Source organism: Serinus canaria, chromosome 1A, assembly GCF_022539315.1.
Source record: "Serinus canaria isolate serCan28SL12 chromosome 1A, serCan2020, whole genome shotgun sequence".
Taxonomy (NCBI): Eukaryota; Metazoa; Chordata; class Aves; order Passeriformes; family Fringillidae; genus Serinus; species Serinus canaria.
This window is the reverse complement of record NC_066314.1, coordinates 60,616,010-60,859,332: the sequence shown is the minus strand read 5'-3', so window position 1 is coordinate 60,859,332 and position 243,323 is coordinate 60,616,010. Positions and strand designations below refer to the sequence as shown.

At 42.8% G+C, this 243,323-nt stretch overlaps 5 protein-coding genes across 23 annotated transcripts; 1 reads left to right on the top strand and 4 right to left on the bottom strand.

Moving 5' to 3' along the window:
* Nucleotides 1–6,319: 6,319 nt before the first annotated feature.
* CAPRIN2 (caprin family member 2) lies at nt 6,320–39,576 on the bottom strand. Of its 7 annotated transcripts, none has more exons than XM_050969771.1 (20): nt 39,061–39,495; nt 38,148–38,410; nt 36,380–36,442; nt 33,240–33,326; nt 31,082–31,320; nt 29,732–29,814; nt 27,755–27,919; nt 27,210–27,253; nt 24,981–25,844; nt 19,715–19,846; nt 19,433–19,520; nt 18,889–18,944; nt 18,186–18,287; nt 16,450–16,560; nt 15,671–15,823; nt 12,593–12,776; nt 10,854–11,039; nt 9,478–9,578; nt 8,705–8,771; nt 6,320–7,240 (listed from the first exon to the last, which is right to left on the bottom strand). In XM_050969771.1, exons 1-20 carry the CDS (start codon nt 39,140–39,142, stop codon nt 6,675–6,677), a joined length of 3,636 nt encoding a protein of 1,211 aa, XP_050825728.1. In that variant the 5' UTR covers nt 39,143–39,495; the 3' UTR covers nt 6,320–6,674. The 7 variants fall into 7 exon arrangements, with proteins under 7 accessions (XP_050825728.1, XP_030094343.1, XP_030094341.1 ...); XM_030238481.2 differs by lacking the exon at nt 39,061–39,495 and adding an exon at nt 39,542–39,576 and having other exon boundaries at nt 6,321–7,243; XM_050969773.1 differs by lacking the exon at nt 39,061–39,495 and adding an exon at nt 39,542–39,565 and having other exon boundaries at nt 6,321–7,243; nt 38,148–38,347.
* A 17,432-nt stretch (nt 39,577–57,008) lies between these two features.
* Nucleotides 57,009–74,951, bottom strand: SINHCAF (SIN3-HDAC complex associated factor). 2 transcript variants are annotated; one of them, XM_050988012.1, is made up of 6 exons: nt 74,848–74,951; nt 64,756–64,903; nt 62,999–63,098; nt 61,912–62,038; nt 60,422–60,572; nt 57,009–59,549 (listed from the first exon to the last, which is right to left on the bottom strand). In XM_050988012.1, exons 2-6 carry the CDS (start codon nt 64,881–64,883, stop codon nt 59,387–59,389), a joined length of 669 nt encoding a protein of 222 aa, XP_050843969.1. In that variant the 5' UTR covers nt 64,884–64,903; nt 74,848–74,951; the 3' UTR covers nt 57,009–59,386. The 2 variants fall into 2 exon arrangements, with proteins under 2 accessions (XP_050843969.1, XP_018774248.1); XM_018918703.3 differs by lacking the exon at nt 74,848–74,951 and adding an exon at nt 70,699–70,721.
* A 16,233-nt stretch (nt 74,952–91,184) lies between these two features.
* On the bottom strand, nt 91,185–195,822 carry DENND5B (DENN domain containing 5B). Of its 7 annotated transcripts, XM_030238017.2 has the most exons (23): nt 195,699–195,822; nt 152,463–152,528; nt 148,171–148,280; nt 142,424–143,090; nt 131,178–131,365; nt 127,427–127,960; nt 125,890–126,121; nt 123,633–123,783; nt 114,871–114,964; nt 113,761–113,871; nt 111,422–111,553; nt 110,276–110,428; nt 109,746–109,824; nt 108,448–108,529; nt 104,140–104,268; nt 103,284–103,405; nt 101,465–101,610; nt 99,702–99,820; nt 98,479–98,666; nt 97,161–97,243; nt 96,888–97,014; nt 95,964–96,138; nt 91,185–95,107 (listed from the first exon to the last, which is right to left on the bottom strand). In XM_030238017.2, the coding sequence occupies exons 1-23, from the start codon at nt 195,808–195,810 to the stop codon at nt 94,924–94,926; spliced, it is 3,984 nt and encodes a 1,327-aa protein (XP_030093877.1). In that variant the 5' UTR covers nt 195,811–195,822; the 3' UTR covers nt 91,185–94,923. The 7 variants fall into 7 exon arrangements, with proteins under 7 accessions (XP_030093877.1, XP_030093869.1, XP_030093870.1 ...); XM_030238009.2 differs by lacking the exon at nt 113,761–113,871; XM_030238010.2 differs by lacking the exons at nt 113,761–113,871; nt 152,463–152,528.
* Nucleotides 195,823–208,907: 13,085 nt separating this feature from the next.
* On the top strand, nt 208,908–216,902 carry ETFBKMT (electron transfer flavoprotein subunit beta lysine methyltransferase). 6 transcript variants are annotated; one of them, XM_030237987.2, is made up of 5 exons: nt 208,936–208,983; nt 210,631–210,703; nt 211,459–212,253; nt 214,824–214,954; nt 215,676–216,902. In XM_030237987.2, exons 3-5 carry the CDS (start codon nt 211,934–211,936, stop codon nt 216,038–216,040), a joined length of 816 nt encoding a protein of 271 aa, XP_030093847.1. In that variant the 5' UTR covers nt 208,936–208,983; nt 210,631–210,703; nt 211,459–211,933; the 3' UTR covers nt 216,041–216,902. The 6 variants fall into 6 exon arrangements, with proteins under 6 accessions (XP_030093851.1, XP_050843325.1, XP_030093847.1 ...); XM_050987385.1 differs by lacking the exon at nt 208,936–208,983 and having other exon boundaries at nt 210,008–210,703; nt 211,459–211,530; nt 211,822–212,253; XM_050987381.1 differs by lacking the exon at nt 208,936–208,983 and having other exon boundaries at nt 210,008–210,703; nt 211,459–211,571; nt 211,822–212,253.
* A 411-nt stretch (nt 216,903–217,313) lies between these two features.
* AMN1 (antagonist of mitotic exit network 1 homolog) lies at nt 217,314–230,553 on the bottom strand. The gene is given in 8 exon segments (XM_009094169.4): nt 217,314–219,838; nt 220,409–220,520; nt 222,134–222,190; nt 224,002–224,219; nt 224,598–224,742; nt 227,014–227,146; nt 230,373–230,488; nt 230,491–230,553. Coding segments are annotated over 8 exon segments (903 nt in total). The 5' UTR covers nt 230,539–230,553; the 3' UTR covers nt 217,314–219,764.
* Between the last annotated feature and the right edge of the window lie 12,770 nt (nt 230,554–243,323).

Below are 243,323 nucleotides of genomic sequence, written 5' to 3'. Positions count from 1 at the left end.
GTTCCCTGCGCAAGAACGACTGACAACATCCAGGAAGGCAGAAATTTGGTGCAAGGAGTTTACTAAAACGCTGGGTTGGGTCACACGTCTTAAGTCCTACTCTGCTTCTGAGCGGGTTTCTATATGATTCTAGTCATCATGATGTAGATACGTAGAACCTGAAAAGGGTTCTCTATCTTAATGCTGTTTCGGTGTGAGAAGGGGTGGGAGATGCTTACCCCTCAGGCTGGCAGGAATATACAAACAGCACCTCAAACGCTTCAAAACTCCTGCCCCACCCTGATTCTCCACCTCTTGCCTATTATTTCCTCCATTAAATCCTAGAACATGCCAGTGAACCAAAGGAAGATTTAAGCATCTTAAGAAAGATGTCTGTCAAAGGTGTAACTCTCAGGTAAACAGACCAGAAAAACCTCCGACTAATGTGGTTTTGGTGAGCCAGATCCTTTGGTTACTTCTGCAGGTGATGTTTCACATAATGTATACAAACCAGAGACCTGTGATTAACTGGTTGGAAGAACAGAAACACTATTTGCTGTGCTCAGGAGGAGTGAAACACAACAGCAATTACAAGATCATCCCATTATATAGGTGTCTTAATAATACAGTTGGACAATATGTCATTTGTTCATTGTAATTGCAGTATAAACCAAAACGCTAAAGCAGCTGGCACTATAGTGATTTACTAATAATTTTTAAAATGTCCCTCAGTAACTTTGCCTCTAACTAAAAAGGAATCCAGCTGTCACAATAAGTTGCACCTACCTGGCACGGGGAGATCGTGCACTCACTCTCTTGTGGTTTTCATCACCTTTTGATGTGTTGCAGAACACCTGATCATTATCTTTCATTTCTCCTGGGATGCAGCTCTACAGCATCTAGCAAGAAATCTTGGGCACTTCCATTGACCTTTCCCTTTCTTCTTAAAAGCAGATGAGAGTAGGCTCAGTAATCATAAAATTCAAAGAAAAACAATCTTAATGTAAAAAGTTAGTGTATATATTATTAACTATGGTAATTCTTTGTTGCTGTCCCATTTTGATTAAGGTAATAAATTGTCCAAGGAAAACAGGCCACTTAAAAAAATCTTGGATTCCATATCATAGGAAATCCAAATTGCTTTGAAGGATTTGTAGTGGCATATCTCTATTCCCTTTTCCCAAATTACCATGTTATGGACTGTTTGAGAGCAGTTCTGTTTCATTCCATTTCTGTGTATTCATCCGTGGCAGGTGAACCTTAAAGTTATTAAATTTATTTATTGAAGGACTTCTGTAGAGCTAGTGATGTAAAACATAACAATAAAGAACAGAAAATCCTTAAAGGGTATTATAACATCTTCCTAAAATAATTTTTATTGCACTTACCACTTGCATTTAAAGTGGTACTTTCAGTGTTGCAAGCATTGTAGTCTGCCTGTTGCCTGGGTTTTTTGGATGCCCAATACTTCTTTCTGTACAACATGGACCTTCATAGATACCAGTGACCATGTTAGTCTAAAATAAGTTTAGTCATTAATTGAAACATTTTTATGTGACTTCATAAACTTCAGGATGAAAGTAACTGCTTGTAAGCAAGAACTCCTATGCCTTTTTGTCAGAGCAAAGATTGTGTTAATATTTGGGGTTTCATCTACTTACAATGAATGGTTGAGTTTGGTTTTTTAAATCTGTTCTGCTACTCTGCAAATAAAAAATCTGAGGTAAAATTCAGAGATTTTTCCTGTCAGCTCTCTAACTGCTGGTGACAGAAAATCCAATGTGAAGGGACAAATGAGATATTAAAAAACTAAAACAAATTAAATCAAAGTTGCACCAGTATGCAAGTAAGGAAAAAAAAAAAAAAAGAATGATAGAATGATAGTACCAGAGAGATAAGGAGATAATGCAAAGATGTGGGTTTTTTAAAGCTCCTAATCTTTCCAGGTGTGCTATAACAACAGTTTTGTAAAGTTAGAACAAACAAGTTGTAAAATTTATAACAAACTTATTTTAAAACTCAGTTGTGAAACCAAGGATTTTCAAAATAACCAGTTTGACCTGAACAAAAATTAGCCCTGGTTCTTTACAGAGTTGCCATCAAAATAACTGTATTAAATTCAAGACCTTTGGAGAAACTTGAAAAGCCTTACATCATGCAGGTTACTTGCAGTTAGTCCTTTGACTTTTGGTGGCTTTGAAGTGCACTCTGGTGAGGTGTCAGCTGCACATACTACACCTTCTGTGGCATGGAACATGCCAACATCTCTTTTCATGCCAACCAAGTGCCTTTAGGACAGCACCTGGTTCTAAGTTGTAGTTAATAACAGACACTCCTGAAAAAGCATGAGAAAGAAAACAGCATTCCTCTGTGGGATGTGCTGCAGGCTAAAAGCAAACCGCTGTTCTCAAAGCAGGCTTTATTTAATTGCAGTGAACTAATGACTAAATGATAACTAATGATCACTAAAGTGATTGGATGTGTACTTAGCATAAAGCCTTCATTCCATACCAACCACATCTCAAACCTTACTGTAGGGCCCAAAAGCTGTAGAAAGTGCCAGCTGTGGAAAAGCTGTGAACTAATAGTTTCCAGCCAGATTAGTACTTCACAATATTATTTTTTCAAGTAAAACACTGCCAGGAAACATTCAGTCCACAAATACATGTGCCTAAGGTTTTGTGCATTCTTTATAGAATTGTTTATAGTTGGGTGAAAATTAGGTTGATCAGAGACTTGTGAACAAGTGCGTGAGTAAGGTTAATTCATTTTTACCTGGTTATGGTACTACATCTCTCTAATTATAATACAGAACAGACTTTTCATATCCTTCACAAGATATTTATAGGTTGAATAAAGACCTAGCAGATAAATGTATTCCAATCCTCCAGACACAAGCCCTTGATCAGAGTTAAAATGCCAAAGCATCTCCCTCTCTGACTGGTTTGTTGGAGTAGCTGTAGAGAACAAAGCAGTCAGGGAGGAAGAGGTACCTAAAATTAACCAGCAGGACAGGGCAGTGACACCACCACTGCAGCCTGCAGGATGGAGGTTTCCTTGGCTGCAGGAAGCCAGCCATGGCAGTGGTGGGAGATTATTCATTGTCTCCTCTCACTTCCATGACCTGGGAAAAACCCCACAAAAGTCATAAGCCCGTTAGAATTTTGAAAACTTTAAGAAAGCCTTTGTCACAGTTGAACCCTCCTGAGCTGGCAGCTCAGCCCTACACAGCCATTCCCCTTCACTGGGACAGGGAAAAGAACTGTAAAGGCCAAAGTGTGTAAGCCTGTGGGTTCAGATAAAGGCAGTCTAACAGGTAAAGCAGAAACTCAAGCAAAGCCAAACAAGGAATTAATTCCTCACTTCCTATGGGCAGGCAGGTGTTCAGCCATTTCCAGGAAAGCCAAGCTCCCTCACATGGAAAGGTGACTTTGGGTGTCAGACACCATAACTCAAAAGTCCCACTCTCCTCCTTCTTCCCCCAGCTTGTATTGCTAAGTACATCATCATCATCATCATGTGGGCTGGGGTATCCCTTGGGTCAGTTGGGATCAGCTGTCCTGGCTTTAACCCCTCCCAAATCCTTGTGCTCCCCAGCCCACTCACTGCTGGGGCAGTGTCAGAGGCAGAACAGGCCTTGACTCTGTGCAAGGCCTGCTCTGCAATAACCAAAACATCCCTGACTTATCAACACTGTTTTGGTCACAAATCCAAATACAGCCCCATACCAGTTACTTTGATTAAAATTAACTCTCCCCCAGCCAAACCATTACACTCTTCCATTTCAGGGTAGTCCTAATATTCCACTGATGTCAAGAGAAGGAAACACAGAAATTTACTCACTATGAAAACAGTGTTTCTTACCTTTGAAGTTTATCTTTAGCAGGCTGTGTGAGAGAAGTAAATCAGAGAGAATTTAGGTGGTATCCAATTTGGACAGCAAACAGCAGTAGGAAATTTAGCAGAATGATGATGCCCTTTTGTAAGTTTTAATTAGACCCAATTATAATCCTTACATAGTGAAGGCATTTTTCCTAATGCAATGATCCAATCAACTTCATTTAACAACTACTGGGGAAAAAAGTGTAAATACCACTTACACAGTCAGACGGTATTTACATGAAAACTACACAGTAAAGTATTTCCAGCTTGTGAAACTGACCTGTTAAATGCTTTGCCCAGAAGCAGAATAAAGAAATAGGTCATTGGTCTGGACATACTAACTAGACTAAAACTGTGTCAGTTGAAAATGTACTGAAATATTCTGAAGTCCTTTGAGAAGCTTTCAAAAACAATTATTAGTCTAGAAGCATAATGAGCTATCCCTACCCTAGTGTTTATCATAATGGAAAAATTATATAACAGTTTTAGGTATTTTGGAGATCAGAATACCAATTTTCTACCAGTGATTTTGGCCAGCTATGTGTATGGAAAAAAAGGTGCTTGGCTTAGTCTTCTGTAGTGTTTTTTTAAACAGTCTTAGTGTTTAAGTTTGTTACAGCTGCTTGAGTTGCTTCTAGTCTGAAGCCTTCCTTAGGACAGTACCTTTTCAGTTGTACTTACCCTCCTTTTGGTAACAGAAGCCAGCAAAACCTGCATCCACAGCTGGCTAAAAACACAGTGAAAACCTACAGTACTAGCTTAGAAAGTTGTATGTGTGAAATCTACAAGTCAATAATATTTTTTAGTTATTCTAAGGGATGAGACTTCTCCAAGTTGTGTATTCTTCTCAAATAAAAATAGCAGGACAAAGCCAGACATTTTATTTTAAAGTAGCTACAACTGTAAAGATTATTGTGATTCAGGCTAAAGCCTGAAAATGCTCGCTTTTTTAAAAAAACATCCATTACATAACCTATGGTCAAGGAATTGTATAATGAAATTTTCTATTTCATCTTACCTGCACAATTCTGGCTGTAACTGTGTACTCTTTTTAGCTAGGAATGTAAAAATGCATTTCAAACAAGATACAGCTCTGAAACTGGAATATTTACCTCTTATCAAGTTAAACTGCCACTTATTCTGTAGTGGGTGTTCTAGAAATAAGCATCTTTGTTGCCTAAAGTCAGAACTATCATGTTTTAAATACAAAATACAGGCTTAATACACAATAGTTAAGGCTTGACTTTTTTGTAGTGGTAAAAACTACATTTCCCAAAGCTTGTCCTACCTCAACTTCTCTCAAAAATTGCTAAACCCATACATGAAATATGAGCACCTTCAAAATCCATATGAAAAAAAAGCTGAGCTGGGAACAAGATCAAGATCTTTATGCCAGTAACTTTATGAAGACATGCCAGACTTGTTTTGGCATCTACATGATAGCAAGGGCAAACTGAAGTTGGAAGCTGTGAAACCACTTAGCTAGAAACAGCAGCTTTATACCAGGTCTGAAGTTTATTCAGTTTAGGCTCTTACTTTCATTTAAATAAGTAGATAGCTGCTTTCACTCTGCATAGTTCTGCTTCAGCCTTAGATATACCAGTCAGGCTTGTGCTCTGGCTAATTTAGTACACTCAGATCAAGTGCTTTCTACTGTTAAAACAATTTACTGAAGCTTTTGAAAGGAGAGAGAGCCACTGACCTACCTTCTTACTAGTTCACATTACCATTTTAAACACTGAAACTATTTATAGTATTTGACACAGCAGCTTAGACAAGGACATACATCATGGCTGTTCAGTTCTCAGGCCACAGGAGTGGACAGTCATTTAAGAAAGGGATTTCAGAAACACTTCCTAGCATTTGTATTCAGGTTTGATGTAAAATGCAAGCACCAGGCTTCAACTACAAATACCAAGCTCCTCAGCAGTCCTCTGAATTGAGGATATAACCTGTATTAAAATCTGATGCAAGTCTTATGCAGGGGGGAAGCCATACACATTTATGCTTCATAAAGTTGAATTTAACTTTTAAATATATTGCAGCTGAGTAGCAGTGTAAGCCAATCCTTTGAGTGACTGTCTGCAGGTTTAAGAATTTCAACTACTTCACTTCTGAAGGACTGATGCTATGATGACCATGATAGGTTTTGATAGGATATGTATTTCAAAGCAGTATTTCTAATGAATTATGTAGCATTGCACCTGTAATTTCTTGACCTTTCAGGTAATTTCTTGACCTTTAGAAAGAAAAAAGGTAGCTAAATCTTGAATTCATTTTGATCAAGGTAACACTCTTGAGAATGGCATTAAGCAGGAACTAAACAAACAATCCCAGTTAAATACAAATTACCCTAAATTATTGAAACTTGGAGACCAGTTCTATGTAATATTCATGTACACCCAACATCAGGAAAAAGGTCAGTGATGCATCTTAAAATTAAAACCACGGGCAAGATTAATACTAAAATGCATATTAACTTGTTTTATTGAGGCACAACAAGGCATTGTGAATAGCCCATACTTGAGGCAATCAATAGTGTAGTAAGCTGGACATTAATACAGTTTAGGGTAAGTGCAAACAATATACATTCACAGCTTTATTAGCAAGGCTACATCACAACTGATAAAGTGCCAAATTAGTGCTGATTCAGTACCCCAACTCCATGATTTCACCTTGCAAAACAGGACCACCATTTCCCACCAATAATGGAACCACATATCCTCTATGAAGTCAGTAATAAGTGCAAAGCTAGTCCCACCCCCCTCACCAAGGTGTTCGGAGCAGCTCTTTTGTAAACATTGCACTGGATTTTAGTCCTGATAAAGGAGGTATCCCGAAAAGGTGGAGTATTTCCAGCTACTTCCATAGATGGCTCCCCGATGCAGCCGTAGCCAGATCTGATCTCCCTGGAAGAGCTGCAGGACCGCATGGTTACTGGCTGTCTCATGGTCAGGAGCCCCATCATTCGCATATGCTGACACAAGGACCTCTTCGTTCTTCATGAGATTCACATACAGAGGGACATTGACAGCCAGTTTCAGCATGTGGAAGATGAAGACGTAGGTACCATTCACTGGACAGTTGAACCTACCAAGCTGGATATCAAAAGTTTCTCCAAGGTTATTCAGCAGCAGGTCAAACACAATGGGCTGGTCCAGAGTTCCAGGGGCCAGGTTGGATGTTCGAGCAGCGGAGAAGGCAACCCTCATCTGCTGTGGCAATGGGTAGACGTGCACTGGCAGGATGGTGGCGGCCTGGCTGGTCACTGGCATGTCCACAGGGGTGATGCTGCGTGAGTCTCCCTGCCCAGAGTCCCCACTGTTAAAGGTCTCATTGTCTCGTTCTGGGCTGCTCACCTGAGAGGAGTCACTCCACCCTGCTGTTAAAAACCATTAGCAGCGGTAAGTATTGAACAGACCCTTAAGCCTGTGGGCATAATCTTAAGCAGCAAGTGTACAGGCTTTGCAGCAGGTTGATCTTTGAGCCACAGCAAATTGTCAAAGGACCCCAGTGAAAACAGAACTTTGAAGCTGGCTTACATTCATCACACTTGCATAGAGCAGGACGAGACATAGCTCAACTATGAGCAATTACTTCTTATACTTCCAAGTAGGAGAGGGTAGCAGGTTGTAATTGTTTTTGCTTTAGTATTTCATATGTCAACTTAAAAAGCAGATGCTAACTTCTGAGAAGAAATAAAATGTAATTGCTGAAAACACTGACAAAGTTAGAGGCAAGTTATCTTCTTTTCACTTCATTTTACACAACACTGTTCTTCTGCAGTTGCATTTCTCGTAGACCTTGTCAACTTACGATGTTAGAATATTTTAAGTCTGACAAACTAATGTTGCTTTTAAGTCTTCTGCACCTTACTCCCCAAAATAAACCTGTTAATCTTTCCAAATATCCAAGTTAAAAGGGTCTAGAGGGTCTAGAATGAAAACCTTATTAGACCTGAGAAATTTAGAACAGTCACAGTCAAGCTGCAAACCATTATTTCCACTGGAAAACAACACCTAAAGACAGACATTAAAATAAGTGAAGTTGCTGTGACATCCTAATGCTAATGAGTACTTTCATCAGCTGTTAATTCACCATCATCTCCTATTTAGTTCTCCTCTGAAATATATTCTAACCCTCAAGCTAGGATATGACCTGCACTAGCCTTAAACTGCTTCTACAATACACTATAATTTCTCTTTAGTCTCTAAAATAATGATCTACAGCTACTCTTCATCTCACTTCTTACCTGTAGCACTGGAAGTCCATATTTTTCCAGCACATACAGTAGAAACAATTAATCTTGTTTCAATTAGTCTTGTTTCCAACTCATCAAAACACATGCTATTCATGCTTGGATACAACTAGCCTTATTTATTTATTTAGGTTTTATACTATGGAAATAGAACATACACCTGTATTACCAAATACATTTTCATAGAAAAAATTATTTTACGAAGTCTGTGATCTGATAGCCTACCCAGAATAAGGGAGGGCTACACACTTAAGGGGAGAAAGGGAGAAACCCAGTGCTTCTTCCCTGAACACAGGGAACTGCTGTTTTTTCCTAGTCAGGTTATTTGTGAAGTTGAATAAGGTACCATTGTGTGACAATTTTGACATGAAGACTCCAGACTAAAAATAGTGAAATGAAATCCTCTGCTGTGCAATGCTGTGGAAGAACAGCACTCAAGCCTTCAGCTAAGCTTGGTTAAATTACACCCAAGCTCAATTTGTTAGGTGAGGGATCCTATTCTGCTTTTCACACTGCTCACAGTGACAGCCCAGCTGCAATGCCTAAGCACACACTGGACCACTGGGGGCCTGGTGTTGGCCTTACCTCTTGAGTTTGCTCGAGGACCACTACTTATCCCACCTCGCTTATAGCATTGCTGGTAATTAACATCCTGAAAGAGAAGTATTAGGAAGATGGCTATAAGCAAATCTGAACTCAATTGAGGCAATACACTTTTTTCATAATGAATTCCATCTCTAAAATACAATGACAGGTCAGAAACAAGATGCAGATAAAGAGCTTTACTCACAGAAAATTTACTTATTATAATAGCTTGTATGAAATTAAAAATCTATTTTGATGCCAGTTGTAGCAAGTTAGCTTCTGAACAGCTGAGGTTACTGAGCAATACTCTTAAATCTCAAGTCTAAATCCATGAGCCTGCACAGAAGACATTGACAGACCTCACACCAGGAACCTATGCCTCCTTAAGTTTTTTTTTAATTATTTTTGGGGTTTTGGCCTAGCCACATTCTCAGCCAGTCCATTTAGTTCATTATTTTACCTTACAGAGGCATTTTAGTGAACCAACTCTTTTAAAATAATAGACTGAACCCATACAATATGTTATTTACCATCTGTTTGCATTTCAAAGATTGATTTCAGGCTAAAATCAACCTGCCATACAGAGATGTTACCAGTCTGAACTGACTTACTTCAGTTGCTGTCTACCACTCCACAAAAGGGTTTGTCTATGAAACAAAACTAACCTCTAGGTTGTAATTAATAGTTCACCTGTTGAGGCAATGAAAAACTACCATGTTACAAGATTTGGCTCCTATACAGTGGAAGGCTACTGGAAATAAGGCAATACCTACCCTCTGAGAATATGGCATTCCAGCATAGTCTCTACCAGGAAACTGTAGCTGGCCATAGTTGCCATTGGTTAATGAAGGTGAACCTCTGTAAGCATCAAAACCTGTTCAAACAAAGTTGATTATTCAGTATCATTTACTGTTTGATTTACAGCACAAGTCCAGAATTTAACTACAGATCTTTTTTTGGCAATTATGTACATTAAGTTATACAGTAACAGAACTATTCTGAAATTTGGAATTGAATAGGAACCTTGCTACTCCTATAACAAACACATTTCATCAGCTACTCATAACTTACACACTATGGCTATATCAAAATTGTGTATTAAAAAATATTGACATCAGGCCCTATCCATTGCCTGTGATACTAATGGGATGTCACAGAACAGCTGAAAAGCTTGCTAAATCCAGTGATGGGATTAAGAAACACTTTCTTTTCTGTTACATACACTGAGCTATTACTGGTATACATTTAGGGGCTACTATAATATATTGCCTCTTCAGCTATTAAGTTAAGCTATTATTTAACTACCAAAGCAGAGCTGCAAGTAATTTCATACCAGACACTACCAAACCCAGGACTGCTGTTAAGTCAGAACTATAAAACTCATCATCTGGTACATGTTCCTACAAGGTACTGAGCAGACTCAGCAACTGAAGCACCTATCTCAGACTAAGCGCCCTTCACTTCAAAGGGGAATAGGCCACAGCCTGCATCTGGTAGCTACCAACAACCTTAATTTAGTAACTGCCTAACATCTGCTGAAAGTTTCTATAGTACTTCAGGTAGCAGCCAAAGAATAACTGCTGTGCAGAGACCAAATAAGTTTCCTCATAAAACTCTTCAGTTTGTTATTTGTCTAGAAGGGCTCTTCACTACTGGGAGCCTCTCCCCCATCCTGGTTTCTGCTGGTAATATTAAAGTGAGCAGTGCTAAGCAAAAAATACCTTATTTTGCACACACACATTAAGTGGTATGTGAAGAGGAAACTGGCCAATCTTGCAGTTTGTCAGCAAGATGCCAAGAGAAAGAATTAAGTTGGTATAAAGTGCAGAACAGCAAATGAAATTGCCAACAGAAGAGTCCACATGAGTAATCTAATAAACTATTAGTGAAAGCTTCTATCTTCATATCTAGGCAAGCTGTGAAATTGCTCTGCCATTTGGCCTGACATCTCAAATACAGGAACCACAAATGAAAGTTAGAATGAACTTCCTTAAATTCTACAACAGAGGGCCCCATTCTCTGCACAATGCCCTTAAAGTCTTGTTTTGAGACATTTCACGTACAGAACATGATTAATACAGTGTTGTGTTAAATCACATTCTACTGGCAGGACATCAGATCTTTAGGATGATAGTAAATACAGACATACCTTTGTACCCACCAGGGGGGCGATAGGAATTAACCAGCGACCTTCCACCTCTAGCAGAGCCTCTGACAGACCCACGACTGTTGAGGTAAGGCTGAGGGGGTCTGGGAATAACATTAGCCTGTGCTGGATAAAAGGCAAGGCTACCATTGCTAACAGGAACAGCTCCATCAGGTTGATAGTTCACTGCTTAAAACAGAAGGCACAGATAAGTCAAAGCTTTTTATAACTGCAGTAAGTTACCACACACAGAAGCAAGGGCAGTATTAGGACATTCAGAGACCAATTAAGCTGCTCTTAGTCTGTTCTTAGTCTGTTCTTCTGTCCCTTCATTACTTCATGTAAGTGATTGGATCCTTCCCTTTGTTTTGTAAAGTGTAGTGCTTGTTAAAATCTACTATAGACAGCACAGGCTCTGACTGCAAGCCCCTAATGCATTCAACAGGAGTCAGTTGCATGGGTGAGAACAAGCTTGCCAGCAGCATGAAAATACCCAGTCTAGGTTAAAATCAAATAACATTTGACTAAGAATTTTCACTGATAAACTAGGTCACCTCAGTATTGACATCCCTTGAAACAGCAAGACAAACTCCATTACACCTAGATAGTAATAAGAGAACTATGGAAAGCAGATATTTGGGTTCAGTCTCTTCAATAGACATTCCTACCATATACTAGGCCCTTCAACTCCAAGCAAAAAGTATTCAAGAATGCTTTTCACTCACAAGGGTGAGTGAGTGGTTAGCTTTAAACACAAACCTTGCAACCATGAATGTATTTCCACAAGATCATGCTTTATTTCAATCTAAAATTAAAATTGATCCAGAACAACAGTATAAACCCCTGTGTGAAGTGTGTGCAGAGCCATTGCACAAGGCTATTAAAAAATTATGATTTTCCACCAAAAAAAAAATCCAGAAGGCTTATCACCCATCGTCTCAGTGATAAGGAACATTGAAGCTAAACATGCTTTCCTGACTGCTACACTTGCACTGTTCTTTAGGTCTTATTGACTTCACATACTATCAGTCTGTTTCTAGTCTAAGACCTGCAAAAATCACTCTGGCAGAACAACACCAGTTGTAAATGACCTTGAGCCATTTCATTAGATGGCCTTATAAATACAGATCCCTAGTTGCCATTTTCTTTCATCCTAAAACCTTAAGACATTTAGGGGCCAGTTTCATGTCAAATTTAGTGTAAGCTATACAAACCCACCTCTTGCACTACCTCAAGTAAGTCAGGTTTGTGAAGACCACTTACTAGCTCAGTATTTCTCAGGTCAGTCTGAAAACTTATCCCAGCTTTCCTACTTAGCATTCAGCAGCTCCCAGCACTGACAGCACTATTACCAGAGACCAAATTAATCGTTCCAATTAAGAGTATTTAATCACTGCTACTATTCCAAGCAAATCATTGTTTGACTGGCAAGTATCACCACATATTTGAATTTCTCACCTCTGCTGAGAAATTCAGGTATGTAAGTGACAACAGTCTGTTCATCTCATATAGAAACAAGTTTGAACCAGTCTTTCATCCTGCTAGCAGTTTTGGAATTAAGTTTACATACCATCAACTACATTAGAGTTGATGTATGCCTAATATTAGATATTTATGTAGCACCTGTTAAGAATTTCACTGGGTTAGAAGTATTCACAGCACATGATAGTGAATTTAAATACTACTATAAACTGAACATATTGAAAGACTACTTGAGATACAGATGCAAGTGCAGTTCTTACCTGAAGACAGAGATTCTTGTGAAAGAGAGGTTTGTTCTGCAACATGAGAAGACTGCAACTGGCATTGAGGAGGAGTCTGTGTACTTGCTGTGGAGAAACTCTGGTTATATCCTGCTGAATATGAAGAATCCTCTTTTATTTCCTGGTCTTTACGTGGAGGCAGTGGTGCATTCACTTTAAACACCTACAACATATTTGAAAACAAGTGCTTAACACTACCAGCTAACATCTCTGCCTAATGTCACCACCCTACCAAGCTGTGGTTTGCATCCATATGCTTTTTTAGCGTATTTCTAGAACACCAGCTGTTTCTTAGAAATAACCAAAAACATCATACATCAACCCATCCTTTTCCCTCCCTGTAAACTTACAGAACACACTCCTGCATATGGAGCTACTACCCAAGGAACAGCTTAATTGACCGTAGCTTCTGTACTCTGTCAGCAGAACAATTACCATACAACAAGCTATTGTCCTTCTATGGGAAATTCTCTGTGAAATCCACTGACTACCTGTCCTACAGCTCAAGCTGAAGCTGGGACAGCCTATTCTGAGATTAGACATTCACATTTGGCAAAAATCTGGGTCTTTCTACATGTCTTGGAAGCTGATGTAACACTGCTATCCACTCAAACACCGTACCAGACATTTGCCCCTTCAGGAAATAGAGCTTCATCTTTCCTACTCATTTAACATTATCCAAGAGCAAACACTTAACCTAAGTAAGTCTTGTCATTCAAATGTTATAGTCTGGGCAGTACAATGATGAACAGATACTACTGCTAGTTAAATCTAATACCCAGACTTCAGTCACTCTAGTGACTGTATTTATAGCCAATAACACAATTACCAGCAATAATGCTGTCAAAAGTGACAGCTAGTATCAACATCAAATAGGCAACATCTGTTTTGATTTAAAGGATCTAAATTTCACATAAAGAGCTGTCAGCAGTACTGGCACTGAGTCTACAGGTGTATCTAACAGGACTATAAACTCTCTGAAGACAGACTTGGGCAAAAGACACAGCTACATGATGCAAGAAACAGCTTCACAGCTTGACAGTTCTTGCCATTTGTAGATGCCCTTATAATTAAAAAAAAAAAAGAAAAATACTTTTTCCAGGGTCAAGAAACCTAGCACTGCCTCTAAGAGACAGTAGAAATGCCTCATGATACTGAAGTGTCAAGCATAATTTTGAACCATTGTAAAGTAAAACTAACTCAAACTCATTTATTGTTAATTTTTGACCACTTCATCTGGTAAAAAAAGCGATCCAAACCTATCCTTTTCCTAAAAGGATTTTGAGAAGGCAGGGCAGTGAGGCTGTCAACACTCACACCCTGAAGAATTTGTAGCAAGTGGTCAGCTTTTTCCTACAGTGAGGATTACAGGTGGAATTCAAATCAAGGACTAGGGCTACAGGTCAAGCCTGCCTTTAAGCTTCCATAAGCACAATAGCAGCAATGGGATGTTTGAGGATCTGTAATCAGACACTTCCATTACTGTCACTGTGATACTACTATTTGGCAGGGAATCATCCTAGCTTATCTACTCAAGTCCAATGGCTGTGCTTTCGTGGCAGTAATGAGAATCTAAGCAATGTAGGGAAGAAGAAAACCCTGCACTGCAAAGTTCAGGATTTCTATCACTGCAAGAGGAATGAACATCCTTGTGACTTCACAACAGATGTCTGCCAGGTTTACCCAAAAATCCCAAGAGCAATCTCAGACATTTAACATCTCTGAAAACAAGGTAATAGCTCAAGTGAACTTTCAGTGGTATTGTTATGATTAAGCAAATTCAGACATAACCAGAATGACTGAGACCAGGACTCCATATTTATACCATGACAGATGCTTATCTTATAGACTGGGTCCCTAAAAGACTCTGGATTCCCTAATCATAGCATACTGCCACTTCTCCACTTTCAGAAAAATCACCACCCAACTACTTAGCATATTCTAAACACATCCAGCTTAGGAAAAAAAAACACCTCCCCTACCACAAGTTGCTTCATTTGTAATGTGTATCACAATTCTGTGCCTCTGAGGTAGGTTTGACTTGAGCCTCTTCTACAAATCCAGAAAACCAAGCAGAAAAAGTCAACACAGTGATTTTACTACAGACCACACCATGATATCACAGAAGTTTTACTTGTTAACTCCTGTGATTTGAAAGGCTATTAGACACCTTCCTCCACCAGTTCCTACCACAAATGTCTCAGTACTGCAAGACAGAGTCCAGCAAGTTGGGAACTACACTGCTACTTCTGTTAAAATGGAGAATGCCTTTGGAGAATCTAAAGCTTGCTTTTGAGAAAAACATTAAATCAATGTTTCCATCATCTTCTGAAGAATGTACCAGAGGAGTAAATAATGTTGCCTTCCCTGTACTTAAAGAAGATCCTTCCTCTGAACCGCTCTAAACCTGCACTGCAGATTACCAGGAAGTAGCAATTTTAATACTATTTTTTCAGGCCATATACCATTACTGATAGTTTATATTTGCAGTGAACATCTCAGACTGTCTGGTATATTTCCTAGATATGTACACCGACTACTTGTTAACAACAGGATAACAAGCAACACCAGTTTTCCAAAACCACATTTTCCAGGATTCCAGTGGACTGAATTTTACCCCACTGAAGCAAACAGTATAACAAGACAAACTCAGGCTTCTGAAAGAATTTTGGCCTAATATCTATATTCAGGACTCCCTTTCTCCAACAAAGTCTGTTGTATTTGAAATCTTTTCCCACAAACAGTGTAAGTGCAGTTCACCTTACTCTAGGGCACCACTGTCAATCTGTTATTTCAGGCCTGACTTCTCCCTCTCAGTCCCTTAAGGCTACTAAGGCATCCTAGTATTAGTTTTTTGGCACTACACAGAGCAAAACCAGGATCTTTGTTCTTAGATGATCTGTTTTAAGTTCTGAAGAGAATCAGAGGAATAATCTAGATTTTACTGTGAAAACAAACTGACCTATCAAGTTCTGTATTGTTCCAAGAGGAGCCAGCTCCTCAGTGCTACTCCCAAGTTACTCACATGGTTGTCAGTTCTGTGTGTTGCATACTTACAGTCTGCATAGCCTGAAAGGGAGCTGCTGTTATTGTGACAGAGCTGCTGCTTGCTGGAGGAGACTGAAAGCTTTGTGCTGGGGGCACTGATGGCATGGGGGTGCTTGAAGTAGGCAATGGCGACTGTGGCTCACTTGGGAGGGGAATAGTTGCCTGGGGGAAGAACAAATGTAATGAAAGGTCACTTGATAATTATCAGGCAGTAACAGAAGCAGTTAATTTGTTCTAAAGCCTAGACTGACAGAAGTCAGCAGTTTCTACAGGATGACATTTGGACATAGTAGAGCTACAAAATAGCTTTTGCTTACAATTTCAAATCTTGCTGTGCATCCTCAGCAAACAGTACTTCTATTGCAGTCTCTGCTGATTAAGTGAAATGTGCCTATGAGCTACTATACATACCATTCTTTGGAATAATATCACAATAAAGAGACATTAGGTATTTTTCCCTGCCACTAAGGACACACAGAATGCTTTCTGTTCTATTTAGTAAAAGATTCTTTGGCTGATATTAGAAATTATTTCTCTTTTCTGGAGGAACTTAGGAAATTTAGGGGGTCTGATTTTTTTCCCTTTCCAACTTAATTATGTTTCAGATTAGAAACAATGCTCAGTTGTCCAGACAAAGTATTAACCAGCATTAGGCCTCAGCTGAGCAGATGGCAAAATGAAGTGTTGACTTAGAACACCAATATTTACACAAAACAGGAGTCAAAAGGGACATGTCTAGAGCCTTACTATTTCAACAACAAATATTTACATTACTTGTGATAGCTCACCTGGGCAATTTCAATCTTTTTAGGCATCAGTGGCTCAGACATACGTGAACTTGTCTGATACAGAGGCTGGGAAGTATATTTCTCATTCTCTTGAGAAAGTGATGTTGATGCCTAGAAGAAGCCATAATGCACCTGCTATTATGAGTAGTACTACAGAATTCTGGTAAAGTTATGAAACACCAGTGCTAAAGTTGAAACAAATGGATTTTGAAAGACCAGGACAAACATTAATTCCAAAGCCAAAGTATTAAACAGTCATCTTAACCAAAGCTTCAAGTAATTAGCTTTAGGGATTCAGATTTAGATTACTCCTCTTACACAACTGGTTGCACAACTAGCCCTGCAAAGTCAGATCGTTTTAAGAACAGTAGATTGCTTCAAGCACTTACAGTGAAGTCTGCAACACACACCTGTCTCACTGAATTAAATGGAAAAAAAATTGTAAGCTCTGTTGTACAAGGCTTTGCAAAGCCTGTGTGTCCTAGAGTTAGCTCACACCTGTAATGCTACATATAGGAGTTGCTTAATGCTTAAATACAGAGCCTAGGGTTAAAGACTACAGGTCCTGTGCTCATAATGTACACATCACAGTGCCTCAGACAGCACTGGGGTGTACTTGCACACCAGGAGGAGCACTGCCACCATGGAGAGTATTCCCTGGTTCTGCTGGGACCAAAACTTAATTATTGCTTTTCCTGGAAAAGAAAGACAAACACACTAGACCTCAAGCTGAAGGGACCAGAGATAGGCTGGGCACAAGCAATCCTAATTCCAAACACTAAGTTTGCATTCTACAAAAAAAAAAAAAAAAAAAAAAAAAGATGTTCCACTTTATAGCACAGCACAGGCCTTCTGAAATCAAATTGAACAGCAGAATTATTGAATTCTTGTCAACACAAGGAGTGTCATGGCACTGTAGAAATGATACAAAGTGTCAAGAATTGGGACAAAACTGCTGATTCAAGAGGCTGTAAGACTAATAGCCCTATCAGTATATAGTCTATTAAGAAATAGAGTAAGTGCTACATACACAGTATGCTGATAACACATACATAAGCAAAACAAATGTAAAAAGCAAGAACATTTCCCATTATAACCTATGCACTCTGAATTATAGTCCAACAGGAAAGAGCCAGCTGTGTTCTTGAACACAGCAACACAATTCACAAGAGACCTTTAAGACACTGATCTGCATGAAGTAAAACTTTTCAACTTTAAACAATATCTAAATGTTATTTGAATGTTTATCTGCACATAAAAAGCAAAGTTTTAGGTCTTAGCACATCAGGAAGTGAGATTCCCAGTATTTCTTCAGTTAGTGTTTGAGAGAAAATCTCAGTCTTCAGGTTACACACAGACTCTGCTATTTTCATGACAATACCCATCTCAATTCATGCAACCTCTTTGTCATCATTAGAGGGAATATTCTACACTGTAACCAAAGCAAATACTTATGCTGCTCCCATGTTCCCACAAGAATGTGCATCACACTTCTTAGTGAGCAGTTTTCATCCCACACCCTTCCTGTGTCAAGAAGCAGACTGTTCACTTTGCACTCATGCAGTATTAGCAAGAATTTGCCACCCATCTTTAAGTACTCCAGACAGTAGGCAGGACTACTGCTGTTACTTGTATGTTGTTCCAGTATAGTTATTTCAGGAGGGCCCCAGCTGAGTTTTCTGTTAGGGCTGGCTGTCACACAGATCTGAATGCCAATGAGCCCTGGGGTATGGTACCTGTGTTGTCACCAAGTCTTCAGTTTCAGAGCCAGAAAGAGCATGATCAGCAGATGCTAGGGAAGTGTTTGAACCATGCAGCACCATTGATGAAGCAGCAGCCTTGCAAGGAGAGAAAACAGACATAAGGCTTTGAAAATACCAAAACATAAATGTTTGGTTTCACTAAAACTCACACCCTCAGCATGTCCAAGTAAATCTCAGAATAATTCAGAGACTGAAGTGTCTTGACCAGTCAGTCAGTCTTTTAGGAATTCTTGTTCATGGTAAGGAAACACATTTAAAAGCAAAAGTCACAAGACATGCAAGCACAGTGACTGAATTTAAGGTTCCTTTAACCACAACTACCAAAGCTTGAGATACAGTCTTTGGTGTAAGGATCATGAAGATGAAAACACACTATCTAGGAAAGAAACTAGCTGATCTTCTGCACATGACTACTGGCTATGACCTGAATCTAAAGGGAAAATATGCAAACTATTTCAGTGTGTCTTCAGCATACCTCAGGAAACTTCAAGCATTTATTGCCCCTTTTCAACCAAAAGAGCAGCCAGCTTTGTCAGCATTTGAGTGAGCTTAGACTCACAAGCCACTACCTTGTATGAAACACAGAACTTCTGGCAAGAAAAACAACTCAAATATAAGTCCATGCTGGTAAATAACCTCTACCTGCCCCTACAGGGCAGTCCTAACTTCAACTTACTTGAAGGGGCTGTTGAAGAAAATCACTCTGACTTGGCAGTTTCTGCTCTTTTGAAGCTGTAAAAATAGAATGCATTAAGCAACATTTACTTTTAAATTCAACCACTACATATAGTTTTGGTGTGCAGTTCTTTTTTTTTAAAGCATTTGGAATGTGAAGATGCACATACCAAATCAAATGCTTTAAAAATCTACCATACCATATTTTTAACATGTGGAATTCAAATATTTAAACCTAGCATCAGCAAACTACACCCAATTGAAGACTTCAAGTTTTTGGTAAAAGAGGATGGGTATTCAATGACAAAAATATTTTTACCACAGAAAAGATATCCAGATTAAGAGAGATTTACCAGATTAAGAAAGAAAATTAATAAACTGGGTAATTGAGTTCTACAGCCCAAAATCCAGCCAGTGTTTTAGCATGACCTGCTCTTTATATTTAAATAAGTTATTTTCACCAGGCCTACTCATCTACAGCCCAAGCCAACCCTGTTAGTGCTTGCAAAATTGTACATACTATTTACACTTATAGTATCACCTACCTACGGGACTGGTTGCTGGAGTAACTGAAGGAGGTTGGGATGAACCAATGGCACTTGGTGAAGCTTTATCAAAATCCAGAATGGACTCCTTTCAAAAAAAGATCACCATTGGGAAGAAAAAATTAAACTTTAGATACAAATGAAACATTTTCACCTGACAATATACTTTTAGCTAATTAGGGCTAAAGTCATTAATTCAGTGCCAACACACATTGTCAGCACTGTTTTTCCTAACCCAGTAGGAACAGGAGCTTTGTGCTACAGCAGCAGAGAAAAACATACTTGCATGAAGTTGTAAGTCCCTTGTATCTGAGTCATCAGATCCTGAAGTTTTTCCCTTCTCAATACTGGATCTTTTGGAAGAGTTGAAGTAGAGCAAAATTCTGCAGCTGGCTGATGTACAGGTTTAGGCACCTAATAAGGAGAAGTTAAATTAAATCTAATACTGGAAGCAAGACAAGCTGCCTTATCCAATATACTTCCAGAGTAACCTAGAGGTGTCAGACACTGCGGGCCAAGGAATTCTGTGCTCTTATTGATATTTCCTGAATCACGTTTTCACTTTATTAGAAAAAAAAAAAAATCAGCTTCCTGTTGCTACAACTAGTTAAGCCACAAACTCATAGAATAGTTTGGGCTGGAAGACAGCTTGAAGATTATCTAGTTCAACATCCCCTGCCATGGGCAGAAACACCTTTCACTAGATTAATTCACTTCAGTTTCTTATAGGCAAATGTAAAGAATTAAGTTGCCTGCATCTAGTACAAAATTAGGCACTTCCATCTAAGGAAGCCACATTTCAGTTGAGGATCAGAACAAACTTAAAAATCAAAGCTACATCACTCAAGGTTTACTTCTCCCAATAGAGCCTACACCAATAAGTACAGATCTTTTATTAGGAGGGCATTTCCAGACATTCTGAAGAAATTGCACCTAAGAGATGTATTGCAAGCAAGTAACTCAGGATGAGACCAAAGTGTTTCTACTAAAAAGCCAGATAATCTCAATGCACCACCTCCTGCACAAAGGATTACATCCCAGCCTGGCATAAATACACCCATGCTCCCACACAAGAGGCTAACATGGACTTTTGCAGGGCTTTATTACTCCTTGATTATTTCAGCTGGTTCCTTAAGAGTTCATTCCAACTGATTCTCACTCTACTTTAAGAGAGGGAAATGTTTTGTCAGGGAACAAGTCAGTCTAAGGTAACAGAAAAATCACTATAGTAAGCTCCTTAAGCAGCAGAAGCCCTGTTATTTATAAGGTGACAATAATATTAGACTGTCTAGATGGTCTAACATGTATTTTGAAAGCAGCATGGAGAAGAAGTAGGCTCATTAGAAGTATTTTAAACCAATAACTTTTTGTGGTTCTCCAAAGTTTTACTGTTCTTATGTTGGTCTGTGCAGCTAGAGGGAGGCAAATCTGAAGACATTTAGTTGCATTATTTCAACTGGCCCAAATGTTGAGATATGCAGGAACATGTGAAAGCCTTTTTTCCCTACAAGGCAAACAGCTGTGTTTCTAACAGGAAGTTACAACTTCAATATATTGTACAGCAGTGTTATTATTTGCATAAAGTCATTGAAAAATATATGGCAGAAGGGTATTTGTGCTATGATGACAATTGTCACACTAAATCCACCACAAACTGATGAAGTGCTCTTTGTCCACTTTAGGACAAGCCTAAAAACACTCTTGCATTTCCTTTCAACAGTTTTCTGAAACTAATCTCTGGCCTCTGCAGAAATTCCAATGTCATGCACAGGCAAGAAGCTTATAGCACATTACTAACACTGCAGGACTCAGTTTCTAGTATCTATGTGGCCCACATGATACCTGCTTGATGAGCTGTGAGAAGTCTTTATTCTATAGTTAAAAGAGAGCATCTTTGTACAGCTATCTTAATGAGAAATTCTGCTGCACAAGCACTATCTTTAACTACCAGCTAAATACAAGTTTGTATTGACATAGTTTCCAATAATGAACAGTAACTGCAGCTTTTAAGGATATAAGTGTAAGACAAAAGATAGAGTTGAATTAAATTAATCTCAGTGAGTTACAGACTAGGTTACCGGCAATCTGGATCTTTCTGTCCATCACTTTTAGTCCTCACTTAGAAAAAGTCAATTTTACAACACTCCCTGTCATAGTAAATCCATTCTGGGTTAAACTGATTAATACTTTTGTTACCCTCTTCCTCCTCCACGAGTATTTCAACTAAGATACAGGGACATGATCAAACTGGTTCTGTGATTTTGAAAATGGGTAACAGAAGCTTTTCACCTTTAGGTGACCTAACTAGGTCAAGTCTGGTAGGGTGTAAGGCTCTTAAGATAGTCCACTAGCTATGTGAGTGAGACTTGTACATTAAACACACAAAAAAAAGTTCAAAAAGCCCCAAGGGCATGAAAGCAGAAAAGACTTGTCACTTTTATTTCCAAATATGATAAAATTCCTGTATGCTTGTACAGTTTGTTAGAGCTTCTCCTTCCCCAGCTCATACTCTATGCATTCTGTTGGTAGCATTCTTTACCTCAAGAAGTACAAGAATGCAGGGTTACATATATGATATCAGGGCTTTAGGCTAGGACTGAAACACAGACTTTCCATTCCATGGAAGTTATTTTCTAGTTCATATAGATATTAAAATACACCAGCCAGAAGGAGCTGCAGTGAAGCTACCTCATACTGATCTGCTGGTTTGCTGGTACCTGGGGATTCAAAACTACAATATTTAATTGCAATATAAGATTATATAGAGAAAAGTATCAGGAAATTAAAGTATTTCCATTTTTATGCTTTTTCATAAAAAGATGCTTTAAAGAAGAGCAGGTATTTGACATTCTTAAGATGTTTTCTTTCTAGCCTACAACAGATGCTGTTCCTGGTAGTCATTAAAAGCTAGCAGCAGACTCTGACCTCGATCAAACCTGCACATGCTAAGATCACTTAACATGAATCTGAATGTTGTTTGAACCACTACAGTTGAATAGCACTGGTAAATTCAGAGTTTAATTTGTCATAAGTGCTTCTGAAACCTAACTTCAACACTACTCATACAGTCAGCAAAATGTATCTTGACTTACATCCAGAGAACTGACTGACTAAAAGTAGAGGTGAAACATCTAGAAATTTTTCTAGGACCAGTTAAGCCACTGCAAATAAACTAACAACCACTATGGAATTTGGCTAGTCAGAATGCAAATTTACCAGGGACTCCTGTTAAAGCTGGATTTTTTAGAGACTGAAGGCCTGCTTACATGCAACACTAACACACCACTTCAACCATCTCATTTACTAGTGAAGCTTCATTCTATGAGGCAGGACTTGAATTCCTCTTTAGGTTTGTTAGTTATGAAGTACTAAATGAGGTTGAATGGTGATATCTAAGCTGTAAGTAGTGATTGCTAGGTAGATACACAATTAAAATCAGCTTTCTACTCAGAGCAGCACTCAGAGCGGGCATGAATCAAATGACACACTGGATGACAGCACAAGCCAAACGGTTTTGCTTTCCCATACCAGGCCACAAATTCAGCTCTAACCAAGCTTGCTGGTCCACAGGTTGCACAAACATTTAAACAGAACAACAGTTAAACAGGTTGCACATCAGTTCACCCTGCTGTCTTAGGCTCAGCTTCTTAGGTACTGCACTTCACAGTATATTAAGTTAAACAAGCATAAATGAATATCTCAAGACAGTCTTTTTAAAGACCTCAGAGCTGTAACAGTTAGATTCAGCCCAGAGGGCAGCAGCAGTGGCACAGGTCTTTTATCTGCCATGCCTACATCCCTGCACAAAAGAATTTATAGATTTTCTCAGAGTCAGATCCAGCTACAGCACTGCATTGCCTCTCTTTTACATAAGCAAATGCAAAAGAAATTGATATCTGAAAAGCTTAACATGATTTTAATTGTTCTTTGTATGCACCTCAAGTCAAAGACATCTCCTTTAAAAAAACTCATTATGGGAACTAGTTATGTTGAAAGTACACTGCTTTCTACTCATTCAATATACTTTAAGTATTAGGATTTCTCAACAAGTACTAAGTAAAAATAAAGGCAGCTGATGTTTTCCTATGGTCTATGTAAATCCAAGTTTGAATACTTTAAAATATGCTTTGTTTACTTAGTTCAGCTATCCCCCTTTCAGTGGCCTCACATTCCAGCAGTTAAATTTTGTCAGTATATTGCACACCTGTGTGCTACTAGGGAGATTTGAAGCATTTTGCAAGTTTCTCCAGATGACTAGAGACCCTCCTCTTTACTCACTGCAGCAGTTTTCTCAACCATTTAAGCCATCCATCTATCCACCCCATATGAAAATAAGAGGAAGCATCTTCTCATTAAAAACCATCTTGCATTTAAGGTAATCTGACACAGAAATTCCAAGGGACTTGACAAGTGCTTGATACTATTCCAGTACTTTGTTTCAGTTACAGGAATACTGTGCATAGCTGGGTGCACAACACCTATTTGTGCTCAGAGTTACTTAGTGAGGCAAGGCCAGGTTTTCCACCTGTACCACCACCACCAGTGGACAGAAGATTCTACTCAGCTTGAGTGTAAAGATGGCTCAAGCCAAAACACCTTAATCCCATGCTGTTACCCAGTGCTGCATCATTACATACTTTTTTAATCTCATATTCAACCTTCGGTTTGCGGTCCCGCCTCTAGACACAAAAACATCCATTTTTTCAGTTTTGCCAAGTTTACCGACAAGATACAAGCTTAGTGATTTGCCATGAGTAACATGGAATATACTGGTTTCTGCTTTCTTGCAGGAAGACAGTTGTGGTTACAACACTGTGTACAGAGAACTGCTCAATTCCCCATATTTTCTTCCTGAAGCCTACCTTTACATTAACATTTCTCTTAGTGACCTAAGGCAGACCTAGCAGAGCTCAGTTCTCTTTTGACAGTGACCAGTGTTGCTGCTACCCAGGCACAGGTGAGAAAGAAGGGTAGCAGCCTGTTCAGCTGGAAGCCATGCAATGGCTTTTCTTTTGTATTTCTAACACTATGCTATTGTTAGACTCCCAGGACAGCAATATGGTTCATGCATTCATCTGGAAATACATATTTAAGCCCCGTATAGTTGGTATTGCTTGATCTAGACATTAGATCTCTCTTGAATCAGCAGCTATTTTAATCAAAAGCCTAAAAATTACTGAAGTGTTATTCACATGCAGCCACAAAGTATTTGATCCCTGGATGAGTCATACCTGCTTTGTACTGCTAACAGAGGCCAGAGCCAATAGCTACAGATGAACCAAGTTAATTCTTCTGTCTTATGCATAAAGCAGTTATTCAAGGTTCAAACACAGCAACACTGTGCTGATGTAAAAAGCAAAGCAGACTATCTTGCTATTCAAATATAAACTTTAGCCTCCAGAATTATTTCCCCCAAGAAAGAATTAAACAGGAGTCTATATATTGGCCTATAAAATACACCTTAGATACCCTCTACTAATAGGTGGCTTTATTCCAGTACACTAATGTCAAAAGCTTATGACAGATAATACTACATATGCCAACTCACTTCTTTGGGTTCCATATCAAACTTCTTTGGGCCCATCTGTTCCTTTGGCCCCATCTGTTCCTTTGGCCCCATACTGGCAGCTGCCCAGGACTTCGGAGGGTTCTGTAACTGTGGTGATGACACTTGCTGCTGCCTGTCAGCTTTTTCCCAAGCCTCTCGAGTCTCCTGCTTCTTTTGTTCTGGCTCTTCCCTAACACGTGCAGCCCAAGCCTTCAGAGGCTCCTGCTTCTTTTGCTCTGGCTCTTCCCTAACAGGCACTTCCCATGTTTTCAAAGGGTCTGGCTTCTTTTGTTCTGGTTGCTCCCTAGTTTGGGTTACCCAAGGTTTTGGAGATTCCTGCTTTTCTTCTGGTTCTTCCTTAACTTTGGTTACCCAAGGTTTTGAGGACTCCTGTTTTTTCTGTTCCTGCTCTTCCCTAACTTTTGTTACCCATGGCTTAGGCGATTCCTGCTTCTTCTGGTCCTGCTCTTCCCTGACCTTTGCTACCCAGGGTTTGGGAGACTCCTGCTCCTCTTGAACATGTGCTACCCATGCCTTTGGAGCTTGTGGCCTCTTCTGCTGTTCCTCCTCCACATGGGTCTCCCAGGGCTTTGCAGACTCACGCTTCTGTTCCTCCTCTTTAACACGAGCTTCCCAAGGCTTTGGAGAATCTGGTCTCTTGAGTTCTTGCTGTCTAACACGAGCTTCCCAAGGCTTTAAGGTCTCTTGTTTCTGCTTCTGTTCCTGCTCTTTAATATCAACAAGCATCTCCCAGGACTTTGGAAGTTCTTGTTTTCTAGCACACTCAGCTTCCCAAGATCTGGGCTCTTCTGGCTTCTTCTTGACAGAGTATTCTGCTTCAGGCAAATAACGCCTGTTGAGAAACTATATAGACCAAAGAAACTTAATGGCTCCCAAGAACATATTTTGCTGCTACAGTTCAGGTCAGTTAAATAAGGTCAGTCAGCTACTGGAAACTGCTGACTAAAAGCAGAGCCTAGACAGTCTAAGCACTAGTCATAAAAACGACGTGGCCAGGGCTTTATCCTACAACACTGCAGACTAGCTTTGCTTGGCATGCCACAGAGAAACAGGGAACAGTGCTGAACAGCACAAGTAAAACCCAGCCGAGTGAATCTACTGCCCTTATCCTCAATGCTACCTCATGTTCCTAGGCAGTGAAAATATCAAGTTCAATTGTGATTTTTATAAAGGTAGCTCTCCTTCTAAGCACCTAAAAAGCTCTGGTACTATATTGGCAGACATTCTGCTAAGCATCCCAAAATATTAGACCCAGTAAACAAGTATAACCCTCATTCTTAGTGGAGTTTTGATACTAAAATGTCAGAGTCTCAGATTAACTACCACTGGACTTCAACTGCAGGCTGTGTTTAGTGTTAAGTCTGAGAGTTCAATGATTATGTCCTAAGTTGTCCTAAGTTACCACTTGGCCATGAACAGGAAGTAAATGCATGAAGTGAAGAATGTACAAGGCTCACTGGCTGAGACATTTTTTCTGGCTAGATACCAGATGAGAGTCAGGTAACAGTGTTAGCAGTAAGTTACAAAAACTTGTTCTAGAGTACACCCTCTAGTGGGATACCTGGGAAACAGGGATTCGGCATTTTAAGAACCAGTATTTCCACTTGGAAAAAGACACCCTTCCCCACCTTTTGAACCAGTTTGAATCATTTGAACTAATGATTTCTATGCTACTGACAGTCAAAGCTTAAGTTCAGGAGTCTAGAGAACTGCTGAAACAGGTCTACACACCCCCATGCACACAAGTCTGTCTTGGGTTTCCTACCTTCCTGACAAATCAGAGTAAGACCAACATCATTCTCAGCCCCACCAATATCAAGCCTACTGCATTGCTTAGCTTTTACAGACAGCATTCGCAGGTGTCTATTTTCTCTATTCCACAGTACACAAAAGATCAGTGTTCCCACTCTAAAGGCAGATGCTTTGTTTTATTCAGGAAAGTACCAGAGCATTAAAGTACTATACTGCTTCATGTAATCCTGCTCCATTCATCCCAAAATACAACACCAGATGCCATAAGATGCCATAAATTTGGGGTTAAAAATAAATGCAACCGAGTCTTTAATGCTTCCTACATCAAGAAACACTTAAATTACTGTTCAGACTCCCTTTTTAAGCTTAAAAAAAGGGCTGCAGAAGAGCATTTATAAATGAGTGTCTGAAAAATCACAATACTAAAGGCAAGCAATTAACAGTAGAGTATCTTACCTCCTGTGGCTGTATTTCAGATTTCATAAGCTCCATAATGGATTCTAGAAAAAGGATGGTAATTTGTTTCAACTGATCAAATGCAGAAGGGCAGATCAAACAGCAGCAACTCTTTAAATCTATGTAAATAGTAGTACCATTTTGCTAAACCAGATATTCTGAAAGCTCAGCTTGCCATTCAACATGCTATTTCTAGACAAGCTTTTATTGTCTAAGTTTTACAGCTGTAGAAGTTTAGAGTTAAACAAGAAACGTTTTATAGTAGTTATAAATTTTGTTATTCTAATATGTAACTTTCCCTACACACCAGACAATCCCCACATCTTCAACTTGCTCAGAAGGCAAAAGCATTCTATTACTATGATTTAGTCTTTTTTTACATTACTAGCTAACAGAGGGCTGCAAGCCTTGAAGGTTCCATTTCAGTTACTACATTGCAAGTAAGCTACAGCACAGCATTAGATTCAGCACCAAGCCATGCAAAGTCAGTGCTCAGTTCAAGCCTTTCCCAACACTGATATAAAAATTGAACCCTGTAATTCCACCTGATTCTTTGGCAGACTCTCCTTTTGACAGTTGTCTTGTTTTCTCAGGTTTTCTATTTATTTCTTCTTCCAATTCTTTCACTGGCACAGTGGTGCGAGGAGTCGGGATGCTTTCAAAGTAGCCGGAGTCTAGAAGCTTGGACAACAGGTCCTTCATGTGTTTATCTAAAGAGTAAAAACTCAAGGTTAAACCAGCAAAGTCTGAAATTAAGGGGTATTCAGATTACAGATGCAGTTATTCCAAGTTCACACATCTTACCAAGCTATAGCAAAATGTTTTAGTAAAGGAAATTTTTTATTAGACTGCTTAATTTTATGCAGTTGAAAGCATCTTTGCAGCTTGTGTTTAAATGCCCACAAGGTAAACACCAAGCCACCTGGTCTCCCATATGCTTGGAAAGGGCTTTGTTTACCAAGTATAAACTAGCCAGCTTTGATATTAAAATCATGTGAGACTGCAACAGAGGTAAAGCTAAACAGTCACAATGGAACTACTCTACAAGATGCTCTTGCTGATAACAGGATGGTGTCTCAGAAAGAAAAGTTAAGAACTGTAGAAACAAGCAGGGGAAATGCAAGGGAGTGATCCCAGAATGAACTTACTCCTCTGGAGCTGGAAAGGATTCAGAGCTGACATGGCTGAACAAAAGCTTAACTGTACTCTGAGAAGCACTGTCTAGTTTGCTCCTCCGTGCAAACAAGAGACAGGAGCTAAAAGTACAGAGTAAAACCTCAAAAGTAACAGTGATTCTAGAAATTGTTTCAGAGGAGCTGGAAACAGGGCAGCCTTGAGAACAGGAAGAACTTTCAGTGAAAGATCACTCCTACCAGTGACAACCACACAAACAAGAACTGTAGCTAGAATTTACTATGGCTATAAAAAACTCTCTTCCAAGTCAATGAATGCTAATAAAACAACCTAATAGCTTTATCTGAAGTCTAGCTTGCACACAAAGGGTGCAAGACTGACACTAAAGGGACAGAGATACTGATAATCTATTCATGTCAACAGATACAAGGCTAAGGTTACCAGCCTGTAGCAATCCAAGCCTGCAGTTTGCCCAGAACTACAAGGAAAGATGTAACACCTAGTTCTCAGTTCAGCTACCTGTATGTGGAAGTTAAACAAGTCACACTAATGCTCTGTTCTAACAGCTACTGACATTGTTGTCAGTAACAAATGAAAGATTCTTGCCACACAGCTGCTATAAGACTGGCATAAACAAAACAAGCAAGGGCTGTTTGCAATAGAAAGACACTACAACTCAATTAAGGGCAGTTTCCTCGCAAGCAAGTTGTAAATAGGAACGCAATGTGTATGTTGGCTTACAACCAGGGATTTTGGAACTGTGCCACAAATGGAAGATTTGTAGAGTCCAACAGATTTTGGTATGCTTGAAAAGTAAGGACTCTTCCATTACATCAAAGAAAGACTGCAACTGTGCATGATGAGAAAGCCCAGCAAGTTCCATTAACAACTACTGTGGTGTCCTGCACTGTAGGGAGACAACAGCAATGAGTCTAGAATTCCTAAAAAGGAGACTCTTCAATGATGTGGAACCTTCAGCCCAGGTCCAATGAAGTTTTGTAATACATCAGGGTACTCAACTAAGCATTTCATGGCTGGGAACTGTTGCAAGCTTAACCCATTTGCACATAACTAAACAAAAAGCTTCCCACTGTTCTGAAAGGTATTCATGCATCAGATTTTGAATTGCTACCATCAGTATTCCTCAAAAATATACTGGTACACTGATTGAAGAGTAAGTCCTGACTGGAAAATGAAAGCACATGGCATTGATTGACCTGTACTTAACTGAACTAGGAACAGCCATTTATCCTTGGATAATCAAGATACACACATCACTTAAAAGTAGTTCATTTAGTAGCCTTCCATGTGTATTCCCTGGTTTTAAGATGTTTAACAAGGACACAAATTTTAGATCTTTAAGTTATTTCTCTAGATGAGACACTCACATGTTGTTCCAACCACAGGTTTCTCACTTCCTTCTAGAAGGTCCCAGAAGTAGAGAGACGATTGCTCCATCTGGTCTTCAACACTAAAACAAATGACAGTTTTACCAGGTAGAATCATATCCAAGATCAAGTGCTGCACTATCCCAATACCCCTCATTTTACAATATTCACTCATGTCCAGCCTTCATACATGTCCTGCATAGAGTGAATAGTAAGCTCTGAAATCACTGGAAGCAATTCAGCTGTCTCTGTCTGCACAGGATTTAACCTAGCAAACCTAACTTCTTTTGTTGGTAAATATAGAGATCCTAAGCACTGTCCCACAAAACCACATGGCTCAATTTCATTACAAGCCAGGATTCCCAAACAGGGCAACAACTGCTGTTTAATCAGCTGGTCACATTTACTGGATGAACAGTAAATTTTAGATTTACAGGTGCACTAACAATAGCTGCCATTCTCACTAACTAGCAGCTCCTGAGAAATTTTACTATAGGTCCAAGATCCACCTCCTCCAGGAGATGGAATTTTCAGTCCACTGCAATGAAACACAGTATCCCAAAGGAAAGGATTTTGCTTCTTGTAGAAGTAATACCATAAGAGTAAACTAGAAACAAAGTTACTTCATTGGGATGAGACACTCCTGTTGTGTAGCTTTTTATAAGCAGCTGATCTTTCAAAGCAGTTAACTGAAGAGCAAAGATTAGGCAAGTCTAGTGTATGACAAGTGACTAGAATTTTGAGGCACTTAAAGAATTAGTCCATAGTCAAACATAACTTGTCCAGACAGGCTGTCACACTAAGCACGAGCCATCAAAGCACCAGCGCAGTGCCACATGAGCACTGATACTGACATCACCTCTGTAACACCATGGTAGCATGCATGACATTTAGTGCAGAGGTATCAAAAACTTCAGGCAATGGTTTTAAAACCACTTTGAAGCTAACAGCAAAAGCACCATCTTACATTCCTCTGGAATAAAGAAGCACACCTGAATCATCAGTGTAAACGGAATACAGAAAGAGTTCTGATTTTACTGCATCCTTAGAACATCCTAGCCTCCCTGCTGAGGACGGTATTGGACTGTGTCCCCTCAGTCCCACAGGGAGACATAAAATGGCAAAGTCTGTCTGCAACCTGCACCTGAGGCTGTAATTACTACAACTTCCCTCTAAAGCTCAGAGTTAGGTAAATCTTCACATTCCTAATCTCAGATAAAAGCAAGTGTACTGAAGAGAATTTCAATCAATGTTCCAAAACATGGTATTTAAAGACACAGCAATGTCAAACAGAGGACATTTACCACAACAAATGAAGCATACTAATTAGACAAAACCCCCTGAACTTACCTCAAGTTCTCATTTCTTTCGGGACATGTCAGTTTTGCAAATCTTATGAGGTAGTCTAGTTCTTTAGAAGGCAAGTATATTGCACCATTCACACCACCTTTGAAATCTTTCTGAACATGTTCTTGAGTGAAGTTCTGCAGCACATACTGGACTTGAAGTATTGTACGCAGCTTCTTCTTCTCTGCTTCGAGCTTCAATAGGCTCTCTCTCCGCTGAGCCTTCTTCTGTGCTTTCAGCAGCTATTTTAATGCAAAATTCAACAATTAAACAATTTAGCATGTTTAATCCTGATTAGTAACAAGATTCTACGACAAAACATTGAGTTCTAGTATTGATTATCCTACAACAAGGAAACCAACTATTCATTTTGATTAGATAACAGAAGCTCCTAATTCTTCAGATATCCAGAATCTTTTAAGCTCCTCCTTTGGAAGAGCTCCCCATTTATCTACACATCTTTCAGTCAAACTGGATGCTGGTAGTTTCACTTGTGATATGTCTTTGTGATATCTAGATCCTGATTATGCCTGCTAGTTGTTTTGCTAGCTTTGTAACAGCTTTTAAAGAAATTGATAGAATTGATACGAATACATCAATCCAGGCAGCCTAGCTGATCTTTAACATTTACCACAGAGTTAGAGAGGCAGAAGTTGTCTCCTAGTAAGTTGACTCAAGTTTTTCCAAGTAAGACAACTGTTCTTCACTTTTGAATACCCCAGCTTAAAGAATACAGCAGAATCCTACAATTATTTCTGTTGGCAGAAGGCTAAAACACTCATTAAATAAGCAACATGAAATTACAGAACACATACAGAATATGCATTCAAGTCTCTCATCATGCACTAACAGAAGTACCAGAAGAAGCTATCCAAGTAAATGCAGAACTTAAAATGCCTCAATGTGTCACAATCTATGAAAATATTGTTCCCTACAACACACTACAAAGGATGCAAGTGCAAGGATGCTGTTGCCAGAATGGCCCCTAGTGTTCCAGTAATGGCTATTGACTGCAGAATCCATTTCAATAGAAGCAGAGCCAAGTTAAAAATAAGGTGGGTTAGCCTTTAAATACAGCGTAAGTTCAAGAACTGGTAGAATGCTGGATTACTTAAAACACCTGCACAAAGATACCCTGGGTCACAAGGTACCAGTCCTTCAGCATTCTGTAGAAATAATGCCAGAGCAGTGACTAATCATGTGTAGCTTCCCTACCACTACCTTGGATCAAATCTTCTGTAAGTGTAGAATTTGCTTGAGCCAAGAGACCAGTTTCTCCAAAGATAAAACATTTGCTTGCATAAAAATAATGTATGAAGTGCCTTAGATCCTGAACAAAGACCTAAATAAAGCATTAAATCAGTGTCTTGCCACAATTAGAGACAACTACAGCAGATTGAGTAGCAAACTCCACAAGCTTCAGTTAAATTTTACTGAGGGATGTACTTCTCATTGAAGTCAAAGTGATTTAAAACCAGCACTTTCCCTCACCAGCAGCAGTAAAAAATTCATTTTGGAAGGCATCTTGGGACATTGTCCAGCCCAGCCTCTAGAAAGGCTACAGGGAATCAAGACCAGATTGCTTGGAGCTTCATGCAGTCAAGTGTTGAAGAAATCCAAGGACAGATTTTACTAGTTCCTTAGGCATCCTGCTTCTAATGTTTAATCACCCACTGAGTGACCATTTCCTGCTACCTGGTTAGCATCTATTTCAAGTAATGATCATTGCTTCTCCCGCCACATCTCTCAGCAAAAAATCCCAGCTCCACCCTTTGAGTATTTGCTGTCTGAAGGATAATAGCGCATCTCCTAGCAAGCCTTCACCTCACCAGGCCTAACAAGCCCAGTTGTTCCAGGCTCTCCTGACAGGTCTCATTTTCCAGGCCCCAGCCATTCAGGGGCCCACCACTGGAGTCACTAAAGCTTCTTTAGCCTTTGCCTACCAAGTGATCAGAAACAGACAACTGGTTAGCAAGCACCAAGTAATCAATTCTCCTAAATGAACTCTCCTCAGCCTGTGCCTAAACTTCACTGCTGCAGAGAAACCAGACAGGAACTTCCTAGCAAGGGGTGTACGAGAATAGAAGTGCAGCCATTAAAGTAGTAGCACAAAGTTTTGCAGTTACCTCCCGTCAATACAAAGAAGAATAGTTATACTTACATCTTGGCTAAGCCCTGAAAAAGTCTTCTGAAGCTCCTTGGCAAATTCCAGGTTGTGTACTACTTCATCATATTTCTCTACTGCCTCCTACAAAGGAATAGATAAAAATGTATTTTTCATGCCTAAGACTACTGATTGCAACTCTATTGCCTTGTACTTAAATTCTCATTGTGAAGAATTTAGTGTGTTCTTCTCTGAAACTGTAGCTTTTTAAAGATACTGTGTCTGTGGCTGGTACTTTAATTGCAAATACCATTCACCTGTAACAGTCTGAGATGCAGTTCAAGGTCAGCTCATGCCATCAGGCAGATGTCCTACAGATTTGCCTATATAAGTCTTGGCAATCAGAGATAAACAGCTATTTAAAATCGGACTGATCTAAAAGCCTGGAAGGAATACAGGAGAAATTCAGCACAGATCTTCTACCCTCATGCTTAACTGAACACCTTTAAAGAAAATTTGTTCAAACTTTAGAAATATACAATGCAAGTCATACTTCCAGAAATAAGTCTTTCAAATTGAGTTTCCACAAAAGAAGCCATGTTCCTGTCTTCACTAATGACTTTAACCAATATTTTACTAGCTAGTCTTCAAAAATAATTGCAGTATATTATTAATTGCATTTTGATATACCCCATTTTCAATGGGTTAGTTAACTTCTCGAAGTTCCCTTGACAGCTCTGAAGATAGCAAAATGCTGTAGTCCAGACATGCTGCCCATATCTTCACACCACAAGGCATGAAGTAACAAGTTGAATTCCAGTTGTTCACATGTTCAATTTGGTTTATGCTCCTGACATGATATCACAAGTTTTTCTAGAACAGGCCCATCAGTCTAATATAAAGCTCTTTCACAGCAGTGTTAGTGCTTAGTGTTTCATCAGTGCAGTGACAAAAGCTTAATCTACTGTCCCAATAAGATTTGGGACATCTGCAAATTCCATATGTGTTCCTAAGCAACTGGAAAACAAGGTATATGTTCATTTGTTCAGTTTGATTGCTCAGTTCCTTTTATTCCCTTGTTTGTGACATACTAGACACTACCTGGACTAAATGCTAGTCAACAAAAAGTGCAAGCTCTCACCTGGTGGTTTAGGCTTGTCTTCACACAATTTACCAAGCAGCCTTGAAGTACTATTTAGCAATTCACTTTACACTTGAGAGAATGACTTCTAAGAATCCAATGCCCACACATATTTGAAGACTCACAATTAACACCAACAATTTACTAGTCAGGTTACAGTAATTGTGCTTTTAACAACACAAATTGCAGAGTAAAAATGCTGCACCTGAAAACATCAAGAACAGCTACCACTGCTGTCATGCCAGGCTGTACCATCAGCCCACAGGAAAGCAATAGCTTTCTTCTGTCACACCTGTTATTAACATTCATTAACAGCATGTTGGAAGAACAGTACTTAGGAAAATCTGCTTAGCTTGCAAAACATCAGAATAAGCTGCTGGAAGCTCTTCATTTTTGAAACAAATGTTTCCTAATGTAAGGCTAGCACAGACATTAGGTCTGGCAGGCATGCACCATAACTAATTACAGCTTAATCCAAATTGCTTGCAAAACAAGTTCATCACCAGACATGCACTTCTTCCTCTGTGTGAGAAAGTTAAAGCTATAGTTGACATCAAGTTATATTAGAACACCACTGTATTATAAGGCAGTTGGTTTCTTTAGGTGTTAAGATCTATTAAACTCTACTTCAGCTTCAATTTGTACATACACCACAAATTTCCATCTGACAGTTTACAAATGCAGTATGTCTATATCTTAACCACTGAAGCAGGGGACTTTACAAGATTATTAATTAAATATTGAGTGCATATGTGCTTCTACAATGGTCACCTTCACTATGAAGACTGAATTGAGTTCTTCATTTTAGTAGCCTAAGAAACTCCAGAAACTGGGATGAAGGCACTAAAGCTTGAAAAGTGAAACCCAGCTAGGAATACTAAAAACCAGTAACCAAGTTAATGCCATTTTTCCAAACACGGTCACCTAACAGCTTTTCACAGTCCAGGGCATATACCAAAGCAGTCAATACATTCAAGACTATTCCAACTTACAGAACATTGTTCAATAGTCTCACTGTTCATGGCAGCTAACAGATAGTGAAGAGCACCGATGATCTAAACACAAAAGTTTCTTGCCCACCTGATTGAAGATTGAGTTGAGACGAATTGAAAGGTCATCAACCTACTCCAAACCATCAGATTTAAATTTACTTTTGCACTTGATATGGCATGAGACCACATCAGATTTTGTAGTTAAGTACTAAGTGACAATTTACTCCAAAAGGTTTATTCTACTTCTAAGAAGGCACCATTTTCCCCCTCTTATCTCACTTATGTCTAACTCTTTCACAAATTACTCACAGTAAGAAAATAGAATTTGCGTTCTCAGACAGCTGCACTGTGATAAAGTTAGCAATAAGTGACATTTTTCTAGCTGGTTCATTAGCAGGATCAGCACTATCACTGAAGTGTCAGTACTCCTCATAAGACAATTACTCTTCAGCATGTGTCCACTACATTTTAAAAATGTGACTCCTAGATTAGTAAAGCAATAAACTCTTCAGATTATGTGACGCTCCTACTCAGCTCTGCTGAAGTTTTCATGTTACACAAACTTGGTTTCAGATCTAAAATCCATTTCAGAACAAGACAAAAAAGAGCCAGCACTGTCAGTTATATTAATAGCTGCTTGTAACCAACAGCACTGTGCAGACAACAGGCAATTTCAAGTAATAGCTGCTAATGAAGAAATCATGAGGATTAATTAGCCATCTCAGAATTCTTGAGGCTTGGGTTCTAACACTGCACTGCCATATAGATCTGCTGTACACAGATACCTCATTAAGAAACAGAGGTGCAGGAGCACTGAAGCTGAAAATCTACGGAGCGAAGATAAACAGGGATCTTCTATTCCTTCAGGGAACACCATGAAGGTTAAAACAGGCAACAGAGCTTATGGGCTCAACACTCAGCCTGATTACCAATAATTTGCTAATTTGGTTTTGTGAAAAATACCTTTAGGTACTGCTTCTATAAAAACACCTTCAGCAACCCATCCTTCCTGCCAGATCAGAAGCTTTTGAGGCCTTCCACTCCTGCATAAAAAGCAAGCTTACCAATTGGTCTTGATTGAGGGCTTCCCCCTTCTTCAGACGATCTTTGTAGTCTTCTAGTTTGAGCTGCAGAAAATTCAAAGTAAACATTATACAGAAATCAATACAAAAATTAAGCAAGGGGTATGAGTGAAATACTGTAACATAGAACAGAAAATCTCCTACTTCCTCTTGTTTCTGGAGAAAGGAACACAGGGTTTTGCTATGCCTTTGATTTGGCAATTTCAGTCTGCAGGACTGTCTACTTCCTCTCCCTATCACTGAGCTTTCAGCTCTTACTTGCTACTTTTCTTTCATTTAAGAACTACTAATGCATTGATCCAAGATCTTTAAGTGGCTTCAAATACATCCAGTGTCCTTGTTTAAGGAACAATCAACCTTGTTTAAGGTAGGCTTGCTTAGCTTTCCCAAGTCAATGCTGGAATTTAGTTATATTATCCTTGAGTAAATCCTTGTTATGTCTTCCAAATATTTGGCTTTAGTTACATCAAAAATTTATAGCCCTGTTCCTTAAGAGAGTGAACAAGTGTATTCAGGGAAGAAATAAGATTTATTTCCATTATACCAAAGCAGTCTTTAAATGCTGATGTAAATAATATAAAACTAAACTATTTGGTATTGCAAAACTTCTTTAGGGAAAAGAAAGGTGACTTCACTGCCATGAAGTCAAATACTATTCCATGTGTGTATCTAGAGCTCCACTGACACAGTACCTATAGGAGTATAAGACTGGAAATGCTTTCTACTCATTTTAGTAAGTCACAGTTTTATTTGCTGATAAGGCCATATTGTCATTCATGTGAAAATCAAAGGTACCAGAGAAATTCACAACAAGAAGCTTCCTTGGACAGAATTAGAATACAACACAGTTGCTTAATCACACAAAGGAAGCATGCTTGTCTGATGTTATTCAAAATTACAGCATGATGCATGACATGAGACAGCAGTAATACTGCATCTCCTGCAGGAGGATCAAGTCCCCTAAGCACATGGCCAGATGTCTGATCTACTCTCTCTCCTTGCCCTAACTAAAAGCTTTTCAGACACTTAGAGTAGCACAACATATTCACACAAACTCTTTACTTGCAATCCTGATCCAGCACTGAAAGCAACAGCACCTTTATATCTTTTATCTTATGGAAAATAAGATTCTCTCAACTCAAAACCAAGCACACAGTCACCTGCCAGTCAGCTGAAAAACCTTAGAATGCAGAAGTCTGACTAGCCACAGCTACAATGCTTTAGGTGTATAATTATCTCAGTTATTAATTCTTACTAACACTGTTCCATCCCCCCAGCCTCAGGAAAGCAGAGGTCAAAACAAGAGATCAAGTGTTGAAGGATTTTTGTGTAAGTTTTCCAGTCAGTAATATTAGCCTGTATTTAAAATATGTAAGTCAAATATTTATGCAAAATAAAGGGCAATACATATTTAATATAATCTGACATTTCCACTATCAGAGGAAACACTTGCTCTAACTTCCAATTTTACAAACAATTTACATCCAAATTAATATCACGTGCATATGATTGATGAAATATTTCTGCAAGATTATAATCACGTTTAAATCAGATGCAAATTCGTTCTGAACTGATTTGGTCAAGAGAAGCATCTTCAGTTTTGATCAACATATATTGTCTCTCTATGTACACACATAACCTCATCCCAGCTGTTAAAAATAATGGCAATAACATGAAATATTATTTTAAAGGCAATGAGCATTACTATCGGCAGTTCAAGTAGGTGCCATGGGCAAGAAAACCAAGTTACCTTCTTTTTCTCGATGTTCCTGATCTTGTGTTTGAGGCAGATGAGCCCGTTGTCGATGTAGATCTCATAGGCCTGGGAAGGAGAGGCCGCCGTGCTCAGCGCGGACTGCAGGGGGCTGGCGGGAGCCGGACTCTCCCCAGCCGGGGTCACCTGCTGCTTGGCCGCCTTCATCCTCTTCTCCTCCCCTTCCTCCGAGCGGCCTGAAGGTGATGATGGACGATGGAAAGGGGCTTGGGAAAGCCGCACCATTGAAATGGATGGAGCTGCAAAGAAACTCTTTTATTTAGCTCTCTCACACCCCACTCCCCCTCTTCAAGTTACGTCTTGTCACATCACACATTCAGAACATTCAGCCACAAAACTGAGCCTTGGGAAGGACCGACCACAATTTTTCCACGCCTCTCCCTCCCTTTCAAAATATCTGTAGCAAGAATCTCAAAGCAAGGCAAACTTTGTATTATTCGCAGCCTCCCCACCCATCCAGACACCAAAAATCCTTTACATAGGCAGAATTAGACAGCAAAGGAGAGGATTCCAGAAACTCAATACAGTGACCATATAAAACTAGGCAGGTTTCCTGAACGCATCATCCACAGGGGAAAAACTGCAAGCAAGCAATTGCAAATCACACCGCCAGCCTGGCATCCGGGCTGCAGCCTGAATGAAAATTTAGAAGGGCCATGCCTGAAGGTATAGCCCCTCTTCTTCTCAATCCTCTTTAATCAGTTTTACCCTTTCATGACCTCTGCAGCAATCTAACCGAGAAATTAAATTAAAAAGAAAAAAAAAAAAAAACATACAGACAAAAAAAAAAAAGAAAAAAAAAAGAAAAAACATTCGATAAAGCAAACTAAGCCAGCTTAGTTACAACAGCATCATTCTTCGTGAGGAACTGGCTCCTGCCTACACCCACCCAAAAAACGTGCCTGTGCCACGGCAAGACACCAGCTTCCATCGGAGGGGCTGTAACCTTGAGCAGAGTTTCTGCAAGACATGCTCGGCCACCCTCATCTTCAACTACTTACGGACACCTGCTCCTGGAAAGCAATGACACCACAATTCTGCCTGCCCGCCGCCGGGGAGGCCTCACCACATCACCCCAGCGGGCAGCCAGGGCAAAACCCGCCTTTCCCCGGGACAGCCTCGGCCACCGGGGGAGCCGAGGGGAGCCCTCCATCGCGTCCTTGCCAGGGATGGGCAGGGAGCTCCTCCCGGGGGAAGAAGGGCACGGCCGCCACAGCTCCCCGAGCGGGGCGGTGGCGGAGGAGCGGGGAACAGAGGGTCCTTCCTGCCGGGGATTCACCTCCTCCGCCTCCCGCGGCCGCCGCGCTGCGGGGCCCGCGGTCCGCCGGCCCCACACCGCCTGGCTGGCTCGCTCCCGCCTCCCCGCTCACCTCGGTGCCCGCACACGCTCAGGCCCGCCCCGCCGCCCGCCCCTCGCCTCATATAGCGGCGGGGCGGGGCGGCTCCGCGCCGGTCACCTCCCGCTCCCAATGGCCGGCGCCGCCTCACCTGCCCGCCCGCCCTGCGCTGGGCCTGGAGGGCGGGGCCGCGGGGCGGCTCCCCTGAAGGTCGGGGCGTCCGTCCGGCAGCTGTCTGGGATGCCCTGGGCTCCCCAGGGAGCGGGAGGACAGTCTCTCGGGTGGGATCTGGTGCTCCTGCAGGGCCCTCAGCGACGGCCCTGGCGGAGCACGGAGCGTCCGGGGAGAGTGGCCCTGTCTCCGGCTTCGTGGGGAAGGGAGGTCAGGTGTGACACTCCGCCATGTGCCGTCCGTGAGGGCGAGGTTTGGCACGGGGCCCTGGCAAAGCCACGGTGCGCTGTCGCATGGCGTGTATGGCAGCAGCCTCTCAGCACAGTGACCCCGGGGCCGGCGGGCAGCGCTCCCTGAACTGCCCCGCACAAGGGCTCCATCCTCCCAGTGCAAGGGGATCCCCTCGGCCTCCCTCCCTTCAGAGCCCTCTGTTCAGTCACACCCTGTGACTGGTGCGCTCATGACACCGGAAAAGTGTTGGTCTGTGCCTGTAAATCAGCTGAAGGGCTCCTCTGGGCCCATCAAAGGTTCTGGAAGAGACCTGCAGGACTGTGGGTCACCTTACGTAGGAAAAAAAGTGAATGTCTCTAATAATCCCTGAATCAATTAGATTGGAGTCCAGCCTATGACTGAATTGTACACTAGGCCAAGGGACTGAGTGCCACACCCTGCCCTTCCTTAAACACCTTCAGGGACATTGACTCCACCACCTCCTGGGGCAGTCTATTCCAATGTCTAATCACCCCTTCTGTGAAGAAATTCTTCCTAATGTCCAACCTAAACCTTCCCTGGCACAGTTTAGGACTATTCTCTCATCCTATCCCTTTTTACTGGGGGCAAGAGCCCAATTCCCCATCTGGATGCAACCTCCTTTCAGGTCTCCCCTGCTTCTCCTTTTCTCCAGGCTGAACACCCCCAGCTCCCTCAGCCACTCATTGTAGGACAACCCAATGCCACCCAACCTGAAAACTCTTAATAACTAGTAAAAGCACTGAAAGTTAATTGAATATAAAGTATTTCACAAACAAACTTCTTTAAGCCCTAGCAATCAATGCTATGGAAGGTATGGAAGGCTGGAAGACTAGGGAAAACAGACCTTCCAAAGGTCAGAGGACTAAGCTGGAAATCTGTTTTCTGTGTTTCCGTTTTTGTGGCCATTACCACAAAGAATAAATAAACTATATGGTAAGTTCATAGCAATCATGAAAGTTTCAAAAGTAATGAAAATAGAGACATTTTGAAAGAGAGAAAACTGAGTCAGTGAGGAAGGATTGCAAAGACAGGTTTTACAGAACACAAAAAGTATTTATGTAGTACAATGGATGGATGAAAGAACAGGGGAGAAAAGGTTATATGTAAGAAAGATTGCTTTTTAAAATAAAACAAGCAAATGATACATTATTCAAACAATAAGAAGAATTCACAGAGTATCACAGATTCAGATTCAGTTGTATGCAACCACCTGTAGCATCCACAATCTTGCCACTTCTCAATGTGTCAAATTCTTTAATCACATATCCCAAAAGCCTACATTTTTTTATAACCCTGGCTTCTAGAATGAGATTGCTTTGTGAGGCTGTTCTCATGACTGAAAAGAATTGGTAATGAGTAAGACACAGCTTGTGTCTAGGATCAGCAGTGTACTCTGAGAGTCCTTCCAGTAGATTTCTGTGGGGTTTTTGCAAAGCTAACACGGATGGGCTAGATCCTTGAAAAGTAATTATGAAATGAATGATCAGTTAATGCATTTTTTAATAAGAAGTCATAATTAAGGTTCGTACACCTGGGACTGTTCTGTAAGTCATAGTTAACTACTGACAAACTGCTTTATAGTGCACTTTTACCATTATTTATATAAAAGAGGAAAAATCAAAAGAAAACTTCATACAAGCCAAATCCATATTTAAAATCAAAGAATATTTTATTTTCATTTTTTAAAAATAGAGAGTAGCTAGTTGAGACTAATGCTATATACATTTTTAATAGATCTGTGGTTTCCAGAGTACTGTAAGGAGTGTACTAATGTGGTGAGGTCAAGTCCAGTGAAGTTAGGAAATTCCAGGATTAAGCACAGCCTAAATGAATTAGTTTATTGCCATCTCGCAGATCCATTGTGAGATCATCTCTAAGATGATCACAGATAGTCAAGCCATGCATCAGTCATAGTCATGGGGATCTGCATCTTCTTCTCTAGGATCAGAAGGGAAATACACTCTAATAGCTGAAGACAATTCTGTTCTTTTTGTCATGTTTGACTGATTCTGCTCATCCCCTCACACTGGGACTGCCCTAATTTTTCCCAGTCCCAGAAGTTTGTCCTGCTCTCATTTTTCTCAGATTCCAATTTCCAATCCTGAACCGTAGGCTCAGTCTTTCTCCCCAAGTCTGCATGCTGTCCAAGTCACAAACTCCTTTGAGAAGGAGGATCTCCTTTGCACACAATTCCAACCCTTTGCCCAACCACTTCCAGTTTTCCCCACCCATCTCTTTATCCAGCCCAATAAACCTCTCCCTAGTGCCAGTGGCATTCAATGGCAGCTGTGTCCCTCCAGCTACAGTGGGCCAGCACACAGCCAGCTGTGGGGAACACTGAGACCAGGTTCCCATTTTCATTCCCTGCCATCCCCTCTGTTACTGCATTGTGAAATTCCAGCAAGTGGATGTGTAGAATGAGATCAGCTCCTTGTAAACTTCAGGAAAGAAAGAGAGACAGTGAAGATGTCGCAAAGATTCTCTACCAATGGAGTAGAGAACCTGTTTCAGTCATGGAACATATTTCAGACAGGAAAGCTAAGGAATTCTGGATCCAACATGAGATGAATACATTAGGTCTCACAAAGAGGATTGTTAGTCAGAATTACACCCAATTTATTGGAAGGCCTGGAGAGGAAATATGTTGCTACAAGGCTGTTTTATACTGCAAGGAGTTTTTTCCACATATAAACCCTGTGGCTGCCTGTCTTCTGTTCAGAACTCAGAGCCAAGAGGTCTGGAGAAAGTTTGTTCCACTCAGTGTCCACCATTGCCTTACACAAGCTGCTGCACCTCACAGTGACTTCTAACTTGGGAAATGCCTCTTATACATACTCTTCTCCCTTTACACTCCAGCTCCTTGTCTTCTGTGTTTTCATCACAGGATCCTGATTGCAGTTTCCTTATATAGAAACTTTTCCTCCTTTTTTGCCTCCATGCCCAATCCTGCCCAGCAAACTGGTTCATGTTCCTGCTCTTTGCAAGCAACCAGTGCCAGGCATTTCCATTCAATTTCCTTTCCAATTCCCAGATGGTTTCAGTTGCCTGGCTCACTTCTCATCTCACCAGAATTCTAGATTCTATTGATTCTTTTAAATTCCTTTCATTTTGCTTTTCCTTATTTTTCTACTCACTTTCTGTGTTTTCATCAGAAAAATTCTCCCAAAATTTTCAAGGGAAGGAAGAAAAGGAGCAACAAAATTAAGCAGAAATAGTTACTGTGCCTGGAAGCAGCCATTGCAAGCTTAGCCAAATTTCACCTATGTAGCTCCAGGCCAAACAGCATGTGTTTAATTAAAGTCCATGTTAACACCCCTAAGATCTGCAAGGGAATGGAGTTATGTTCCCTGGCAGAAGCTGAAATTCCTGTTTCCAGGCTGTGGGTTTCTGGAATTTCAGTGAAAGTGTAGAAAGGATCCTGGGACCTGCTTGTTTTTTCAGTCTCACTGGGAATCACCAAATGATTGGGGTTGGATGGGACATCTAAAAATCACTTAATCCAAACTCTAGTTTGTCTCAACTCAATTTGAAGCACTCGCCCAGAATGGAAGAGTTCATTTGGAAATGAAAAATCTTAAAGCAAAAACAAATTTTAAAAGTTCTGGGCAAGCTTAGTAAAAAGAGGGCCCAGCTAAGCAGAAAGATTATGTGATCTGAGCAGTGGAAGCAGCAGCACATGCCTCTGTTAATGTCTCTGTCCTTGCTTAGGAGTGAATCAAACCTCATTTGCAAAAGAAGAAGTGTTGCAGAGCAGGCATTCATATGGGATTTCTTTTTTGTGTGCGCATGAGGGAAAAGTTTTTATAAAAAATCATTAATTTGCAGCTGTGAGATTAAAGAGTCATGTGCCTATAAATGCTTCAAAACAGGGACCAGTCCATGAAAGTGGATTTATTTGAGTCAGAAACATTTCTTTTCGATACATTGATACATGAACACATATAGAGTGTTATTTTCTCCACAACATCTCTCCTAACCCCTTTTTCTGTGCCTGGCATGGATGTGGCCTTAGAACAAAGCTGGGCTGTGCATTCAAACAGTTGAGTTCAGGATACATTCCTAGGTTTTGCAGGATTTAGAAGATTTACAGTGAATGAGCAAAATAACTGCCTTTTATGGAAAATGCAAGTGAACATTTACCTTTAAGCCAAATTAGGCTATCTCTGCTACAGACTTCTGAGGAATTTTACATGGATGTGTTCTTCATTTTCTAGATAAATTAGGATGTGGTTGGAGGTACAGAGCATTCACAGCTGCAACTAGTATAAACAAAGGGGATGCTGTGAGCATACTATGGGCCTTTGAATACAAATATCCCAGAGATTATGTACTCAAAGTTAGTAGCATCTGTGACTTTTGCCTGTAGAAAAGGGGGATAATCCCACCTCTACCATTCACAGGAATGCTGATTCAAAACTGCCCAGGTTATTTGTCCATTTGAAACCAACAAAACAGATGTCTCCAAAACAGATCTCCATTTGTGTCTCCAAAATAGATCTTTATTATTTCGTTTTGTTAGTCTGTGGAAAAATGTTTTCTTTTTCCTAAAAAGAAAAGAGAGTTCTGTGGTGGAAAGAGTTTATTGGAAAGAGGAGCTATGGAACTGCACATGCTCACAGTTCTGCACAGGGATTAACCACATGTTACTGAGATACTGGGTGTGCTACCTTCATATGATCCCCTGGCAGAACCTCGATAGTCCAGGGATTCTTTGCTTCCCAAGAAGTGCCTATGAATTGCTTGGTGTCCTTGTCCTTCCATCACAGCCCTAAGAGCCCTTGGATGCTGCAGCTCTCCATTAAAATGTTACTCTTACCTTGTATTTTTCCTGCTGCAGCACTATGGTTTTTTGCTAGGGTTTTCACTTCCATGAAAGTAGTTTTCCAGCTGGTTTTAAAAACCTTTCTCAGGTCCTTCTTGTTCAGATTTCTGAGTTCTTATATGATTACATTTTCTTCTCCCAGAATTTGGTTTTCTTGTCCACAGGCTCAGCTGCAGAATCCTTAAAGGCTTACAGCTCTGGTCTCTGGTCTCCTGGCACCTCCCAAACATGAATCTCAGACTTCTATACCCTTACAACCACAGTGCATGGGTCAGAAATATTTAAGTTAAATAGGTTTTAAAAATATAACAGCCTGACTTGCTTGGGATTTTGATCCAGTTAATCACACTAAGTATGGTTTAGATAGTAATGAGTTCCATGTCTTTTACTCCACAACCAATAATCTGGCTCCTCCAGAGAAGCTAATGGATTTTTATTATTCCCAGGGAAATGTTAATAACAGATTTATTTCCTTCTTATTGCCACCTAAACACCTTTGATCTCAGGCTTTTCAGGTGGACCAGTGAAAAATGTTTTCACTTGAATCCTACAGTGTCACTGATGCATTCTGGGACTCAATTAAACTTAATTTAAAAGTCTGATTTCAGACCATTGCAGATTATCTCTGCAATTTGGTAGCTTCCTCTGCATCATTACCCAATAAGTTGAGAGGTAAGGAAAAAATAGGCCCCACATTCTGATTTTTTTTCTCATTAGGAAGAAAGGATGAGTGGTAGACAATTGACATTCCTGAAATCTCTCTGTGACCTGAATTCAGGACTCAGTTTCTGTGGCTCCATTTTTTCCTGCTTCAAGTTCTCAACAATTTATTATGCAAAATGTTGTCCATCTGTATGTAATTGAATCAAAAGAGGGGCAAAATTTGGCAACTTCACAAAGTGCTATTTTGAGATTCAGTCAGGAGGGAAAAAACTATCCAAAATTATTAGTGAACAAAAGTTGAAGACTGGAGAAAGTTTTATTATCAGTTAACTTATTTCATTCATCTGTGTTCCTGTAAATACTTACATTTTACATGAAATAACATGGAATTTATATGGGAAAAATGTTGGCAAAATTTAACATATGTGGTAAATGGAAATTATAGGGGAAAATCACAAAGCAGAGACCCAAAACATCTCTCTGGTACTTTTATAAAACAGAGAAGGGTTTTCTAATATGTGCATGCATATGTGTGATTTTATTTTGGCCATTTTCTCACAATACAAAACAATACTGAACACATGAATGCAAATAAACCCAATCAAGATTTATAGAATGGGCCGTGTCTTTCTTGAAGGCTTCCAATGATTCCTTGCAGAATTCAAAGTACAAAAACCAATTTTGATAATAGTCCTTCATTTTTCTACTTTTTAATGAAATCCAGGCTCTTAATTCATTTATATTCTAAAAAGATCTTATCCTACAACCATTATTTTCTTAGACTCACCAGCAAACAAATTGCTCCTAAATCCATCAGTATATTTATTAAAAAAGCTGTCGATTTTTATGAGAAATAAAAATATCGTTGACAATTTTTAACAAGGCTGAAACCATCCCAACAATTTCATAAAGCTCTCAGAGAGCAGCATGCCTTTGTCCAGGGATTCTGACAAGTTGGGTCTTAATATTTTTTTATACTATTAAAATTGATTCAATATTGGCCATTGATTTAAACCCCTGCCTCCTCTAACTCCTATTTTCATTTACTCTCAATCTTTGTTACAAAGAAAGCTCCCTCCTAAAATGCCTGCATAAAAACTAATCTGGTTTTCTCTTACCTTATTAAGTTTTGCCACAAGAAGAAAGCTTTCACTTGAAGCAACTTGATAAGTAAAATCTAAGTATGCTTCATAGTTTTTGATTAAGTACTTGGCATTTTTTGTGTTTGCTGTGTTGAAGTAAGTGCAGCCATTCACATGAGTGTCAGAGCATAGAACCACAGGGAGTATAAACTGCAGCTGAATGTGCAAATTAATTTTTTTATTCAGGACCCTTATTTGCCATCTGCATAAGGCAAATTTTGACTCTGAGCAATTAACTAATCCCACTGACTTAATTAAGGCAATATGCAAGCTTAATTTTTATTAAAGATTAATATTGATAAGCATGCAGTTTTTTGTCTTTGCTGTTTTTCCTGCTCACAAGTGTTGTGATCTTAGTGGGATAATTCATCTTCTCAAAGAGAAGTAGCAAGTGCTTTCTTGAGATAAAAAAATCTAGACAGCTTTCCAGGACAGTATCAGGATGCCAAGGAAAAAGTTACATGAAAGAACTTTACTTATAGCATTTATGAATAATTCTTTATTCTTGGTATTATTCCTTCATCTAATTCAGATACATATGTATTATTATGTTTTAAAGGTTAGGAATAGTGGTCAACACAGCCATCCTGTTTTTAAAAAAATACATAAATAAAATAAAACCTTATTGTTTCTGCAGCCCTTAGAACATGCAGACATGTAGTGAAAAAAAAGTAATGAATAATGTTGTCAAAAGCATACTGTTCTCATACCTCCTAGACACAGTGGAATACCAGGAACATTTTCTGGTAAAAAAAAATCAGAACCATTTCTGAAGCCTGACAGGATCTAGAAGAATAATTAAATTTTCCTGGTTTTCAATGGGCTGCACACTAGATAAAAACCCTGTGAAATAATGAGAGCCTTCATTGAAGGCATTGGGAATTTTGCTGGGGACTTCTCACCAGTCAGTATTTTGCTCTTCCTGTACTTAGGTATTCAGTGGAGACCTAAATTTGAGTTCTATGCTCACAAAAAAGCCCCAAACCAAAGCAAACAAAAAAACCCCAAAACAAAACAACACAACAACGACAAAACCCTCACTGAATATTTGGATATATTTTATGAGAAAGATTTTAAATCAAAAACATCCACATTCCCCTTTACTTTGCCATGATGCCTACACCTGATGTTGCTGTTAGTTTCACATTTCCAAAGGTTTACCAGTTTCAGGTTTGCATGTTGAAAGTTTGCTCCTGTTGAAAGTTTCTTTTGCTGTGCACTTCAAGTTTCTTCTACCCTTACAAAAAAGTGCCCCAAGCAGTGCCTGACTGCAGTTAGCTGTAGGCCTCTGTTCTCTGCAGGGAAACATACAGTAAAAAAACTCATAGGATCTTGAAAATCCACTGGAAACTGCATTACTTACCCTGATTTTATAAAGATATTCAGGTGTGATGGCCATACAAAGGGCCAATATAATTTAGAACTGTTCTTTTGGTAGTTATTATTTGTCTTCCTTCAGTGGATCATGGGCTGAGTCTCAGACTCTCTTACTGAAGAGCTGTGGGGTTTTTTAAATTACACAGGGGATCCACAGACCTGGAACATCCCCAGGAATGGAATGGCTCTACACAAGGCAGTACAACACTGCTCAGCTCCTCTTCTGCCCTTGATTTTACATGGTGGGATGTAGCAGAGAAAACTCAATATAACAACTATGAATGACCTTAGGGTGGAACCTAAATTAGTTGCCTAAATTTCCAATGCAACTTAAAGAAAATATTTTTATGAAACTTCTGTCCCTCCAGCCTCACAGCAAATGACCCTTCTCACGGCCAAACAAATTTGTGTTTATTTACACTGAAATTATATACACAGACTCAAAGTAGAAAAATTATAGCAATTAATTGGGCTGCAAAACATTTCTAAATTTTTTTCATGTTTACTGATGTTACTCTTGCTATTAGGAACTCATTCAAGGCAGCAGGTGCAGTTGAATAGAACTTCACATGGGAACTTCCCTTGAAAACTGGCATCAAGGATAAAAAAAGAAGTGTCAAGTAGCAGATTGAATTTTAGCAAATTGACTAGATTCTTTCTCTGCCTTCCAAACAGCCTGCCCCTCCAAATATACAGAGGAAGAAGAAGTTGCTGTACTTCTACACCACAATCATCAGGAGAGGAACATGTGCTTTACTCTGTGTGTGTAGGAACAGCGGGTGTTTACATTTTGTAGATTGAGAAGAAATGGGAGTATTTCTAAGTAGATGCATTTTATGTGATTAGTATGCTGCCAGTCCAGCAAAGCACAGGCTTAAGTGCACAAGAAATTAGTTTATTCCATTTTAATTTAGCACCATTATGTGATTTTTTTTTTTTGTTTCCTTAAGCTTTTAAAAACATACTGATTAGTTAATAAGTGGTTTGTTAGACTCATGTTAATTGTTGTGTTAGACTCATGTTAATTGTTGTGCTGTAAGTGCAGCATTCAGAGCTCAGTTAATTTTATCCAGTACCTTTTATGGGACTCTCATGGTTGTCTGGAAGTTTCCCATCCTAGGAGAGAACATCTGTGATGATGGATAACATTCTGATGAGGGAGGGAAGTTAAACTATGTTTTTTGATCATCTGTTGATTAGTTTCATCCTGTTTCCTTTTTTAATCCATCCTCCAAACATTCCATGGTCCTTAGGGGCTACAAGACCTGTGTCCAACACTTCTTCATTGATGCTGCTTCTTTCTCATAGCCCCAGGCTACCTGCTTCCCTTCTCCATCAGACAATTACCCATGATGAAATGTGCAGCATGAAGTGCTGGGAAGGAAAGGATGTCTTGAACTCATTATTTGGAGAGATGAGTAACAATGAACTGTTTGTGATGCTGTTGGAATAACATATGAAATAAATCAAGTGGAATCGACTTTGCAGTTTTGCATATGATAATGGAGAGTCTTAAAGCAATGCTTTAAAAAAATTATGAAGGTGATTGAAATTATTATACATTTGGGTTCTACCTCATACATTAATGAGAGAGTTGTGGCAGTGATTTCTAATTAGATAATAGAGAAGAGTGAACTCATACACATGCTGTAAAACTGTGATTTGAAAATTTGCCACATCGTTGCATAGTCATGAGGCTATTTACTTGCACATCTAATTTCCTTTGAATCCTTTTGGCCCAGTGAATGTTTATAATCATTAAATGAATGTAATGAAGACTGAAGAATTTGTTATTTTTTTATGCTATCTAGACACTAAGGCAGGTAGAAGTAATGATGAATGAGTAGGATTTTTAAAAGCCAAACATACTTATTCTGTTGAACATAACTTTTCAACTGACATGAAAATTTAAATGAATTTATGGTTTACAAGGGATGACAGAAAGACAGTGCTGAAAACAGAAATCTCATTTTCCTTAGTGTTTTTCAGTGGTTGCTCACAACAACTGCTGTATTTATAAGGGCTATGGCTGAAAACAAGCAGTTGTCAGCTAACATCCACTATTAATTTGCATGTTGGTTTTGTTTGTCTGGCTTTGGAGGGGTTTTTTTGTTTGGTTTTTGTTTGTTTGTGGGTTTTATTTTTTAAAAACAAACAAGCTTTTAGAAAACCTGATGTTAAAAAATCTGTAATTGGGTGGAAATTCCAAGGGGAAGGGACAGCTTTATAACATTAGCAAGGAGCCTGGGTAAACCCTCATCTCATGCAAAAACACATGTAACTTGCACTATTGCTACATTATAAATGAGAGAAAAGACTGAAACAAAAAGATGCAGTTTTTACTTATTTTGTTGAGACAAAACCAGACCTGACAGCATAATTTTTGTACTGTCTTCTCACTAGGTTTAGCCAATAACTTGGCAGTGACTGGCCAAACTCCTCTAAACATGGAGACAGGCAATAATTCACACAGTTTAAAATACCATTTCCATACTCACTACAGAGCAGAGAGCTGTGAGAGCACCCATCCTGAGTAATGGAGTGGGTTCATTCCCCTGCAGCACAGGCAGGCAGAAAGCATAATCCCTTACAAAAACACTGCCTTTTTACTTTGGCCAGCTCAAAGGTACTTAATCTCCACATCAGAAAATCAGGAGGAATCCACCTCATGGTTCACAGCTCACAGACATTGCTGCTTTTAACTAATTCAAGAGATGTAGGAAGTAGTAAAGCACTAATGTGAAAGGAGAAGGCATGACTTTCCCGACATTTCTGTCCTAGAAAATCAAATCCCTCTATATATCCCAGCACCAGAATCACATTCCAAACCACACGGCAAAAATTTCACCTCCATAACTTCTCCCTAGCCCCTCAAAGCCTGCAAAGCTCTGCATTACACTTTCCTGAACGGACATTAAATCAGCCCCATTTAGTTTCAGCTTCCTCTCTGTGCAGCCTTCAGGTGAGGCTGGCTGTGAGGGATGCCCGCAGGTCCCCGCGGGTGGAGGTGTCGCCCGAGGGACGAAGCCAGAGCGGTCCCCGCGCTGCCATCGGCACATGGGCACAGCGGCACGGACAATAGCCCGGGCTTAGCCTGTGGAAAGCAGCAGAGGTGCTGCAGAGGGGAGCTCCGCACTCGCTGGGGCGGGGGATAAGGTGCCTGCCCAGGGAACAGCCCGTCTGTCTGCCGCGGAAAGCTGCGGACACACAGCCGGGCAGGCTCCTGCCTCCCGACTGCCGACAGGGGCCTTCCAGAAGCACCGGAGACAACAGATGGTTGCTGTGTGCGAGCACTACTGAAAAGCTGTTCAGGTGCTGATGCTTCTCAGCTCTCCTCCTATTCAGTATTCCCATATTATCTCCATATTCTCCCGGACCCTTCCTAAAATGCACATTCTCACCTGCAATAGGAGCATGCATGATACTACTGTTTACATTTAGAAACCCCCCATCTTTTCCTTCATTTAGAAAAAACCCATCTTTTCCTTCATTTAGAAAAAGTACTCTTTTCTGTTTCTTTTTAAGAGGCACGTTTGCTTAGTCTTCCTGTGAAATCCATGAGAATTCTCTGTTCCCACTTTCCACGAAATCTTTGTCTCAAACATTCAGCTAGTGCCAGGACTGTCATCTACCCCCAAAGTTGCAGAGTCAGCAGCAAACCCAGGATGATTAGTTATCACTCAGACTTCTAAAGTGTGTCCAACAGGCTAGACAAAAATGACAGAAACATTAAAGGAGACAAAGCTGAGAGAAAGGGAGAAAAGGGGGGTACAGGATCAGACTAAATGGGTAATGTTACTTAGTACAAAACATGGTTAGATTTTACTCAGATTTTTCTTTCTAGGTTGCCTTGACCCCTGTTCACAACTATTCTGAAATTTCTAGAAGCTCTGTAACTTTGGAAGATGAAAATAGCCAAAAGAAAAAAAAAACAAACAAACAAACAGGTTCCTATTTTCCTGCTTTATTTCAGTGAGACATAAAGGGGCACAATAGATTTGATGCTTCTTCAGGACATAACTGCAGGAGTGTCTATGCCACAGCAGCTTCAAGAACAATGCCTACCTTGTTTCCTCCCCTGGCATTTCTGTCCCTATGGCTGGCTCAGCAGGAGGCCATGGGCTGGCTCTGTGGCAGCAGGGCACATGTGCCACTGCTGTGCCCCAGGCACATTGCTTTGTGCACACTTGGAGCATACCTCTGCAGGTGCAGCCTGTCACATTGACACACGTGGCACTGCAGCCATCCTGCCCAGGACTGCAACCCTGCCAGGCCCCCAGCAGGGTTCCTTGGCACAGAGTCCCCTGAGCCCCAGGGAATTGTCTGCCCCGGGAGGTAGTGGAGTCACCATCCCTGGATGTGTTTTAAAAAAGACTGGATGTGGCACTCAGTACCGTGGTTTAATTGAGGTGTTAGGGCATGGGTTGGACTCGATGATCTTGAAGGTCTCTTCCAACCTAGTGATTCTGCGAAAGGGTTGAATCATGGACATTTTGGTAAATCAGACATAAAGAGGCTGCATTCATTGTTAATAATTTACAAAGATCTAATTAGGACCTCAGGAACTCTCCCTGTGCCAGGGAGAGTTGTTCTCCACCATTAGCAGGTGACAGCCTTTCTGTAAAGGCTGTGGTTTGCTCTCCAATTCCTCACAAGGCAGCCTTGCCATGAAAGCAAGGAGCCATTAGTGACTGACCTGTGATGTTTCACCTGGATTCAACCCACTGCATTTTCCCAATTACTTAGTGAGGTTTCTCAAGCAGGTGGAAGACCTCCTCCCACTAGACCAGAACTCTGCTGCAGTAACAGACTGCTGTGGAATGCAGTGGCCTAATTAAGGCAATGTTAATGAGCAGGAGGAGCACATGGATGTGAACTCTCATTGGAGTGGAACAGAAGCTGTTGATTCTGGTTATCTAGTGTCTGGGAATCAGCTGTAAATTTCACAGCCATTCAATTTGCACCTGTTCTCAGATGAAAAAACAGGACCTTTTGACTGTGATTGGTGATTGCAGTGGCCTGCATCTTTGAGCAGGATTTGGCCCAGTGCTCTGCAAGTTATAGATGCCATGTGTGCCTCTTGCATGTCCTGCACTTCCATTTCTTGAAGAAAAAAATCACAGAAGGCATGCCAGCAGTTATGGGGCAATGTAGAATGCCAGAGCCTCTCAATGCAGCAGCAAAGCCCACCTACTGGTTTGTGACCAGATGTGTGCTCTCCCTAAAGCAGAGTTGAAAAAAGCCTGTAGTTGGATATAAGATCTTTCTTTCACAATTACAGGTGATGGGGAAGAGGTCACAGTCCTTGGTCATCTCATTTCAGGCAGAAGTGGAGCTCAGAGATCATTGCTTGGAGGCAAACACCCAGGATCCAGCTCCTTGATCAGGCAGAGCCTTCCAGAAGCAGTTACTGCCTAGATGTCAGAAGGTGAAACACTTACTAGGTAAAATTCCTGGGAACAGACCTGGCAGCAGGGAAGTATCTCTAGCCCAGCTTTTTAGAAAATCTCTTGCCATGTGACCCAGCCTGCAGCAGTGCTGGGTCTGTGCCCTACTTTGCTGTGGAGGTCGGCCAAGTGGAGAGCTGCTCTCAGAACCTCGCAGGGCAGACACATCCTCAGAACAGCAGCTCCCAGGCCAGGATCACCGTGAGTGTGGCTGTGGCTCTCACATGATCACACTGGCTCCAGCTGCAACGAGAGCACACAGACTGTGCCTCATCCCTGTTAAGGAATCCTGCTGGCAGCAGCTCCTTTGCTTCTCTCTTATAGTCTCCAACTGCTTTTACAGGGCCAAATCTGGTGCCACCTGGCTTGGGTGACAAAATGACACCAATTTACTCAGGCTGATAACCACGAACTTATGTAAAAACTTGTTCGTTCTCTCTCTCCTTTTTTTTTTTTTTTGTGTGTGTGGGTGTGTGTGTGTCCAATAAGTCTTTGCCGAGATGAAATTAAGGCACAGTCCCAGTTTCCTGCACCTGTGAGCAAGGAAGAGCAGCGCTGAGGTCTAAGCTCGGTTTTTGCGGCGGGAGAGCGGGGCCGGCCGCGCCGGTGCGGGGTGGAGAGCCGAGCGCTGCCGGCGATGCCCGAGCCGCTGCAGCTCCCAGCTCGATCCCGGGGCTCCGCCGGGACTGCAGCGGGAAAGGAACCTGGGACTGCAGGTGGGCACGGCAGGGATGCTGTACCCGCAGCCGGGAATGCCCGGGACGCGGTGGCCGCAGCCGGGACCGGACTCTGCCTCTGTCGCCCAGCTCCGGGCCGGGCCGGGCCGGCGCCACCTGGCGGTCCCCGGGAGCGGCGGGGGCCGCGCCCCGTCCGCGGCACGAAGCGGCCCCCATGACTCCCGCGGGGCCGGTGGGGACTGAGGCTTTCCAACCTCCTCATAAACGCCCGCGATCTCCCTGGTATTATTATTATAGGCAGTGCTGTGGAGGTCGGTAGTGAGAGCCATCCGTGCCACCCCATCCTCTGCAGCCCTCGAAGTGCCCGATTTTCCCATTCCTTTCCAAGTCTCAGCTACGGCGTTTTCCAGTCCATTTTCAGTGCTCTCCCATCCTCTGACTTCTGTAGGGATGCAGGGCCAAGGCTGCAGTTGAGGCATGAAACCATGTCTGTGGTGATGAGACATCAGCAGCGAGGGCAAGGGCTGAGCAGGATCATGAGCAGTCCCTTCCCACATTCAGAACTGAGGGTTAGGACACCTGGGCAGTCTGTCCCTTTTCAGTCACTCTTCTCCTGGGCCAGAGGTAATGGCAAGGAATATCCCACACTCCTGTAGTGATAACCTCTCTGTCAGAGACAGTAGAAAGTATTTGCCAAATAAGTCTCATTAATAAATGTAAAAGAGATACAAAAGCCTAAATCCACTACGATAGGTGGCGTGAAGTGTTAGTGCCACATTCATTTCAAGCATATTCAGGATTTGGAGTACACAAGGGTTCTGCTTACCTTTCTTTTCTCAGAATGTGTAACTTCTCTATAGACACATAACTACTAACTTACCTGTTCTCCTTTAATGGAGTTCAAAGCTGCTGCTGGTCTACACAAACATGGAATTTCCAATAGAAATGCCACCAAAGAGCAAAATGGGGCTGGGTTGGCTACATGATGCCCATCATGACCAAGTAGCACCACAACAGCTTTACAAACCCTACATATAGTTATCTTGAAAAGGAGCACTAGTTTTGTGTTGCTTTACTGTAGACAGAAGCCAGCAACATTTCCCTGGTGCCACTTCCAGTGTCTGAGAACAAGGAGCTGGACAGAAGCTGGACACGTGCTCCCTCTCCTCTTCATGGACTGATGTCCAGGGGAAAGAGACAGAAAACTAAAAAAAAGCAAAAAAGGAGTTAGTTGTGTCTCTGACATTGACACTTGCAGGACCAGGTCTGCAGAATACATGTCAGACTGCTCTTACCCCTGATCTGGACAACATAAAAAATTGCATTAGGTGATACAAGAGCCATTTAGTTTCCATTTTTCTTACATTATATTCAAATGAAGTTTGTATATGCCTTCAGAAGAGCTGTAACTTTTTGGTCACTGGGACTGGATGGGACCCAGTCATCTGCTCGAAAGCATGTCTCAGGTTCAGTGTTGTACAAGTCACAGAGATTCAAAACGGTACAAATCAGAACAAGATTACTCTTCATGCAGCACCACACAAAAGCAAACAGAATTTGCCATTGCATGCTTCAGCCACAGCACTGGATGCCCAGCTCGGGCTTCGGAAATCATGGTCCACTGGTGACCTCCAATAAAATATCTTCTTGTCCCATGCAGTGTTTTGCTCATCTTTCAATACAATCCTCTGCAAAGCACCTTTATAGTGTGTGCACTGCAAAGTATTTCAGCAATGTCACACTTGTCATTGTGACAGCTGACCCAGGTGAAACACAGGAGGGCTTTACACCCAGGATTTTGTTTTTCCATTGCTCTGAAGATGCCTCCCCGATGCTCCCAGAGGAGCTTCCTCCTCCACAGCTGAAACCCTGTTGTGTTTTCTGCCCCACAAAGCCCTCTATCCATCAGCACAGATGTCCTCAGCACCCAGAGGTTACTCTGACAGTAGCTGCAGTCACTGGTGTGCAGCAGCAGTCTAAGGCAGAGTGAAAAAAAGGAACTAATTGTTTGAAACAGGGTGGAAAGTTGCAAATAATGGGTTACACAGTAGGTGACCTGCTTTAAACCACCTTCTGGTGCATCTGCTTCTCTTCAGTGACTTTACATAGACTTTACATTTTAAGTGAACTGAATTATGCCCAAGGTATGTTTAGGCATCTACAGCAGATAAGGCAAATATGTCCAAACCAGATGCCATTGTATTACAATCTGGCAGTCTAAGCAGAGCTTTCTGAAATGATTTCTACATGTATCTCTGAATATCATCGTGCTCAATTTGTAAGAAAACAGCCAGCACATCAGCAGGAATAAATCAGCATCTCCATCGAAGTCCAAAAAAGCCTCTTGCAACAAGCCGTCGTGCTTGAGGTTGCAATGTTTTCCCCATTATCTTCTAAACTCAGTTACTCACTGACAGCTCCTACCAGAGACCTTGCTCCCACCAGTCTGCTGGAGCTCATCCAGCTGCCTGTGCCTGCCGTGGGAAGGGACACACCAGGCTCCAGCCTCAACAGAGGAGTACAAATCTCTTCCACAACTCCTCTGGATTTGGAAAGGGATGTTTCCAAATGCTGTCAGCACCAACCCTTCAATGCTGTTACTTCAACTGGCCTTTGATGAATGCTGGTGAGCTAGACAGAGAGCAAGCCCCCTGGGAACACAAATGGAGTGCCAGCACCACCCACTGCCAGTAAAGGAATGCCTGACACACACAGTGCCAGGGGAAAGCTCTGTGACTCTGCCCTGAGACAGCTGTCTGTCATAACAAACACCACCTTCTTCCCTTGCTCTGCTCTTCTTTCCAAATTAAATAGGAAGGAAATTACCTCACACCCCCTCAAAAAAAGGCTTGGTCTTGTTCAAATAGAAACATGGGTTGCCCAGGCTGGCTCCAGCACTAAATCTAATTAACAGAAGAACAGAGCTGAAATAAACACATGAGAAGTTGCTTATTTTCTAAATAAGACTAAATTTATTCATTACCCTAGTAAAAACAAAGTTTGGATTACAAGTGTCTGAACAGTATAAAAGTACAAAACAGGTTCCATAGATTTCTAATACATTAATACAAAGTGCATGACTACTCATTTTGCATTACTACTGGGAATGGAAGAGGTGGGAGGGAGTAGGGGAAGCAATTGGCGGTTGAAATCTAGCAATAAATAAATAAATACAGAAGAGATGATCCGTATCAGAGCACATCCTACCACCAACACTGCAGCCTTCTTAGGTGTACAGAATTACTGATGCTGAAAACACAAATTCACATGAAATAGGTGTCTGCAAACACAGTGAGGACTCTTGCTCAAGCCCTTATTAGACATGACCAACCTAGTTATGCCTTTATACAATCAAGTATCCATTGTATGGCTGGACTCAATGGGCTTAGGTCTTTTCCAACCTGAATGATTCTATTTGGCTGAGAATAAAAGCAAGGTAAGCAGCTTTGTCCTCCCTTAAGAGCCCCAGAGTTTAGGAAAAGCAAAATGAGTCCAAGGAAAGCTCTAAGCTGTAAGGCTGTGATAAGTCAAAGCCCTGTTTCCCCTGATTTTCTTTCTCTCCAGAGATTGGCTGACCCAACAGGAGAGGAAAAAAGAAAGAAAAAAAAAGCTTTGAGGGTAGAGGCTCCTCTTAAAACCTGCATATCTTTCCCTATCTATATTTTCATTTGCTAAGTATTCCCATTTCAGGAGACTACATGGAAATCCAGTCCTAAACCCTACCCACCACAGTATTATGCCAATGACTCTCACAAAAAAGGAAAGCTTAGAATCATAGAATATGCTGAGTTGAGGGACCCATCAGGACTGACTCCAGCTCCTGGCCCTACACAGGACACCACAAGAATCACACCATGTAGCAATCCATTGTAGGATATCCCAAAAGGGTAATAGTAAAAAACAACCCTCCCTCCCCTTAAAACCAGGAAAAAAACAACCAAACAAAAAGCAGAATTCCCAACTCACACAAGTAAAACCTTCATAAAAGGAACGTGAAGCAACTGGAAGCTAAAACTGCAGCACAACCTTCCAGGAAGCTGCTTCCAGCCTAGAGGCAAAGCAGAGTTTGAAGGAGTGTCACAACGATTTGCACATGAGTTTATCTGGGAATCTGTGTAGAAAGTATTATCTTTTGATCACATATGCAAACAGAGCTGCTGCCTTGATTCAGCACAGCACCATTCTTAGCAGAACTTTTCAGATTCAGTATTAACAAAAGTGTTGACCTGGCAGTTGCTTAAACAAACAAATGGAAAAAAAAAAAAAAACCAACAAAACTCAAACACAGAGAAGCACTGCAGGGGAAGGGTTTCAAAACAGTTATTGTGAATCCAAACCCCAGGCTGCAACCAGATTATGTCCCTGGACCAGAGCCTAATTTGCTTAGCAAGGGGTTTGGTTCTTTGTCAGGTCCAAAACCAGGAGTCTTGTTTGTGGTCACATTTCAGCTGCACTGGGCCTACAGAGAGCAGTTACTCAGTTTTGGCTGCCATCTACACCTGACTTGGGCATCAAGGGGTTTCTTGGTCCCTCTCTAAACCACCAGGGGTTACTACACCAAGCCCAGGGTGCCTGCTGCTGGCTTTAAAAAAAGTAACCTCCCATTTTGCTATGTTCAGTTCTTAGGTAAGTCTTAACCCTTAGCTAAGGTGGGGAGCTCTCCCACCCCTTCTCAAGAGCACTTTTATGCTGGAGGCCTTCTGAGATAGCTGCCACTTGAAGTAGGGATGTCTGCAGATTACCAGTCTGTGTCACATGGGAGGGATGGAATATTTGTCTTTGTTATGTCAGTAGTTCAGGGTGAAATCGCCACACCTTTAAAAATATATATTTATATAACTAGAGAGGTGACTTATAACATTTCTATGTATTAGTTCATCTTATTGACTCATACATGTCTAAGAATGAAATATTTTCTTGGGAATTTAGGAAATTTGCCAACCAATTTTTAAAGAAATAAAAAAAAAACCCAAAAGGCTTACAACCACTGCTTCTTTCAGTACAGAAACATGAACTACGCATACTTTAATATACAAACCCCATCCTCATATTCACTTGGGAAGTGAGTGTGGGGGAAAATTAGACAACCTTGCAGCAGCATTCAGCTTTGCCAAGTGTTCCACAGCATCTTAAATATTATGTACAGTCTTTCTGAAAGGATACAAACTGGCTTCAGAGTTTGTGGAATCGTAGCAGTAAAACCAAAAACAGTTCCAGGGAATAGTCTTTTGGCAGCATAGCAGGTGTCCAAAGTGAACAGTCACTTTTCTAGTATTTTTCCAGAGAATAAGAGGATCTGTATAACCTTCTGCAGCTATCCAAGGAAGTCACCACTCCTCTTGGGTGGAGATTGTTGGAGATTGGGGTCCTTCTTGTTCTGGCTTTTCAGTGGCAGACTTTTTATTGCTACAGCAAGGTTTGAAGAGATGAGTGTCTATGAGGACTTCTCCAAAACGCCCTTTGTAAATAATTCCACAGCAGACCTTTTGCCTGGAAGAAATGGCAGGGAGACAGATACTTTGTTTAGAATATACAGAATTCACAAACATGCAAAAAGCAAGCCTGACCCCAGACACTACTTTATTGAGCCTCCAGCCCAGAGGACAGGGGCAAAAAAACTGCTCACAAATAAAAAACAAGTCTGTGTCTAAATCCACAACAGGTCTTTGGGGGAAGGCAGGGGGGGGAAACAACAAAGAAAAAAAGGAAAAACCCAAACATGTCTGTGCAAAAACCAAGTCTCTAACTTTGCTTCCCAGAGAAGTTTCAGACACAACCATCTGGTCTGAACTAACCTTGGCTACAATGCGCTTGCAAATATTATTTGAGAGGAGGCAGCAAAGTCACAACAATTTCAATTGAGCAATTAGCTAAACAAGGGATTACTGTGTCACAACATGCAATAAAAGATAACAAGCTCGTCAGCTCCCAGAAAACCTTGTGGTTTTCCTCCCACTCCAGAATTTTGTTGGGTTTTTTTTTTTTTCCTTCCACATGACTACCATCACAGGTCAACCAAATCAAATGCTATGTTTTGCTGGCATGCTGGGAGCACTCTTGTATGTAGCAACACATCATATCTACAGGGCATAGTTTTAAGAAGAGATAATGACAGACAGGAATATAATCTGCTATTCCCAAAACCAGCAAAAATATTTGCCAGCAACTGTTTTAATGTTTAGGGAACTGAAGGGAGATAGGGGAAAATGTCTCAAACACAAGGCATTTCTTTCCAAGCATGAACAGACAGGTGCTGTAAATTATACCCTTACAGCAGATCAGGATGAAGAGGCAGAATCAAGCAGCATGTATGCAAAGTGAGCTTGCTGCCTGCACAGAGGGCAGGTTCTGCCACTTTTTACCTTTTCCAGTAGGTGAGATCTAGGAAGGAGAACACTGGTGTTCTGCTGGCCCCAGCGCTCAGCTCCGTGTCAGAGCCATCGTCCGACTGGTTACTGTAACAGGGTGACTGAGCTGGGGAGGCACTTGAAGTTGTGCTGTGGGCATCAGAATCTGCAGAGCAAAGAGGAAATGCAAGGATCAGGACATGCATCCAACGACTTACCCTCCTCCTGACCTGTGGATTGGGAGCAGAGGCACAGCTGTGCTTTAATTAACAAGAAAAACCCAACGACGACCCATTTATTTCACTTGCTCCTGCCTCTTTCAGCATAGAGAGTGTCAGGATTTGGGAAAGAGCCCTCTGAAGTGGAAGGAGTCCTTGTACATGAGGGATTAGAAAGAGGTTCAGGATCAGGCTTCAGTTTCTGGCTCTCAAACCTAGCCCACACAGGCCACGCTCTGAAATCACTGGGAGATCCCTCAAGACAGTGAAGATCTGCGCTCCAGACTTTCTCTCTCACTGTACATTTTCTTTCTCACCCTTTCAGGTAAAGTGCTGCAAAGCTCTTCCCAACAGTGCATTATATATATACTCTATATTCTCATTATGTGCTAGGTAGTACTGAGCTTTTGCTGGATCAGGACCAGGAACTACAGACCCAGTGCAGACACACACCTTAACAGGGTCTGCTCTCCCACCTTTCAGCTGCCATCTCTGGCAGGCACAGTGACAAAATTAAATTAACTGCAGTGCCTTGAATGAGGAGATAAAAGCTCATTGGGTCAGGGCCTTTACTGATTCTTTGGAGACTTCTCCTGACTAGGCAGGATAATTGAAAGAGGGAGACCAAGCCAGCAACAGAGAAGAAGCTGGAAGGTTTGCTTTAAAAGAAAAGCCTTAAGTACCGACACACATTTAGAGCATAACTGGTAGATGGTTTTGCTGGAAAGCTATGAATCCAAGTCTCTTTGGAGAGTCCTTGTACTACTGGAAAGAAATCACTGAGACTGGCAGAGGAAGGTATAAAGAAACATGGTAGGAATTTAAGGGGGATGGGAAGTAAATCTGTGTTTAAAAGTGGAAGAAAAAGACTGCAATGTTTTTTGGGAAAAGAGAGCTGAAAATGGCCACAGCACATTACTGAAAGCAGGGAGAAGCCTCTTCCATGTTCAGTTTCAATGAGATCTTTGCCCAAGTTGTTCTTTTCAGGGATATGTAATTTAAGTGTGGGACATAAGCTACAACTGCCTGCACTTTCAAGTCAGACTCCTCATGCCCCCTTGCCACTTCCCCACCTCTGTCTTGCAGCCCACCCTGCACACAAGCTCTTCCTTCTCATTCCACACCCTCCCAAAACTCTCAGAGGATTAAGAGGCTGTGGAAACAGGGAGAGCCCAAACGTGAGAGTGCACAACCAAATCCAGACAGTGATTCAGCTTGGCCAGTTCACAGTGAGCTGTGTTAGGGGAGGCTGAAGTTTACTGCCAGAACCTCTTTGGATCCACTTACTGTGCCGCTTGAATTCCTTTTGCAGTTTGCTGATTTGATTGCTCTTTATTCTGCTTCCAGAGAGAGTCTTCATTTTCTTTGGTTTCAATGTTGTTTTAAGGCTGGGTCCAGCCCTGGCATCTACCACCTAGGACAGAGAAAATGCATGTCTGAATACTTGTGCATCATGCCCAGGTATTGCCCCAGTCAAGACACAGGCACTGACTTAGCAGAAGGTGTTCCAAACTCCCTTAAGTTAATTCAAGGCAGTTTTGTGCCCTGGCAGTTCATGTTTCATTTAAATCTGGCTAAATCTCAGCCTCTGCAAGAGGCTGAGCCTGCAGAAAAACACAGCAAACTAGTTGAAAAAGCACATTTGGTTCTACTTTTGACAGCTTCCCATTTTTAACACATTCAGTTTAGAACCAAATAATTTAAGCTAATACAGGTCCAGTTAAGAGTGTCTGCCAAGCATTTGCTCTGTGGTTTTTTAGTCATAAATTTAACTTTTGAGTAAAGCTAGCTGTAGTAATAATCATAGTTATGGCTCCCATTACTATCAAGGCATCCTGGATAAAAATTATTATATACACAAGGAATCCTGATCATCCTCCTAGCCTTAGGCCTGTATTATATTAGAAATATCAAAACAGAATATATGAGTGAAAATAGCTGCAAGATTATTAGTCATTGTAATTATCTGATTAAATGAGATTGATTAATGTGTTGCTTGAGCAAGTGACTTTGTTTGGGGGAAGAAAAACCCAACCAATTTTGGATAAAAGCAAAACTTGAAATGTTTTTTGGTTTAGTTTTTTTTTTTTTTTTTTTTTTAATGTCATAAGAGACTTTTGGATGAAGTTATGAGCTTTTGAAAACAAGGAATTACAAGGCAAGTTGGTCTGTGACTGCACCTCAGGCTTGCATAATCACCATTTGCACATAAGCAGGCAGGAGCCACACAGTAGTAAATACTCCAGGAGGGATTTAGAGATGCTGAGGGTGGGAAGGGCGAGTGTGGGTGAAAGAGCAAACCCCAAACCCCTGCCAGCACCTCCCCTCTCTAGAAAGAGTTAGTTTTGGGGCAGAAGAGAAATAAATTACTGACGTGATTCCAGTTTTTTTTGGATCCTGCTGGTAACTTTTTCCATCTTTTCACCAAAAGAACACAGGCATTGCAAATATCTCCTGAGCGAGCCTCATGGAGCCTGGCAAAAACAAAAGCAAAGATCACTTAACAACAGTTAATAAAAGCACTTGCTAACAGCAAGAAGTATAAAAACTGATGAATAAGAAGGGTTCTGAAATTCTGTTTTTCTGATGTTACAGTTCATCTGGGATGCTCAAACAGTGCCATTTAAAGACCAGGTCTCACTTTCAGAAAGCACTCTTCCACATAGAAATAAAAAGGTGTCACAATCTGCCTCCAGAGGGGCACTGAAAACAACAGTCCCACCACCTGCAGGTTTTGGAATCTTTTCCCCCAAAACCAAGACACAATTGCAGTGGACTGGTTAGCTTGGAGCAGGAGGAATAATCATGTTATTCAAACATACACTTGGGAACAAACATCAAAAGCTTATTCAGGTCTTAACTTTCCCACAGAGCTTCAAGGATGAGTAACAAACATCACCTTGCACACTCCCACACGAGCACAGGATAAGATTTCAGAATCAGCACTCACTGGAATGACAGCAATACTTGCTCCCTCTAAGAAGCTTTCCTCAGAAATCATCTCTACAACTAATCCATGCTAAAAGAAATATAACAGGGAAACACTGCAGAACTTTTTAGCTAATTAAATAGGAAGACTGTGGATCATTTATAGATGAATGAGGCAGGCTCAGAAAACCATTATTTGCCTAGTGGTTGGTCTGCATTTTTACCTTGGCAAACATATTTCAGATAGCACAACAACAATGGTCCTGGTAAACTGCAAACTGCTTTACTGCAGTTAAAAACAACAACCACCCAAAAAAAGCAATGGATCTGCACCCAGCCTTAGACTGCCAAGGACAGTAGTGAAGAAATATGATAAGGAAAACTGCCAGCACCAGACTTGTGTACAAAAATCCAAGGTAAATACAAAGCACTCTAAAGTTCACTAATGAAAAGAATGTTTCTAGAAAAAGTGGGGGAAATTTCTGAATTTTATACAAAATTTCAAAGCTCGTCAAAAGTATCCCAAAAATTTGAAAGATCACAGTAACTGGTACAAGAAATTTCTAGTATTTATAGTTTTATTTACCAATGCTTTCAAGTATCATTACCTAACTGGAAAGCTAATCACTTTCCAAGAGAATGGTATTCCAATGAGAAGTTTTAATAACACATTGCTATGTCCTATTTGAACAAAGATACCAATATTTGTAACAGGGTAATCTGCATAAACCCTGCTGAAACTGCTAAATATTTACTCATCAAGGTTTATCTAATGTTCTTGAATTTTCAGAGCCACAGAAAGCCCCCATGGATGTGCAGAGTTTATTATTTTATGTAGGTGCTTACACCTCTATGGAACCAGCAAAAAATGCACAGTCTGAGAGAAGTCTAAAATCCCTGCTGTGCTGTGAGGTGGGAGAGACATCAAAACAATAAAGGAGCCTGATCCTTTATTGTTTTGAATTACCAGCTCTCCCTTGGCAGTGACACCAGACTGAAAATCAAATGGTCCCAGACACAGCAGCAGAGGATGCAGCCCCTCCTGGTGTGCCCAGGAAAGCTGTGAGGAAGCTGAAGGCAGCTTCTCCCACCACTCCTCTCTGCTAACCTAATCTTTCAGGCTTCCAGAGCAAGAAGGACAGTACATCAGATTTGCAGCTTAGAGATCAATGCCGAAACTGCTGACCAAGGTGGGAATCTTACCCAAAACAATTCTGGAAATCCTTTTCATAACGTTTGCTGTCAGTGAAGCGAGAACTGGAAGATTTAGCTCTGCAAATACAGCAGCCCTCTATACTCCGGTACATCTTCGGTTTGTGAAAGCCAAACATCTTTTCCTCCCAGCTGTACCCTGTGAAAACAAACACATACTGGTGTTAATTATCACTGTTAGATAACGAAAGAAAAAAACCTGCTAGATTAGGGCACATTTTTTTTTATCCCACATTGCCTCAGAAGAACAGATGCACCTATAATGCTGTTGTTAAAAAAATTATATCATTAACAGCTGGAATATTAAGCAATACCCAGCAGGACCCACAACAAGCTCATTTACTGCAGAAATCTACTCCAAGGGCACATCTACAGGCAGCACAACCCAGATGTGTGAGTGCAGCCAACCTGGCCACTGAAAGCCCTGTGCATGCGGCAGAACAGGCTGCAGGACAGGCCATGTGTCCAAGCCTTGGGTAAGGAGCTGGCAGCTGAGCTATGGGTCACTGAACTACTTCATCACCACCACGGGTGCTGGGTGGAAACACCCCTGGCAAACTTTGCTGAGAGTGAGTAGGAGTCATTTTAAATGAGCTGGAGTCATACCCCCAGGCTGTAGGGCAGACATACCTGAAAAGCTGCTCTAAAAACAGCAGGGTGGAGTCCCACCCAGCCCTCAATGGCCCTGTCTGCACTGCAGGACCCGAGAGCACTTCTCTGTTCTCAGGGCCTGGGTGAGCATCCCAGCTCCATGTCAGCACATGCTCTGTTCTCAGCCTCCTGCCTTCCCCACCCTGCTTTCCATGGGAAGGAAACCTAGCTGGGAAAGAAAGGGCCAGGGAGCAGGACCCTGGGGCACATCTCAGCATGTGCCTACCACACATGCCCTGCCAAAAGGATGGAACTCCAGTCACAGGGAAGTTGTTGCTTTGAAACCACCACCCCTGCAAACTTGGTGCCAGCCCAGAAAGCTGAGAATGCCCTCCTGCTCCTGATCCTATTCTTTTCAGTACACCAAGGATGGGATTTGCTATCAGAACAGGTATCATACAGTGGAGCCATTTCCCAGGCAGAAACTTCTCAAGTTAGTCAGTGCAGTCATCATGACCCCCCACCAAACCAGTTCCCCATAAGTTGGTCGCTGCCCAGTGCAGACCCCTCTCAGGCACAGTCTGACACAGCATGAGGCACTGTCCGAGCAAACAGGGTTCCCACAGCCCTTCAAAAACCCCAACCAACAACTGAGCAAAGCTGCTGCTCTCCTGGCACTGGGCCTGGACACACAGCAAGTCCTCACAGGCCACACAGCATCAGTCTCACAATGCAGGCAGGGACTGTTCCAAGATGCTCTCTTTTGAACAGACCCTGGTGCAAGGTTTGCCTCCACCACCTGCTGCAGGGAGTGAGCAGCCACCTCTGCTGCTCACCACACACCCAGGGCTCAGAGAGGGCACAGGCTGCAGGAAGGTCCAGAAGAGTAAGTTCCCACTGCTTTAAAAAATTTATTGGAGGGAGCCATGCAAATAACACAACATTTCCCTCTCTTTCCTTAACAAAGGCCAAGCTGCTGAATTCATTAAGAAGCTAACAAAAAACCACAACTACTGAATGACCCAGCAGCTCAGGCAGGACTTTCAGGAGAGAAGCAACTGTGGTGAGGGGGAACTCTCAGTCACTTCTCAGTCCCAGATACTGCCAAGTCCCAGTAACCCAACTCAGGTTATGGGTTAATGTTTGTGGATAGGCATCTGTCCCCAAATCTTCCACCTTCAGAAAGGTAAGGGCTGTAATTCTTTTACCCTCCAGTGGTACAGAGAAAAATCATCTGAAATCTTGTGCCTACACTGCCAGGACTTGCCACATCATTATGGCAATAAAATATTTTGAAAGAGAGGTTCAGGTGAGGTCAGAAAGATGCTTCCACAAAATGATCATACTCAGCTTCACACTCACCTCACTGACAGGGGGATGGTGTGCAACAGGAAAAGATCCTGCACACTTCTGTGGGAACACAGCAAAAGCTAGGGAACCACCCAGGCACAGCTCTGTGCAGAGGTGAAAATACAACCCCCCACCCCAGGGGGGAAGATCAAGAGTACAGGAGCACAGCAAAATAAACATGCAGTTTCCCAGACTCCCGAGAACAAGAGAAAAGTAAAAATTGTATCAAATATTGTTGGCTAATACTCTGACACAATATCCATCAAGGAACCTGATTCCAGCTGAAGGTGTGCATGTTTGCATTTCAGTCTAGCATATACGAGACCACTTGGGGCTCACTGAGGTTGTGGCTCTTTGCAATTACTACTGCACCAACATTTAGGAAGACTCAACTCTCCATAAAGCTTGTCTTGACTTGTAGAGCCTGTTGATGGCAAGCTGAATGCTAAGGAGATCCTCCAGGCCTAGGAGAGAGATGGAGAGGATAAGTCCTTCCTTCCCTCCTGTCCCAGGTCATGCTGTCTTCCACAGGCTTGAAGTGCTGAATTCCTTTCTTCACATTTACAGCCCAAGGAGCTCACCTAGGGCTACGTTCACCAAGGTTAACTTGTGCAAATACCCAGCAAAGTCACCCCAAATGGTGTCAGGCTTTTTAGGAGATTCACTGCTCCCTGTATTAGCACAGCATTGGCCCAAAGGGCAGGAGTAGATCTAGTAAGTAAAAGAAGGCATCCAAGTACTGACCTGCTGAATGGACAATGGAGGGATGGTTACTCTCAGAACTACTCTCAGCCTCTGCTGGATGTGCAGCAAATGAATGCACAGCCAAAACAGGTAAATATTCCTGGCTTGTCAAGAAAATAAACAACAGAGTGTCTAGGCAAACACTCTGAGTATTTAGTTTCTTAGCACCTGATGTGCTTCTTCAGGAGGTACTCTGGAGGACATTGCTCAACAAGCCCCTGGAGATCCAACAGCATGCTCACCTGAGAATTTCCAACTTCCAAACAGCAATCTTAGATGTTGTTTGACTACTCCAATGTTAAATCTGTGGTCTGGTACTTTTCTTTGACTTTCTAAAGACTAACTGCAGACACAAAGTTCACCCGTGCTGCCAAACTTAAGCGGCAAGAAAATCTTGACTGCTACGTGGCAAGAAACTATCAACAATGCAGTTTACTTTCTAACCAATTTCTTCCAGGAATCCAGACAGTGATAAGATGATCTGTCACCAGCTGGTATTTATACCACAGTAGAATAAGATGCATGTTTTACAATCAATGTTCTGGCAAAGACTGGAATACACATATATTCTGAAAATATTTTGGCTTGCATCATTGCTGCCATTCTCACAGGAGCAGCCTTTCAACACCATCTTCAATAGAAGGGAAGCTAGTGCCATCTGTTTCCCACTTGATGAATGGTCAGCAATGGTATTACCACACATCATGCCTGAATGGGGAAGAGCTAGTAGCAAAACCACAAGTTAAACAGATTTCTCTGACAACTGCATCCAAGTGCAGTTATAAATGGAAGGCGTCAGTCCAGTTACACATTTAATCCTAAACAGTTGCCATTTGACCATTATACACTAAATTTTCTGTCAGCTGGAGAGCTTAATAGCTAATATGGACTTAGAAGTAAATATGACTGTGCCATTTAAAAAGCTTGGACTTAAAAGCTTTGCAATTTAGATATTGAATTAGAACTAGGGAGTTAAGATGCCAGCTGCCCTAACACCTGAATCTTAGCTGTGGAACTTTAACCATGCAAAATCTGGGTTAGATAAAAAAGATGGCAAGTAGAAACTAAGTAACTTGCCTAGAAGTTAAAAAGCATTACACAACATAATTCTGCCACATCTAAGCATGTTATTAATGCTATTTAACTTTGTTATTATTTGCCAAATTTAAACATGTTATAAAAATGTATCAGCAGTTGCACAGAAGTGAAAGGGACAGATCTCCAAAAAAGAATCAGAAATCTTAGCAGAGCGCTGTCATTCTGCAGACATGAAGATTTACCTGCACTAGTGGGAAAGCAGTATTCCCCCAAGCTAGGGGAAAAGTCATCCTCTTCCCTCCCTGGTGTCCCTCTCCACAGCTTCTCCTTGCAGAAGTTACTATTCCCTCGAGTTCTGCTTTACACAACTGCTTTAGCAACCTGAATGGACTCAGAAAAGTCTCCAGGAAAATGCTCTTGCCATTCTTCTGCCCTCTCACTTTTGAAAAAGCAGCATCAAAAATAGAAACTTGTCTTGCAAAAGAGAACAGTAAAGTCAGGAAGAGAAAAAGTGGTGGGAAATAAAGAAAAATAATCCCCACACCCTGCTCATTACCTTTGTGAAAGGCTGGTACAAAGAAGTATGTGTGTGAAAACGGTTTCATGTTTTTGTTACCTGTCAGGACTAGAATTTGGTGCTTAATTTTCTTTGCAAAATTTAATTTGATGATCTAAATTAAAAGGAGGCATTGCTTCAGATGCTCATTAAGTTTTCAAGTTAGGGAAGAACTTCTGAACTCTTTCAGATCTTAAAGTAAGCTGAGCCACTTTCATTTGCTTTTCCAGATTCCTTCTGCATTCTTTCTGATCACCCAAGAAGAATGAAAACCTTTTATAATAGAAAGGAGGGAATTCCTAGAAGACAGGCATGTCTCCCTTTGTAACACAATTACCAGGCCAGTGGGAACGAACAACCTCACCTGCTTCTTGCAAAGCTGAAAGAGAAACATTCCTTGGAGTTACAGGAGAGCAGAGGCATGCCAGTCCAAATACGTAGTACCATCCTCTCTGACCTGGGATCATGCACCCTTTGTGCAACCCAGAACTGCCAGTACCTTTGCCAGAGAGGAGAACAACGATTTGATTTCCCCTTCTGTGTACACAACAGCCTTGGCACAGCCTCCCTGGAGCTGGGCTAAAGAAAAATACCATCTACCCTACATATGTTAATGCAGCCGGTTCCTGTCAGTAAAAATCTCACAATTGTCATCCCTACAGCATTTCACTGGAACTAAGAAACACAGCCAAAATTTCACCTTTTTTTTTTTCTTTTAAAGGGAACTAAACAGATGCCTTAATATAGAAAGAACATAGGTGCTCTGGCTTTTGCATCTGCAAGAGCCTACACACAAGAAAAATGCTTCCAGAGCTGTCTACAGTGCCAGAAGCAGAGTTGCCCATCTCACAATAAATTCTTGAGCCTGTCCCTCTGCTGAAATAAACTGCAATACCTCTACTGCAAATCAACTGCAAGACAGAGAACTGTACATCAACAGAGGACCTGATCTGTATCAGCGACTCAACATAAACATACCTCCCCTGAGTTCACAGGCTGCTGCAAAAAACCCTTGGAAGAGAAGTTCAGACTGGATCCATCAAAAAAAGAGAGAATATTTAAACATGCACAGAGCCAGAATGCTCCAAGAATGGTAAGAGACCAATCTAATTACAGTCACCTGAAATTGCAACTTCAGTATCTGCAAAAATATTTCTTACAGTCATCTCTCTCTATAGTTTAAAACAGAGGTACTAATAACCAACCACCCTAACACTGGAACTGTGCACACTGTACACTCTTCTGGTCCCGTATATCCTCAGATTTTCCTTGTACCTTCCTTCCTCTCTCCGCCCAGAACAACTTTACTTGGGAGGACAGCTGTATTTACCAGGAACATCTGAATGTCACAGCATGCTTTCACTTGATGAGTTCAGCAAAACCAGAAGAGGTCAAAACCACATCTTCAGGAATCTTTCCTCTGACAAAGTAAGTCAGTCACTCTTGCTGGTAGATGCCCACAGCTACTGTTGTGTGCTCAGTGCTGAACTGAAATCTTAGCACAGCCAGTGCACCTAGCAGCAACTATGCACATATCAAAAATCAAATTGGACACTTCTTCCCCATGTTTGAGTCTCCATGGCATCCTAGCTGGATCCCAAGCTGTTCCTAGTTACATTTGCAGAAGCAGACAAGTCATAAAGAAGCATACTCACCTGTTGGATTTTCCCTGGGAAGGAAGTTCCTAACTCACTTGAGCTAGAGAACTGAAAGCCTAAGCCACGTGGGTGTTCCCCTGAGCTGCCATGTGGTTCGTGCTCCAGAAGGGATAGGCCAAAGCATGAAAACAATAATCAGCAAGATTTGCATAAGGGGAAAAAAAAATTCCAAACCTGTCCCACCTGCAGACATTCCAGCTTGAAAGATGAGGTCCCCCTGCCTGAAACTCCTATTGCATAACTAACACCACACTCAGCCTGAGCATGAGCCCAGCAGGGAAAACTGGGATGTTCTCAGACATGTGCTGGAGTTCAGTCTGTGATGCTTATCTGAGTGCAGTCACCACAGCTGTGATGATGCTGTCTGCGAGCACCTGCTACTGAAAAAGCATCACAGCCACTTCAGATCATGAGACACTGAACAGCTTTGGTCTGGGTTTTTTGGCTAGGCTCTTTTAAGTTGTTTTTAAAGAGGATAACATACCTGGATGGGGACTTAAACAGAAGGAGCAGTAATTATTTGGCAGAACAACTGAAGTAACTTCATTAAAATGGATACTTTTTCATGTCCTTAAGCAGCATTACTGGTCATTTCACTTGGACTTTGGACTGAGCACATTCTACAGAAATGCAAAGGCTTGAGTTGTGAAATGGAGCCCTGCCTGGGCAATCTTCAAGTTCCAAGCTCGCTGACTTCTTTGTGTTAAAAAGCAAGTGCTACAGGGGGTGCAAGAACGAAGCTGATTGTCAAGTAGGACCCTGTGGATGTCGTTCATGTCATTATGAGAGGTACAAGAACGAGGTGTTAAGAATCAATGCAAAGCAAAGTTAGCTAACACAGAAAGAGCTGTTCGGCAGGAGTGAGACAACAAACTGTCACAGTTTTAACTTTATTTATAGCCTCTGTGAATTTATCAGCTTTTTTAACGTCTTCTGCAAAGAAGTCACCGATATTTTCTTCTAAAATACTGAATACATCGGCAATTAGCTTCTTTTAGAGAATGAAGTGAGGAGGAATTTTTCCCAGAGGCTCTGGCACTCAATCCCACCTACTTTCAGTGGGAGCTGGATGTTGAATGCCTGTGGGTGTGCTCGAAAATCCCGACTTGTTACTTGCTGCTTTTCTACCAGGTACCACAGATTCCAAGAAGCTCCCAAAGCTTGGAGAGCTCACCTGTGTACCAAAGGAGCTGAGTGTCCACTGGTATCAGCAGAAAGGTTTCCAGTTCACTGTCTATCCCTACGGTGCAGAGTTGGTGCAATCTCTAATTTTAAAAAGCTGTAAACTATAGAGTGGATCTGTCTGCCTGCAGGCTGGTGAGAAGGGGGTGCACACATCCTGCACACGGCTGCCAGGAGCAGTCTCAGCTTTGGAAGCAAGCACGGAGCAGTAAAGTTGTTTGCTGAGGAACCATCACCCTCACCGACTGCCTTGTCCAAGGAGTGAAGCACGGCTGTCACCCTGCCACCTTCCCAAGCGCCAAATTAAAGTAAAAAAGAGCATCACAGGCTGTGCTCAGGCACAACCACTGCTATTGGAGTTGGGGGCTCAGGGCAGGACGCTGGGCCTTCTCCTGCCGCTCCCCAGCCAGGAGGGGACGGTGGCACAGCCCGGTCTCCAGCGCAGACACGTGTTCAGGGCACGGCAGCGGGCAGCATCCTGCAGCGGCTGCCGGCACAGCCACAGCGCCGGGGGGCAGCTCTCACGTTTTTTTGCAATTGTAATGTTAATTAAATAGTTTAGGTCCGAAGGACGGGCCATCAGTCGGGGAACGAGGCTCTTTGGTGGATGAACCGGGGTTGTTCCCGCCAGGAAAGCGCCGCTGGGGGGGCTCCGGGGCAGGCGGGATTCAGCCCCGTTCGCTGCGTGCGGGCACGGCCCGAGTAAACAACAGGTTTGGCAGGTCCCTTTAAATCCCCTCAGCTACAGGCATCCGGACAGGGGGGTAGGACAGGAGACGGCAACTTTATCTCGCCAAAGCGACAGCGCAACGAGGAGCGCTTTCCTGGCGCAAGACGGTGACTTTTAAAACAAAACAAAAACCCACCAAACCCTAAATAACAACGGTCTGAAACGCCCCAAAAGGCAGAGCTCGGTCGCGCCGCTCCCGCCGGGCACCGCGTGGGCCCGGGCACGGCCCGGCTCCCCCGTTAGCGCCGGCGGCTGGAGCGGCGGCCGGAGCCGGGGCCGGGCGGGAGGCGGCGCCGGGAACAAAGACCCCCCCCGGGGCACACGACCTACTTTCGCGGGCGGCCCCGCCGGTCAGGTGGAGCCGCGGGAGCGCACATGCGGGTGGCCACAGCCCCCCCGCCCTGCGCCGGGCTGCCAAGCGCTCAACTCGTCGAAAGACGAGTAAAATCAAAAATAAATTAGAAGAGCACAGGAAGGAGAAGGCGGCGCGCCAGGGAGGAAAGCCCCGAGCGCGGAGGTGGGCGCTGCGAGGCGGCCCCCGCGCTGCAAACGCCGCCCCACCACGCGGTCGCGGAGCAGCCGCCCCATCCGGCGCGGGGGGAGCGGCGGGAAGCGGGGATGGAGGCGCGGCCGCACCGCCGAGCACCCGGACCCCCGTTCCGCCGCGGTGACGACCGTGCCCCGTCGCCCCCCGTCCTTCCCCCCCCCGCCCCGAGCCGGTTCCTCATGGCTCGGCCCTGACGTAATTCAAACATGGCAACAGTTTCACTTCAAAGGGCCGTCGCAGACCTCCCGGCAACGGGGGCACGCCGCGACGGGAACAAGGCGGACCCCAGACCCCGGGGCAGCCCCGGGGCGGCCGCCGGGGCCTGCCCGCCCCAGCGCCGTGCGCGCAGCGCGGTGCCCTGCAGAGCGCGCCCGCAGTCAAAGTTTCACCGCCCCTCCAAACTCCTGCAAAACCGGTAGGCAGCCCCTAAAAAACAGCGTCCCGCGCACGACAAGTGCCACCCCACCGACACCCGGCACTCCGGGGCCAAGCCCCCGCCGGGCGCGGAGCAGCGCTTTCCCCCGGCGCGCCGGGGAGCCGCGCCGCCCGCAGCACATGCGAGCCCTTTGTTTTCCCTGCAGCCGGGCGCTGCCTACGTGCCGCGCCGGGGGCACGCCGCTGGCCCCGCCGCCCTCCGGAGCTCCGAGTTAAAACTTGTTGGCGCCGGGCGCGGGCACATGCCGGCAGGAACGGGAGCCGCTTGCACTGGCACCGAGCTACGGAACGGCAGGACGCCATCGCCGCCCGCCGCACCGTCCACGCGCTTCCAACGCCGCGCACCGGGCCGGGGACAGCACGGGAAGGCCCCACGCCGCGACCTGTGCGACCGACAGCACGTGTCCCGCCAGCCCACGGCCGCACGTTCTGCTCCTCTACAGCGTGCACGGACTCGGACTCCCCCGCAATTACTAATGATAACTGGAAACAATAAGAACTGCCCCGCTCTCCCCACGTGAAACACGCGGAGAGAGGGATGGCGGGCACCGGCGGGTCCCCCTCCCCTCCGCCACGCCGCTGGCACCAACTTGAGCGCGGGCGCTACAGGTGTGCGCTGCGGGGCGCGCCGGGGCCGCACCTGCGGCACCCGCTCCGCACCGGCGCGGCCACGCCACCCGCGTGGCGAGCCAGAGCAGCCGCGGCCCGGGAAAGGCGCCCTGCAGCCCGTCATCGCCAAGCAGCCCGGTTTTCCACACCCGCTCCGCACCTTGGAACTGGTTTCGGAGTTAAATTATGGGGAACTGGCTCCTCTTTCCTCCTAAAGACTTGGGAGATTTAATCGTACTTTGGGATGGGGGACTGAAGTCAGAGTTCTAGGGATGGGTCCGCAACAATGCGGGAGGCGTTCCTCTCCGCTCGCGCATCCTTTAAAACTCTACTAATCGAAGAAAAAACCGGGCGCAACGCCGCTCGCAACAGCCACACGCGTGTCAAAGTGTTTCAAGGCAGCAAAGTCTTTTTACGGCGGCAAAACTGCGGACAAGCTCCGGGGAGTAACTTGGAATGAACACAAACCACCGGCTGCTGGAAAACAAAAATAAATCCCAACACCACCAAAAAAAAAAAAAAAAAAGAGGAAACCCACCAAGAGCGAACAACACAAAACAACAGAAAAACCCCGAACAACAAGAAGCAAGCAGGTACAGAACTCAGGCTCAGCCCGCCGGGAGAAAGGGAAGGCATCACTCACCGCCGCGCTGCGCCCACCAACACCCGTGCGGTGCGCGGCGCTCCCGCCGCTGCGCGCGCTCCCGGCTCCCCGCGCTCTGCCGCCGGCGGGGGCGGCCGCGCGAGCCCCCCACGCCCCGCCCCCACGCCCGCCCCTCGGCCGCACTGCGCAGGCGCCGTTCCCACGGCTCCGTTCTCATCAATCGGGCCCCACCGGCTGCGCGCGCCCCATTGTCCTTTTAAGGCAGAAAGGGCCGCGCGGGAAGCGCACGAGGGGGCGGCGCCCGCCGTGACGGCGGAGGTGACTTCACGCACGGGGCGCGCGCGCGCCCCCGCCCCGCACCTGCCTCGCGCCGCCCCGCCCCGCCCGGCGCCGGAACGGCCCCGTGGGACCGCCCCGCAAACACAGCGCCAAACACAGCGCCAAACATCACCGCAAACACAGCACAGCCCCGCAAACACAGCCCCAAACACAGCGCCAAACATCACCGCAAACACAGCACAGCCCCGCAAACACAGCCCCAAACACAGCGCCAAACATCACCGCAAACACAGCCCCAAACCCAGCGCCGAACATCACCGCGAACACAGCCCCAAACATCACCGCACACACAGCACAGCCCCGCAAACACAGCCCCAAACATCACCGCACACACAGCACAGCCCTGAAACAGAGCCCCGCAACACAGCCCAGCACCGCAAACACAGCTCCGAAACACAGCACAGCCCCGCAAGAGGACCCTGCCACCCCCGTGACACGCCGTCCCCCCGCGGCGCTTGTGGCCATCGCTGCCTCTCCGCACGGAACCCCGCGGGCGGAGCAGCACAGGGAGCAGGGAAAGGTTTTTTTTTTTCCGCTCCTGGTTAATTTTAATGTTCGTTTTTCTAAAGCGCTTTAAAAGCCATCAGTGGCTTATGTAATTTTTCCTGCAGCGTCACAATGAGTGAATTGAAAAGTCGCGTCATCGCAACCTTTGGGTTCACGCTCTTTTGTGCAATTTTGGAAGAGCTGCTTCGCGAGGCGGCTGGCAGGTTATGTTGAAATAGATTTCCTCTGAAAACTGTGTCAGACGGATTAGGGTGTGATATACAAGGTAACACCTAAGGAGTTATAATTTAGCACCATTTCAGCCTGTGACTGCAATAAAGCTGCGAGCTACTCCCTCCTGGGCTGGCACTCAAACAGAGCCCAAATATGGATTCCTTTCTTTTGAACTACTTAAAAGTTTAAAAGTTTCCCACAGAATCAACTGCAGCTCAGGCACCACATGCAGGTGTTGTTGAATACTCTAAAACAGTGAAATAATGCCAATGAATATTTCTATAGTAATTGGGGTTTTTTTCATGACAGTGACCTTTTCAGACTAATCCTCATTTAGGCACAGAATTAACAACTCACCAAGAAGTTTTGCTGAAATTATCCTTTTGTTTCCATCAACAGCTCTAGCTAAGATCTGGGAATTTTCAGAGAGCAGGACAAGCTACTTTTCCTTACCTTAGTCTGAGGATCTTACATCTTCTCTACTTGCTTGACAATCCATGGCAATTCTACCCCATCTTCTTCCTCAGTGCTGCCAAACCAGTCAGTCTGGGCACAAAGCACAGGAGAACAACCCCCAGGGAACCCTCCAGGTTGTCATTTGAGTTTTGAGGGGTTCCTTTCGAATGATCATAGAGTGCTGCCTCTGCTACCAGGGCTTCCTTCCAGACACAGCTAAACCAAATCATATTCAACCTGTGAGCCACAGATGTACCAAATGCTGAATAATTCCTCAAAATATTTCTGCAATTTTACTGCTTTTAACTGATCTAGGGGACTCTACCAGCACTTTTGGCAACTTTTGTTTACATATGATGTGTCTGATTTCATCTGCCTCTTTTTGATTGGAGGGAGTGGTTCTCCCAGCTTTTCTCCCATTATTTCCCCATTTCTTTATATTAGCACACTTCTCAAGGCCCCTTGGTGACATTCCTTTTAGTCCAGCACCTCCTAGTATAGCATTTAACTCCCCAAGTGACAATGAAATGACATTTCCAAGGAGAATTCCCTAAGATATCAAGCAGAACCAAAGTTAACTAAATGGATCTCTCGGTCCCAATCAGTTGCTGCCCTTGTCACCACCATGCTGAATGTTCACAGGACATCTCAGGGTGGGCTTTGATTGCAAACAAACCAGGGCCAGGACAATTTCTCTGGTATTTATTTCACAGTTCTGTGCCCTTCCACTCCAAATCTCATGAGGACAGCTATTGCTGTAACCTGGGGAGGACTTGAGTTTCCAAATTTGGTGCTGCTCCAGCCTGTGGACAGTTCTGTCATCCCTGTCCTCTCAGAGGAAGAAAACCCTTCTACCCACAGAATTCCAAATGGCAACGCAGAAATGAAAAGCATGGTCCAACCTTCAGCCTTCATTTCTGAAACATCTCTGGCTCTCCTGAAGTGTTTGCTGATGACATTTCAGCTGTAACTCCACAGTGGTTTGAGTTTTCATTTTTGGCTGATAGCCAGCTTGCAAATAAGTAAAAGGCACTCAAATACCTAATGAGCTTTCACCAAGGTTCCCCTAGCCCCTTCCCCTTGAGCAAGCCACGTGTGCTCTCCACAGCATCAGAGGGACACCTTGTCTGACCTCACTGTTTGGAGAGAGGGTGATGAAAAATAGCCCCCAACTTGGCACAAACTTGGAGAGTTTAATATAAAAATGCAGATATCTGAAACAATGCATGATCTTTACACTACAGGTAAAGCCTCATTTCTGTTTTAAAAAATTAAGCATCTTCCACTCAGAGCTTGGTATAAAGGAGGAATATGGGATTTCACAGAGATCCCAGGTGACCTTGAATATGGGCTTTAGACCAGAGAATTTATCCTCATCCAGATCACTTCTGAAAAACAGTTACTTTAAGAATGCATATGGAAAACTGATTCAACTGTGGCTGTGTTCCAGTTAAACTGGTACCTTCCCTGCCTGGACTCTTAATTATTTTATCTAGAAAGCTAAATTATGTCAATGGTGTAATAATAAAGGGAGCCATGAGGGTTTTTGAAACATAAAACATACATGTATCATCAATGCTGAGGCAGAGCAGCTAACACAGAGAAAAAGGAGGGAATTTGCCAGCCAAGACACCTGATCCTATTGTGTTATTTTTCAATATTAATAAGTAAACACCAATAGGCTACTTGTTTTTAGGTGAAGAGCAGCTGTCAAGACAAAGCCCAGACAGCTGTTTCTGCTTTAAGGAACCGCTCAGTGCTCCTCAAACTGTAAAATACTTTTTGTGACTTGAGTAATTTGAAAATTTACTTTCTTGGCTTAATGATTGGCCAAAAGATTTTGAAAATATTTACCAGGAATTCTTTAAGGGGGAAAAAAAAGTGCTGATTGACATAGAATTGTACATAAGGTTTTGCTAAGGAGTACAATTTCAGAGCGAGATGCCATCCACAAATGAGTTCTTTAGTTCTGCTTTCACCAGTTGCCCTTCTAAGTAGCAGCATGTTAATTTTTTGAAGGTGCAAATGCTCTGAAAACTGGTAGTTGTGAGAAAGCAGGTTAATAAAGTAATGGGATTTTCACCATTTTATGTTTCAGGCCAAATAACGGATGGCTACAAAAAATGACAGCAAAGCTTGATGATAATCAAAATTGATATTATGGTATTCATGCTTCCAGAATGAAGTACTCAAGCTACAAGGCTCAGAGAGACAGGACCCTGAACTGGCTTACTGCTAGGAACAAGGCAGATCATTTATAGCCCAGCCCAAGAAATCCATTAGGGCTTAACAGAGAATAATAACCTTTCTGAAGCATTTTTAATTGACATTTTAAATTCCTTAAGAGGATGATAATTCTCTTAAATTCTTAAGGATTCCTCAAATTCTATAGCAAAATGACCACTTTTTATTACTGGTTAAACGCCTTTAATGCAGCTTCTCAAGCACTGCTGGTTTCTTTGCAGCACTATTGCTTTCATACCTATTAAAGCCAGTAAGACTGTTCTATGGGGATTTATATTAAGGAGATTTGAAGACACCATTAAGAAGATCAGCCCTCTCTGCCTGCCAGGCTGTTTCCTGTCAATAAAGTTATCCCCCCTCATCCTGTCATTTGGGGCAGTTCTGAAAGCAGAGACTGTGTTTGGAAACCTAAAAGAGATTTCTCCCCTGAACAGAGACCCCCATCTTTCCCAACAGCGTGGGGAGCAGTTCCAGCTTTTACACTGATGATTTCAGAGTAATCTTTAGGGAAGAGGAAGTTGTAACTCCTTTGCAGAGCATTGTGGAGGCTTGGTCTCAGGTGGGATCACTTAGGGGACAGAATTTGCTCTTTGAAGTTTCTTACTGAACCTAGGACTCCTGACCAGGTACATCCATCTCCTTAACACTATTTTCTACTGCATGGACCTGAACAGAGACAGAGCTGGCTAAGAGAAATGAAAAGCAAGGCTAGGTAGCTGGGAGAGCATCCATGGTGTCCAGGAAGCAAAGCTTTGGTGTGACAGGCTTTTCATCTTGACCTCTTTCTCAATAGGAATCCAGAAGGTAAGTAGAAATGCTTGGGAATGGAAACTCCTAAGGAAGCAGATTGTTTTTTTTCTGAAATGTCTGATGCCTGAAATCCTCTGCTGGGAGCAGCCAGCATGGGGGGGCAACAGGACCTGCCAGGAAAGGTTTTCTTACAGGTGTAAGGTATTCTGCTAAAAACAACCAAGAAACCCGAGGCAGTTCTTTCCAGGTTAAAGCATCACCCATTCTTTCCTCAGTGACACTTCTCAATCTACAGTACCAGCAGGCAGAATGAAAGGAACAAAAGCACTTCCAGGAGGTAACAGAATTTCAGATTTCAGACTTTGACTGCTGAAAGCCAAAGAAACTATGGAAAACATACGTCTCTGTGGGCAGTTTTCAGTGAGCCAAAGCAAGGCAGAGGGTGGTGGCACCTCTCCAGGCTCAGGTACAAGTGACAAGTCTCACGAGGACATAAAGCATTGCTGACCTTCTTGCCAAGCTGCCAAAGGCAGACACAGTAATTGCAAGTCTTCTGGGGAGGAAGAAGGGCTGTGGGCAGACTTGGCTAAGCAAGGAAAAGAGGCAGCTGGAGGAGCTGGTCCTTGCAGGAAATGTGCAAAATCTGCAGTCCGGATCACAAGCTTTGATCGAGCAGCCAAGAACCAAGTGGGAATCTACCGCCAAAATCTGCAGGGAGGAGCTGGAGGCAAAAATTTTTGCAAGGGTAGGAGGGAATGGAGTTGACTAACAAAGCCACCACATTACAGAGATAACTTCAGATAGCTTAATTGGATTGAATCAGTTAATTGGACTGCAACAAATCAACCAAGTTTGACACTCAACATCCTCTGAAAAACAAGCCAAGGGCAGGTGGAGGAAAAGAGCAGGCAGGGAGAATGCAACACAAAGGGAGGAGGCAGCAGGATACATCCCCCTTCCTCAGGGCAGAGGCATCCCATTCTGAAAGTGAAAAGAAGATAAGAAAAGGTGAGAAGCTTTCCAGGAGGAAGTATTCACTCACAAAGCTGTGTAGATAAGGGGAGGGCAGCAGCAGGATGGGCAAGTTTCAGGCAAAATTTGAGCAAAAATTGATCACGGGGATCCCCAAAAGCAAGTTGGGTCTCATAACGGATGTTCATAGTCAGGGGTGAACTCTGCAGAGTGATGAAATAGAAATAAACCCAAAGCAGGACACACATGTGACCTTAGTGATGCCCCTCAGGTCTGACAGCCTGTTCAAATTGCAAATTACAGCATGCAGAGAAGCCAAGGGACCCAGATGTTGCCTCCAGGGCAGAGGTGGCAGAGCCTGAGCCACAGAGCCCTGTGCAGCATGACCCCTGTGCTCCACAGGCACAGAGTGATCTGATAGACATCTCAGGGCCAGCGGGAAAGTTCCTCTGTCTTCACTGTCCCCATGATGCAGAGATCACCAGGGACACCAGGACCTATTCTGTTTGCATGTTGAAGAGAAGGGATGCAGGAAGGTACTGCCCTGCAGGTTCAAAGTATTTTGCAACTTATTTCCACCTCTGGGAAAAATGTAAGAAGCCTCTCAGAAAGAAGAGGGTGGGTTTTGAATTAGGAGGGTTTAGGACTTCTCTACACATACCCTTTACCTCCCAAAGAAGTTTTTTTGGTTAAAGCCACAGCTGGAGTTTTCTGTCTCTTTCTCAGTCAGTAGTGATGCCTTGTGAAGGCTGACCTAGAACAGAGGCTTGATGGAGTTAAAGAATAAAGCAGGTATTTATTAGAAGGCTCAATGGATACACCTTGGGCAGCACAAGAGCACAGCCAGGGCTACACCCAAGATGAACCCAAAATGGTCACCAAAAATGGATGACTGGTCACAGAGTCTCACCCTTTTATCAGTTCTGGTCCATTTGCATATTGGAGTTCATTGCCCAGTCACAGCTTCAGCTTATGAAGTTCCATCCTTCTTTTTTTTCTCTTTTCAGTCCACGTTGTTTCTGCTCTTGGGCCTGAAATTTGGATCATTTGTCCTTGGTCCCCAGCTAGAGAAGGAATTTCTTTGTCTCCCTACTCTGTGAAGAGAGCTCACCATCCCCCAACATGAAGCTCAGAACTACACACTAAAGCAGCCCAGAATCTGAAAACTATAAAAGCTAAAACCTGAGGCATCACTGGGATGCGGCTGGGTTTGTGTGTGAGGGTTAGGGCTGATGAGGAGCTGTGGGAGAGGAAACACTCCAGCTTGGGCTGAGCTCACCTGGGCAGGCAGGGGGGAAGCAGCACCCTGAGGCTCGTGGAGGTGGCTCCTTGAGCAAAGGCATCCCCAGGACTGGCTGAATAGGAGCAGCCTACAGGGGTGACCAGGCTGTGAGGAGGTGCCCTGGGATGGCATTGTCCTCCAGGCATGGGCACTTTCTGAAAAACAGCTAAACAAAGTGATTGCTATTTACAGAGTAACAAGCTGGCTGGTCAGAAACATTTCAAAAACTGGCCCTTCTAAAACCACCTAGCAGTGTGGTTTCTGAGATGCTATTTTCAACATGCTGTCAAAACAAATCTCTATCCATAGCTGAACTGACTGACTCTTCCTGTCAGGATGACTACCCTTAGCAGTGGTCGAACCAGTCCTAACTCAAGGTTTCAAAAGCAAGAGCAGTATTTACTGGTTGATTTGCATTATCTGTAGGAGGAAAGTGGGAAAACTGGATAGCTCTGGAAGTGACCTCTTGTGCTGATCCTTCTTTGCCCTGCATATGCCAGGGCTCAGTACTCCACTCAGAGTGGATTGGGGAATCACAAACATCCCATTCACACCGTGTAGTTAAAAAAAAAAAAAAAAAAAAAAATTGGAACAGGGGCTAAATCCCTCCTGCTTGGACCAACTGCTTCATGGTGAGCAAAAGAGTTTGAGGTCCCAGGTAATTTCCTCTGTGCCATCTTGCCAGTACCAGACAGACCCCAGACTGGAGGTCTGGCCAGTGAGGTGTTCCCTCAACTTCTAGACCCTCAAGCTGTTCCAAAGCAGAGACCTGACAATTCAGCCACACAAAAAAAGGCAAGGAGGAACTCAGCTGCCACCCTCAGGAGCAAGGTGCCCATCCAGCAGATGTGTGTGAGGTGGGAATGTCCAGGTCTTTCCCAGTTGTGTGTGTAAATGTTCAAATGCTTCTCACTTACACACTCAGGCCAAACTTACCCTCTCATAAAACCCATCCTGTGGTAAATTGGAATAAGTAGCCATTCATGGCAGCTCTGCAAAACAGGAGGAGTTTTGTTTGTGCCATTCTTTAAGGCAGCAGCAGTCCTTTAAAGCCTCTTTTATAAGCTGTGGTAAATGGGCTCCCAGCATGCTCCTTACACTGAGTCAGCATGTAGGTACTGACTGGGGCACTGGAAACAACATTCTTAGGGTGTCCTGGGAGAGAGTTACCAATGGCTACACTCACAAGCCAACTGCAAATCAGTGGCACCTATTTATCTACCCCTAGACAGACTGAAATGTCAGGATGTGAACTTGGTGCAGTCAGAGTGTGCCAGACTCAGCCTCTTGGGGACTGAGTGCAACAGGTCAGTGCCACAGTCCCCTTCCCCTAAAAACCCCTGCAGAGGTGCCCCTGTCCATGGCCACAGACCCCTGAGCTCTGCCGAACACGGGCTGGGTTTGCAGTCCCTGTGCTGTGACAGTCCCCTCCATGGCCACGGTCCCAGGCTCCCAACACTCTTTGCCTTAAGGCTGGGATGCTCCTGGGCTGGTTTCTACCTCCATGTCCCCTTCTGGGGACAGCAGGACTCAGTGATGCCTGCACAACTTTCCTTCCAAGTATTTCGGTGTGTCTTCATGCTGGCCAGCTTCTGCTCTGCAACAGCACCCCTCCCTGCCAGGTTTGTGTAATCCACCTCTGCTTCCTGCTCCACTCTTTGAGATACTTCAAATGCAGAGGAAGACTCAGACTCCCCTCCAACAGGGAGCTGCAGTCATGCTTCAGGCAAGACATTCTCTAAACACCCCAGGACCATTCAGAGGCAGCAGTTGTGATAGCAGTTACTCATTTTCCATTCACCAAGCCTGTAATGGTTGGTAGACCATCTGCCTGTGTGAAATTCACATACAGCCCTTCAAAAACACTGAGAGAAGCTGGCTGTAGCACCTTAGCTACATTTCTCAGAGAAATTTAGGCTGAGTTGCTGGAGTGCAATCTGTTACCATCAATGGGGGAAGCCCTGCTAAGGAATTAGTCTGATGTGGTGGGGGGTGACAGCTGCTTCAGACTTGAAAGCATCCAAAAACTTCTTGAGGAAGCATGACATGTTCCCTTCAGTGCTAGTTCTCTGCTGGCACTAAGGGCTGATCACCTGTGTGTGGTCCTGGCACTTCCCTCTCCTTAAACAGGAAATGAGAGTAACTAATTTCTTTGAGGTAGTCAATAACCTGTTGCTGGAAAACCTGTGTTTCTCTCAAGCAGGATCAGTAATGCCCAGAACACCAGTCACAGGTAATTAGAAATTGCATTAACCACTTGCCAAGTACATGTACCATAAAATGATCTTACAGCAAAGGGCCCTCCAAAGTGTTCATCAAGGACAGCATCCGTTCCACACAGATGTCCCAAAAGAGACACAGGGCCACACACGGTGTGTGAAGCAGAGTGGAGGCTTCTGTCCTGGGAAAATAAACTGCATCATTGTGGCCAGCTAGGAAATTAACCTGGTCTCTTCCCAGGAAGCTGGGGCTGGCACAGAGACCATCCCTTGTTCTCAGGTTGTGAGGTGCCTGTGACCAGCATGAGCACATCCAGAGGGCTGAAGGCAACAGGGATTAACTTTTGGAAGGCAGAAGGAAGCAGTACCTGGATGTGCAGACCGGTTCTAGTGCAGAGCCAGCTGAGCACACTCCAGTTATTCTCTGTTCAGGAACTGGAGACTGCTCTGACTGGATAAAAACCACCTGATCTAGATTGTATCAGGTGAACCTTAGTAAGAAAGTCATAAAAAACCCTGTCAGCTTTCATGTCTCATGCTGCTCACCAACACAGGATGCCCAGGGTGAGACAGAAAGTGAGAGTGATAGAAAGAATAAATCAAACTGGTAACTACTACCTGATAATTTCTTCCAGACTCTGCAGCCTGTAGGTCCAAGAGCAGCTTACTCTGTATGGACCCATGCTAGCTGTGCAAATTCTGGGTACTGAACAAGGCTGGATTCTGACATAAAGGAACATCCTGGCACAAAGTTTTTCACTATACACGGAGACAGAATCTTCTCCCAAAACTAACCGAAGAGAGGAACTGTGATTTTTTGTTTGACCAAGGCATACAATGATGTTTTTGATCCTACTCTCCTTGCAAGATGGCAAACATTGACTCAGTGGGGTATTTGTGCCTGTGGATCTGATTCTTTGGGACAAGTAACTCAAACTGAGGTTATAGAATGAGACTAACTCCTACACAATGCAAAGAAAATACATTTTCAAACATCTGTTCTCATCTGGAACTTTTACAAACCCTTTATGAATTGTTCCCAGGGCCCTGCTCACTGTACTATAAACAGTGGTGGCAGGATCTTTTAGTGAATGGGAAATGCTTCATTTCTGCATTGAGGCAGGAGCACTTCTCCAAATGTCTCCATATTTCAAGAAACAGGTATTTAGGATGGCTCATCTGTCTGCTTTGCAAGGCTACAATATGCACTTGGCTTTACGTGCTCTTGCAATCCCAGTTGCTGGTTTAGTTATCTTTAGAGGTTTTATATATTCAGATTAGTGTGCTCAGAAATTGGACCTTTCAAGCTAGCCTGGCATTGCTACAGCAGAAGAATTAAATCAGGCCTGTTCCATAGCATCTTTATCAGGTGCAAGGAACAAGCAAGGAGTTTCACTCACTGGATTTTGCACCATGGGCTCATTCTGTGAATGGAACACACTTGGATTTTGATATAAATGTGAATACACAGGAGCTGATTCCTAATACTGGACTTGACTTTATTCCTGGCTTCACATTCATAGGTTTTCCCCCTTATTTCACATTACAGCAGATCTGCTCTTGAACAGGCATTGTGCATTTAGACAGAGATTCAAGAACACTCTCTTGTCATCAAAACTTTTTTCTCCTGCTTTGGATGTGTTTTGTCTTCCTGTTACCTTGCTACTTGTGCTAAGGCCACAATGCCCTTGGAGAAATCTTGTTTCACTGCTTATTCCACACCCTGTATATCTGTGCTAACTCCAGAGAAGGGCAAAGCACAATGCCAAGGTGCTCAAAGTGCTTTGGCCCCTGCCAGCTGTTTGCCCTCTGAATTTCATGCATTTTTAATTGTACACACTTCTGTCTGTCTCCAGCTTAATGCTTTCATGAAGAAAGTCTGGTTTTCACTTGATTTGCAGCCATCCACTTCTTCACAAGCAAAGTCCTGTTTCATAACAGCCTTTCTGTAACTTGGGTGCTGGTTATACCACAGAACAATGTTTTAATAAATGTTATTTACGTTTTTCAGGGTAGCTAGAGGGGTTTTGGTTTTAATTAGCTGAGTAAGAGAGTCATGAGTTGTTATGCAGACACAAAAAGAGCTGCTACCATCATCTCCTTACCCATGGCTCCTGTGCCAACAAAGGAAAAAATAGTTCAGGCCCTTGCAGGCAAGTATTTTTTTGAAAGAGGGGGAAGGGGAAATCGATTAAGATGTTACAGTGTGTATTGTGCCTGGAGTCCTCAGGAGTTTTTCCTTACCTGATTAATTGCCTAAGCCAGAGGTAGAAAGTCACTTCAACATTTGGGAGGAGCAAAGGGAATGCAAGCCCTGCTGCCAGCCTCCCCCAAGCAGTGCTTTGCTGGAGGGAGGTCAGAGAGGCGCTTGCATGGGAACACTGCCTGCTGAGAACCACTTCAAATCAATGGTGGACTCCCTCCTCCCCCTCTTGCTGCTGCTTCCTTCTCCTTCCCTTCCTAACCCTTATCCTCAGCACAAAAGCCTCTCAGAATCCCCCTGCTCATGAAACTTGGAAGGAGCAAGGTCCAAGGAACAGAGGGGCATCCCAGGGAGCTCTGTGAGCAGGACCTTGCTCAGCAGCTCAGCTTATGATACCTCCAGGAACATGGCCAGCTTGGATGATGAACAAGGCATGAGGCTTCCAGTGCTTGGCAAAATGCTCTGCATTTTGGTAGCCCTGCAGCAATTTTTGCATGAAAACTTCCCAACACTATGGATGCTCCCAAGAGCCGGTCCCTTTGCAAACAGAGTTAACTTCCAATGTCAAAGGAAAACTTAATTTGGTTACAGGCCAAGTGCAAGCGAAAGATAGATGTGTGCACCCTGCTGAAAAAATGCTTTAGATCATGAGAGCCTGGAGTGGCTGTGGAGGGGACAAAAGGGACATGCCTGTCCTCTGTGGCCAGTTCCTGCTCTGCCCTGGGGAATGAGGGCTCAGATTTGCCCCCACTTGCTGAGGGGGATCTATCTAGAACATCCTGCACTTTGTGATAAGACAAACCCTGCTGCTCACAGCTCTACCCAGAGTCCACACCAGCTGCCTTCACAGTCAGTGTCCTGCCTGTCACACCCTGTGTCCTGCCACTGTTCTCTCCCAGGCTATCTGAACTGAAGAGATTACCACGAGGCTGTACAACATCTTCCCTGGCACAAGCCTGGCCCCTCACAGAGATAACTCTTTGTACTTCAAATGCTGAGATCATCCAGAAGCCAACTCTTATGTGGAAGACTGGGACTGCCCTAATAAACATTGAGTGTTGACAGCAGCAGCAACAACAGTCATTTTATGATTTTCCCAAAAGAGGGTCGCTTCTCTTCTGCACACAAACTAATGGGTTTTGCAGACTGCATTGGTCATGAATGCCTGTCTAAGCTCATCAGTTTTAGGAACTTTCACTGACTTCAGCAAGCCATGGTGGATCAACTTGTATTTGCACTTCCAGGACACACATTTGAATTGAAGATCAGCTAGTTCATTCCTCACTTTTTATCATTTGCCAGTTAAACAGAAATGACTAAGCCCAGAGCAGCTATCCTATTTCTCACTGAACACAGCTACCCACACTAGCCCTGTCTAGCCTGACATCTGAAATTCTCTTCCAACAAAGTCCATCCTGAGGATGAATGAAATAGCTTCTCTGGCCTGCAAGTTTTTCCTAGCTCTCCTGTATTCCTGTCACCACAAATGGAAACTTTTTCCACAGCTTTAGGAACATGAAAGCTGGGCAGAGCTATAGGGCGATGTTTCCACCTCCATTCCCTGAATGCAGTTTTTCTTTAAGCCATTTTATAGGTTGGGGGAGAATATCCTGTGCACCACACCCATTTCTAGCCAGCTTCACACTATTTATACAGTCAGGAACCACAAACCATCTGTGAGAAGTTCAGATCTCAGGCAAGCCAGTAGCCACACTGATTCTGAGCTGGGGGCTCCTACTGCAGGGTCCAGCTTAGAGCACATTCTGTTTATCTCATGGGGCAATAACAGCTCAAAAGCTGCACGTGTGCAAGCAGATGAACTTGGGTGAGAGCACTGAGCAGAAAAAACAGGCTAAGGAGACTTCATGGAAGAGTTCACACTAGCTCAAGTACAGAAGAAGAGTCTCTGGGATGAGCTCCCAGTTCATTTGAAATTGAATCCACGCCTTTAAAAAAACCCCACAACCAAACACCAGCACCAAAGATGGTTCTCAGTTGTACTGACCACTTCTGATCACTGTTGGAAATCTCTCCCTAGCACTTCACAGGTCTTCCACCATGCATTTCCTGGTGGATCTGCTATGATCTATTTGGGCTTGCAATGTGCAGGGACAGGCTGTGGGGCAGAGAGAGGACAAGATTAACTCTAATTAGCATTAAGATGTTCTTGAATGTCTGTACCTCCTACAAGAGCTATGGACTCAAGATGAAAAGCCATGGAAAGGTGCTTTTTCACCTCCCTTTTGGTAGGGAATTACTGCCATCCCCACACAACAGCCAAGCAAGGATTTTTATGCATTTCTGCAGTACTTACTCACACTGCTGATAGCAACCATAATTCCTGTGTTGTAGCTTAGTAGGAAGAAAGCCTGTTCTTCTGTCTGGACAATTACAAAACCCTCCAACCACACACAGCCTGACAGACTTGCAAGCCCAGAACACCACGAATCAACAGGTTTCACCAAAGCCCTTAAACTGGGTTTAACCACAGCTGAGACCTCAGGGCACTTCTGTCACAGCAGCACTGAAAACAGCTCTCAGCCACACACCAGCAGATGCTGCAGGGGCAGCTGCTGACCCCAAGGATGTAAAATCTTCCTTGGTGAGGCAGAACTGGCTGCAGCAAAGTCCCCCCACTCTGTACATCAGCTCCCTACCTGCAAGATGGGATATGACACAAGCACATTGGGCTAAGTCAGGGAGACTTAGAAATGGAAGCCACATTTTCTGGTCTCTATTGTGAGAGTGCCAGTGCCTTTGGAAGAAAAATAAGGAATTTGTCTTTTAAAATTGATATCTAAATGATCAATATATTGAAAAAAAAACCCCACAAAAAACTGCCAGAGTCCATCACATTTAGATTTTACTCTTGTAAACAGTTTATTTTTTTGATGTGTAAATGTATCACAATGTATCACTTGGGTGCCTTTGAAGGAATGAACTCTGTATGGGAGGACAGTGCTGGTGGGAATATCCATAAAGATTAATGCTTGCACAGCCTCCAAGGGCAAGCTGCCTCTGTTGGACTTCTTTAGGCATAATTAAAAGCAGCTAAGTGAGGTTTCTCCTTCTCCTCCACTCTTCCCACTGGCTGCAGTGGCAGGGTAAGGGAAATGGCTTTCCTAGGCTAGCACCAGCCTTTGTGGAAACCTCTTTGAAAGCAGGAGAATGCAAGGATTGCAGAGCACCAAATGCAACATCTGGCAGCTATTGGGTTCAATTTTAGTTTAGACTTGTATAAACTGGCCATGGGAGCAGGGGAAAATCTGCCACTGAACGTCCTGGGTGAAGATGGGGAAATTTCTTACAGATTATTCTACTGCTCAGTGACTGGTGTGAACACTTGAGCCTTTCTTATGCAAACCACAACTATTTTACATTTATGGACCCCACTGAATCCTTTACTGGATGGTAACAAGGCAGTCATTAGACCACCTAGCAGTGAGATCCTTTTCAGCATGAAAAATTCGCTGTGGGTAATGATCAGGGGGATTGGCTGTGTTTCCTCCTAAGGCTTTTCTCTCCCTCTCCAAAGGTGGGCTTGGTTCAAGGCAAAAATAATTGGCCTGGCCACATTCTGACAGAGGAAGTTCATTCAGAGGATCTGAGATGCCCTGTGAGGTCTGCAGGGAATGCAGATGGGCCCTGGGCAGTGCAAAGCCTTCCTGCAGAAGCACTGCAGCTCCCCACCGACAAATCAGCTCTGCAGTGCCTTCAGCAGGGAGTTTACCATAACCAGCCACCAGATAGCAGACCCAGACAGCAATTTCCCCATTCCCCTCACACCCTGAGCTGGGCTCAAAACTATTTTACATAACAGGGGAGAAATCAGGAATGTCAGCAATGAAATGCTCCCTGACTGCAGCCACAGGAGCCTCAGCCTCTGAGCTGATGGGGTGACAGCCAGAGAAGCAGCTTCACTCACCATTTCACTGAACACAATTTCTTTTTTTTTAACTGAACAAGCTTACCCGAAATGCTGGAAAGGAACAAACCAGATTGATGAGCTACAATCACCTCCTACCCATGTCAGTTTTCTCAGTTTTCTTCTACTCCTCCTTTGCAGAAAACACTGCAGTGCTCCCAGACTGCATCAATGACAGCACAGTGGAGAGGAAGTTATTTGCACTTGCTCACCTGGACAAGCTTAGCTCTGCCCTACTCAAGTACTGACTGCCTTTTAGATGTCAGACCTCACTATCTCTAATTTACACATATTTAGCAAGGAGGTGTAAAGGTATGGCCACCCCACCCACTGATATTTGACAATAAGCAGCTCTATAGATTTTATTCACATCTATAATGTTAATGAGCACCAGTGTCATCACACAATATATATTTCAGGATTCCCACATATATGGTCCCAAGCTCTAAGACTTTCAATCCTTTCCTGAGATTCTCTGCCTCTTCTAAACACAGAGCTAAAGTAAATAAACAGACACGCTGCACCTCACACTAGCCATGCACACACTCATGCAGGGCTCTGCATTTCAAAAAGTTAAAGTTTCCAAAAATTCTCCTATTTTTGCCAATTCCAGCACATCTGCAGCTGGCAGGGACGTGGGGGAAATTTCTAAAAATCTAGTCCAACTTAGAATAGAGGGCATTTCACTATCTTATCTTTTTTTTTTCTTTTTATCATTTTTGTTGTAGGCATCCAACTCTCCCTTGTCCATCAACCCTCCTGCTTCCACAACATGCTGCCTGACAGACTGGAGAGCAGGAACTTCATCCCAGCATTCTAAGCCTGAGTTCAAATATCAGAGCAACCCATATCAAGAGAGGAAAGAGACCCTTTGCTACAAGTTAATCCCATCCTCCTTCTCCCCACTCCTCCACATACCAAGGGCAAAGCAATCCCAGCTGCCGAGCAAACACCGCCCTGGTAAGAACTCAGTGATCCCATTTCTTCCCTGCAATCAGCCACATTTTCCACCCAAGCCTTGGAATAAAGAGCTGCTCGGGCTCAGCACAGTCTCTGCCTCCTCTCTGTGTCAGGGGAGGCAGAAGGGCTGGTTTTGGGAACAGTCCCTCACAGCCCCTTCTCCCCAGCTTGGCTCCAGCAAGTTCCCAGTAGCAGAGTCACCACCAGCTGGATCATTGTGGTTTGTTCCCTCCAGGCTCAGAGCAGCTCCTCAGCTTGAACCCCAAACCTCTTGGTTCTTCTGCAAGGAGAAAGTGACACCAACCATTATTCTCACAGTTTTATTTGTAAAGGACATAGCATGAAAAGCTGTATTTCAATGTACTTCAAAACCTGAAAAACCCATGTCGGTTTGTGGTGTGTATGTTAAAGTGCTTGAGATAACAATACTTTTACTAATGCTGTCTTGGAAATAATCCAGTTCTTATTCTGTTAGTAATAATGTAAAGACAAAATATACTCAATGGAGACATTTAGGGATCGTTTTAAGCTATACAGGGCACATTTTACATTTCAAGTGGAACACACAACATTTCCCCTCATGATGTGCACCTTCATTTGATTGAAAGGAGGAATTCCCTCAAACAACTACCCTAAAAATACCCTACACATTTTTGAACAATGATAGCTACTTACACAAACCAACTTGGAATAAACAAGAGTAGATTTTTCACTAAACAGTACAACTTCATTTATTTCAGAGAATTATAAATACACATTTTGTACATAGTGAGGCATTAGATTCTCTGACACCCTCAAGTTACCATGCTGGCTGTTAGTACAACTGGACTATGCAAACTCACACAACTGCAGATGGGCATTAGACAGGACTTTTTTTTTGTTTTTTTTACAAAGCAGATACCAGAGAGCTTTGGTCTTTTCCAAGATTCCCTTTCTCAACCAAAGAAGGTGCTTTAACACTGAAGTAAAAGCTGTGTTAGCTTAGAAGAATCCTGATGGGTTTCTCACCATTCTAGTGGGTAGAATGATTTCTGTAAACCTTACAGAAAGAAAAAAAACCTCACAGTTTCCAATCAACAAAAGTAGTCCACAAAAAAAAAAAACCATACACAGTAGAATAAAAATTCACTATGAAGAACCGTTCTCCCAAGGCTGTCAAATAACTACTCTAGGAATCTGAGGCACTCAGCTGTGCCCCTTTCCACATATCTTGGGGTGGTTTATTGCCTACAAGGAAACATGAGACATACATAATTTTTATTGTATTAATAATAATATGATGTGAAACCTGACAAAACCAAACAAGTCAACACTTGCTGAAAGAGCTGAGGTGAAGTTGTGTTAAGTGCTAAAGGTTTCTTAATGTAGTCTGAAATGGGGAAAGGCCCTGATCTGAATTTTAAAAATTCTCAGGTTTTGACTTCTTTTAACTTAAGAAAGACTTAATGTAGTTATTGCCTTTTTTCTTTGTATGTGGTTTATTCATTTAAATGAATGACCTTTAGAGGCGCCTACATTTCTCCTTTATCCTGCTTGCACTTAACCTTTGTCATGTTAGATGAATGTTACAACTGCTCCAGTCATACACAGCCTTTGGAGAAGTCTGCAGCAATGCACTTTGGGAAGCACCCAGCCTGCAAATGCAGATGATGCTGTGAAGAAATCCAAGGACTAAAGAGGTGGTTATTTCAGAAAATGAAAGTCACTTAGACTGGGCTGGGCATGAAAAAATCCTGTACAGCAGTCATTAGACATGAAAGGCCTGAGTTGTAATAGAAACCAAAACATCCTAAGCAGTCATTACCAAATAATGCTGCCACATGGTTTCTGGTGCTAAATGTGTAATTCATTGATAGAGTTAAGTACAGGGACACATTTTCAATTGCTGCTGAAGGGCTGTCATGCTTAGTCTGCTGACTTTAGGCAGACATGCCTGGCTACACAGAAAACCTAACACCCCAAATTTCACATTTCTGGAAATGTAAGAGATGTCACACAGCTGTGGGCTCTGGCTACTAACTGGAGACAACATTCACAGCCTTTACATTAGTTACTCACACCCACAGCAGTGACACAGCCATGCTGCCTGCAGTATTTGGGTTGAGTTCAGTCAGTTTAAGGAAGGACAAGCTCAGGAGGAAAGAATGGTTATTGAAAGCTGGAACCCTCATTAAAGCAGAAGGCTCCTTGACAGTGTTATCTTACTTCTTAGAAACGAAAAGCTTCTATAACATAAAACTCTCCAATGAAACAAAGTTACACGAAGAGTTTTCTTCTGGCTGGGAGTCTGACGTGAAACTTTGACACTGAAGGGAGTGACGTTCTAAGAATGGAGCAGCAAAGGGACCCCATGCAAGCAGAGAGGCTTGACAAAAGGCAGGTGAGAAAGCAAACCCTAGTTTTCATCCTCTTCCATTTTCCTTATCTCCCATCCCTCTTTCCACCACGTGCACACTATGCCAAGAGCTGCCACTGTCCACCATTGCCAAGCCCCTCCTGATGCCACTTGAGAGCACAGTGCAAGGCAGCACACTTCCAGAACCAGTCTGAGCTTTCCAAGTGAGACCTCCAAAGAATCCACTCACCAAAGGCCCAAGATTGTAGGGAATTAACAAGTGAAAACAAAAACCAGTTTTTGTTCCAAATATTAAAACCAGGTGAAGCTGTGTCATCAGACCCTTCCAACTCCCACCCACAAGAATGGAAAATACACTCTGTATTTGCTGCATGGTATTCACAAGGTGGTTTTGATATCATGTCTTGCTCAGTCTGTATCATACAGTTGCTCCCAGCTCCTCATCAAGAGCTGTATCTCCATATATGCACTGTATTTGTAACATATTACCTGGAAAGAGTGTTGCAGAGGAGCCTCAAAATACCAACATGAGAATTTTTTTCCCCTCCTTTTACCTAATTTCTTTTCTTTTTGTAGCTGGATAATTAAAAAAAAAAAAAAGTTATCCAAGATCCTGTGCCCCCCCAGAAACACTCATTCTGCAGGATAAAGGAAGACTCATAACCTGTCAGCATTTCAAAGCCAGCTGATACAGTTTGGTAGCACAGCAACAGCAGCATTTCTTGCTCTACAGCAGTGATTCTTCTCAAGTACAGCAAGAATTTGGCATAAACCAAATTCCTCATCATGAGAAAAATAAAAAGGTCATCCACAATACAAACTGGCTGAGGGTGAGGGTGAATCATGAGAACATCCAGACAGGGAAGGGATACACTGATTGAGTCAAGCAAGCCACCATTCCCCATCTCAGGCTGCAGCAGCAAGGCTTCAACAGGTGTCTCATCCTCTCAGGCTCTGAGGCTGACAGCAGTCCTCCTCTCCAGTGTTTAAGCATTCCAACACTTGTTTCCCCTTTTGGAGATCAACAGGAGTGACACAAAAGACCTTACAGAAAAAAAAAACAACAACTCACTGCTTCCATGCATGGGAAGGCGAGTCTTTGAACAAACTGAGAGAGACCATGTACAGTAGGGTAAACCAGCATATGCTTACAGCATTTCCAGGAGTGACACAATAACAATGGCTACAGAAGGATATTTGCTGTATTAATTTGCAATACCTGAAAAAAGCCCTGCTGAGTTTGCACTGTATTTACACGTTGATTGGCTTCTTCCTCGCAAGCAAGTAGTGGCATCCCTTCCCACCTTGGTCCTTCCCTCCCTCCCCCGAGTCCTTCCCCTGGGTTTAAGCTACTCATAGTCAGAACAAGAACATTCACTCTAAGAAAAATTTCTTAGAGTAATATAATTTCTTAAAGAAAGATAGCATATTTACACACATCTAACACATGAAAATACTCTATTTTTTTGTACTAAATTTCTGTTTCAAATAAACTACAATACTGCATCTTAGCTTTCTGCAGCTTTAGAGGCCAGTCCCCATCGGGCACAAACTGGGCTTCCCAATCCTGCTTCCACCAGCAGCTTTGCCTTACAGTGGTGCACTACCATGGCATTCAAGTCCTGACAGGTCTTCAATTGTGGTTTGCTTGTTTGGGAAAGGAGTAATGAAGTTCTCAGCAAAGCCATGCTAAACATCCACTCCTTTAATGAGCGACCCTTCTAGGATGATGTTGAAGTCCTGCAATGTCTGTAGGACTCGGATAAGGGAGTTGACAGTCATGCGGTCCCGGAGGAGAGCGCTCTCCTCGTACATCCTGGTGATGGGCGGGCACTCCGCCAGCAGCGGGATCCACTGAGACAGCAGGTGGTCCCTGAAAAGGGCAGCACAGGAATTGTTTTAGCACCCACTACCACAGACATCACACTGGAATTCTTCTCCAAGAGCACAACCCAAAACATGCAGCCCCTTTCGGTGAGCGGTGGGTGTTGTTGGCACGTACAAGTTTGCTGTGTAATCGTGACCCTTGATTTGGTTAGAAAAATACTACCCACTGTAGAAATGAAAATTGAAAAGTATTGGCAGAATTGGACATTTGTAAGAATTCAGGGACATTTTCAGATCAAGGATAGGGAAAGTAAAACTCAAGGAAACACTGACAGATCGTTTGCCAACTGGTTTTCCAAGTATCCAGACAGATAAGACAAAAATGGTACTTATTTCTAGATATACCAACTTCTACCCCCCAAAATACAACTAAGTCCCACCCTCCTGCCCCCCTTCCCCAAGTGCAAGACAGAAAGTGCCCTATTAGGAAAGTAAGGTTCATCTAGAACAGTTCTGTCACATTTATAACAGGCATCCCATTTTCACAAGCAATTGAATGAGGATTTAGAAATTCACCAGCTCCTGAAAAGGAACTCTGCATTCTCAAAGTCAGTACTTCATCAAAAATAGCATTTCAAGACACATTTCATACACATGACTGTCAAGCTACCAGCTATAAAAAAAGCTCAAAACATTTTTAGCAGTTTAGACACTAGCCATGTATTATTAGGGCGTCTTTGCTCCAATTTTTGACGTAGTACTAAAGCTGCCTAAAATAGACACAGAATGATAGAGAGGTGTAAGATGTCTTAAAATGGAAAACTAAAGATAATAACAATGGTGGAAAAATATTCTCCTAGTCTAATGCCAGAGGACACACATAATGAAGAGCAGTTGGGTACCTTGTCCCCAGGCAAACCAGGATTTGGAATTTGCCATCCTTTCCAATGTTCCTTGGAGCTGTATTGATGGCATTGACATAATGACAGAAGGTTTTGCATGAAGATCTCTGAAGCAGAAGGGCCTCCTCATTGTCTCCAATCTGATCACTGGTTTCAAAGTAGGCAACAGCTTTCTCTGTGGTAGGGAGAACATCAGAACCCAGTGAGAAGCAGCACTTCATTGTGACACAGAATCACACGAGGAAATCCTTAAAAATCCAACCAGCTGAGAGCTGTTCCACAGTTTATCTATGAATTCCTGACTCTGAAGACCACAGGTAGGTGGTCACCTCCACCTTTGCCATGGCATAGCACTGGTCAGTCTGGTTGATGTCTAACACAGGTAACACCAAGGAGCAGCACCAGAGCACCTCTCAGTGGTTTCACTGTGATACCATCAGCACTGATTTTTCACTTTTTCTGAGTAAGCACTTGCCCTCAGGCTGGAGCATCTCTGCCTACAAGCCGGTTCTAAGGGAGGAAGTACATCTTAAATTACCCCTACATAGGCCTACAGTTAAGGATCACCAGTGCAATGATTAGGAGAGTTCTCATAAACCAGGAATCCAAACCTTTCATTCCCTGCCCTTTCCTAGTTCTCCCCCAACACTGTTTGCTCCTCTACCCCAACCTCCAGCCTGCCTTGTTTCTCTCAGAAAAGCAGCTGTTTGGACTAGGACCTCTTAAATTTCTGCACAGACTCACACTCTTCTCTTACACAGAGTTTAGTACTTCTCATCTGCCATCAGGTTTCTCATTGACTTAATGCAAACTGTTGCAGGTGCCTGGCAGGAGAAATGGCCCCCTAGCTGATGAGGATCCAAGGTCTGCGTGTGAGGAGTCATTTTGCCCTAAACCTTCTCCTCCAAATCATATACAGCTTACCTATGAAATCCCAGATGAAGACATTCTTATGAAAAATGCGAGCTGATTTGAATCCATGGTGGAAGACCTGCTCCAGTGCTGCAACCAGACCATTTTCCCCACACAGCAGAATGGTAAGGCTCCCTCTCTGTGGAAAAGGGAGAGCAGGTTAAGTACAACCCACCTTGTTTGGATGCCAGAAACTTCAGATCTAAAGGTGGTACATCTACTGGTACTTCAGTGCCATTTCTGTTTATAAAAATTTGCAGGCAAGTAATGAAAAGTAGGAGTTACCTCTTTCTCTGGCTTGTGGAAGTGTTTCACAATGTTGTTCACAGCTTCCCCAATTCCCTCTTGGATCTGCCCTGCATTCGGCTCTGTGAAATGATGGAGAGCAGATCAGCTGAAGGTTAATCTTTGCTTGCCTAACATTTCAGCACTCATGTCCTCTAATTTTACAGGAGCTGGACAGATGAGAGAACAGGATCTACACTGTCCCATCTCTGTGCTTTAGCAGAGAATGCCTTGTGTGACCCTCACAGTCCCATGTCCTGTTGCAGCCAAGTGCAGTTACTCATGAAAGCTAATTTTAGGGCTGTGAGGTCGATGTGCCCTAGGGTCCCTGCAGAGATAAGCTTTGCCAGAAGGCAGCTCACAGCAGCCATATCAAGCTCTGAGCTGCCCTCAGAGAGGCCTGCCTTCCCACAGACTGCAAAGTGAGCTGGGAGGCTGAGCAGCATCAGCTACTGCAAATTCTGCTGCCTCCTCCTCCCTCATCTCATATCTCCCTGCTCCAAAGAAAGAGATTATTATCTCTCAACAGTCAAAAGGGGACATTGAAAGAGGCAATGTGTACGTCACAGAGCAAACACCAACCAGGGAAGGCAGGAAAAGCTCATTGGCTTGCAGCTGCTGCTCCGCACCAAGCCTTGCTTCAGGATGAACCCTCCTGTTCACAGAAGTATGGAAACCCAGGGCACAGGGAATATTTCTCTGCTTGTTCTGGGGTCCCCTAACCCCCAGGGGAGCACTGACTTTGACCCTCATTCATGGAGAAAGTTTCCTAGACCTCATGATAGACTAGAATCCACAAAAGTGTGAAATAGATTATAGAGAGCAGTGTAGATGTATGACTTGGTGAGAAATTTAGGTGTTGGTATTTTTAATATGTTGTGGATGGAAGCAAGATGAAGGGCACAGGCTGTCATCCTGGGTTTCTTCTTCATGCTTTTTCTTCTCCATGGGTTTGGGTGGTATTTGGTAACTGGGCAGAAAAGTCTGCATTGCAGCTCTTTGGGATCAGTTACTGGGTTAAAAGGGAAAATAATCCAAGTGTCAGTTCTTCATTGGATAGTTTGGTCTTAAAAGACCTTGGAACAAGAGATTGTTGGCCATTTGTTGCCTTCTAATGAAAAGATGCCCGACTCACAGTAATGAGACTGTCTTACTGGTAAGAAATAATAAACACCTGAGTCCAAATCACTGTCTCAAGTACCTTCAATCCAGACCCAGAAAAACCAACGACTGCTACCCCCACACAGAAGCTCTTTTTTCCCCAGCAGCTGGCAGCTGACCCCTTCCCTACACCCTGGGGAGGAAGGCAAGGACTTACTGGTGTTCCTCCCTGTGAGGGAAGTGATGCTCAGACGCCGAGTCACAGTGGGAGACTTCTGCTGGGGCGGAGTGCGGCACTGCTTTCCCAGCTCCTCCTCGGAGGTGGAGGACACCAGCTCTCCAATGAGGATTCGCTCCAGACTGCCATCATCCACGCCTTTTCCCAGCCACCGCCCACAGGGGAACCTGCACATGCCCAGGACAAGCACAGGTCAGCCACACACACGGAGCAGCCTGGTCTCAAAGCTGGGGGACAGCTGGCACCCAACAAACACTGCTAACAGGCAGGGAATATTTTGCTCCCAGAAAATTCTCACCAAACAGAGCTCTGCAGGAAAAGCCCCTGCACCACAACTGACCATCCTTAGAAACAGGGAAATATGCAAAGCTTGTGTTACACATATTTTACGGTCCACATCTTGTTTTCTGCTGAGTTATTCTGCACTTGCAGCCTTTAAGAGCATTGTGATGATTAACAACCAACTCCCCACGGAATTCCCACCCAGCTGAGGCTGTGACATCTCCTCATCCCAGACCTCACCTCGTATCTTACTGCTGTACCCATACACAACCCTAATGAAATCCATGCACACATCCATACCCAGTCATTTTATCCCATGTTCTCCTACTTTCCCCTATACACTGTGGCCAACTCTGAGAGCTGGAGCTCACCTCTCCGAATCGTAGTTTTCCAAGTTCACGTTTTTTAAAGAAACTGTGTCTGCTTAGCCATGTTTTGTAAAGCCAATGGCGAATTAAGAGACCATTTTGACGTAGAGGTATGTGCTCAATGTAAGATTAAGAAATCATCAAAACTTTTTATTTTCTTAATATTTCCCCCAGTAATTTCAGCTCTTGGAGTTTCAAGAGTTAACTTGTGCACAATGTTACCACATTGTTTTAAATCAAGAGATCTAACTATTAGACACAAACATACAGATCACTTCAAAAGTATCCATACTGTCTGTCCTGTCTCAGAAAGATGCAAAGAAAATCCTTCATTCAAATCTCATTAAACATTTATCAGATTATCTGACTTCAACTAGGGCTACTGAAATGAGAGAACCAAGGGGGTGGGGGAGATTAACCCAACTCTATCAGGGACCCAAACCAGCTGCAATCAGAGTTAAGGAGAAGGTGAGTGCCTTCTTGCTTTCTCTACATTCAGAATCTCTCTAAATAAACAATTTCAGACAAGGAAAATTACGACTTGTTGCTTACTTGTACGTGTGTCCTGTTATTTCATTCCTGACCATGACACAATCAACTAGCCACTTGGCCAGCAGCCCTGAGTTGTCATGACCAATCTGAACGGTCGTCAGCTTCCCCAAGTTCTGGCACTGAAATGAGTAACAGTTTTTGCTTCATTTCAAAAAGAACAGACAACACACACCCCCACCACATGCAGGCATATGGTCAAATATAGGCTTTTATTCAGTTTTCCAGTTCTCTGTGATTTATAGAACAAGTATTTTCGACCAAACATGCAGAGTATTTGCAAAAGCAGCATAATTCTTTTAAGACAAGAGAAAATAAATAAAACTGTTAAAAGCTTGTGGAGAGATTACATCCTTTGTTGGAAGCACTCACTCTGAATATACTGAGAGGTATTAATTACACATTTCAGAGTAAGGTGATAAAAAGGTGTGCTTTTGCAGAAGAAATAGATCTTCAATACAAACAGCTTTTCAAAAATCCATTTGGAGCATACTGACCTTCAGCTGGCTCACTCCACACTATGCAGCAGACCCTAAATCCTCTTATTATTTTCTAAGATTGATTTGCTTATAGTTGGCCCAAACAAAAATCACTAACATGAGACTCAGCATCACAAAGACAAAGAAGAAGGAAAACAAGGCACTGAGAATTCCAGTGCCAGATGTAGTTGTAGGTGGGGATGGCAACAACATCTGTTAATGTCACCTAAGCACTTCCCTTCAAATACCTTAGTTTTCACTGCTTCTGATGCTGCCAAACAAGCAGCTTGGGCTGACATTTTCTACAAGTGGGTGGCTGCCCAGGTTGATATTTTAGGAAAGCTTCAGCCAAAAGAATAATCCAGAACAGAATCAATATGGTCCTTAGAAATATCTAAATATGTCATTTTGCCTGTTAGAAGCCTGGAGATCTTTTCTACCAAACAGAAATATCTGAATGAGACGTGGGCACTTATCTCAAAAATATCCTCTCTCTGTCAAAATCAACCTGCATTTGGCAAGAGGTTGTTTTTGCTATTGTTGTTGAAGATCAGTCTGCATATGCTCAGTGGGTGCAACCTCAATTTCAATAGCAGATTTTCCTACAAAATAATTCCTTAATGGATATGGTTCAGCCTGGAGCTAGAGGAGCTTGATGGGGTTTTCCCTGCAATTCCTGCTACCAGCTGCTTTGGCATGGCACCGAGCCAGCCTGAAACTGCTGGGTGGGAAAGCAGAGGGGAAAGCAAAGAGAAAACCCCAGCAAGCCCAGGGGAGAGAGCCCAGTGGGGATGGCAGCTCCTGGTGTGCCATGGACAGCACCTGAGGCTGGGATGTTGAAGAGCAAGGCCAGAGAAAGTGCTCAGAAGAAATTTGGGATGGCCAGACGTCAAAAGGGACCTGGGTGCTGGTTAGTGGAAACAGAGAGTGAAAGAAGGGAAAAGAAACTTGGAAGGGAGATGAGGAGCTGGAAATAAGCACAGAAAGGGAAAAATAGGCAAGGAGGTGTGTAAGGGAATGAGATGTGGAAATAGATAGGCAAGGTGAGGAATTCTGGGCTGGACAGGGACAGCAGCAAGGCCTGTAGTTAAAAGTGGTGTGTGCTCACAGGAAACCTTCATCTCACACAAGAGGAGCAGGCCATTTTCCTGTACATATTTGAACCTACAGTGATGCTGAAAATCAGGACAGAATCTGAAATGTGCTCTTAAAAACCCCTTAACAAATTAGTATTTATTTGGAAGCATGTTTCAAATTGTAAGGAAAATGTGAAGAGCACATACTCACCTCAAACGTCATTTCTAGGTGGTTTTTAGGAATCTGCATGACACCACTATCTCCCAGCTCTCCTGACACACATATCCACGGGTTTGATGTAGTTATTGCATTGCTTAGTTTTTTGATGGGAATAATCACTGACCTGTAAGGGATCACTGAGAACAGACGGGGGGGAAGTACGTTAGTCTCGATCTATTATTTTTTTCCTTACAGTAATCGCAATTTCTGGGGCAAACCACGCCTTTCCCTTGAAGGCAAGCTCTCGTCGCCTGTGTCAGAAGCGGAGGGGACCCCTCCCGTGCGGGCGGTGCCGCACGGTGGAGCTGCAGCCCCGCGGCAGAGCCGGGACCGCGCGGGCGGGACGGAGCCGCCGCCGGAGGATGGGGCAGGGCAGGGCACGGCGGGAAGGGGTGCCACAGCCGTTCGACAGCCTGGTTTGGAAGGGACCTCTAGAACCCGTCTAGTCCAACCTCCTGCAGTGAGCAGACTACTCGCAGCCCCGTCCAAGCTGACCTTGAGCACTCCTAGGGATGGGACATCCCATCCCACGCCCTGTGCCAGGGTCTCACTACCCAAAATGCAAAAAAAAAAACTTCTTCCTAATATCTAACCTAAATTGACCCCCTTTTAGTTTAAAAGCATCACCCTTTGTCCTACTGCAACAGATAAATGATAAAATGTTTGTTCCCATCTTTGGTATAGGCCCCTTTCAAGTACTGAAAGGCTGCAAGGGGAAATGCTGGCATGGCTGCTAACACCACAGCCAGACTCTCTGGTCTGGTGTGTCTCTGTGGACATCCCCCTCTTCATTCCTATTCTCTTACTCTTCTGCTTTTCAATCTGTACCACCCTTACATGCTGAAGACAAGGACTGCCACCCACCCCAACTGGGATTTGACTCTGACACTGTACTTCCAGCACTGCAAGACCCACTCTCTCCCCGTATGTTTCACAAGCTGCCTTTTGGACTGGGGAATCCAAGCCAGCCTCTTTTGTGTGCCAGCCAATCATACTGCACTCAAAAAAATACCCTCAAATTCCAAGCACTTGTCCTGCAGAAGAAAGCTCTTAAGCTGGATGCCCCACAGAAATAAGGTAATCAAGGATGAATAAATCTCTTTGCACTGCGGTAGTTCTGAGGGATTTATTGCTTTAAGAGGAGAAAAAGTAGAATGAGTGCCTGTTTTGACAGCCATGTAAAGCTTGCTTCATTTCACTCTGAACAGGCAGGAAGATTAAAAATAATGGCTGCCCAGGTGAATCCTAATAATTAGGTCACCTAATGGGATCTTGATTTTTCTGCATTGTACGGTACTGGAGAGACAAAGATTCATTTCCAGATATCAATCCAATCTCTGCTCTTCCCCTTACAAGAGAGAGTGAGAAAGGGAATCTTTCTGGCATTTAAGAAGAGACAAAAAGAGATTTAAGATACAAAGAGGAGCACAAAGTATTTCATCCTCCAGTCTTCCATCTCCTCCTCAGTCTGAGGAGAGCATATTGCTATGCACACTTAATGAAGGCCAGAAAGAAGCATTAGGAGGTAGGGGACTTGTATGGGAGGGAAGCTGAAAGAAACTACACAGAGAGCAGCACTCCCTGCTGATTGCTCTCCTTTGTGCAATGCTCTTATCCCGAGCACTCCCACACAACCTTGGCTCTCCAGCTGGTTTCCCAGAGCAACACCCAGCACCCAGGAGCCCTGCAGCAACAACCAAGGCTCCCAGATAAGGGCTCAGCTAATCAGGCACCAGCAACATCATCTCTTACAAATCATGACAGCAACTAATTTTTAGTCAGGGGGAAAAAAATTGATTCTCCAACTCACTGATTGTAGTGAAGACACTGGTGAAGCAGAAGTAATCCACAGCATTGAGTGAGAGCAGGTGATACAGAAACTGTTCCCGTTCTTCTTCACAGCGCAGGAAAGCGTAACGCTTGTAAAGTTTCCTGGGAGAAACAAGCACATGGCATTTGTATTGTTGCTGTTGAAAAAGCACCAAATATCTTAAAAGGTGTTTGAATCTCAAAACACCAAATGAAGAGTGGCTCTTAATGGGAGATATGACTCCCCAACAACAGAAGCTGCTAGAAACCCACAGAGGACATGGAAATGTGCTACAGATGTTTTACAGAGCACTCTTGGCTCCACATTCCCACAGCAAGGCTGCTGAGTTCATCTCAGTTTGGGGTTTGCTGCAAAGCACAGGTGAAAACTAACACTACTCACAGCAGCAGATCTGAGCCAACACACAGCAACCTCATTTTTTTCCCCACACCTTCCCACTGTGGAATGGTCCCATCTAATAACCACATCTTCCTTCTGTTCCCTACTGCCACAGGAAACCCAGCAGGATGCACCAAGCAGCAGCTGGGGCCCTCCCACCACCCTGTCAGTTCAAGATCTGTAGGGCTGCAGTGTGGCTTGGAGCAGTGCAGGGATCTGACCAAGAACTAATGCCTCCTTCCTGCAATCTGTGATGTGCTTTCCATGCAGATGAGCAGAATTTTGCCCTGCTGGGTGGGCAGTATCACCTCTCCCAGCTCCCCCCTGCCCTTCAATCATTTCTAGGTGGAAACCACAGCACCCAAACAGGGTGCCTGGCTGTACCCCAAGCAGCAGCACCTTGAGACACCACCTGGACAACGTGAAAGTGAAGGTCTGAAGGAAAGAGCTGGCTTACTTTGCAAGTGCCTGGTTGGAAAGCAGCTGCTTCAGGTGCTGAGACAAAAGCTTCTTCTCCAGAGAAAGTCTTATCCAGGCTCGGGCTCGCCCCACATCAGTCTTTATCTCACTCATGTTCTGAACGTGCCTGAAATGTGTGGGGAAGAAAATAAATGGATGAATCATAAAAATTCTGCATGCTTCAAATGGCAACATCCACCATGATGATGCAGCAAGTGAACTAGAAAATGTCTTCTGAGAGTTTCTCCAAGCCACAGTGGCTCTGAAGGTTCTAACAAAGCCCCTTGAGAGCAGCAGCAATGGCACAACTGAGAAAAGGAGGACTGCTGAGGCAAAAACAGCAGCAGGAAGCTGCAAGCAGAATCATGTTTTTAGGGATAGAAGAAGCCTTCCTGTAAGTGATAATTTGAACAGCCTTCCGTATGTTTCATCTGTAGGAAAGCAGAACTGTTCCATAGGGGCTTTCTTCTACAGTTATGCTTTTTTCTTTTTAACCTTCCCACATTTCAGTTTGGAGAATGCCAAAAACTCTAGCTTTAGAGCACAGGGAGTTTTAGAAGAGGAAGAGAACTGCCACGGCAGGATGAAGTTGCTTCCAAGAACTCCCCACTTGGTTAAATAAAAAACAAGAAAAATGAGTAACAGTTTTCAGCAGGGGAAAGAAAAGGCTCAAATTTCTTAATTTTCATGCAATCTGCATGTTAAGTGCACAGGCAATTCAGCCCTCCAAATCTACATGGCAGGCTCCAAGTACCATCAGCTGAAGTCTGAACTAATCCCAGTTGCAATTTACTCTCCAACTCCTGCAACTTCCTTGACAGCCCTCCACGCATTGCTGAGTGTTGTGGAATGTGGCAATATTTACTCCAAAGGAAATCCAACAAAGTCATGCTGTGACTGATGCTTTTTACATTGACTACTATAGTCTCGTGCTTTCCCCCATCTGTTACAGCCAAGTGTGTGCTTTGTGTTATATTTAGTCCCTGCATTATTTGAGAAAACTACTCTCTTGTTTATAGAGCCTCTGAGAGAGCAAGCCCAGGACCTTTAGGGCAAATTTACAAAGAATGACTTGGAGCTGTCCAGAAATCAGAGTTTTCTCTGCACAAATGAGGAGCATGCAGAGCCCAGCAGCCCTGCTCTGTGCCAGGCTGACCTGCAAGGCTGAAGCCTTGCTCCTGGCACGGGAAAGCCCTTCCTGGCTCAGAGCATGGCAGCCAGCATTAGATTTTCCAGCAGAGAGCTGGATACGTGATGACCCCTGTAGTCCTTGAGAACCAGGATGCATGCTACAGCCAGCTACATCATGTTGAGACACTCTCCTCAGACATTTCAAGTTTTCTGAGATGGGAAGATCAAAGCACAGACCATCATCTCCCTCCCCTTCCCCAGAGTGCTCAGCTTGAATTACATCTAATATGAAACACTGAGCAGAATATGTTATTTCACTGGGAGAAGATTCAAGTACAGATGGACTCAACCTTATTCCATGCATGCTCTGTGCCTCTTCATTACCTGTGTCTGGTTCAGACTAGATAAGTATTAATTGTGCATTTGGGAAAAAAAAAATAAATATCTGCAAGCATGTAGCTTGCCAGAGATATTAAAAAGATTCAGTAATCAGTCTTGGTGTCAGCAAAAGCAGAGTGTAACAGAACAGAGCATGCAGGAACACAAATTTATTTCACTGTCAGTTGTGAGAGTCAGAACAGCTCTATTTTTATCAGTGACCTAAGTGTAAGCACCGTATGCTCAGCACTGCACAGCAAATTCTTCTTGTCATAGCACTGAACAGCCATTTTGATGCAACTCCCCTGGTTTGGACTTGCTTTTAATCCCATTAGTAATAAAGAAAAATCTATTTGCCCTGTCAAATGTAAGCCTGGGGTATGGTGAGACAAACCCTGTGCAAGCAGCTGTGCTGACAGCAGAGGTTACAGCTGCCCAGCACCACCGTGCCCTGGGGATGCTGTGCCAGCTCCCATGGCAGCACAGTCAGGAAGGAGCCTATAGCTCATCCCAGGCAGGCAGCAGGTCTTTGCTCAGCCTTCTTTTTGAACACAGCAGGTTAAGCATCACTGCTGTGGGCCCAGTGGCCAGCTCACATCCTCCAGTGCAAGCTCCCTGAGGAGGGAGGCACGACGTGGGCATGAGAGCAAGTGCTGATAGCAAGGAAGAGCTTGCCCAAAGGTGAAGGATCACAAACTTAAATCCAGCTGGACCAAAGGTTTTGGGGAAGCCTGATGTTGACTGCCTTGGTTGGATGCTCAGCAATGCCTGAAGGGTGAGGCTATGCTGGAAGAAGGCTGTAGCTGGAAGAGGGGTTGGAGAGGGGAGGCAGATCCGTGCTGGGGAAAGGCTGGAGGGAGAACCCCCAGGTTGGCTTGTGCCACTGAGATTCCATGCACAGAACCAACACAAACACCCTGAGCATCTTCCTGACCACATCTGAGATGCCTGGCTTTGGGGAGGGGGCAGAGGACAGACCACAGTACCTGTAGCACATGGCACACTCAGCATGACTGTGACTCAGCCTTGCTTTTAAGTTGTTTACATAACCTTGCATGAGCCATCAGAAACAAGCCCTGCTTAAGGCAGTGCTTAATCCTCCAGCCATTAGTTCAGTCAGCACCACAAGCCCTGCAATTTAACAATTACCCATCCTTCAACTTCAGCCTGGTGTGCAAACAAATATTAGGCAGCATTCCTTCCAAGCAGGAGAAAGTATGCCTCGAGATTACAGATGATAAATTCAACTCACCATCTGCCCAGCATTTTTCTATGACCACACATGTTCATGGACAATCACAAATACCCAAGATACTGCAAAAGGTAATGTTCTGCTTCTGTACTTGTTCTCTGAAGAGCAGTAAGAAAGACTTTTGTGATTCAAACAAGAGAACTCAGATCTGTGCTGGGCTTTCATTACTCCAGCGGAAGGCAGAACCCCTGCACGCAGCAGTGAGCACACACAGCCTCCTCTCTCAGCAACCCCCCCAGCACAGGAGTTTCCGCTCCAGATCCTCCTCCATCCTTCCCTCACACTGACCCTCTACATGCCTGTCAGTCTCCCAGGACTGAATTAAGGAGAGAGCTGCCACATCCCATGAGAGGGATGCTAAAATGGCAGACCCATGTTCAGAATGACCTCTTGGCACTACACCCCTGATTACACTGTATGTATTCTCTCTCTCTCTCTCTCTCTCTCCCTCTTTCACATGTTGTTTTAGCAGTACATGGCATGTCATGCTCTTTGAAATCAGAACAAAAGACTCTAACTACAAAGCATCAAACTAAAAGGTTGCACACTGCAGGTGGGGAGTACAGTGATTTTTTTCTTTTCCCCAGAAAAATCTGACTAATCTATCAACCCACATAGTAAAAATCACATCCCTGTAATCAGGGTTTTGTGAACTAACTACAATAAATCTTACTTTTTACCCTAAGGTTCTTTTGCCATATTTTTAGGTGTAAGAAGACTGTAAGAAACAGTGCTCATGTTGTCTTACATGTTTAATTGCTCTCAGCTCTTTACAGATGAGTGTTATTGCATTACTCCTCCTCTCTTTTCATGGCATGTTTATCCCACTGCAATCCTCAGCCCTGGCAAGACAAGTGTCAGAACAGTGGCCTGACCTGGCAGTGGCTTAATCAAGGAGATGCCCTGAAGAACTTCTGCCTGCTGGTGTCACACCAGCCTCCACCTCCTCTAATCCTTCTGGTTCCAAACAAACACTGCTTTAAAAGGTCTCCAGAGCCAGGCTATGGCCCACTGGAGAGAACCTGCCCTAACTTCACATCTCAGCTTTAAACTCATCCAAATTCTTGGTCTGAATAAACTTCTAAACTTGTACATTTATTACTTTCTGCCATGAAATGCTAGTTGAAAAGAAAGAAGATTGCTCAGGCATTGTGAGCTGGTTTTTATGTCCCTTTGCTTTGCCTATCAACTGCAGTTGCTGGGTCACTAATTAAAAAATGAACTCAAAGAAACAAACTGAAAATACCAAGGAATTTAACTTATTTGCTGTTATTTGTAGAAGCTGGCTTTGTTACTGGAAGAACTCCCCTGGGAAAACAGAAATTGCAGTAACATGTGTGGTTTTCATCCTCTATTTACTAAAAAAGATCAAGTGAACACACAAAGTTTTTCAAAGCAGAGAGGCAACATGTTGTAGGTTTGAGTGTGGGCTGAAGAGAAGGTTTAATTCTCCTTAACCTTTGTAGACCCAAAGCCAGTGAGGATCTTTACCTTATGCTACACAATTAAACCCACAATTCATGCTTTAGGAACCAAATGGCATACCTCATATCTTGTATCAGGGAAACCCTCAATGTAGGCAGAGTAATTCCTGTATCAGACTTTCGTCTTTCTGTTCCACCACCAACTACAGTGGAGAAAATACACACAGTTAACACAACACTACATTAATAGTCTGCAATGCATTTGTTCTACATACAGCTGAAAACAATCTTAAGTGGCTGGAAACTGCTCTGTTTCTGTGCATTGTCATTAACTCTATCCTGGAAATGCAGAAGTAGACAAAACGAAAAATCTGAATATATTACCTATTCCTCCCTTAACCCAGCACTGAACTTGGGAGATCTAGCTTCCTTTTTTTTTGTGTGTGAAATACCTTAACTTAAATGCGTACAGCAGTGAGTTTTATTAGTAAGAAGTTTCTATGGAAAGATCACAACTGAGAACAACTCAAATAAAATTAAGCTACAGTAACATATTCAATGCAAAGAATGCTGTGCATTTCTGTGCTCTGCTCTGATCAAACCACTTTGTGGTGACACATTTTGCTCTCAGGAATTTGTGCCTGCCAGCCAGATTGTTTAGTGCATTACTCACTGAAGCTTTTTAATAAAGTCCTTTCATGGGAGAGACTACTTTGTCCATAAATGCCTCTTTGAGGACTGATCATACAAGTTTCCATCAGCAGGATCTGAATTGGAGAGTCCTTGCAAGATGACCCACTCAAGTTCAGAGACTTTTACTACAATACCCCAGCCACTGGGCAGGGACATCTCAAGGTTATCAGAAAACCTCTCAAGTAATTTAGTGATTGTAAGGGGCCCAGCCAAAGCATAAATTGAGCACCTAGACTGATGGACAGAGATCAGTTACACAATTTCTGAACTGTACCACCCACCAGTATAAAGATTTACTGAACACAGAGTTATTCATATTGGGATTTGAGAGACAGACTATGCTCACTGAAAGAAAAATGTCAGCTCTCTTATTCCCAGCTCCACACTTTCAGTTTCTTCAGGAATCATCCCTCATGGAGACACTGCTTCTCATACCTCACTCAATGCTCATTAAAAGGGAATGAAGGTAGTGCACATACATCAAGTTATTTTCCAGACAAGGATGTTGGAAATACGTTCTTTTGCCTCCAGTGATTTCAATCCTTTTTGTCCAGACACCAAGACATCCCCACAAAGATTATGAGAAGTCTCAAAATGTAAATGTGGTATTTGCAAGCAAATCCACTGAGAATCCTGCACGGGTTTCACGTGGTTGCACTGCTCCTCCCATGGCTGAGTTCATTTGCTGTGACAGACTTCTCATGGAGTCACCTGCCAAGTACTCACCTGGGGACTCTGCACTATGCTCTTGCTTCTCTTCTCTCTCCTGGTACTGAAGCAAATGGGACCACAAGGCAGATTTCCCCTGAAAATAAAAATAAAAAATATAGGCAAAAAACCCCAACAGTAATGGCCAATAAACATGGCAGAATAATGGAATGGCATTTGAATGGGTAAATGTTCACTAATGAAAGCCAATCCTTCTCTCTTGGGCCATGAAACCTCAAGAAGAGAGGACCACCCCACTGATTCAGCAGTCACACCACCCACCTTGTTTCTTTGTCCTCCCTCTGGGTTTTCTTTGTGGAGGTTCAAAGGGGACAAACCAAACACGTACTTGACAACATCACCACAATTTCCAGAGGGGAAAACCCCAAAACAATCGCCCCCAAAAAACCCAAACACCCAAAAGTCCTCAAACCTTTGCAAAATATGAACCAGGGACACTGATCCCAAAGACATCTCCTGCTTTATCTTGGAGTTGTGCCATTGAGTAGCAGCTTAGAAAGCAGAGGTGGCATTCAGTATTTACCAACCTGCTTGACCTGCAGACCATGGCTCCAGATTCTTTCCAGCAGATCACAGAGACTGGCAATCAGTGTATTTTCCTCCAGACCTGTTATGTTGGCTTCTCCATGCCCCAGCTCAACTGCTTCATGGCCCATTTTCTCTACCAACATGCGTTTAGTCTATCAAAAAAACAAAGATCCCAACAGTTTTTAAGAATGTTATCCAACAAGGAACAGAATTTACAGATGAGTTTACACATGATTAATCTAGAGACCATGGCTAATAGAGAGAAACTGCAAATCTATTTGCAGAGACTGTAAATTAACAAAAATAATTATATTTTAAAAATTTGCTTAATTACTTTGAATCACAGAATACCCTGAGTTGGGAGGGACCCAGAAAGACCATGTCCAGCTCCTGTGCCTGCACAGGACAGCCCCAAGAGTCACACCATGTGTCTGAGAGAATTGTCCAAACACTTCTTGAACTCTGGCAGACTTGGTGCTGTGACCACTTCCCTGGGGAGCCTGTTCCAGCTTCCTACTTCTAGACTCTTTACCTATTGTCCTATTTCTATGCTGGGGATTTATTACCAAGCAGAGTACAGAACACATGTTCAGTCTTACTTAGCTTCCATTTTAATTCTTGTCACAGGTAATAAAGTTTAACACTCAGGAAAAGGAGTATACCATCAACTGCAACAGACACAAAGAAGTTGTTTGTCCATGGCTATGCTTTCATAGCCATGGACATGAAACTACCAGGAACTGTTACACTTCATTTGCTCTGCATAAACAACATGCACAAGCCACACGTGCTGAATTCTTCCCTTTTGACCACAGGTCTCCAGGCCCTTCTGTTTAGGCTACATGTAAATGTGAACAATTAAAGGAAATCCTCCAGAAGATGTCTGGTCACGCTGATTCTCCTTCCTGTCCTTTCAACTTCCATCAACTTCAACTACATAAAACAGAAGAGAAATGAAAACACGCTCCTTTCAAAGTACGTTCCCTTCTCTTCCAGCTGTTGAAAAACACTACCGGGCTATCCATCCTGCAATAACCAGGTATTCCAAAAGAACCATGCCATTCCAGCTGTGAACCAGGAGAACATCTGCAGGTGCTCTTGGAGCTCACTGCAATCCAGAGGAGAGCACCCAGGGGATGACCTACCTTCATGCGACATTCCTTCAGCAACCCTTCCACAAATTTCCAGTTGGTCTGTGCAATCACAGCTGGAGAGAGGTCTGACAGTTTGGGCTGCCTTAAATTTTTACCTAAACTCCTTGCCTCCTGCATGTATTTCTAAAAATAAAGAGAATAATTTTAGATATTGCAGGTCAGAGTGACACTCCTCATCCTAGGCAAGCAAGGTGATGAAAACAAATGAATTAGTGTTAATCTAGAAACACCATCTTGATTTGTCTGATGTTTAGGTGTCAGGCTGGAGAAGAGAAATGATCCCTTTTGACAACAGAAAAAGCAAGATATTTCCCATGATTGGTAGAGAATCAGTCAATATTAGCCAGTGAACTGTGCTGTTAGTCACTAGCATGAAGTTAGGTAAAAGTGCATAAAGTGCAATACCTTCATTCAGCAATAAAGCCAAAACACCAAGAAAGTTTCTTTCCATTGTTATTTCTTACTTAAAAAAGCCAATAAATTAAATTGTCTAATTTTGACTATATATGAATAGAAAAAAAACCCCCTGAAAATAAATTATAAGAATCAGAAATGCACTTAGTAAATGAGAAAGATTTAATCCATTACTTTTCATCTAGATGGTTTATGCAGGAAAAATAAGACTTGATTTTATTCTCAATTAACTTCCTGATTACAAGTGAAGCTCATTTTAAACAGAACTGACACTTGGGATCATTCATGTTCTTACTATGGTAATTTTAAAGTATGGACAAAAAAATCAGCATATGCTTTAAAAAAAGGTCCAAGGTATAATTGAAGACTTCCAAACTTTCCTGTTCCACTGCCTAGTCTTCAGGGGTAGAGTATTTTTTGCTTTGGTCTGTTTTTTTTTTCAGGGTGCTTTTAGTTTGGTTGTTTTTTGGTTTTGTTTTTGTTAAGCCAAAATCCACAAACCAATCAGCACATGACCTCTGACCCCAGCATCAGTGAGAGAGCTGCATGCTGAGCAAGGCTGAGAAGTTGGCCACAACTATCAAAATGTTGTTTGAGCATTATACATAATTTTGTCTTAAAAAGAGCAAGATAACAGAATATTGCCAAATAAAAGTCTTGAAAAGCAGTGCTCATAGCCTGGTGTGGGAAAGCTCTGTTTCCATAGTGGGTTTTTGTCCAGTTAATGATGCCTCTCTGGGGGATGGTATGTGACAATGACCAGCCTTCCCTGGAAGGAGCAGATCACATCCCTCCAGGGAATTCTTGCTGCTGTTGGCTGGGTTTTCTGGGGAACTGAGAGGTCACTATGGCTCCACATCCTTGGAGCTTTCTGTCTGGGCAAAAAATTTATTCCATAGAAACACAGAATGGTTTTGGGTTGGAAAGGGCCTTAAAGATCACATAGTTCCAAACTTTCTGCCATGGGCATGGACACCTTCCAGGAGATCAGGAAAACCAAAACCAAAATCTTAACATACTGAAGTGAAGTGAAATAGCAAATAGCTTCCCCCGACACTTTTTTTTTTTAAATGGGAGTACAGTTTTTCTGATACAATCAGATTTTCTCAACACAGAAATTTGGACAAGAACCACTTCGCATCACTCTATCAAGCCAGACAAGAATGTGGGGTTCTTCCATGAAAAACCTGTGTTCCACTGAAATTCTCAGTTAGGCGACTACAGTTTCAAAAACACTGTAAGGATTTTATAATAGATCAAAAAAACTACAGATGGGAATAAAATAAAAAAAAGTTACAGACAATGAAAGCATGTTGTTCAGCAAGCAACCTCACAAGTGACTTCCATCTCAGTGCAAAAATTAATAGCAAAATCAGTAAAAAGTAATATGGGGAATACATAACTAGAAAAATGAATATTTCTTTCTAAATGTGAAGGCATAAAAAGAGTGGTTATAGTCTGAAGAGTACAAAACACAGATAACCTTATTCATTGTATAGCTTCTTATTATATTCAAATTAATAAAATCAGAACCAAACTCTGTGGTTCCAGAGAAGACTAAGGGTGGGCTGAGAGAGTCGGCTGACTGCCCTTTGCCTGTTCCAGCATCCATAAAGTAATGGTCTTGGGATGCGACACCCTAAACTGAATTGCCAGGTGAGCAACATGGGGGGGAAAAAACCCCTAAAGTAAAACAGAATTCTGTTCTTTTAGCCTTGGAGCCACTGTGTTTCCCAGGGAGCTGGTGTGGAAGCTCCTTTCCAGCTACTTTTCTGACTATAACCACACTTCCAAAAGCTACAGGGACGTGCTCATACTCTACAAGAAAGGGGCAGGTTTGAGACGGAGCAAGGCAGAGGTTCCTCATGCTAACAACATCTCAAAAGCAGCTTTCAACAAGAAGAACTAAAACATACCAGGCAGCATTCAGAGAAGGATTTTTTAGGAGGCCGTGCAGGAGGGGGTGGTCCCTGATCCCACTCCCAGAAGGCCATTGAGTTCTGACGAAGCAAAAGCTCCTCCGATGGCTAAGAGGAGGCAGATGCCCCAATGGCAGAACAGCCAGAAAGAAAGAGGAGACAAAGCAAAAGAAGCATGCATATGATCCACAGCCAAAAAAAAAGAAGAAAGTAAATACATGAGAAAGTACTGAGAAGGCTCTGCTGCCATATACACGCACGAGGCACTGCTTAAAATATATTTGCAAAGCCATGTTAGCAAAAATAGCAACAAACAGGTACAAGTGCTGTTTTGCTGTGTTTCCATGAAACATCCTTCAAAGCTGTGGTTGAGGAGCCCTCTCATCCACTCAGGTTCTTTTGGAGAGCAAACTCCAACACTATCATTACTGAGTGAGTTTTACCACAAAACAGCATGAGTGTTATATTTTTGCTAGTGACATACAATAGAAGCATATGGACATCAATGGAAAAATGTGGCAGAAAATATTTAATGAAGGACGAGGAACTGAAAAGATGGGACAGAAACACATGTATGTGACTGACATTTACAAGATGCATGGGAGTTTCCAAGCTTGAGGCATAATAAGGCCCCAAAGCCTTAACCTTTCAAATAGGCATACTCATGTAAGAAATCTACGTAAGAGAAAGGAAAAAAAGTTCCTTTGAGAAAAAAAGGAAGAGTCCTGCCTCATTCACTTCTACATGGCTGACATTTACTCAGGGACTTGACTTTTCTAGAGCCTTCCACCCTGGCCAGAGTTTGGCATCTGCACTGCCAGGCTCTGCTGTCTGTGTGCAGTAACACAGCCAGGGTCTAAATCAGCAACTCATTTCTCTGATGACAATGGGGCTGTCTTGCTCCAAAATAATAAAAGTACTTTATTTATGTTGTGTGCTTTGAAGTTGCACAGCATCACTGACAAGCAGGGCAGCATCCAAACGGCCACAGAGACCCAACCAAACCATAGAGTAGCCACAAAACTGTCCCCAGTAATGGGCACATTGTTGTCCAAACCTCCACCTCCTGGATCACAGCTCGTGCTGCCCTCAGAGGAGGCCACCCACCTCCCTCATGTCGTTGTCCAGCCCGATGTGCTCCGAGTGCTGCCGCAGGCGGTCCTTCCTCCGCTGCGTGCTGGCGCTGCGGCTGGCCCAGCGGCTGGAAAACACACAGGGGAGACACGAGTGAGCAGGAGGAAAGCAGCAGGGAAAGGCTGGGTCAGGAGCTGAAGGACATCCAATGGGTCTGCAGCAAAAGAAGGGAAAGCCCAAGCCCGGACTTGGCAGTGAACGTGGGTGCGAGCTGGTGCCTGGCCTCCCCATGGGAAACCACCCTGGAGGAGACAGACCAGCACTCACCCAAGGGACAAAAATCCCGATGGAAACGTGGCCAGCTGCCTGCCAGGGTCTCCAGTGAGAGTTCCTGGTACCTGAAATGCAGGTCATGCCACAGCATTGATGCCATCTCTAGGCAAGTCACTGTGCTTAGTTACCCAACCACCACTGCTGCATTTGATGAGGTTTGACAAGAACAGCGCCTTTAGCAAAAAACAAAATACAATTATTTATTTTGAGTAGCAATTTCTATGATTTTGCTTTTCTGTAAGAAGCGCTACTTCTCCTTCTCCACTTTCTGTGGTACTTCCAGGAATTATTTGAGACAAACTTCTCTTTGCAATTTTAACAACTGTTACTGGGTGCACCTATGTCTAAAGGTTATAAACAATGCTGATGTTTCTGGGATTAATCATGTTGCTATTTTCACCTTAGCTTTTTTTTGTATTTAGTTTCTAAGTACCTGGGGTACTTAGAAACTTTCTGGGGTTTTTCCACCTGTTCATGTATGCCCAGTTGAACTATTCCTCTCTCCACACAGGTGGCATTGGTGAGGACAGCAGCCTCCAGATCCCAAACCCACATATTTCTGTGTGCACTCCAAACAAAAGTATATACAAATAAAATTTGGGATCTAAGAGTTTGGGCAAGGAGTTTCAGCAGATGAATGCCTGGGGAGGAAACTCTTGCACAGAGCTGGACTTGCGTTCTGACAAGTTGGGCAAAACACTGGGGATGTGTAGGGAGGGGAATCTGACCCAAGAGTAGCGCAGGGATGCCGCCCCTGGTGACCAAAAAAAGGCCTCTGGTTCCAGAGAGAAGGACTTTGCAAAAGTGTACATTAATATCTTCATCAGTTCCTTGAGAGAGTCAACCAAAGACTGAATTTTGGCTCACTACACAAATACAAAGGGAAAAAAAGCCACAGGAACTGTTGTTTAAAAAGTCAAACTGAAGTCCCATTGTACCTCACAAATAACATCAAGAAAACAAGTACAAAGGAAGAAATCTGGGTCTCTATGTGATTTTGGTTCATCACCTCAGTATCCCATATGACAACACATTTATTTTTAAAGCAATTTTTTGTGGCCTCAAGTCTCTGCTAACAGAATGAAACAGCCCAATAGGTGTCTGCACAGCAAATGCTGATACCTTCTCAGAGGAACACATCACTGACATAAGTGTCTTTGCATCTCCACAGACATTTTAAAAATGTACAGCCCCAGTTTAATAAGTCATCATTTTTTTTTTCCAGAAGCAACAGCCAAAGCCTCATTAGATGACAAAAAAGGGGAAAATAAACCCTTAAATTTTAATAATCTCAACAAACAGGAATGTCACAGAAAAACTCTGTTGAACAGAGGACAGCAGATATTTATGTGACTTTAGCCACTTGGCTCTGGAGACCTTCCACTTATTGCAAGTCAGGACCATGTTTATGTTTCACACAACAGAAGGCCAATAACACAATGGAAATTTAAGTTATAGATCAAATATTAGCCCATATTATAGTTTTTTTTGCTCCAAATTTATTTGGTTATTTTCTGAATTCTAGACAGAGCTTGGATCCATCTCCAACTGCATTTCTGCATCTACTGGAAGATGAATGAATTGCTCTAAGTGTCCTTGGAGGGAAAACATCTCACTAAAGGTGAAAGCAGAAGGAAAGCCACAGAATAATTACAAAATAACACACAACTATTAAAGCATTTTCAGCTCATTCCAGAGCTGTACTTCATCTGGGAGACAGCACAGACCATTTTCCAGGTTATTAACCAGAACTATTTGAACTTTTTAATCATACTAAAGTGAAGATTGCTGGACATTTATGAAAAGACTGCTGCTCATTAGCTGGAGCAATTACACACAGTGAGCTGCAGGTTCCCTCTTTTCCAAACTCTAAGTTGAGGAAGAGGAGCTGTTGAGTCACTGGGTGAGGTCTGTACAATCAGATGCTGCTCTAACAGCAGATAAACAGGATTAAGCAGCTAAACCTTTTAAAGCCTTTTCTTTACTGGGTCACATAGAATTTTCCCAAAACAATGCTTTAGTATTACAATAACCATTCCCTCTCCTCAGCAGTGACTGCATTTCAAATTGCTCTTCCTCTTTCTGCAACCACTTGAAGTGATTTTAAGAGGGATTAAAGCCCCAGTGGTTGCACCACCTCCCCACAGCTGCTGAAATCCCGTGTGGGTGCCTCTGCTGGCCCTGTCATCAGCTGCTGCTCTATTCACACCTCAGCCCAGGTGCTGCCAAAGCAGCAAGGAAAGCTGTTCTCCCTCCAGCAGCCCTTTGCTTGTGGTCAGCCCTCAGACTTGGGCTTTTCAGATAACCACTGCTGCCTGTGTCTCTTCTCTCCTTGTCCTGAGGAGATGAAGCCCTTCTGCAGCTCAGCCTGGATGCTGCCCAAGGACTCTTGGACCCCAAAATTGCCTTCTCCCTTTTAGTTTTTTGCTGGCAGGGCCATGAACAGGGACTACTGGCATGTTTCATTTATTCCTCACAGTGGAGGCATTGCTACAAGCATCAGCTCTCTGGGGATGGAGCAGACACAGCTTGGGTGCTGCAGGGAGCCCAGGGACAAGCTGCCTCCATGGAGAAATGAGGAAAGGCTCATTTCAGTGTGTCTGTCTGTATCTAACTCCCATATCCACAGATGGATGCTCCTCACCTCCAGGGACTGCAGAAAAGCAGTGATATTTCAGAGCAGGGACCAGGGAACACTGTGCTCTGTTCAACATATGGAAATGAAGTAAGGCACTTCCAACTAAGACCTTTGTGATATAAAAGCAGTCAAGTCAGCATCATTTAGTATCAAATTAGAGCCAACAAGCACAGGAATAGGCTTGCAGAGGTTGGAGGGGATGTAATGGTGACATTTGAAACATCCCATGTTAAGTACCATCTTTTACATTTCTATAATAAAAGAGGCAAGGTACTCAGCAGCAAAGCTGCACTGTCAGAAACCATCTAGCAAGACAGCACCAGGGACTGCCCATGCTGCACTGTGACCATGTGTACACAACTCTTTCATCCCATACTTTCTCCCTGGTCCCCCTTTTTAAAGCTCCCTGGAGAAATAAAGAAATTATGTCTTCCCAAATCAGACACGGGTGTAGCAGGCAAGATTTATACTGCAAAACATGAACATACTGCTAGAGAACTTCTATCTCAGATGAATTTAACCAATGTTACCATCACCATGAAAATCAATATTGTAATTTACAGTGATAACAGAGAGAAGGAAAGAGAGAAATGCACTTGTCTAAAGGACAGAATCTAAGTTTCCTCGTATGCTGCTATTTAGGTCTGCAAATCATGACAATACCCATTCTACCTATACAAGTCCATCAAAGGAGTTATCTGAGTTTCAGATTCACAAATGAGCACACAGCTGCAGTACAGCTTCCAGCAAACCCCCCTAAAACAAATGCACACATCAAACACACACAGCCTGTACATGCAAAGCCCTTGTAGGGCTCACATGTGTGTGGCTGTACACAGAGATTCCAAGCCAAACACATGTCAGACCAAGCAAGAACAGAACATTGAAACTGAGCTCCACCTGACCATGGATGGGGATCCACAGTGTGAATCTGCTCCACAAACACTGCTCCAGGGTAAGGAGAATGAAGGCTTAGATGGAGACTTAGGCACCTTTTCCAACTCTGCCATAGGATGAAATAGGAAAGCTCTGAAACTGCTCATTGGATGGACAAAAATTAGTAAAATGCCTTCAAGTGAATGGCCTTGCACTGACAGGCTATTTCAGCAGCTCAGATGAAAACAAGTGATTTTAAAGGGTGGCACACACAACTGTCATCCTCTGTAAGGAAGAGCTGTAGTGAATTGGCAGCATCACCTGCCCTGAGGAACCACTGTCCTATGAGGTATTTAATTTGCAAGTCCCTTGAGACAGGAGTACTATTCAGAGGAGAGCAAATGAAATAGTGGATGCAAGGATGTCAATGCCCATTTTTCCCCGTGAGCTTTAATTCTGCACAGCTATGTTAAAATGATATATTAACTCAAAGAAGTTAATCGCATTTTTCCTGCCTTGCACCAGTTGAGCAGAGGATCAGTAGCTCAGGAAACTCACCCATCAGGTTCCAAGTCACCACAATGTGTATTTCCTATTTCAGAAACCATCTTTAAGCACAGATTGTCAGTCACACTTTATTCCTGAAAATGAATGCATTTGAGTACAAGTGGTTCATATTTTCATTGCACCCATCAGTGGTTTGCTACATTAGGTCACCTGAAGTACAGTAACTGCTTGTTTCAGATCTTCTGTAAAAGGTGAGCTTTTACTACTCACAAAATTTAAATAACCTCAGTGCTCTGTATGGATGGCTCATTGCTGACTCATTTCATGCTCACCTAGATGTGCTGCAGAGATCCACACTATATTACTTGCAACTGTTTGGCTTGATTAAAAAAGAAGATATCTTCATTTAACATAGCCTTAAAACAGTACCCAGCAGACAGGGGGGTAGTAAAAGGCCATATAATATGAAGCACTCACTAAAAGAAAAAGACCATTGGCATACAAAAAATAATTTAGTTAAACCCAGAACAAATTCTGTCATCACACAGAGACACATCAACCCCTTTGTGTTATATATACATCATATTTCCTTTTAAATTCATTACCTGATGTTAAATGCCAGCAACAAGCAAAAAAGAATCCTGTTTAAAAATGAGGAGGACCATAGCCCCAGACAGATAAACCCTGCACAGTTCCCACCTTGAAGGAGGGGGCTGAAGATGAAGGCCACAGGACAGTGCCCACCAAGTCATGTCATAAAACAGAGCACAAAAATGAACCAATTCCATACACTGCTACTGCATGGGTTTTGTAAATAAATACTGACACAGTGGTCAGGTCAGCAAAACACAGCTCGGGAACAAATGCCTGCAGAAAACAAACAATTTCTGAAATCTGCTTCATGGGTAAGAGCAAGACATCACTCAGCAAAAGCCTGAGGTTAGAGGCCAAGAACAGTGGGATCTGTGCTTGGAGAGCTGCACTGTGCCCTCCTTTGGGGACTGCTGCAGGAAAGGCAGGACACAGAGGACAGACCAAAGCACAAGGCTCACAGGAAGCTGGGATGCAAGTGGGAGGGCTCAGGTGATGGAAGTGGCCAGGGCAGGAAAGAGGAAACAAGCTGGTCAGGAAAGTAAGCAAGGAGGAAAGCAGGGCTCTAATAAAGAAGTGGGATGGAAAGCAGCCCTAAGCAGATAGGAAAGCCAAAAAAAAGGGTAATTAAAGCTATTTTGTAAATGTGTAACAAAGCAAACCCTTCATTTGAAAACCAAAAGAAGCAAGAAAAAAATGCATTCAGTTGTTCTTTGAAGGCATTCAATACAAATTGCCAGAATGCAAATATATTCCCATGATTGGGAATCACTGTTTTCCTCTGCAATATTTAATCTCATTTATCAAGCTTCTTAGTACAAATTAAGTTACAAGGTAATCAATTAGATTGTAAACACAGCTTGTTTCATTGTTTTAATTTTGCACTGTAAGCATATTCCCCCTAATTTAACAATTAGCTAATCAAAAACCATGAAGTGTTTATGTAGCTTGGCTTTTTGTCATTCAAATTCCACTCCTGCAAATGCCTCAGCCAGTGGAGCTCCAGCTACAAGTTTAAAGACTGGCAGAAAATGCACAGAGAGAAGAAGGGAACACATAGAAACCACAGTGTGGTGCTGGGGTTTGAGAAAGGAAATGAGGGCTCTGGAAACCACAGCTCTCTTCCAGAATATAACAAATAGCCTGAGGGACTGCAGCCTGTTTGCTCCTGGGATGCCTTCTAGGAGGACTTCTGCAGAAGTCTCTGCTTTTACACAGTCAGAGCAGCGTGGAGGGGATGCTTTTGTACCCAGAGGAAGCTGCAGCTGCTCCCTGTAGATTCAGAAGGTTTTCCCATGATGTGGGAGATGTATGAAAGGCAAGCAGCACAGAGGCAGCCCAAGTGGGACACTGCTGCCTGATGGGTAGGACAGAACTGGGGGGTTGTTCTGGTTTGGGTTTAGTTTAAACTGTTTAAATCACATATAGGATCTAGAACTGAAACCAGAAGTGTTTGCTGTCTAAACTATATTTGTGATTTAGATGTAACATATTACACATGTAACAGCCCAGTAACTGACAGAGGTATTTTCAGTGCTCCTCCTGCTTACAGGAAGGGAGCAGCTAGATAACATTATGAGCCCTGGTTATGTATTTGTTAGTTTATCAGCCCAGAAAGGGAAGCAATAAATCCCTGATTGCTGGCCACTGAGGACATGTTTTCATTAAAACAGCTTTAAATTGGTTTATTTGCTGCTGTCCAGCAACAACTGACTGCAACTTTATTATTTCCCATTTCCCACAAATACACTTCGATACAAAATTCAGGACAAAATTTGCATTGTAAAACTGAAGCCTGCAAAAAAATTCTCATCCACACAGCAATATCCTTTGCATTAATTTGAAAATATAAACACACAATAGCTACACCTGAAGAGTCTGGAAACATAGCTGGAATGTTCTCTTAGCCCATGCTCATAGGCAAAGCTCCAGTCCTGTAAGTAAAACCTATCCCCTAGAATCATTCACTGGGAAATTCAAATTAATGGCAGGCTATACTTCAACTGATTTTGTGGTCAGAAGAGTCACTCTGCTGCTTTTGCAGAAGGCAAGGAAAAGCTGTTCTATACATGGGTGTAAAATCAGCAGAATTACATGTCCTAAATGGGAGAGAAAGTCTTTTCAGCTGCTCACATGAAAACCAGGCAGAAGAAAGATATAAACAGATGGTCTTGAGATTTTCCAATTACAAGCCTTTTTGGCAACATACAACTGGAGGAATTCCAAACATTTGTCACTTTAACATCTCTTTGTGGTAAGTAATGAGATTTTGGTACTTACAAACTCTGAAACATGCTGTGATTTAAATCAAAATCACCACTCAAGGAGTTAAAGTCATTTTAGAACAGGTACCAATCCAACAGAAGCAAATCTCAAAGAGCATAAGGAAAACTATTTTTAAGTGATGCTTATTCATAGATTCACTATGATTTTGCAATAGATTCAGAAGATTTAAGCAACTTTAGCAGGCTGGGCACACTCACACTGTTGCTGACACTGTGAAACTGAAACCCAGCCATAAGGATAAGAGGCAGACTCTTAAATACAGCATCTCCCAAGATGAAGAAATCCTCCATTCCTCAAAGGATCATTACCCATACAATTCTGTCTCCATTTGCAGGAAGCCTGAAAGCAAAGGAACTTTGAAATAGACATTCCTCCTTTTTGGTTGGTTCTGGATTTTTTAAAAATTTCTTTTAAAGAACTCCATTTCTTCAAACATTCAGTGCTCAACAATCTCGTATATTATCATTTGCAATTGTTATTCCTAGCAGGTTATTCAAAAGGGCTCAGCTAGCATTGGTATGCACAAAAGGTGTTTAAATAGAACTGAGTGGGCACCTCATGCAGAAGCTCAGAGCAGCATGTGTGCATGCACATGTCTAAAACAAGAGGTAGGTTTTGGGTAACATTTGGACAACTATAGCCTTTCAAGCTATGGATTTACCTATGCTCCCACCTTTTGACTACCAGAAACTGAAACTGAGGGCTTCAGCTGATAATTTAATGAGTTTGTAATTAGTGATGCACAAATATTTCACTTTTGAAGAGGGAGAAACCCCTCATTCATGGGTTTTGCAGGAAGATTAAAAATAAAGGAACTCACAGCACTTATTTTGTATTATAACTGTACAGATGGAAAGTGTATCAGTGCTCCAGGTTCCCATTCTGCATTAGGTAAATGATCCATGCAATGGCATGCTCAATTCCACAGCTATAGGTACCACTACCCTCTTATCAAAATGCACCACAGAACCTTATCAGACTCAAAAAAGAAACCCAGGTACAGAGTCATGTACTTTCCACCCTCACCAAGTTATCTTTCCAGGCTATTCCAATGTGGCAACTGAAAGAGAGCTACAAAATCTCTGGGTCATGTAATAACAGCTAAAGAAAAGAAAGGAACAAAGTGGACACTAATTTCATTCCACGTGATGGTGTGAAGATTTCAACACCAAAATTTCTTTCAGAATCTGAATTTTGGCTTGAGCTCCCAAATTACTGTATTTAGTGCAAAACAGTCAAACAATTCCCTTGAAACTCATAAGACCAATTACAGAACAAAAACTATGTATGAGAAGACAGAGTAGTTACCACTCAATAGAAAAGATCAGTGAGCAATCATCCCCAAAACAGCTAATGCTTCCTGACATGACCCAAACTATGGTTATATTTTCAAAAGTCACAGCCCATGAAATGGGCTGAAAAAAACCTGAAATGGAAACAGCTGTTAGTTTCCCATTCATTGGACTGGCTACATGCCACCCAAAATTAGGACTTCTGTGCAATGATGTGAAGCTGTTGTATGAGAAAGCTGCTTTTAAATCCAGAAACTAAAACCTGTGCTTACTTGTTGTTGGTGGGTCCCGTTGCCAAGACATCTGATTGCAGCTTTGGGAAAAATCCTTGCTCGTATTTCCCTTGGCCAATCTTCATGTCGAGCAGGTGGGGGTGGATGGCCGTGTGGTCGATCTTCATCAGCCGCTGCTCGATGGACTGGGCTGCAGGTGACAGGCACAGGTGAACAACTGTGTCACCACCCACCCGAGGGCACGCGCTGCCACAACACCAGTGGTCATGCTCAGACCCCTGGAAACCCACTAGAGAGTTAAATGGTGACCTTAGACACAAATCTGCCACTCACAGAGGTGAGGAGACACTTGTGCTGTAGGATTTTTCATTTCGCTTTTAGTTTCTTTACCCAACACAACAAGCACTGGTGCAAGCAAGTTAGCTGTTAACAAGCAGGTATTTACAGGAGCCTACGAGATGCATTAGGAACTGGCAACAGCAATGCAATCTTTCCCTGAAATTCCTTGTTTGATTTTAAGGCTTCTTCAGCAGAACAGAGACCTCCAAGGCCAGCTGCAACCCCTGTGGGACTGGGCAGCTTGCTTAGCCCCAGACATGTTGTTCCCTGGGCAGATGCTTGCAGGGGGACACCTGAGTTTTGCAAACATCTGGGATTTGATTTATCCTCCTCCTGAATTTTGATATGCCTTTACTGGATGACAGACCTTCAAAAAGCATAGCTAACTGTAGTAAGACCTGAGCAGCATCAGGAAGGATGAGCAGATTCTTGGAAACAGGGAAGGCTATGGTAAGATGGGAGAGGGCTCCCCAGAATTCTCAGCTCCACTGAAACTAAAGCAGCTCAAAATCTTTTGCTTCAAGGATTTGCAGGTTTCAATCTCAAGCTTCAAACAGAATGAAAATTAAACCTGTCACCCTCTTAACTTGTGAAGAACTTGGGAAAGGAGGTGTATGGGCGAATTCAGCATTTAATTAGCAACTTTAATATTCAACTCTTTCTAGCCCATCTATTAAGGGGCAGGCGTGTTCCTTCAGCTACAGAATACATATGCAAAATGTGGAAGCTAAATCTGTTTTCCATTTGTTAAGAACAACATAGAACTCATTTCCCATTTTATAAAACTGTGATGGGAAAGAAGCTGTCACAAGATTTACATACATTATCATTAGAAACTCACCAAGTATTTTTTCCCTTCTAAAAAAAAAATTAAAATCACTTTGTATGGTTCCATTTTGGAGAAAAGGAGTGGGTAGTGTGGGGTCAGAGGATTTGAAGGGTTCCAAAAATAGTTAAACAAACAGGTGCTGTATCAGTGCTGGGGTCATATATACTGTGAATGGTAAATATGAAGGAAAATAAATTTGTATTACTATCAGTTTGCTCCTTTTCACAAGACAGAAAATGAGGTTCTGGTGCCACAATATCTGCCAAAACTAGACGCTGAATAGACAGCTGACCTGCAAATTAGAATTGGGTTTAGACAGAAAAATTTAAACAGACACAGATTTCTGTTTCTGACATGTTTACAGCAAGTAAAACACTGAAGGAGTTAAACCAAAAAAAAAAAAAAAAACTGAGAAATATGTTTGCCCTATCTTACTAACACATTTCCCAACAAATTTAGGAGTATAATTTCCCTGTATTACTTAGAAATTAAATACTTACACAAGCATTAAGTAAGAAATTCAAATATAATTTGAATATATCACAGGAAAGGCATCCTGTGACAGTAACAGAAAAAAAAAAAAATCCTATTCTTTAGTACAGTGTATTGTTCATTAACACTCAACATCTATTGCTGGAGGTACTAAATATGCCACACAGGATTACATTCCTGCCCAGCATCCCCTGCTGCTCTAACCAAATGGTATAAGGCAATCTTTTCATTGTCTTTTTATGGAAGGGGGAGACAAGGCCAGTGGAGCAGACACGGGGGCTCAACTCCTCAGTGTGGCTGGCACTGGTCCCACCACCAGGGTGAAGGAAAGCTCTCCTGGAAAAGGAACAGGAGCTGCCTGAAATGAGAAACTGTGAGCCAGTTCCATTTGGGTTTGGCTTGATTTCATTAAAGGCATGAGCCCAGGAAAGCTCAAAGAGAAGGTAAAGGCTCCTGCCATCTCTGGTGTTTGACAGCATGCTGAAGTTGCTGCTGAGATGAGATAAGGACACTGCTGAGTCCTCCTCAGGTAGCTCTAGGACTTCATCAACTGCAACACTCAGATGACTGAGGACCTATATTTCTTGGTGGCTGACATTGTACTTGTGAATATTTTACCAGCCCATCTGAACGTACCTGCTTCTTTCAGAGTGCTGCATTTCTGGTAGTTGGATGTCCGCAGTGCAGGGGCCCTGACGTTATACAGCCTTATTTTCTCAATTCGGGAGTCAAAAACTCGTAGGAAAGGATCCTTCTCCTCCCACTGGGACATGATCTTATTGTCTATGAAGGTTGCAAACATCTGTGTCTCGATGAAGTGTGAAAGGAATGGGAGGTAAGGCTCGGGTTGGTCCGAAAGGAAGGAAGCCTGAAATACAGAACAGCTCATTAGTGCCACGTTCATGCCCAGCCATCCTTCAGCAGAGAACTACTCCAGCAGGAAGGCTTGGACAAGGCTTCCCCCACTGCAGAAACACCTCTCAGAGAGCTGTGAACCCATCTACAAAGGGGTTTGGTTCACAACTGTAAGAAATAAGCAGTCAGGGAGGCTTTGTGACAGCTGGAACGAAGGGATATCGAATTACTAAAGCGGTGCTTGCGCTGCCTGCTTTTTCAAAGCAAGCTAGCAGCTCTCACCCCCAGGAATAAATCCTGTGAAATGCATGGCAGACCATCACATGTGCCCCTGTGGGACCTCTGCTCTGGGCATGGTTGCCTGGGACCATATCACTTAAGGTGTCACACATATCAAGGGGTGCACAGTGCTGTTCAGTGATGTTACACAGGGCAATTAATCACAAATTTCCAATTAAAATTGACTGTGTGTCTAAATCTCTAACTGAGCTTGGAAAACCCTAAACTTAACAGCCCATTTTATTGCAGAAGCACTAGCAGAGATTGCCTAAATAACCCTATCCTTTTAAATGCTGCACTGTTTAATGCCTGAAAACAAACAAACCAATAAAAGGCATAGCAGCAATTTTTTTAAATCAAAAACTGACTCAGATCAGTATTTAGTCTGTTCCTCACTGTTCATCCTCTTAACCTTTTCCTTAGAGAAGGACTTGGACCTAAAAAAGATGATGGCTAAGTACACTATCTGCTCAGCAGCTGCGCAAGCTTCCCAACATTTCCCATTCTTTTTGCTATCCTCCCATCTATTTATATCCCCATTTCTCATCTCAAGAGATTCCTTTTCCCTCTTACGCATACAAGACAATGGACTCATAACAACACTCTTTAAGTGACAACCTTCTTCAGAACAACATTACCAAAACCTCTGCCCCGAGGTTAGGAAAAATGAAAGACTAGATTTGGTCTTTCATCTCAATTGTGCACCTCTCCTCCCAGCAATCAAAAAAAGAAAGAAAGACAGAAAAAGAAGTCACTTTGCATTACTACCCTTCCACCAAGCCCACAGGAGCAGCCCCATGAGCTGGGCAGAAGCCTGCCAGCTTGGTTTGTGCAAGCCAGGATGGCTCTGAACAGCTCAGTGGATGTGCTCCGATTCACTCTGGCAGGAGATCTGGCCCTGTGTAATGGAAACGGACAAATCTCGCAGCGAGGCAGATGAGGAACGGCAGATTAAAGAGAACCTAGGCTATATTTACACAAATACAGCTCTCCTCCCTCCCCCTTTTACATGGAGACATGAATACACGGCTATCTTTACTTTGTCAAAGTTTTGCATTTGTTCCCTGTTTGTCAGCCACGACTCCATGTCGGGGGCAGCCTGGATGACGAAAGCCTCATAGTCTGCGAACAGCTGCGTGAAGCGGTTGGCGAACACCTCGCGGAGCTGCACGTTCAGTTTGTAGTCCCTCAGCTCCAGCTCCTCACAGGACAACTTCCCATCCTTCTCCTCTGTGAGGGGGGTGGTGATGGTCATTTTCTCCATGGTCACTCCTGTTCTCTTGGCCAGGGCTTGCAGGCGGGCGATGGTCTCGTTGCCTTTCAGCAGCTCGTACATGTTGAGGGCATTGCTGGGGATGTTCCCGTTCTTCTTGTCGTTCACCAGGTCGCTAAGAACCAAGTTCTTGAGTTTGGTGGCGCTGTCACTGCAATGCAGGTTGCCTTCTGGAGGGATCCCAAACTGCAGGAGAACCTCAGAGATTTCCTGGATAAACTCCAGCTTGTTGGGGAACTGCGGGAATTCCTCCGGCAGTTCGATGAAATGGTTATCGATGTCTACAAAGCACAAGTTTGCCTGAAACACAAACAAAAGTTTCAAAATGGACACTCAGCACTGAACTGGTTCCCCTGTGATGTAGCTCTTTCTCCCAGGGTGCTTCCAGACAGAAGGAAGGTGCAGGTGTGCACTGCACACAGATGCAGGACACTTCAGCTGTGCTGTCTAGCCCGTGACATGTCAGACTTCAGTAAAGCTGAAGGTCAGCTGGATGACAAATAAAGGCTCCTGCATTCTCCTGTTTGCCCAGGGCATGCAGACCCCAAACTCTCCACTACAAAGATTTCATGTACCCTCCTGGAGCAGCCAAGGACACACCACCAAGCAGGAAGTGCAGAACCACTTCTCAGTCCATGCAGATACCCTTTGTGTGAATTCCTGCATCTCACAGGCACATTTATTTTACCAGGATCCAACTGCAAGAAGCCTCTGCAGCTGTGCTACCAGGAAATGAGATGTTCAGTGAGAAAGATGATGCTGCTTCAAGCAAAACTACAAAAGAGGGTCCCACAGAAATCCTTTGGGATTATGTCTGAGTACAGCTTGTCCACTAGAGGCCAAGTCTTGTCTCCCCACTCCCCTGACCCCTGTTTCCATGGAGGTTTTTAATAGTGGCAATTCCTCTGCCTGAGATTTAGAGAGTGCTCTTAGCTTTGCTACGAATGGAGATGGAGCTCAGCCTGTAAGATTAAAGTTAAGTGAAGACATTAATCTAGCAGAGCAGATACTTTTACTAGGTAAGTGTCAATGCAGGGATAGAAGAACCCCACATAAAAATTAATTACATTGCAAATGCACCCTCAGGAATAACAGCAGAATGAAAAACAATTGATCTTCTCAATGGTGGCTTACATCTAAAATTTGCTGTCTGAGTGCACTGTGATGAGTAAAATCTTAAACCAGGTCAGATTCCCAAGGTGCTGAACTCTGATGTGTTTTATCCTGGCATAAAACTGCAGAACAGGAGATGCAGAAAACCCACATGGCAGCAGCAGGTCTTTGTTAGCCTGACTTGGCCATTAGCACAGCTCCTCTGCCTTCTTCCAGGGACTTTTAGTGTTCTTTACTTCTTACCAAACACCCTAGACTAATCTTCAGGTTATGTGAAGACAAATTATTTATTTTCCTTATTTTTGAGAGATTAATTTTCAGCCAGACTATACACTCCACAGCAAACATATTTAAAATATATTGAATATTTCAGGGACATGTTTATTAACAATAATCACCTTTCACATTGATACTTTGAAGCATATTAGGATTCACTTGGTAAAGGAGAAGTGTCCCTTCAGCTTTTTTGTATTAAATTTAGTCTGTACAAAGAAATGCATTTCTTCATACAAAACAATTTGCTTTATTTAGCTAGCTATGTAGCTATTACACAGCTGTGGTATGCATCAGTACAGTTCTTTAGCTCAGGGACTGCCTTCTTATCTATCAATATTTCATTTCAAAGGCTTTTTAATTTCAGCTCTGCATATCATTTACAAAATTTGAAAAATGAGATTTAGATTCAGAAAAACCCTTGGGGAATTGGTCTCACTTCTCTCTTCAAAAACATCTGATGATTAAAGTTAATGCAGGAAGATTAGTAACCTTAAGACAGCATGATGGCCAGTTGTTAGAATTTTTATCTCTTACAAACAAATGGTTTATATTTAGAGCAAGAGCTTGAAAAGCTAGCCCCTGGCCTGAACAATAGAAGAATGCTGATGTGAAGTGCTTCATCACTGCTTGCATGCTGAGGGGTTTTTTATTTTTTATTGTCTAGAGGAATTTGAGATTCAAGATCTTCCCTGTGCAATGTGTCTTCTTTCTTTCCCTCTCTCACAGTTACTGGACCTGTGTGGCTCATAAATGCTGGTTTTTTCACTCATTTGTTAAACATCATGGAGGGGGCAGATTCCACCCCACTCTTACTCTTCTCTCCCTGGTGATATTTGTTATTCCAACGATGCTGAAATACTAAATACTGCCACATTAAAATTTTAATTTAAGGAAAATGACAGCCTAATCTGCTAACCAAAAGCATGTGACTAATAATTTAAAAAATTGCAGTAATTATGTAATATTATCATGGTTTTACTGAGGAGCATAGCTCAGATAGCAGCCTTGCTGCCACACCAGTGAAGATTTCATGTGCTTCAGTCACTGTATCCATGAGGTGAAACTTCATTTGCAGTTCCATGCCACTGAGGCTGACTCAGCCACCTTCATGCAGTATGTAAAACAGACCTTTATTAAAAATTGTATTACCCCTGCCCTGTATTTATCCCTCCACTTCCACACAAAAACTCCCACTCCTGTATATTCTCCTCTGCTGCTGCTCCCATCTGCCTTCTCAGTCAGAGCAGGCATTTGGAATCCTTAAGGACTCTGCCCCCAGGAGAGACCCCTCAGCACAGCCACTGACAGGAGATGCTACTTCTGTATAAACAGGTACTTTTGGGGTTCCTGCTAATTTTAAGAAGAAATCTAAGTTTGAAAGCACATGGCATGCTCTGGTTCCAGTCACCCTCTGGAATGCAGACAGGTGAGCCATATCCCAAACACTCTGCTGTATGGCCAGGTTAAAATGTGAAGCAGTTTTAATCACATTCATCAAATCTTGAGGAGAAAAATCTCCATTTCACTCTCCACTACTACCAAGGATTTAACCCTGAGATTAAGAGGATGACCTCTCCTTCCTTTTTTTTCCTCTCTAAGTGGTTCATAGGCACAGTATTAATGCAAGCCTGGCTTGTTTGAGGCCAGGACACTGGTCTAGTAAGAAACCAGGAACACATGGGCTCAGCCACGGATGGGATGGGGCTGGCAGGACACAGGGGGACAGGTTTACATCATCTAGCAACTGCACCTGAGATCCAGACCCACCAAGGTCTTCCCCAATGAAATGCTCTTTAGCCCTCTGTCAATAGGACTGTGACACTGATGGAGCAATAAAACCTGGTGGAGCACGTGATGCAGAAAAAACTGACAAAATTGCAGCTTTGTCACCACAAACAGGAGAAAGAGAAGCATTTAGAAATCAAAACAGTAAGTGGTACTCACTAAATTCAGAAATGGACCAAGAAGGGCTGGTAGTAGGAGACTTCCCTACTATCTCACTGCTGCTGGCAATCAGTATTCACAGTGCCAGAGAAGCCTCCCAACTGCAGGAATTATTTCCCAGCAGCAATTCACACACACATATTGGACAGACATTTCAGGACAGCCCCCAAAGGTGGACACTGACCTCCTGAGGCAGCTCCAGCTTGGAGCGGTCGGTTCCCTCCTTAGACTGCAGCCCCATCAGGTAGGGAACAGGGGCATCCAGGAAATGCAGGAGAGAGGCAGGGAGGATGGGGACATACACATGCTGCCACTGGAATGGGAACAGCAGCGTTGTGATTCCCTCTGCCACCGTCATCAGCCGCTGATAATCTAGACATAGGAGAGAAAGACAGATAATAAATTATCTCCCTGTGTTCTGCTTTTGAGATCTGTTTGGCAAGGACATCCATGACAAAACAAGACAGAAAGCATGTTTATATGGTAAGGTGTTGTTTGGAAAATAAGACAATACTTAAAAACCTTAAACATTATTTAAACCTGTTAAAACACATTCCTCCCATAAAGAAACAGCTGAGCATAGATATTCAAACCTTATCTAGATCTATTTTGTCATTACATTAGTTTATTAAAAAGATATCAAAAGTTCTGTCTCTAGTACAGTATAATAATACTCTAATTCCATAATAAGCATGTATTTTTACATGGGAAGAAGAAGAGAAAGAAGTGAATTTCAAGGACACATTGTGGTTTCTTGCTTGCTTCTACCTGCCTGCTTCTGCTCCACTTGCTACCATTTCCAAACCTGAGTGTACTTTCCAGAAGACTTGTCTTGGCCACATACCTGCATTAGTTTACAGTCCCTAAGTATATAAAAGCAGTGCTTTTAAGTTGAATCCAAACAGAAGCCCAATATAAATTTAGTTTTCAAATATATTCTGCACAGCTAGTGTATTTCTGTTACTTTCCCAAATTTCTATTTAACCCACTAGTTCATTTGATTTTAGTCAGCACATTGTGCACTCTTTTTTAAATAAAAATTTCTTTTGGTCCAGCCGAGCTGGATGTTTCAGAATTTGGGTAACAGCAAATTATTTATCAAATATCCAGCTGGCATAATGCAATGCCGCAAGATATTTATTAATATAAATGGGGGGATAAATTGAGCACAAATTTTTAATACAAATAAATAAATATCACATACTGGTCTTAAAGAGTTGGTCATCCCTACAGTAAATCTCAAACTGCAGACCAACCATCCAGAAAAGGTAGAGACCCCTGGGTTTGTAAGCTCCATGGCAGTGTCCAAACCCAAGCCTCATCAGTGCCAGGCAAGCCTCACAAGCTCTGGCTTGAACAACCACAAGATTTTCCCTCTCACAGAGGCCAGACCCAGATCCTGGGTAACACTTGGGTTGTTGCCCATCTCTCCTAATCCTCTCTGTCCCACTCCAAGAGCTGAAAGATACATGTATGTACACCCTGGTTCTGAGTCAGGTGAGAAAGCTTTTTCCTACAGCCCCACTGACTGCTTTTGTCTGGAGAGGAGCCCAGCTTTACCCTTCCCATTTCCTGAATATCCCAGCCTGAGATCTTGGCAGACACCAACAACAGCAACAGTGCTGTCGTCTGACACTGCTCAGCTATTAGGAGGTCACTGGGAAGATGTTCCTGAATAAATATGCAAATTACAACAACAAATTGCATCACCCATTCTCCTTGCTAGCAGCTCTCTGTGGAAAACCAGCCACAATCTGCAGAAGGTCAGCTGGCAGGGCAAAAACGTTTTTCATCTTGTCTTACTAATAGCTATTCAGTCAGTCTGCAAAATTGTCATGCATAGAAGTCAGTCTCAAGGTTACACCTCCAAAACACTCCCAGCTACAGATCAGTCACTTATGAATCCCTGCCCATGCAATGGTCTACAACTACACATGTGCAATCCCAGTCTTGCTGAAGAGCACTTACACAAACTCAAGTTATAATACCTACTCAGAGAAGCTTAGGAGTTCTCACAACGTTTCATAACTCTGAAAGCTTTAAAGATCAAAAACACCAAATAGAAAAAGGCAGCCCATCCTAGTATGTGAAACACCTTCAATGTCTGTCCTGATCTCCACAGGAACATGAAGAAACAGGTCTTGGCAGAAAAGTTGCAAGGATCATTTTGCATAAGGGCATTCAGTTCAGGAAATGCATGCTGACTTTTCTCTGGTGCTACTGATAATATTTAACATGGTCACTAGCAAACCCCAACAAACTAGTGATGACTAGATGATTAGGCTGTTATCATCTAGCAATGCTTATCAGTGATTAGCAGATAAAAAATGTTTATATAGACAGCAGTTTTGACTGAAGAGAGGGAAGTTACAGTTTCCTCCAGAAAAATAATATACCAAAACCTGAAAATACTTTTTTTGTTATCTGCTTAAAGAAGCCAAACTCTAATTATTTTTTCCATACTTTCAAGCCTGTACAAGGTCTAACACCTATCATATAAAGCCTGAAATATTTTTTGATGGAGAGATTCTTGTACCTATCATCATTTGAGGGAAGCTTACATGGTTACTGAGGACAACCTGGAAATAGAAGATTGAGGAAATGGCTTCAAGTTGTGCTTGGGGAGGTTTAGACTGGATATTGAGAAAAACTTTCTCCACTGAAAAGGTTGCTGAGCATTGCAACCAGCTGTCCAGGGAAGGGGTTGAGTCACCATCCCTGGAGGCATCTAAAAGACATGTAAAAATGGCAATTAGAGACACGATTGAGTGGTGGGTTTGGCAGTGTTAGGTTTACAGCTGGAGTTGACCTTCAAGGTCTTTAGCAACCAAAATTATTCTAAGACTCTTCATGTTCAAAGTTCCATCTCTAATTTGTTCACAGAACATTTTCCAAGAGAAACTGCTCAAGGAGGATAACCCCAGGGCAAAGTGGTCTCTGGGGCTTCTACTGCAACCATTGCCTCCTAATATCTTAGCTGCATCTTGTGGCATTCACATTCTCTGAAAAAATTCCTTCGCCCAGGGTTTTTCTCCTGGGGAGCTGAAAGGCAGTGAGAGGCCTCAGAGAAAAGGAAAGCAATTCTTATCTCATTTGCTTCTCCTGTGTTGTGCTCCTGTAGAATGTGTTTGGAGATTGTTTACCCAAAAGTGATTGCCTGATTGGACTTCAGGGTGAGTTGTTTTGGCTCATTGGCCAATTGGAGCCAAGCTGTGTCAGGACTCTGGAAAGAGTCATGAGTTTTCATTATTATCTTTTTAGCATTCTGTAAGTATCTTTTCTGTACTCTTTGGTGTAGTATAGTATTCTTTAATACAATATAGCATACTAAAGTAATAAATTAGCCTTCTGAGATCATGGAGTCAGATGCATCATTCTCTCCCCCTTGTTGGTGAGAAAGCATTTACAATAGGATGTGGTGCAGTGCTGTCTCTCACACAACCTTTTCACTAAGTGAAGGAAAGGGCAGCAGAGACAAGCTCAAAGGCTCTGGATCCACCTCCCTTTTCCAGCCCCATCTGCCAGGGAACCCTTGCCAAGCACCTCAATTCCCTGTGCAGGACATGCAAGGGCTGCAGGGACCTGCTCCACTGCAGGCTGGCAGTTCTGCTGCTCCAGCACCATCTTCAGCCACGCTTTACCCAGCTCTGGTAACATTCATGTGGCTCACAAGATACAGTGCTTAAAATGCACACCCTGAGATGTTCCTGTAGAATTACCAATCACTGTTTTCTGCTGGAGAGGGAAACAGTTTCAGCACTTGAACATCAATTCCCTACAAATGGTTTTCTGAGAGAGGACAAAGCTTGACAATTTTTGTCTTGATGTTGATTCTCCATAATACAATAAGAGGACAATAATCCATAAGAAATATCTATCCCAAAGACCTTAAAGTTCAAACACAGTGACTAAAAAAAAAAAGAATCTTCTCTTCATTATACCTAGTGGGGAAAAAATCTGAGATGTTAAGCAATTCACAAAGCTCAACATAAAAATTACTTTTCCTGCCACAAAAGTCTGATATCTCAAAATCCTTCCCATGCTGCAGCAGAGCAAAATCAAGATCCTTTGAGAGGGCAAAAAGATACCAGGGTTATCCCTGCTTCAAAGAGCTAAGACCACATACATGTTCTACCCCCAAAACAGATTCAGATCTTTGATCATAATCAAACAGAAGAGAATTTCACCTGGGACGTTCTCAGCAAATTCCCAATCACAGGCACTTTGTGTATAAGGCATGTGTAAGAGCACACACACTCCTTCTCCCCAGAAATGGTGTTCCTGCTGGGAACAGTGCACTGTTACTCCAGTTTCAACACCTCCAGCCTTCCCAATGAAAGCACAACTTGGCCATTCTCCAACTCTCTGTTCCAGTAACCTACCAAAGGTAGGGCAGAAAGCTTACCACAGAGCTGGAGTCACAGCCTGGATCCTCTAAATCCAGTCCAAGGCTTTAAAAATAGACTGCTTCTTTATTTTCCTTTTGAAGTCTCACTTTACATACATTTTGAAAGCACCTGGAAGCATTTGAAGAGATGAGTTACCTGGACACCACTTCCTTTGCTCTACTGCTTTCAGAACACACATAAAGGATAACTGCAGCTTTGCAAAGCCACATATTTAAAAATGCATCCTGGAAGATGATAATCAGATGCTGTTCTCAAAGAGTACCTTATCAATATGCACAAAAAAATTGTCTTTAAACAAAATAAACCAAACCAACAACAGAGAAAAAAAAACCATCAATGAACCAGAATGAATAAAAGCTAATTCTTTAGGAGGAAACACCTGAACAGGCTTTAAAGCCTTCTTGTGACCAATAGTTTTTCACTTCTTGAGTCCAAGTATTATAAGTAACTGTTATGCAGCTGCCTTTCTTTTTTTTTTTTTCTTTTTTTTTTTTTTCCAACAAGATATGAGTTAGAGGAGCCACGTACATTGGAAAAACTGGAAAAGAAAATTATTTTGCTTTGAGCTCTGAGTCAAGAACAGCTCAAACCAGACCTGTCTTGGGTCTGGGTACCTTCAGATGTGTAATGCTTACATAAAGCACACTGCAGATGAAAAACTAAATGCGAAATTCACATCTGAGACAAAAATTGTTTATGAAAGCAAAGGTTTTCAAATCAGATCTCAACAGCTCCACAGAAGCTGCACACACAAGTACTGCAGACATCAAAGTGCCCTGGAAGCTTCCACCTTTCATCTGATTTGCCTGCTGGCAGCTGTGACAACTGACAAGCCAGTCCCGGTGACTTTCAAGAGGTGTTCTGATAAAACACACAAAAATGGTGCAGGAAATGTTTATTCACTACAGAAATCACCTTGCAGCAGTGCTGCATTCAGGGAACCTGGGCAGGAGCCATGACATGGGGCTGTGACCAGCAGCCTGTCCTGAGGAAATGATCCCTGGCACCTCAGTGCCCTTCCATCCCCAAAGGAAAGGTGCATTTACCAGGGAGTGATGCAGCACATCAGCTATGTGATCAAAGCAGAGGGGCAATTTATGCAAATATGAAAATACATATTTTCTTAAACAGAAGGGTCAAGACAAGCCTGCATCTAATTGCCTGGACAATTAGCCTCTCAAACTGGGGGTCAGCTCTGCCCCAGGGGAAGCATCCCAAGGCCAATATTCACTGAGGCCAGTCCTAACCCTTTTTCCTTGTTGGCCATGCTTAATTTAAAAAGCTTCTGCTTCAATACATTTCCATTTGTATAATTTAACTATGTCCCAGCCTGCCATCAGTGGCTCAGCATGAATTAACTTATGATTAAGAGTCATTTCAAGAATTAGCTCCCATTACCAGCATGGTTAAGTCTCTGAGAAGAGAGCAAAAGTCTGTGACAAGGCTGACAAGTCTGTGCCAGCAGGACTCATGAAGGTGCTCCTGAGCACATAGGGAGCCCCCTGCTCTTTCCCATGGCTACAGGGGCAGAACAGGCTCCCCAGCCAGCAGCAAGATGATGGGGAGGACACAAGAGTCCAGCAGGGAACAACTCTGGTCACAATCACTTTAGACTGCCATGTTGCTTATCTGGCATTTGCCATAACTGCAATGTAAAGGCCCAATTTAACTTTCTCCCCTCATTCTGAAAAGGTAAAGATGTTTCATCATGGAAAACAATGAGATCCAAATTAAAAAAAAAAAAAAAAAAAAAAAAAAAGGAGAGGTTGTGGTGTGTGTGTGTGTGTGCAGTGTTAAAACAGTGGCCCTATCTCCCTTTACAGCTCACTGTGACCACAAACAGGAGTGGGGCTGTGGCACAGACCTCAACTACCTCCTTCTCATTTTTCCAGATGCTTTAAAAGCTTCACTTGTCAGGTCATACTGACAGCTAACAAAATTGAGCAACTTGTAATTAAAATACAAGTTTGCTATTTCACCTAACTTAAAAAGGAAGACTATTTGTCATTCTCTGATTTTTCTACCCAATTACTTGTCTTTTTTGCCTGTGTCCAGGGAAACATGCACTGCAGCCTCCAAGTGTAGGTCTACTGAGGCCATAAACTCAGGTTTCTCTTCCACAGCACACAGATTTTGTCCCCATATAATTTGTTCTGTGCAATAACTTCCCACTGATTTGGATAAATATTAGTGTGGAGGGTAACTGTTTAAATAATTAGTAGAAGAGCAAAGGTTTTCCATGTAACTATTTGATGTAAAAACACTTTAAAAGGCAAACACATTATGCATGTATCAGTTTTTTAAAATCTACCCCAAAACAGACCTCATAAGAACGATCTTTCAGACACTACACTTTCTAGGCAATGACTTTATATATGCATAGTAATTTGTATTACAATTTCTAAGATCAAAAAAAAAATAATGCAAAGAATATTCCAATCTTGGAGGAGTAATTACTCAAGCCCTTGGAAAAACAACTTGGAAAACGCTCAAAATTATAATGAGTAGAAACAGCCTAAGCTCTAAGAAGTTTATCTCTGTCTCATCCACACATTCCCTCTCATGCTTAAATCCCTTGAAAGGCAGACATACAAAATGGATTGCTGAGGTTTCCACAGAGCTCACAGTTTAATTCATCTCTCTCCAGCAGCAATCCCACATCAGTGATGTTTTGTTACTTATCCTTTGGAAATTGTAGTAGCTATTGAAGAGTGGACATGAGCAAGACTTTCCATCTGCACAGTGGCATGGGAGAGCTGTGCCCTGAATAAAGGACACTTACAGGAGCACTGCAAAGACTGTGCCCTGAAGAATCCCAGGGAAAGCTTATCTAATCCCTCCCCTTGGTTTTCAAAGCCCAAATGTTGAAAACTTGCCCTACTTAGTCTTAAGAATATTCTCTATATGCAGAAGGATGGAACCTGAAGCTGCAGGAATTAATGTACAGTGAAGGTGATTTCAGGTATGGGTTTCCACACCACCATTGCAGACTAAAGCTGGCACATCCCACCACTCTATGGAAGCCAACAGTCTCCAGGAGCAGTAAGGGCTGATCCTTTCAGACTTGCCAGTGAGCTGCAAGCACAGGTCTCTGCCAGTTACTCAGCTGTACAGTCCAAAATATATGGGAAAAAAGCAGCTTAAAAAATGAGCTCATCATTCTTTGCTGCCAGTCTCTCTTCAGCCCTCTGCTCGACCACCACAGCTGTAAAGTGGAGGTACAATCCACTACAATCCCTGTATTTTCCCAAGTGACAGGGTACCAGTCACCCCTAAGACACCATCAACAGTGCAACTGGATACCCAAAGAGGACTGTAGCAGCCATGGCACAAACAGCCACTCAGTGCTCCTGTCCCCAAGGCAGAGCTGTGCCAGACACTCCATATCATGCTGGGAACACATCCAGGGCAAGCTGGATAAAGTCACCCAACACCCTCACCTCTTCATTGACTTAGATGCCTTTGTTCAGGCTGCTGGAAACATTATGCCCCAGCTACAGGGTTAAAAATAAACTTTTTCATCCTCAACTCCTAGTTCTCATGAGAAAAACCACTTCAGAAAAGCCAGTACAGTCTCTGTGCAACCTTTGTGCCAGCCCTTCACTACTGTTATTACCAGCTAGGTTTCTTTGTATGGTCAGGGCTGTGCAACAATTTATATTTTCTCTCCACTTTCCAAAAGAAGCCTTTATTCTACAGAAGAGCTAAATTTTTAACAAGCTTAAATGAAAAGCTTCCTTCCAACAGGTCTAGGAGAACTACAAAAAAGACAGCTTACATTTCCCGTACATGTCCACAGCAGCTCTCACAGAAATAGTCTGGTGAACTGAAGTAGGTTTTGCTCCAGCTCTGATTTCTTGACTATCACATGATGATGTCAGTGAATTGTCATTTTACTAAAAAATGCTGTTTTGCTTGAAATTGCAACCAGAGGATCTTCTACTAATCTCTTGTTGAGTTTGGGAAGGTTGCAGCAAGGCCAGGCCTCTGGAAACACAGTCCAATGAGTCCACCTCTTTATTGCAGAAAGGCAAAGAAAGGTGAAATTGCAAAATGCATCTCTCATTTGTTATTTTGAAACAAGAGATATGTCAGCCAAAGCCTTTTCATCTTTTGCCTTGAAAGAACTAGGGAGCTAAAAAAATTTTTCTCCCTGATGGATCTCATGTCATCATCATATTTTCTGAAAAATCCCTTCGCCAGGATTTCTTCTCCTGGGAAGCTGAGAAGCCTCTGAGAAAAATGAACACAATAATTATCTGATTGCTTCTCCTGTGTTTTGCTGCTTGGGAATGTGGTTTGGACATTGCTTACCAACTGGTCATTGTTTGATTGGTTTCATGTGAACTGTTTTGACTTAATGACCAATCACCATCACCTGTGTCAGGACTCTGGAGAGTCACGAGTTTTTCATTAGTATCTTGTTAAGCCTTCTGTAAGTATCCTTTCTCTATTCTTTAGTATCATTTTAGTATATTCTTTAATATATATAATATATTTCGTATATTTCATATATCCTATCCTATCATATAATAAAAAAATAAATTAGCCTTCTAAGAACATGGAGTCAGATTCATAATTTCCTTCCTGCCACAGGGGACCCCGAAAATACCACAATCTCAAAGCTGAAGAGAGCAGATTTCAGTACATTCTAGGCTGGTTGTATTTCAGTTTGGAAAAATAGCTGCTGTTTTCTTTTTCAGGAATTGAAAGACTGACATTTAAAATAAGCCTCAGTACACAATTAGCCAAGCAGTCAGCTATCAGGTTATGCCAAAACTGAGGCTTTGCACTTGCCCTCCACTCCACATTCCTCACCTCTGGGAACCAGCATTACACTGTATTTACATAATCACAGAATTTCCCTAACACAGCTATGTACTTTCCCCCATGCACCACCAAATTGTGTCTATGGTAGATAGGTAAGTAAAAGTCATTTTAAGGACATCCCTAGATTCACAAATAAAAGAGAAGAGAGGGGGAAGAAAAAAAATTCTGAAATTTGAAGGGTGGAAAGGATTACTTCTCACTATCTCACTTTTCTTTTTTGGTTTCATTGTGTGGGTTTTTTTTTAAAAAAACAAACCTACACAATGAAACCAAACAAACCAAGTAAACCCTTAAATTATAACCAGTAATTGGAAGAACAACAGTTACCTAACTTCTGGTGGGCATGAGGCTGAGTCAAAATTATTTAGTGGATACTTTGTATTGGTCTCAATGATTATGGCAAAAGTAATGAATATAGAGGTTGCTCTCCACATGCACAAAATATTACTAAAATGTAACCTGACAAGCACATTTTTCCCAATCCTCCTATCTTTCAGTGAGAAAGAAAAAAGGAAAAAAAAGTCTCAGTTCTCAATGAGTCCATTGGCAGAGACCAGGGTGGGACTGATGAGCAGGGATGGGTGAGAGGCATTTCAGTGGTGCTGCTGTGTAATATCAAACCCCAGCGCAAAGTGGCAAAGACAGCATGATTCAAACCGAGGAAGAAAGGGGATAACTGCACACACACACACAGAGAAGCAGGAGGGAGGGGAAAAGCAGCTTAATCAAAACTAACAGCAGGATTTCTGCTCACACTTCAAACTGAGAGAAGATAAAACCTTTCATTTTCAGTTCTTGAAAGCAAACCCCTAGGGTCCATGTGGAGAAGAGCTCTGCAAAGAACTATCAACCCTTTGAATTCAGTCATTTGCAGAAGAACTACCCTTTTTCCACCTCCCTGAACATTCTTCCCCATTCTCAGTCATTTAGCTATTAGCATTACCATTACACACTTCCTGACCTTTTCTTTTATATGACAAACCCAAGCGATTCCTTCTGGAGCCGGAGGGTTCATTATCCAGACCCATTTCAGACCATTTCCCATCCTCTCTCCCCACTCCATTTCAACCTGTCTGCTGCTCAAACCAATTCTCTTGACAAAGCTAGGTATTCAGCATCTTTTCCTCTTTTCACTAAAATGCATCCTGGCTCCAGGTTTTTCATTTCCTCTGATGAAGCCACTCCTCCCACCCCTGAAAATTTTTCCCTGATACATATTTTCCTGATTTAGGGTCAGAATCACAGATGCCATTTGCGAACCCAAATTACACAGACAGGCTTCCAGTGAGACTTAGAGGAACACCCAGAAAGTCTGAACCTTGAAAGTCAGCAGGAAAACTTGACCTTGACATGTTGGGCATCCAAATACCACCAGAGCCACACAGACAGGAACCAACATCTTAGAGGAAACAGTAATAGCAGTGTAAAATCCCAAAGCATGCCCAGTGCTAAGTCAGGATTCCCCAAACCTGCAGCAGAGTGTTGCACTATTACAGAAAGACAGAACTGTAAGAGAAGAGGTTTTCAAAACCAGACTTTCCAAAGCTTGCTGGCACACTTCAACATGGAACATGGACAGGCTCTGTGCAAGCAATTTCTGCCAATGTTTGACCAGCTGCATTTTTGTCAGCAACATTCCCAAATACCTCAAGCAGGACTAAAAAAGGGATGACCAGTAGTTCCACTCAGTTTCAAAATCCACCATTAATATTTAGCCTCCAAGTGCTAGAACACTCAGTGTTTTAACAAGAACATATCCATCGTATGGGAGGTAGGAAATTACACTAGATTTTGATATGCTGCTGAAATTTGAAAAACAAAGTAGCAGCAAGGGTGTCTTCTGGAAGATGTATTACTTTCTGCTGGTATTTCTGAAAGAGATAGGATTAATTTCATGCTGTCTTGCATGATCAAGGGCAGTGTGAGGATAATAATCAAATGTATTCTATTGCTAGCTGCCACAAGTGATAAATACAATGCATAATTAAACAAGCAGCACCTAGACTGCCTCGAGGAAACAATTATTTAGTGCTTTCATTAGGACACACTTATTTCTCTCATTTTTTCAGTGCATTCTCACATTTCTAAAATCAACCTTAGCTCCATACAGCATGAAATTCTACAAGTTTCTGTGGCTGCAGCTGCCCAGGAACTGCCTGCTGGAAACAGACATTGCTGGATGAGAGCCCACCTTGTGAGTACAGAAGGATCTGCATCTCCAGAAGAACACAGGTGAAGACCTGGACCAGGTTCTCCAGGCCCAGCAGCTCGAAGACCTCTCTCAGAGGGTAGTCAGAGAGGGGCAGCTCGTTGGGCCCAGGTCTCTGGCAGATAATGGGCTCGTAAACCCCATAAAACTTGAGTGACCTCCCCGGGGGCGGCAGGGGCACCTCGTAGAGGATGTTGTGGATGTAGCTCTCCAGGGGCAGAGGTGGTGGCTGCTGGGAGGTCACTGCCTTGTAGAGCTGGATCAGGAACTTCTTGCAGGCTTGCATGAAGGGCAGAGGGGTGATGAGACAGATGCACTTGGAGACGTAGAGGGTGTCCCTGCTGATGTCGTAGGAGTTGTAGCGCTGGAGCTTGGCGAGGGACGTGGCGTCGCCCTCGTCGATGCTGCTGGCCAGAGAGTCCATGCTGCAGGAGGAGGAGGCGCAGACACTGCTGTACTGCTCTGCATTGTGCATCTGGTACAGAGTCTGCATGGCTGTGCAGATCTGCTTGCTGGTGACCTCCTCGTAGAAGGTGAGCACAAAGCCGTACGTGCGGGAGCCATCCTCCCTGGTGATGATGAACGAGTGCAGCTGCGGGTCCCTGTTATCCGCCTGCGTCCTGAACGACAGCCCCTTGGGCATACACAGCTAAGAGAGGGGAAAAGAAATAGGGTTACCTAAGACACTATTTTATTTTGCTATTTTTGCTGTACAGGCACATTCTTTTTATCCCCTACATCACAACAAGCCATTTACTATTGAAAAAAAAGTATCCAAGAACAAAACGACTGATGCTACTTAAGAGGGAGACATGACTGAAGAAAGGAAAGCACCCTCCATGATAATCCATCTATTAAGTCATTATGACTCATTTTCATTACTTGGTGAAACTCTTTTCACTACTGAATGGTCTTTGTGCCATTTATTTAAGCATCATATGAAAACATCCAGCTCTGCTCTCATTTGCATATGTATGCCCACAGTACTCTAAAATCAGAGAGTGAAGGAAGCATCTTATACCACTGGATTTAAATTACATAGACTTCTTGGAATTCTTTGATCTTCCCTAATTTTCTGGGGGGGGAAAAAACAACAAACAAACCAAACCCCAGCTGACTGACAGCTATTACATTCACTTTCTTCTCTAAGTGCTACCAAATAGCTTAGACTGGATAAAAGGAGGGGCAGGGAGGGAAACACCCAAAATCTATGAAAGCCTCATTTTTGATTTATCACTCAGCAAAATCCCTTGCAGTGATTCTGCTACACTGGGTGTTTCTCTGAAGCATGGCCCTAGTGATAAATCAAGGCATTTTTCCAGACATTTTTTGGGAATGCTATCAACCATCTAACACAAAATAACAAGCATCCAGCAAAACTTATTTGAATTGCATATCAGCAGGAAACTGCTCATGTTCTAGCTAAATAAGTATCTTTAAAAACAAAGGACTATAGCTTTATTTGTACCATCTGAAGAAATAAAAGGAAAGAAGAGAAGGAGAAGCTTCAAAGTGTTCCTTTTCAAAAAAGGCAACAGTAGAAGCCAACATTACCACAGTATGTGAAACTAGGCACAACTGAGTGCATCCCCTGGTGTCTCACCTTGAGCAGGAGTAAATTCCTCTGGTGCTGGAAGAGGTCAGAAGAAATAACTAGGTATTTTCAGGCACATCCTACCCTGAACTTCATCAGTGCACCTTTCAGAGACCATTAAAGAGCCTGGTAAAGCTGGGAATTAGACAAGTGGTCCAGACTCCACAACAGGCTATCAGGCCCCTAAATTGTCCAGGACAACTCTTATATATTGCTCAAAAAGGTAATGTGTAAGGACATAAGTAGCCTGGAGTTGGCAGAAGAATTTAATTCAATTGATGGGCTTTGCTGACACAAACCATGAAATTGCAGCTTGAACTACTTCTGAAGAGCAGCCACATTTTTATTCAAGAGCTTTATAGTTTTTATTGAGGCATTAACAGCAGTGCCATGGTTAAGGCTTCTCCAATAAAGAAGTAGTAAAAATTCTTGTTTCACACTTTATTTAAATTTATTCTCCACAATAAATATCTCTCTTAACCTCATTTTTTGGCAGGCTTGCTTAATAAAAATTTATTTCTAGAATGTGGGCTTTCAGTGATGGCTGTAAGCCTTATCAAAGCCAGCCAGGCTGAAATAATAGACTTAAATCTCAATGCTATCAGAGATTAAATATTTTCACTTTACAGAAAAATACCTGGACAAGCAAATTAGATATACTATTACAATCAGGCACAGATAGGCATCAGGGAAATTCAGATCAGCTGAGACTGTTTCAGAAGGCTGTTTAAATAAATTTCCTCCAAGCCTTAATTATTATTCCCTCCTCCTTTATATATTGTGTAAGCATACACAAAGGGATGCCCATCTGTTATGTTTCAGCCACAGTTTGACACATGCAGAATATTGACCTTTTAAGACCCTGGCTGCAAACCTTGGTCCAGAGACTCCTGCTGTTGTTAGACCTATAGGAGGACACAGGAAAAAGCAGAGGGAAAAAAAAATCGATGGGAAGAACCGAGGCAGGAGGAATGACCCGGAGTCACTTAAGAAGCTAAGATCAAAAGGAAGAGCCTGTAATCATTTTCCAGCCATACAGAAAGCTTTGAATTTGTGGTCAATGCATGAAAACTTTCATCTTAGGGCCTCGGACATCAATCACTTCCTATCTCATCTGTGTCACACATGCCACAGGAGAGTGTTGGAGAGAAGCTTGGGATGTGCTAAGGAGGGGGGGAAATTTTAGCCTGCTGGTATGAATCTGGCTCACTAATGCTGAGAATACAGTCAGTCACCTGCACTGCATCTTTGCATAAACACTGAAAACTATCCAAGATTACTGATCAAAGGACATGATTTTGGTTTCACTTCACTATTTGTATTTAAAGTCATCCATCAGCAGAAAACCATGGAATTACACTAGATTTGCAATAAGGCTTATAAGCAAGATGGTTTGTAAAACAAAAGGAAGCTGCACCGGGATAGATAAAGAGGTGTCAGCTAATCCATAACCAGTCTCTGGAAGCCCTGAGCAGGAGACACCCTTTCTCCAAGCACAGAGACACACACATCCCCCATAATCCCTCCCTCCTTCTCCCAGCCACCATCATTTGCAGGTATTTCTGAACCAAAGTTCCCCTCTGGACCACTGCCCACCAGCACTGGTTCACTTCTTCTCCACCAGATCCTTCACTTCACTTTTTAAGCCTCTACAGATTTCTCATGTTCACAACATGCTGTGGCAGCAAGCTCCAGACCCAAACTGCACTGTGGGTGAGGGGGTAGAGAGAAAGATGCTTTGCTTTTGTTTGTGTTAAAGCCTGCTCCTTTAAATTCCACCAGGGAACCTCTAGTTCTTTTATTTCAGTATGAGACATGAAACAGATAATGCTTCCTTGAGTTTCAGCAATACAGGCAAAGATTTATATACCTTGGTGAATAGAGGGCTAAAATAGGAAGCTCATATTCTAAAAATTTCTGTATCTCTTTACTGAGAACTTTAGTTTGGTACAACAATTACTTGCAGAATGGCCACAGAAGATGGTGTGTGAGGTTAGGCAGGGAAAATCACAAAAAGCAGTGGGGGGAAAGACACAATTCCCTATTAAAGAAAAGTCTGTTCTTTGATATATACCTTGAAACAGAGAGAAAACATGACTCCTTTGCAGCTTGATTGCTTGGAACTTCAGGGGGCTATTTTCAAAACAACAGGATGGTTCCAGAAGGCAATTGAAATTCCTTAGGCATCCAGCAAAGCCAGAGGTCTCACAAGTAACCCTTCAAGGATTTATGCATTTTCTTCTCTGAGGAAAATTGCTTCTGGAAGCTCTCATAAAGCAAACACATAGGCAGAACTGATACAGCAAGGCAAGATCAGAAAGGCCAATAATTGCCTCAAGAGATTCCATGGAGGTGGATATTACTTTAAATGATGTTTCAGATCAAAACAATAAAGAAGTTTTCCAAAAGATAATTTAAAAGATCATTATATACTGGTGCTGTTAGTAAATGCTTGTTTTTTTCTCCAAGACACATTGCAAATGAAAGATGCATTCAAGGCAGCTCAGTTCAATTATTTTAATAGGCCTCTTGCTGGTTTTAGCATTCCATTTTTGTCCAATACTGTGATCACACTTCATGAATATTAGACATTCTCCACTGTAACGTGAGAGACAAATAACACAGCAATTCCAGCTGCTTTATTCCTGCTGCACACCCCTCATTACTTCATACTGGAACTCCCCCAATGCAAAGGCAGAACTAAAGGCACAAATAACCTTGGCAGTTGAGCTATTACCATCTTAACTGCTGTCAAAACATTGCTCTGAGCCCTTCATGCCTTCTGTATCAGCACAGCGATGTGGAGACCAGCCCAAATACCACCCCAACTCCAGCAGTGCACATTTGGAAGCAGAAGACAGAAATCCCCAGCTGTCAGCAGGCAGAGGGAGTGGCCAGGCTCATCTCTGCCCTTCTGTGCTAGTGCAGTGCCACAGTACCAGCTCTCTGAGTCACTGCTGCTTCCAGCTTCTGTACTTTCCTGTTAAATACTTGTCAGAGTGCTAAAAATAAAATTTGGTGGAAATTGAGATGAACTCCAGATTTCTACATCTTCATGACTGCAGGGAAGTTCCAAATGCATTTTTTGCATTTGCAAAAGCCAACTTAATGTGGGTTTTATGTATTCCCCACCTCTCCATCTGCTGGGTGAGGGCCAGGAGATTCTCCTGACTTTTCACTTGCACCACACAATGAGGTCAGCTCTGTTTGAAGCAGGTTGTGTGCTGTCCTGCCTTCCTCAAATGCAAAGCTCATCTAACCTCGACTGGGGGAAGGGCCTCTCTAATTTTCCAATATTGACTTAGACCCAATTCACATTTTTGAAAACAGCTATAATATTGTTCAATGTTACTGTCACAACAATTGATTACTTTTAAATTAAGAAGCATATGGCATTTTCTGCACTGGGAAGCTCAAATACCAGTCATCTGTTGTCTTTGTCACGTTATGTTCTTAACAAGTGCTTTGGTGATTTTGGAATCATCCCTTAGTTACCATCTCTTCAGAAAACTTCCCAGTGGATCATCAGTCTTTCAGTTGTCACTGCCCCTACTCCAGGAACTGTTTTTCCCCTCCTTTCCCAGTCCATGGGACTCAGCCACACAGCTGCTCACATCAAATGTAACTGAGAGGAAAGAGATGTACAGGAGATGTACTGGTGCAGAGGTGCCATTAAAAGCGCTGACTCAGCAAAAGCTGTGGTTTAACCAAGTTCCAGCTCCTGCATAAAGATTCCTCCTTCCCTCGTCTGCACAATCAAGGTGTTTTGTGCTCCAAAACCTCACATGGATATCAGGATCTTAAAAATTCCTTGGTTTGCCTCCTTCCTACCTGCAGATAGGACCATAGCCCCCTCAGCCAGTCCCTGGGATGGTGCTTGGACTTGTTTTATCACACAGCACACTCAGAACTAACGAGGGAATGCAGCACTTGGCTTTTGTTGGGCCTGAAAGTATTCTGTGTTTTCACAACCACCTCTTCATGCAGCATGCCCAGTGAGTGCTCTTAGTCCCAGCAGAAGCACCACAGCCACAAGACCACAAGAGCATCACAAGGGCTGGCTGTGAACAACCCAGGAACCTCTCGAGAGCCGACGCTGTCGGTGACAACTTGAGAAGAGTTTTTCTCTACCTACCATGTTGACAGCATCCTGGTCAAAGGGGTTCCACTCAATGTTCTGAGGATAATGGGCCAAAACTTTGGACTTGAAGGTTCTTCTTATGGGACTCTGGTCAAAATTCTCTCCTGCAACAAATGAAGAAATAATGACTCAAAACAGCAGTGAGGCTTCAGAGAGAGCTGACTTGGGTTTTCTTTTTTAATCAAATCTGATGGACATTTTGACTCTCAGAGGTACTACTTTTAAAAGAGAAATAGAAAAGATTCCCATTCAGTCTGACCTTACCCTCCTTCCCACAAAATTTTACTGCAGTTGCAACACAGCTTCCAGTTTAGTATTTACAGAATTGTCAAGAGAAAAATCACTGCTGAAATTTTACAGAAAAACACCTTGCAATCAACTGCATTCTTGACCTTCTCCAACAGCTTGAGTATCTAGAGACAGCTTGACTTAGTCAGTGAAAGAGCACTTTCCCTCAAGTTTGTCAGAAGCTCTCTTTAAGGTCAATAAAAAATATGAGCACCTCTTGGCTATTATAAATTATTCAAGCATTCATTATAGATGATATTTTTTATATTACAAGTCCTATGTGAAAATTAAACATTTATTTTTTCTACATCAAATTTCAAGGACATACTTTCTCCACACAAAGAATCCAGCAAGTGCAAAGAGGAAGACAGAAATTAGACTTCAAGCAGAAATGCATCCAGTTATCAGCATACAAATACTGTACTTCACAGTGATGTTGGTAATGGAGCTCTCCCCACTGGATTGTCTACAGCATGCACAACAGTAATCAAACCAAGGAGTTCTTAAAATTTAATAATTAAATGACCATCTATTACACTATCACACAAAACCAGCTCTTCTAACAACACTAATATGCAAGTGCATTCTGAGAAAGGGCTTTAAATCTTTTCCTTCCCAAGTAATCTTCAAGATTTTAAAGATATTGTTATTTTTATACAACACTTATTTTTGAACACAGGATTTACACACATTGCAGCATCACAGTAGTGGAATCATCACTGATGGAAATGTTCAAAAAACATGTGGATGTGGCACTTGGGGATATGTTTTAGTAGCAAAAAGGCAGTGCCAGGTTTAATGGTAGGATTTGATAATCTGTGAAGATCCTCCTCAAACTCAGTTACAAGCTCAGACCAAATACACCAAAACCAGATACTATTTCTCTGTTTCAGACCATGGCAGTATAATAACCTCTTAATTTGGTCCAGAAGTTCTCTGCAGAGCCATTAAAGACACAGTGCCATCCACCAATTTCAAAATTTCACAAAATAAAGATCCTACCAAGCAAAGTCAGCAAAAATTTTCTCTCCAGGTATGTACTTAGACATATTCAGCATCATCTTTACTTCTTAGAATCAACATTCTAGTTGATAGTAATTAACATGCTTGCATAATCAAACAAATATGCACAAGGTTATTTCCCAATTAGCTCTTCAATCATTCTCACATCTGACAGAGCTTACTGTGATTGGCAGAAAGGCAGGTATCTGATACTAAATTTATTTGGTTACTTCTACTAAAAGTTAGAAGAGAATATCTGGATGACTTAATGAAGTTCTCTACTGCTAGCAGTAAGTGACTGCTGAAGTTGAAATTTCTTTAAAGGTTTCCTTTATCATGACAAAAAAAAAAAAAAAAAAAAAAAAAAGTTTTGCTTTAAGAAATCCATCTGCCCAACACCAGCAGTTACAATGTCCCTGTAGGCTGACAACATGGATTCATTTTATCCAAGAAAAGAAATGGCACAAACAACTTACCTTCATAGAGTCTCTGCAGTGTTTGCATTTTACCATTCCAGTAGTTCAAGAAAAATATAAACTTTAGGTAAAACACACATAGAAAAAATGCTATTCTCTCAACCAGTGATCATGAGGGAAAAGCAAAGAGCCAAGACACCACACTGGAGTAAAATCAACCCGTCATTAGTTTGAAAGGACATGACATTGCACCCTCCATACAAAGCTGCCTCATGGAAAGACAAGCAGGGCAAGCTTTTAGAGGAGAGACATAAATTAGGAAAAAAACAATACAAGGATGTGACAGGAGCAGCCTGTGTGTGAGGGTGAAATGCCATCATTTGCCCAAACTAGCAGGAAACACCCCAACTCTCACCAAAGCCAGATGAAAAGCATGGACCACAAGAGCCAGCTCCACATTGACAGGCAGCTGGAAGAGAACCACAGGGAGCAGAATCTTCTTGGCAAACATGAGGGAAGGGATCTGGACTGAAAGGTACCTGATCCTCTCAGCCTTGGTAGCTCTGAACTGCTGAGTCACACGTGGCACAGAGAATTTACTTAGCTGCTACTCCAGAGGAACAGTGAATTTTCATTAAACCTCCCACACACTTTTAAGTGCTTCTTTGCTAACTTGCCAAACAGGATTAGCAAGGCACATTTAATGTGAACCAAGTATTAAATGCAAATTGAATCCATTTGCTAAAATACTAATGGCCTGCTAACACTCATGTGTGGACAGGAACATTGTACTTGATGCCTGCTGCCCATGCACACAGCACAACTCTCAGAGGCAAATTAAAAAACTGGATTTGAATTCAATCCTTTTGCTTTCAGGATATTTAAAATAAAAAATCAAGTACTTCTAAAAAATGTGTAAAATGTGTCAGATTCAGCTTCCATTTCATTTGGGTGCTACATCCTGTTAATGGTACTCTTAAACTTGTGCCTTCCTTTAAGGAGATGGCTTTTAAAGGGACATTTAGTTTCAAATTAAATAGTGAAGGGATGGATGCTAGATCAAGAAAAAACTGTGCTAATTTCATTTCAAAACAAAAAGATTGCTCAAAATTTGAAAACAAGCCTGATCTGTGTTTGGATGGAAGATACAATTACTAGGGAAATGCAGCTACAGTCATGAAGCTGTTAATCATGATGACTTTCATATGGGTAATTCTACATCAAAATTTAGTGATCTTCAGGTTTAAACAGATCTGTTTCAATTATTGTCACAGTGACAGAGGCACACAAAGCTTTGTACCAAATAGGCAGAGGCATCTTCCACCCTCTGGTCCAGGGAATGCCAGCTATCTGTCACTCCCTCCAAGCTCTGGAACACAGAGAGGAATGCCTGTGACTACAGAAACAAAAATATCTTTTATTCCTTTAGAGGAACACACTGGGAGCACAGCTATGCACAGTGCTCCTGGTGACCACCTCTGTGACAGCCACCTCTAATTAAAACTGCTCAGCACACCCAGCCATGGCCTCTCCCTGCAGATGGAATTTTGTTAAGTATTTTTAATAACAGGATGACCCTGCACAAGAAGCAAATAATACACAATGTGTGAGGTAGAAAACAATGTGGGCACAGGAACAACAGTGCTTGGCTGGGAGCAAGCAAGCTGTTAATTGTCAGGCTGGCTCAGGAACTGGTTAGTTTAAGCAGTGCAGAACTGCTCTGCTTTTCTTCCATGCCTCCCCAGGATGCCAAGGTGGCAGGGAGAGGCTGATCAGAGTTCAAGGACTTAAAAACTCTTATTTCTGACCTCGCATTCTCATAATCTCACTGCAGAGGAAGGAGATTGTAAGAAAGGGAGGACTGGGACAAGGCAGACAAAACAGTTTTCATTCCAAAGTTTTAAAATCTGAGTTGTCTGTAAGACAATAGTGGATTTGGGGGGGCTGAGGAGGAGGGCAGTGTCTAACCTGCCATTGTATGCCAACAGGTAAAGGAATTAATAGATAATATTTAAGCAGGAAACCAGAGGGGGATGCGAACCCTATCAATACATCTAAATTATTTGGAATTTTGGGGGGAGTATATGTCTCTGTGAACCTCACCAGTATTGCTTTTTAAATCTAAGCTGCAAAAGAAGCTTCCCTGAGGTGTCAGGAAACTTTGTGTCTCTGGAGCAGAATTTGGTGGAGCTGAACCTTCCAGTCCCCCATATTACAAATCCACATAACTAAGCCTTGTTAGATTTCTGGGTAAGTATCCTGTAAAATGGCCTCATGCAAGATATTGTTCAGTCTATTATTCAGAGATCTAGCACAGTCTCCTCTCCACCAATAGACTGACAACATACTGACATCATTAGTGGGATTTTGCTGGAGAACCACATCTGCCAAGAGAGCTTCAAGAAATAGAACAAAATTTTCCAAATATTGATTTAAATTAGCTAAAATAATTAACAAGTCCAAGAGGTTTGGTTTTGATTTGGATTTGTGATTTTCAATTTGATTCAAGAGGAGTAAGAAGACTGAAAATAAGGAAATAGAGAGGTCCTGATCATTGTTTTATCCTTAACCCCTCTTTACCTGAGGTTTTGTCTGCAGTGTCTGAGCTCTTGCCATGGAGATCTGCTTGTAGATATTGGTACAAGACTACACAACATAACAAACAGAAATAAAAAAAAGCAAGTATGAACAAAATGAAGAGACACACAATGTACTGGGGAAGGGAAAAAACATGAAGCAGGCATTAAATATTCCCCCTCACAATCTCACTTCCCCCCACTACTGGCAAAGGGTAAATCCACACAGTAAATAAAACCTTCCAGGACTGGATTACTGTAGAGGTGTTGAATGCAATGACAGACATGGCAGAAATACTTGTCAAAATTAGTAACAAGATTAAATTCTCAGTACTTCAAACAACACACTGCTTTGCAGCTTCCCTATTATGAAAGGCATCTTTGTTCACATATTGAGACCTTCTAGAGCCTGAGAAACTCAGGGGGAAAAAACATATCAGTCCTTCAGCTAGTGTTGAACTAAACCCAAGAAGTTTTAAATAATACTGTTAGCTATGTTGTTACACCTTCAATCCTGTACTGCACACCATTTTCAGGACTTCCTGAAGTTACCTAATAGCTCTATTCATCCTTTCTGTCTCATAACTGGGTGATTTTAGACTGAGGTTTGAATAAATAAGCTATGTTTAGAACGTGGATGACCAATTTTAATGTGTTCCAACAACAGCTACCACTTCTAAAGGAAGAGCTTCCTGCTAGCATGTCTAACTGAGGCTTCTTCTAACTGAGGCTTCTTCTAACTGGTTTGTTGATCTCCTACAGACAAACAAAAATGCTTCCACGGATGCCTTGGCATTTCTGTGTCAAAAAAAGTCACATTCACACACTACACAAAGGCATCACACAATCCTCCTCAAGTTCAATCTTTTTACAGAGCTGGCACCTCTGTTAAAGCTGCAATGGCAGTGACCTCTCTGGTGATTCACCCTCTAGGTGTAAATTCAGAGTAGTTCTGCTACAACCTCCTACTTGAGTGTCAATCCAGACACCAGTGCAGAGGACACAGACAGTTCTGCCAAGGCCAGATTTTTTGGGAAGGCAACCTTCAGCAGAGGGCACAGGAGTTCTTTCAACAGAGATTTTTAGATGTGAATACCCATTTTAGGATAATTTTCTCTTTTCTTTAGTAGGCACCTTAAGATAGCCCACATTCAAATCTGCAGGATGATGTTTCTCTACTCCATATGCCTTAAATCATTTCATTCTAATTTTGAGCTGTTTGAACTACAAAGTTGCATAAGTATTAAATTAAATGAAACAAAACAATTGTCAAAACTAGAGATGCCTCTTGCTAAATGGCCCATATCCACACTACATTTACAAGTCTCTCTGCCAGGCTGTCCTTTCTTTCAGCTCTCCCCTAAAGATTTTAATTCAAAGGCAATTTGGTACTGAGCTTCCACAGAGGTAGCCAGCACCTGTGCAATAGGAAGAGTAAAAAGGAGCAACCTGTGAAACAATGTATAACCAGATGCCCTAGGACAGGCTCTGGGGTTTGATGCCCATTTCAGTACTTTGATCATTTATTATCATCAATCACATGGCTAAGAAGTCACAGAAGTGATGTAACAACTCCTGCACAGGAAGTCAAGGTGCCAAAAATGATAAAAACACAGAGCTATGGACACTCTTCTGTGTTGTACCACCTAATTCTTTACACAAACACAATTTAATGAAACACTAATAGTGCTACAAATTAATTACACTTGGAAAAGGTGCAGTATTTTAAAAATGCTATTTAAAAGGAGATTTGTTCACATGAACAAGTCATTGAACATCTAAATAAAGAAGACCCTTAAAATGAGAAATTTAGTTTGCCATAATCTCTTCCTTCTGTCCTTGATTAAAATACTAAACTATCTGCCTACTGAATTACACTATACAGCATCAACACTGTCAGTCTTAAAATAGCCCCAAGTCCCAGCTGCCAAGAGATCACAGACATGTCACTACATTAGTGAGTAAGTATGAATTACCCCATCCCTTTTACACCAAGATTGCATCATAATCTTGTCAAATCCAAAAAAAATCAAATTAGGTCAGTTTGGGTGATTTTTTGCAGTGGAGCCAGTGGAGTTTAATAAACAGGTGCCCAAGGCATGGTGCTCCTACACAATTACCTTGGAGTCTGTCTCCAAAGGCTGAAGGCATCAGCAGGTGACAGTGGAGCAGGAATAAAACCAGACCTGTACAGGGAATTATTTATGCTTTGGGCCTTTATTTTCTCTAGAAATCCAGGTGTGGAATTCACTCATACTTTTCATACTGCCCCTACAAGTATGGTCTCCCAACCCAGGGAAAACATGCCCCAGAGATCCTTGGCCTATCCTGTTCACATACAAGTGGCATATTTTCTTTTCTGTTACATGTTTCTATTCAAACCTGCTGTATCTTTTGAACACTTGATACAGAATGAATATTTATACTAATAGAGAAAACAATCCAAGCAACAATTAAAAGTTCATTTAAATTAAAGTTTTATACATCATAATTCTTAAAACTGCTAGCTAAGTCTTTGTTTAGTTACACAGGTGCTCAGTCAGTCTTTTTGCACAGCACATCTTTCATGCTTGTGCTTTCTGCTTACTTACAGGTTCAAGTTCAAATGCATCTAATTTCTGTGTTAGAATATGATGTTGCATTCTCAGACTGGTTTTGAAAATAGTCTCACCAACAGAAAACCTATTTTAAGATTCAAGTCAGAAGGTGTTCTCTATTCCACTGTAGAAGTACACTACAGAGGTAGTACCAGAGTCTTGTCTCAAGATCTGCTCTGTTACAGTTGGCATTTCTGGAGAAAAGGTAAGGGGAAAAAACCCACCAAACTCCCCAAACAAGTAGAACATGTCATCCTGAAAATGCCAAAACTGCTACTGTTTAGGTGTGTGTGTGTAAAAATGCAGGAAAGAAAGAGGAATTTTTCAATAAATTTTGCTTTGGGGCTTTTTAAAGACAGGGACAAACAGCTTTATTTTTATAATTCCAGCCCATTCAGTTGCCTTTTAAACTGGGCTGTTATGATAGGGCTTTTTTAAACCACTCTGCAATGCACATACATCATGCACCCATATTGGTCTCCACTCATCAGGATGGCAAGTTTCAGGTGTTTTGTTACTTGAAGTCAGAAGCAATTTCACCAAAGCTGCATTTATAGAACATCTTCTGTCACTCAAACTAAACTCAGCTTGCAAATTAATACAAGAGAAGAAAGAAGTTTAATTGGACCTGGACCATTTTTAGCACTAAATAACTTTGACATCAACAGAGCATGGAGACGCCCACACTGCAGCTTGAATACTCAGCTAAGCCCAGGGGTTAAGCCTTCTTTTTATCCACCTCACACAAGCTTGAGACCTCAGTTCCCTGGACTCAGCAACCTCACCCTGGGATTTCCCCAGATTAAAGGAAACCCTTCCTTGCTGATGTTGCCAAGAGGAACATCCCTTGATGTGCTGAGCCACACTGAGGATGCAAGGGACCCGTGGCTGGTTTTTACTCAGCACTGCCCACATGCTGCTGGCACCAGGAGGAAGCTATCCCTAGATTCTGAGGAAGATTCTTCTCCTTCAAACAGCACAGTCCACAGCCCAGCACTGGCACACAAGATGGACACTGACAACACCCTGAGAAGGGACAGCCTCTCTGCAGCCCTTTGAAGAGCTGGCCCACACCTGTGAGCTTTACACAGCTGGGTTCCTTAGTGGGGCAAAAGGAAGATTTAGAAAGCTCAGGCCCAGAAGTCCTCCCCACTGCAGGGAGTTACTTTTGCACACCCTTTACAAGCACAGGGATACAAGAAGGAACTGTCACCTGTCAAAGGCTGCAGCTGCTGTTAGCTTCATCAAAACTTAGTTAATATGTAGTTGGTGAGAAAAGGGTCAGGCAAAGAAAAAACTTTGCTGCTTGCAGCTAACAAAGCTCTTTCATTGGCATAAAGCAGAAGCACTCCCTTGTGTAGCAGAAACTTTATTTAGGAAGTTTTGAGCAACTGCTGTATAAGATGCTGCCAATAAGGACTTGGCCTTAAGAGCCATTCTTCCGCCAGTTTTCAATAAATGAATCCTTTCAGAAGACTAAAAACCTTCTGCACACCAAAAAGTCAAAAGAACCCTCAGGCAAGGCTTAAATTTCCCAGAGCTTCCGGATGAAGAAGGGTGGCAAGCAGGAATGGAGCTGCAGAGAGACAAGGACATGCTGCCCACACAGCCATATTCATCTTTAAAAGCTGATACTTCCACTTAAGAGCTACCTGAAAACCATCTCAGTTTGCAGACTGCTCTCAGCTGCTTCAACCCAGCTGGACCACAGTAACTGGAGATCAGCATATTGCTGCAAATGCTTTGAAAGTGGGCAAAGCTGTCACCAAAGGACCAAGGCATTTACACACCATGTTGGATGATGAAGTTGTTAGCTTTGGGGAAAAAAACCAACTGGAATTTTGTCAACTAGAAGTGTTAGAACATTATTAAAAGGAAAAAAAATATATAATCTTGAAAGAAAGATCAGTTGTAAGTATTCTAAAAACATCTCTACAGGTGTTAAGACAACAGCAGCTTAATTTACAAGCTGAAGAATGCCAGTGAGTTTACAGAAGGGATCATTAAGTGCATCAGTGCACAGTAATTGTGCATGTAAGCCACGTGAAGGATATTCTTTATGCTTGTGTAAACCTTAAGTAAATCATTACTAGTTAGATGAGTTAGATACAGCTTTAGATTTTATTCATTGCCACAGAGATCTATTTCAGACAAAGCACAAACTCCCAGATTTAAGCTTTATCACTCTTGCCAATTTTGTGGCCAGTTTCCAAGTTTACTGAAAATACAGAAAGCTGACACCAGGACACAATCACCAGGTCACTGTAATGTTTCAGGATTCAAATCCAAAGGCTTGGGCAAAAATTAATTTCTGGATCCAAACTTGATTCCAGGCGGAAAACTCAAAGCACGGCATCATTTCTACCCTGCCTCTAGATTTAGTTCAGATCCCTACAAAGGCTGCCAGAACCAAAAGCCTTTGGCTTCCCTTAATGCCTTGGGGATGCTTTGGTGCCAAAGCATCTGTGGCAAGAAGGATCTCACTTGAAAAGGTCAGAAGAGTAATTGTCTCTGGGTACAGCTCTCCAATGCCCATGTGCCTTCAATCCTTTCTTCCTTGGTCCCACTTGCCTCTACAGACATCTGGAAATGAAGGCAATTCTGCAAGTGCAGCCCTGACCCTTGTGCCTCAAAAACACTGTTTCAAGGCTTCTGCTAGATTTTCTCTCAGGTGTATTTTGGGGTTGCTTGCTGTCCCAACAACCCAGCTTTCAACCCCAGGATACACCTTCCACAGCCATCAACAAGATCTCCTAAAGAACACAGAAAAAGTGCAAAAGGCTCTCTGTCTTACAAGTACCCCCATTGCCAAAGCCCAGCAATGAAAAGCACTCTCTCAACTTATCTCCCCTCCCATTTCTACAGCCACTCCAGTGAAAACCCCTCTGTCAATAGATATCCATTTAAGAACGACATCTGTTTCAGGAATGTTTTTAGACCCTAAAGCTAAAAAGACTCATGAGAGCCACAAAAGGGAACAGGGAGCAATTCCTGGCCTGAAACTGGGTTGAAGAGAGCCAGTAGGACACAAAGAGGAGAGATACACAGAAAGGAGAGTAAGAAATTGAAGCTCACTTTCAACCAAAGTGCATGTCTTGCCTATTACTCAGGGCCCTCTTAGTAGAGATGAAAGCAGCAGAGAAGAGAGATCTGAATAAACCTAAAATTACTTGGCATTTAAGCAAATGTTTCCTCTTCAACCACTAATCCACTAATCTTTTGGTGCCTGGATCCCAGGTTGATTGGCATGCTAAAAATACACAGGTAGAAGGCACGTAATTGCTGCTCTAATTTTTACATAAGCATGAGCTGTCACCAGCTACAGATCTACTTGAAAACCAAGGCTTTTAGAGCCACCTCAAACAGACACCAGAACCCTCCTGGGCACTGCACACAACTCCTGTTATTTCTGCACAACATATGTTATAGGATTTTACACCTTCCTTTGGCAAAAAGTGGAATTTTATGGAGTTAAATAAAATGCTTCACCTAATGAGGCAAACCATGCCATGCTGTTTGGGAGCCTCAGTAGCTGTTACAACATTACACATTAGAAACAGAGCATTTCACACTGAGCAGATCAAGGCTGGATTAGCCACGGACCATAGCTGAACACACTTTAGCACCTATGGTTTCTGTGACTGTACAAAGTCTGGAAGGTCTAAAAAATGCAAGGAAGTGCATACAAAAGGAGAGAGAATTAACACAATGTATGGGTGTAGCAACACAACTGAAAGAGAGAATTAACACAATCTGTGGGTGTAGCGACACAACTGAAAGTAGTGGTGTCTTGGTGTGACAATGTAGGACAGCTAAATCTGAACATCCTGTTGCAAAAAAAAAAAAAAAAAAGAGTATTGTCATTTTGCTTTGGAAAAGTTGTTATTCCTGCAAATCAAGGCAGAAGAGAGTAATTTTGGGTGCTTAAGGATGGTTTTCAATAGTCCCCACTCAACATTCCCTATAAAATATAAGCCCACCAACTCAAGATCATTACTCTAAGAAAGAGCAGCATGCAGTGTATTCACAACCACACATACTCCCTCCCTCCCAAAGAGAGGGGACTGGCAGGAATGCTGCTCCAGGATAAAAGCACCTGGGGTCTTCCATAAAATGGCCTGAGCAACAATAGAGGCAGTCCCCAAACCTGGACACCAGCTGGCTCCTAATTCCACACAGCAATGCAATAGCATCAGGAGCTCCTGTGGGATTAAAATTCCCATCTCAAATCAGGCAGCATCCACACATATCAGATTAAAGAGATGCAGGCATTTGCATACCTCTTCAGGGTTTGACAGGTTTGTGGTGATTTAGTCTGTAACCTGCAGAATACAGACCAGGAGCACCCCTGATGGATGCCTCCTCAATGCAAAGGTTAACAGGTCTGTGTGCATTACATTAAATATTCACATTAAGGAAGCAATTTTTTTTTTCATATTTAAATGGGAAGCACACACAAGAAGAAAGACCCAAACTAAAAAATATTTGAGACAACAAATGATACATATTTCAGCAGCTAGAGGTGTTAGCAATAAGCTAAGCAGGGGATACCTGAGCACAAGTATTACTGGATATTTGCTAAAATAAACTCTATATCAGAATGAAAAAAAAAATACTTTCTTGTTAAGGAATGTAAGATGATTCACTAATATTAGATTACCACAGACTATAATGAATATTTCAAGGGTTTCACATGTATATAGGCAATCAGTCCAATGGGGCTGGTCTCCAAGTTGCCACAAGAACAGGCAGTGCATGTGGGGAACAGAATTCCCCTTTGAAATTAAAATCACTATGCATGTATGAGATTAAAGGAATCTGAGCACTCACATACATCCTACAGCTGCAAATTCAAGGGTCGTGAAAGAATTTCAAAACACTGAACTTCTGGCTAAACTTAGTTATGAGGCAAAACAACAAAGCTTCCAAAGCCTGCTTCTTCTGCCTCTGAAAAAGGCTGCTTGCTAAAGTAGGACTTCACCCCAGGCTTTGAACTCAGCAAGGTTTATTCTCTGTTTGTACTGATATGACAGCCTGAATGCAACTTATTTTAATGCAGAAATATGAATCTTCAACCCAAATCTGTATTTTGCAGCATCAGAGTATTCATTTATAAACAGCCTGAGGAACTAAATGTTCTGGTGGTGCTTCTGGTTAACCCCTTCCCAAATTGTTGCCTCCCTAAAGAAACATCCTTCTGCCACCCATCCTGGAGATCTCAACTATTTGGTGTGTTTATCCAGAGATCTTCCTCACCCTTCCTGCTTCCTTTCTTACACTGGTGCTTCCCAACAAAGCTGCTTTAGGTTGCAAGTTAAGCAGTAAGCCCTGTTTCATTCAGGTCAGGAACACCTGGATTTTAAGTGAAGGGGGAAGATGTACCAATCCTGCTCTGAAGAGACACTAATCTATAGCACCTTCCCACCTCTCCACTGCTTTCTCCCTGCCTCAAGAGCTGATGGATTTTGATGCAGCCCACAGGAGGAGATCTTGAGCAGGTGAGGTAATGGCAGCAAAGCCTGATCCCCACACAGGTACAGCTCCTCTCCAGGTTAGATCAAAGTGCAACTGCCTTATCCAAATGATAACACACACACTCACATGACCCTGCAATAGTCATCCACATGGATTCTGAGAGAGGTTTGCACTTTCTTAGACAAACATCAACACTGCTGCATCTCCCTGAACTGTCAGAGCATGCCAAAGAAGCCATGAAATCAACATTGTCTAAAATAAGTGATGTTTCCTAAGTCTTAAAGGCATTTAATTGCAACCATATGTTAACCTGTAGAAACAAAAGCACTGACTTCTGTTCTGATCCAAGGTCAGTTCTTCCCTTTCCCTAACCTTTATTTTATTTAATATTTTCAAAATTATGCTCTTTTAAGAAAGATCATAGTTCAGTAAGGAAACTACAGTACTGTGTATTCCAAATAAAAAGTAACACAAAGCTTTGCAAAGATCCTCAACAGAAAACAAAACTCCAAAGTCAGGTCATGAACTGTGAAATTGCTGTACCTCCAGACATTTTGAGTCCAAGCTGTCCCTTTCTTCAAATCCCTGGGCTATGCAAGCTGGGCATGTACAAAACTTGAAACACAGGTGGTCTTTAAGATAGAGCAAGGCGCTGCACCAGCTCAAGTTTACTCTCAGGGTGCTAAGGCACTGGCACAGGTTGCCCAGAGAAGCTGTGGATGCCTCATCCCTGGAAGTGTTCAAGGCCAGGCTGGAAGGAGCTCTGATCAACCTGTTCTAGTGAAAGGTGTCCCTGCCCATGGCAAGAGGGATGGAATTAGATGATCTTCAAGGTCTCTTCCAAACTATTCTATCATTCTATGAATTTTCCTGAAGAGCCCTTCTACTTGAAGATGAAGAATTAAGTCCCTGACAAGAAGAACAGCTCTGCATTTTTCACAGGATGCCCTGAGGCAGAAGAGGCAGAGAGCCCAACACCAAAATCTGGACAGGAGGGGAGTCCTGGATATGATCAATGAGGAGAGTGCAGGCAAGCAAGTAGGACCTCTGACCTCAGCACTGGCCATCACAGGGAGCATCAAACCCCTTCTACATTTGTCAGAGACACAGGATATGTTCAAACAGCTTTGCAGGGTCTTGCCACTCTCTCCTGAAACCTGGTTTGTCATCACCAAGGCAGGAGTGAAATCGTTCCAGCATCCCTTTAGCTGCCATCTGTGCTCCCACAGGGAGGGGGCCCAAACTTGTCAAATGCCCTGAATTAAAAAAAAAAAAAAAAAAAAACCCAAACAAAACAAAACACCTCTTGCATAAGAAATGGCAAGAGGTGGCAATTTCATGATAACAGCCTGAAGCCACAGGCCATCAGCAGAGACACTGCCTATAACTGAGCATGGAAAACAGATTCCTGCAGAATCCAAGTGGAACAACTGCATTGGAGAAAGCAATTTTTGAATATCCATACACTAACAGAAAGACTCTGAAACTTAAAGTAGTAAGTTGTTTAGGAACAGAAATACCAGTCTTGAAGAACAGAAGATAAAAGAGTCTTTGGGTTAAAGCAAATCTATTTTCTGTTACTTGCCCTACCTCATTTAAACAGCCCAGCCCTCCTACAAACCAGGATGTTCTCAGCCAGGACTGAGAAAAGAAAGAAAATAATGATAACAATAATGCTACCTGAATTTCAGAGGATCATACATGTTTTCCAACCATTTCAGTGACTATTTGAGGATGTGCATTGAAAAGCACATCCAGCTTCCAAAGCCCATCCAGCTGGACATATATTGATGGTCTTTTTGACTAGCTGGGGTTTTTTTTATATCCTTTTACTCCCTTTTAATAGTATGCCCCAAACATTTCACCTCCCTGAAGGAAACTGGTGTTCCAAAAGGCACTGCTGGTAGCTAATACTCTTCTGCCTAATGAATAATCTCACACCCACTAAATGTTCCAGGCCATCAGACACTGCTGGAGGAGACCATATCATATATCAGTAAGTACAAGGCAAGGCTGGGCCTTTGGTCCTTTTTTCTTCACTAAGAAACCTGAAGGAGTTTTCTAGTGATGAAAGCATTCAGAAAGCTGCTCTGTTCCTGTGTTTCAGTTCACTCAGACAGGTTTGCCTCTGAAGATTTTTCCCTAAGAAGCAAGATTATGTGCCCCAATTAATTATAAGCTATGTAACATAGCTTCCCTAAGAAGCTATGTTACATAGCTTATAATTAATTGGGGCACCCCAGACCAGAAGGTCTGCTTGCTCCCCCTAAATCAGCTTTTGAAACAGCAAAAACACTCTTAGCATGTGGCAGGGATATGGTTCAAAAGTTCATTTGGGCTTAGCTTTGTACAAGAAAACAGTTTTGACATGTAAATTTAGGCAGACTCATATTTAGCAGAGGTTCAGGAGGCCTAGAAGGCATTCAGAGCATGGCTGTGCCTGCTGTGGATAACACACAAGCCCATTCCAGGTTGTTCCCAAAGAACTCTTATAGCTGCAGTCAGAGCAGGGGTGACTAACACTGAGCACATACACAAACAGACCCCTGACAGAGTCACAGAGGAAGCTGAAGAATTTCAGCTGTACAATCATCCAAAATACGTACCTGTAAAAGCAGGGGGATCAGAAAAACCAGATCAGAAAGGTTATAACTAGATCTAGAGGTTTTCTGGTCCATGCCCCTGTTTAAAGCAGGGCTGACTTCAAAGCCAAATCATGGTGCTCAGGAGCAAGACAAAAATAATTTTTGAGATGAAAAACTGCAAAGACAATTCAATAGCTGTGAGGAGGGGAGAGCAAAGTAAGACATCAATATTTCAGCATCTTTGAAGCAAACAGTGTAAGGCAGGTTTTCTGACGTAATGCTTGCAGTGCAAACCAGGAGGCACTTGTGAACCTGCAAGGTAAATGCCAGGCAGCAAAACAGAGTCTGTGAGCCACCTGAGCTATGAGTCAGCCCTTGCCAAGCCTCTGGTCTTCTCCTCAACATATTCCACCTCCTGGTCTTCATGTTGTTTAGTACTAACACAACTATTATGGTGTAACATAGCAGCAGCAGCATCACTAACATCATCTCTTGGCTGGAGACCACACACTGAACTCATTTCATTGTCTGCTGCCTTGCCTCTCCAGGAGAAAAAAGCCCAGCATGCTCAAAGGCATCATTTGGATCTCCTGGATATTACAGCTCTGTGGACACTGCACCTTCTCCTGGCTTTTTTATCCATGGTCACATACAGTAAATCATGCTGATTTCTCACTGGGAAACAACTTTTTTTTGCAGTTCCCTGTTTGTTGTGAAAGCCCAAGAAAAATACGCTGCACAGTTTCGGTGCCTTTCCTAGCACAGCTGCATCCCGGGCAGGACTTAGGCTAATCCCTCCCAAACAGCCCTGTTGCTCCTGCCTTGCACAGAGCAGCCTGCTGCAGCCCCTCTGACATTGGTTTAATGCTGATTAGTCCCGACACAATTCTGGTTCAGGCTTCCTGCCAGGCGAGGCAATGAACAAAATTGGTTTGCGCACAGACCAGACGACAGCTGCAGTCACTCCAGCTCAAATCTGTTGAATAAGGACCCTTTTCTTGTTTGTTTACCAAGATGAGGCTAAATTAGCCCAGCATGAGACAGAAGGACAGAGCAAATCCTAGAAGCCAGTGATGCCAACCTGGCTCTGAAGGTGTGAGATGAAACTTGGTCAGGCCCCATCACTTGGGCTCAAGAAAGCCACAGCGGGAGTGTACGCTTTGTGTTAAGCAAACCCCCAATCCAGTTTTAAAAAGAAAGTATTTTCTTTTTGTGGGTAAGATTACAAGCAGAACACCCCCAGATTTTGTTCAGAGCCAGAGAGGCAGTCAGTGCATGCTGTCTTGGAGCATATTTTTCCCCATCTCTTTTTCCTCCAGCCCTAGGAGAAAAGCCTCTGGACTTCATAAACCCCGCTATCCTCACACTGCCCTTGTTTCTAAAATGCAGAGGGGTATCCTGTTAGGAAGGTTTCCTGCTCAGGAATGATCTATTGATTTGATCTGGGGTATCACCTGTTTGCAGAACTACACACAGATCTCCTGACATGAATTACAGAATCCAGCATCTTCCCAGAGGCAGCACATGCACAGCAGCAAAAGCTGCATGTGAACTGCTTGCACAAACTTACTGTCAGCAAGGCTGGTGTTACTCAGGCTTCTACAAAATGGAAAAGTAACACTGCTGAGCTTTCTGGTCTTCAAAAAGTCTTTAAACCCATATCCAAAACGGGATACAGCACCGTAAGACTTTACTGCTATATTTAAGAAAATCCTGCCTTTTGGCACTTGCAGGGTTGGCTGCTCATTGATTGGGGGTTTATGGATTTGTTAAGTAACTCCTCCTTTGACCTGGGCACCTCAGCTCTGCAGAATGCTCCTTCCCATCACATTTCCTCCCTCAGCCACCAGACACAAGGCTTCTGCCCATGTCATCTACAGCTGAGGCACCACTTTCCCTGGTTCCCAGTCCCTGCATAGCCTGATCCAGCAAGCAAATAAACTCCAAGTGTTTTACAAGCATCCTCACAAAATGCAGCCAGAGCTTTGTAATGGCTTTGGCTGGGGTAGAGTTAATTTTCCTCACAGTAGTGAGCTATGGTTTGGATTTGTCTTCCCAAGTCACCATCACACGTGCTGGAGCCCTGCTGTCCTGGGGATGGCTGAACACCTGCCTGCCCATGGGAGGCAGTGAATGAATTCCCTTTTTTTTTGGCTTTGCTTGCACAGGCTGTTTTTAGTTTACCCATTAAACTGTCTATCTCAACCCTCATTTTCTCATTTCTACTCTTCCAATTTTCTCCCCCATCCCACCAGGGGAGAGTGAGTGAGCAGCTGGGCTGGGCTGAGTTTCTGGCTGGGGCCTAAACCATGACAAACTTCTTTCTAAGGGGCTGCTCTAACACCAAATAAGAGGTAGAACACATGCCTTCAGGCATGAAAAATGTGTTCAATTTTCTGCTTGCTGAAGTGAGGAGAGACTGCATCTAAATTTCCTTCTCCTGCTTCCCAAAAGAGGTGATATCAACAAAAAACAGCTTGCTGCACAACAAAAGAAATGCAATTAGTACACGGAAAGAAGACATGCAAGAAGAACCCCAGCCATTACCCAGCTGGGGTATTTTCAGACAGTCCATGAATACATCTGGGGTCTGCTCCCTGCCCAGGTTCATATGCACTGAGATCCTCCTAGCCAGTCCTCATTTAACAGAAGGCTCTGTGTGCTATCTCTCAAATGGTGTGTCTAGCCATCAAAGGAGATCCCAGCAACTAAAGGCATCTAAAGAAAGATATTAATCATTTTAGGTTTACTTCATATGTCACCTACAACACTCCAAAACAGCAATATGCCATCTTTTGTTAAAAAAAAAAAAAAATTAAAAAAAGGTCAACACAAAATAACAAAAGTGGTGGAGACCAGAGGAACTTTGCATTTAAGGCCTTGGGGAACTGTGAAGAAGGACCTGGCCAAGCAGAAAGCAGCCTCAGGTCACAATCTAAACACCGTTCTTTCCTTCTCAGCTGATCAATAGCTTTGACACAGAGGGAAAAGCAAAAGGCAGTCTTACTGATGACTTGAAAAGAAAAAAAAAAGGAAACTTTCTTAAAAGACAGAAATGGACACAGAAGGGGAGGGGAGGTACAAAGTGAGCTTTTAAACATCTATATATTGACAAGACAGAAGTGTTACTAATTTTAAATTCAGAATTTATTTGTGCAGTTAACAGTCTTTCTGAAGTTCCTCATTTTACCACCAAGACTTGCTGTGTCTGTATAAATATAACTGTATCAAAGACTGAAAAAGATTTTAAGCATCTGAAGATGAGCACCAATAAACCCCCAGTTTCTGGAACAGAAGTTTCACTTCCCTGAAAGTAGCAGACAGGGCAGAGAGGTCTCTTTGCAGTCAGCAACCCTCAATAAACAGTTCAGTAAATTTACCATGGCAGAGTTATTTACTGCACCGGTGCTGGGAAGTCATTTCTGCTAAAAACATTATTACAGATGAAGCTTAGCAGAGGTCTCAGATCCAGCACAGGACAAGCAGTGCCTCCATCATCCCTCAGAGAACAGGCACCCAAGTGAGTCTGTGCTAATAATCCCTTTGCTACACTATTCCCTGGGACCAAGCTGCACCAGTTACCTCTAAATGGACAATCCCCTGGAGTAACTGATTAGAGCCTTTGCTGGTCTTGAGTGAAACCTCAAAGCATGCAAGGTGCATTGATCACTGCTACACCTCAGAAAGGTTTAAAAGATTTGATAAGGAAAACTCCAGGGATTTGCCACCAGCCCTTTAGGACATAAGGCTTAGCCAGGTACCAGAGTGGCACACAGCTGGCTGGTTCTTGGGGAGATGGGTTGGAGGGATAGAGGGATATCCAGAGCAGGGAGGTACAGTCAGCTGTTTGGCTAAGCAGAATGCATCCAACAGAGCTCAGCTCTAGTTTTCCTTTCATCCCTGTTCACCTGTTTTTCTCAACTTTGCAACTGTATTGTCTGCATTTCAACCTCGTGATTTATTTAATAAAACAAATTTAAAACAAAATATCTTCTATGCTGATCTCAAGCTGCTTCCCATTAGAAAAGGTTTCAGGTCAAGCACTGGGCATAAGATACTGTTTTTCTTTGGGGGGGCTATCCCAGAAATGACAGCATCAGAGCACCATCACTGTATGAAACCCTCTGGATATTTGGAGTAACCAGCACAGCCCTGAGGTGGCTGTGCCCAGGCTGCAAGGCAGGACACAGGGGGCATCATAGGGCAGGGGGTGAGAGAACTCCAACTCTGGTGCCAGGTAATAGCACAGGCTGGAGCCAGGCAGCTGACTCAGAGAGCAGAGTCCACACCAAAAGCAATTAATGCATCACAAAGCCTGACTGCCAGACAGGTGTATATTGCTACAGTCTGTTGCTTTGCTGCATTCCTTCCCAATGTCCCAACAGCCTGTTGTTGTTCCTAACCCCACAGCCCCAGGTGTTCCTGACACATTACCAGTGATAAAAAAGCATGGATTGCCTCAGTAGGCACCATACTATGGGATACAACTTGAAATTATTCAGAGCAGGAAGCAGAGCCCCAATTCCCAATTTGTAGTCCTCCTGCTTTCCCTTCAGTCCCTCCTAAAGAATCTCCATATTTCTCAACTCACACATGGCCTGAGTCACAAGCAGCATAAAAGAGAGCAGGAAAGCTTGCATTATGGGATTATAATTGCATTTTTTTGCTCCTTGTTTGCAATGATCTTCTATCCACACTTTACAATAATATAAAAAGCAAGGCAAACTCAGACATCCAGAAAGAAGCTGGAATAAACATTGTTTTGTTTTAATGTGTCTTCAACTGCTATTTATAGGAATGTCTAATTACCCTGAGTTTTTTGCAATACAAAAGCTGACTTGGCCTGCACTCATGCCACAAGCTTGGGATGTTTTCACAAGGCCAAAGCTTTTGAACAGAAAGTGAAATTGGGGAAACCACTGTGCTGGTGGGTGTAGGAGTGGGAATGAGAGAGGGAGCAGGATACCATGGCTCCCACCTGCAGTGCCATGTGTTCTTTCCCCCAGGAGATGGGACACAAGGGAAACCCCACAAAATGCCCCAGCTGTGAGGAAATGCTTGTGCTCATTCTCAGATGGCAAAAATCAATCATGCACAAGGCAAATCCACAGGAGACCTGGGCTCCATTTGTTCCAGCACTCAAGGAGCTGATGGTTGTTTGCTTTAAATATATATTATTTCCACACAATAACAGTTAACATACCACTTATTACTCCCAGCATCTGATAGGAAGGGGTACATTGATGCTGGCTCACAGTTCCCATGCAAGTCACCTACCAATAACACAGGATTTGTCTCTTAGAACTGCACACAAAGAGTGCTCTAGAATTTAAGTTAACTGGTAAAGGGGGAAAATACAAACCCCTCTGCAAGCAGAACAAAAACCTCTTCCAGGGGGTGTGTCTCCATCATCTTCTGGCTACTGTTTTCCAACAGCACCAGTCACTAATCCTCAGAAAGATACACTTCCACTTAAAAGTAAAATACTGCACAGAAAATTATATAAATTGGAAACTATAAACTTGCAATAATGACAGCAACTGCTACTAGATTTTGTCTGCCCTTCTGGCTCCTACTTAGCAGGTGTCTGTTCCAGTGTAACCATAGGAACAGCAGGGAAGAGTCTCATTTGAAAGCCTTCACTTCAGCTGGTAGGTTAAGTTATGAGACTGCAGTGGGCTTGAATATTAAAAACATTCAAACGGCTCTAAAACAGCTCAATTTCTATTGCAGGAGAGAGACATCTGTGTTGTAAACAGACACAGTGCCCCACCAATAAACAGAACAAACCAACACTACTGATGGAGGTTACTGAAAATCAGGCCCACTAAACAGGTTAAGAATACAAATCAAGAACGAACACACTAAAACTGGCACCATATGTTTCCTGTAGCTGGTTTTTTGTGTAACAGACCATAGCACAACAACTGGATAAACAATGACAGTCCCTCAGTACCAGACAATTTCACTGCAACATTCACCCAAACATGTAAATTAAATATTCTAAATTTTACTTAATCTTTCAAAGTAAAAAATGACACAGCTCTGGCACATCATCTTTCCTTTGGGAAATATGAAAAAAACCACAAATCAGCTATCTCAGAAGAAAGCCACAGGAACCAAGCCAACCAAATGCATAGCCCAAGGACATAGGGATGTTAAAGGGAACACAAATAGGAGAACACAGGTAAAATAAATAAATTACAAACCAAAAAGGTCTACCTTGGCACCTGGTATCTATGCACTTACACCCTTTTCCTAACAAACTTTAGATAGCCACTACCCTGAAGCATCTGTTACTTTTCACACACTAGCAGTAAGACTCGGCTGAAAACAGAGCTGGAGACGCATTCAATTATTCAGCAACAGCTGTTTAAAACAATGTATCACAACAACTTTATTGTATCATAAACAACTGAACAAAAAACCAGATGGGAACACGTTCATGTTGTATTCACTACGAGGGACAGGCCAGTACATTATGGGAAAGCATAATGTCCATTTTTCATAGAATAGTGAATACAGTAACCTTTAAATTATTATGCCCATAATTTAAAGAAAAAGTAACTCATCTTTTGGTATGTACCTGTTTAATTTACTGCCTCAATTCAGAAAGAGTATTGACATTTTTCAAGCAGTTGCAAAACGTATGAAGATGGTACTGAAGCTTCATTGGAGGCAACAGGATGTGCTGTCCTTAAAGTGGCTGCAATCTTCTGCCTAATTTCTTATCCCTGCTCCTGCTCCACAGGCTCTGGCTGGGGAAGAGGCAGGAAGAGATAAATATTCTGTTCTCAGGGCTGTCTTAGCATCTCTTGTCAAGTCTTTAGCAAGGATCAGACATATCCAGATACTTCTTCCAACTTTACTCATTACCATTTCACTGGCTTATTTACAATTTTCTGTCTGTGGCTGCTGCTCAAACACACTCTTCAGTCTGCCTTGCACACATTCACTTTTAACTAATGCTGAGACTTTGTTCCCACAGGCCACCCTCTGCTTTGCCTGTAGCAATCAGATTGTCAGGAGTGTCTGGGATCACATGGATCCCTGCAAAAGTACAGCTGATATGGTAAATAACATGGAAAACCTCCAGTACTTTGATGTTCTCTTGTATAATATCAGCCATCTCTAATCAGAGCTTCACAACTATGACCTTTGTAGCATCAGAGAAACTGAATAAAACATACACATGTCACTGGGAGCTTTTCACAACTAACCCAGAGCTAGCAGCCTTTACTGGCTGGACTGTTGTCAGGAGATTACAGGCGTTCTACCACGAAGGTTTCTGTTGGCTATAAAAAGGTACCACAAACTGTGTTTATTAATTTTGGCCTTATTTTAAGAGAGAAATCAAAGTTTTCTATTTCCTGTGTCCTTGTTCTGAACACCTGTGCAGCTGAGTCAATTCACTTTGTTATGAGTGCCACAAAAACTTGGACATCTCCGTTCCTGATTTTCACTTCTTTTTTTTATTAACAAGTCTCATTATTATTGCAAAGTCCTGTGCCTGCTTTATTTACACATGGTAAATTATGCTATATTCAGATCCACAGATAAAATTTTCATGTTAAACATCTGCATGTTAATTATGATATAAAAATCTCCACAAGCTCCAGTGGGTTCCATGGGAGGCTGTGAGGCCTTGGAGGTGTTTTCAGCCTCTTCTGTTAAAAAGACACCTGGAGGATGGGGAGGATATGAATAAAATAAAGCAAGCAACACCAGCTTTAAACAGTTCAGGGAAACTCTCTGGTTTTGCAGGCAAAAAAAAAAGTTTTAAATTTCCCAAGCGTGGAAATTTTCTTTAAAGAAAAAGGATTTCAATGAGCACTGGTTCAAAATATGCAAACAAAAGACTCCTATGCTCTCTAGAACTTGAGGCCCCAAACTTGTGAAAGAAAACTGCTAGGACACAGAAGAAAGGAAGGTGAGAATGAAATAAGTGAAAACCAACCTGAAATGTGGAATGATAAAAAAAAATTTAATTCCCCCTTTTTGAAAAAAGGTTCCCATAGCTACCTTACCAAAAGCTGGCTTATGAATGAGGAATTGTGTAGCCAGCAACTCCCTCTTAGGAGGATACTGCTCATTCCCCCCTCCCTCCCTCCCACACACTGCAAAGGCAGTCAAGTCATATGCTGTTATTGGACATAACTGCTTTTATAATTTATACCAAGGCAACGACTACAGTGAGAGAAACCTGCACCTGAAGAGCCTGAGGCTCTTCACTGCTTTACAACAGCCATCCCTGTGACAAGCTAGGGACTTTTCTTGTTTTTTAAAAAAATATTTTTTATTGAATAATTGCTGCAACCAAGAACAAAAGGCCCTCTTGGAGATGTATGAAAAGTACTTGAGTTCCCCATATGGATCACCCAGCTGCAAACAGGGTGCTCCAAAGCATTGCCAAGACAATCACTACCCACAGTTCTTCATTAAGGATTAAGGAGTGCTTCAAATGATGCCATGCCTTTGACAACACTTCAGTCAAGGAAAAACATCATGCCTGGCTAAGCCAGAAAGCTTGTAAAATTGGCCACACAGACAAGACCTGTAAGGTGACTGTACCTCCTCAGCTCCCTGGTGACACCACTCATCTCACTGGGATGAGCTCAGCATTGCCAGGTGAAATACCCAGCCCAATCCTCAGCTGGGTAAAACATGGAGACAGATCCTGGGAGTCTGAACAGGGCCTTCAATCTCATGTTGAACAGAATCAAAGTTCCTCTCAAGCTCTGCAGCCTTCCTTAGATCACACACATTTATGAGCCCCATTAAGAAGGTGATGAACAATTGCTTTTTACTTCCTAGAGGCAAGCTCTTTTCTGGATATGAACCTAGTGACTTCAATCCATGCATGCTGCTGTAACTGGCACTGCTGATGTCACACTTCACTTTCTGATGCTTCCTCCCTATTATTCTGAAGAGGAAGGGCAGGGGAAATCCTGTTCACATGCATATTTCAGGATGATCTTTGCCTGCCTGAACTCACACACTGAACATCAAATTCTAACATTTTAATGTGGTGGCTCAGCCATTTTTGTTGTAATTAAAGTTTAACAAGTTTTTAAAGCAAGATTTTAAGTTCTACATTAATATTTCACAACATGCTGCATTACCTTGTGTCATGCCCTACCAAATACTTTATACAACTTGCAAAAACCTTCTGTTCAGCCAGATACTGCAGTTCTCCAAGACACAGCAAAGCAGTGACCTGTCTCCTGCCCTAGGAGAATGCACTCCTCCACGCAGCCCCTTAGAGCCACCACTGGCCTTACATCACAACCAAAAGGCTTGTCCTTGTAAACAGGAGCCTTGGAAAACAAACTACAGGATGACATTGAAAAGACACATCAACTTATGTTTTACACCATCAGGATATTTAATCTTTTAATCACTGATGGCTGGGCCAAGAGCTGCTACTCAGAAATCATACACAGCATCCAGACCCAGCCATGCCATGTGCTCACACAACTTCCACAGAGATTTCCCACCCACCTCTTTTCTTCCACAAGAGACTTGCTGTAAGCAACCATCACAGACAGTGGGACCTGTTAACCTGTACATAAACAGCCAAACTACTTCATATCCCCTTTGTGAGGAGAGTGTTGGCAAGAGGACTTTGTGCCTCCTCAGTCCCACAGATACTGCACACCAACTATGATGAGGAGGCAGTGTTGCAGTATCACTACCCCTCTTGAGGGGCAGCTCAGGAATGCTGCCTAGAAAGCAGAAGGGAAGGGCAGGGAAGAGCACATAGCCTGGGAACAGGACTCTGGAGGGGAGCCCTGCCAAACCTTGGTCTGACTGTGCCACTCTTCCCAGGGGCTTGGAGGTGAGGATCTGCTGAACCCCCAGCCAACCACAACACAAAACTACAAATTAAAATGTGACCTAGAGGCTCTTTTAGCTCTTCCTAGAAGGATTTTGGGAACCCTATGAGGAATTTTCTACAGGCAAGCCCAAATTAGAGGTCTATAAAAAAAACACATGTATATTTCATTGGCAGACGTGCAAAAAAAAAAAAAAAAACTGATAAAAACTAAGTTTTGCCATACCAAGCTGCTTCCTGTAAGACTGAGACTGTCTGGTGAGAAAAGCTGCATAACAAATGAATTGGATAAAATGAATACATCAAAGATCAACATATTGATAGACTCATTTGGAAATGAATTAAATCCATACTGATAAGTCCACCACTTTGTTTCAGCTGGTTTTGAGGAGAAGGGCAGCTTTGATTAATGCAATGATTGCGCTGAACTTGAATCTGCTCAATATTTTATTTCTTCATATTCTTGCCTCTGTTTGAAGGACCGTGCTAATCATGAGTAACCATGCACTGAGGGACTGCTGTACCACTTGAGACAGGTTTCCAAGAGGGCAGGGTACACCAACTCCCTTTTGGAGCAATCCACACACTGCTGCTACAGTTAATTAGACTACTGGAGAGGTCCAGCATCTTCCTGAGCTGGAACAGTTTCCTAATATTGTGTAAAAGAGCAGTAAGCATATTCTTCAAAAATGCCAAATCTGCCTGCTTTGGGAGTCTTCAGAAAGTTAATCTGGCAGCCTCAAGAAAGCAAACTCACTTCCAAAAATATCATCAACTCTGTTGTTTTCCTCTGCCTCTAAACTGACCAAACCACTTTCTAAAATAAGGTTAGAAGTTGCAATAGAGAGGTCATACAGTGATGGGATAAACCTCCTCCACCAAACAAACTGAACAAAGTTATACTTTAGTAATTTCACATGCTAGGGATGATCAGGAAGTGCACAGAGGACATCAAAACAAAACCTGACTGATACCAGTAGAGAATGAAAAGCCATTGCCTATGTCTGCCCTCACCACAAACTGAGCTCAGCAGAGGGATGCACATGCACACAGACACAAGCTCCCTGCTATTTCAGTATGGAAATCAACCTTTCCAAAGAGTTACCATGAAGATGTGCTCCCTGCAGGGGAGTTATGAAATAACATTGTCCATGAATCACACTCCACAGCAACAGCAGATACCAGCTATTGGACAAGATGGACAATACACCTGACCAGGACAGGAATTCCCACATAAGAGCTAACCACCACGAGGGGATGACAGACAGCACTCTGAACCATCTCTGGCATTAGGCTGACTCTTTGGGAATCTACACAGACATTGATATGCAGCACAGAACAGCATCTGTAGCTCAAGCTACTTAATAAACACATGAGACTGCTTGAGTGAGACATCTTAGTTTTTAATTCAGCCTTCCAACAGATTTTAACCCAGTGATACAACACATAGCCACAACTGCAATTAGTTGTCTTGCATTAAATTGATATGTTTCAAAAAGGAAACTAATTCTCTTCAGAGATGCAGCAAGGTAGAAGGGCAGACAAAGAGAATGGTAGGACCTTTCTCAGTTAAGTATTTTGAGGATGAATTTCACATAGAAATTCTCTTCTGAAAGGTATCTACTGTCCGAGTAAGTCCTTGGAAGCCTCTTCCACCACACCTCTCCTTGCAAAACAGGCTTAGAGACCCTGAGATAAACACCTCCTTTTTGTTAATACTCCAATACAAGAGCCAAAGACTGGATGATAGGAAAACTTCTTTTGAGAATTATTTTTGAAGGAAAGAATTTCAGACACCAGTGAATAGACAAAGATTTTGAAAATTGTCAAAATCTGCTCCCTATGAGATTTTCAGCACATTAGTTTGGCTCTTTTTGTGCAGTTAAGTGTCCCCAGATAGGACAGTCACAATCAAGTCATACATCCCCCAAGAATTTGTCATGCAGCTCTCCTGTTCCTGCAGCCAGTGCTTGCCAGTGCTGCAGTACCATCACCACTGCCAACTCAGTCCTCACTCACTGCTCCAGCAGCAGGACAGCTTGTGCAGCCTGTTTCAGAAGCCATCCATCACCTTGCAGAGCTGTGCGGTGTCTGCAATGCAATGACAAAGATGATGCAGCCCTGAAAACCACCACCTTGCTGACAAGACTCTACCTGCTTGAAAGCTTCAAAGAGAAAGGAAAAAAGCACTGCTGTCAGCCACGAGTTGCTTCTAATTTCACTGAATGTTTTAGAGTATTGGATATAACTGAGCTCATGCTTCCACAGCTTTCTGAGTAAGCTTGGGGAAATGACTCCACATCAGAGCCATATCACAAGAAAAATGTAAATGCTGTACCCATTTAAGAAATAAAGTGATTTTGCCTGTCAGAGATTTAACATTAGTCCATCTTGTAGTACAAATATACATATATATATGAGGCAATTCCTATGTGTCATCTATCTCAACAAATCCTCTTAGAAACATTGATCAAAAGCACTTCCCATTTATGTCTTGTTACTTCTTACCTCATGGATTTTGAGGTATAGATTTTATATTCAGAGCCTTAAGAAAGTTAAGAACATTATCTTGACTTATCATGAACATACATAGAAACAGACACAAAAAGACTGATTTCTTGTTTCATATTTCCACAACTTTCTGTTAGTGGACCAAGTGACAGTGAGTGAAAACGATGCCAAAATTTCTCTTGTTAGCATAAGTGAAAAGTTTGGAGAGATTGAGAAGATCTCTTTTGGTGGAACATTAGGACCTGTGGAATAATTCTGTGCTTCAACAAGCATTAGAAATGGTTGTTATAAAAAAACAAAAAAGTGCCACTGCATGTTCTTCATGTGTAAGAGCCCTAGCACCAAATGAAGCAAGCTCCTTCACTCAGATCACTGACTGGTCACCTTATGCAAAAGATTACTACAGTTCTCTGATCTGGTGCAGAAAAAATGCACACAAGAAGCTATCACGTTTCCAGGATTCCTCTTGAAGCTGTCCCTATTGGCCATCAAGGTCATTGTCCCACATTTAGGACAGTCAGAAATATCAAGTGAATTGCCATTAGTGAGTGGGAAAGGGTCTCAGAGAGCTGTGAGCCTGCAGAAACTTCCTTTTCTAACAAACCAGGTTACCTGGGGCCCTTCTGTGATGGGAAGGAGTAACTTGGTCTGCACATGCATCTGTACACACACACAGAGTTCTCCACTGATCTGGAGAAAGAACACCCACCACCACCCTCAGCTCCCCAGGCATTGTGCATCTTTGCTTTGACTTTCAGCACCCCTAATTCATCACTTCTCTCTGATAATCTTTCTTGCCTTATAACCTAAAAAAAGCTATCAGGTCTCTTACTGGTTTTGCTTATGTCTTAAGCTCCAGACTTATTCTGTAAAAATTTCTGCCACTTAGCTTTTCCAAACAGTAGTCTGTATTCCAGCTTTAGTGTGCATTTTAACCTCAAGCTTTGTATCTGGGCTATTTTAGTGCAGTGCATCAAAAAAAAAGTGAAACTTACCTTAAGTTAGAAAAAGACTTCTGCTCATTGCCTTCTATTCTTCACACACACACCCAACACTATTCAATTCACTTGAAAGTCATTTCCTCTGTGTCCAACAGAAGCACACACCATTACCCTTAATCCAGGGCATGAATCTCACACACCCACAGGGGCACACCCACAGATAAACTACATCACTCTGCCTCTTGCTGCATTCAATTCCTCCTTTTTGTCAGGACATCTTACTAATCAGCATTTCAGATAGCACAAACAGAAAGCTCTCATTCCAGGACTGGGAAAACAAACCCAGCAGAGAGTCTGTTTTCTCAAGGAAGTGACACAGTCTTCTGTCTTGCTCAGCTGGTGGAAACTGGGCTTGCTTTTCAAAGGCATCTCAAATGTATTCAAACATTGTATTCAAATATACCTGAAAAACTGAGGTCTCTGCCTTTTTTACCTTAAGAACTTTGAAGAATTGGCATTTACCCTGAACCAGAGCAATATGCATTTGACAAGGTTATTAAAACAATCTTTCTGCTCAAGCTTGAGCCTGTGCCCTCCAATTTCCTTCTCCACCTCAATTTATCTTCCTCCAATTGAAATCACTGTTATAGCAGATGAGGTTTATCAAGTTTATCAAACAAAAACAGCAGCTCCTACATCCAAATGAACTCAAATGGAAGGCATTCATTTGCACTCCTTCCCAATTCAAGTAACAACTAATTTGGTAGGATGTGAGCTCCCCACTATCTCTCTAGGCAGGCCAGGATTGCTCATGACTGAACTGGTTCAGAACCATCCAGTTGTGTGTGCAAATGACTGCAGCATTTGTAGCCAATGCTTTCATTGCCTGTACAAATAACATTTTTTCCAGTAGACTGCAGGAATGACAGAATAAAGTTTCACCAGACCTACAGTCAATGCCACAGCAGGACTTAAATTTAGGATTTAGGCTCCTCCACTATAACCCTTATGCTTCCAGACAAAAGTAATGCTCCTTTGCCATGGTATATAAAAACTCCTGCTTTCCTCCTGCAGCTCCCAACTGATGTGAGTCTTCCTCCTCCATAGAGGCTTGGTCAGATCAGATGCATTCTCCAGAGCACAGCTTGTCTTGCACAGGCACCCGCCCGGACGGCGCTGAGTGCACACACACAGACCTCTGCAGGGAAGAGAATCCCTGAGGAACAACTCATTTTTGTGTGTTGGACACATGCCAAATGTCCCAAACTGACTCAGGAGAAGGAAATGACCATCACCACCAGGTCAAGAAGGCATTTCAGTGCTGACTTTCCAATTCACACAGCATTTGCTCAGCGTTTTTCAGCACTTCTCTGCAGCTCTGCATGCTGCTGACTAGCAAAGGCAGGGGTTGAAACTGCTATGCCAGGGCTTGTTCCAGCTTGGCAAATTCAATTAAGTACAGCAGAAAAAGTTCTTCTCTGATAGAGCCAAAGATTCTTTGGCTAAGCTGTCTAAATCAACTGCTCTATCTACAAAATGACAATCACACCAGTTTTGTCCTTACTCTTCAGAAATTTATTCCCTGCAACTCCACACCTTTTATCTTTTTTTTTTTTTTTTTAAGGTGAAGAAAATACAAAGGCTACACAAAAAAAGATACTGAGGGTCCTACACCTACCACTTCAATAAATTTGATAGCTCCAAAGCTGCAGTATATACACATTGCCAAAAAGCTGGAGTCCACAAATGGACTGTAAAGAACTTGTTGGCTTCTCAAACTCAGTACTCATTTTAGACATAATCATAACACAGCTATCTAGAAATACTTGATGCAAATTCTTCTCAAACAAAACCCTTACAATTTTTATCTGATCCTCTTAAGCTAATGACTGCACTTCTGTGAAGCTTCTGTGTCCCTGTGTTTTAGTGAAAGAGTCAAGAAAGTCTCAGCTTTGGAAATATAAAATTAACTGCATGAAAATCATGAGCTTCCTCCAGCATATTTCCAAGGGTCCCATATAGATAGCTGGGAATTAATACCATGGCACTGCTGCACCTAAAAGGAGACAGAAGTTTTTCTGCTGCTTGAAAGGAGTTTAGAGGTAGCTGGATGGGCTCACTCTTGAGACATACATTTCATCATTGAACCATCATCACATCTCCTAAGAAAATCATCAGCATCAGCCAATCCAATCCTGCCTAAGTAACATATCCAGACATGACAAGCCCTTCCTTGGCAAACTATTTAAATTCCACAGAACAGCCAGGTAGAGGACCTAGGAGCCTGGATCAGTAGAAGCAGCCTGTGTTCAGACTGCCTACTATGGATCAGCTCTCGTCTTCATATAAGAGCTGGGTACCCACTCATTTAAATTAATCCTATTGACCAGAAATGCCATTTTTCTGGGCCTCAGGTCTTTGTCAGTAGCATTTTCCACCCTTCCAAGTAAAATTTGGCAGAGGAACAGGCTATCAGCTTCTGCAGCAGAAAGCTCAGTACAGAACCAGGCCAGCACATCAAAGACAGTCATTTACTCCTTTAATTCCCTCAAAAAAAAAAAAAAAAAAAATCCTCTTTTCACTGCTGCCTGCACAGCACTGGCTCAGGCACAGTGCTGTGAGGAGGGCCAGGGCAGGGAAGCAGAGCTGGTCGTGCTGTTTGCCAGCTGATGACTGTGTTTCCTTCTGCCAGCAGGGCAGGGAAGCCAGCAAGCCCCTTCTCCCACACCAGCCCCCAGCACTGAGCCACTTGCCAGGGCTGGGAGCAAGTCTGGAGAACAGGCTGATTCCAGGAACAGCCAGAAACACAGCACTTCAGCAGCAGGAGCACGAGTCCCAGTGCAGCCTGCCAGCTCTCTGCCAGCAGCTGGCAAACACTGGTGTGCAGGAGAGTGACAAGATGCCCGGGATGTCTGCAGAGGCATGCCTTGGGCTGCTGTGTCTGGGGGCAAAGGGAAGGTGCCAGTTTCCTCTGGCTGCCACCACAGTCTTAGTATGACATTCAACAGCAGCATATTAACTCACCTGTCACAACACAGCACTTTCAGCCCCATTCCTAGTGATGCTCCTGTGTACCTGCACAGCTACAGCAGGCACACCAGTCACTCCCCTTGATAAAAATGAAAAATGCACTGTAAGAGTGTTAGGAAGGACTGCACCAGGAGAGCAATGGGCTAAACAAATGGGTGGGACCAGAATCCAGGATCTCTTTATAGTGCTGGAGGTCCTGTTCATCTCCAGCTGTAAACAAGAAATCTGCAGAGGCTTTACCAGTTAGATTTGCTCAAGTCCTGCAGCAGGATGTCTTCCTGCCCTCCAGAACTGGATTGTGCAGCTCTGTGCTTTCTCCAGTAGTTATACATAGAAACAATCCATTAACAGGTTAACACACAGCACATAAATAGACCGTATTTGTCAGCATGTCTAAGCCCTACAGGTCGGCTGGTCACTTTATTTAAGAGACTCTGCAGCAGACTCAGCAGGAAAGCAGGAATTTCCACTCTGGATTTTAGGGGCAGAAGACGTTCAACTGTTTTTCTGCTGTTTTTAAGGGAGCATAAGACAAAACTTCAGCACAAGAGAAAAATCAAATGAAAGCTGAACATTATTTCTTCTCCAATCTGTACCTTATATGCTTATGTAGCAGAATAAAGGCAAACAACCTGAATGCAGCCAGATGTTGCATTTCAGAGTTTGGGTGGGGGCTGAAGAAAAAAAATAGAACCCACTTTAGGGATCAGTGCACGCATTCTAAAATACAAATACTTTAGAAGACGTCAACACATCACTAATGTTATTTGGATGTTCAGGTTGCCTGAGGGAGGGCAAAAGGGAGTCCTGCTATTAATAAACTGTTTAGGTTTAAAATTTAAAACTCAAATACAAGGGCACAGCAGTTTTCCAGAAAAAGGCCCCAACTTTTTCAGCATGCAAGCTGCATCACTTCTCCACCAAAACTTGCTTTTAGAAACAGATGGCAGCCTGCAAGACCTACAAATCCTTTGTCTGGAGTGGCAAACTAGGCCCTATTGCCCATCAAAGTCAACCATCACATTGTGAAGCACTGACCCTAACAAATCCATTATGTTTCTTTCTACCACAACTGCTAAACCAAACAAAATGAGTCAGACTTACTAAGAAAGGGTGAGGGATTTTAAATCCCTTTCCCCACCATCCCTGCAAAAATAAAGACAAAGGGGAGAGTCTGCATTGACCCTCCACTGATGAGCCCTGCCATGAGAGCTGCCCCCTTGGGCCAGGCTGCCCGAAGGAGGATGGATTTGGGCTTGGAGCATTTATATGGCAGAGTGCAATGGCTTTGGGATCAGCACGCTCTGTCAGTCAAACTACCCACACAGGCAAAAGTGAATATCTCAAGCAGGAAAGAAAGGCCCTTATGCTGGCTGAATAATTAGGTCTGATGTGCTTTGTAGTTTCTCAGCCCTCCCTTTCCAGCTCTGCCAAAGTGCTGGGCAGATAGAGAAGGGGAAAGCTCTTCACAGGTACTGCAGGGAAGAGAATATAATGTTTTTTCTTGTCTGCCAGCTGAATCCAGGCAATGTGAAGACACAGGAGCTCATATCAAAGAACTGCTTAACTTCAGTCAAGGGAGAAAACAACAGAGAAGCCTACTGAGGTGGTGATGGACGAGGCGATGATGTGGAAAGGATCGAAAAGCCTTTTCCCTGCTATGGCTATTTGGTGCATCTTGACACACAAAAGGAAACACCCATCAATGGTACTCTCAGCAGACACCTCCCAGCAAGGAATACTTTTATCAAAGAAAAGATCTCTCTCAATAGCAGTGGGTCCAGTTTATGAACAACTCAAATCACTTTCATCTCACATATCAAAAAACAAGAGACAACAAGAAAGTCAGCATTCTCAGAGCAACAGTTTGGTTGGATTCTTCACACCCTCATAAAAATTGCTCCCCATCCCCCCTCCTTTACTGATTTTCTTCAGCATAAAACAATCTCTCAAGGACATGGCAACAACGACACTGAAATTCAAAGCATTGAGATCAAACACATGAAGCTGACGCTCATTAAGGGTAAATTATGTCACCTATCCAAAGACTCAAGCTTATTATTTAAGACAATACAACAGTCATTAATCACAGCCATTGTGTACTGCTCGAAAAGCGTCTAGAAAGCTAAAGAATACAAGGGAGATTTATTATGCTACAGCGCCAGATTTAATTACACGGCTTTCTCCTCAGCATCTCGCCACTTGTAGTTCACCACCTGTTTGCACCAGAGGACCTGAAATAAAGATGTGCTGCCCCTGGGGCCAGGCAAGCAAGAGAAGCTTGTGCTGCACTCTTCTGTGGCTGCTGCAGCAGAACAGACCATTTTGGGGGATGCTGGCAGCCAAATCGCTTGTGCTGAGCTATTGTTTTCCTTTGGAAGTTTTAAATTTCCAGATCCTTTTCATACAAGTGCATATACAGAAAAAGCACACCCTTGAGCCCATTAGCAAGGACAAACAGGTTGCTGTCTTCTTCCTAAAGCTGCAGAGCAGAGATCCGTGCCTTCGCCACCACAACAATGTATTTAAGCAGTATGTCTGTCTGCTGGCAGCCCTCTGAGTTTGCATTTTCTTCTATAAATATTTAATGTAGAAGAACTGTTCATGTTACCCACTCTGACCGAAGTGTTTTGACAGCCATGCTCACCACATGACAATGATGCTCTATTTAACACTGCAGCTGCAGATAGGAGGATTTGGTTTCAGTTTTATACAATATTGTGAAACTGATTACCTCCTACAAATAACCACCTAATACATTTTTAAGGAGCAGAATTTAAATGCATTAGCAAGACAATTATTAGTAAGCCACTACAAGAAAGAAAAACAGAAATCTAATTCGTGAATGCAAAAGCCTGCTTAAATTTAACTGCAGTTCCTTTCTTATTAAACCTATTCAGATTGTCTTAAATTTTCACTATCTAGTCTGCAAAAGCTAAGTAGCCTCCTGAAACTGTTCCTGTTATAACTAGAATAATTCCTAAACTTTCTGGACCACATATTGTCATGAGCCCTCAGAGACCTCTACACACTTTTACTAGCCAGTTAATTGAATACACACAGAAGATGTTGATGGCTCAGTGGATCACTCAGCTGGGAGTGATCAAACCCCAAGGGAGTTTTGATCCCAGCCTCTCTAACACACAAAGACTCAGCATGGTCTAGCAGCAACCAACCAAGAGTCAGTGTTTCACATCTGAAGACAGTAACATTTTTTCAAGTAAAGAAAAGTCAGGGAAATAAAAAGGTCTAAGTAACCCAGCCAGTTAAACCCACACAAATAGCTCTGCTACTGTTAGTTATGCAGAAAGGCACTTTAACACGGAATCACTTAAGCACAATTTGGAAAAAAATTATGTAATATAAGAGCAAGAAACTGAGTCAGCAATGTTTATCCTTCCCCACATCCCCTGGCCCCCGGGGGTCGTCTCAGTTACCCAGGGGCTCATTAATGCATTCATCTGTTACAAGCTTGCTGGAAGCATGGAGCAATGCCATTTTGGTGTGAGCAGATTAATCAAGCATAGATTGCCAACCTTCCACTGCAAGGCAATGCCATCTCCTTCTAGGCTATTTCAGCAGGCAGATTCAGCTGGATATTGTAATTTACTTCCAAGATAACTCATAAATGCCAAGTGATTAGCCATCCCTTGCAGCGTCTTTTACTGGAGTTACTCAAAATTTAATGCACTTAATACAGTTTTATGACTCCTAATGCATCATTAGCAGTTATAATATCAGACTACAGGTTTTCATTCTTAACAATATCATCAGAAAGGTCAGAATAGCATTTTAGAACAATAAAGCATGAGGATGAGCTGGTTTGTTCTTGAATGTAGGAAGGGGGAAGATAAGAAAAAGATAGTTAAGAACTCTCTTCCCCAGCGTATTCTGCTTCTGTATCTCCCAGTATATTTTTAAGAAATACAGAAGTGTTTTTCCATAGACACATCTCTGGATGTAATAGCAGCAACACAGTCAAGCTCCTACATCCTTTCATTGAGGTTGAGGAAGGACTTAGACCCTGCAAACAACCATCTGAGAACTGCTATTTATCGCCAAACATAGCTTTGTTCCCACTGCCTGTTATCACACCGTAGGAGCTGAGACTGAGCAAGAAAGACTAAGGATGATGGCTTTAGCACAGCTGTAGGTTTTCACAGGTATGGGTGAATAGCACTAGGAATTATGCAACAGGATGGCAGGACAGAAGTCGTGGTCCTCTCATCTGCAGCTCCTTTTGCTCACACAGGCCTGCTAGCTCAAATAGTCTTCCCTCCCTTCCTTCCTTCCCCCTCAGTACACCAGGAGTTACCTTTTCTCCCCACTCCACCAGATGGGCAGGAGGCAGCACACACTCTGCTTGGATCCCACTCTGGGGTTGCCAATTATTGCCAGGATACCCTCATGGAGGGGCCTCCCCTGCTTTAGGAAGTGCTGTTGCTTTTCCTGCAGCCTTTGTACTATTGTGCTGCAGCACATGTCACAGTTGAGAAGGCCAGAACACACTGATTATCACCAGACAACTTCAGAAGGCTTTAAGCACTTGCCCATCCACAGTAACACCACACCTCGGAGGGCCTCAGGCACCTGCCCATACACAGTAACACCACGGGCACTTCACAAGGCTGAAAGCATCTGCCCTCCTTGCTCTCCAGCCTTTCACAGTCATCATCCTACACACTTTACACCTGTGTGCCCTCTGTTCCCTTTGGCGATTGGTCAGTGCACCTTGGCACTCATTACCCTCAATGCTGGTCACCTGTCCTGCACAGCTGTAGCCCACTGGGGATGAGGCTCTGCTGCAGCCCCACTCCCAATTACCACAAACATCTACCTACACTATCGGAAGGTTAATTAGGATCTCTGCTCTAGCAGCAGGGACTTGCACCAAAAAAATATCCTCTTTCTTTTCCATTCCATCTCTGACAAAATTAAATTGACATGTGTGCTCAGAAGTTTGGAGATAAGATTGGGGGGAGGATAAGATCAGTTGGGGGGAGTGTTGGTATTTTGACTTTTTTTTTAAATAAAAAGGAAACAAGCCTGTTGTGATCATGTTATCAATCACTCAAGCTGGGTTTTGAGTGTGATAACACTGCACTATTAACAACACAGATGGTCTCCTGCTTAGTTAGCATCAGCTTCCCTTTTGAGTTATTCAGTGCATCACAAGCAATACTGGGTCAGAAGTCATTCTCACAAAGTGCTGACAAAATATGAACCAATAACTGAAACCCAATACCGATTTTGAATTGCAGATAGCTTTCAGATCATTATCACCATCATATACGATCTGTATCTTGGATACACCACGGCAATGACTGCTCTGAATGATGCGCTCTCAGCTCTGGGGCAGACCTAAATCTGTGCCTTTTCTCCCTGGTTCCTGGACAAATGGCTCTTCCAGTGCTAACACGGACCTGAAGGCGAGGAGCATGAATACATCCAGGCCCCCAGACAAATGTTTTGTTATTCTTATTCCCGCTGAAAGCATAAGAGCTGAACTAATCGGGCCCCGAGCTCCTGGGTCACAGCCAGGGCACCCACGCCAGGGACCTCGGCCCTTTCTCACCTGCTGACAGGGACAAAGCAGGGCTGAGGGGCCTGAGCTCATTAAGGCACGGTTTTCATGGGAAGTTCAGCCCACATGAGGCTGGAGGGATTTTTTTTTTTATTTTGGTTGTTGTTTTTTTTCTTAACAGTGTGTTAGGCTGAACAAATTTCAACAGGGCTTTTTCTTTCCCCACTCAACTCACCACCCTGTGGGCAGCTCCAAGTAGAGAAACAAAGACATGGGCGTAGAAATGACAACAAGTTATTACCCAGAACTGCTATTGTGAAAATTAACATTTCCCATCACCATTCCCCTTTGGCTAAGTGGAATAGCAGACCACGGTTACAGCTGCCTCACCCCATGCAGATGTTCGTATTTATACAGGAAAAAAATGATTACTTAATAGCATTCCCTACACCAGGATTCTTTAATTCTTAGTCATTCCCAAATTTCAGACACAAACACTAGACAACACATCCCTGCTTGAAATCAGAGAGTCAAACAACATCTGCTATCATACTCACTAAAGCCAGAAAGAGTCAATATATTTGCAAAATATTTGTTGTAAGAGAAACCTATCTTGAACAGCATCATCTTGGGAAAAGGCTAAACACCTAATCCATCCATGCTGAATAGCTGCTATCCTGATTTGCAGAGATAAATGCTCTCCCTTAATAGATTCATAGCGATAGTAGTCACAGACAAAGGGTGACAACAACCACAAAAGGGGTGCAGTAAAGACACTGTAATATCATCCTTCCTGGCCTTGATATTTCTGCAGTGCTTACAAGGCATCACATACAGCAAAACACACCCTTTACACACAGCTTTACACACATCTACCATCAGTCATTTTTATAAAGCACCTGGCAGTTTTCAAGCAATGCGAGTCATGACCAACATTTAATCTTCATATCCTCGCAAAATTTTAGGGGGTTGGGTGTTTTTAGTGTTTCTGTTAGTTTTGTTTGTATCCTTTGGTTTTGGGGTTTTTTTTAAACAAAAAGTGGGAATTCTTCCTCAAATACTCGGTGCTGTGTATTTTTGTGAAGCTATACTGGAAGTGTAAAAGGGAGAAAGCACAAAATCTACATTACAAAAAAGTTCCATTCTAGAAACAGTGCACCAGCCCTTTATCTTTTCCACACCAGCCAGCATCACAGCTGAGAGAAAGTCTGTGTTAACAGAGCTGGTGTTTTGTTTTTAAGCATAAAATTGTTCTTCATTTTAAATTCATGTCAGAGTATTGCACAGCATAAAACAAACAAGAATACCAAGTGGGAATGCTGATAGAAAAATAGTATTGTGTGAATAACTAACTCATCAGCAAATCCTCCCCTCCCTCAACAATGAAAAGCCAAATATTTATTCAATTGCATACTGCATTCTTTGCTCAAATACTTCATAATTTGAATTTAAAACAACAGATCTCAATTTTCTTTCCTGAGCATCTCAGGGGAGACCAGAGGGCCCAGCAGAAGGTATTTATACCATCTGACTGGATTAATCTCAGCAGCAATCTGGAGAAAAAGCAGGAGAGGGGAGGTCTTAAGTGATTTAGATGCTCCAGGTCAGTGAGAACACAGACTGCAGAACCTGTCAGACACCTGAAGTCAGTGTAAGGAACACCTATTTGGACCATGATGGCAGCATCCTCTTCCAGAAGGCTCCAGCTGATTCCAGATGCTGGTCAGGCCAAAGCAGGCTGCTTGGTCCATCTAATCAATATTTCATTGAGGAATTACCAGATAACTGAGTTCTGGTTTCATCATTTCACTACTAGGAGCTCAGCCCTCTTGTGTTTCAGTCACAAGGGACTCAAAGCACCTCTGACACCAGGGCAGCCTTGTGTAAGCAGCAAACGTGGTGATATTTGATTTTCCCTTGTAACTGCAGCTCCTGCTCCCACAGGTGACATGGCATGGCATCGCGTGCCACCGCACGCCAAGGCGCTTGTACGTGCAAACAGCTCTGCATGGGAATGAGCAGGGCTTTAGAGAGATGCTGAGGGGAAAATGCAAATTTATACAAATAATTTCAGTCATCCGTGAAAAGCAGCAGCCACTACACACCCATGGCGGTTGAGCTTGGCTCTTTTTTTTTTTTGTTTAATCCTGTCATTGTTGACACAGAATGGTGTTTCAGATTAAGCCCCCTTACCCTTCCACATGTTAGTCTTTAACATGACAAGAGAATACCAAGAAGGGGGTGGACAGAAGAGACTTCTGGTTTTCATGCTGTGCAACTTACCACTCACAAAGATTCAAAGCATGATTTGACTCTATATCAAGCTTGATATAAAGCTTACTAGGTTTTCTTTTAAGTGCTACTAGATCCCAGAATTATTATTACAATTTGATGGTTAAAATGACTGTAAAGTAAACTCAAATTCATGCTCCAGGATGAGGGGGGCGCTTACTCTACAAGACTGACGTATTTAAACATTGCCTCTGAACACAAACCAAGAACTGCTGACATGTTTGTATGGAATTGAAGGCTGCTCTCCAGTGAGACAGTCCAATTTCTTTACCAATCCACCAAAACCAGACCCCTCACTCCAATATCATATTCTAGTAAGAGTTAATTTTTGTACTATCACTTGAAGCAGGTCACTGAAATCTGGCAAGGTACTTCAAACCACAGAAGGACTCTTCCCATTCCTATTCCTCTTTCCCATGGAATACTCTTCCCATTTCACTCTTCAAGCATCTACTTGGACGTTTTGGTGTTATTTTTCATGGCTTGGGTTGGCATGGAGGTAGAAGCAAAACATCAGACCTCCAAAGGAGAATGGCTTCATGTTTTCAGCCAGGCACCTCCACCAAGCCTAGGACACCCTAATGAGAGAATTTTCAGCTGATCAGACAGATGATTAAAAATGATCTCTGACTCCAAGCAACAAGCACAAATGTAGTTGTTTATATTTTCATACTGGTAATGTAACAGAAATTTCTTCCAGCCATGCCTATATCTGACACCTCAGCAGTCTATCACACATTAGTCATCTCCCCAGAATGTTTCTTTTACTACGATAACCCATCACCATTTCTTCCCTAATTACTTTTGGGATTATCTATACAGCTAATGTGATCAAAAAACCACAGCGAAGGCTTACGTTTCCTGACCAAATTTGGTTTTCCTCAATGCAATTTTTCCTTCTGGATATATTTTTGCTATTTGCTGGTTAAGAGATAGTGAAAAAAAAAGCAAGAGAAGAACAAGAATTGTAGGCTATTTACAGTCATGAGCTATACGCAGATTCACATATTCCACACAGTTCCTCTCCATGCACACCAGAGGTGGCTCAAAAAGAAACTCTTTCCACATATGTAAGTGGTCCTACATGATCTCAAACAGCACCAACCAAAGATCACAGCTTTAACTGCACTGAAGTGCACGCACTGTTTGTTTTTTCCCCTTCATTCACATTTCTCCTTGACTCCAGCTCTCATTGCAACAGACCAGAACTGCAGCAGGAGCAGTGTGCCAGCCACATACCCAGTGCCAGCCCACACAGAGGCTTTGTGGGCTGTGCACTTGCCAGCATGTTTTAGGGACGAGCTGGCATTAAGGACAACTTGATTAGCCCATGACAAACAGGTGAAAGAAGGCAGGCAAGAAAGCCCTGACATCCCTGCCCTGCTGGCTTACATGCAGCTCAGCCTCTCCTGAAGCAGCTGATTTTGGAGTTATTCCTGCATGGAGCTCTGCATTGGCACAGGCGAGCTGTGGGAAGGGTGTCAGGGCACTGGCACTGCTCCTGCAGCACTGGGAAATGGCTCTGGCGAGGACCCGGGAAAACAGCTGAGCAGAGAGATCAATATTACAGTCACGCACCGCCCTGAGCAATTCTGACATACTTATGGTTACTGCTCTTCTGTTTGCAAAGCAGTGGGCATCGCCTTCCCCCGATGCCACCATCATCCAGCACCCTGAGGACCAGGACAGAGGTGGACACCAACACAGGAGCCCCTCCCCTGGCAGCAGGACCTTGACCTCAGGCTCACACAACCACCACGTTCATACACTCCCCACGGACACACGGCCGTGCCGAGCCCGATGCGGCACTGCCGCTGCGCTCCCTGGGACGTGCCACGTTTGTGCCACCTTTGTCTCCTGGGGCTCTGTGCCCCAGGCACAGGCTCTATGTCACATTTGGCTCCCAGGGCTCTGTGCCCCAGGCACAGGCTGTGGGCCTGGGACCCATCTCCCCACAGCCACTGCAGCACTAAGCCGCCAGGATGGGGCCAGCAGTGACTTCAGGCTGCTGCGCAGGAACAAGATTAGTGCTGGATTTAGGTCGTTCTTATAAAGGACAGCAGCTCAGCCATTCTGCCTGGCACTGCTTTGATTACTGCTGCAATTACAGTGTGTGAAGGAAAAGGGCTGCCTCCTGCAATATTAACAGGGCAGTTCTGGGATCCTCACTGAAAAAGCCCCCTCATGTATCACACTTTCTTCCTCTCTGCTACTGCAACAGCCATTGGCAGCCAAACAGCCTCTGAGCATGCAAGAGGTTTTAGTCTGTCTAAGTGGAAATCAAAACAGCAGCTTATCTGGCAAGCAAAGTACAAGAAATTCTCTTTGGTTTAGCATTAGCAAGTCAGTGCTATTGATAGGAATAATGATGCTTTTCCAACCCAATCAGTACCTTATTTTCAAAGGAATACAGTAGAAAAAACTTAGATGAAGGCAAATGTATAACAGAATAATCACATCAGGGCTGGGTGAGCATTTGAATCCTGCATTTCTCTGGCATATATGCAGATAGAGAATAAAAGTGCCATTGCTGAAACACAGCAATACGTCACAGCCATCAGCAATTCCACAAATAGTGTGTCATCCAAGCCAGCAAGAGAGTTACTCCTTATTAAAGGTTATTGTAACTGGAGATCATACTTATCAATAATATTGACAGCTCTTTATAAAAAGCACTGATTCCTTTGGCTGCTGAAATCCTCCTCCAGGAACTAAGTCTTTAATGCATAATTCAATTGGGTTTTTTTTTAAATAAAATTAAAACCTTTGTGGTATTACAGTGGAATTCTGGTTTCCTCCAATAGCAAAAAAAGAACCATTACAGCAATCATACATGAGACCACCTTTGAAGATGTAGAAGAGAGCAGAAACATTATTTCTGTTTCAGCATCCAGTTTTGATTTTCCAAAAGCAGGGATTATCTCAGTACTTGTTTAACTAGAAAAGCAACACTTTATATCTGCAGAATAAGATTTGGTTTCAAATGAACAAAATATTAACCCAGCTTAGATTTTTATCAAACAGGTTTCCTAAATGAATACACAGTATTTCCCTATTATTATGACAGTTCACAAAAAATTAGTTACTTCAATAAACCAGCTAGTCCATCCAATCCCTAATCCATGAGACTTGGTTTTTTCCAGCTATAATGTCAGAAGATTTAGCGCTGCATTTGAGCATCACTTCTTAAGGGGGGCTGGAGAAACGCTTGAATTCCATTCCTCCCACAAGCCCTGCAAAGATGAGAAATCCTAAGCAATCGACCTCAACTGCTTCTGAGGAGCAAGTTAAGCTTTGTTAACTTGAACAGCATAAACCATCTCTGCCTCTACTTGCACCATTCTCATCATTACTTATTCTGGACAATCCCTCCAAAAATGCTTTGTGCAAATCTGGACTACACTTAAAATGAAAAGCAGAACTTCCGTGGCCCGCTTTTCATTTGCGTCAGTTGCGCAAGTCACGAACAGAAATCGCAACTGATCAGATATTCCTCGGTAGAGGGAAACTTAGTCTATTTCCAGCAAACTAGGAAAAATTCCAATTGCCTATTTTCAGAAAAGCCATGCACACAAGAAGTTGTATGGCTGTAGTAATGCCACCAAGTTTCCTGGCAGCACGCAGCCTTGGCACGGAGGAAGCGCGAAGGAGAACGGCGCAGGCGGTGGGGAGGCTCTGCGAGGCGGCAGCACGCAGGTGCCAAGCACACACAAGGACAAAAAAGTCTTTTAGCTTTCTAAAAATAAGAGCCTACTAGATAAGAAGCACAGTTAGCCAGACTGCAGCATGCCCTGTTTGGATTTTAACATTTCATTGAAGGGAAATTAATTACCAATATGTGGATATTTTGTAGGGAAACAGCATAAGGTAGAAGAAATGTGCATTTTCCCCAAGACACTCAGCATTTTCAGTGAGCATGACCAGTATTCACTCTGCTTTGCTGGACATTAAAATAAAGAATTTGATCTTAACAATAGAGTAATGAAGCTCCCTACAGTTTTCAAGCATACACTAAATAGGACTGTAAGACATGGAATCTTTACACAATGGCCAAAACTAGTCAGTGTAATGTAACATTTACAGTTCAGGTGTGGAGAAAAACCCTATAAAGATCTTATAAATCTTTTCACACAGCAACCAGGCAGCCATAACTCCACCAATATTTCCATTCTAAGACAGAGAAGACAACATCCAACATGGTTCTTCAAGTCGCAATTCCCAAGCTGGCTTACTGCACCTTCTTTTCCTCCAAACTATACCCTCAATGGAGTCCTTCCACTTCAGAACAAAACACCCATCCCTAATTCTCATCCCTACTTTCCTTCAGAGCACTAAAGTACTTCCCCAATGAAGTATAGTTCATGTTCTTTTTAATTGAGTCATGTGTACTCTGGATTTTTCTAAATTGTAGTTTGTGACACTCAAACAAGATACTACAAAATTTAATATGTTCCCCAAGCAAATGGTAAAAGATGCTACAGCCAGAAAACCTTGTGCCCTGCACATATAGCTCACTATATATGAACATGAAATTCACATAATATGAAAAAACATATGATAGAAAAAATTTAATGAAGAATTAGGTCTTTTTGTTAAATTAAATGTTAAATATTTACTATAACAAATTCATCTGAGCACATGCAATTCCAAGGCTGATAGTCTCAAAATGGCTTTACCTGAAAGAAGCAGGCAATGAAGAGAAAAGTGAACTGAAATTTATTTTCCATCAGCCCTGAACATGACAGAAAAGCTCCATTCACACTACTTTAGTGGAGCTCAACAGGGCACCGAAACTAATACAGAATTTTTCATGCTTTTCAAGATATTTCACATCAAATATCCTGCTTTTCTTTTATGACCTCTCCAACTATTAAACGTCAAGAAATCCTTAGATAGTTTCCTTTCCTCCTTCAAGTCCCTGGAAAGAGCCTGGAAAAAAGAGTCCCTGGGAAAAAAAAAGGTTGGTTTTTTTTTTTTTTCTCCATCCTTGAGTGAGAGATTTGTGATAAGGGCCACAAGTGTTTTGACAACATCATAATCTACACACAATTTTGCTGTGTGTCTGGATACACTACCAAGTTAAGCAATAGGTAAACAGCTTTTAGCTGCTCAAAATTAGTTCACTTAAAAACCCCAAATCAGCCATCTGAAGAGCCAGCTGTGAAGCAGCTCACAAAAAAAAAAAAAAGAAAAATCTTTTTCTGTACCAGAAAATATCATACATGCAAAAGACAAAAAAATAATCTAAGCAAAATGAACTGTTTGCTTGGTGGAAAATTCTCATCTACCAAGCTTATTTTAAGCCCTGAGCATCCATTCAGTGGAAAAAGAACTATAAACCAAAATATTCTCCCCTAAAAGCATGTCAAAAATGTTATACAACCATAAATGTTGATTTTATTTCATTTTCTGAACAAATCTATCAACACTACAAGAATCAGAAAAGCAGTTCTTTGCCCTGCTCTCACGAGAAACACTGAAATATTTCACTTCTTGCCTGATGCAGCAGATGAGGATTTTTTTGGTGCTTTTTGCTGTTTTCAACTGAAGAAAGTTTTTGTCAAAAGAGATTTTGGGCTTAAGGTAAGGAAAGCCTCCACACCAGAGAGTCCTGGGCTGTCCCCAGCCAAGGCAGGGCACAGGTCAGGGAGCTCCAGGTGACACCAGAGGTGATTCACAGGCAGCTCCTCAGCACACGGTGTACCACGGTGAGCTGCCTGAATATCATCACAGGGTCCACCTCAAATCCTCAGAGATTTTCCAACTCCTGCTTCTCTCTTCACAGGAGAGCCCTGGGGCCTCCAAAGCAGCAGCAGAGCTCCTCTTGTCCCTTCTCCTGCTCTTTGCTCAGCCCCAAGGCAGCTCCATCAGTCAGAGCTGGGGTGAGCAGGGCGCTTGGTGAACACTGGCTGCCAAGGGATTCACGGGTTTGGAGATAAGCAGGTTCTTGATTACTTTTTTTTTTGCTAAACTGGGGATGATCTGTGCAGCAGCTTAAGTCACAGCAACTTTTCATTGATGCCTTGTGACTTAGCTCAACAAGCTCTTTAAGCACAAGGACAGCACGATGCAGCTATCACAGCTACATAACACTGAAAGGACAGGCTCATTTACTTCCACAAAGAATTTTAAGAACATTTTTAGAAAGAATAGCCATTTGTGGGTTCCCTGTGACAGAACAGACTTTCTGCTCCCTCAAGCATCTTTTTCCCACCCATTACAGCAGAGAACTCTATTGTAGTACCTTGGATTTTGAAACCTGTAACAGACTTCTAGATGGCCTCTCACTACCACCTGCCTACAGCAGCATTACTACACCCCAAGCTTTAACAGAAATGTTTTCTCAGCTACACCTCGAACCAGAGTTAATTTTTCCATGGCTGTATTATATTTGTGGCCCACAGCACTCCCTGTTCCTCCCCAGCATTTCCCACTGCTGAGCTCCCAGCTGATAGCAGAAAGCTCGTGTCACGAGTCCCTAAAAATATAACATTGCTCAGTGGCAATGTTAAGTCCCATCATATTTCTGTTACTCCACTTCTTGCTCTATCACATCCCAACCCTCCTAAGGTATTAAGAATGCCTCCAGAACTGGCACTACCAAAAGTGTTTGTATGTCCAAACCATATTGCTGGACCTTGCCTAGTTGAAACCAGTTACAAAGACATTGCTTCAAAAATTACTACTTTTGTTAATTTCTCTTTGAAATTATTCACAGCTGCACTGTATTTTCTAAATGGGTATATCCTGTATGTGCCAAAATTACTTTCTTTCATAGAAAAATGAAGAGGGAGATTACTTTAGGTTTGAAATCTGCTTAGTGTTGCTGGAGCAGTTCAGCCAAACAAACCTACTGTATGACCACAGAAGAGGAGCCCTGTAGTCGAGGCATTACATTTGCACAAACCCACCACACTCAAGCTGTCCTTGAGCAGTGCTCCCCAAGAACACAGCTGTGCACCTCCCTGGGAAACGGTGCAAAAATCAGCAAAAGGCAACTTGGAAAGTCCAGGTACATCAGGGGAGGCACAGCCTACCAGCCAACACAGCTTTAAAAATAGTTTCTTTTCAGATAGATGACTCAGAGTTTAGGTAGCAGAAACCCCAATAGATCATACCATGCAAATCAAACCCTGCACAACATCAGCTGGGAGGTGGCTCCTGGGAGTCAGGAGTTTTCTACTAAAAGCAGCAAAACTGAAAACACACAGCTGTGGTCACAAGTACATGTGAAAAAACAAAGAGATGAACGTACATTTAGCTAATGCTCCAACTTGGAGTCCCCAGGGCTACCTCCATACAGTAGTGTGTGCTCACCACCAAGGGTAGAGACTTAGTTACCCTGCCTTAAGATAAGGCTCCTTGGAAACATTCGTGCATCCGCCCCTTTCACTGGTGACAAAAACATGAACTTCAACCAGTGTACATTGACCAGTGATACAGATCACCGTGTCTTTCTCTTACACAACCAGAAGGCAAGGTACTTCCTGATGCAATAGCTCATTAGGATCTCATCCTCAGGATCCCACTGCCAGGCAGAGGGGCTCACAGCTGCCTCCAACTCTAGCCACGAACAGCTCCTTTGCCTGCAGTGTGAATGCATGGGAATGGGCAAACGTTGGCACTTAAACACTTCCAAACTTGGAACTCCATGAGGAAACGCTCAGCTTCCATGCAATCAAGCCCTGTTATTAAGCCTGAAGTTGATCAAATTTTATATGTAAAAACCTTAGTTTCTTTTGCATAAACAAAAGTGACATTGAGAAGAACCGCTGCCTTATGCCAGCATGATCAGCTCATATCCAGTCATGAACCCACCAAAAATAAACATTTTAGAAAATGTGTTTGAGCCTACAGCAATAGTTTTGTTCCTTTTTTTGTGTAACGTTTTTGGGGTAGAGGGGGAAAGAAGAATGCGGGAAGACTATTTCTGAATAGACATAAGGTGCGAATAAACATAAGAAAGATACGATTCCATTAATATATTCAGTTCTTCCCAGATCCCTCCCCCTCCTTTCCAGCGCAGAGACTGAAGAAAATGCATCTGCCCCGGCAGAAAGCTCGGTCATTCGGCTCCCTCCAATTCCGTAACCCTGGGTTCCCTTCCCCTGCCAGTGGCGCCCCGCTGGCCGCGGCCGGGCCGCTGCGCCCACCCCGCCACGGCAGGGACCGGGCCAGCGGGGTCAGCGCAGCCCGGCCTGCGGGGCACGGCGCATCCCGGCGGCCAAACGCTCCCCACCGCCCGGCGGGAGCTGCCCTCGGGGGGATGCTCCCCCAACCCCTCCGGTGGATGCTTTATCCTTCAAAGTCGCTCCCTCCTCGCGGCTCCCACCGGCGCGGCGACCCCTCCTCCTCCCCTCCTCGGGGGGAGCAGACATTTTGAGGCAGCGCATCCCGAACGCCCGCCGAGCCGCAGCGGTGCGGGCGAGGCCTCCGGCGGCGCCGCTCACCTGCCAGCTCGTCGGGCTCCAGCCCGCTCTCCGCGTCGATGCCGCACAGCACGAAGTAGTGGGCGAACCGGCAGGGCGCCGCGCCGGGCCCGGGGTTGCCGCTCCCGCTCATCCCGGCGGCGGCTCCGTGCGGCGGCAGCAGCGCGGCTCGGGCGCGCCCGCGGGCCGGTCACGGCGCGCCGCCCCCCATCCCCGGCGGGGCCGCGCAGGCGGGCACCGAGCGGCGGCAGCGGCGGCTCCGGCGGGCGGCAGAGAACGGGCGGGCGGCCCCGCTGTCAGCTGAGCGGGGCGGGGACGGGCGGGACACGCGGCGCTGCCGGACCGCCCCCGCGGGGCATTTAAACCCTGCGAGGCCGCCCCCACCCCGCGCCTTGGGCCGGCGTTCCCGGCGTGTCGGGAGAGCCGCGGGCGCCTTTGTCACCCGTTGTATCCGCGATTGAAGCCCAAAGCTCCCCCGCGTGTGAGCAGGAGAGGTTGGCTTCATTTAAATAAAGCAGGAGACGCTGCCACTTCCTATCGGGAATGTCTCTTCCCAACCCCCCCCGCCCCAGGAGGGAGCTGCCGGAGCCCCGCTGCCGGAACGGGCCGAGCCCCGCCCGGCGCCCGGGCTGCGCTCAGCGCTTCCTGCGGGAATCCTGCCGGGGGAAACGGCTGCTTCTCCTCCCCAGCCCAGTGTGGCAGCAACAGCCACCACCCGCGGCGGATGGCTTTTGTGCGGTCTCCATCCCCGCGCCGTGATGCATGGCACCCGTACCACGTTACGGGAGAGCTATTTCTTAGCTACTCGCACTCCGTTTCAAAGCAAATATCTAAAATCTTGCTTGGTTCTTAGTTCACTTAAGATTTTACTAGCCATTCTGCCGCGTCCAGAAATAAATCAGCATTATTAGTAACGAGAATCCTTCTCGTTAGGATCACCCGATGCCAAAATACTGGCAGCTCTGCACGCGAGCGGCACCTACTTTTAAAGGGGCAGAGATGAGTCTTTTGAAGTTCTAACTTTTTCTTCTCCAAAGTGATAAGATCCCCCCCACATGTCAATAATTTTGACATCTGGATATCATAAGGATATCATATCATTCATTATTTTCCAGTATTCCGGTATTATCCAGTATTCTGGATATCATATTGTTCAACATTTTCACTTTTATCCTTTTATGTTTCATCTGTTTATTAGTCTTGTTCTATGCCACCTAATAATTACAGTCTTGTCACTTTCTTGCTGTGGACTCCTATGACCCCTTCATTTTACTTCTTAGCAGTGTGAATCACATATTTTCTTTTTATGGTTTACATATGTCCTTGTTCAACAAGTGCCTTTGATAAGAAAATGCCTACAAGGAAACTGATAATTCATCCACCTTGTGTCATTTTATGGAGGTACATGGAGTAACTGTTTGACCTGGAAGCTGCCTAGGTCAGCATCTCTCTCTCTTCATCCCATCAAATTAACAAATTTTATGCCCTTTTATTTCTTAGCTTCCTCTAGTGTTCTAATGAAAGCAGACAGGAGCTAAACTAATTTTTTCCCTTCCCAACAACCCCAATCTCCAATAAAAATTTTTTTTAAAACATTAAAAAGAAGACAAATCCTCTCTCACAATCTCCAATTCTTGTAGTTGCAGCACTCAGTGACAACCTGAACATTTCTGGAGCTGCAGAGAAATTTTCTGTGAGACCAGTACATTTCTCGACTTTGCACCAGAGGTAGGTTGTTTTATTTAGTTTGGTTTGTTTATTAACTTGTATGTATCTGCTTATTCAGCTTTAGATCAGATGGTAAGAGCTTGACAAGTCAATCTCTGACTGTCATTCAAAACCAAGTGCTTATGTTATAGGTATGTTTGTTTTTTGAGGCCCAATGGCATGGATGTCTCCAGGAAGTCCAAGACAGAGGCTTCATCAGCCCCTCTAAAGGATGCATGAGTTAAGGCTGCTTCTAAAAATAACCTAAAAATTAACACAATGGTTCTGACCTTTTTACCATGAGTAAAAACCAGCTGCTAGCTGGTTCTAGATTGCTTTCATTTAGCTGTCTTCTGTACAGGCCATTTTTTTCTTGAATAAAGTTCAGTGCACAGACACCTCAATCTCAATAAAATCAGTATGTATATAGCAATAAACAAGAGAAAAAAGCACAACACATGGGATTGGAGGTGTGAAATTAATGAATTCATTCTTCCTGGGTTAGCTGTGAGGTTGAGCTCCCACTTCTATACGTGCAGCTGCCACAAACACTTTTTTGTGGGGGCACCAATTTGTTTTCCTAAGACAACTGAACTTCTGGTCACAAAGTCATCCTAATGAGGCCACTCAGATCTTTTGCCAAGCAGTGCCAGCAGACCCAGCTCACCTGGGCTCTGGTAAGCCATGCTATGTCCTCAGGATTTTCTCACTGAAACCCCTCCATCTAAGTTGTTCTAATATTTCCCTCCAAGCTGATCTAGCTTTAGATACTGCATACTGCCTTTGGGTATCTCTCCTTCACTTTCAGGGTTTTTTTTCCCACCTCCATCCTGGCTCTCATCCCAAGGAATCTGTAACTTTTATTACATTTTAGCAGAACCTAGGCATTTTGGTTGTCCTTTCACCATCCAAATCCACCCTCTGCTGATCACCAGTGCCTCCTTAAAAAGGCTGCCCTGCTTTCAATACTTCTGCTCTACTTGCAACATAGAGTGCTTAGATTTTACAGAAGTCACAGCAGGTCCACAAAGGTGCTGTGGAGCTTCTTGCAAGAGTGAGAGAAAAACAGAGATGAGGCCTAAAAGCATCACAAAGTGCTGCACATACTAACTAATCAGGTAAATGCCATGAGAAAACATTTGTACAGCCTGGGAAGCAGCAGTGCCTGATAGGATTGTGCCATGAGACACATCTAGGATGATCAGAGATAACTGGCTGGGATTATGAGTATTTTTTCTTTTCACCAACAAAAAGTGTTGAAGTTCCACAAGGGATTTGAATAGGATGGGTGTCCTCTAATCAAATCATATTAACAATAGAGGCAGATGAGGTTTGTCCCTGGCACAGCAGAGCAAAAAGCAGTGTCAGAACTTCTTATGAGTTGCTCCAAGGAACAAGGATAAGGTAGGACTGAGGATTTCACACTACAGCAGGCACAAAAATCTTACTGGCATAGACCAGATCTGCCTGTGACCTTTCACTTTGGTCTGTTCTCCCGTGGCAGCAGTTTTGTTCCTTCACCAGCTGGATTGCCACTGGTTCAGCAAAGCAAGGGAAGGTTTTTGGCTTGGCAGATTTGTTCTTCTTCCTTAGGTACTTGTATCTCTAGTTGCCATGAATATTTCTCTCAATGTCAATTTGTTTCAGGTTTCCCTCTCCGTAACCTCTTGGTGAGTCTTTGTTCCTCAGAACCTGTTAGTTTAAACTGGGTCAAATGCTAACAAGCATGTCAGCTCCCCTGCCCTTAAGATCTGCCATAAAAGATCAGACCATCAAGCTCTTTGTCCTACTTTTGCAAGAAGCCAATGCCCAATGCTTCAGAGAGGTGGAAAAACCTGCAATTTAAAGGTTGTGTCCCTTCCCCTTGCTGTGACACTCTTGCTTCACTTTCTATTTTCTTCATCGTTCTTCCATGAACTGGAAATCATGCTGCTGTGATGGATTGCTCACTCCTCCTCACAGCTCCACAGTTGCCTCTCTAAGATCTTTCACAAGCTGCCAAGCCACATTGATTTTCCATTGAAAGCCTCTCCTGTTTTGCTCTAGTATCTATGGGGTCATGAGATCCTGTAGTATGGAAGGAAGGAAAACCACTAAGATGCAATATGAATGTTGGTAATGCTCAGGACATTCCAACCCTTGGCTGATTTTTGAAGGACCAGTGTTGGCAACTCCTTCAGGAGGAGCGGATGTGAATAGTCATGGGATAAGGGTGGGTTAGGGATGGACTGTAAGACTGAAATCCAAATCATTCTGGCACAAAGGGCAGAAGATTCTATAGCAGAAGTTGGGAAAAAAACAACAGCAGAAGATTTTATAAAGAGGTTCATGAAGAATTCAATTTTCATTCTCTGAGCTTATGCAAGAAGACTGCTTAGAGCATGGGAGAAGTGTTGGCTGCCTTAGGGTCTAAACCCAAATAAACCATAAGGCATAAAGCCTTATGCACTTCCTCCAGCCCAAGCCATTGTTGCTTAGAAAGCAGATACTGCAGGCACATATTCTAATATCTTATCAAATTATAATACTATTAAAGCAAGTAGCTCACCTTCTAAAACTGCCTCATATCTATAAAGATTAAGCTTAAATAAAAGCACATGGTTTTCCTCTGCCACATTGTGTAATTATTATTCATCCAGCAGACTTACAGATATAGTAAAACATGATTACTTTCCCGAATCTCTGCCATAGGACCTCTGAAGCTCCAGTGATTTAAAATTTGAAGGTTTTAAATCTCTAATTCCCTATTGTAGCCCATTGCATTTTATTAATTTTATGTACATTCATCATACATGTGCCCTTGCATTGCAAACACATATAGATGCATTCCACTGTTATCTGCTTTCTGAAAGGATCCTTGAGGGAGAGGTTTCATGAGGCAACTGAAATTATGCAATAGTTTATTGCACCTTCTCCCCCCCTCCTTCCTGGGACTGGCTCTGTGCTCCCACTGCTTCCTTCACAAACAAATCTGCAGCCTTGTCTGCCTCTCCTGAGTGCATCCAGTTCACCATCAGCAAACAGATCCCAAAACACAGGCAGGGGTGGAACTGTGTTGTCCATTTTCATTCACATCATTATCATGCTGCAAGCCAGGCTTCTCAGCATGCAGCTCATCCCTCTGCTGAGGGGGCAGCTCTGCTTCAGGGCTGGCCTCTCTGGCCTTTCAAACCTCCCCCATCCTGAATCAGCCTCCTCAAGGGTTTAGTCTTGGAGGGGGGATGTGACAGCAGCCCCCCAAGCAGATAGGGTACACAGAGGTCAGACTTCACACACCGCCTCAAAAACCACTCCTAGGCACATCCTGTGTTTGCCAAGCCTGGTTTCTGGAGGTTTTGGAGCTCTTTCCTCTCCCCATGTTCAGTGGCACAGTATGGCAAAAAACTGTAGTGATTCCTGCCATTTTCCTCCACTCCTGCCTGTAATTCTACACTGAGCTTGTGAGATGCACCTTCTCCTGCCAAGCAGGTGATGGCTTGCTCCAGCCCCTCCCTTCATGAAGTCAGGAGAAAGATCATATGTAACCATTACCTTTTGTATGGTTCACTGCCAAGATCCTTGGGTCAAAGACCTTATTTTGCTCTGAGTAAGGTACACTTCCTGCTCTTTGGATGTAGAAGACACACAGACTGTTCCCACTCTTACTGAGATAAAACCTACTGAGCAAAGTACTGCTTGGATAAATCACTGGCATGTCATGCACTGATGGAGGTGTTGTGCTGGGACCATCAAGCTAAAGCGGGAACACAGACATTTCCATCTATCTCTGACAGCATCACTCACTTGCTGCACGACCTTGGCCAAATTGCTTGTGACCTGACTTGCAGAAGCCCTTGTGCAAATCAGGTCACTGTGTTTCAACTGCCCTCAGGAAAAGAAAGCAAACACTGCCTGAACATCTGCCAGGCACAAAGCTCCATTGTTCCCCAGGCTGGCCCGATGGCGTTGCACCAGGAGGCAGATGCACCTCTGCAGGGCAGCAGCCCCGAGTCCCTCCAGCCACGCTTCCCAACACCATCATCTGCTGACAGATGCCTTTCACACCAGGCCTGGGATGAGGCAGGCATTCAGTGAGGACAGTAAACCTCTGCTCTTCATTTTGAACTAATTTCTGCTCTCTGCTGAAGGTGTTTGTTTCCCTGCCTCCAAATTCCAATTCCTCTGTTTTCAGTTCTCCAGGACCCAAACTGTCTGTTGAAAGACCTGAGAAGGCAGAAGAGTCTTGCAACATAGTACAGCTGCCCCGGTAAAGCATGAGGAAAAGGCTGTGGGCTTCTTTTTAAAGCACTAGAGCTTCAAAGGCACATATTGTGGCAAGGAGAAAGGCATGAGGGGATCCTGGCAAGCTGCTTGGACCACATGCCCACAGCAATATTGTCTGCAGTGGCAGGGGTTCAGGCACATCTGTGTCAGTGGTCTGTGCTCCCAGTTAGATGATCCCTGGCACTGGGAATGCTTCCAGAGAAGATACATTCAGGCTGTCACATCTACCTGAGTAACACCATTGTGTTCAAAGCCTGGTCACAAATATTGCCTGCCTTTATCTCAGTTACCAAAAATCGGGTAATCCCATGTCTGCCAATACCAGTGGAAGCGTGAACCAACCCCACTGGTTTCAAGTGCTCTGGACAAAATCTGTCCATGAACAGCAGGTAATTCCTTTGTCAAAATGCCTTTGGCATTATTACAAATGTAATTAGAGTCTGATTCAAACTTCCCTTTGAAGCCTCATTCAGTAAGAAGTGCCAGACACCCTGCATCTACATTACAATGCATCCTAGCACACTCGAAAGCCCAAGGGCATGCTAAAGAAATCCAAAGCCATCGAATCCATAGCCAATATACAACATGCAATCAAGGGCGGATGAAAAGTATTTCCTGCAATGAATATGCATTGTGAATTGTTGTGTCATTTAGCAAGGACTGCCTTTGCTCTGTCCTCTGCGTTCACATCATCGCAGTGCTGTTGCTCTGAATGTAGAAGCAGTTCATACTAATCAAGGGTCTGTTTCAATTCCCCTACTAGCACTTTTAGCAAAAATCTAAACATTTACAACTACAGGTTCAGCCATATCTCTCTGCCACTTATTCCTCATGCCCAAGAACAGCTCATGTCCTTGCAGTATTTGCTGCTCAGGAGAGTTACTACTGACAGCAGCCACACTGCAGCTTTTCTGTGCTGGCTGACTGTGCTCCTGCTTTACTGGAAATCAGCTCTGAGCTCACACAGAGGAGCTCAACCAGAAGGACAGAGATCAAAGCAGTTTGCTTCTCCTTGAAGATCATATTTCTTAGTGACTTCCTTGCAAAGCAATAGTCACGACTTCTTTAGGCCCAGATCCATGCTGAGCAATTCCAGCAGTTCCCATCAAGCACATCCTTTGGGGGTGGGAGCATTTGACACTGCCTAATGTGGCAATGAGCTAGCTCAGTACCTCCCTCCAGGCTAAAATTCAACTGTCACTGGGAAACCCAGTAAAAAGTATTTTCCCAGCTAAATCAGAGCCATTGGCTTCCTGGTGCTCAACACTATCTGGCAGGGATGAAGGCAAGAGATGGCCTTTGGTGCCAGGCACTGTCAGAGTGTCTGGCAGCTCCAACTCTGATGTCAGCCCATGGGTACACTGAAGGGACCCAGACTGGAAACAGAACCTTGGGATGGCTTGCTGGGGGTCCATGAATGGACTGGGCAGGACTGTGGGGAGCTAGAGACCAGCCATGCAATGACATTGCTTGGGCAAGGACTGACAGCCCCAGAGGTGCTGAAATAGGTCCTGGGCTGTGGGCAGGGGTGGGGAGGGCCAGGGCCAGTAAGACTCATTAGTGCCTTCAAGGCCCTAACACAGCACATGCAGCTGAGATGTGCTGATTTCAGTGGTGGAAGTGCTTACCTTCTTGTCTGGAAGATAACAGAGCCTGTATGCTTCATTGTTCTTGGGCCATATATTCATATTGAGGATTAGTTCACCTGCAGGTGCTCCTGTCCTGACTCCCCCAGCACCAGTTCATGGTGCCACAGCTGAAGAGGGTCAAAGTGACACTGCTGTCACAGTGACAGAGCTTTAGGGTCATGGTGACACTGCTGCTTCCACTCAATGCAGCTGCTTGCATTGGAGATTGCACAGCACAAGGTTGGGGGTTCTCAGGTTCCTTTGCTCTTCAGAGCCCTGGGAGCTGTGACAAGGAGTTGTCCAGCAGCTCCTCTGCAACCTGCCCAGCCCTGCAGGTAACAGGTCCAGCTGGAAGCAAGCTGCTCCCAACAAGCCATTTGGGTGTCACTGCACCATGTCCTCTGCTGCAGGGTAAGAAATTGCAGTGTACTGCCAACACACTGAACTTGCAGAAGCTTGAGTTAGACAAAGACATTACATAAGGGCTAAGGTCAGCTTGAGTTATTCAGCAAACCAAGCCCATAGAATAGTTCAGGTTGGAAAAGACCTTTGGCATCCTCGAGCCCAGCTACTTGTCTATTCACAAGTGTGTTTGAAATCTATTGATAAAAAAAGTGACAGAGTTGCCTGTATCCTAAAGCAGAGGTATTCCAAAACCCATTTTAGAAGATATGCTGCATAAGTATGGGCGAGAAAGCCAGTGGAGCTAACACTTTGTAGGATATCAATGAAAACTGAGAGGAGTTTCAAAGACTAAGTTTTTTCAACCGCTTATGACCTTTCCATGCCTCCATGTGCATAAACAGCAGCTATTCTGTCCTTGGTCATATCCAACTTCAGTTTCACCCTGTTCATCACGTGAGGGAGCTGACTGGTGTTGCGGGGGAGTTTTGTGTCCATTTCTTTCCTTGCAGTGGTATCACTCTCTGGATATTAATGCTAAATAATGAATAGCACAGGTCCTGACATAGCTGACCCTGACTCACAACTATGTGTCTTGAGGACCCTGACACCCTCCCAAGACACAATAGCAAACATCAGCCAAAAGAGGAAGAATATTGTGTCAGGTTCTTGGCAAAGAGCTTCCTCTAGATGCTCTAGAGAATAAGCACCACCTGTCTGTCTTGTCTGTCTCAGATCTCCACTGTTTCCTCTGTTCCTGGGTCCAAATTTCTGGCAGACTAACATGTGGAAGGTGAAAGGAAAAGTTCTCCTGCTGTCAGGATCTGAACAGCGGTGGAAAACTAGAAAAGTTGAATTGTGAAAGCAAACCAGCTGCTGTGAACTGATGCAGTTCCTTGAAAATTTGATTTGCTTACCTTGCCCCTTGGCACCAACTGCAGATGACCAAAGGTACTATGGTTTCAGGATCTGTTTCTGGAGCAAGATGGAGCAATTACTCTACCTGGAGAAAAGAGAAGAAATCAATCAGAAGAAGAATTTGTCAAAGACCAATTAGAAGTTTAAACACAGTAGTGAATCCAGCCTGCCTGGCAACACAGAGAGCCAAGAATGGGAAGCATCACTTGCATTAGGGCCCCAGCTGGTGGTCATGATCTCATGCTCCAGACTAATTGTTGGCTCAGCTCTGGTCTTTGACACTGTTTTTGCCTGTCTGGGAAAAGCTAAGGACTAATATATATACACTGAAATAATGAGATTTGCATATCACCCTTAATATATCACACGTAGAGAGAAATGTGGGACAAAGCCACAGGGAAGATAGATGGGATGGGTTTTACTGTCCCAGGAAGTCAGAAGGGATGAGGTCATAAAGAATGATTTTGTATCATTCAGGAAAACTTAGCTACTTCTTGTCTGGAAACCAGACAATGACACTCCATGGTGCCTAGGCAGCCTTTTTCCCTGGCTGCCCATATTCACTCAGCTTCCATCATCTTTCAGGGCTTTGCAGGAGCCACACAAACAAAGAAAAAAATGCCTAAAACAATTACATAACCCCCAAACAAAGGCTCTGATGACAGGCACAACCATTACTCAGTTGATTAACACAAAATATTGCTGTGACCTTAAACTCAGTAGCCCAAGGGTCATTACTGCATGAGATATATGAGAACAAAAGTCCCACTAGCTCAAGGAGACTTCAAAAAAAGGGCTTGAAAATATGAACCCTCTAGTTTTAAGAGAAAAACAAGTATCCATAAATGGACCAAAGAGAAGCACAAGCCACTTGACTCTGTGCATCTCTCTGATTTTCCTTCATGCTAAAAATGTACTCTCGTGTCTGACTGCACACGAATAAATCCAGACAGCAAAGGGCAAGAATACTTCAACCACAGACATGAACAAAAGACAAAATCAAGAATGAGCTCAGAGATAATAGTTTTCAACTTCTCACTCAGCAACAAGGCTCTCACAGAGGAGAGATTTTCTGTGCCAGAAAACCTGAATCTACTGCAGCACAAGGGTCAGATTAACACAGTTTATTGTCACTTCATCCCACCTCCACTCTGAAAAATAGCTGCACCTTACAAGTGCCCCTTCTTGCCTCCAGTGCTAGAAGGCACTTGATGCCTTCATCTCTGCTAGCTGCTGCTCCTTCGTGCTCCTAACCTAATGCAGCTGGCAAGGCAGTGGGGAAAGGTAATCCTATGAAAAGCACATGTAGTACTTTCAAGACATATCAGAGGTAAAATGTGATTGATGTTAAGATGCCTATTCTTCAACTGCAAAAGATGTACTGCTATTCTAAAATTGGATTGTAGCTGAAGGCATGACAGAATAACTGAATAGCCTCTCCCTTACCTAGCTAGAGCTCTCAGCTTCAATTTCACCTTAGCTACTTGCACCAGCTACATTCTGATAATGACTTGCTTCCACAGCCTCTGGGCAACCACAAATTGAACCTGATGTGCCAATCCTGACTGTTCATATTGAGTTGCTAGAATGCTTTTTACAAATCAGCATCATCCTGAATCCATCCATTTTCCCCCTGGTGAATTTCCACTGAGGCCTTTTCACCACAGCAAACTGCAGCAGCTGGTCTTGTCACCTGTGCCAGCTGGAAGAGTGACCTGGGGGGAATCACTTGGCTGCTGAACCACTGCCCTGCCTTCTTTGAGTTTAACCTCTGTATCTGTGAAGAGTCATGAGTTGTGAGCTTGCCGTTATGAAGGTAGCCCCTCTCTGCCTTGCCTTGCTCTCTGTCCTTGGGCAGCTCCATTTCTTTGTTATTAATTAGCTGAAACAAGATTTCCCCAGACACTTGGGCAGTTGTAGCATCAGCCAGTAATCCCCTAATTCCCTTGGACACCCAGGAGTCCCTTGTGTGCTACTCTACAACTGCATTTTGCAAGTGTTGCACTCCTCCATGATCCACCAAATCAATGTTATGGGGTGATCAAAGACGTCCTTGTCTCAGAGCAAACTCCAGCACACTTCTGGTACTTTGCACAGGATACCAGAAATTGTTGCTGAAATTCTTAAGATGTCACCATCTAAAGCAAAAAGCTTTTGCAAATTAAACTCGTTTTCTCATGGATGACAGGCTTTGATACTTTGCTGAAATAATCAGCACAGAGCTTGTCCTGAAAGGTTAAGGGGTTCACCTAGACTCTCACAAGAGGCACAGCAGCTATCACTGGTATTGGGGCTTTCTTGTCTCGTGCTAGGAATTTGTACAATCACAACTAATTACTTGTAGTTAAATGAGAAAAAAATATCTGGTTCTCACATCCCTGCCAGTGTTACTGGGAAGCAAAGACTTTACCCCTTCTTCACCTAAGAAATCTCTCAGCTGGGAGTTGCCAGACAACTTCTTTGAGAGGCTGGAACTAGATGATCTTTAAGGTCCCTTCCAACACAAGCCGCTCTGTGGTTTTATGATTCTATCCTTTTTAACTGCCTTTTCAAGGGTGATATTGGTCTGTATTAGACAGCAGGGACTTCACTGAGGTTCACAGAGTACTAAGTAAAATCATATATCAGAAATTCAGAAAAACTAGATCTGAGAAGATACTTGTTAAAATGTCAATCAAAGAGGCTGGTGATCTATGTGCAAAAGCTTCCCTGAGAACCAAGTCAGGCATAAAATAAAATGTGCAAGGTAGAGCTGTATTGTCACCTGTCAGCATCCTGGCACCATATCTTCCATGGCATCCTGAGTGGATGTTGATAACATTACTGAGTTCTTTATTCCTAGCATGGTGGTGAGTATCTAGAGGGCATAAAACCCGATTTTTTATTCACAATTTTTATTTCACAAAATATTCCATGTTTTATTCACAATTTTGGGTGCTATGAATGTTTTTCAAGTAAATAATTTCTTTGGTCCACACCAAATAAACCACAAAGGTCCATGTTTATACAATTTCTAAAAAGAACGAGTGTGGGTCCTGCTTCAGAAGAGTAAAAGGCATGCAAGTATCCTTGTCTGTGGATTCCAGGCTCCTTCGTGTGGCAGGAGGACACCAGCTTCTGTCCTGGTCACTCGACAGTCCAGCACGCAGGGGTCACCTTCTCTCGGGAGGCTGCGGATCACCCGCATTTAAAGGAGAGATCCTGGTTTGCAAGGAGCTTTCCGATCCTGGAGAGTACGTACTATTTTAATTGTAACAAGCTCGCAGCTCACTAGATGGCCTCATAACCTCAGAGATTTGGGCAGACCCTGGCTCAGGAATCGCCCGGTTTAAACCCCTGGCACCCCAAGTGCTGCAGAATCATCACCTCGGACAATGCACAAGAGCCTTTCAAAAACGCAGCGCGAGAAATTTGGTACACTTTGTCCCACCGGGAAGGTAGAGAACCTTTAGAAGCTGCTTGTATTCCCTAAATCCCAGCAGATGGGACTGGAGATGGAGCAGAGACGAGGTGGGAGCTATTGGAGAGTCACGGGGGTCTCAGGGAGAGGTGAGCCAGTGTGGGGAGATCCCTGTGAACCTCAGAATTGGGGAATTGGAGGGGATGCAGGTGGGTTTGGTTCCTTGTCCCACGCCAATAAGTCCCAGTCACTGCCACGTGAAAATGTGGCCACTTCCAGGCCTCGGAGGAAACGCCAGCGTTTGTAGGTGTAGGTGTGTCTTACCTGCCACCGAGCTGTGCCCTCCTGAGGGACAGCAACAACATACCGTGGGAAGCCCCCTCTCTCCTGTCCACACCGGGAGGGTCTGGGGAGAGAAGCAAAAGGATCTTTGGAGCAGCAGAAATGCGACCGGGACATGGAGCAGGCGGGACGGGAACAGCAGAGGAGCGGGCAGAGGTCCCGCTGGCCCCAGGGGCAGAGCCGGCCCTGGGCGCTGCCTGCGGGAGCTGCTGCCGTCTCCGAGAGGCTGGAGAGCTTTCCCTGGGCCACACTGGATCGACAGCGCCCTTGACCTGATGTGCGAAGGGCGAAAAAACCCCTCATTTTCCCTGCCGCTCAGCTGGGCCGTGTGTTAGCTCTCATTTTCCCGCGCGGATTTTTATCGGCGTTTTTAAACGCAGGGCTAGCCCGCACTGACGCACGTCTTTCAGAAAAGCCTTTCGAACGCATCAGGAGCGGAGCGAGCCCACGGCACCGAGCAGGGCTGCGGACTCGGAGCGGGGCAGGCGCTGCAGAACGGCAAAGAGAAGCGGCCCGAGGGGCAGCGGAGGCCGCGGGGCCGGCGGGGCTGGGCGCTCCGGCGCTGCCGCTTTAAGGGCGGGCGGGCGGGAGCGCGGCCCGGCCCGGCCCGGCCCCGGCACAGCGGCGGCGGCAGCAGCAGCAGCAGGTACGTGTGGGCCGGGCCGGGCCGGGCAGCGGGCCCGGCTGTCCCCTTGCCCCGGCCGGGAGCTGCCCGTGCTGCCGAGGCCTGCGGCCGCTTTGCCGGGCGAGCGGGGAGGGCGGCGCGGCGGCCCCGGCCTCTCGGCCCGCGGCGCGGGCGGCGTTTGCCTCCCTCGCAGGAGCGGCCGGGGAGGGCGGGCATCTTCCGAGGGGAAGGTGGGGCGTGCTTGGGCTTTGGACGGCTCTTGCTGGAAAAAAAAAAAAAAAAAAAAAAATTTGCATAGAAGTTGGGGTTTGGTTTAGGGTTTGGAGGTTTTTTGGCCGGGGAGGAGGTGAGGTTTTTCTTATGTGTTTTGCTAGGTTTTGTCTTCTGGTCCAGGTTCTACTTGCCCACTGATTTAAAGTAAGACAGGCAGTAGTGTCAAATGCAGGGATATTCACCTTGATTTTAGTCCATGTAAAATGGACGGGCTAGGAGTGCCATACACAGAGGTATTCATCCTGGTTTTATTCCCTCTAAGATGGACAGGTCAGAAGTGTCTAACACAGGGGTATCTATCCTGTTATCCATCCTGGTTTAATTCCCTGTAAGATGGATGGGCCAGGAGTGTCAAACACAGGGATATCCATCCTGGTTTAATTCCCTGTAAGATGGGTGGGCCAGGAGTGTCATACACAGGGATGTCCATCCTGTTATCCATCCTCATTTTCTTCCCTGTAAGATGGACGGGCCAGGAGTGTCATACACAGGGATGTCCATCCTGATGCCTTCCCTCACTAAGCATTTAAGCTCAGTTTGGCATCTTGAGTGCTGAGCTCTTGGCAGGTGTTTCTGTACCTGCCTGACAATAATTTCAGGAGAGTAACCATTCTGACAGGCCATGCAAAATAAACACTGCAGGATCTCAGCCCTGCTAATTTGCAGCAATTCGTGGAGAAAAGCCAGCATACAGCATTTGCTGACAAGATTTATCTCTCCAATTGATTGCAGTTAACATCATGCTTCCCTTAGGCAGATGGGGATTATAGAGATCTGCCTTCAAGAAGGAAGGCATTTGCTAATTGCATCATTAATTACATGGACTCTGCTGAATGGCATTCTCCAGTGTGGAAAAATGCAAAATGTTTGATCGTCTGTATTTATTTGTAATAGAAACATAAAGCCTTTAGCCAATGATGTAAACAAAGATTTAGTGGGAGTATCAGCCTAAAAAGCAAAGTGTGAAGTTCACAGCTTAACGTTTTAGTAAGTGATGAAACTAAAGCCAGTACTTAAAGCAGAGGCCAGCACACAATAAAAATACAGTTAAACACATATTAATTTTATTCTAAAGATACAGACAAATAAAGAAAAACTGATCTAATGAATTACAAAGTTAAGACTGTTTCACTGACATATTCTTCCCGTTGTCCCTTTGTCTAGTTTTAAGAATAACCTGCACAGCTTGAAGTTGTCCACGATTCTTTTGTTGTGAAAAATTGTTGGGACTGGGATGAAAGTTGTTTTTCTTCATGCATTATTCTGCTGGTTTGCAAAAACCACTGCAGAAGAGAGAAAACAATTACAAAACAATGAGTTCAGTTTCTTGTTTGTTTGAACTTGCAGTCTTGCTGTTGTGGAAGCACAGGCCTGAAATGCTTCTCTGGTTGTCAGTTTCAGGTGATATTCAAAAGCTGTGCCCTGAAGCAAGGAAGTCTGAGTTACTGAAAAGGAATTAGAGAGCAAGGTGAGGAAGGAAAAAGGATATGGAAATACTAATGGATGGGTGAAGGAGATCTAAGCAAGGAAGCTGGCAAACATTTCCTCTCCCTTCAGGCCCCTTCTTGCTGAGTGTATTGCAGGATCAGAACAGGAAAGGCCTAGGGTCTGTAAGAGAAGGTGGGTGAGGAAAGTTTGGTGATAAAGTGCTGAGAGGCTCTTCCTTGGCCTCTCAGTGCAGTACTGTGGCTCTCCACTCTCCGTGCTCTTGATTCTTAAATGAATCTGAACTCTGACACACCAATATTTCATTCTTCTTCATTACCTGTGTGTACTACACACCTTGAGTGGTGTGACAAGGCCGTCCAGTCCAAATGTATCACCTCTGAAAAATTAATTTAAATGTGTTGGATTCAGACAGCCTGGAGCATGTTCATATAGTGTCTCACAGTGGGCTACAGAGATGGAGGTCTGCTTTCTTCTACAACTGACAGCATCCATATGGTTAGTCTTATGTTGCACCATAAGACTAACCAAACCTTTAAAATACTGGCTGAAATACAATGAATTAGGACTACTCTGGTTAAGATAAGTTTTGGGGATTTTTTGTATTTTTGTCAATTTTGGAGCCAGCAGATTGATAAATCCTAGGGAGAGAGGGGAATTCCTTTAATTGCTTGCCTTTAAAAAAAGCTTTTGTATAAAGATTCATCACCATTATAAAACTGGTAATTAATGGTGTCTCTTCAAACATCCTGCTGATAACCACTGCTATATCCACAGGCCCTGCAACGCCAGAGTCTTCCTGCAAAATCTGAAGATTCAGTGGAAGAACCCTAAATGGAGTAGATTTCTGTGTGTATACCTTCAGGGCAGAGGGAGAGAGTTGTTAAAAGGTTGCACATTCCATTTTTAGCTCTATAGGCTGTCCCACTAACTGGTTGTTTCTCACTGGATAAGTTCAGAGTACTCTTCTGACTGGGTGTCTTGATAGCTTCTTCTTTGAATACCACTTCTTTCAGACTTAAGACTGGGCAGGGGCAAGGCACAAGAGCACAGGGATCTCCTCTTCTTGAAGTCCCTGGTGGTGTAAAGCCTTGAAGTCACTGAAGAAAGATCACTTACATAGCATTTTTCTCCTTTCAGAAATTGTCATCCATCACTATGAAAAACAACATCCTGTGAGTTCGTTTCAAACTTTCTTCAGATAAGCTGTGCTCTGAGCTCTGCTGAGGAAAGCTGATGTCCTTGGGAAAGCATGGCCTTCCGTGGCTGGAACTGGCTTCTCCTCTTGGGCAAGCAGAACACCCTTGCCAAGGTGTGGAGAAGCAGGAGAGGAGGCCCCTCTCTGTGCTGGCAGCGCTGTTGCCACTGGAGCTCAGGCAAGCCTTTGGACCCCGAGGTGAGAGCATTTTTGGAGGAGAACACCGAGGTCACCAACAGAGGGCACCTCACCCCTGAGATCCGGCTGCGCCTCCTCACCCCCCGCTGCAGGTTCTGGAGAGAAAAGCCTGACCTGTGGCCTTATGGGGACCCATTCTGGGCAATTTACTGGCCAGGAGGCCAAGCCCTCTCCAGGTATGCAGCAAAATTCACTGCACCTGATGAGTCCAGTGTGCTGGGATGTCAGCCCTGGCTCTGTTTATAGCAATTCCTGGTAGTGTGTGTTTGCCTATTATGGGTGCATTATCCATCCTCCTCTCTGCTTATACTGGAGTGTCCCAGTCTCTGCTGGCTGGCAGTGAGTTCCAGCACCTGTTGTGTAAAATAACTTGTGTCTTTTAAATAGAAATTTGTTATAATCAGTAGCCATGCATCTGCTGACAATGGGGCTGAATTTGGATTCATGGAAGGGCTGTGCAGATACCATCAAAACCTAGTGAGGTGTTTAATTCTATCACTCCAAACAAGACAATTGCTATTTTGTCATAACGTGTATGGGTTTTTTGTTGGAGTGTGGATGTGCCTCTGGTCTGTTGAGAAAAGTAGTTTAATGCTGATGCACTTAGACTGTTGGTTAGCCTGAATAACTCTCCTCATCTAGGATTCAGCAGCCTTATTGTCATGACTTTTTATGGCTTTTAGTCACATCAGAAGGCACATTTTGATTTTGGCTGCTGACTGTCAAAATGTCTTTAAATTTTCCTGATTCAGAAGAACTAGAGTTCTTTTATTTTGTGAAATCAAATCTCTTATTTAAACAGCAGAAAAAAAAAAATCTTAATTTTTACAGCAGAGAACAAGCTGTCAGAGAGTCCCCACATAGATGAAAGGGAAGAATCTGAATTGGGGCGTTACTGTTTTTCTGCAAGAAAGCATAAATAAGAAGGCAGTTTTGACCAGGTAAAAGATGAGTCTTACTGTTAAATTATGGGTTGGTTATGCCATGTAGATGAACTAGAGTGCTCCTAAATATGGCGTATATAAAATAGATTAGTTAACCTCTTAATAATCTCTTTATTTTCTTATCATATGTTTTATATGCTCAGATATTTGGGTAGCAATAATAATTATCTGGCATTTCACTACTTTATTGTCTTACTGTTTATGCATTGGTTTGATGCATTAAGAAATGTCAGAAATCAGTTGCATAATTTGGAAGAGTAAAAAGGGAGCACAAAAACATATGGTTGCCTCCATAACTGTCCTCCTATCACAGCTGGCATTTCCACAGCATCAGAAGTCTCCTGTTTCAAGCTACTCTTGATGTAATCCAAGATTACTCATTAACTCAGGAGGGCAGAGACACTGTGTGCACTGTGCCAGGGGATACAGCAGCATCCAGCTGTCCTGAGTCACCCAACCAGCAGCAGCAACTCAGTAACCACTCAGCTGGAAACAAGGCATTTGCAGCATTAGGGCAACATCACACCCTACACAAATTACTAATGGAAAGTCACGGCCAATCCCAGTGGGGACACAGCACTTCTGTGGAGATCCCACACCTTGGTTCTGGTGGTAAACTAGGGGCTATACTTAGGGGAGTGATGGCCTTGGGGGAATGCTGTTAAACATCTGAGCTGCTGAGCCTCGACACAAATGTCCTGCACTTGACAAGCTTACTAAGCCTCTTGGTGCCATTTCTGCTGGTGCTTCCAGGCCCAGACATTTCCATCCAGCCATTCCCAGTGTACACCAGTCTTAACATTTCTGTGACAGTCATCTGCACTGGAGTCCCCCTACAAAAGCTGTGTTTACCTCTGACCCGGGTGAAGAGTCAGCCATCACTCTCCCTGTCAAAAGATAACACAAATGTAGAATCCTTTCTTATTTCTATTTCAAAAGAAGTTATGAAAAGTGGTAGTAAAATTATGGAAGTTTACAGTAATTCATTTCACCCAGGGCTCTTCTCCCTGACACCTGGGGTTTTCCCCTTGGCAGCAAATTAAATTTCATGGCAGTTGTTACAGTTTTGAACCCTCTGCAATAGTTATAATATGATTCACAGTATTTAACAATAACTGTACTTGCCTTCTGTCAGTTCTCCACTTCCAGCCTAGAGGTTTTTCAGGATTTCTCTTGGCAGGTGTCAGCAATTAGATGAAGACACCCTTTCTGCTCACCACAGCTCTATTCTTTTTTTTTTGTTCTACTCAGGAACAACACTAAGCAATCTCAGAGTATTTGCATCTCTATCTGCATGGCTCAGGAAAAGAAAGAGGAGAAATTCCTCTTCTTCCAAGCAGTTGCATAAGCAGTGTTTCAGATTGGTGGGTGGGCACCATATTCACTGTAAATACATCGTGTTTTTTCAGTCAGATTGCTTTTAATTTCTATGAATCCTTACTTCACTATTTCTCATGGATTTCGATGAATTCTAGTTACCTAGAAGTGTCTACTTACCAGTTTGTGTCTGTGTAACAGATAAGCTCACCTGTGAGAGGAGCTGATTGACATAAAATGTTGCTTACTTGGCTGAATTTCTTTTTGTTTGTGGTGGGGAGGAGAACACTAAGGGAGAAAAATTATGGTTCTTGATATTTGTATCATCTGAGACAAATAAGGAGTTTTGTGGCAGCTGCACATGTGGAATAGTGTAATGTACCACACTTCATTACATGCTTGGCAAGAAAATCTTATGCAGTGTAATCTAAACCTGAGAAATCTGCATGATCTTGTTCACTGCTTTAACAGCTTTTCTTTCTCAGGTATATTTTAGATAATCCACGTGTGGTTAAAGGGCGATCGGTTCTGGATCTTGGAAGTGGCTGTGGAGCAACAGCAATAGCTGCTGTGATGAGTGGTGCATCCCAAGTCCTTGCCAATGACATTGACCCTAGTAAGGCTTTTTTCCATCTCTGTGTAAAGATACTTACTAATTTTCAAAGCACCTTTAACACAGAATTTTCTTTGCTTCATTTGGGAGAAATTCAAGTTCCAAACAGAATTCTAAGAATGCTAAAAAGAGGAATGGGTTTTGCCAGTACTGGAAGCTGGGTTGTACCAGCCTCTCTTGGCCCAGGTATATCTCCATAGCTCCTTAGAACAAACTTTCTGCAAACTTTCTGTCAAGTGTTGCCCATACACCATCACAGTTGGTTTGGATGAGAACTCCAAGCACAAGCAGCAAGTTGGCTTCTCTGTAGGACCACAGCATTTTCCTGTACTTTCATGTACATCAGGGCCTAGATTCTAGGCTTTGTCTTTCCATAATTGATTTATGAATACAGTTTATTCATAATTTAATTACTCATTAGTTAGGAAGGAAGTATATCAATAGATTAAGGCAGTTATTATATTCTACTTCAATTCCATTATTGATTTCTACTGGTATTCATTCTAGGAAAACTTCTTCCCTGTGTCATGGTGTAATGAGGATAAAATTTAATCACTTCATGCTAGATTTTGACTCATAATAAAAAACTGTGAAAGCCCCCTAGATAGGATGAACAACAACATTTAAGAGATGAAAATGAAAGATTTCATCACAGAAATATGTAAGAGGGCTGAATGGCAGAATCCTAAAATGTAACTTTAATTTTCCTTTGACTTTTCTTCAGTTGCAGGAATGGCAATGATCTTGAACTGTGAACTGAACCACCTGAATCCCTTCCCCATCACCATTAAGAACATCATTAATTCAGAGGCTGGCAACTGGGACCTCATAGTTCTAGGAGACATGTTTTATGATGAACAACTTGCTGATGGTCTGCATCACTGGCTGCAGAAGTGCATCAGGATTCACCAGACTGAAGTGCTGATTGGTGACCCTGGCAGGCATCAGTTTTTAAGCCACAGCATTCACAGTCAGCTGCACAAAGTTATAGAATATTCATTGCCTGAGTCTACGAGACAAGAAAACTACGGGCTAACCTCAAGTATTGTCTGGAGCTATCAGCCCTCAAACAGCTTAGATGATTCTTGAAGCTGCCCTTCTATGGGATTTTGTCTCACTTGATTGGCTTTTTGCAGGTATATAACATGAAAATGGGAATTAAAGAGGGAACATTATCTGTTAAAGTAAAGCAGCTTACTGTACCTTCACTAGACTGATTCCAGTCACTGGACTGATTGATAGTCACTGAGGCTTTTGCTCAATTTGGTGTAAAAGCTACATGCAAACTGTATTCAAAGGGTCCTGCACTGAAGTGCAGATCTACAGACAACTTCCATGTAGGAGTTTGCATGCTTGATGTTTCCCATGTGTATTTGTGTCCTGCTGCCATTACTGTGAAATGTTTTGGATGTCCAGCATACTGCTGTGGGGAGAGGGCTGTGGCTGAAGGACTACTGCACTGCTCCTACAGGCTTCTGCAGCTTGTTTATAGAGAATTTCTAAATATAGAAATTATTGCTGTCCTCCATAAAATTCTCCACTAGACTTTTAGCTCATAATATGCTCAACTTGAAGTGCCTTGCTCTTTTTCTGGGTATCTCTTCTGAATGTCGAAGTAACTAATTTAAATCTCCCCCTTTCCATCTGTAATAAAAATTTCCTCTTCCTTGAAACTGACAGTGTGATTATGTAGGAGTTGCACCCAAATCTAAACTCTGCTTCTTGACTGCCAGCCAGTGTAAAAGCTGTAATAAATGGAAATTGAATAAATAGTACCAGCTATGGGCTACCTTCATTCCCTTGAGAGTAGGGTCAAATTATCTACATTCCCTACATTACCCTTTGCAAGGGTAAACCAGGTGATCTGTCACCTTGGGAAGCTGCTGAGGGATGAAGTAGTCTCTACTTCTGTGACAAACAAAGGGTAATGAAATAAAAACAGAGAAAACAAGTCTGATACAATTATTTTGCTCTTCTCCTGAGTAGATGCTGGACACACTCCAGAATCATTCTCAGTTTTATCTGCCTACTAAGAACCAGTTTCATCTGCCAAACATGGTAAAAAAAACACAAAAACCTGATCCTCAGGTAAGATGTTGTAACTGTGGCCATTTGAAGAAGAAACCAATCTTTTCAGAGCAGTCTTACAGGAAGTGTCAACTTTAACAGTCAATTATTGAACAAGCAGTGATGGGGAGCTAATAACTGCACCGTAGACCACCGTGCAGTGGTGCCAGGTGCTGTAGTAAAAGCTTACAAATAGTGAAATAGTGTGTGGTACTCACTCAGAAAACCATGGTATTCATGAAGTAGGAGCATAGTCAGACATACATGGTTCTATAATCCAACAAATTTTCAGAACTATCCAAACAGCCAACTTCTAAACTTTAATCTTTTAACAATATGTGAATATTCTGCAAAGCTCACAACAATAACAATGTCCAAACAATAAGAGGATATGGAGTGACAAGCACATCCATGAGGTTCTTCTCCCACTTCACCCAGTGCCTGTAAACACTTGTTGAAAATTACTGTGAACCAAAAAACATTCCAGTAGAGTTATGCAAATATTAAAAACATAAGCTCTAATGGTGAAGGATTTAAAGTAACTTACATTAAACTTTCAAACCTAAAATTACAGTGTTACCTTACTGCAGTGTTGTACAGCTTTTTAAGCTGTACAGGTGAGGATGTACCACTAAGTTACACATTGAAGAGAGGCTGCAGGGGATGGTAAAATTACAGGCACACTTAAACATACAGTATAAGCTGCATTTGCCTTCAACAAATGACAAATCAAAGGTTATATTAGCAAGAAGAAGAAAGGAGAAAAAGGACAACTTTGCCACTAAGGTTAGCAGTAGCATTGTTTCACAGAGCTGCCTAAACAGCTGTAAGATTCAATACCAAAAATAGTGCAACACAGATTTATTGTCCAAGAGTTCAAAGGAATGATGGTCCCTGACTGATCCCAGGGATTCCACGTGGCATAACAATAAACTACTCCTCAGAAAAAAAAGAAAAAGGAAAGAAAGAAATAAAACCTGGTAGATTTGGTTGTTAGGCCTCTATGTGGTGCAAGGATTTGCTGCAGTGACAGCTGTCAGATGTTTGTGGCTACTGTAGCAAAATCAACTCCTTGTACCAATGGTTTGTACTGGTGCAGTTACACCCACAGGGATCACAGGAAAATATTCATCACTGGGCTGAACCATGCAACAAGAACAAGGGATTTAGGTGCTGGTCTTAGAAAAATATGCTTTTACTGCCACCTCAACAACTTTTCTAAATAGTCTTGCACTTTCATAAACCACACAATCAACAGAAGAACAATTATTGTCAGACATCATAATATCATTTAATATTGGCAACAAAAATTACCTTCCATGCAATTAGACCTGAACTTTAAATATATTAATATCAGATTGGTTTATTTCTGCAACACGACCTGAACTTTAAATAGATTAATATCAGACTGGTTTATTTCTGCAACACTTAGGTGTGGCTATGAAAAGAATTAAATGGTGAAGTAAATATATTCCTTATGGTTGCCTAAACTCTTTAGGTTTCCAGATGTCATCAAATCCATGTTAGACCACTGCAGCTAAACCCTTCTACTTCCAGATCCAGAAGACGAACCCAGTGTGCTCCATGCCCTTATTTAAAGCTAAAATGGCTGGCATTAAGGAGCTTAATGAAGAAGTCATAGAACTCTAACTAGAGGTTATGCTGGTTCAAGAAAGCCAAGGAACATGACTTATAATTGTGATGAGAGCAGTGCTCCATCATGTAATAAATTCACTCTACAGATCAAAAATTATTTTTTAAAATATTACTATAACTGAACAATAAATTTATTGATATTTTCAGCTTCTGGGGGCCACTGGATATGCAATGAACTGCATACAGTAGAAAACACTCTACCATCCTGAGATTTATGTGCTCAGACACTTCATTTGGTCCTATTTCACTCACATATATGAGTACCAGTGTTTTGTTCTCTAAAAGGATTTTCATGTAGAAATACAGGCAAAAGCCAGGGCAAATTAAATATTTGCCCATGTATAAAATCCTGTTCTTGGTCACAGCTACTACTCTGAAATTTGTAAAGTCAGCATAACAATTCCAAAGCAAGTTTATGTTTACACATTCACAGGCTGTACTTTAGGATGTGTAAAAATCTAGCAACTATTTGATGGTAAGTAAGAACAGAAACCTGCAGCATCAGTAACATCAGAAGAAAGGTACCTACATTTTTTACTCCGAGCAAAAGTACATGGTGAAAGGAGACTCTTTGTTACTACTGAAAGTACATTTGTCTCAATGCCACCTCCGTTCACCAGTTCTGACTGTTGACTTTTGTTAGATTCAATTCCAAACTTCACAGGCACTGCTGTGTGTCAATGTTACATTTGAGCTGGATACTTTTAATTTTAAGTACCACCCCAGAATACAAACTCATAACATACACTTACCTAAACTGGGTTTGTGGCTAAATTGCAAAAGGATACTAGATAGCAGCCAAATCTAGCACTTCAGGAAGCCTGAACAACAGCCCTGTAACATTAATTACAGTTTAACTTTCCTCTTAATGAAGTGTGATCAATGCAAAGAGAGACAGGGCCCCAAGGAAAGTCAATGAGGAAGCTCAGGCTCACGGACAAGGACTGGAATGGCAATGGAGACCTCCAGTGGGAAGCAGGAGGGATGCAACCTGGTGGAACAGAAGTCACCAGCTGGTTCTCCAAGGTGCTTGTTTACTGAAGGAGCTCTCCACCTGTAAACTTGACACTCACATATACAGGATAAATAATCAGTAAACAGTCCATGTTATTTGCTTGATTTTGTTTGATATGATGAGTTGCTCTAAAGCATCTCGGGACCGAGCTGAAAAAGAACAAAGGAATTTCTTGTTATTCATTCAGAATATAAAGGTGGTATTTGGAATAGGCACACAACACAGTAAAGGAATTCTACATCTCTATTTATACTTCTTTTGCTATCACAATATCACATTTCAGATACATCTGCAGTAATCCAAACCCTCTTGGTTCTTTTTCCAATCACCTAACTGTAAAGCATCACCAAGGAACAGAAGTTAAAAAACCCATAGGCTGTCCTACTCCATTCCACTGTTTCTTGAATGGATGCTGTTCCACGCTTTTGGAATAGAGTAGGGGTTTAAGATGCTAATATTTTTCTGAAGTCTTTGGGTCTTCATCAGCATGCTGAAGGGAAAAAAAAAAAAAAGATTTCCAAACAAACAAAAAAATCCCCTCTCTGAAGGCTGCTGCCACATTTCAAAGCAACACTCTCACCTTGCTTTGAAAATCTCAGTGTATGATGATTATTTTATCCATTAAGTTATTATTTGTTTGGGATTACTTATGGAGTGTGTTTTTCAGAAAGCAAGAAGGTATGATTAGCAAGTCATTATATTCCTGTGATTAGACCTACCTGTTATCAGTGGACATCCATGGAACAGAAAAATGTGTATCTTGGGACAACAAGTAAGGACAGCTTCCACAGCAATGTCCGTCAGATTCACACAGCGCTCCATGTGGATCTCCTGTTAGGAAACCAGGAATGACAACAGCCTGTCAGAGCACCCAGAGTTTTAGAGGCAGAGCTTTGCTTTGCCCAACCCATTTCAGAGATCCCCAACCAGAAGGAATTATGACCTCTGTGCGTTGACCTCATATGTGGTCCTGTAAAGAGCAGGAAAATACCCTAAGGAAAAATAAGACAGCTTTTCTTTAAAGAGTCTAAACTAAAAACCTGAAGTGTAAGAGCCTGAGATGAGAGATGTGGGACTCCAGGCAGCTCTTAAAAATGCTGTTTATTGTATAGGAGATGTTACAGCAGTCTCAGGTCATGGGTAACAGAGCCATATCTACAGCTGCCAGCTGCAGCTTATAGGCAAGCCTAAAGCGGTTTTAGTTCTGGTTACAATGCATTATAGATTTTCCTTTGCTGAGCATCTTAATACATAACAACCAATCAGCATCATACACAATACCTTCACTATTACCTACAGCCTATCACAACTACTATCATTACCATATTACAGTCATTATGATCCAACCACATGAGGTAGTATGTTACAGTTTAAGCTTAAAGTTGGTTTTCTGTTTTCTTGCAGTGGAAAATTTTTAGGCCTTTTTTCTACTTGCCACATTGGCATGTTTGTTTGCCTCTAGTATCTTTCTTCTTTTCCTAAAACCTATTTCTGCTTGGTTAAAACATCTTTTTTGTTTGTGGTCAACATATCCTTTACTCTAGTAATAAAACCTTCTTCCAGCTTGATTTAACCTTTGCTTTCTTAGCTGTCCAGTAACCACTGGCTCAGCAATTCTCAATTTAGACATCTATTGTTCTTCTATATAAAAACTTGCTTCCATCTCTATTCTGCTCTCAGCTTCTACATTCAGAGAGCATTCAGCCAAGCATACTTATCTGTGAAACTTTCTTGTCAAACTCTGATCTTTTCCAACATCAAAGGTGAGTTTTCCCAACACACACACAGCACTCAAGACATGTAAGTAAACTCTTCAAGGTGATTCCATGGTGTTTGAGTCCCATCACTTTGCCTATCCCATTCTCCTACCAATTGGTTGTCCAGGAGAACAGAACCCAAACTAAATTCTGGTGTTTCCCAAATTTTCCCAAAACAGCCTCTGCTGAAGTTTCTGGTATTTCTATTTACCTACGTGACTCCTAAAAGAAATCAAAGAACTTTTTCAAGATCAGACTAAACCCTGCTCTTTTCTTAATTTCTCTGCAGCTGTACAACTACTGCCTCTTGTACATGCTAGGAAAAGATGAAAAGCAGAATAACAAAACAGATTATTATCAATTCTTTTTCCCCGCCTCTGAACTGCCTTACCTATCAATAAATATAATATAGCAGAAGAAATGCGGAAAAAAGACCATCAAATCTAGTGAAATTAGGATTTAGTAAAATATACTTTGGAGATTGTAGGGTAAAAGTAAAAAAGCCATTGTCTTATTGCAAAGTCTTTCCAATTTAAAAACTCCAAGGATCTTGAAAGAGGACAGAAATGAAAGTCAGTCAGTAAAAACCCTCCCTCCTATGTAATGCTATTGATAATAGTAATTATAATTTTAAAATGCAGGTATTTTCCTTTGTTCATCCCTTTGTTATTAGGTTAAGTCACTTACCTTTAAATTCTTTGAACATGTTCCACTCACTAGTGCTACAACGCCATCATCTGTTACCTGAGAGAAAAACCACAATGGATTAAAGCTCAATTTTTTCAAGCACAGCTATTTAGATGCAAAAATCATATTAATTTATTCACTCCCTGCAGTCAGTGAATACACTTAACACTACAGTGTTTTCTTCCCAGCTAAACTAACAGAGAAAATTATCCAAGGTGGGTTTTTTCATTCTATTAAATACTGTTTCATCTTCCTGCTACCTGATCCAGCCTGGCTTTCTGCAAGGATACTTCCAACTGTGTAACTGCTATTTCTGCAGCTTCCTTGTCTCATTTAACACTGGGTATGTTAGCGTTCAGGAACACACAATCACAAAACATGATTATATGCAGGTGCTTTTATTGAAGAGCTCTGGGTGTCAGGGGTACAAACCCAAATCTGACTCTGACATGGGTTTGGGATGAACATGTTTTTATATTCTACCGTTATATAACTTTTATGTTATATAACGGTAATAACGTTTATGTTAATTACTAAACTTGTATTGTTCTATTGTATACATAGATTTCAACCAAGCATAGCTCCCTTAGACTTTCCAATATAGTTTCTCATGATTCTTCTTATGATTATACAATAATTATATTTAATTACTAAACAAACATCACATCTAACAATTGCATCATTTATCATACTACTTATGCAGGTGCGATGCAAAGCTTAACATTTCAGAGTCTATCTTAACATTTTCCAGGGCCCCACTGTCAGGTACACTGATATGGTCAGAGCATAATACTTTAAATTTATAAGCTTAAAAAGCATTTCTGCTCTACCTAGACCAATTTGGGTTGGGGAAAAAAGTAATCGTAGCAGAAAAGTTAAAAAAAAAAAGTGTAAATATGTAGTTACTGGAGAAGCTTTTGCCTCATTTAAAATACACACAGGGAAACAGCTATTTTCTATAAAGGAAGAGAGGCAGGGAAATAAAAAAGCAATTAAATAAGTCTGGAGAAATAAGAGTTAAATAGCAATAAATAAAAACTACCAAATGAAATATTAAGACTCTTTTGATACCCTACTTCTGGAAAAATCAGAAGAATAATAGCATCTAAAATAAGAACCTCCTACATGATTTCCAGACTGACATTTCATTGTGAATGCTCAGTACTGGACTCACATTCAACATAATTACTCACCATCAGTGTCAATTGAATGCTACACTTACTGCAAAAAACCTTTCCCTCGCTTCATTATCTCCCTGTAATTATGAAATATGTTACAGAATTGCTTTTGCAGCTTGTCCCCCCTTCTCATGCTAAACATTGTTGTTAAATCTTCTTCCCTGCCATTTCTGACATTTAAGACGTCATTCTTTCAGTGTTGACTCTGTAATATAACTCTGACAAGCACAATCACTGCTAAAATATCATTTAATTATGGAGTGTTTACTCCTACTAGGGGCTTGTATTGTATGACATCCTAGATTATTACCCACATCAGTTTGTCCTAACTGAAAGCAGGCAATAACCTTTCCAAAATTCTACTTTCTTTAAATGGAATATTTTGGATTACTTTACAACGTAAAGAAAATTATTGCACTAAATAAACATACTAAAAAAAACACAAGGTAGATTCTAACAAAAGTTTATCTTTGGTTCACCATACATGCTCTAATACCAAAAAGTGTATTTTTCCAGCCACTAATAAGCAAAATATACCTTTTCTTTTCCTTAAGAGGCAGAAACTGGAAATAAACTATGGTCCTAAATCTTATCAAGAGTAAAGCTACAACAATCCCCTTCGAACTTTATCATGACAATCTTAAATAGGAAGCAAATGAAAGTCAATTGGCCAATTGCCACTGTAGCTACCCGAGTAGATGAAAAGTCCACACTGTGAAGAAATGTGCAGTTTTCTCCTAGTGCCTGCAGAGATGCATCCGTGATGCCTGAGCAGCTGCCCAAGTTCACTATTTGTAGGAATTGGCAGTTGAGTGCAAGAGCCAGAACTCCACTGTCAGTTATATCACAGCACCTTTTGAAAGAGGCTTCACGCAGGTAGGGACAGGATAAGGCCAGTGCTATGACTCCTGCCAAGGAAACAACACTTGAAAGAGTTATTCATTCTCTAACACAACCACCATGCTGAGTCCAAAGGCTCTGGAACAGGTTTTGAGAAAGGAATAACCAAGATAAAGTGGAAAACATGTTGAGCATAGCACGGTCTTAGCAGAAACCTACAGGAGAGTAACCTGATAGCTCTCTCCTAAGATAATTAGTCCTTTAGGCCTTAAATTTACACCACTGGAGAGAGTAATTAGTACACTTTTAATTAGTACTGGGGTAGCATTGAGGATTTCTTTTTTAAGCAATATTTACCCTAGATATATTCTTTGCAATTTATTCCAATCTAACAAGAAAAATAAGCCAGAAATAAGGTCCCAGTTATCTGTGCACAGATAACACACCTTCTGAAGTAATTCCAAATCTGTTCTCCTTGCAAGAATTTAAGTTGATTTTTTTTAGCTGCTTGCAGTTATAAAGCTGCAATAATGCATGATCTGAAATATCACAGTCACGGAGGTCCAGAGACTCCACAGCAGGGTGCAACACCTGAAACGAAAACCCACCAGTTCAGTCAAACTCTGCTATGCCATCAAACATGTGCATTTTCACATCAAATACTTGTAATATTAGACATCACATAGAAGTTTGCAATAGAGGGTGGGATTACCAGTCCTAGGAATTAAAAACCAAAGAAAATCTGGTCTATTTGTGCAACTGTGCAGCTCCTACAGCACGAACTGTTTCTGTGACATATGGAACAGGAACACATTAATACTGCCACTCAAACAGTGGAAATACAATCTTGGTGGTTCACTTGCTACATGTGTACCCAGGACAATGCCCTCACACTCGCTAGCAAAACTTTGGGGGCAGAAATCTGCAGTGCAAAACAAAAAATACTGACTTTGATCAAAACTTCAACCTGCATAACAGATAAGAGTGATAATTGGAAGGTATTTTCCCCTAAAGTATTTTCTCACCCACACACACTCTTTTGCTCATAAACAAGCACTCTCATTACCATACCATAAAGAAGTACCAAATCCTCATTAAATGGGATCTTTCACTCCCACAAGACCTAGATTGGAATTTTTGTGAAATCTTTCCCAAGAGAACATTTATCAAAGTTAGACCCAAAGCAGTGGAAGGCATCAGATTTTAGTAACAATAGCCAGATACTCCCTTCAGCTTGTCACTCCCATCCTTAACTCCCAGGGATAGAAACAAAAATTTCCATAAACTAGCAAAGATAAGAGCACAGCTGAAAGGCTTGTTACAGGCCTATTCCTCCTGTTCCTCACTCTAACAATGTACAATAAAGTTACTACAAGGCAAACTGGCTATTTTGCAAATATATAAGATTTTGAGATAGACATAGGGTTGTCTGGATGCAGCACACAAAAAAAAAGACATTTAAAATACAGGTTTATATTCTGTGGATACTTGCTGAATAACTTTATAAAACTTTATGGTAAAAGGGATTTAGAATAAGGACTTTGGCATGCATGCAGATGGCTGCTCCATGCAAAAAGCAGAGTAAGGGGAAAAGATGCATGGCAACACAAATTTGGACAAGAATATGGAGGTAACAGATTAAATAAAAGTACACAGAAGTTCAGATTAACAAAATTTCAACTGAAATTTAACTTCAAGCCAAATTCTTAAGAAAAAAAAATTAAAAAACAGAGGAAAGACATGAAGGACGTGAATAAAAATAAATGGGATACTGCTAGCAAAGAAAGCTAAGATAATATGCCCAGGGAAAATGATGACAACTAAGGATATAATTGCAGAAAATTGCAGGAACAGAGAAAAGAAAACACATGAAAAAAGAACCAGAGCAGAATTTCCAGGGTCACATGGAAAACAGGCTCTAAGAGAAGGCACTGATGAACTGCTGAATGAAGACAAATACAGAGGAGACTTTAGAAAGAGACAGCAGAAAAGCCTGTAAATTAAGGTCTCTAGTTTATTTTCAGACTAAAAATATCCTAATGGATTTTGTGCATTCATACACACGCAATCACATGGCTTTAGTTATATAATGTTATGATGTTTTGAAATTTTTCCTTACTGAAAAGCTAGCCTAAACCAGATTTTGTCCAGTCAATTTTTCCACAGAACTTGATTTTTACTCAAACACTTAATTTGTGTAAGCACAAAATCATTTTATCTAAAGATAAATTGTCTTGTTTGTAAGTTTTCCACAGTGCTTCTGCCTCTGCTCTTGGCTCCACTATCATGACTCTGAGAAACTGAGAATATTTGTCTCTTGTGAATGACTCCCTGTGCATTCCTGCTTAGACCTGAGTTATAGGTCTAAGCAGGAATGCACAGGGAGTCATTCATTTTCTGTTTTAGCAAGGCTAACCTTCAGCTTCCTTCAATTCTCACACCTCCCTTTGAGGCTGACCAAGATAACAATAAACAGACAGCAAAACAGATGTGCCCCTGAATTTACAGCTAAAGAAATGTCATTAACTGGTGCCATACTGAAACACTGACACACATCAGTGTGCAAAAGGGATGGGATAATTTGAACTATCAATTCCTAGCTCTGCCATCATTATATTTCAAGGAACCAAAATTTAAATAAATTATATGGAGATTAGTGTCAATAGAATTCTACCAACAGAATTTTAACAAGCTGCTGAAATCCTTTATATTATATTTTATTTATATATATATATATATATATATATATATAAATTATGCATGAGTATCTTGAAACACACTTCACTCAGGAACAGACTGGTGTGCAAGAGAGGCTGCTTTCCTCTCCCAAAACAGACAGTATAGTTTTGAATGAATTCTTACCTCACTGATATTTTCATCAGTTATTTGCCCTTGCCTACTCATTAATTTGATCAGTTTATCCTTTACATTGGGTGGCAATGACTTAATATCTGCAGAGTATCTGGAAAGGTTCTTAGTCAAACACTGAAGGCATCTGAAATAAAAGAAAGTTACAATACAGTCAAAAAGAGGCATTACATGGTAGAATTAGAACAATCAATCCATATACTGTCATCTTCTGCACCCAGCTATGGCTCCCTCAGACCTTATCAGTTTCAGCTGTTACCACTGATTCAGCTGTTGCCCTTTGGGGTCACGCTGATCCTTCTGTGAAACTGTTCCCCAAGCAGCTAAAGGCAAAAATCAGCCCCTCAACCATTGTTTTTCTGTGCCTTCCTCAAGCTGTCTCTGAAATTAGGTTGTAGTATGAGCTGTTAGGTGTCTGATCTGAATGAAAATCCCTTCGACTAAAACTCTGAGGACACAGAAACAACACTGCCAGGACAAGTGGCTGAGTGCAGGGGGCAACAGCAGCCTGGAGTATTGCCAGATTAAATTTAGCACATAACCACAGCTCTGGAGTCCCCACAGGTTTGCAACAAAACATCAGAATGCCACCAAACTGCAGGAAATTAAACTCACACCAAATAAAAACTTTAAAGACATCAAAATATTAATGCTTCATAATCCTAAGGGTAGCACAAACTTAAGGCAGGAAAGAAGCAAGATTTTCAGCATGGAAGCATATTTACAAAAACCACTGAAGTTCATACAGTGTAGGACAAGCACCTCTAGCAGGTCACTGCAAGGACACTGCAGGGAGGAGACATTTCAAGCAGAACCTGGGCAGTTGAACCCAGGCCTTGCCTGCAGACACCCCTACATACCCAAGCACACACCAGGACCACCTTTAACTCGTTCCTGCAGAGATGTGCAAGAATTCCACGCCTTCACAGAACCTCAGTGACTGCTGGATGAACTCCTGACTGATCAACAGAGAAGCCTGTACCAAGCTCTGTCTCAGTACATATAGGTTGCACCATCCACATTCTTTGTTTTGAGATTAAACACCTTATCTTTATAGAACATTCCTCTACTTGACTGCAGAAATTAAGAATAGTTGTTTATCCCTTAAAAAAATAAAATCTTATCACAGACAATAAATACACCATTTATTATCATCTCTGAAGACCACAGATGTGAACCTGCTCACAGGCAGGATCTGTGCAACATGGTGAGCAGAAAGCAGGGGCTTGTCTCACTAATGCACCTTCAAGAGGGACCTCTAAATCTAAAGCAACTCCTTAGTTCAAATCTGCAGAAAATACTCCAAACCCAACACAGATACATGGAAATCAATATGAGCTATGCCAACTCTTACCATGGCATATTAAATTTGCCTTGAATTGTTATTAAGATTAATCACGTTCATTTCAAAAAGCTAGTTGATATTCTCATAGGACAACACTGATCTGCATTTTACACTATTAATCATTTAAATTATAAAGGTTTCACAGTAATTCTACTTTATAGGAAACTATAAAACACTTATTGGCTACACCATGGCAACTATAATCTTATCTTCAGTGCTTTAAGGTACAAATAACAATCTAACTGTACTCTTTGCTAGCTATTCTCCTTTTATCTTTCAAATGAAATATTTTATTCCTGTGCTGTTTCTAACTTCCTCCAGAACACAAAGGAATTTGACATTGAAGATAATGCAGAGAATGTAAATTTTCAGTTCCCCTTCGGAGTTGCAAGATAGAGCTGTAAGACTAGAAAATGACATAAAATTATAAAAAAGTAGACACATGGGATGCTAAATGTAGCTGCAACCAGTGGGTAAACAGACAATGAGGAATATAGTGGCTTTTGTGCAGAAGTTATGTAACAAGAAGCAACTGTGCATGTCCTGAGAAAAGTTCAAGGCCAAGTCACCCTTTGCAACACTGGGGACACTTGGTGACCACCAGAGACCCCTTCAGACCCTCTAGGACCACAATGTTATAAATGAGAAGCTTGACTAGGCCAATATTCAAGCAACAATCAATTTATTAATTAATATGGTAAATATGAGCAATACAGCGTTGGGTACAGTGGGGGAAGTTTTCCCTCCAACTGCACACTGATGGTTGGGGCTTACAGGTATTTATAGGGGTACTCATAAGCTTTCTCAGCAGTTTCTATTCCCAATTTTTACATCACAGTTCTATACAATATTGTGATTTAGTCTTCTCAGGATGTACATCCTGAAAGGAGTGTCCCAGCTGGTGGGGTCCAGCTTCCAGATGTGGGTCCAACTTTTAATTTCAAGGACTATTATCTTATGATAGTGACGTCCAGCTTCCCTTGGTCGAAACTATCAATCATGGAGTTGATGTCCATCTTCCTTTCTCAAGCTGCTTTTCACTGTTTTGTTAGGGCCTCGAGATAAGCATGCTTCCTTTTCATATATTCCAAAGCTATAGTTTCAAGGATACAAGCAATATTCTAAAATTATACTTCAAAAGGTTACTATTGCAGAACTCTTTAAGGCTTGACTACAAGCAAAGAGCAACATGCTTAACACTTTAATTCAAATGCTCCTAAATCAGCCAAGGTTAATTGCAAACCAAAGACAGCTTCAAAGGCCTTCTTCCATGCTTTACTTTCCTCAGTTATTTATTAGAATTCATCTTTGTAACTGTCCCATGGTTGCTCTCCACACATATCACAATCACAAATACACACATTACTTGTATTTACCTGACACAAAACACAGCTTTGTATTTCACAACAACAGGACTTCCAGTATGATGTGGATGCATGAAAATTAGTTCTAGGAAAGTGATGTTATGAATTAGCCAGCAAGCATGTTTAAAGAACACATATGAGTACTATGGAATAGACATCTTGTAAAGTGTCACAACGTACTCACTTAGAGGAAAAATCCTCCAAATGTGTCCAGCTATGCAATAAAGAATGCCTGCTTTCTAATACTTCATATTGTGTACCAAAATTTGTTTTCTAGCCAATTTCTGTATCAACATGGAGAAAAACCTCAGAGCAAAACCCCATTCAGGGCATTCTCTGGGGCCAGGTGAAGCCAGGGATCCTCAGCCGTCCCTCCACACCCGGATCTGTCAAGGATCACATCCTGTTACCTGCCTGCCAAACCTCGTCACCCCTGTCACCACTCCCTGTCACCTGCCCTATAGCTCCTCCCGAAGGGGCACCTCTGACGAACCCTGTCACCTCCTCGCAGCTCCCGAGCGCTGCCGGGCCCCGCCCGCCCCCGCACTCGCTGCAGCCGCTCCAGCACCGCCGCCCAAGGCCTGTCCCCCTCCCTGAGCCCCTGGTAGGGCGGGCAGGCGGCAGCGTGTCGGGGCGGCACTCACAGGTCCAGGAGGAGCCGGACTTCCTCGCCGGCGCCGTCCCAGCTCATGGCAGGGAGCGAGGAATGTGGCGGGGCCCGAGGAACGCGGCGGGGAGCGGGGAGTGCGGGGACGCCGACCCGGCCCGGCTCGGCTGTCGGTACCGAGATGGCGGCGGCGCCCGGCGCATGACGGGAGATGTAGTCCTGCTCCCGGCCCGCCTTGGGAGCGCCTTCCGAAGCGGCCTGGAGCGCCGAAACGCCCTGCAGCCGCTAAAACGGGGCTCTCACTCCCCATTTCCAGAGGCTAATAGCTAGGAGAATGCGTTCTCCCGAGCCTGGAGGCAGTACAGGGGAGGCTGAGAGCCTTCAGGCAAGGGCCGCAGCGGTTTTCCCGTCTCCCTCCTCCTTGCTGCCATCGGTGGAGGCATTCCACAGCACCGAGTTTCCTATTACCGCATCCGTGTGCAGCGATAAGAGCCTGCCGTCTGCCAGCTCTTTCGTCCTGCAATTAATTTTGGGTTTTGGGGTTTCCTTGGTTGTTTTTCCTTTCCTTTTTATATTTCTGCTTTGTCTTAGGTTGCAAATACGAGCTGTGGCCGGGGGTGTGTATTTTATTGCCATCTGTTAGAGGTCAGGCAGTTATCTTCTGCTAATTGGGCCACCTGTTAAAACCAGGTGGGGCAGTTTGCTTTATCTCTTCCACAACCCATCCTCCCTCCAGAATATCTTTTGTTCATGGGCCATTGACAAAAACCCCTAAAGTCTGCATGACATAACTGCATGATTGCTAAAATTACATCATCCCACTGTGAGATGCTGTGCCCATGGGGAGGAACCAAGCATTCCTAACTGGATAGAATCTGAGATTTGGAACACCACAGTCAGCCTTTTCCCATTGGATTCCCAGAGGAGCAGCTTTCTTCTTCACTGGATTCCCAGAGGATGACCAGGCCCATCTACACCACCTCTAGACCTTCAGAAGAAAACTACACCCTTCTACAGGATCACTGCTTCAATAGATGCTGATGCATGACAATGCTGCAAGGCCTACAAAATATATTTTATGATTGCATAATTAGAAATATCCATTAGTAAGTAATTGGATGATTCAAGTTGCACCATTATGGTAAAAGCTATAAAACCCCCTAAAGAAAAATTGCTTGTATGTGACCAGTTTGAGTGCAACACCTCATGCACATAATTGAATATTTATCCTTGCAATGCCATTCAGTCATCCTGAGCCAGTAACTGAAACCAAGGTCAACAGGCCAAACAATTTTCTTCTGTTAAAAATGCATTTATTAAGCTGGCTGAGAGAAAACATTGGAGCATCTGCTCTATGAAATGCTTCTCTAGAAGCATCTATGTTCCATATAGAGTTCAGTGGGTTTATACTGCATTTTTACCACATTTCCCTGTTTCTTTTTTTTTGTTAGCATTCAATAAGCAAATAGTTAGGTATACATTCCATCAAGCTACTACATGTTTAACCTATTGTTGATGCAAAACCAGCCAGTCTTCCTTACCTCTCACCTGCACATATTACATCCCACTGCTTGTCTTCCTGTTTTACCAGTTTTGCCTACTAAATTTCCTTCCAGTTGTTAGCTATTCTGTTATACTGAAAATAATGTCTTTATTTTGTAAAGCTGTAGTCATGTCAATATAATTCACATCTGTTAATTACAAGCTCCTGGTTCCATTGGTGGGCCTCCCTGGGGTCAGGAGACATGATAAAGCTGCAGCAAACTGTGTGGTACTGACGTATTCTGTGTGCCTGAGTGACAAACCTAGACAGCACACAGGCCTGGCTGAGGAGCAACCAGTTCTTTTCCTGTTTTTCACAAGATTCAGTTCACCACTTTCTCCAGCAGTGAGTCTGGAAGTAGGTAGTGTTATGAATGAAGTTCTATATGTCTAATTTAATAAACAACAAAATTGAATTTAGCAGCAATTTTAATTGAACAGCAGTTTTGTATAAATGAATACAATCAAGTATATTAAATATAATCAAACATGTAGAAAAATTTGGCAGTGATGAATTAAGTATGATAAAAGTTCATACAAAGCATAAGCAAAACCATCTGGGGTATGGGGAAGGCTTTTCATCCTGCCTCATGTACAAAACAAATGAATCCAAACTAAAGTTATATACTGTATGCTAATGCATCTTCATCAGCAATTTTCTGTAAATCTCCTCCTATTTTGAATTCCTGAAATCTACATCACTGTACTGCATAGTGCATGCTCCACGTGTTGCTAGGGGGTCTCCTGGCTTTCTGGTGGTCTTTCCAGAGGAAGGCTCGCTGTCTTCCTCACTGTCCTCTGAATAACCTGTCAGGTTGTGCATGTGCATTAAGCTTTGTGTTATGTAGCTTTAGGTTCTAAATAAGTCTTATTATTTCATAGATAAGACCATTACTTTAGATTCCATATCTGGAATCATCCCAACTTTGCTCATCCCAGCACTGATTCTATTTTAGGATCTTGCTTATCTCAGTACTACATCCTGTATCCTGCTTCTCACCTGTAACATCTGCGAAGGGCAAATCTGTTTTCCCTTTATTACTTTATAACAAATATTTTCTAAAATATTGATATAGTTACAATTTAGTTAGCACAAATCATATCCATTTATCACAGTAGTAATATGGCTAGGGTAGGTTTACTGTTCCTCAGCTTCTCAGCTGGAAGTAATTAAATAATTACTAACCCAGTGACTATAACTGTCTAACCTCAGGAGCTGCTTCTGAAGCAGGTCATGAACTGCCAAACTTCACACACCTATGCTGTATCTCAAACTGGCATCAGATTATCCCAAGGAGCAGACACATGCTGCTCTTGAACTGGTTTGACTGCAGGCAGCTGCAGGAAGGACTTCAGCCACATCAGCCTGAACATGTGGAGGAACTGTACTGGTAAAGCACCAGGCTATAAAGAGTGACTCAGGAAAGTGCTCTAACACAGACTCTCTGCAAAGAGTGAGGCTTGTGCTTGTATGTGGCATTATTCCTTCCCAGCTGCAGAAAAGCCTTGGCTGAGCTTCATTAAGTTCCTATCTGCTGATCTCTCCAACCTGTCAGTTGTCCCTATTCAGAGGGACATTGTGATGTTGCCACATAAAAAAATCATCTGCACCTTGTGGGTGAACACAATGCTTATTCTTCAAAAACCACTGGCCTGTGGAACTGCACAATTTCCATTCTGCAAGAAGAACTGGAAAGCAACCAGCCCATGTGCCAACTTCTACCAGTTCACCAGACAATCAGGTATCACTTTGGGGTCAACCACCAGGGACCACCTAAGAGACTCCCAGGACAGAAGAATATGTGCATAAAGGGGTGGGAAAAAGTTAATGATTTCAGGGAAATGATTATCATATGAATGTTTATTCTGGAAAATCAATGAGAATGCATGTAAAATACAATATTTAAACAGGAGCTTTTCTTTATTCAGCATGCACAATATTTCAGAGGAGATATCCCCTCATGCATCCAGCATTGAATAAAGAATACCGGCTTCATAATATTGCAGGGGTGTTAAGGGCTTTTTTTATTATTATTTTTATCCATTTTTGGGAACAATGAGTAACATCAATCACTGTTTCCAGTTTTGAATCATCTACAAACTTGGGAGTATGCACTGTGGTATTTTCCACAAGGGTCACAGGATGAAGGAAGAGACGAGAAAGTTGACTCCATGTTTCAGAAGGCTTGATTTATTATTATATGATAGATATTATATTAAAACTATACTAAAAGAATAGAAGAAAGGATTTCACTAGAAGGCTAAGCTAAGAATAGAAAAGGAATGAAATAACAAAGTCTTCTCCCAGACCGAGACCGGCCGGACAGGTGAACTGTGATTGGCCCGTAATTGGAAACAGCCTGACGAGGCCAATCACAGATTCCCCCCATTGCATTCCACAGCAGCAGATAAGAATTGTTTACAGTTTGTTCCTGAGGCCTCTCAGTTTCTCAGGAGGGGAAAAATCCTAAGGAAAGGATTTTTCATAAAACATGTCGGTGACAATGCACTTTGCATGCCGCATTGTCAAGGTCATTAAGGCTAGATGTTAGTATTGATGCAAGGGACTGGTCTCCAGAATGTCTTTGTGCTGCTGATCTTTTGAACTCAGAAGCTGAAGCTGTTTCCAATCTACCTCACTATATAATTATCCAGTCCATACTGGGCTGGATAGTAACCTGATGAAGCTCAGTGGAAACCTGATCTAGTTAAACATGTGCCTGCTCATTACACGGATGTTGCACTAGATGACCTTTAAAGATCCTTTTCAACCCCAACTGTGTTTTAAAGACTAAGGCAAATACAGCATTGAGAACCTAAATCTTTCTATGTCTGCTTTGTAGTGTGAAGTTCTGGTTCTGAATCTCAAAAGGAAAAAAAGCACAAGATGCTTAAGAGAAAATGGTGTTTTTAAAAGTTAGTCTTGTATGTCTCCTGTAATGCTGGGAAACATGCAATGAGGCAGACCAGGACAGTCCTCCCTGGTGGAGCCACTGCTGTACAGCATTCTATGGCAAGGTTCAATAGCCTCATTGTTCCTCACATCTTTACAGTACTCTTCCAAGTAAAACAAATTCATCCATCTCTTACTGTACAAACCAAATGTTCTAGAAGGGTACACACTGAAGTTTGCTGGAAGCATTACACTTTCACACATTCCTGTGGGAACAAGCCCTTACAAAGAGCACACTCAGACTGCATTGTTAGTGGCAGCACACATTGTATGCTAAGATTCAGTGATCCCTCACGCTGACATGTGTTTCTCTGTGACCAAAACCTAGCGTAAAATTCTGCCTAAGTTCTACTTGAAGTCACCCACCTTTGCAGTACTTTTCATGATTGCCCACTGCAGCATTGGTTTTTTACCAGGTACCACATTCAGCGGCCGGGTGCACATTCTGTATTGTGGAAGCACTTCTTATTGCCTTTTACATCCCTTGATCAGATTGATTTGGTTTTCCTAACTCATCCTTGCAGAGTTAGACAGTTCCTTCTGAGTCACCTGTGCTTATGTCCACCTCTTGTATGCTTCCTTTTCATGTGTTTCCTTCTTTGAGTTCAGACAAGCTCTCCTTGCACATCCATGCAAACCCTCCTGCCATCCTTTCAGGTTCTCCTGTACAACAGAATAGGCCATTCTTGAGCTTGTAGAAAATGAAAAAGATACCAAAAAATCCAACCAATCAAAAACAGTCTTTCTTGACCTGTTGTCTTTCCAGGATTATATCAAGTGGATTCACCAAAGCAGGTTCCTGAACATGCTGAAGCCTTCTGAAATCCAGGACAGCAGTCCTAGCTTTTGTCTTCTTTTCTCCTTTCAAGATCCTGAACTCCATTTCAATGGAATTCACTTCCAGTGAAAACATTGTTTTTAGTGTTGAAGGATACTGAGATCAGCCTGACCAACAATCCTAAGTTAAACCCATCACAGGGATGTGGAAAGATTGATGTTTCCTGACAAAGACTGACACAAACAAGGATGTGAAAGACGGATGTTTACAGAAGGAGAAAAACAAACAAACATCTTATTTAAAAAAAAAAAGCTGGCATATCATGACTAGCCTAGCAACATGCTGGAATGCATGAAATAGAAGCCTCTCTGGGTTCCTCAGAGAGAAAGGAATGCAAGGATTGAATTGGAGCCTTTAGAGATGTGGAGGTATGTTAAGCCACACTGACATGAAGTAGAAGTGTAAGTTTTAGTTTTAAATAAGCAGAAATATATCTTAAGTGCCTTAAGAGACTGTGTTAGCTAGTAAAAGGCCCTAAAGTCTAATTTAAAGGTCAGTAGTGTTACCTTTCACAAATTAACTTTGCTCCAGACATAACAAACACATAGCAGAACATCACTTGCATTTCTAGATAGAACAGATGGAGCTATATGTGTAAATACATAAAATTATATAGGTAGATTTTGGGTAAAAACTGACATTACTTTCAGCTTTAGAATTAAGCTTTAGAATTAAGCTTAGATTGGTTTAGGAAGAATGTTTTAGAATTGTGCTTTTAGCTGATTGGATGATTTCTGAATCATATAAATTTTGATTTATGAATCAAAATACCTGTATTGGGGTGAGAGAAAAAAATGGAAAAAGAAGAAAAAAGTGTGGGAGCTGCTGCTGCTTTTGTTCAAAACATCGGAACTCTCTGCCAGAAAACTTTTAGCATGACTTTAATGCTGTGAACTCCTTCATACATTATTGCATGATGTATTCATGCAATAAACAACTTTACTCCAACCAACATCTGCTCTTGTCTCTTTGAGGACCCATGACATCTGATATTCTTGACAGGAACATATGACTGACATTCAATCACTTTGTGCTATAAAGGCATAGTTCAATGTTCCAGCAGGAAGGACTTGTGGGAATGTGTGTAGAGATTCCTTCCTTGAGTGGGGAGGCCCCTCAAGGTTAATCCTTGAGCCTGAGCAAAAAATATTTGCCCATGATCATCAGAATGGGTAACACCAAACTGCTTCATAATTATAAGATTTTGTTTCAAAATTTAGAAAGCAAGGGAATCCTTTCTGAACCTTGTGTTTATATGCATATACTTCGGTGACAGCCAAGTTGATTATAAAGTCCCCTCTGTTTGCATAAGCCCTCGTAATTTTCTTGGTAACCTCATTCATCACATCTTCATTTGATTGTCATCATCTCTTCCTCATCATTCTTAGTATAAAGCTCTTACCAGCCTCACTGTCTGTTGGCAAGGATGCCCCCCACCTTAGTCCAGTGTAGCCCAGCTCTTCCAAGTAACATTCAAAGAGCAAACCAGGTTCATAGAAACCAAACCCCCATCATAGCTGACCAGCAGGGCTGAAGGTACACCAGATGGGCTCTTCACCACCACTCCAGAGCTATATATATATATTTAATGCTATCCAGGTCTCTCCAATAATTAGAGAGCATGAACAAGCAGCAGGCATCAATGATCAGAGAGCCAGGGAGGCTTCTGCAGGCTCTCCACAATAAATCAGAGTCCCTGAGAAGCAGCAAAATTCCCCCAGACAGTAGGTCAACAGACAGGCCCATTCCCTACAGCAGAGGGATCAGCATCAAGGGAGCAGCCCTCCTTCTGGTGCTCCTGTAGGGCTCAGGAAGTTCCCTTGGCAGAGCTCTCAGCCTCTTTTTTTCCAACCACAGCACTGAGCATATTTTGTACTCACAAGTGTGCAGGCAGAGCATAAGTGCTCCTCCCAGCAGCGGGAATGTCAAGCTTCCAGCTTTCACCATCCTGAGAGTTTTTACATCCCAGCCTGACAGAGTCAGCCTGCCCCTCCTTTAGTGCATAACTCTGGTTTCTTGAATCTGTAGGGCCTCAGAGAAGATTCGGTTTCTTTCACAACCCCAGATGATGGATAGCTACCTCCTGCAGCTCCTTTGCTCACTGAAACATTTCAAAGGCATGTCTCCCTCTGCTCCTCACCAGCACCCACCTTCTGAAGATCTGTTGGGGTTAAGACCTCCAACATTGCAGGGAAAGCTTTTCTAGCTGAGGACAACAGCTTGTAGCACACCCCCACCACTGCTGAGGAAGCGTGTGCTGCTAGGAGATAAGGCACCAGCCCTTCCCACACCAAATGCCCCAAAAGTCCTGTGTGGTTTAGGTAGCCCCCAGTCTGAGTGGGGGACCAGACCCTCCCTAACCAGTGCCAGCTGGAACAAAACCTCCAAGGGCCCCTTTAATCAAAGAAGAGCTGACAGTTCTGCTAGCCCTGCTAGCCTTGCTAGCAGTCAAGGCCTCTTGTTTGTTCCCTACAGCATTAGGCAGCCTCAAGCTTCCCAAAGGCTTCTTAGATGTCCCTTGACAATGATCCCAGAGGACCCCAGATCTAGAAGCACGAGCCCACACACTGCTGCTCTCACTGTTCACTGCCCCTTTTAGCTGTGCTTAACAAGGGAGATTCTTGGGACACTTAAATTTTGTTAGCAATGGTGCCAACTCTTGTTATTGCTCAGTATTAACATGACTGAGAATTATGTTGGCAAGGAAGAAGGTACCAGAGTGCATGTTGGAATAGCAATTTTATAAACTCTAACCAGCTGGAAAGGAATATTGCGCTATCACCATGATCTGATCTGACTGGCAGCCTGTGCTGACATCTGGATACAAAACAAGGGGTTGGGAGGGGACACAGCTAGGAGAGCTGATCCCAGCTGACCCAGGGGATATTCCACACCATATGGCATCATGCTAAACAATAAAACTGGGTGGAGCTGGCTGGGGGATGGTGGCCTAGTGTGCAGGACTGGCCTCAAGAGCTGGCTACTTGATCCAATACAGGCATTCCTGGTTTGTTTTCTTTAATGATAGCAAGATAACACTTGCAAACAAAGCATTAAAGAATGCCAGATGGATTCTGCATACCTAGTTGTGAAACAATGGCACACACATAACTATTTCATTTTGGAACATAAAGATCACCCTGTTTCCAGTGGTTGTTATGCAATTCTTGACTAAAAGTTACATGACTCAGTGGCTGGCTGATATTCCAACAGGCAGTGCCTTTCTCTCTTAGACATCCTTCAGGATACAGTTTTCTGATAACATAGACAGTGTTTTGCAGATGTGGCATCTGGACAATCTTTGATCAAGATTGCATAACAGACATTCTTGATTTAGGGTCAGTGAATAGATTGTGCAGGCATTCTTGTCCAAGGTTTAATTTCTTATAGAGACTGTACAAGCACAAACACACACACACACACACAGCTTTTGCATTACAGTTACTACTATTTGCTTAATTATGGCCGTGTCACTGGCATAGTGATGTATCGAGTTTACCTAAATGTGTTTGATTCTCTTCAGGTTCTGACACCAGAAGGACCTATGCTGAAGTAACTAATCATAAATCTTACTTGATTTGTAATTCAGAGCTCTGTTTACTGCTTTAGGAGCCAGGAGGTCACTGAGCTGTACATAAAAAAAGGAAACATTGACAGAGTTTATATAGCAGTAAATAAATTTTATAGTTTCTACTCAGTCTTGTTTGACAGCTATTATTTTTTTCACTTCACAATGATGGCTTGGTTGTCCAGGCACAAAAGATGATGGGATTCACTCAGTGAGGATTTCATTTTCCATGATTTTGAACTCATGTATTGTGTGGGGTCTTGAAAGCTTTAGCCAGCCCAGCTCAGCTGCAGAGCTTCAGAATTACAGGCATAATGAGGGATCCCTACAGGCATCCCTGTGTGGGAGACTGCAGTTCTCAGAGGTGTTTCATGCATCACATATACAGGGTGCCTGGAATGCCTCATTGTAAAGGGTGAAATCTTTTCCTGTCTTGGAGTAAGATACACAGATAAGAACATCTGCCTAAATGGCCTCCTAGCAAAGAAGGGACATTTAGACACCCCAAAGTAATTTTCAATTGATTATTGATTTACAACTGGCAGATTTTATTGTACCACAGATTAAATCTTAGTCATCTATCATGTTCATATTGAAACCTTCAGAATGACTTCCATTTATTTTTTGTACTACAAATCTTGTGACCATCCACTATCTATACATTACAGTATTTTTCTTACATAGTGCCTTGTAGCCCATGGCAGGTATTGAGGAGTTTCTAATTACTCATGGAAGTTCTGTTTTTCCTGGACTACCCCGTATAAAACCACCCTGAGTTCTTCCAAGTGAGGTAGCAAGTGTAACATATTATGTTCTTTGAGGTCAACAAGAGTGGTCTCACTGCATAATTTTATTTTGAAAATAATATTTATGACACTTCCATGGATAGTTCATCACAGGTATCACATGGTATGAAGAGTGACAAAAAGATAATCTGAAAATGTCTTTTCCAAAAGTACCTGCTTTTTTGTTGTTGCAATATACACTTATCCAGAGATAACATCAGACTGCTAGAAAAATTCACCAGAGGCAATGACATTTCATGGGGATTTTGAAAAATATTCCACCTTATATTAACTTATAGAAGCTAAACACACATAGAAGTTTATTGCTTTGGCTTCCCAACTGAGATTTGTAGTAAGAGTATTGCAATTCCTCTGAATGGATTACAAATGTAACATTTGTATGTGAAAGGAGCAGGAGAAAACAATAGAGGAAGGGTTAAAAGACTGCCTTGTGTTGGTGTCTAAGTAGAAAGATGATGAAGAGCAGTAAAACTGGCAAGCACCAAGGAACACACTGTTCAAGGGTACAGCATGTACCTTATCTCTGATGCCAGAAAGTTTCTTTGCCTAGCAGTCACCAACTGCTACTCTTTTCTGCTTCATCAGCCTGTATGAATTCTAAGATGCTCTTTCCATGCTAACAAACACAGTATTTTCCTTAGGAAAAGTGTCTCATGTTCTTAGCCAGTGTAACTTGTGTCTGATCAGTGGTCTCTGCCACTTGAAACTGGGCTGGCTGCATTGCAGTAGGAGAGCAGACCTTGTATCCTGCTTTTGTCCCTTCAAAGGGTGACTCTAAGTCAGTGATGGTGGGCTCAAATCACAGGTCATGGGCAGGTAAGGAGAAGGTACTTTGTACAGCACTCATTTCAGAGCTGGAGCTGAGGTGGTATTTGTGTAGGAGACCACAGGCAGTGCTGGGATACAGTCAATTCCATAGTGATCCATCATGATTATACATATTGATTACAGTGAACTTCCTGGCTAATGCATAAACATCACTTTCCCTAGACCTAATTTGCATGCATCTACCTCTTACTGGAAGTCCTTTAATGGTCCTAGAGTGTTGCCTGGAGGGGGCTCTGGTGGTCTCCAGAGTGGTCACTGGAGTGTCCCCAGGGTTATAAGTGATTTTGCCATTAATTTCTCTTAGCACTGTTGTTTCTCATTACGTGGCTTTGCCACAAAAGCCACTATATTCCTCATTGTCTGTTTATCCACTGGTTCCAGCTACATTTAGTATTTTATGTGTCTACTTCTACATTCTGTTATCTACTTCTTTGAAACTCATTGTTCCCATACTTGGATAAGTAAGGCATCATTATATTCCATTCCTATTGTCAATTGCCTGTCACCAGGAGTGTCACGGGGGGGCAGCTCCCCAAAACACTCTTCTCCCTGAAGGAAGTTGCTTGGTTCATGGGCCCAGCTGGGGGATGTAAGTTCCCAGTAGTGAGCAGTAAACAATGTTTTGTATGCTAAACTGTGGTCTAGATGTGCCAAGGCACTTCCTAATTTTTCCAGGCCTGTTACAATCTGTAAGTGCTCCTTGTTTTTTATGAGGCTGGTGATTTAAGCTGAGTAAGATGCCCCTGCTGCTCTGTGTTTGTGGATGACAACAGGCAACAATAAAGGCACTATTTGTGGGGGAAATGTGGCTTGCAAGTCTCAAACAGAAGCAAGGCAATGCTGCTCACATTGTGTGCAAAATAAACATCAGCTACTGCTAGGAATTATGTAAGCAGAAGTTAGAGTTAATTGCATATTTGGCACACTGCAAAGGCTCTCCAGTGAAGTAAATCTAAAGGTAATACCACGTAGATATGTGAGGGAAGTAGAGAGTAATTGGAGTAATGCAGGTCTTTTAAGAGATGCAGTTGGAAAGCAATAGGAAAAACTATGTCTAAGAACAATTTAAGGAATTGGTATTGGTTGCAGGTGAGTTATTTTGATCCAAATCTTTGCAATAAGTAATTATTTTCTTTTCTCTTTCTGCTTAGCTTGGAAACTCTCAAAGATGACAAAGATTGAAAATTCCCATAAATAAAGTTCTGTTCTTTAATTAAACTTACATATAACATAAAGTGAACTTTCACAGAACACCCTAGGGTTTTCAGGTCATTGCAGGGGAATGGTTGGCAAATTCTGTTGGCTGACCAAGCAGAATGGGTGGACCAATACTGGCTGACATAGGAAGGAAAGAAACATGTTTTTCAATTTCACTGCTTTTTAACTTCACTGCTTCTCTGAGGATGGCATCCATCAGGAATTTCTGCACTTGTCTAGGCTCCCCTGTCCTCTGCTTTGCATTTATTTAGCTGAAGCTTAACCCTTTGAAACAGTCAGCTTGGCTATCTTTGTCCTTGCCCTTCTCCTTTTCACAGAGTCACAGAATGACCAGGTTGGAAGAGATCTTTGAGATCATTGAGTCCAACCCATGCCCAAGCAACTCAACTAAACCCTGGCACCAAGTGCCATTTCAATACTTTTTTAAACACATCCAGGAGTGATGACTCTGCTACCTCCCCAGGCAGGCCATTCCAGTAATTCATCACTCTTTTACTCAAAAGTAAAAAACTTTTTCCCAATATCCAATCTATATTTCCCTTGGTGCAGCTTAAGACTGTGTGCTCTGGTTCTGTCAGTGCTGCCTGGAGAAAGAGACCAATATTACAGGGGTTTTCTGAGGTCCCAGGATGAGGGAAGAGACGACAACGTGGACTCCATGTATCAGAAGGCTTTGATTTATTATTATATGATATATAAGATATAGAAACTATACTAAAAGAGTAAAGAGAAAGGTTTCACTACAAAGCTAAGCTAAGAATAGAATAGAATGTGTAAACTGAAGTCTTCTCAGCCCGAGACGGGCCGAACAGGTGAATTGTGATAGGCTCTTAATTGGAAACAGTCCGACGGGGCCAATCACAGATTTTCCCGTGGCATTCCACAGCAGCAGATAAGAATTGTTTAGTTTGTTCTGAGGCTTCTCAGCTCCCAGGAAAGGAAAAATCCCAAGTAAAGGATTTTTCATAAAATATGTTGGCAACAGACCAACCCCCACCTGAGCACAGCCACCTTTCAGGGAGTTGTAGAGAGTGATAAGGTCACCCCTGAGTCTCCTTTTCTCCAGGCGGAACAGCCCCAGCTCCCTCAGTCATTCCTCACAGGGTTTGTGTTCCCAGCCCCTCTCCAGCCTCATTGCCTCCTCTGGATCTACCTGAGCATCTCAAGGTCCTTCCCAAACTGAGGGCCTAGAACTGGACACAGCACTCAAGGTGTGGTCTCACCAGTGCTGAGTA

Bases quoted from the DNA above. Each gene is read 5' to 3' on its own strand.
- ETFBKMT (XM_030237991.2), top strand. From the start codon at position 211,934: ATGGCCTTCCGTGGCTGGAACTGGCTTCTCCTCTTGGGCAAGCAGAAC. The intron at 212,254-214,823 runs GTATGCAGCAAA...TTTCTTTCTCAG, and splicing joins GGAGGCCAAGCCCTCTCCAG to GTATATTTTAGATAATCCAC. The intron at 214,955-215,675 runs GTAAGGCTTTTT...ACTTTTCTTCAG, and splicing joins TGCCAATGACATTGACCCTA to TTGCAGGAATGGCAATGATC.
- SINHCAF (XM_050988012.1), bottom strand. From the start codon at position 64,883: ATGTTTGGCTTTCACAAACCGAAGATGTACCGGAGTATAGAGGGCTGC. The intron at 62,039-62,998 runs GTCAGTAATTTA...TCTCTGTCCTAG, and splicing joins CCAAAAAAAACTGGAATCAC to GTGGTAGATGCCAGGGCTGG. The intron at 60,573-61,911 runs GTAAGTGGATCC...TTTGCTCTGCAG, and splicing joins AAAGGAATTCAAGCGGCACA to ATTCTGATGCCCACAGCACA.
- CAPRIN2 (XM_030238477.2), bottom strand. From the start codon at position 39,142: ATGTCTTGCAGAAACTCTGCTCAAGGTTACAGCCCCTCCGATGGAAGC. The intron at 29,815-31,081 runs GTAAGTTCAGGG...CATTTGTTTTAG, and splicing joins GAAAGAAATGAGAACTTGAG to TGTTGAAGACCAGATGGAGC. The intron at 25,845-27,209 runs GTAAGATACTCT...TGGTCTATATAG, and splicing joins CTGAAATACAGCCACAGGAG to TTTCTCAACAGGCGTTATTT.
- DENND5B (XM_030238017.2), bottom strand. From the start codon at position 195,810: ATGAGCGGGAGCGGCAACCCCGGGCCCGGCGCGGCGCCCTGCCGGTTC. The intron at 96,139-96,887 runs GTAAGCTGTATA...TCCCTACCACAG, and splicing joins CTTCATCTGGGATTTCATAG to AGAAAGCTGTTGCCTACTTT. The intron at 95,108-95,963 runs GTACCCAACTGC...TGCCCTTTTCAG, and splicing joins CTGGTTTGCCTGGGGACAAG to GGACCACCTGCTGTCTCAGT.